Genomic DNA, 221532 nt, shown 5'->3' with positions numbered 1-221532 from the left:
CAGAAACAACAGAATTGGGGTCGGAGAGATAGCATGGAGGTAAGGCGTTTGCCTTTCATGCAGAAGGTAATTGGTTCAAATCCCAGCATCCCATATGGTCCCCCAAGTGTGCCAGGAGCTATTTCTGAACATGGAGCCACTGAGCGCTGCCAGGTGTAAACCCCCCCCCAAAGATCTGCCTTCTCTTCTGTGGTTTGTTTCCACAGAACTCCCCTCAGTAACCAATGTCAGCAGTGGTGGAACTCCATAATCATTAAGGCTACATGTCCAAAGTGGCCATTCCTGGCCCCTTATGACCCTTGAATTTTTTTTGTTTGTTTTTGGGTTTTGGGTCACACCCGGTAGCGTTCAGGGGTTCCTCCTGGCTCTATGCTCAGAAATTGCTCCTGGCAGGCTTGGGGGACCATATGGGATGCCAGGATTTGAAGTACTGTCCTTCTGCATGAAAGACAAATGCCCTACCTCCATGCTATCTCTCTGGCCCCCTGGCCCCTGAATTTTTATTGCTGGGGAGGCACACTCAGTGATGATGCTCAGGGCTTAACCATGGCTCTGAGCTCAGGGATGACTCTTAGCAGTGGTTGGGGGCCAAATCCAATGGTCTGCCAGAAGCAAGGCAAATGCCTTAAGCATCTTCCTCTCTGTCCCTCATAACTCCAAATTCTTCTGTGTATATATATATATATATGTGTGTGTGTGTGTGTGTGTGTGTGTGTGTGTGTGTGTGTGTGTGTGTGCATGGGGGGGATTAAATCTCACCTGACAGAGTTCAAGTATTACTCCTGACTCTGTGCTCAGGCATCACTCCTCTTAACCATAGAGAGTACCAGGAATCAAACCCAAGTGGAAAATGTGCCAATCAAGCACCCCATTCCCTGTTCTATCACTCTTCCCACCCTGAATTTTTCTTCTTATCTTTGCATGAATCCAGCTCCTAGGGAAACCCCTTCTCTGCCCTCATATTTGATTGCTGAATTTGACAGAGCTTTTCCTGACAAGGGAAGTGAGGCAGGGACTGTTTTCTGGGTAACAGGTGGGGAAACTGAGACCCAATGAGGAAAACAGCTTTGCCTGAGTGTCACAGTCTGCTTGGTCTGGACACTAAGGGAATTATCGGGGGTCTTGTTCAGGAAGGTGGGTGCATGGTGTTGGCAAATGGAATCAGATCAGACTCTCAGAAGCGGGATTGGAATTGTTTGTCTCTTTATTGAATGTTACAGCAGGACACTTTCCCCATACCCCTAAGTGCCTCATAGATAGACAGCCAAGGTCTCTCAATGCCTATTCCCTCCTTTGTGGGTACCGGAAGCTAAGACCACTCGAGCCTGGTCTCAGGGTCAGAGTTCCTTACACAGGGGTGGTAAAGAACAACAGGCTGAAAACCAACTTCTCCAAGACACAGGGAGAAATGGCAGCGGGTGTCCTACACTGCCCTCTGTCAGACAGTGTGAGAAGTGCACACCACACCAGTTTCCTCAAACTCAGAAACCACCTCAACTTTGGGGACATTTTTGGTTTTGTTTTGGGGCCACAGCTCCGGGTTGACTCCTGGTTCTGCACTCCGGAATATCTGTAGAGGACTCAGGGTACCCTAAGAGGAGCCGGGGGTCTAACCCTGATTGGCCGGGTGCAAGGCAAACACTCCTTCCCTGCTGTCCTATCTCTGCAGCTCCAGGCATGAGGAATCTTTTATTTTGGGGTGTGTGTGCTGCTGTGTTGTGTTGGGCCACACTGGATAGTGCTCCAGCGTCACTCCTTGCCCTGTGCCCAGGATTCTCTCCTGGAGGTGCTCAGGGAACCATGGGGTACCCTGATTTGAACCCAGAACCACACAATCATCTTTTTAAAAAATTTTTTTTATTATTTTTTTATTTTTTATTTTTACAAAACTACTTTAACCTCTGTTTGAGTTTCTCGAAGCCTGCCCTGCTCCTGGATTCATCCCATTCACTTCACTTCTGGCAGGGTCTCTGGCTGATCTCTTTTCTTTTTTTTTTCTTTTTTTTTTTTTTTGGTTTTTGGTTTTTGGGCCACACCTGGCAGTGCTCAGGGGTTACTCCTGGATGTCTACTCAGAAATAGCTCCTGGCAGGCACGAGGGACCATATGGGACACTGAGATTCGAACCAACCACCTTTGGTCCTGGATCGGCTGCTTGCAAGGCAAACACCGCTGTGCTATCTCTCCAGGCCCTCTCTTTCCCCTTTTCTTTTTTTTTTTTTTTTGGTTTTTGGGCCACACCCGGTAATGCTCAGGGGTTACTCCTGGCTATGCGCTCAGAAGTTGCTCCTGGCTTCTTGGGGGACCATATGGGACGCCGGGGGATCGAACCGCGGTCCGTCCTAGGCTAGCGCAGGCAAGGCAGGCACCTTACCTCCAGCGCCACCGCCCGGCCCATCTTTCCCCTTTTCAAAGGGGGTTCAGTGCCTCCTGTCATTAGGAGCCCCAATAGCCCCAATGTATGGGTTAACTCACCGGGGCATTCCCTGAACTCTTGCAGAGTGTGTGCAGCTGGGGAAACTGAGGCACCAGCGAGGGAGGGGAGCAGATGACTCTCAGGTGTCACCCTGGGGAGGACAGTTTCACAGAAGGAGCTGTCCCCCATTTCCTGAACGCTGCCCTCCTGACCTGGATTTGGAGGAAGAAGCAGGATGGAGACAGATGGGGAAACTGAGGCAGCCATTCAGGGGGAGAGGTTAAGGACTTTGGGTCCTGCTTTTGGCTCCCTTGGGGGTGTCTCTTTCTGTATTTCCTTCTCCCAGAGTTTCACCTTCCTCTTCATTTATTTTGGCTTATTCCTTTTATTTTTCTTTCTGCATTTCTTAACTTTTTATTTGTTTGCTTGCTTGTTTGTTTTGGTTTTGGGGTCACACCTGGCAGTGCTCAGGGGTTAATCCTGGCTCCATGCTCAGAAAATTGCCCCTGGTAGGCATGGGGAACCATATGGGATGCCGGGATTTGAACCACCATCCTTCTGCATGAAAGGCAAACACATTACCTCCATGCTGTCTCTCTGACCCCATTTTCTTTTTTTGAGAGGGGTCCACACTCAGCAGTGCTCAAGAATAACTCCTGGCAGTGTGCTCAGAAATCCCTCTGGTGGGGCTCAAGGGACCCTATGGGGTAGAAGGGACTGAATCACACTTTGGCCACGGGCTCTCTCTCTCTCTCTCTCCCCCCTCCCCGCACCCCATGTCCTCCCCCTTTTCCCAGGCCAGGCCAGATGGGGGTGGCAGTGCTGAGGCAGATACGGGCTGGGCTGGGCTGGGTGCCCACTGTTGCCACCCCAGATTTGCGGCTGCACCCCTTTATCTGGGTTGCAGCTGCCTCTTATCTCCTGGCTTCGGGACACGAGACCGGAATGAGGGCTGGGGGTGGGGCAGGGCGGGCTGGAGAAGGGAGCCAGAGACCGTGTGTGTGTGTGTGTGTGTGTGTGTGTGTGTGTGTGTGTGTGTGTGTGTGTGCGTGTGCTTGCACAAGTGCTATTTGTTATTTGGGTTGGTTTTGGGGTCACACCCAGCGGTGCTCAGAGCTTCCTCCTAACTGTGCTCTGGGATCACTCCCGGAGGTGCTCAAGAAACCCTCTGGGGTACCAAAGATTGAACCCCAATCATCTGCTTGCGAGGCAAAAGCCTTTCTTGGTGCCATCACTCCAGTCCTACTGTTTGTGTCGTTTGCTCCCGTGTGTGTCCGAGTTTCTGCCCATCTGTGGGTGGTGGGCACCAGACATGGCTTGTGTGTGTCGATCTGTGCTCATGTGCCTGGTGTTTGGATGTGGGTGATACAGGCTGTGAAGTTCATATGGATTCCTGTGTCTACTATGGCTATGCTGCACTAGGAGTGACCGATACATGTCATGTATGTCTTCACATGTCATTTTCTTTGCATCGTCTGCTTTGACGGGCCATGCATGAACTAGTGTGTGTCATGTGTGTGACCTCTTATGACCCCTGATTTTTATGTGTCATGTGTGCTTTTGTGTGTCATAGGATGCGCTGTCACGTTGTGCTCTCATGTGTCATATTTGTGCGCTTTCCTGTGTGTGCTTCCTTGTGTCATACGTGCCTTCATGAATCATGCGCGCATGCACTACCATGTGGACTTATGCGGCTGTCTAGCATGTGCTCATGTGTCTCATGCATGTTCCCTTTGAACCACATGCCGTCTGTGTGTGCTTCTAGTAGTTTGCATGTATATCTTGTGATCCATGTTTGGCCCATATGTGTATCACATCATCTCAAGTGTCTGGTCCACATGCATGTTGTGCGGTTCGTGTGTTCCTCATGCGTGTGCCGTGTATATGTGTGTGGCCCATCTATGTGTTTTCTTCTCGTGTGTGTGGTGCAGCAACTGCCTGTGGCTGGAGTGTGTGGGGGGATGCAGCCCCCCTGATGACTTTCCCACGTGCTGACCCATGCCCCTGGAGACAGGACCCGACCTCTGACCTCTGACCCACAGCTGTGAATGGCCTCCTGGGGACAATCCAGCTCTGCTTTTCCCATCATCACCGGATCCCAGCCCCGTCCTACCTCCCATGTTCCCTCTGCGGCCCCTTAGCCAGGAGGACTGTCCAGCGTGTCTCCTGAGTCTGTGCCCACAGAGCCACTGTGCATTGCCATTCAGGGTCCCCAGTCTACCTTGGGGAGCTGCCTTGGGAGGATAGGCAGGACCAGGGTCACCCCAGGGGACCTTCACAAAGCAGATGGGGAAACTGAGGCTTAATACTGAATCAGGAGTTGTAGGCAAGGGCTGCTTGTTAGGCTGGGGCTTGTGAGGGAAGAATGGGTGCAGGGACCCCTCACTCACCCCCACGGCAGGTCCCTGAGGCCCCCAGTCTCACAGGGCTGGCGCAGCTCCTGACACTAAGATGGAAACTTCTCTAGGAGCCAAGATTGAATGTTGGCTGTGGCTAAACCTCGGGCTGACCCCTATGGGGAAAGGGAAACTCCCCCTTGGGTCACTGGCCCTGGGCGAAAAGGAAGGGGGAAATGGCCCTGGGGGGGCAGGAAGAGAACATTCCAGAACCATCCAGCCTGGAGTTGCGGATTCTTTCCTGTGGTGGCCTGAATCTATACCTTGACCTCTCTGATCCTCAAGTCTTACAAGTGCCAAGAGGGAGGTTGGGGGAGGGGGGCAGCGCCTGGGGACGATAACCTGAGATGCAGAACGAATTTCTGAGCAAACTTAGAACAGCGAGGGGGACTGGGGGTCAGGTGCCCAGCTTGGGCTTGAGGACCCCCTGAGGCTGGAATCCTTCATTTCCCCAATCTGAGGTCCCTACACAGGGGCTTCCTCACTCAGGAAAAAGAGGGCTTGCAGGGGGCTGTTCTGGCTCCAGATTGCCGGTGACAAGCAGTTCTGGGGTCTGGGGCAAGGTTTAAAAATAAATTCTTATAAATACCCGTGTTTCCTGCACACCCAGTGGCCCAAGTCCCCTCTGTGTCCCGGGCAGCCAAACAGTGCCTGGAGGGTGGAGGCAGGGGGCTCATGTGAGCCCCAGTTCCTGCTGGGGTGTGATTCAGCCAGTGTGACGTTGGTGAGTGTCTGTCACCGCCTGTCTGGGGGGTGTTTGTGTGACAGATTGTGTGACTCGGTGACAGAGTGACCGTGGTGGTGCGGGGTTGCAGGAGGTGACAGCGTGGCTTGCTGTGTGTGTGTGTGTGTTGGGGGGGTAGTCAGGGGGTGGACGAGAAACTCCAGGACCCCCTGGTGAGTGAGGCTGGCCCTGAGCTGGGGGACACAGGAGGGATCAGTGTTTGTGGGTCACTTTGACCCCCTTGAGGTATGAGTTGTGTGTAAACTCTGGGCTGTGACGTGGGGGAGGTGTGCACCCAGGATTGCATGTGGGTATTGGGGCCCATGCTGTATTGCTCCATCTCTAGTCCAGCCCCCCCCCCCAAACACACACCAGCCATCAGCACCGGTCCACTGGGGACCCAGCACAAGACTTTCAAGCCGCCGTTGCCAGGGCTACCATTTAATGAGCACATATGTGTCCCTCTCACCATGTGCTGGGGCCCTGCCCCCATGGCCCCCCACAGGGCGAGGGCGGCACCTGGCACTGCAGGGTGAGCTGGAGGTGCTCAAAGGGCAGCTGCTGACCGCTCAAGGCTGGAGGGCTGCGTGGGGGAGGAGGCAGGCAGCGTCATGGGGAGTGCATCCCATCTGGCCAGCTTGGATTATTGGGGAGTCCACACCCGGTGGTGTTCAGGGGTTGCTCTTGGCTCTGCACTCGGGAATCACTCCTGACAGTGCTCGGAGGACCCTCTGGGATGCTGAAGATGGAACCGGGGTTGGTTGAGTGCAAAGAAGTGCCCTCCGTGCTGTGCCATCTCTTGGTCCCAGGACCTTTTTTTGAGGGCGATGGTGAGGAATATTTCAGGAATGCACAGGAATGATTCAGTCACAATCCTCGGGATGTTGTAGAGTCCCCTGAGCACTGCCAGGTGTGGCAAAAAAGCACAAACTTAAATGAATGAATAAATGGTAACTTTTATTTCTTTATTTAGGCCACACCCAGTGTTGCTCAGGATTTGCTCCTGGCTCAGTGCTCAGAGGTCCCTCCTGGCGGTGCTCAGGGGGACCCAGTAGGATGCCGGAGATCAAACCTGAGTTGGCACGTGCAAGGCAAATGCCCTCCCCATTGGACTGTCACTCTGGCCCACTCCGATGTCTTTTGCAATTTGTGGGGGGCTACTCCTGGTGGTGTTCAGGGGCTATTCTCAGCTCTGCACTCAGGAGTCGCTACTGTGTGATGTCCAGGCTCAAACCCAGCGCTTTGACTGCAATGCCAGATGCTGTGCCCAGGGGACTGCGGTTCATCCACAATAGACATGTATGCACCCCCTTAAAAACACTGAAACTGGGGGCCTGAGAGATAGCACAATGGTAGGGTGTTCGCCTTGCAAGCGGCCGACCCAGGAGGGACCCCGTTCGATTCCTGGCATCCCATTTGGGCCCCCAGCCTGCCAGGGTGGGGCCACCTGTGGCCCAAAAACCAATCAACCAGTCAATAAATAAAGTTAAAAAAAAAAAAAAGATACTGAAACTGGGCCAGAGCAATCGCACAGTAATTGCACACAGATGAACTGGAACCAACCTGGGTTTGATTCCCAGCATTTCATAAGCTCCCTGGAGCTGCCAGGAGTGAATTCTGAGCGCAGAACCAGGAGGAATTCCTGAATGTTGCTGGGTGTGTCCCACAAAAAACAAGAAAACAAACAAAAAATCAATAGCTTTAGGAAGGTTGGAAAGATAATAGAGTCCAGGGAAAAGCACCAGTCTTGTAGGTAGCCGACCCGGGTTCAATCTCTGTCCTCTCATAGGATCCAACTAGTGCCCCAGGAGTGATCCCTAAGAGTTGGAATGATAACATAGTGGGTAGGGAGTTTGCCTTGCATTCAGCCAACCTGAGTTTGATCCCCAGCATCCCAGATGGTCCTCTGAGTCTTCCAGCAGTGATTTCTTTATTTTTTCCTCTTTTTTCTTTTCTTTTTTTGTTTTTGGGCCATACCCGGTGGCCCTCAGGGATTATTCCTCCTGGCTCTGCACTCAAAAATTGCTCCTGGCAGGCTCGGGGGCCTCTAGAGGATGCCTGGAATCAAACTGGGGGTCTGTCCAGGGTCAGCAGCGTGCAAGGCAAACGCCATACAGTTGTGTTATCACTCTGGCCCCAGAGGTCGGGGACCTGGGCAAACGTGGGGTACAGTATGCAGGGCATTGGGACACATGAACACACGAGGACCAGTGCCTATCCCATGGGAGCCCGTGGGTGGCTGGCATCGCCAAAAATTTGGCCTTGCGAGGTTGGGCACGGCAGCGGGCGGCCTCGCCAGGGACAAAGGCTTGGGGCTTTGTGATAAGCACCACCAGGTCAGGTCAGGGAGGAAACCTGCCATCACACCCAGCACCCTGGGGCTCGTCCCTGCCACCTGCGAGTTGGATTCATCTCATTCTATCCCTCCTCCAGCACAGGGGGACATCCTCAGGTGGGGGGTCAGATAGGGAAACTGAGGCATGGAAGGTAGAGTCACAGCTGTGACATCTCCTCCGCTTCTCAGCCTGGATTTCAACAGACTGTTGCTGTATTTTTTTCCCTCTGTTTATTTTCTTTGGTTTTGTTTTTGTTTTTCTGGTCACACCCCCCAGCTGTGCTTATTCCTGGTTCTGTGCCCAGGGATCATGCCTGGCTCGAGGGACCCTATGAGATGATGGGGACCGAACTTGGAGTAGCCTTATACAAGGCAGAGCCCTCCCTGCTGTATTATATTTCTCGGGCCCTTGCAGCTTATTTTTTTAATCTAAAATTTATTTTTATTTTTATTTTTTTTTTTGGTTTTTGGGCCACACCCGGCAGTGCTCAGGGGTCACTTCTGGCTGTCTGCTCAGAAATAGCTCCTGGCAGGCACGGGGGACCATATGGGACACCGGGATTCAAACCAACCACCTTTGGTCTGGATCAGCTGCTTGCAAGGCAAACGCCGCTGTGCTATCTCTCCAGGCCCTAAATTTAATTTTTTTAATTTTAGGTCAGACCCTGTGATACTCAGATTACCGAAGAATTACTCCTCATGATGCTTGGGGGACCCTATGGGATGCTGGGGGTTCAAACCAGGTTGGTTGAGTGCAAGGATAATGCCCTCCCAGTTGAACTGTATCTCTGCCCTTGTAGCTCCATCTTTTTTTTTGGGGGGGGGCACATCCTGCTGCACTCAGGGGTTAATCCTGACTCTGTGCTCAGAAATTGCTTCTGGCAGACTAGGGGACCATATGGGATGCTGCGGATGGAACTCAGGTCAGTCCCAGATTGGCAGCTTGCAAAGCTACCAACACACCTTACTCCGGCTGTTTTTTCTTTCTTTCTTTTTTTTAAATTTGTTATTAAATTATCTGGTTTTGGGGTCACACCCATCGGTGCTCAGGGATCACTCCTGTTGAATCTGGGAACCCGGTGGGATGCTGGGGATCAAAGCCAGGTCTCAGTGAGGAAGGCCAGCGCCCTCCACGCTGTCCTCTGGCTTTGGCCCTGTAGCTTAATCCTCATGTTTGACACCTGCCCGGGGACATCTCCACCCGCTCCCCGCAATCTCAAGAACATTCCCAAGAACACCCCACGCAGGGACTCCCCGACTTTGGGCGAGGCAGCCCGCAGGACCTGCAGGAGGAGAAGCATGTGCTAGGGGTGTGTGTGTGTGTGTGTGTGTGTGTGCCAGTTTGTACCCAAACAAATCCCCAGGCCGGCTGCCATCCAAGGAATGCGGGCGGCTAGGGTCTGAGGGAGGAGAAATCGCCCCAAGAAATCAGGCGGCGGGAGAAACCGAACCCAGAAAACTGGGCGGGGCTTGGGGACAAACCATTGAAGGTGGGCGGTGCCTGATATGACCACGCCCATCATCCCGCCCTGCAGTTCTCGGCCGGCCGCCAGGGGGTGCGTTGTGATCACGGAGCGGCCCAGGAGGGGACCTTGGGCTTGCGACGGGTCCTGGCAGCCCAGAAAAGCCAAGCGGCCCTCGGTGGGCGGGAAAGGGACCCCGCACACACACACACACACACACACACATCTAGGGGCGCTGAGGCCAGCCTGGATGGCGGGTGCAGCGGATAGGGAGTTCTTTCGTCGGCTGGATGAAAACTTTTGTTGGTTTTTGATTTTGTGTGTCTTGGTTTTGGGGCCCCACCAGCAGTGCTCAGGGCTGATTCCTGGCTCTGTGCAGAGGAATCGCTCTTGGTGTGGCTCAATTGACCTTCTGGGATGCCAAAGATTGAACCCAGGTTGGCCCCGAGCAAGGGAATCGTCCTCTCTCCGGCCCCTTGTCTGTTTTAGGGTACCTTGAGATCTTTGGGGGAATTGGGTCTTCATTCTCTGCCGTGTCTGTTTTGTTCATCTGTTTGTTTTCCAGAGGGACATTGTTGATTGTTATTATTTTGTTTGGTTTGGGCCACACCTGGCGATGCTCAGGGATCATTCCCGGGGGGATTCAGGACACCCTATGGCAGGGGTCTCAAACTCAATTTACCTGGGGGTCGCAGGAGGCAAAGTCGGGGTGATCTGTGAGTGCAAAGTCAGTAGTAAGCCTTGAACATTGTGGGGTGTGACCCAAACAACTGAAACGAAACAAAACAAAAAGAGATTCCTCTAGGGCAGGGCCACAAAATGTTGTACGGAGGGCCTATGGGATGTTGGGGATCGAACCCGGGCCAGCCAGGAACAAGGCAAGCGCCCTCCCTGCTGTGCTATCTCTCTGCCCCCCCAGAAGGGCTCCGTCTAGATTTCTGGAGTGACCCTGGTGTGGAGCGTGACCCCCTTCCGGGCAGTGCTCATTGAGCTGGTGCTGGACTGACTTAACCCTGTCTCAGGGCCTTGAACATGCTCTCTAATTCTGGGGGGGCATCCTAGGCCCCTGGGAGATGCACCTTCGGGGTCGCTGCAGTGAGTGGGAGAGCTGGTGAAGAGCCCCCAAAAGTGCCACCTCTGGAGATTCCCTTGGGCATATTTTTGGGAGGTGGGCCCGCACCCCGTGGTGCTCAGGGCTGACTCCTGGCTCTGTGCTCAGGGATCATTCCTGGTGGTGCTGGGGTGTGTGTGGGGGAGAGAGGACCCTAAGGGATGCCGGGGATCGAACCCTGTCAACTCCAGCCCTTCTCTGGGGTCTTCTTGGGGTGTCTGTGTCTGTGTCTGTGTCTGTCAGTCTGGGAGAAAGCCAGACAGAGGAGGCGGGGTGGGGGGAGCACCCCGTCTAGAAGACCAGCTCCTCGGTGGAATGCGGGGCGCCCTGGAGCCAGCCTCTCCCCTCCAGCCCAGCTGTCGAGGAGGGGGCGCCCGGGACACCCCCCCCAAGACAGCCCGTCCCGGAGCCACCTGCGCGCCTCGGGGGAGCCCCGACCGGCCGGAGGGGCGGCGCCTGCCCGCCCGGCCCGCCCAGGCCCGCCCCGGGCCACCCCGGCACCCCGAGAGCCCGCCCAGGCCCCGCCCGCCCGCGCCCGGCGAGTCCCCGGCGGCGGAGAGCGCGCGGTGGAGCCGCTCCGAGCTGCCCCGGGTCCGGGTCCCCGCGCCGCGCCGCGCCCCCTTCGGCCGCCCTCTCCGGCCGGGGCCCCCCGCGTCCAGGCGGCCCCGATGGCGGGCGCGGCGCGGGCTGCAGGCGCGGGCGGGTCGGAGCGGGGCGCGAGCCGGGCAGGTAAGCGGGGCAGCGGGGGCGGCCGCGGGGTGACCTTCCCGAGGAGGGCCCCGAGGCGCCGCGAGGGAGCACTTGAGAAGGAGTTTTTGTAGCCGTGGGGTTTCGGGCTGCACGCGGAGCCGGGGGGGGGAGCGGAGGGGGTTGCAGTAGGGCGGCCTCCGGGGCGCAGGAGGGGACACCCCAGGGGGGGTGTCCGCGATCCTGGGCGCGATCTAGAGCTGGGGAGCACCGAGGTGGGAGTCCCGGGCTGCCGGGCTCGACGGGGAGGGCGGGCCTGCGTCCTGCCTCCTGGGGCCACCCGTGCATGCTGGCATGTCGGGGGGACAGCTCCTTGGACGGGACGCCCCACCCCAGACGCCTCCCCGGGTGCTGGCGGTGCTGGAGGGGTCCCCGATCGGGGGTCCCCCCGGCCGGGCCCCGGGGTGCGGTGGCGCGCACGGAGCTGAGTAAACATCTGTCAGAAGCACGTTCCTGCCGGCGGGGCCGCCCGCCCCTGCCGAGGCCGCAAGAGGGCGCGAGGCCTTTATTTATTTATTATCCCTGCTTGGTTTTGGGGGGCTGGCGTGGGAGGGGGTCCGTCCCCGAAGGCCAAAGCCTCCTCTCCTCCCTCCTGGCTTCCTCTGTCCCCCAGCGACCCACCTCCCGGGTAGGCTCAGGCCAATCACTCCTCCAAGAAGGGTTGGTTTGTGGGTTCCAAGTTTCGGGGGTCAGGACACCCCGAGTGTTGGGAGCCCTCCAGCCTTCCCCTGTAGCTTCTCCTGGACTCTGTCGTCCCCAACCCGGGAAGATTCCCACCACTTTGAGGGCCATCGGCTTGGTTCAGCAGGTCCAGCCTCGCGGGGTGGGGATGGGGGGCCCCAACACCACCACCGCCACCCCACATCCAGAGAGGCAGGCATTGTCACCATGCACCAGGATGCTCTTTGTCCCCAGTTCAGCGCCTCGGGCTGAGGAAGCGGTGATGGGGCGTGACTGGTTAGTGGAGAGATGAGCCCTTGCCCCCCCCCATGCTGGTTTCTCCCCACCCCTTTTGGGGGGCCCTTGGCCACCTTCTTCCCTTCATCCCTGCACTTTGGAGGTTCAGGACTCCAGCCACAGTCACCCTAGGGGTCTTAGAGTTTCCCTCCCCAGCGATCTATTTCTAGGGATGCCTAAAAGAAAACCAAGACACCCCCCTCCCCTTCCCTGTTCTACAGCTGGGTGCAGCGTAACCCCCCTCCTCCCTACCCCCACCCCATCACTGCCTGTCCCTCAGATTTCAGGCCTCAGGGGGCAGGAGAAGGAACCAGTTTCCAGTCAGACCCAAGGACACAATCAAAAGATTGTTTCGGGGAATGTTTGTCCAAAGCGGGGCGCCCTGCACTGTGACCCACCCAGCAGTCAGGATTTTTTTTCCTTTTTTTTTTTTAAGGGGAGGTGCAGGGCTTCCAGACTGGTGCAGCCTCAGAGTATGCCTCAACTTCAGGAGAGGAGGGGTCAGGGGAAGTGTCCCAGAGCATGGGGGCATTGGGGCTGGGGTTCTGAAGGTTGGATAGGAGTTTTCCAAATGTGGAAAGGCAAGGGCATTTGCAGGGTGAGGAGAGCGGCAGGCACTGTATGGGCAAATAGTTGGGGATCGTCCGGGTTTGGGCAAACCCAGGGCATGCAGGGGGGACAGCCAGACTGAAGATTGACGTGAGAAGAATTAGTCTGGGACCATTTCCAGGACTTCAAGGTCGGCTTCCTGGAGGCACGGGCTGGAAATGCAGGAGGAGAGAGGAACAGGTGTCTCGGGGGGCCTGCCGCTCTTTGCTGAGGCCTGGTGGGGGGCCGGACCCCACACAGACACTTGTTTCCTGATCCCCCAGAGTGGGGCGGAGGGGCTCGGGGAAGAGACTTTTCACATTGCAGCTGAGAAACAAGGACCCCGAGCAGGAACTAAGTAATCTTTTTTTCTTTTTTTTTTTTTTTTTTTTTTTTTTGGTTTTTGGGTCACACCCGGCAGTGCTCAGGGGTTACTCCTGGCTGTCTGCTCAGAAATAGCTCCTGGCAGGCACGGGGGACCATATGGGACACCGGGATTCGAACCAACCACCTTTGGTCCTGGATCGGCTGCTTGCAAGGCAAACACCGCTGTGCTATCTCTCCGGGCCCGTAATCTTTTTTTCTTTTGGAGTTTTTTGGGGGGCTGCACCCGGCCTTGCTGAGGGATCACTCTGGGTGGTGCTCCCGGAAACCTATGCTATGCGGGGTGGGGGCTCGAACCCAGGTCAGCCGTATACATGGCGGGAGCATCTTCCTCCCCACAGTGGCACGAAAGATGAAACCTGTGTGCCAAACTCTGGGTTAGGGAGTCGGGGGAGCTGGCTTTTTATTCCCTCCTTTATTTTTGGGGGTTCTGGGGCTACACCCAGTGGCTCTCAGGATTTCCTCCTGGCTCTTTGCTCAAGAATCACACCTGGCGGGTCTCAGGGGACCCTATGGGATGCTGGGGATCGAACTCAGGCAGCCACATATAAGGCAGACGCCCACCCCTCTGTGCTGTCGCTCCGGCCCTCACCAGGGGACATTTGAGGAGCCACAAGGGGGTGTGTTGGGCTGAGCGGAGAAGGCTCGTTAGATGGGGGCTCCAGCTATGGTGGGGATCCGACACCCCAGTCCGAGTCTTTCTGCCCCGTTTCCTGCACAGCGGGCTCCACTCTCTTCCTGGTACTTATTTTGCTCCGTTTTATCCCACCCAGAAACAACCACGAAACCTCTCCCAACCCAAAGCTGGCTCTTTCGAGAAGCCCCCCCTGGACTTCTCACCTCCAAATCCAGCCTTATTTAGTTTGTTGTCATCAGTGACCCTATTGGCCTTTTTCTCCTTTTTTCTCCCCAATTGTATGGGGGAGGCAGCCAAGGATGGAAACGGGGTGGCCACTAATGTCCCCGAGTTCCCGTCTTGGTCAAGCACATAGTAGGTACTTAGTGTGGTGGCTGAGCACCCTTTGGGGGACTGGGGCTCAGGGTGGCTACTCCTGGCTCTGTGCTCAGGAGACCCCCTGGGGTGCCAGGGATGGAACTGGCTTCGGCTGGCCCTGTCCTGGCACAGAGAAAACTTCTACTTCTAACATGGGAATTCATCCAGGCTGTACCCGAGTGCCTCCTCCTCCTCCTCCTCCTTTCTCTCTTCTTCCTTTCTTCCTCTTCCTCGTCTTCTCTGCATCTCAATCCCTCCTTCCTCCTCCTCTGCAGCACCTCCTGACCTCGCAGAGTCTGGAACTCAAAAGGCCAACTTCAGACTCAGCTGTGTAGGTTTTCTCCACTGACTTTGAGCCACTCCATCCCAACCAAGCCTCAGTTTCCCTTTGTGGAAAAGGGGCTGATGGGACTGGAGAGAGAACGACGGGGCAGGGAGGGCGCTTGCCAGGAATCAGGGTCAGACCCTTAGGATGACCCAGCAGCAGAGACGGACGGGGGAAGGGAGAAGGGAGAAGAATGTCTAGACGGGGGTGTTGGAGCTGGTGCTTTAAGGGATGAATAGGAGTCTGCCTGCCCATCTGGAATAGTAACCGAGCTGCTTAGAGTATGCTCCTGCGAAGCGGCTTCCCTCATTTGGGCCTCAGTTTCCCTCACCCACAAGTTGAGGCTCTTTCTGGCGAGGTCGTTCCTTGCTTGGACCAGGTGCCAATCTGTTCCTGCCAGGCAAGCATCCTTCTGCCTACTGTGAGGGGCCCAGAGCTGTCAGTGAGGGGTTCCCTGGGGGGCCAGGGAGGACTGAGGGGGTGTCGCCCTCTCTGCTCATCCAACTCCGCTTGGCTTTGGCTCAGACAGACCCCCAGGAGCAACGGAGGCTGGGGTCAGAGATCAAACAGCTTCTGAGTGGGGCTAGGGGGCCCCCACATCCCGCCTTGAAGGGTCGGCGGGGGGCACCCCAGGGACCCCACCACACCCCGCCGCATCCACCCCCGCAGGCCCCCGCCCCCGCAGACGTGCCATCGGAACCAGCTGTTGCAGCCAGATGTTCCTGCTTTGCGCCCAGATGTGTGCCGTGCTGCCCGCCCGGCCCCCCCCCCGCATCCCTTCCGTGGGGTGGGGCTCAGCCCAGGGGCCCTTCGAGGGAGTTGGGGGGTCGGATGTATTTTTGTGGGTTGCAGAACTTGGGGCTGTTTTGTTGTTGTTTGTTTGTTTTGGCTGAACCACCACGCCTCCTGGAGAGAGGCTCAGGGTCTCCGGTCTCTGCACCTCAAAATGCTCTAGAGGAACATCTGAGGGGTTCAGAGCCGGCGGTGTGTCCAGCTGCCCCCCCAGAAGCTGTCAGCTGCACACGTGGGGAAACCAGGTATGCCCCCAGAGCTGAACCAGGCCTGCCCACTGCATATAGTGCTGAAATTTGGGGACCCCTGTAGATGCGCCCTGCCCCGGGGGTGGGTGGATGGGGTGGAATGAGGGTTGGCTGTTCTAATTGCAGTTTTTCCTGCCCCCTCATCACACTTGGCCTCCCCAGACCACCCTGATACTTTCACCCCCAGTTCTGGCGGGAGCATCTTACAGACCTTTTTTTTTTTTTTTGGTTTTTGGTTTTCGGGCCACACCCGGCGGTGCTCAGGGGTTACTCCTGGCCGTCTTCTCAGAAATAGCTCCTGGCAGGCACGGGGGACCATATGGGACGCCGGGATTCGAACCAACCACCTTGGGTCCTGGATTGGCTGCTTGCAAGGCAAACGCCGCTGTGCTATCTCTCTGGGCCCGACCTTTTTCTTAATTAAAAAAAATTTTTTTTTTTTTGTTTTTGGGCCACACCCGGCGGTGCTCAGGGGTGACTCCTGACTGTCTGCTCAGAAATAGCTCCTGGCAGGCACGGGGGACCATATGGGACACCGGGATTCGAACCAACCACCTTTGGTCCTGGATCGGCTGCTTGCAAGGCAAACGCCGCTGTGCTATCTCTCCGGGCCCTAATTAAAATTTTTTGGAGTGTTCACATCCAGCAGTGCTCAGGGCTGACTCCTGGCTCTGTGCTCAGGGATCACTCCTGACAGGCTCCGGGGACCCTAGAACCCTGATCTGCTGCATGAAAGGCCAGCACTGTCCCTGCTGTGGCTCTGGCTCTCTCTCTCTCTCTCTCTCTCTCTCTCTCTCTCTCTCTCTCTCTCTCTCTCTCTCTCTCTCTCTCTCTCTCTCTCTCCCTCTCTCTCTCTCTCTTTCTCTCTCTCTCTTTCCCTTTCCGCCTCACTTTAAAAGAATCGAACTATTTTTTACTTCAATCACTTTGCCTCCCACAGTCACAAAGCTGCCTATGATCTGCCTGTGATGGAGGTGCCAGCCCTCGCCCCGACAGTGTCCCCGACCCCACCGTGTCCCTCATTTCCCTCTGCCCCTCCCCAGGCCCTTTTTTCTTTCTCTTTTCCCGTTTTCCCCTTTTTCTCCTTCCTCGCAGGCCCCATGGTTTGGGGTGCTGTTCCTGTTACAGGCAGTACGTGTCTCTGTCCCCCCCACAGCACCCCATCTGGCTTCAGACTGACCACTTCCCTCTACCGCTGCCCCTTCCCTGACCTCCCCACCCCCCTTCGCCTCCACACCAGCTTCTCACTCCCCAGTGCTCCTGCTTCTTTGCTCTCAACCCGGGGCTTTAGTTATTCGGATCCTTTTCTGAAAATGGGAGGGGGGTAACCGAGGTGTGAGATGGAGGAGGCAGAGCAGGGCACCCCCCTTCAAAGGTGAGCACCCCGCCATGACAGCTGCCACCAATTCCTGCCCCTGTGAATTCATTCAATTCTCAATACCCACAATGGACATCCTGGAGGGGACCCGGGCTGGCACCTCCAGAAGCCCTGGGTCTCCCGAAGACAGATGCCCACCACCCCACGCACCCCAAGACAACAGGTCCAGCAGGGTGGGGCCAGCCAGAGAGAACTTTGTCTGAGGGCGGGGCCAAAATGTCTTCCTGGAGGAGGCGGTAGGGCTTTGAAGGATGTGTAGGAGTTTGCCGGGGGAGGTCAAAATTCAGGTCCAGGTCAGCCGCCTAGGCTCAGAAGAGATGAAGGGATGGAGAGATGGGGGCCCCTCACCCCCTTCCTCTCCCAAGAAGCAGGCCTGAAGCTGGGACCTTCCAAAGGCCATTGACCCTGGGAACAGGTAAGACTGGCACATGTACCAGGGGGAAGCTCCGGGGAGGATAGGTGGCACCACAGGGCGTTGCCTGGCTGCCTTTCCTGGCACCTCGAAGAAGCCTGTCAGCCCTGTCCCACACATCCTCACCCCAAGTGCCCCTCGAATTCTTGGAGAGCCAGCCAAGCTGTGTGGCATTGGGTCTCTCACTCACCCTCTCTGAGCCTCCATCTCCTCTTCTTTCCGAGCTCTGGCATGGGGTGGGGGGCACCCTGGCTCTCCAGGGGTGCAGTCCCCAAGACTGCCCTTTGTGGGGGAAGGAGGAACCCTAAGTAATGCTTGTTGTCTTCCAATGCTGGGCGGGCAGGAATAACAACAACTCCCGCTCCTACCCCCAAAATGTTGGCACCCGTGGCCCATTCCCCAGCTTGCCCTCTGCACAGAAGTAGGTGGTTGCACCCGGGAAATGGTGAGTGTGGGTGCCCCTAGGTGGGTGTGAGTGCCCGGGACGCAGCGAGTCTGTGCCCACCCGGGAGGACTGACGTGTTGGCGTGTGGTTGAGTGTGCCTAGACAGTGTGAAAACACTTCCAGGATAAGCTGTGAGGGCGTGGTGGGGGGAGACTTAGCCTTGGGGTGAATGTAATAGTGCATGGGGGCCCCCAAATGTGCCAACCCATTGGGGGAACCTGGATAGAAATGGCCACATGTGGGGGCCGGAGAGATAGCATGGAGGTAAGGTGTTTGCCTTTCATGCAGGAGGTCATCGGTTCGAATCCCGGTGCCCCATATGGTCCCCCGTGCCTGCCAGGAGCAATTTCTGAGCCTGGAGCCAGGAATAACCCCTGAGCACTGCCGGGTGTGACCCAAAAACAAAAAAAAAAAAAAACAAAAAAACAAACAAACAAAAAAAAGAAATGGCCACATGTGTGAGCATTGGGGGGGCATGGAAAGGGGGTTCACTCACAGCCTCTTCGAATATATTGGGGAAGCAGAGAGAACAGGTGTGGGGGGAATCCCAATGGGGGCTCCCAGAACCTGTGGACCCTCAGGTCAAGCTGATGCTGGAAGAAGGGGAGCGTGCCTGCCTGCATACGCAAAAGGGGAGCCCCCAGCCCGCCTCGTGAGGGAGCTCCTCACCTCCTCAATCTGGGGGCTCCCTAGCAGGCATCCTGTTGGCGCACTCCTGGCTCTCTGCCACCCCCATGAGTCCCCCCCCCCTTCCCGGCCAGTCCCGTGCCAGAGGCAAACCAGTTAGGTGACCCCCATAGAAAGGGCCTTTGTTCGAAGGAGCTTATCACTCGCGCCTGCCTGCCCCCCCCCTCAGCCCGCGGCCCCACAATCTAGCTGTGGGGGGTCTAGAGCTCCAAGGCCACCAGAGTCCTCTCCGTGGGGCCCTCTGGCCACACTCCTGAAAGCCCTTCGCAGAAACAGCCCATCACAGCATGGGGAGGTGGCTCTAAGCGAACAGGGAAACTGAGGCACGCCCTGTCAAGACATGGAAAGGGATTGTTCGGAAAGGGCCCTGTCTACCTGGGGTTCTGGGGGTGCCTTTTGAGTTCCACCGTCTTCCCGGGGAAGATGAGGCTACCCAGAGCTCAAGGTCAGGGCTCAGTGACCTTGATCCAATATGGCTTCATCACTGTGAATCTCTGTGTGTGAACAGGGGAAGGTGCTGGATAGCCGGGTGGTTGGCGCAGGAAGCTGGCACAAAGTTGGTGTTCATTAAGGGCTCGGGCACTGATCAGGCCCATCAGAACAAAATGTTCTGGGGTCGGGGTCATAGCAAAGCAGGGCGGGCATTTGCCTTGTATGCCTGGGGTTCGATCCTTGGCATCCCATAGGGTCCCCCCAGGCACCACCAGGAGTGATCCCTGAGTACAGAGCCAGGCATAAGCCCTGAGCACCACTAGGTGTGACCCCAAAACAAACCAAAAATAAGATGATCTGAGGGGGCCAGAGTGATAGCACAGCTGGTAAGGGAGTTTGCCTTGCACACAGCTGACCCGGGTTCAATTTCCATCATCCCGTAGGGTCCCCCGAGCTTTTCAAGGATAATTTCTGAGCACAAAGCCAAGGAGGAACTCCTGAGCGACGCCGGGTGTGGTCCAAAACCAAAACAAAACAATATCAAAAACAGAAAAGGAAAAAAAAAAAAAAACAACAAAAAGAACAGAGAAGATGGTTTGAATCTGTGTTTTATACACAGTTTGTACAATTTGCAATGAACCAATTTTGTTTACAATTGAAGGTTTGTTGCTGTTGTTTGAGGAGCTAGCTGGTACTCAGGGCTGACTCCTGGCTCTGCGCTCAGGGATTCCTTCTGGCAGTGCTCTGGAGATCCTATGAGTCATTGGGGGATCAAACACAGGTCTGCAATATGCCAAGCAAGTGCCCTCCATACTGTCTTATCCCTCTGGCCCCTGTACTTGGATTATGAATGAGGATGGGAGGGGGGATACATATAAATTCTGAATCCTGGGCCCCCCCAATCCTGGGTTCGAGTCCCTAACCCCCCAGCTTCTTTGAATTCCTTTGTTCATGCTCTCATTTGTTTTATGGGTTTTGTGTGTGTGTGTGTGTGTGTGTGTGTGTTTTTTGGGTCACACCCGGCAGTGCTCAGGGGTTATTTCTGGCTCCAGGCTCAGAAATTGCTCCTGGCAGGCACAGGGGACCATATGGGGCGCCAGGCTTTGAACCAATGACCTCCTGCATGAAAGGCAAATGCCTTACCTCCATGCTATCTCTCCGGCCCCTGTTTTATGGTTTTATGGTGTTTTTTTTCGGGCCACACCCATTTGATGCTTAGGGGTTACTCCTGGCTAAGCGCTCAGAAATTGCCCCTGGCTTGGGGGGGACCATACGGGATGCCTGGGGATCAAACTGAGGTCTCGATCTTTCCTTGGCTAGTGCTTGCAAGGAAGACACCTTACCTCTAGTGCCACCTCGCCTGCCCCTATGTTTTGTATTTATGGCCACATCCAGCAGTGCTCAGGAGTTCCTCCAGGTTCTGCACTCAGAAATCGCTCCTGGCAGGCTCAGAGGACCATATGGGATGCCGGGGATTGAACTCGGGTCCGAGCAAGGCAAATGCTCTACTGCTGTGCTATCTCTCTGGTCCCTATGCTTTCATCTGGCAACTATCCAGTGAGCACTGATTATGGGAGCAGAAGTCATTCAATCTTTGGCTGACTCAGGACTTGCTCACACAGTCTGGATACACCCCTGCTGACAGACACCAAGGACCACCACCAAATAGGGGGCTGAAGAGATAGCATGGTGGGGAGGACGCTTGCCTGGTATGTAGTCGACCCGGGTTCGATTCCCAGCATCCCATAGGGTCCCTTGAGCACCTTCAGGAGTGATTCCTGATCACAGAACTAGGAGTAACCCCTGCGCACTGCCGGATGAGGCCCAAAAAGAAAAAAAAAGGCAAAAAAAAAAGCCCCATCAATAGTGGCATTATCTCTACCCCCACAGGGATAGTTCCACAACATTCGGTCCCCAAACCCACCCGGCCTCATTGGGCTGCTGTCTCGTCATGGGAACCCCAGTTCCAATCTTCCTATCCTGGTTCTTGTGCCTCAGTTTCCCCCAAAGCACTGGCAGGCCTTTCACCAATGCCTCTCCCTGCTGTTTGCCCTGTCATGACTCTGGATTCTGTAATGTCTGTCCATGGAGGACAGGACCCGGAAAAGGTGCCTTATGTTCCCCACCACCACCCCCAGATCCACTCAAATTGCATGCAAATGAATGCAAATCGCATGCAACGAAATGCTAATGCTAGGCAAACAAGTGACTCATCACAGTCCGGTCCTAGGGGCACGTGTGGAGGTGCACGGGGCGCCGTGGTCATGGCGCAAGCCGGGCACTGACCAGCGTCCAGCCCGGCCCTGTTTTCAGCGTTCCGTGTAAATGTTTACACCGGGCCGACCGCCAGGCTTTGACACCCGGCGGCCCCGGGGAATGTAAACCCGGCTGGGGGCCACTGGGCGGCGGCGGCAGGGCTGTTGGTGGAGGTGGAGGCCAGCCCTGAATCATTGGTTCCCCCCTCTTATTTGGGGGGACCTTCGTGGTATGGTAGGGGCAAGATGGAACGGGAGTGGGGAGGCAGTCCTGGAAAGCTTCCTAGGAGGAGGCGTCATTCCAGGTCAGACTTAGAAGGGGCGAGGGGGAGAGAAGGGAGGAAAAATCCTTCGTAAAGCTTTGAGCGAGTTCAGAGCATGGGCTTGTTTGGAGGGGAAACTCGGGGTGCGTCGGCTCCATGCAGGGCTACACCCACGGCGGACACCCATTCGCAGGGGACTCAGCCAAGGTTCCTGCCTCCCCGACTCTCTATGCCACGCTGGTTCCACGCTGCCCTCTGCCGGACCGGCCTAACCTTTGCCTTCCTCTCTTTCCCCTCCAGCCTTGTCTACACTGCAGTGACCAGACTTGGTCCAACCCCAGGGCCTTTGCACTGGCGGTCCCAGCTTCCTCGGAGGAAGAAGCCTCGTTCAACTGCCTGGCCGTCGACCTTGCTTCGAGCCCCAACTTGCCCGAACCCCCTTCCCGCAGCCCCCAATGCTCAGGAAAGCGCTCTGGGACCCCCCGATGGGGCTGCCTTCCCGGGACCCCCAGCCCAGGGCCTGCTCGCAACTTAGGCACCGTCTGGTTTGCGCGCTGCTCTTTTTGGATGTCGTCGAATCATGTCTGTCTTCTCACGGACCCTGAGGAGTGGTTCCAGACGTTCCAAACACTGGGGACTCAGCGGGGTCCCCCGAGCCTGGCCCAGCGGCGCCCCAGGCCTGGTGGCTGACCACCGTCCGGCCCCCGAAGGCCGAGGATGCATCGTTGGAAGGCAGTGGTCTTGGCGTCTATGCTGTGCGGTTCCGTGCTGTCTCTCTGGCTGTGCCAGGACGGATTGTTCCTAGGTCGCCCCCTCCGACCGGCCCTCGCCCCCCTGCGCCGGCCACCCCGCACCCTGGACGCCCGGATCGCCCGCCTGGCGCAGTGTAAGCACCCCCACTTTCACCCCTCACTCCACCTTGGATCAGGCGGTTGATGTTCCCCACGTCCGGGGTGGTGCTCACCGTGAAATTTCTGGCGGTGCCTTGTGGAAGGAGGGGGTGGTGGGGTGGAGAGAAGGACATAAATCCCCCCAAGAGCCTGGCAAAGGGGTGTATGGCTGAGAACTGGGCCTCAGCTGTCAGGAGGGATTAACGTCCGGCTCTTTGGGGTCAGGGGGTACAGATGGAGATTAAACTTGGGCAAAGGGCCCGGGCCAAGCTGCTGTGGGGAGAAGTGGGGGTGGGTGGGTGGGAGTTTGAGGGAGAGGTTATTTGTTCTGTTTTTCTTTTTGTTTTGTTTTGGTGCCACCTCCCCGGAGGTGTTCAAGGCTCACTCCTGGCTCTGCGCTCAAGAATGGCAGTGCTCGTGGGGACCCTACAGGATGCCGGGGATCGAACCCGGGTGGGCCTCGTGAAGGCGAACATCCTAGGCCCGCTTTTGGGGGGGAGAGATTTGGAAGCGAACCCCCCAAGTGACCTGACACCCTATGCCGTACTCCCCACCCAGAGGATGTCACGGTGGTGGTGGCTGGGGACCCTGGTGGGGGCGGCCTTGATAGAGTCTAGAGTCCCTTTGGAAATGGGAAGAGGCCCAGAGACCAGTTGGGAAACAGACATTGCGAGGTGCAGACGCAAAGATAAAGGAAGGTGAAACTCTCGTGGGCGAAGGTGGGGTGGGGACACGGCCACGCCTTCCCGGGACAGGGAGCACCCCAGCCTCCTTCCCATCTTCTTCGCTGTGTGGGGCCCCGGGTGGGGCTGTTCCACTCAGCTGGGCTCCAGCCCAAGGGGTTCCTGTGGGCGCGCGCGAGTCTGGGGTGCAGGCGCGGGCAGGGCGCGTGCCGGGCGTCCGCGGAAAAGTTTTGGGGGGGCCCGCCCGGGCCTGCAGGCCTGCACAATCCCCTTTTTCTTGTCTTCACAATGAACAAGGGTGGCCTCGGGCTTCGTTTCCGGCCCCCCCATACCCTCCCTTTCCCGCTCCCCGGGACCACAAGCTGCAAAGTCCTTCTCAGAGACATGGGGGTGCCCCAGGGCGCCCCACCAAGACGCCTCCAAGACCCGTGCTGCACGGCACAAATGGTACCAGGAAGGGTCCGGCCCAGGGAGGTGCATGCCTGCCCAGCCCTGCTCTGAGAAGGGAGTGGCCCCTGAACCCCAAAGGCCCAGGGACGAAAGCATTCAAGGTGGAACTTGTGGAGAAATTTCATTTATTTTTGTGCTCTGGTTTCTGTGCCTGGGGCCAGCGAGACTCGAAAGCCATTCACTTTTCTGTTCTTTTCTTTTTTTTCCCCCTTTAAAAATAGTTTTCTTACTCCCCCCAGAAAAAAAAAAGCTTTATTAGTCATTTTTATGGAGGCTCTGGGATTTATAATATTAGTTAATTGCCCTTTTCAATGGCAGAAATCATGCCAACGCCACCCCCAAAAAACCAGAGCCTTGTCTCTCCACCAGTGAAACTAGGACCCTCCCAGCCACCCTCCACATTTACACTTTTGTTTTTCACTTTTGCTCTGGGACCACACCCAGTGGTGCTCAGGGCTCATTCTTGGCTCTGCTCACCGGGATCATTCCTGGCAGGGCTCAGTGGAATCATCTGGGATGCCAGGGGTAGAACCTGGGTCAGCAGGAAAGGCAGCTGACAAGCATGAATCGTTTCTGGCAATGCTCAAGAGTTCGCTATGGGAGACTGGGGATCAAACCCCGGTTGGCTGCTTGCAAAAGCAAGCACCCTCCCTGCTGTGCTATCGCTCCAGCACCTCACTTTTTTTCTTAAATCTAAAATTCACTTTTCACCAATTCCCCACATCCCCGACAGAGACTTACCTTAAAGGGGCAACATTTTTTTTGGGGGGGGTTGTTTATGGGCCACATCTGGCAATGATCAGGTGACTCCTGGCTCTGTGCTCAGGGATTACTCCTGGCAAGGTTTAGGGGACTACATAGGATGCTGAGGATGAAGCTACCTGCCAGGCAAGTGCCTTACTCTGTCCCCTAAGGGAAAGCCATCACTAGGTATTTATTTGAAGCTAGGCTGTTATGTGTCTCCCCTCAGCAGTGCTCAGGGTTTCTCCTGATTATGTGCTCACCAGTGACTCTTGTTGGTAGAGCTCAGGGGGCTTGATGTGGTACCAGAGATTGATCTGTGCAATGCAAACGCCTTAACCCCTGTGCCTGGAGGTGGGGGTTATTAATTTAGTTATTCTTTTTTCTTTTTTTTTTTTAAAGGGGAGGTTTGGACTACATCCAGCGGTGCTCAGGGTTTACTCCTGGCTCTGCACTCAGAAATCACTCCTGGTGACCATATGGGATGCTGGGAATCAAACCGGGGTCTGTCCTGGGTTGGCCGTGTGCAAGGCCAATGCTCTACCACTGTGCTATTGCTCCAGCTCCCATTTGTCTGCTTTTTGGGCCACACCCAGCAGTGCTCAGGGCTCAGGAGTACTGGCTCTGCACTCAAGGGACCCTATGGGATGCCAGGGCTCAAACTTGGATTGGCCACTTGCAAGGCCAGTGCCCTCCTTACTGTGTCATTGCTTCTGGCCCCCAAAATGGGTTCTTTGGAGGCCTCAGAAATGGGCTGGGATCCCCCACACTCCACCCCACAGCACAGAACTTTCTGGATCCCGATCCTCGATTCCAACACCTGAATTACTTTGCTCAGTGGCCAAAGCTTCCTCCACCCCACCAGACCTCCAACCTTGCTGTGCAGCAGGGGAAACTGAGGCTCAGACCAGCCTGCTTGTGTCTGTTTGCTGGGACCCCACACACACATACCCCAGGAGACAGACCACATTCCCCATCCCTCCTCCCCATCATGGTCCTCCCTGGAAACTGTTGTGTTATTATTTTTTTTTTTGAATGTCTGTTTACGAACAACCCACCAGGTGCTCTGAGCTCAGGATTTCCGCTGCCTACCTGCCTGTTCAGAAACGGGGTGATCTCCCTCCCCCCAATCCCTTGCAGACGGCTAAGGAGGAAAGGCCAAAGCCGCTTAGGAAATCGGGGAGGCACATGGGGGTGCAGGTTGGAATCTGTGACTCGGAGCTCAGCTGAGCGACTTGAGGTCTGGCCTCGGGCCAAGCCGGGGTGCCCTCCCAGGTGGGGAGAGCGTCCTCCGTCTGGGCTTGTTTCTTGCCTGTGCTTTAGGCCACCTGCTCATGGGGTGGCCTTGGGCAAGCTGTTGGCCTTTGGGGTGCCCAGTTTCCTGCCCTGTGATGTCAGGGAGGCCCTGGCACTGGCTGGGAACTCCACCTGGCCCTCAAGTGTCTGCAGGTCCCCTGAATTGGAGAAGCCCAAAACAGGGCACCCACCCCTCCTGGGTCATGACCTCTTTAGATATCACTTGTGCCCACTGGCAGGTGACACGGGGGATACCTTAGACATTTCGCTGATTCTTTTTTATTTTTGCTTTTTATTTTCTCCTCCATATCCGGTGGTGCTCGGGGCTGACTCCTGGCTCTGTGCTCAGCAATCACTCCTAGAGGTGCCTACCTGGCCATGTGGGATGCCAGGGACCGAACCCAGGCCCACCACTTGCAAGGCCAATGCCCTCCTGCTGTGCTATAACTCCCTGAGCACTGCGAAGAGAAACCAAGAACCCCCCCTTAGGTCTCTGAACCTGATGGGTGGAGGAAGTTCTGGTTGAGGACTTCGAAGCATGAACTTAGACACAAAGGCCAGATTGGGAGTAGGCAGCAGATAAACCTGGCATGGCTCAGTCAGTGTGGCATCTCCAGGGTGCTGGGCTGCTGGGGGGCCCCCTGGGGCGACCCCCACAACCTTTTACTTTCATCTAGAGACAGGATTGAGAGGCAGGAACCATAGCACAGCGGGGAGAGTGGTTTGTCTGGCAAGTGACGGACCTGAGTTCGATCCCCGGCATCCCACATAGTCCCCAGGAGTCTACCAGGAGTAATTTCTGAGCACCCCTGAGCACCAAATATGTTCCCCAAAATTTAAAAAAAATCATACAGATTCAAGTGTGGACCTACAGGGCACCCCATCCTTCTAGCCCAGGCCTGCACATTGCAGGGAAACAGGGAGCTGGATCTTTGGGGGGGGTGGCATGTGAGTGTCGGGGTGCTTGTGTGTGTCTCTCTCACTCTCTCTCTCCCCCCCCCCCACTGTCCTTCTGTCCCTCTGCTGCAGACCGTGCCCTGCTGCAGGGCGCCCCGGACGCCGTGGACCTGCGCGAGCTGGCGCCCTGGGCCGCGCCGTCGGGGCCGTCGGGGCCGCGCCGTCGGGCGGGGCCGCGCCGCCGCCGTGCGCGTGCGCGGACGGGCGCGCGGCCGTGCGGGCTGCGCGAGCTGGAGGTGCGCGTGAGCGAGCTGGGCCTGGGCTACGCGTCGGAGGAGACGGTGCTGTTCCGCTACTGCGCAGGCGCGTGCGAGGCGGCCGCGCGCCTCTACGACCTGGGCCTACGGCGCGTGCGCCAGCGGCGGCGGGTGCGGCGGGAGCGGGTGCGCGCGCAGCCCTGCTGCCGCCCGACGGCCTACGAGGACGAGGTGTCCTTCCTGGACGTGCACAGCCGCTACCACACGGTGCACGAGCTGTCGGCGCGCGAGTGCGCCTGCGTGTGACGCTACCTCACTCCCCCGCGCCCGCGCCCCCGCCCCGGCCGCGGATGGACGTGGATGGCAGGCACGCGGTCCTGGTGCATGCATCTCCGCGCATGCGCGCCAGGCCTTGGGGACCCTGCGGACGGACGGCTGTACCCACATAAAGAGTGAAAATGCACCCAGCCAGCCACCCCCGGCTCCTCATTCTCAGTGCTCCCGTGCAAAAAAGGCTTTAGACGGGCGGTGGCCCCACTCCGGGCTGCAGGAGCAGGGGGAGCCAAATTTTGTTTATTTATTGAGGCCAAGAGATGCAAAGAGATTCAGCGGCTGGGAATGAAGGGGACGTGGAGAGATGGGGCCTGAGCCAGAGCCAGAGCAGAGGGTGCAGGCAGGAGACCCGGGTTCGACCCCCGGCAGCCCCCCTAGGGTCTCCAGAGGGAGCACTGCTGGAGGAGGGATTCCTGAGTACAGAGTCCGAAGCAGCCTCGGAGCACTGCTGGGGGAGACCCTAAAATGAAAAGTGAACACAAATCCCAAGGCTTCCAGGCTGGAGCGATTGCACAGCTTTTGGGGGGCGCTTGCCTGGCACGTGGCTGACCTGGGTTGGATCCCCCTGAGCATTGATGAGTGCTCGCTGAGCGCACAGCCAGGAGTCAGCCTGGATAGCACCGCCAGATGTGGGTTCCCCCCCCCCCAAAAAAAGAAAAAAGTGGAGAGAAGTTGCCAGGCAGAGAGAGAGAATCACAAGGAGGGCACTTTTCTTGCACACCAGCACCCCATAGGGTTCCCTGAACCCCACAAAGAAGTGGCCCCTGAGCACAGTCAGGAGTCAGCCCTGAGCACTGCTGGGTGTGACCCTTGAACCAAAAACGAAATAAAAAATTTAAATGGAGCTGTAATGATCGCCCAGCAGGGAGGGCGCTTGCCTTGCACACTAGTCACCGGCACCCCATAGGGTCCCCTGAACCCCGCCAGGAAGTGGTCCCAGAGCAGAGGGACATAAATCATCCCTGAGCACCGTTGGGAATGGCACCCAAACACGAAGGCAATTCGGGGTGAATAACGGGGTGAACTTCTAGTGAACCCTGTCATGTGTTGTCTGGAGGAGATGGGGTCGAAGTGGGCTTGAGAGTTGGAGGCCCTGAGCACCCTCCGACCACTATCTTCTTTCACCCGCTAAAAATAGAGGCGCTCAGGAGACCTCAGGGGGAACGACAGGTCTGGGGCAGCTGCCAGCTCCTCCTGAGCCCGCTGGCGTGCAGCCCTGTCCCGGGGGACCCAGTTTTTGGGCCCATAAAAGCTCTGGCCCGACCTCTGAGCGATTTACGATGAGCCCCCATGGCGGATGGAAAGAGGCCTGTGCGGTGTTTAGATTCGCCCGCGGGGTTCCCATAAGGCCTGGAAGAGGGTCCCATGGCCTCTGGAGGGGAGCTGCAGAGTGGGGGGGCTGCCCCCACAACCCTTGCCTGTCCCCCAGGGCGCGTCTCACAAGCCCAGTTTCCCCCCAGCTTTCCCCCTTCCCTCTTCTGCATCCCAGTCTGCAAGTTCTCACCTTTCACCCCCAGACTCTACCCACCTAAGCAGACCTATTTTGCACCCCTATAGAGAGTTATGGGGGTGTGAACTCGCCCAGATGCCCACCCTGTACGCCCCCCACACCGGGCAGGAGAAAATAGCTTCCGGGGAGCCCCCAGAGAGAGAGGCCCGGCTTGGCCTGAGAGGGGCCCCGAGTCGGTGGGTGGTCTGTCCGGGAACGCAGTTTCAAGACTTCAGCTGGCTGGGGTCCCCACCCAACCCCACTGCCACCACCGCCTTCCCGCGGAGGTTTGGGGAGGGGTAGTAGCCTTCCTCCATACTTTGGGCTGACTCAGCCCAGCCTTGGAGGAGAAGGGGGAGACACCTAGTTGCTGCGGAAATTGAGCCTCAGTTTCCCCAGCCTCCACAGCCTAGAAGCCTGAGAGAGGGCATGAGTTCCTGGGCCCACTGGCATTTGCTGAAGGAGTACATGTTTGCATGCGTCTGTTATTGTGTGCGTTTTGTGCACATGTTTGTGTATTTGTGTGTTGTGTGTGCATGCTGACACATGTTTGTATGTGTGTGTGAATGTATGTATTTGCATGCGTGTTTTGTGCATGTGTGAATGTGTGCGTGGCTGCTGCAGTTCGCAGCTCTTTTGTCAGGTAGCACCCCCACACCCCTTCTCAGGCCTCCTGAGATCTCAGGCTCTCAGCCCCCCCAACCCACCCACTCACCCATCATCCCAACCACAGAGCTCTGGCCCGGCGCTGGAGAGAATTGGAACATAAACAGTGGCTCCCGCAGACTGACTGCGGGGCTGGGGTTCCCAGCGAGCACTGACGCCAAACACACACACACACACACACACACACACACACACACACACACACAGACAGCCCCTCAGGTCATGCACTCTCCGTAGAGAGACCCTCAACACCACCTCCTCCAGCCTCCAGGAAGACACAGATTTGAGTCTCAGCCACGCAGGCCTATGCAGGACGTTTAGGATACTCCTTCCCATACGTGCCAGACCCCATCTTTCCTCTGCTCTGGTTCCTGTTCCACATTGGACCCCCCCCCCAAAGCCTGGAGCCCCACCCTTTACCCCTCTACCTCTGAGTCTCCCTACCTGGCCTGAACTTTGACCCTGAAGCTTTTCACTTTTTTTTCTTTCCTTGCCTTTTTGTTTGTTTGTTTTTGTTTTGGGGCCACACCTAGCTGCACTCAGAGGTTACTCCTGGCTCTGCACTCAGAAATCACTCCTGACAGACTCAGGGTTACGGGATGCCAGAAATTGAACCTGGGACCGTCCCGGGTCGGTCGTGTGTAAGGCAAACACCCTCCCTGCTGTGCAATGACTCCAGTCGCAAGCGTTTCATGTCTTGAAATTGGACTGAGCCATTCTCTGGGGTGGGATGGGGTGCCTGGACACTGGTGGTGTTGGGCAGTGTCCCTGAACCCCTCGCTCTGAATCATCATTTTTCTCCCAGCCATGACGAGTGCAGATGTCCCCAGAGATTTCTGAGTGTCCCCTGAAGGGAGGAGATTGTCTCTTCTTGGGTAACTGGGGGGATGTGCCAGCTTCCTTGATATCTGCACCCGGAAAATGAGGATTGTTCTGCACACCCCAAAACCTCCCAAACATCTAGAATGATCACTAGGGATCAGCAAAAGGGTGTGACAGGGGAGGGGCTGGGCGTGCACACAGCCAATAGCGTTTGATCCCCAACACTTGCAGAGTCCCCTGAGCATTATGGGGGGTCCCTCCTGAGCACAGAGCACCACTGGGTGTGGCCAAGCCAGACCTGAATTTGGGGGCCTCCTCTGATGATGGATGATGGACAGCATCCAAAACACTCAAAAGTGCAGGGGTGATGGGGCTGGAGAGATAGCATGGAGGTAAGGCGTTTGCCTCTCATGCAAGAGGTCATCGGTTCGAATCCCAGCGTCCCATATGGTCCCCCGTGCCTGCCAGGAGCAATTTCTGAGCATGGAGCCAGGAGTAACCCCTGAGCACTGCCGGGTGTGACCCAAAAACCACAAAAAAAAAAAAAAAAAAAAAAAAAGTGCAGGGGTGAGGGGCCAGAGTGATAGGCTAGTGGGGAAGGCACTTGCCTTGCAGGTGGCTAACCTGGGTTCGATCCCCAGCATTTCTTTCTTTCTTTTTTTTTTTTTTTTTTGTTTTTTTGGGGTTTTTTTGTTTGTTGGTATTTTTTTTTTTTTTTTTTTTTTTTTAGTTTTTGTTTTTGGCTCATACCCAGCATCGCTCAGGGGTTACTCCTGGTTCTACGCTCAGAAATTGCTCCTGGCAGGCTCGAGGACCATATGGGATGCTGAGATTCGAACCACCAACCTTCTGCACGCAAGGCAAATACCTTACCTCCATGCTATCTCTCCAGCCCCGATCCCCGCATTTCATTGGATCTCTCAAAGCCCCACCAGGAGCCATCCCTGAAGGCAGAGCCAGGAGTCAACCCTGAGACATCATCGCTGATTGTGGCCCTCAAAATCTAAAATAAAATGAAATAAAATGCTTCCAGGGTCCTGGAATTGAGATGTGAATATATCTGGGAGGGGCACCACAGAGTGGTATTTTGCAGGTTATGAAAGAGGTCACCAGAGAGCACAGAAGTTAGGAGAAAGGCCCATCTGGGGTTCGAACTAAGGACTTTGTGTGTGCATGAGAAGATGCTCTTGGTACCTGAGAGCACTATGAGGGAGAGAAAAGTAGGAGGTTGATTTTGGGGAAGAGAGGTGCTGGCGTGTCTATGTGAAGGACCAAGGATGCAGTGTTTTAAGGGGACCATGTGGTTCTGGGGACCAAACCAGCGCCTGCTACATGCAAGGCATGTACCTTAACCTTTATGATTTCTCCTGCCCTATAGGGGAATTTACTCTTTTGTTTGGGGGCCACACCTGGCAATGCTCAGGGGTTACTCCTGGCTCTCAAATCAGAGATCACTTCTGACTGTGCTCAGGTGGGACCCTATGGGAATGCCAGGAACTGAAACCAAGTCAGCCAAAGGCCAGGTAAATGTCCTGCCCCTGCTAGCTCTGACGCTTTTTTTTTTTTTTTTTGGTTTTGATTTTGGGCCACACCCAGCGGTGCTCAGGGGCTACTCCTGGCTCCATGCTCAGAAATTGCTCCTGACTTGGGGGACCATATGGGACACCGGGAATTGAACCCACATCCATCCTAGGTCAGCTGTGTGTAAGGCAAACGTACCGCTGTGCTACCACTCTGGCCCCAAGCTCTGACTCTTAATGCGAAAAATTGAAGTAGCTTTAGAATTCCTTAACTGTGCATTTCATTTTGGGGAGGTTCAGAACTTACTCCTGCCCCTGTGCTCAGAAATTATTTCTAGTGGGGCTCAGAGATCCTATGGGATGCCGGGGATTGAACCCGGGCCAGCTGTGTGCAAGGCAAGCGCCCTCCTCACTGTCCTACTGCTCTGGTTCTCATATGTGCATTTTGTTTTGTTTTGTTTTTATTTTGGGGCCACCCCTGGTGGCAGTCAGGGGTTACTCCTGACAGGTCGGGGGACCATATGGGATGCTGGAGATCAAACCCAGGTCCTTCCTGGGTCAGCAGCATGCAAGGCAAATCTCCTACCGCTGTGCTATCACTCCGGCCCCCACCTGTGCGTTTGGGGCTGGAAAAATAGTTCCACTGGAGACAGAGACTCAATCCCCCCAATCCATAAAGACCCTCCCCCACCACACCCCAATCATCACTTCTATCAGTCCAAGGACACAGCCGAGGGAGAGGCCCCCCAAACATCGGCGGGTGTGGCTCCCCCCCAAAAATCAAAACAATCACAACAAAAGAAAGTCTAGGATTTAGATTCAAGCCACTGGTGTCTTGGACATGTTTTCACAATTAGCCACTGGGAAAAGATTCATTCCACATGTGTTGGCCTGGCCTGCCCCCCACCCCGAGAGCCCCCCCCAATTCTGTCTGCTGGAACTGGGGAGTTTCTAAGAAAAGGAAACTTCAAGTAATGAATCATTTCCAATGCCCGCTGCGCTGCGGGAGGCGGGAAAAACAGATTGAAAGGTTGGAGGGCTGGGGTTGGGGTTTGGGGTTGGAGGCATTCTGGTTGGGGGTTCCTTCTCCAGCGCAGAGCCCAAATTAGCCCCTCACCATCGCCTGGGAGGTCCCCCTGAGTCCTGACTTCCAAAGCCTCCTATGCCGCCTCGCTCGCTGATGATTTGGGAGCAGTCGTGTGTGTCCCATTACCGGAGAAGGAGATTTTCGAAGAAAAGTCTGGAAATGTGAAAGGCAGCCAGTGCTTTTCTCTCTGGAGCCTTATCAAGCTCAGGACGGGGATGAAACAGGCTGAAATAATAAAAATCTTTCGTCCATATGCATTGACTGGAGCTTTTTTCGTTCTTTTCCTTTCCTTTTCTTCTGTTGGTTTTTGTTTTGTTTTGGGGCCACATCCAGCAGTGCTCAGGGGACTATATGGGGTGCAGGGGATGGAACCTGGGTTGGCCACATGCAAAGGCAAATGCCCTACCCACTGTGCTATCACTTTAGCCTCTTCTTCCTTTTTCTCCTCTTCCTCCTCCTCTTCTTCATTTCTTCTTCTTTGTTTCTTCTTCAATTCTTCTTGTTCTTTTGTCTTCTTCCTCTTCTTTCTCCTCCTCTTCCTCTTTATTTTTTGGTTTTTGGGTCATACCCAGGGGTACTCAGGGGTTACTCCTGGCTCTGTGCTCAAAAATTACCCCTGGCGGGGCCCAGAGAGATAGCACAGCAGCATTTGCCTTGCAAGCAGCCAATCCAGGACCAAAGGTGGTTGGTTCGAATCCCGGTGTCCCATATGGTCCCCACTGCCTGCCAGAAGCTATTTCTGAGCAGACAGCCAGGAATAACCCTGAGCACTGCCAGGTGTGGCCCAAAAACCAAAAAAAAAAGAAAAAAGAAAAAAATCACCCCTGGCAAGCTTGGGGGACCATATCGGATGCCGGGGATTGAACCGGGGTCCATCCTGTGTTGGCTGTATGCAAGGCAAATACCCCACCTCTGTGCTATCGCTCTGGTCCCTCCTCTTTTTTTTTTTATTTTTGATTTGGTGGTCCAGTGGGGACCAGAAGTGGTAAAGGGGATCTTGGGGCCGGGAAGGTGGCGCCAGAGGTAAGGTGTCTGCCTTACAAGTGCTAGCCAAGGAACGGACTGCGGTTCGATCCCCCGGCGTCCCATATGGTCCCCCCAAGCCAGGGGCGATTTCTGAGCACATAGCCAGGAGTAACCCCTGAGCGTCAAACGGGTGTGGCCCAAAAACCAAAAAAAAAAAAAGAAGTGGTAAAGGGGATCAAACCGGGATCAAACCAGGATTGACCCTGTGCGTATGCAACACACACACACACACACACACACACACATGTGCACGCGTGCCTTCTCCTCTAATCTGGCTCCCCTCTCCTTCTGTTATCTCTTTTGTTGGTTTTGGATCTCACTCGGTGATGCTCAGGAGTTACTCCTGGCTCTGTGCTCAAGGATCACTTCTGGGGCCCGGAGAGATAGCACAGCGGCATTTGCCTTGCAAGCAGCAGATCCAGGACCAAAGGTGGTTGGTTCGAATCCCGGTGTCCCATAGGGTCCCCTGTGCCTGCCAGGAGCTATTTCTGTGCAGACAGCCAGGAGTAACCCCTGAGCAACGCTGGGTGTGGCCCAAAAACCAAAAAAAAAAAAAAAAAAGGATCACTTCTGGTGGATCCTCAGGAGGGAACCTACAGGATACCAGGGATCAAATCTGGGTCTGTGGCAATGCAAGGCAAATAAATGCTGTCATGCTGGCCCCTCTTTCTATTCTTTTCAATGTGGCCACTGGAAAAAGAAGTGAATATTTGCAGGACACCAGAAAAGGGAATTAGGAGAAGCTGAAGCTATAACATAGCAGGGAGGGTGTTTGCCTTGCACTGGCTGACCCAGGTTCAATCCCTGATATCTCATCCATCGGATCCCACTTCCAGGAGAATTCCTGAGCACAAGAATCAAATGTAACCCTCAAACACTGTCAGATGTGGCCTAAAAACCAAATAAAAAAGGGAGGGAGGATAGAATGTTGGGAAGTTGACTCAAAGGGTGATAGAAGGCCAGAGTTATAGCACAGCGATAGAGCATTTGCCTTCCTCTGGCTGACCCGAGTTTGATTTCTGGCATTGATTCCCGTATGGTCCCCTGAGCCTGCAGGAGTAATTCCTGAGCACAAGAGCCAGGAGTAAACCCTGAGCACTGCTGGTTGTGACCCCAAAACAAACATATAGGAGGGAGACCCAGATTCATGTCTGACAGTGCTTCGTGCCCCTAGACACCGTTAGGAGTGACTCAAGCACTGAACCAGGTATATAGCTCTGAGACCACCTGATATGGCCCCCTAAGGAAAAATAAATGAGATAGAAAGTAGCATAGGGGTTAAGGGTTTTTTTTTGCATGCAGCCAACCCAGGTTTGTTTCCCCAGCACCTCACTGATTCCCCGAGCACTGAAGTGATCAGGAGCACAGAGCCAGGAGTCAGCCCTGAGCACTGCAGGAAGTGGTACCAACCCCAGAAAGAATAAAAGGGCGAAGCATCACCTTCACATGCAGGAGCCCAGGTCTGATCCCAGCATTGTAGGGTCCTCTGAGCACCACTGATCTGAACCCACAAACCACATGTCTCCCCCAGAAAGGAAACACCATGACCCCATCACACAAAAATTTCTTTTTTTTTTTTTATTTTGGACCACACCCGTTTGACGCTCAGGGGTTACTCCTGGCTATGCGCTCAGAAATCGGCCCTGGCTTGGGGGGACCATATGGGACGCCGGGGGATCGAACCGCAGTCAGTCCTACGCTAGCGCTTGCAAGGCAGACACCTTACCTCTAGCGCCACCTTCCCGGCCCCACAAAAATTTCTTAAGGGATGGGAATCGGGAACTCAAACAGATCTGGGACCCACAGTTGTTCATCCTAACAGGCTCTAGGCCCCACATGTGTTTGCCCTGACAGGCCCTGGACCCCACATTCACAGCCACATCTCTGTCACGGCCTGATCCCTGGCTGCGTCCGCACCTCGGAGGCCATCCACAGGCTAGAATGTTCTTCCACCCAAACAGGAAGAACGCTCACCTCCCTTCCTTCGCAAGGTGGGTAGAGGGCCAGGAGCTCCGTGACATGAGCCAGACACCCCTGAAGGCAGAGCCTGTGACCCCGAGTCTGTGAAATATCTGGGAGAGGCCAGTCTCAGGAGACATCAGAGCAGCATGAGTTTCCGGGGCCTGGACCTGGGCCCAAGGCAGAGGGAAGGCGGAGCTGGCTTGCTCAAGGCCTCGAGGTTGGGGAAAAGGTGAGGTAGTTTTGTAGGCTGGGGCGAGGGGCTTCGGGGTGGGAGTTTTTCCTACAGTGTGGGTCGTTTATTTTGTTTGGGGGCCCCACACGGCAGTACTCAGGGCTGATTCCTGGCTCTGTACTCAGGAATCACTCCTGGTGTTGCTCCGGGGACTCTATGGGGATGAGGGCGATCGAACCCAGGTCTGCTGCGTGCTAGGTGAGTGCCCTCCCCACTGTGTTATCTCTAGCCCTGGGAGTATATAAAACAATTTTGCAGAGAAGATGCCATCAGGGGCCCGGAGAGATAGCACAGCGGCATCTGCCTTGCAAGCAGCCCATCCAGGACCAAAGGTGGTTGGTTCGAATCCCGGTGTCCCATATGGTCCCTGTGCCTGCCAGGAGCTATTTCTGAGCAGACAGCCAGGAGTAACCCCTGAGCACCGCCAGGTGTGGCCAAAAAAAAAAAAAAAAAAAAAAAAGATGCCATCAGTCCAATCCACCTGCTCTGTTTGACCCACTCAGGGACTCCCCCCCCACCCTCCTCAAGTCCAGCTGGCATCTCAGAACCCCCATTCTTGGACTGGACCCAGTCTCTCTTTCCTCAGCTTTGATCCTGGCACCCCACAGGACTCCCCAGATTCCTGAGATGAGTGGCCCCTGAACACAGAACTCAGTCAGCCATGAACACTGCCAGGCATGGCCACAGAAGAGAAAAAAAGAGCCAACCATAAGGCAAGAGTTCGATCCCCGGAGCCACCCACATATATCAGGTGATGAATCTAGCAATATCTTGGGAGCTGCCACCGAGGGTGTCATCGGGTGACAGATCAGGGAGTGAACTCCAGCAGGGCATAGGGATTACCAGGCAAGCCTGGCCTATGTAGCGCATGGGGGTGGGCTCCCCTGCAGCCGCTGAGACCCCTTTTGGACGGTCCTTTCTCCCCCGCTGCGAGGCCTCAGGCCGACCCGTCCCCACGGAGGCTCCAACTGCAGACTCTCTCACGCTTGTGCTGGCCTGGCAGCCTGCCCACCCTGTACCCGATTCCAAGAGACGTTTGCCTGCCCTCCCCGTCCCCTGTCCCCAACCCCAGGCCACAGGCATTGGGTGAGGGCGGGGTGGCACTTCGGGGCACTCTCGCTGGCAGGTGGAATTATTTGGTAACTTATTAAAGAAAAATAATAATAAAGAGTGACTCATGGGCCTGAATGTCCCAGTGTCCAGGCGCAGGGCCAAGCCCCGACGGGCAACATTTCGGCCTTTGCACGGCTCAGTCCTGCGGACAGACACCAGGTCTGCAGCGATGGCCAGATCCTTGGAAAATTCCTGGGCGTCACGAAAGTTCCCAGGGGTCCCTGGTTAAGCAGCTGCTTTCCCAGGAGTTCTCTCCGCTCCCCTCCGCCCTGCACCCAGGCCGCTGGCCTCTTCCACATTCCTACTTTGGCTCTCAGGGAAAAATACCTCCTCCAGGAAGCCATCTAGACTGCCTCCTTTGCCTTCCTAAGCCAGGAGCAGGTCTCTTCTCCCTCATAGCTCGATGCGGGCAGGAAAATTGCAGGAAGAAAAAGGTCTGAGGATTTAAACTTTCCCCCTCAAATAAAACAAGTCCTGGAACAGGGGGTATAAGGCTGGGCCGGGCCGGGTTGGTGGCCCAAGTCTGGCTGTTTTGGAGACTTGCTAGTTCCACCTTTTACCCCCTACTCTCTGGGTCTGAGGATGGTGTCCCCACAGGGTGGGGTGGGACATGGACCCCACATGAGGCTTCTAGAAGGGAGGACAGTCCAGGACTGAGTAGACCCCAGTGTCCTGGACTTAAGGCTGGTGTATTTCTGTGTCCTTCTGAGCCTCGGAGAAGCTTCCAGAAAGGAGGCAGGGGGGGGGGGGAGAATCCCCAGGTTGGGGACTGGTCCTGCCCTGGCCTGCAAACACTTGGCCAGGCCCCCAGGGGCCCCCTCGCCGCCCGCTGGGACCCCTGGCTGGCAGCCAGTTGGTGGGGAGAGGGGCCCAGGTGTGTGGTGTGGGTGGATGACGGGTGAGCGATGTACCCGTGGGGTCATGGGGGGGGCAGGCCCCATCATGTGCCCCCCTCCTGCCAATGCATCCACCTGCGTTCTGCCCTCCTTCCACTGGCCCTAGGGAAGGCATTACGGAAGTCTCAGAATGTTCCCCCCAAACATAGCCTCACTCAGTCTTTCCCCTGTAGTCCAGAAAATTCTAGCATATTCCAGGAGTCTTGCTTCACTATCATAGAGTCTCATCTCCGACCTGAGAGCCTGGTATTTGTTTGTTCGTTTGTTTGGGGGAGCACACTCAACTGAACTTCAGGGCTACACTCAGCTCAGTGCTCCACAGTTACTACCATGAGGTTGGTATAGAGCTCATGTGGAATTAAAGATGGAACCCAGAGCCAGAGTGGTAGCACAACGGTAGGGTGTTTGCCTTGCACATGACCAACACAGGATGGATCCCAGTTCGAATCCCAGCATCCCATATGGTCTCCCAAGCCTACAAGGAGCGACTTCTGAGTGCAAAGCCAGAAGTAACCCCTGAGGGGCCAGAGAGATAGCATGGAGGTAAGGCATTTGCCTTTCATGCAGAAGGTCAGTGGTTCAAATCCCGGCATCCCATATGGTCCTCCCAAAGTGCCAGGAGCGATTTCTGAGCATGGAGTCAGGAGTAGCCCCTGAGTGCTGCCGGGTGTGACCCAAAAGCCAAAAAAAAAAAAAAAGTAACCCCTGTGCACAGCCAGATACCCTCCAAAAAAATAATAAATAAATAAAAATAAAAAAACACGGGGCTGGGGAGATAGCATGGAGGTAAGGCATTTGCCTTACATACTGAAGGTTGGTGGTCGAATCCTGTCATCCCATATGGTCCCCTGAGCCTGCCAGGAGTGATTTCTGAGCATAGAGCCAGGAGTAACCCCTGAGCACTGCCGGGTGTGACCCAAAAACAAAACAAAACACACATGAAAAAAGATGGAACCCAGGGCTCCCACATACAAAGTGGGAAACCCAGACCTCTGAGCTCTTTCTCTCTGGACAGAGACAAAAACTTCACTTTTTTCTGGTTTGCAGGCACATGCCTGATGGTGCTCAGGGATCACTCCTGGCAGGGCTCAGAGGACACCATGGGATGCTGAGGATTGAACCTGGATCAGTTGTGTGCAAGGCCAGTGCCCTCCCTGCTGTGCTATTGCTCAGACCCCAAATCTCAAGAGCTTTTACCCTAAAAACTTTAGAGAAGGGACTTGACTATGGGCTGCTGTGTGGCCTCGGGTTAGTTTCCTGAGCTCTCTAGGCCTTGTTCTGTACCTGGCCATACCAGCGCCCTCTTTAAGTTGGTTATCCTGTTCTTTCAACACCTCAAAGTGGGCAGGAGAGGGGACAGGGAGATTGAGAGCAGAGGGGTAGGGAATTGTGGGCAGGGGCCAGACACCTGCTCTGTGCCTCAGTTTTGCCTCCTGTATCTTTTATTCTTTTTTTTTTTTTTGAAGCCCCTACCCCTCTCCCTGCCCAGCCTCACGGAGGGAGTTAGGGAAGCTCAGGGTGGTGACAGAAAGCTGGCATCTCCGTGCTGCCCGCCCTCGGCCTTTCCTCACCCCAGCCCCCTTGGCACGCTGGGGTCTGCCCTATTCTGGCACCCCAGCCCAGCCTGGGTTCATGTGGCTTAAATTTCAGCCCGTGGTGGGTGAGGAGGTGGGGGCTGGACACGCTTCATTTTCCAATTTCTGGAAATAAAAGCAGCGGGACCTTCTATTGTTGAGTGGGGAAAGAAAAAAAAAGCCCATTGCAAAACCCCTGAGCAAAACACACACACACACACCCAAAAAAAGTGCCAGGGAGAAAACAATAGCCTCTAGGTGAGCCGTGCTGGCGGCCCTCAAAAACAGATTCCTGGGGAGGCTCAGAACAAAGGGCCCTTTCTCTCCCTCTGGAAAGGTTTTGGGGGCCACGCAGGCACGTGGGGGAGCTTCGCGATGTCGAACAGCAAGGGGAGGGTTGCTCTGTGAGATGCCCAAGGACTGGTCTGGAACAATCAGGGTGGGACCGGGGAGTAGAAAAGTTAGGATTGGGGGGTCCGATCGAGAGTATGTGGGAAGGGCATTTGCCTGGCACGAGGCCTACCCAGGTTTGATCCCCATCATCCTTGAGGGACCTCTGAGCCCGCCAGGAGTGATTCCTGAGCATAGAGTCAAGAATTAGCTCTGAGCATCGATGTACGGCCCAAACACCTTTGATCCCCCAAAATACACCCCAAACCTGCTGTTTGCAAACCAAGAGCCTTACCTTACTGTTCATTTGAGTGGGGAAGGGAGTGGGCCACAGCTGGTGATGCTCAGGAGTTTCTCCTGGCTCTGTGCTCAGAAATTGCTCCTCGAAGTGCTCAGGGAGACCATAAGGGATGCTGGGGATCGAACCGGGTTTGGCCGTGTGCAAGGCAAGCACCTTCCTTGCTGTGCAACGGCCTTTTTCCTGACCCTGCCTTGTTATCTATCTTTCTGGCCCCTAGATAAATATTTCTTGTGTTTTTTGGGGGGGGACACAGTCAGTGATGCTCAGGGATTACTCCTGGCTATATGCTCACAATTGCTCCTGGTTTGGAGGACCATATGGGATGCCGTCCTAGGTTAGTGCGTGCAAGGCAGACGGCCTACTGCTGCACCATCGTTCCGGCCCCAAATAGTCCTATTTTTTTAAATTATTTTTGGGGGACATATCCATCTATTCTCAGGAATTGCTCCTGACAGTGCTCAAGGGACCATGCAGGACCAGGACACACACTCCTCCCCAGTTCTCCATGCAAATTGTGTCTGGGGGGAAAAAAAAAAAAAAAAAAAAACAGCCTTTTTTGCTTCGGGACAGGGCACCTTATTTCCTTCACTCTGCTGGTGGGAGAAGGTGGAAATTCAGTCTAGATTGTGTCGGTCCTGGTCCTTTTTGCCAGGTTGCTTTGGCATTTCCGCTGCCATGTGTCCTCCCTTTTACCCCTACCCTACCCCCACCGGCAGCAGCAAATACAGAATCAGACCTGGGCAGCGCACAGGCACCGGGACTGGCTTCAGAGGGACCCGGGCCCCACCCCCGCCAGCCCTTTTTGACAATCTCCAGAGAGATGCAATTTCCGCCCTTTTATAGCTGCAGAATGTTCCGGAAGCCCGCTTGGGCCATCCACCTGCAGCCACTCAAATCTTGGGTCCAGCTGCAGCTCCTCGGATGCCTGACCTCAGCTCGTAGCGGGGACCTGAGGACTGGGGAGGGGGTGTGTGTGAATGAACCTGGGGGTCAAAGGGGGAAAGAGCCTGAAATGTCTTTCTAGTTAACCCAGACCCAGACGCGGTGGGCTGGGAAGCAAAGCAGACCCCGGTGGTCATGCCCTAGCCCCCAAGATTCTTACTGCAAGTATCACGAGCCACTTGAACCCCAAGACCTTCGCATATGCTGCCACCACATCCCTGGAGTTTCCCCCCAACCTGGCTTCCCCTCAGGGGCCAAGACGAGCGTGGGATTAAAGTGCTTGTCATAGTCTTCCCCTGAATCTTGCCAGGACTCAGCCCTGAGAATGCTAGGTGCGGGCCAATTTGCCTTGCATGGTGCTGGAGAGGAGGGTGCTTCTCTTACACTTCCAATTCGATCCCTAATACCCCAGCAGGGTCCTGTGAACCCTGCCAGGAGTAGACCTTGAGCATCAACAGGTATTGATACAAAAGGAAGAAGTGAAAAAAAAAAAAAAAGCCTGTGTGAAGGAAAGAATGAATGTCTGAATTAAAGAACAAATGAATTAATGAAGGAGTGCAAGAAAAAAAATGAATGACTTCACGGATGGACAAGTACATTCATGCACAAAGGAAGGAAACCGTGAAAGCACGAATAAATAAATGCATGCACAAATGAATGGATGAGCAAATAGATGAAAGAATGAAGGAGCAAATGAAGGTGTGAATAATGAAACCGGGAAATGAATGAACAAGGAATGAATGAGTGCATGAATAAAGCAAAGGAATGAATGAATGAACAAGGGAAGGAACACAGGAAAGGGCAAGTGAAGGAATGAACAAATGAATGATGAAGGGAGAAAGAAGGAGCCCCAGGCTGGCAGGATTGGGGTGACCCATCCCTGCCGGCATCCCAGTAGGTGAGAGGAATGCAGAAGACAGAGCATCAGAGGACTGGAATTTGGGAAGTGGCTTAGGATGTTAGAAACCAACCTTGTGGGGTCTTGGGGGGGTCACAGAGCAACTCCAGGCTGTCTCCCAGGGACCCTAGGTGCAGGTCCCACCCCCCAGTATCCTGGATCAGGCCGTGCGGGTGGGACCCTGGGCCGGCAGCAGGAATGCTTCGGCCGACCGGAATGGATAAACATCGTCTTGGATGTCGAAGTTAGGGGGTGGGGGCCACTGGAACTCCTGCTTGGCGGAGGATGTTTGCACGAGGCAGCTGGCCAGGGGTGTCATCAGGGCTGGCTAAATTTAGCCTCCGATTCCCGCTCAACCTCTCCCTGGGGGGGGGGCCCAGCCTGGCCCCCGCTAAGTGAACACTTAGCCCCTGAAAGCAGTGGAAGCATTTCATTCAAATTTTCTTTTGAGGTGGGGTGCTGTTTCGGGTTTCACTTGGCAGTGCTCAAGGCTTAACTCCTGCTTCAGTGCTCAGGGGGTCATTGCTGGTGGGGCTTGGGGTGCCCTATGGGGTGCTGAGGATTGAAGCTAGTTGACGACATGCAAGGCAAGTGCACTCCCCACTGTTTTCCAATTCCAATACACGTTCTTTATATCGTGTGTGTGTGTGTGTGTGTGTGTGTGTGTGTGTGTGTGTGTGTGTACCATCCTCGGCGGTGCTTGGGGCTGACTCCTGGCTCTGCACTCAGGCATCACCCCTGGCAGGCTTGGAGGGACTCTACGGGGTGTTGGGGACCAAGCCGAGGTTGGCAGCAAGTGAGGCCAACACCTTTCCCGCTGTCCTATTTACTCTAGCCTAAGGTTCCCATTTTCTTGACTCACCAGGCCAGCCTGGAGGAAAGAGGCAAGTTTGGGGGCCAGACAGTGAGCTCATGGGTAGGACAGTCATGTTGCAAGCCGTCAATGCGGGTTCAATCCCCGGCACCATTTTCATCCCCCCTGGAACCCCAACATGAGTGATCCCTGAGTGTAGTCAGGAGTAAGCCCTAAGCATTGACAGGTGTGGCTCCAAAATAAAAATTAAAAATAAAAACAGGAAGAAGAAAAAATAATAAAAATAAAACAGGAAGAGGAGGAAAAGAAGGAAGAGGAGGAGGAGGAGGAGGAGGAGGAGGAGGAAGAGGAAACTGCCCAGAAACTTTTTTTTTTTTGGGTCACACCCGACGGTGCTCAGGGGTTACTCCTGGCTGTCTGCTCAGAAATAGCTCCTGGAGGGGGCCGGAGAGATAGCATGGAGGTAAGGTGTTTGCCTTTCATGCAGGAGGTCATCGGTTCAAATCCCGGCACCCCATATGGTCCCCTGTGCCTGCCAGGAGCAATTTCTGAGCCTGGAGCCAGAAATAACCCCTGAGCACTGCCGGGTGTGACCCAAAAAAAAAAAAAGAAAAAAAGAAAAAAGAAATAGCTCCTGGCAGGCACGGGGGACCATATGGGACACCGGGATTCGAACCAACCACCTTTGGTCCTGGATCAGCTACTTGCAAGGCAAACGCCGCTGTGCTATCTCTCCGGGCCCCCAGAAACTTCTAAACTAGGAAACGGCCCTCCGTACATTTTGTGGCCCTGCCCTAGAGAGGAATCTTTTTTTGTTTTGTTTTGTTTTGTTTTAGTTTGGGTCACACACCTCCAATGGTCAAGGCTTACTACTGACTTTGCACTCAAAGATCACCCCGACTTTGCCTCCTGCGGCCCCCAGGTAAGTTGAATTTGAGACTCCTGTAGAGTGTTCTGGAGCAGCTCATTGTATCCACTGCCTGCCTGCCCTCCTGGGGACCCCACACCCCATAACGGTGGGTGATGAGGCACCAGGATGGGATCAACTCTCCTAATCCTGCTGCAGCCCTTCCTGCATCAGATGGAAGTGCTGATGGATCCCTGCTCCCTTAGCTTCTGGATTTTGGGGGGGTTCCTAGGGCCCGGCCCAGGTATAGAGGGTGAGGTTGAGGCTGGTATTCTGTCAACCAGCTGTATTTCTTTTATTGGGGCAATGGGGCACACCTGGTGCTGCTTTGGGTAACTGTGGGTTGATTTGGGGGGCACACCCAACAGCACTCAGGGTTTTCCAGGCTCTGTGCTCAGAAATTGCTCCTGGCAGGCTCAGGGGACCAGATGGGATGCCGAAATTCGAATCTGAGTCAACCTCATGTAATGGGTTCCCCACTGGCCTTTGGATGCTGAAATTGTGACTCCCAGGGGGGTCTCAGGGAGGGGAAAGGTTTTAAGTTCCTGCTCGGGGTCTCTGATCTCCTAGTTCTGGTCCAAGCCAGATGGGGCCAGGCACAGCCTTCCAAATCCAGAGTTTCAAAACTATGCTTACTGCTGGTAAAGCACCACCAGGGGTGGCTCCCCAACAAACAGAAAAGATTTGGGGCTGCTGTCACCCCATGTCACTCTAGATGGTGCTAGGCTGGCTGCTGAGGGTGGTGGGAGAAGACCTGGGCGGGGGTCACTAGGATTTGGGGGTTGGAAAACATCAGTGGCAGAGGCAGGGGCAACAAGGGGCCTGGAGGTGCAGAAGGGTAGAAGGGGGTGGCAGAGGGAACAGGCAGGTGGTGCCGAGCCTGGGCCTGGAGAGGCAGGGTCTTAGCATTTTGGGGGGCTCTAGGCAGAGGTGGCACCACGGAGCCTGACTCAGGGCTCGTGCGCGACCTCTGGTGGCAGCTGCGGGGAGGACAGACCATGAGGTATCCCTTGATTTAGGTCTGCGGTGGGGGCGGGCCAGATATTGTGAAAACAGGATCCCCCTAACCCCCCCCCCAAAAAAACCCTGGGACCTTTGCAAATGCTCCATGCAAGTCAGCAGGCACCCTCAACCCAAAATCAAACATAATTTTGGGGGGCTGATTTTTGGGCCACACTAAGGCTTACTTTTGGCTCCGAGGTCAGGGGTCACTCCTGGCTGTGACAGGGGACTATATGGGATGCTGAAGATAGATCCTGGGTCGGCCACATGCAAGGCAAGCACCTCCCCTGCTGTCCTATGGCTCCGGCTCCACATAACTGAATTTATCGATGGAACCTGGCTTCCTGCTTCTAAAGCCTTTGCTTGAGCCATTTCTGGGGCTATCAAGGTGATGTTCATTTCTTGGTATTTGGGGGAACATATGGGGTGTGATGGATGAAACCACGGCTGGCCATGTGGAAGACAAACACACAGTGCAATTGCTCCAGGCCCAACCGATGTCACTTTTGTTTTGGGGCCCCATCTGGTGCTGCTCAGGGGTTCTTCCTGGCTGAGTTCTGAGATCACTCCTGCATGTTCTAGGGACTTTTGGGGTGCTGAGGATTGAACTTGGATCGGTAGTGTGCAAAGAAAGCGCCCTCCCCACTGTGCCCCACAGTCTCCTAAATGTTTGTGACAGAGACAACATGCCCCCGAACTCCTCCTGCCCCATTATTGTCCTCCCTCCCCTAGCTAGATGGAGTTCTATTGTGGGCAGAGTGGGGAAACAGGCTGGGGGCAGCAGGGGTGGGCTCTATGCCCCTCTCCCTTCTGTGGAGGAGCTCCTGGGTCTGTGGAGGCAAAGGCACCCCCAGCTCCTTTCAACAAGGCGAGAATGCAAGTGCAGGGCCAAAAGAGGGTAGCATGCTGGGGTCACTCCCAGGACAGACCCCCACAGTCCAGCCCTTTTCAAGGATCCCTAAACTGGGTGCCATGACCCGGACCAGCTCCTGGGGACCCCTGTCCACAGATGGGACCAGCTAGGCCAGACTCGGGGAGCAGAAACTATGTGGGTGCAGGGAAAGTAGCTTTGGCCAGCTAGAGGCAGCAGGCTATGTGAGTCATGGTCAGGACGGTCACTCAGCAGCCAAGCCCCCCAGAGCCCTGGAAAGGGGCGAGGACACCAGAACAGGGGACCCCTGCCCCAAGGCCCACTCCTGGGGTGCGGCCTGGAGAGCCCTTGTTTCCGGCCCACAGCAGAGGCGAGTCTGGGCAGGCTGGGCCTCCGTCCCCGCGGCCAGGAAACTCCGAGCCAGCATTCCAGGGGCCCCTAAATCTCCCAGCATGACAGCCCCAGGAAGGCCGCGCCCCCCACCTGCCCGATGGGAAAGGGGGGGCAAGCCTGGGGCCATGGGATGCCAAGGACTCTCCGCTCCAGTGCCCAGGAACTTGGAGTTGAGTCTGGGCGGAGCCATTCATGCTGTTGGCTTTGGGGGAGACCCAGGAGGCTGCTGGCAGCCAAGGGAGCAAGTGGGGGTGTGTGTGTGTGACGGGTTCCTACCCTCCCCTGATCCTTCAGGCCCGAGTCCTCACCCCACCTCCCCTCCCCTTCCTGGAGGCAGCAGCACAAAACACGCCCAGAAACACACGTTTTATTGGGGCACGCATCTCAGACCTTGGGGTCGGGGAAGAGCTCCCAACCCTCCAGCTTGCCTATCTTCATCAGCGCCGCCATCATGCCCAGGTACGCGCAGGCAGCCGCGCCGGTCCCGTAGCTGTGAGCTGGGGTACAGGGGATGAATTAGATCAGCTGGGAGTGGGGGAGCCCTGGACTGCACCCGGAGCAGGGGTAGCCAGGCTCTGGGCTCCCCACAGTGTCTGGACCCTGCCCTGGATGCTGGATGGAAATGCAAGGAAGGAAGACACATTCGACTTGAAGGTGGGGAAACTGAGGCAGCCATGGTTGGGCAGGGCCGGGAATGAGTCAGCAGAGGGCAAGATGGGGCTGCAGAGCCCCAGGAGGAATAACAGGGGGCAGATGAGGCTGAGAGTCCCCATCCACTCACAGGGGTTACTGGAAGGCGGGCTGGCCATTCAGTAAAGATGGAGTAAAGGGCCCAGAGAGATAGCACAGCGGCGTTTGCCTTGCAAGCAGCCGAACCAGGACCTAAGGTGGTTGGTTCGAATCCCGGTGTCCCATATGGTCCCCGGTGCCTGCCAGGAGCTATTTCTGAGCAGACAGCCAGGAGTAACCCCTGAGCAATGCCGGGTGTGGCCCAAAACCCCCCCCCCCCAAAAAAAAATGGAGTGAAGGTAGAGATGGGGCTTCCCTGCCTGGAGGTCCCCTTGGGACCGGCTGGGACCTTCCTTAGCTACAGGTCCTCCTCCCTGGTGCAGGAATGGGGGGACCACACCCCTCCCCCCCAGGGTCTACTCACTGCGCACTCCCAGGGTCAGGCCCCCAGCGCAGCCCCCGATGAAATAGTTGAGGGGGTCATCGGGCTTGTCCCTGACCTGGGCGCTGACGCACGTGCTGAGGCCGAATATGGCACCGATGGCAGCTGCGGGGTGACAGGGTTGGGGGGCCAGGGATGTGAGTGGAGTCAGAGAGGAGGTGTGGTCAAAGGGCTGGTGGGTGGAGCCAGAAACGTGGCCAGAGCCAGGGTTAGGCATGACCAAAGATGGCTGGAGCCAGCATCTGGGGTGAGTGGAACCAGGCATCGGGGTGTGCCCAGAGAGGGTGGAGCCAAAGAAGGGGTGGAGCCAGTGATGTGGACAGTGGTCACCCTGTGGAGTCAGGGGTCCCCGGTATCATGGATTGGGACTCACCTGCTGTGAACGTGTAGCGGCCGGTCCTCGCTATCCCCTCGAGCATGGAGCTGGGGGGCCGCAGCGCTACGCTGTAGGCAGAGGCAGTGAGGCCTAGACAGTGAGGGGTGAGGGGAGCCTCGAGTCAGATCAGGACCCCCACATGGCCTTGCATGGAAGGAGCGCCTGGGACTTCCAAGCTGTGCTGTACCCCAGCAAGGTGTCTGATAGGATCCCCTGCTATCCTCTACCCCACAAGGTCTGGAGCCTCCATTCTGTCTGTTCTGGCTTTGAACTCCTCCACTGACCCCTATCTGGCAGGGGTGTGGTCCAGGAATCCCAGGAGGCCAGCGCCCTCCCTCATTCATTCGTTTCTATGCACCTTTCATTCATTTATCCATTCCTGTGTTCCCTTGCATTCTTCACCTAGCACTCATTCGTTCCTGCACATCCTCACCCCTCCCTCTGTCATTCATTCCTGTGTACTCTCATTCACGCTCTCTGTCCTCTGTGACCATCCAAATGGTTCCCTTCACTCAGTGTCTGCCCTGAGCATGCTCACTCGTGTACTCAGTTCCCAGAACCCCCCTAGCCGAAGTTCACCAGTCATTCCCTTCATTCACCCAACTGGGCATCCGGTTTTCTCTTTCTTTGGCCACACTTGGCAGTGCTCACGGCTCACTCCTGGTAGGGCTCCAGGGACCTTATAAGGTGCTGTGACTGAACCAGGGTTGGCTTTGTGTAAAACAATGCCTCAATCCCTGCCCCATCTCTCTCTCTCTGTCTTTTTTGCCATACCTGGCAGTACTCAGGAATTATGCCTGCTCAGAGACCCTATGGAATGCTGGGGTTTGAACCCAGGTTGGCCATGTGCAAAGCAAGCACCCTCCCTGTAGACTGTATGGCTCCAACCCTTACGATTAGCAAATCCAATAATCCCTACCCCTGCAGGGGTCTCCCTTTAGCCCTTTCTCCGGAACAAGCCCCCCCAACCCCTCATCAGGGTGAGTTACCCTGAAGCTAATATGATTCTCCCATTCCCCCCACCCCAATATCAGGTCTGCCGCATTCTTTAGGCTGGATTCAACCTGGGGCTGATCTATGCTTCTCGCCCTCCAGTGTGCTCAGTTGAGAAGCAGGCCCCATAGCGATGACCTCACTGAAGGTGCAGCGGGCAGCCGGGGTTAGGCTGGTCAGTTCCAGCACAACTCCAGAGTCAGAAGCTGTAGGTGCAAGGGGGTCCCCAACATCCACTCTCCAGTCTTCCAGGACCCTTCAGGACCCCATTCATTCTAAGCTTCTGATATCCCTGACCACACGGAAGCCTCAACAAGATAACCCAGACGCCCCCAAATTCGCTACCCACTGAAAAGCTGCAAGATCCCGCCCCGAAAAACCTCTGCACCCAGGGAGTCACCCCAAGAGCCGGCCTCTAAGTCACATGCACCTCCATGCATCTTCCGAACCCCACTTATTGGGCCGCTGACAGCTCAATCTCCCGCAAGGATCCGCCCGCAGCACCTCCAGACACCCCGGAGTCCGGCCTGCAGGGGCCCTCTGAACCTCGTGAATGAATCCGAGCCCCGAAAATCAGCCCCGAGATGCCAGGCGCAGCCCCCAGGGTGACCTCTGACCTCCCCGGGATGACCTTTGCCCTCCCGCGCCCTCGGACCCCGGGGCCCGGCGGGCGCTCACCCGCGGCGCCGCCCATCGCGGTGGTGGCGTAGGTCTTGCGGTGGCACTCGGTGCCGTCGGGGATGTCCCAGTAGCGGCGGAAGAGCGTCCCCACCATGGCTGCTCGGCGGCTCCCCGCGACCAAGGGCAGCGGCCATCCGCTCTCGCGAGAGTTCCGGGCGGCGCGGCGCGCGCAGCCGCGAGATCTGCAACAAGCGTACAACTTTATTGAGCGCCGCGGACACGGACACCGCAGCCCTTGAGGCTGGAGGGAAGGGAGGAAAAAGTCGAGTTTTGGGGTTTGGTTTTTTTTTTTTCCCTCTTGGTTTGCTGGGTTTGGTATTTTTGGGGGTCACATCCTGGATGTTCAGGGGCCACTCCTGACTCTACTCAGATATCAATCAATCACTCCTGCTGGTGCTCAGGGAACCCTAGAGGATGCCAGGAATCGCATCTGGGCTGGGGGCGTGCAAGACTAGCGCCTGATCTTGCCACTGTGCCGTCGCTCCAGCCCCTCTGTTTTTTTTTTTTTTTGGGGGGGGGGCCACACCCGGTGACGCTCAGGGGTTCCTCCTGGCAGGCTCGGGGACCCTATGGGACGCCGGGATTCGAACCGGGGTCCGTCCTTTGTTGGCCGCGTGCAAGGCAAACATCTTACCGCTGTGCTTTGGCTCCGGCCCCAGCCCCTCTGTGTCTGCTTTGGGCTCAAAGCTGGCTGTGCTCAGGGGTCGGGGCGAAAACACGGTGGGGAAGGCGTTTGCCTTGCATGCAGCCGACCCGAGTTCGATCTCTGACACCCCATAAGGTCCCCCATGCCTGTCAGGAGTCGCTTCTGAGCGCAGAGCCAGGAGAAGCCCCTGCGCGCCGTCGGGTGTGGCCCCCAGACAGACAGACCACGAACTGGTTGTGCTCAGAGATCCCTCCTGGTGGGATTCGGGTACCCGGGGTCGAACCCGAGTCGGCCAGCACACGCAAGGCAAGCACCCTGCCCGCCGGGCCGTCTGTCAGCCCTCTTCCCAGCCTGTGTTCGGAGGGGGGACGGTAGCCGATGGGACCGTGAGGCGAGCTATCACAGGGCTGGCTTGGTTTGCCCGAACCCAGGGGCCTCGGAGTCCGCAGGCGGAGATTGGGGTGCAGATTGGGACCCAGAAGTGTCCATCGCGCAGCCTGCGTGGGGGCGAGGTGTGGCCGCCCCGGGACCGGCCCCAAGCCCCACCCTCTCATTCGGCCGCGGACCCGCGTGTGTCTATTTGGGGGCGTGGCCGGGCCCTGACTTCCAAGAAAGTCGCCCAATCCCAGCTCTAGGATGCGGCCATTGCCCGCTTGGCAGTAAATTCAAACCCCAAATTTAAGACAGGGGCCCTGGGCTTGGGGGCGTGGCCAAGGTTGAGCTGGCCAATCCGGGAGCTGTATAGCTGTTCCGGGGGGCGTGGTGAGGCCCGTGACGGGGGCGGTGCCTATAAGAGCTGCAGCCAATCGTGCGCAGAGCCTGAGCAAGCCTCTCTTGTGAGGGCGTGGCCAACGGGAGAGCTGGCCAATCCGAGGGCGGTACAGGCCTGTTCCGGGGGGGCGTGGTGAAGAGCGTGGGGGCGTGCCTATGGGAGCTGCAGCCAATCATTCGCAGAGCCTGAGCAAGCCTCTATGGGGGCGCGGCGGCCAAGGAGAGCTGGTCAATCCGAGCCCCTTGGGGGCGGTGCCTATCAGAGCTACAGCCAATCGTGCGCAAGCCTCTATATGGGTGTGGCCAAGGTTGAGCTGGGCAATCCGGGAGCTATACGGGTCTGTTCCGAGGGGGCGTGGCGAGGCGTGTGGGCGTGGTCTACAGAGCCGCGGCCAATCGTGCGCGGAGCCTGAGGGGGCGTGGCCGTCTCAAGGGCGTGGCCTCTCCGGTTCCGGGCAGCCCGGGGGCGTGGCCTGGCCTGGCCTGGCCTGGACCGCTGGCGGGGCCGGGGCCATGTCGGCGCCGCAGCCGCTGCAGATCCGCGAGGCCAACGCGCACCTGGCGGCCGTGCACCGGCGCGCGGCGGAGCTGGAGGAGCGGCTGCACGCGGCGGAGCGCACGGTGAGCGCCCAGGCCGAGCTCCTGGCCCAGCACGACCAGCAGTTGCGTGCCGCCCTGGACGAGCTGGGCCGCGCCAAGGACCGGTGAGGCCCGGGGCGGCCAGGAGGACTTCTCGGCGAGGAGGCGGGCGGAGGCGGGTCCGAGATGGGCGAGGGAGCCGTGGTGCCGTGTGCCTTCGCGGACCCCTGGTGGGACAGGAAAAGCCAAACACTCCAAGAGGAAACAGAAGCCACAGGCCCGGGAAGTTCTGCAACTTCCTAAGTCCAGACCGGAGTTTGGTTGCTGGTCACGGGAGATGAGAGCGGGAGCATTCTTCGAAGAGTATTTTTGGAGGGGCTGGCTCTGCACACTGGGATTACTCCTGCTCGGAATGGGGGGGGACACCCCATAGGATGGCCGAGATCCAATCCTCATTGGCTGTGCTCTAAAGAAACGCCCTCCCCCTTTGCTTTACCTGCATGGTTTTTTTTGGTTTTGGTTTTGGTTTTTGGGTCACACCCGGCCGCAGGCAGCACTCCTGGCTCTACGCTCAGAAATCGCTCCCGGCAGACTCGGGGGACCCTATGGGATTCGAACCTCCGTCCTTGTCCTTCTGCATGCAAAGCAAACTCCCTACCTCCACACTATCTCTCCAGCCCCTTTACCTGCTTTCCTCTTCCTGCAGTTTTTTGTTTTTTTGGGTCTCACCCGGCAGTGCTCAGGGGTTACTCCTGGCTCCACGCTCAGAAGTCGCTCCTGGCAAGCACGGGGGACCATATGGGACTCCGGGATTCGAACCGATGACCTTCTGCATGAGAGGCAAACGCCTTACCTCCATGCTATCTCTCCTTCCTGCAGTTTTTAAGGGCCCCTCTTAGCTACTAAGGATTGGACAGGATGAGGTCCAGGGAGAGGGTGGGGACTGTGGGGAACAACCCCCTGTCTCTTTTTTTGTTTTGTTTTGTTTTGTTTTTGGGCCACACCCGGCGGTGCTCAGGGGTTACTCCTGGCTGTCTGCTCAGAAATAGCTCCTGGCAGGCACGGGGGACCATATGGGACACCGAGATTCGAACCAACCACCTTTGGTCCTGGATCGGCTGCTTGCAAGGCAAACGCCGCTGTGCTATCTCTCCAGGCCCCCCCCCCCCCCGTCTCTTTTGTCTTTACTGGGCACCTATTCTGTGCCAGGGGCACATGGGTCAGACCATCACTAGCAGCTCTAAAGGGAGGGGGTCATGATGGGCATGCAGAGCTGGGAGGCCAAGGCACTGAAGGAGAGAGTCTCTTGTTTTTAGTTTTAGTTTGGGGGCCACACTGGCAGTGCTTAGGGGACCAAGTGGTGCTGGAGAGCAAACCTGAGAATCCAATATGTGAAGCGCAAACTTTGAACATTCTCCTGATTCTAAGGCGCAGATCTCATGAGCCCCATGACCTTATCTAACTTAACTTCCTAACGGAAAAACCCCACCATGGGCCAGAGAGCAATAGGACAGCAGGCAAAGCCTTTACCTTACTATCGGGGTCTCAAACTCAATTTACCTGGGGGCCGCAGGAGGCAATGTCGGGGTGAGGCAGGGCCGAATAAGGGATTTCGCTTACCGAATATTCGCAATAAAAAAATCGCATTAGTAAGAAAAAAATCGCATTAAATATTTGCATACCCGGAACAGAACTGCTCGGGGTATGCGAATGTGTAATGCGATTTATTTTCTTACTAACGCGATTTTTATTGCGATTATTCCGTAAGCGAATAATCGCAAATATTGCGATATTTGAAGGCCGGCCACAGGCCACAAAATTTTGTATGGAGGGCCGCCAGTTTGAGACCCCTGCCTTACTACACACTCTTGACCCGGCTTTGATCCCTGGCACCCCATGTGGTCTCCTGTGCCTGCCTGGAGTGATACCTGAGCATAGAGCCAGAAGTAACCCCTGAGAATCTCAGGATGGGCCCCCTCCAAAAACTCCCACTAATCACCATATTTTACCGCAGTTTTTTTTAACTTTTTTTTTTGGGGGGCGGCACACCCCACCATGTTCAGGGCTCTGTACTCGGATATTTCCAACTTTACGCTCAGGAATTACTCCTGGCAGTGCTCAGAAAACCGTATGGGATGCTCTGATCGACCCTTGGGTGGGCATTTGTGCAAAATAACTGCCCTGTCCTCTGGACTGTCGCTATCGCTGTACCTATACTCTATACCCCATTGCGGGGTAAGGATTTGGGGCCACATTCCCGCCTATAATGAGGGGGTTTGGGAGGATGGGGAAGGGGCGGGGCCTGGTGGGCTGGGCAGAGCCAAGAGGCCACACTGGTCCCACCCCAGGACCACCCAACTCTGTCTGGTTCCCCCTACAGGGAAAACACCGTGCTGGAGCAGCTCAGCAGTGCCGAGGCCACGGTCCAAAACCTGCAGGCGGCCTTGCATCAGCGGGACGCGCTCATCGAGCAGCTGCAGCCACGGGCCCGGCTGCTGCACGACATCTGCCGCCACCGGCCAACCCTGGCCGGACTGCTGGCCGCCCTGGCCGATGGGGAGCGCCTAGGACCCCCACCAGCCAGGCCTCCTCCCGCTGCCCCACTCCCAACTGGAGCCAGCACCCCACTTGCCAACAATATTGGAGAAGAGGAGGATGATTTGGATGACTTGCCTCCCGCCGTGCTGGGGACCACGGTGTGAGCCTCGGAGTCGAGACAGAGACACCCCCTCACAGGGGTCTTTACTCTCTTCTGTGGGTGCTCCTGAGTTAGGGAACCAGAAGTAGCACAGAGGGACATGGGTGAAGACAGGATCCTTTACAGACGCCTGGGTCTGCTTTTAACACTAGATATCAAAGAGGAGAGTTCATAGGGAATGCTGTGGGCTCTGTCGATGTTTTAGTCAACAATTTGGGGGAAGGGTCGCCCCTAAGCATAACTCAGGGAGGCCAGGGGGTCAGTTCCCCCTGGTGACGCTTCAATGGGGCTTAAGTGCTCAAAGCCAGTAGTGCTGTAGTGATGGGGGGGGGGCCTTCATGCCCGGCGAGCCTTGGGGGACCCTATGGGATGCCGGGGATTGAACCTGGGTTGGCCTTGTGCAAGGCAAACGCCCTCTCCAAGTGTTTTCTTGCCTTGAATATTGTTCTCCTGGACTCTGATGCCCTCAGCCATTTGTCGTTTGCAGGTGGGATCATGCCCAAAGGCTGGGGGCCGCCTGTGCCCCGTCACCCCAACCTCAGGCTGCCCTTACCCTTTTCCCAAGTTCCCTGCCTCAGTGCCTTGGACTTGGCCAGTACCTCTGCCTGGCGCTGTCCCGACATGACACAGCTCCTTATCATTGAGATCTGTTTGGGGGCCACATCTGGCCTTGCTCAGAGCTGACTCTTGCCTCAGGCAGCATTCCTGGTGGGGATCAGGTAACCCTATGGAATGCCAGGGATCAAACTCGAGTTGGCCACATACAAGGCAAATGCCCTCCCAGCTGTGATATTGTTCCAGCCCCTCTTGGGTATTTTTGCTTAGCTGCCATCTCCTTGGGACTAGAAAAAACACATGGGGGTTCAGGCACTTTTCTCGCAAGTTGAACTGGGCCACCAGTTCAATCTCCAGCACCCCAAAGGATCCCCTGAACACTGCCAGCAGTGAGCCATGAGCACACGTCCAGGAGCAGCCCCTGAAAACCAGCAGGTGTGGCCCCTGGAAGCTGCCACTCCACCCATCGGGCCTTCTTGGCTTGCTCTGGGCAGCAATGCCCCTGCTCACCGACTGCCTTTTCTTCTGGAACTTTCCACGCCAGTGGGTGTGCCCCTGAGAACGGAGTGCCTTGTTCCTTGGGCCTGGCGTGGCGGGAAATGACTGTAGGAGCAGGAAGGAACAGGAGCGGGGGTCCCCCAACACATGTGAGACTCCCCTGGCCAAACCAAGTGTGGGCGCTACAGCCATGTTCCTCCTTTTTAAAAAGATGCTTCAGAGTCTATTTTTGAACTTGTTTTCTACTACCTTATTTGGCCCAAGATTCTTGGGGATGCTATGCCCGTTAATTACAGGGTACCCCTACTCATTTGCTCTCAAGGGCCTAGCCTGCTAAAAGGGAGTTTTCTGGGCCCTGACTTGGGGGGGGGGGTCTAGAAGCAGAAAAAACAGGAACCACCTGGAGGCTGGGCCCTTTCCAAGCCCTGAGGTGGCATCGCCTGCTGGCTGGGGGCTCCACAGGGACCCTCAGTTGGCTCAGAATGATTCTGTCTTGTGGGATGAAGAAAGGCAGGTGGGGACAGGGACAGTAGGCTGGGGACAGCCTGTGTGAGCCACAATAAATTCATTCTCAGCCTTGGTCCTTTCTCAGTGCTTCCTGGGGACAGTCGGAGCAGGAGGGTCGCAGGTTTCTGGGGTTCCCGGGTTTCTCCTCTCTTCCTCCCTCCTTTGTTTCCTTCCCTCCCTCCTTCCCTCCTTCCTTCTTTCCTCCACCTCCTGGTTTCTTCATTTTTATTTGCTGGGGCTCCATCAGTGAGAGATTCTCAGCCAGTGGGGGGGGGATCTTCTGTGGCAGGAATGTGCCCCCATCCTGAGCCTGCAATGCTTTGTCTTCACACAGCTCACCCGGTTTGACTCCTGCCACCTTGTCTTGACACCCTGAGAACTGCCAGACTGTCAGCCCTGAGTGCTCCTGGGAGTGGCTCAAAAACCAAAATAATGATTTTGGATTTTTTTTAGGAAGGAGCACCGGCAGTGCTCAGGGGTTCCTCCTGGTTCTGCACTCAAGGGATCACTCTTGGCAGGCTCGAGGGACTGGATAGGGATGCCGGGGATTGAACCTGGGTTGGCCACATGCAAGGCAAACGCCCTCATCGCTGTGTTACCGCTCAGGTCTCAATGGATGTTTTGTTTTTCAGTTTTTGGGTCACACCCGGCAGTGCTCAGGGCTGATTCCTGGCTCTGTGTTCAGGGATCACTGCTGGTGGTGTCAGGGGACTTAATGGGATGCCGGAGTTGGAACCTGAGTCCAACACACGTCAGGTTAACGTCCTCCCCGCCGTGCTGTTCCTCTGGCCTCACGATTGTGTTTGAGACACTCAGAAAGGTCAGGACCACAGCCAGGTCCTTGGGCACAGGATGAAGTGCTCGGTGGTGCCCAAGCAGGGAGGCCATGCTGAGTGGGTCAGCCCCCGTCTGCCTGATACAGCACCCTGACTTGCTCTGGGTACTTCTACCTTCCCTGCTGAGTGCTGGGCACCCCGCTGTGAGCCAGGGTCAGGCCAGGGTGTGACCAGGTTGGGTCCTTATTCTCGGCCTGGCGTAAGCCCAGAGAAGTCCAAGAAAGAAAAGCAGGTACCAGGCGGTGACTGGTAAGGAATCTGCTGTGCAGATTGAACCAGCCAAATCTGCAGTGGTTCGCTGCTTCCAGCTGCAGTCCTGGGGTGACGGTGGGGCTGCCCACAGGAAGAGTCCCAAGAGGACTTTGGGTATGTGTGTCCGTCCCAGGCAGGGCATCCAGTTGGAGGGCAGGAGGGACCCGAGGGAGTGCCACCCAAGTGGCTGGCACGTGACGGCGGGACTGTCCCTCGGGGCCAGGCCCGCCTGTCCCTCCCGGCCTCCAGATCGGCCGTTTCCTTGGCGACCGAGTCTCCCGGGCAGGACGCCCGGCACAGGCAACGGGGCACGGCCCGGGCTAGGCAGAACCCGGCTGGCCATGGACGCGGCGGACACGGCGGTGGAGAAGTTGCGCGCGCAGTGCCTGGCCCGGGGGGCGACGGGCATCCAGGGCCTGGCCAGGTGAGCCGGCCCCTGCCCTTCCCTGCCCCGCGCGGCCCCTCCCGCCCCTGAGCGCGCCCTGACCCGGCCCTGCGCCCCCAGGCTCTTCCGCCGGCTGGACCAGGACGGCAGCCGCGCCCTGGACGCCGCCGAACTGCAGCGGGGCCTGGCCGAGCTGGGGCTGGAGCTGGGGGCGGCCGAGGCGGAGGCCGTGTGCGGCCGCTGGGACCGGGACGGCAGCGGCACTCTGGACGTGGGCGAGTTCCTGCGGGCGCTGCGGGTGAGTGCGGGGCCGGGGGCGGCCTGGGGGTGGAACGCCCAGGCCTGCCGGTAACCCGTCGCCCCCGCCGCCCCAGCCTTCCATGTCTCAGGCCCGCCAAGACGTGGTGGCCGCCGCCTTTGCTAAGCTGGACCGCAGCGGGGACGGTGTGGTGACCCTGGACGACCTGCGGGGCGTCTACAGCGGCCGGGCCCACCCCAAGGTGCGCAGTGGGGAGTGGACGGAGGACGACGCGCTCCGCTGCTTCCTGGACAACTTCGACTCGTCCGAGAAAGACGGGCAGGTGGGGTTCCCCAGCCTACTACTCAGGCTCCTACCAGCCTTTCCGGCCAGGACTTTCCGTCCCTGACGCCCCCGCTGCCCGCAGGTCACGATGGCCGAGTTCCAGGACTACTACAGCGGCCTCAGCGCCTCCATGGACAGCGACGAGGAGTTCGTGGCCATGATGACCAGCGCCTGGCGGTTGTGAGAGGCACCCCGCTCCCGCCTCGGCTCCCCCAAGCCCAGCAGCCCTCTCCTTTGGGTCAGGTGGAGGCCCCATCCCCCTTACCCTGTCCCATCCCGTCCCAGATCTGCGGATCCTGGTGTCCGGGAGGCCCCCGCTTTCCGAGCAATCGGAGGCCTGGAAAGTAGGCTCAGCAAGGAGATAGATGGGTCTCTGTCTCTGTCGCTGGTGGCGGTGCGAGGGTAGGTGGGTGGGTGGGTAGGTGGGGGCGTCCCCCGTGGATCCTGGCCAGGCTTTTAGTTAAAAGTTTTAATGTAGATCCAAATACATCTCATATGACAATCTTACACAAGTGTCCTGGACTCGGGTGTCCTGGCTGGTCTGACTAAGGCTGAAGCAGGAGAGGCCGTGTGGGCCTGCTGCTGTGGGGTCCGGCCTTGCCCTCTCCGCAGCGGTGGGTTGGCCCCCCAGCTCGGGGCCTTGTTCCAGGGCGTCTCCCGGGATGGGGCAAGCTCGGTGAACGCAGGGCGTGGGGTAGGAGACAAGGATGGACAGATGGACGAACACAGCGTGTTTCCTGGCACCAGCCCCATCCAGCTCCCCCCCAAAATAGTCCAAGGCCCCTTGGCTCAGGTGGGCAGTCCTCTCCAAACCCCCCTCCCCGAGAGTGCCTTAACCTAAGAAACCAAAACACAGCGTCAGGAAGAGAAGATCTACAGCCGTGCCCGCCGGCACTGCCGGCTGCGGGAGTCCCTGTGTGGCCCCCTCATCAATATGATGAGGTGCCCCGAGTCTGGGGAGGCCGGGCGGGGCATCCGCCGACTCCGCAGGGAGTGTGCTTGCTTCTCAACCCCTGCCCCTGCGGAGGGAGGACGGACGACGGTGGGAGGGAGGAGCTGCAGCTCGATGCTATGTGCTCTCGGCCTTCTGCGCGTCTCCCTCGTCGCCAGCACCTGTGGGCAGAAGCGGGCCGGATCAGGCATGGCCAGAAAGGTCAGAACCTAGCCCGCCCATCCATCCACCTCCCCCAGTCCCAGCCCGCACTCACCGCTGCCGGAAGCACCTGAGGGGGCCAGCACAGTGTCCTCGTCGCTGTCGTCCTCCTCGTGTGGGGGTGCCGTGCCTGGCGCGGGCGTCTTGGCGTCGGGCTCCTGCTCCGAGCGGCTACGCAGGGCCAGGATGCGGTGGTGGAGCGCTGCAAAGAGCTGGCCTGTGTCCTTGGAGCTGGCCTGGAGGGGACACACGGGCGGTGGGTCAGGGTGCAGAGGGAAGTCTGAGGGCCCGGCCCCCCAGGCACCCCGGTGCAACTCACCGAGATGAGGAAGACCTTGACGCCCTGGTCCTCGGCGTCCACTGCCGTGATCCGGATGCCCTTCTCACTGGCCTTGTCCAGTTGCATCTGCGCCCACAGTTTGGTGTTGAGGATGAGCCGCAGGCTGCCCTGGGTCCGCATCACTGTGGGCGACACCACATCATGAGGCGCTCAGCCCCACCCACCACCTTGGCAACCCCAAACCTGCACACGGGAGCCACCTGTGCCCCACAGGCTGGGATGTGGGCCAAACACACTCAGGACCTGCCCCCCATGCAGTAAGGACAGGCCCTGAAAAGGGGGGGGCATTAGCCTCCGACACCCCCATCTGACTGGGACAAGCCCCAAGGTCTCAACAGAGTAGGAGTCGCCAGAGTCCAGTGCCTCCTCAACTGTGTTCTCAAGTTGGACCCCATGAGGTGGGAGAGGCCCACGGGGTCCAGAGGAGAAGGGCCCATGGATTTGGGGTCTGCAGCGAGGCAGGAATGAAGATGACAGCTGGACAGGTGGATGGACAGATAGGAGCATGCACACAAATACACACTCAAGGCACAGGCAGACACACACACACAGGCAGACACACTTGCAGGCTTCTGTGAGTTCTGATCACAAGGTGATTCTGTAAGACACACACACACACACACACACACACACACACACGAACGCACGCACGCACGCACGCTTCTGTGAATTCTGATCACAAGGTGATTCTGTAAGAGGCGCATGCCGGGACCCCTGGAACAACAGCAGTAAGGGGGGGAGCTGCCCAGACTTCCATCGGACTGCCACTAAATAAATGGGCCTCTGTGCCCGCCTGTGTGCATGTGGGGGCTCGATCTTGGGGCCCCGACAGCAGGGTACCGCGTCACCCGTTCCTCACCAAGCCGGGAGCGCAAGCTGCCATCGTCGGCCGAGGCCATGTCATTGAGCCTCAGCAGCCCCCGGCCGCGCTCCACCCACGACTGCGAGGCCTTGTCGAAGACGAAGAGTTTGCACTGGATCTGCAGGACAGGGTGGGTGAACAGGGCCACTGTGGGGGAGCCTCACCCTGAGTCCCAGACCCCTGGGAGCTGAACCTCCAGGCCACGCCCTGTCACTTCCACATGGGACTCCCCCCAACCCCAACCCCACCTCTAGCTCCTGGGAGGGCAGGGCGTTGCCCCCAGAAATGCCCCAAATTCCACAGTTGCACCCCCTAGGAGGAAGCCAGTCAAGACCGGCCTCTTCCTGCCATGTGTGAGGGGGCCAGGTATGGGTTGCAGGCAGGGGGTGCTCCCTCACCTGTAGCACGTTGCTTTCGGCCTCTTCCCCCGTGATGACCTCGACCTTCTCCAGCAAGCACTTCCGGGCTGTGGCCTTGGTGTAGGCGGCTGCAGACTGGACCAGGGACTCGGCGGCACCATCAGCTGGACACAGGCAGAGAATGGGGGAAGCTTGGACCCCGAGAGACGCCCCCCCCCCAAAGGCCCAGAGAACAGGCTCCACAAGGCTGCCTAGCCTCATGCCAGGGGACTGGCACCTACCCTCCCAAACTTCCGCAGCAGGCCCCCTGGGAAACGTACCTTTCTCGGGGGTGGCCTCCTGGGATGAGGACTCAGGCCCAGACTCTGTCGTTGCGCTTTCCCTGCTGGCCTCGGGGCCGGCCTCGTTCAACTTTGGGGGGCTCTGTGGAACAGAGGCACATGGGAGGCGGCGGGTAGGGTCTCCCTTTGGTGGAGACCCCTGCAAGCTGGGCCAGGCCCCCCCACTCACCAGCACACGCTCACTCATGTTCTGGCCAAAGATGAATTTGTTGCTGGTGGCGTCGGGGCCGTGGGCCGAGTTCTCAGAGCTGGGAGACGCGGAGAGGGGTGGTGAGCATGTGTGTGGCCAGGCACAAGGGAAGTGTATCCCTGGTACGTCTGCTCCCAGCAGGCATAGCTGGGGCCGAGAAGGGGACTCGGGAAGGTCCCCCAACATATCCCCATGTAGGGAAATACAAGTCACCGCCCACCTGCTGCTGATGTACTGGAGGAAATAATTGGTGGCCGCAGGCGCCTCAGGGTCCGGCCGCCCCTCGTTCCCTAAGTCAGACGCATCTGCATTCTCGCTAACGAACTGTGAGCAGAGGGGAGCGTGGTCAGTGGGGGTCATTCCGCTGCTGTGGGGTTTCGGGAGCCGAATCGACCCAGCAGGGCCCCCGCAGTGTGGCGCAGCCCAGAGGTTCGGTCTGCAGAGGGCCACAGTGAGTTCCAGGGTGGGGACCAGCCCTGGGTGTCGTCACAGGTTGCAATCATGCAGAGTCCCGGGGGTCCCCCCACGCCCAGTGTGAGTGGCTGCACCCACACAGGGCCCCACCTTGACTCTGTCTCTCAGGTTCTGCCCGAACACGAAGCCAGGCTGTGCGCAGGGCCCAGCCTGCTCCCCATCCTCCTCCTCTGAGGCGTTGCTTGACTCGACCCTCTGGGGTGCTCCTTCCTGTGGGTGAAGTGACCCAGAGGCCTATGACCACGTGGCTTTAAGTGGGGACCCACTGCCCTGCCCGCCCAGGGATCCTGTGGGTCAGTGATGCCTGTTGGTGACACGAACCCAACTCTACCCTCTACCAGCTACATGGTTGGGCCCATCTGGGTGCCCATCACACCCTGGAACCTGACCCAGTCTGTCACATTGGGAACCCAGACTCTGGGCAAGTTCTAATGAGTCCCCTAAACCCCCATCTCCAGGGCCACTGCACAGATGCAGACACTAGCAGCTCAGATGGGCAAGATCAGAGCTGCTCCTGTGGGGGGTGGGGTGCCCGGCCCAGCACAAACCCACCTCCAGGGCTCTGACCGAAACTTCGGAGGGGCTGCTGCGTGGGGGGGCATCAGGCGAGGCAGCGGTCGTGCCCCCTGAGCAGTCGGCCGGGGCAGGGACCCCATTGGTGCTGCTGCTGGGAACTGTGAGGAAGAAGAGATGTGGGTTGTGGGTGGGAAGGGATTACTGGGAAGGGGGTGCCAGGGCCTCACAAAAACCAGGCCCAAGCTCTGCTACCTTGAGTCCTATTTTTGTTGTTTTGGGGCAACACCCAGCAGTGCTGGGACTGATTCCTAACTGATCAAGGGTCACTCCTGGCAGTGCTCAGGAGGACACCTACGGATGCCCGGATCAACCTTGGGCTAGCTGTGTAGGTGCAGGGCTGGTGCTTTTCCTGTTAGGCTCTTGCTCTGGGACCATCCTTCGTTTGTTTGTGGGTCACACCCAGGGTCGCTCAGGGGTTCTTCCTGGCTCTGTGCTCAGAAGCCACTCCTGGCAGGCTCGGGGAACCATATGGGGTGCTAGAGATCGAACGTGGGTCTGTCCAGGGTCGGCCTTGTGCAAGACAAACGCCTTACTGCTGTGCTATCGATCTGGCCCCTTCCCCTCCTTTTTTTAAGCCAAAGGGTACAAACTCTCCAAGGCAGAAAAGACCCAAAGCTTACACCCGGAAGCTTCCAAAAAGAGAAGAGCTTGTGCTGTTCGCTCCCCAGGGAGCCGTAGGGAGTCTAGAGTGTCTGGAAGCAGGAAAACCTGCTCTGGGGGGTGGGGGTGGGCGGTGGATCCGAGGAAGCACGTTTGACTAATAACCTCTTAATTCTGCACATTCTCCCTTGATCGTGGGGATTAGCCGCCAGGCCCAATTGGAAGCCTGGCTTTGATGGTCTGGCCCGGGCAGCAAAGAGTTTCCGAAGCAATTAGAAACTAATTCGGGAGGGGAAGGGAGCGCCTAATAGGAGACACGACCAGCTTCAGGAGGGGGAGGCTTAGCTGAGAACCTTGTTTTGGGGCTGCATGCCACCCCCTCCTCAGGGCCGAGATGAAAGTGCCACGCACGGCTGGAAGAGGCTGGCACCGAGACCAAAGCGCCAAGGGCAGGATCAAGAGCAGGACAAGAACAGCTCCACACGGCAGAGCAGCCCTCGGCGCGGGAGACTTGGGGGCCTCCCTCCTGGCACCCCAGATCAAAGCTCCAGTCACGAGCGAGTCTCCGGGTCGCCCGGGCAGGCGGGGTGGAGTTGTGCCCGAGAACACGCAGCCGCAGATCCCAGACATTGGGGGAGTGGGGCTTTTCGGAGGCGGGTGCAGGGTCACATCAGTTTCTCCCCCAAACACCCCACCCTCACCCCAGGTTTGGGGCCACACCAGGCAGTGCTCAGGGGACCCTCTGGGATGGTGGGGATGGAACTGGGTCAGCAGTGTGCAAGGCCAGCATCCTCCCCAATGGCTCACATCCCCACTGGACCCACTCTGTACCGGTCTGGGAGAGCGCCTTTGGCTGAGGGGCTTGGAGCACTGCTGGGCGGAGCACGCTTCTCTGCTGCTCCTTGGGCTTCTGGCTTGGCAGACCTGGGAGAGGAGACTTGCTGGGGTGCAAGGCAGAGGCATCCCCTGAGGTGTCAGCCAAGTCATGGCAGCAGTCACTCACCGTGTCCCCTCCTCCCCAACTAAGCTCCCCCCAGTACGGGGAGTGCTTTGTTTCCTTTTAGGGACATATCCGGCAGCATTCAGGGAGAATTCCTGGCTCTGTGCTGGGGATCACACCCAGGTCGGCTGTGTGCAAGGTCTGCATCCTCCCCACAGGACTCTCCAGCCTCCATTTCCAGTTTAGTTTGGGCTTTGGGGTCACACCCTGCAGCACTTGGGGGACCCTATAGGATGGTGGGGATCCACCCCAAGTGGCCATGTGGAAGGCACATGCCTGCTGTGCTATCACTTGGGCCCCAACAGCTCAAACTCATTTTAAATCTTCTGGGGGGCTTTAGGGGCCACTCCCAGCTCTAGCTCCAGCTCCCACACTAGGGGCTGCTCACACCCGTGCTCAGGGCCTGGGGACCCCGCGTGCAGGGTTGGCACTTAGCTGCCTGAAGTCTCTTGGGGCTCAGAGAAGCGCTTTAGAGAAGAAAAATGATTAATGGCCCAGATGTTTCCCTCCTGCCAGATGTGTACAGCTGTAGCTGTTGCCTCGTGTCTTGGGTGCTCGGAGGGGACTCCCCAATTCCCCGGCTACTGGTCACACCTGCCACTGAGCGTGGAGTGGGGAGGCCAGGGCAGTGGTGGAAAGGCACTGAGGGCCAGAGTGAGTGTCGGCAGGATGGATGGAGCAGAGGTCCCTTGGGTTCCCCCAATACCTGCTCCTACCTCCCTCCCCCCCAGGAAACAGGAGCTCTGGGAGGACGGGGCGGCTCTGGATGGACAGGGGCAGCCACTCTGCCAATGGGTCTGCGTGTGACACCCCAAGGCTTGGGACTGGCCTAGATCTTCTCTCGGCCCAGTCTGTCCGGGAATTTGGAGGTAGGGAAGGGAAGAAGCCTGGGAGACAGGAGACGGGAAAGCCCCCAGTCCCTCACCCTCACACCTACCTGCACTGGGGGCCTGGCCGTGGATCAGCGTCGGCGGTTTCAGCCGGAACCCGCTGCTCTTCTCCTCTGTAACAGGCGAGGGCAGGTGGGTTGAGGGGAAGACACTGCCAGGCTCTCAAACTCACCCCCCCTCCCCCCGTGTACCTCCCACTCCAGCTGTGATGCCCACAGCTCCAGCTAGTTGGAGCCTGGACGGGATGGGGGGGCGTGGCAGGGGTCAGGCCAGGCAACTCTGCAGACTCTGACCTTGAACCCACGTAGATGGAGTGCCCTGGAGAACACAGTGTGAACACCTGTGAGGATCAAGCCTAGGGCGACCCTGCTGTGCTACTGCTCTGGTCCTGTCCCCAGGCCCTCTTTATAGGGGCCAAGCTGAGGGCCTTGTCCCCACCCCACAGGGCTTGGGACCCCAAGTAAGCACTTGTGCTAATGAACGGAGGACGAACACCCCCCCCAAGCTGAGGGCCTTGTCCCCACCCCATGGGGCTTGGGACCCCAAGTGAGCACTTGTGCTAATGAACAAAGGACACACACACACACACACACACACACACACACACGGCAGGGCTAGTGGGGAGGCCGAGGGCCACTTCACTCTGGGTGCTGAAGAATCAAGACTGGAACAAGGGGCCCGGAGAGATAGCACAGCGGCATTTGCCTTGCAAGCAGCCCATCCAGGACCAAAGGTGGTTGGTTCGAATCCCGGTGTCCCATATGGTCCCCCGTGCCTGCCAGGAGCTATTTCTGAGCAGACAGCCAGGAGTAACCCCTGAGCACCGCCGGGTGTGGCCCAAAAACCAAAAAAAAAAAAAAAAAAAAAAAAAAAGACTGGAGCAAGGAGGGGGCATGGCCTCCCCCCCACTGACCCCAGAGGTGACCATGGAGTCCTACGGGGTCTCAACAAGGAGGAAGGGGCCAAGCCTGGAGGCTTTGGGAACAGGAAGCCAGTCCTAAGGCCAGGGCCACACACAGTGCTGGCCTTGCATGGGGCCCACCTAGGTCCCAGAAGGCCATTTGGGCACCGCCAGCCAGAGAGTGATCCCTGGAGCCAGGAGTCAGCCCTGAGCACCACCTGGGGGTTTGTCTTCCAACCACAAAAGGGCAGCTAGGCCGAGCAGCAACCACAGTCCTGGATCATGCTGCGCAGTTCACAGCACCCTGGAACCCCAACAAATTGCTGGGGGGGGGGGCTGGGAGGGCAGACAGAAGGCTCACTCATTAGTCTGTTTTTAAGAGTGGAAATGACTCCAACTGCTTGAACCAGGGCCATCAAATCAGGGCTCAGGGCCCTGGAACCCCACTCCGGCCCCACCCCCACCCCTGTCCCTGGCTGCAGGGTGGAGGGAGATGGAGGCGGAGGCGGAGGCGTTTGAAGTCAGCTGCGAATTTAATAACAGGCAGGTCCAGTTACAGAGTGGGCTTGTTAAACTCCATCATTAAATCTTTTATGGGGAAGTTCAGCCCCTTGGGAAACACTTTCAGGAAACACTGGAGGGGGAGCAGGGAGAGGGAGAGGGGGAGAGAGAAAGAGAGTGGGGAGAGAGAGACAGAGACAGAGAGAACAAGAGCGCCAGCCAAGATAGGCAGCCTCAGCTTTTCGTGGATTTTTTCCACTGGATTTGGGGGGTAGTGCAGGGGTCCCGCCTGTTGGTGCGGGGTTGGCTGAGTGCCACGCAAGCACCTTAACCCCTGGAGGACAGATCTCTAGTGGGTCTCCCAAGAAGACCCAAAGCACCCATGTGTGTGTCAGTGCAGCAGAAACAGGGACACACCTGCCTAGGGTTGTTGTGTATTTCTGTGTGCCTCAAACTCGCTCCCTCAGCACACCCAGTCACTGCCTTGGGGACCAGGCCCTGTGGTGGCCATGGCTAGAACAGAAAGGACTGGGTTCCAGAAGCCCCTCTCCTTGGGGCTCCTCAACTCTGGGAAGAGGCATTTCCCAAGGGGCAAGCACTTGGTTCCACAGGCTGAGGCCTTTCGTTATCCCCAGAGGGTCCCCCTGCTCTCCAACCCCAGGGTTCCCAGGCTCACCTGGCTCCGAGTCTGAGTGGCCTGCGGACGCCTCACACAGGGTGGATGGCAGGAAGACATTGCTTTTGGGGACTGTGGATGAGGAGGAGACCCAGAGTGAGTGAGTGGGGGCTTGAGGACCCCCTCATGGAGGGCCATGAGCACAGCCAATACAAGATGGGGGGTCCCCAGCATCTGGAGGTGGTGGGAAGGGGTCCTCTATCAGCCACGTGAGCCCCAGCCTGCATCGCATTAGCCATCAGAACTCACGGCTTGGCTACTGACCTGACTTGCCAGAACCGAACCTGACAGGTGGGTCACTTTTGGGGGATGTGGGTGAGGACCCTTGGAAGAAATGGGGGTGGGTGACGCTCAGGGGCACCCAGACATGGATCAGCTGGCAAGAGTCCCAGGGTGCAGAGGACCATGTATGTGCCCTCTAGGGCAGGCTCACCCCATGATCACCACTGAGGACCCCTTGAATGCAGCTGTGGATCCCTGATGCCATTCCCTGGACCCCAGTACATTCACGCCAGGGCCTTGTTCCCTGCTCTGAGGCTCCCTAATTCTCCCAGGAGGCAGCTTGTTGAGGGGTAAGGGGTGGTCCCAGGGAGGGGGGGAGGGCCTCCCACCTGACTGTGATGGGGGGAACTGGGTGAGGGAGGACGTTCTCTCTCGCTTCACAGGGGGACAGTAGTTTCCATCTTCTCGGTCGGAATCTGCGGAGAGGAAGAGGAGGAGGAGGAGGCAGAAGGTTAGGCGGTGCCTGCCCTGTGCCCACCGGCCGAGCTGTGCCAAGGCCCCAGATGCCTTACCTTCTCCACCTTCTGGACTAGAGCCACCAGCTGACCTCTGAAATGAGAGCACAGTGGGGTAAGGTTGAGGGCTGCCTGGGGAGGGGGTGCCGGCCTGAGAGTGTCCCATCTGGAGCCCTCTCTCTCTGCGAGTGTACGGGTCCCTAGCATCTCCACAGGTCAGAGGAGTATCTGGTGCCAATTCGGCGTGCCAAGAGCCAAACAGTAAGAGGCGGCAGGACAGTGGGGGAATGGTCACCCCTCTGCCCCTCAAAGGGTGGTTATACCCGAGGCCAGAAGAGGGTGCCAGGTTTAAGGCACTGGCACTGCACATGGCCGACCCTGGGTTTGATCCTCAGCACTGAATATGTTCTCTTGAGAACTCCCAGGAGTAACCCCTGAGCCTTGCTGGATGTAGCCCCAACCAAAGTGTGGCAAGCTGTGGCACTGGAGAGGTGGCATGGCAGAGGGTGGGGCAGACGTTAAGGCACTTGCCCTGCACACAGACGACCCCAATTACGACCCTGGGACATGGAGCCAGAGTCATGGGACAGCAAGGAGGGCTTTATCTTGCACATGGCAGAACTGGGTTCAATCCCCAGCATCCCACAGGATACCTTAAACACCACCAGGAGTGATCCCTGAGCACCGAGCCAGGAGCAGGCCCTGAGCACGGTCATGCATGGCCCCAAAACAAAACAACCCCCAGTACTCCCTAAGGTACCTCGAGCACTGCCTGGGGTGATCCGAATACAGAGTTGGGAGTCAGCCCTTGAAACAAAACTAGGTGAACCCCAAATTTCAAATGCTCTGGAGTCTTGTCAACACCTAACATCCAGGCAAGTGCCTAGTGTCAGCAGGCTACAAGCCCCCAAGGGCTAAAGTTCGACCCCCCATCACATGGTCAGTACCGAGGGACGGGGGCTCCTCCACGTTGGGCTCAAGGCCATTCTAGGGAATTTGGGACTTCTCAGTTCTGTACCACTCATGGCAAGCGAGTGGCAAAAGGGGGGGAGTCAGGTCCCCCAAATGCCCCAACACTGGAGGGTTAGAGGACCCAGGATACCAGGATGTTCTTGGGGGAGCACTTGGCTGGCCAGTGGCAGAGGCAGAGGGGGTTGCCACAGAAGAAGGGGTGCAGGTGAGGGAGTGTGGAGAGACCAAAGAGTAGTGGAGGTGCCTGGACCCTGCCCACGAAGCCTGTGAGAGCTGGGGGGGGGGGTGATTCTATCTGGAACCACGCGGCAGCACTCCCCAGGGAGGAAGGGGTTCCAGTCTGGACACCCCCATTCCGGGCTCCTGGAAGTCACCTCAACCCAGAAGGGGAATGACAACACACGGGGTGTTCAGGGAAAATCTGGTGGCAAAGCAGAGCAAATCTCAGAGTCCTGGGTGTCCAGGACGGGTCCCAGATCCCCAAAAGCAACTGTGTGGGTACTGCCTGGTTCCTGGCTTGTAATGGCTGGCTACCCACCCCCAGTACTCCACTCCCCTGGAAGGTGCCCAGTGACAGTCAGGGAGGCAGAAACCATCCGCTCTGTGCTGTGAGGGCCGCAGATAACCCCTCCTCCCAATGGCTAGAGCCAGAGAGAAGGAAGCAAGGTGGGGAGCAGGAAGAGAGGTCAAGACTTGGAACCATGACACGCAGGAGCCAGTGCCCATCCCCTCTGAGGGGCAAGGCCCCTCGGCCACCTCCTCACCCCATCTTCATCCAGGACCCAGAAGCTTCCCTGCTCCTCACCCCAATTTCCACTCCTGTGAGCCAGCCCCCCTGGGCCAATGGCTGCCAGGACCCCAAATCTGAGTGTTCGGCTGCTCCTCGAGTCTTACGTCCCCCTTCGGTCCAGGGACCACCTCGGGGCCAGGGACACCCACCGCGCAAGGCATGAAACCCCTGGTTCTTGTCCCTGAGCCAGGCCTTGGGGGCTCCCTCCTTCTACCCTGAAGAAAAAGGGAGAACTTTCCAGAAGCTGCCTGAAGCTCCTGTGGGTCTGACAGAGCAAAAATCCCAGCTCATGCAGGCAGGGCATGAGCTGGGAACTGTGGCCAGACTTGGGGCACACTTGGCCCTCCTGGCTGTGCTGACTTCTAGAAAGTGGGGTGCTCTGACTGGTTCCCCCAAAACCAGGTTAATGCAGAGGAGACCCATCTGTAGGCAAGGCGGGGTGGGGGGAGGCACACCCCAATGCAGGAGCAGGGATTCCCTCAGGGTCCACATGGGGACAGAAAGCAGAGTCACGAACGGGGTGGGGGATCAGAAAGGGGTACGCTGCTGGAGCCCTATCACCCCTCAGCCCCAGCTTCCACTGGACCAGCACCAATTCAGGACATGGATAAAGCCCCCAAGCCACAGGCAGGAGAAGACTGGGGCCCCCCTCACCTGCCCAGTGACCCCTTGGAAGCACCCGACACTTCACGATGAGCCCACGACAAAGACACCAAGAATCCACACCCCCAACTCTCGTGGCTCCCCAGGAGTGGCCTGAGCCCTGGGCTGGGAGCAGGAATGAAGGGGGATGCCTTCTACCCCCACCAGAAACTTCTATGGTTCCGGTCTGCCTGGCCGCCATGGCCTCTGGCTTCCTGGGGTCCACAGGCCAAATGGGGTCCCGTCAGCAACATGACCCACAGCCACCCTCAGTACTAATGGGGGCGCAGAGATGCGGGGGTGGGGGCAAGCTGAGGCCAAACCTATAGGCGGCGGGAAGAGAATCTTCCAAAGCGTCCCCTCGGGGCTAATAAACATCCACCCACCCAGCTCAGCAGAGCCCTGGCTCAGAGCTGGGGGCCAGGACTCGGATCCTGCCAGGCCAGGCTGAGCTCAGAGGGAGGCCCTGTTCCCGGTCCCCAGGTCTGAGCCTGGCTGAGGTTCAGGCTGGACAGACAGGCCTTGCTGGGCGCGGGGCCTGGGGCACCTCTTGAGAAGGCTGATAAGGGCCTTTGGCCGCCACAAGGTCGCAATTTCTCACGGGCTCCCTTGGCCTGGGGGACTGAGAGGGACTGGTGTGACGAATGAGCTTCAGTGGATGACACGGGGACTTTTCCTGGGCTGGGGCAGATGGGGGCGGCTTGGCATGAGCCCCTGTGGCTTGGGTTCCGGCAGCCTTGACTTAAACCCCAATCAGCCCGAGAGGCCCCTTTGCGGGGGAAAAAGCCTGGCAGTGGTGCCCGTGCAGGGGGGGGGGTCCAGTGAGGGGGGGGGGCGTCTGTCTGGGCCAGGAGACAACAATGCAGTGTAGGCCCTGTTGGGTTGCTCCAGGCTGCAGTATCACCTGCTCAGGCACCCAGCCGAGGGACAGCCAGAGACTCTGTTGGGTGTTTGTGAGGAAGGGAAGGGGGGGCCGAGGTGATATGACCCCAACCTCCCCCACAGCTGCTGGGTCAGAGGTGGTGGGCGGGAGGGAGGGGAAATAGCATGTCCACTTGCAGAGGACAACCCCAAGCTCCTTCCCAGCAGCAGCTCAAGTGGGAGTCACCCAGAAGCCGAGGGTGAACGAGAGCTCAGGGAATAAATCTTTTTCAAAAGACCAAAATAGGGCCCGGAGAGAGCACAGCGGCGTTTGCCTTGCAAACAGCCGATCCAGGACCAAAGGTGGTTGGTTCAAATCCCAGTGTCCCCTATGGTCCCCCGTGCCTGCCAGGAGCTATTTCTGAGCAGACAGCCAAGAGTAACCCCTGAGCATCGCCAGGTGTGGCCCAAAAACCAAAAAAAGACCAAAATAATGGGAGGCTGGCATGGCTCAATCCCTGAGCAACTCTCAGAATGGTAAAAACCAAATGTTGGAGAAAAAAAAATCACTAGTAGACGCCTCTCGGGCAGACTGGTGTGAGGCACTGGGGGTGGTGGTGGTGGTGGTGGTGTCTCTGTGCCCAACTTCAGAGAAGTTTCTAGAAGCTTCTAGAGTGGGGGGGGGGGTCCCACCCCCTCTCCCCCAGACCCTTCAGTTCTGCTGAGGAGACCTTCATGGGAGCCGCCCTTGCCCAGGCTCAATCTGCCTGCCCTGGGGTCCCCGAGAACACGGAGTCCTTCCCTTGAGTGTCGCCAGATGTCAGGGCAACTCCCCCTGTGTATACTCTTCAAGGGCTCGGGGAAGGCTCGGGGACCCCAGCTCAGGCTTTGAATCTAGGAGCCCGGGTTCCATGCCCGGTACATACAACCCTCCTCCCGTTCTCTCTTTTATAAGTCTCATCTTCAGAAGCTGCTGAGCGCAGGCCCGGCCGGGCCCTCAAAGCCTGTGCTGCTTTCTTCTCCTGCTTTGAAGCTCCGAGCTCAGGCCCCATACAGTCTGTGAGCATGACACCCCGACAGGGCAGCGGGGAGTGGTGGGGAGTGGGCCAGGCTCCGCTCCTGGGGAACCCTCCCACCCTGCCCACAAATTCTTCCTGAGTGCCCCCTCCTCTCCGGCCCTGGACCCCTGCAGCCCGCCTGGACGCCCCAGGACCAATGGACTTACCCCTGCCAGCTCTCGCGGGAAGGGAAGAAACGGGGTGTCAGGAGCGGGGCGTGAAGGACCGGCTGAAGGGCCAGCGGGGGTGGGAGACTCTAGGGCCTGCTCCCCCGAGAACTCGGGGGGCCCCGTGCCGCCGAGGGGGGCCTCAGCCTGCCCCAAAGCCGCCGCCTCTCCCGATTCCGACCTGTCCTTTTGCTCTGCAGAGGACTGGGATTAAAACACACAAGTTCCCTTCAGTGGGGACCAGGGCGGCACCCTTGGGGGGTGGGTAGGTGGAGGGGCTATCACCAAGATTGGGGGGAAGAGGGTATGGGGCTGTGGCACAGTACCCCAAAAGTGTAAGGCATCGGTGTATGTACTGAGCTTCTTCGGGTTGGTGGGGAGCCGAGTCGGGGTGGGGCTGGTGGTAGAGATGCCATGGAAGTAAGCGGTGAGATCCCTAGCAGCACCTTTTGATGCTTGCGGGGCGGGGAGGGTGGCCCTGAAGGGCCCCAGACACATGGAATCTCAGGAGAAGTTGTCTGTTGGGGAACGGGGCTGGAAGGATGAACACGGATGGGCCCAAGGATGCCATGAATGGGCACCCTCAATGGGGAGAAGGGCCGGAGTGCTGCAGTTCCATGAGGGGGGAGGAGGAGGACGAGGAGGAGAAGAAGGAGGTGTCAGAGAAAAAAAGGGAAGGGGCTCACACAAGTTCTGGGAAAGCAAAAGCTGAGACCCCTGAACCCCCACATCTGAAGAAACGAAGACTGGCCCCTTTCTCCCAGGCTTCAGGCCACTGTCCACTGCCCCAAGGGCATAAGCCCAGAACCTCCCCTCAGAATGGCCTGAACCCACCACCATCGGGGGCAGGGGGTGCCACCAGGTCACTTCCTGCTCAGGATCCCAGTGGCACGACTCAGAGATCCCAGACCCACAAAAGCTCTGCACCGAGACGGGGCTTTCACCAGGGCTGCTGGGTTGGACAGCATGGCTGGGACAGGGAAAGGCCCAGACAGCATCGGGAAACACAGTGGCTGACCTGACCTCCCCACCCATGAGCACATGAAGAACGCTCGTCACCCCTGAACTGAAGCTCCAGACCTTGAGATTCGGGGAGCCAAGACTCGGACCACAGTCGCATTTTGGCCACCACCTGGACTTGTCGCCAGCTGGGCCAGCACCACTTTCAACCCATCCGAGCCCCCCTCAGAAGCCCCCCCCACCCAGGTTTGGTGGATGATGCAGCTGAAGTCACAGCAAGTCACACAGACAGCACCGCTGCAGGTCCAGGGGGCCTTGCTAGACTGGAAGAGCAGCACCCTCTAGGGGACACTGGGGCACAACACCCACTCTGGGCTTCCAAGGGACAGGATCTAGGGGGCCGGGATATGGCAGAGGTAGTGGGGGTCCCTGGGGAGACCAGTGGGACTACCAGGAAATTCCAGGAAACTCGAGTGTGACCAGTGGATGACCCCCTCCCAGGGGTTGTTTTTTCTTTTTTTTTTTTTTTTGGAGGTGCTCAGGGCTGACTCCAGATTCGGTGCTCAGGAATCACTTCTGGCAGGCTTGGGGACCCTATGGGACACCAGGATCAAACTGAGGTTGGCCACATGCAAGACAAGGTATGTACCCTCCCAGCTGTGCTGTGGTTCTGGCCCCACATTCACCCCACTCTTCAGTACAGGGCAGGGGAGAGTAACGGACAAGGAGTACCTGGGAAGTGAACGAGCCCCACGACCTCATGCATCTCTCTGTAGACCCCCACCCCCAAAACAGGTGAAGAGCACAATTCAGACGAAAAGTGCACTATTTACTTATTAGGGTGACTCTGGCCGCACTTCTGGCCAGTCCCCAAGGGTGGCCCCACTCCCAGGAGGTCCTGAGGGAGGCAGAAAGGTGTGGGTGGCCAGATGGGCGCAACTTAAGAGCACTGGAGAGGGAATTGGCCCTGCAAGCCTGGGCCCTGGATCAGATGGTGAAGAAGACGGGCACAGAGCGATCTTGACGGCGCTGGGTATAGTCCCCCCAACCCAGAGACTGGTGGTGGGAACTTGAAGGCTTGGCAGCCTGGAAGGGACTTCGGAGGAGGGGCAGCCAAGCAGGCGTAAAAGGTTCCGTGGGTGCCTGGCAGAGGCAGCAGGAGAGAGACAGACCTGGCCATCAGCCCCAACGCTTAGGACGCGGACCCTTGATTCTGGGGCCCATCCCGAAGGCCCCTCAGCCCCTGTCCTTCCCAGAGGTAACACACCTTCCCCCCCCCCCCCCGACTGTTCCCACAGTTGGGCTGTTTGTTTCTTTGGTTTGGGGGCCACACCCGATGGTGCTCAGGGCTGACTACTGGCATTTGGGGGACCCAACGGATGCTGGGGATCAAATCCAGGTTGGCCATGTGCAAGGCCAGCACCCTCCCGCCACACCAACTGCTCACCCCTCCTCCTGGCCTTAACTTGGAGGTCAGGGAGCTTGCAATGAGCCCACTCCTGGGGGTGTCTGTCACCTGGCCATGGCAAGTGTGACTGGACTGCCTGTGGGCACGATTGTAGCCCACACCCTAGGACCACATCGGGACCTCAGACCCCAACTCTTGGGCTTTTAGGAAGAGGGAGGAGCAGCCTGGTCTGTCCATGGGATGGGGATGTAACATAGGGACCAGGTACCCTGGCCGCAGACACCCTCAGGAAACCTGACAGCGTGGGAACCAGTCCTCTCTCTGGGGGAGCAGTCGTGATGAGCACAGGAGACTCCAACGCGGGCACAATGCTCAGACACACACTAAGTGTAGGACAAGTGCTCTGGAGCTCATCCACTCTCGGGACAAGGACAGAGGCTGGATGCCAGCCTGGAGGAGGGGCAGGGACTCACCACCCAGGGTCACCAGGCTCCACGAGACAGCCCCCTTCTGTGGAGGCCAAAGGGCAAACACTGCCATCCCACCCCAAGATGAGGCCTAGGGTGGACCCCAACACGAGGCAAGGATTCCCTTCCCAATAATCGAGTCAGGACCCCTGTACAGACCCCATGACCCGACCCGGTTACTCCAAGCACGGTGCTCCCCCCTTCCCCAGGAAATTTCTTCCCCTTCCGTCCAGGCCCCCCAGGGAGAGGAACAGGACACTTCTCCCCGAGTCTGGGGCCTTGAAAGCACCTCCCACTCTCCCTCATATCTCCATGGGGGTACCCCGAGCTCCCGGGGCAGACAGGCAGGGCTGAGGGTGGATCCACGGCAGGACACGGGGCCACTTACCTTCTGGCCTTTCTCTTTCTGGAACACAAAGACGGGTGCGGCGATGGCAGGCTTCTCTGCAAAGAGAAAAGACGGTGTTTTACCCCACACGGTGGTGGGCAGCAGACGCACTGCAGACCCCACGGACACCCTGAGCCCAGGGTAGTCTGCACAGCCAGCGGGACTTGGGGCCAGAGCTGGACCAGATTGCATCTCCAACCTGTACACGTGGCGGCTGGTGGCGGTTCTGCACAGCTGTTCTCCCTCCCCTCTGGCTAGTAAAGGGAGAAAGTGGGGGGCACTGGGTTGGCTGCCTCAGCCCACGATGGCTCATGGCCCCCGGGCAGTTTACCTAGATAAAGGGATCCCCAGCGCTTAACCTGGACGAGAGGAAGTGTGAGCCCCAATAACCAGGACACGGCTGGAGGAATAAACCCTGCGGGAGGGGGACCCCTCGTGGCCCCCAGCACACTCTAAAAGTCAGCAGCCTTTTGGAATCAGGAGTGGAAGAAAGAGCACCTAATCCGAACTCTGGCCTCCATGTACACAGACGTGCAGGTGACTGGGTCACCACTATCTGCCTTGGGGTCCCCCACAGTCAAGGCCTGGACACCTGGTCAGGGAGGCCAAGTATGGGAAGCATTCCTGTGCCTGTGAACCCCAGGGGTTCATCTCCAGATCCAGATGGGACTCTGGCTTCAGTGTGAGACCCAACCCCAAAGGAAAGTGAGGGCTGGGCTCCCCACAAATACAGCCCCTATCCAAGTCCCGGGCGCTGCAAAGTGAAGGAACTTCAGGAGGGAGGGACAGAAGGTGGGAAGGAAGGAAAAAGGGAAGGAAGGGAGGGAGGGAGGAAGAAAAGTGGAAGGAGAAGGGAGGGAAGGATAGAAGGGAGAAGGGAGAGGCATGGCAGGTCCTGCAGGGTGCCAGGCTTGGGGCTCCCGACCCACTAACTCGGGAGTCTGTGTCTCCATGTCATGTGCGCAGGGCCCCCCCATATCCTCAGAACCCCTCACAGCCTGGCCAGCCGTACACACAGTCCAAGCAGCTGCTGAGAGAACAAGAAGTCATGCCCCAGAGATGTCAGGTTTGGGATGTCCACCCAGCATGGCCTCAGGACACATTTCTGAGCAACTGCAAATCAATACTGAAAGGACAAGTAGCCCACTGCACGGACCCGTAACTGTCCTGCACCCGCAAACAGTGTGCATCACATCCCAGGGGTGCTGGTCAGTGCCCCTGACTGCCAGTGGCTGGTTCCAGAGCGGGGACCGCTGGGCTTGGAGCCGGCAGAAAATTAGTTTTGGGGAAAGAGGCAGTCTGGGGCACCGGCTCTACTCAGGGGCTCCACGGAGGGTCCCCAGAAATCACATCACCTCCAGGAGCTTGGGAGGAGGTGGAGGGGTTCAGAGCCCCCAGAAGGCCTCCCACACCCCAACCGAACTTCACGACCCCTCAGTGACCACCGTCTGCCCCTGCCTTGTGGTCACGGAAAAGGCTGTGGAGACCGGGGTTTGCTCCCTGCCCTGCACCCCAGCGGCTATGGGGCGGACCCTGGCACTGGGAACAGACGGGGCGGTGGCCAGCGCGAACACAGCTGTGGGGTGACAGCTCGGATAAACATCTGCGGACGGCCCCAAGGAAAGTCGGGGGTGAGTGATGAGTCGGGGTGCAATTAAGCGCCCGGCTGAGCCGGGATCCTGCAGGGAGAAGCGAGGAGCATTCCTGGGCACACGAGGCAGCCAGCATGCGTGTCACGGCTTGTGGGGAGGCCTCGCACACACACATCCCCGGGCACCCGTCACAGGCCGCACCCCCGAGCCCCACTTCTGCTAATGCAAACACACACGTCCCGTGGACCCTGGAAAATCGGAGGTGGGGGTTGGGCCTGGTTTCTTCCCGCCAGCCGGAGCCCGGGCTTGGCTAGAGATGCACTTAAAGTAGGCAGGGTGCACCCTCGCTCCCCCCACTGTCTCTCTCTCTCTCACACACACACACCCCGCCACCTGCCAATTCCACCGTCCAAGGTGGCGCAGCTCTGGGAAGGATCATCCACACTTGCCGGAAACCAGCTCTCAGGCGCCTGAAGGGCCACGGCCCTGGGGGGTGTTAAGTGCTGTCCCACCCCTCCATCTGCCTTCAGAGTGAAGTGAGCAGGACAAGGTCCGGCCCAGCTCCTGGCCCCACCACTACTGTGGCTTTCAGGGAGTCCCTGATGAGATGACCAAGGGGCTTTTCCAGTCCCTAGAGCTCCTTCCAGAAGGTCCTGCAGCACTCCGCTCTGGGGGCCTCTGTGTGACCTAACTCCCCTCCCCGATGGCAGCTCATTCTGGGCCCCGGCATCGCTATACACAGCAGTTTGAGGTTTTGGAGGCCTCGATGGGCGTCATCCCAGTTGGTACCCCACTCCTGTGGTGTAAGCACTATTCAGCCGACTTGCAGGCAAAACCGAGAGGCCTCCGGGAGGCCTAGCTTGAGTCACCAAACTGGTGGGTGGGAGGTGGACCTGGAACCCCCCATCTGACTCCCATTCTCCAGGCCCCCTGGGGGTCAAACCAGTCTGCCCTAGTGACTGGGATGGGACTCAGTCCCTTCCTGGGTCCTGAGACAACAAGGTCCTTTAGGGTCACCCCAGCAGTACCTAAAAGCCTCAATGCTGCCCCCAGTGCTGTCAGGAGTTGGGGATCAAAGTTGGCCCCAAGCCCCCAAATCGGCTGGCCACACACCAGGCTCACATCTCAGGGTGCGGGAAGGCCCAACCACGTTCGACCCGTCACTGGACGCTCCTGGGCCCTCAGCTAAGCTCCACTCCTGGGTCCCTGGGAAGTGACAAGCAGCTGGGGACAGAACCTCAACTCTCAGTCATGTATGGCCCTTAATCAGACAGGAAATAATGGACACTGTAAGAGCCACCAGATAAAGTCAGAAGCATATCCTGCACCACGGGGAGGACGCTGGCCTTGCAAGCAGCCAACCTGACCTGATCTCCTGCACCGTGAGAGGATGCTGCAGAGGCTTGGGACGGAACAGATACCAAGCCAGGCTCCAGAGGTCTGTGCTAAAATTGGCTGTCAAGTACATGTGGGTAGGCACCTCCTTTAACACAGGCAGTGTCTTGGACAGGCCACGCTGGCTCCAGACTCTCCTCCTACAGGCTCTCGATCGTGCTAGAAAGTTCCCAGGCACGGGGTTCAAGAGACATCATGGAAGTAGGGTGTTTGCCTTGCATGCAGAAAGACGGTGGTTCAAATCCCAGCATCCCATAGCGTCCCTGGAGCCTGCCAGGAGCAATTTCTGAGCACAGAGCCAGGAGAAACCCGAGTGCTGCTGGTGTGACCCAAAAACAAAACAAAACAAAAGTTCCCAGGCACACTGGAAGGCAAGGAGGATGGAGAGGACACAGTTCCAGGAGGAGGGAATCTTCAGTTTTTGAGGGGAGGCAGGACAGGTCCAAGAGTTGGGTTGAGAGGCTGGAGATACAGGGGAGGCTAAAGGGGGGACAGGAGACGACTCCACAGGCAGGGCTCCCCACTTCCCACCGGCCTGCTGAGTTCACGGCAGTCAACTATGGTGCCAGGAACAGAGCTGGGCAAAGGCTTGTGGGGGACACAGCAAAGTGCTCGGAGCCCGCCAAAGGGTTTGCGGGACAAGAGAGGTTAGGGACCTCAGCTTCCTAGGAAGAGGGGAGGGGGAGAGGAGGAAGTCCTCCACCCCCACTGCCTTCAGGCACAGGCCAGTCAGTCCCACTCCAAAGTGAGCTGCAGTGCTGAGAGAGGGGCGCCACCGACCTCTAGTGGAGAGAGGAAGAACTGTAAGACCAAGGAGCCCTACACGGCCCCCCCCCCCCCTCCCAGGTATAGGGCCTGTCAGGGAGCCAGGCCTAGGTGTCCACTCTGCCACTGGGGATACAGCCCTTGGCATCAGGACGCAGGGTACCAAACAACAGAGGCGTGAGAGATCTGGCGCCCAGCGTCCTCGCCCCCCTCAGGATGAGAGCTGAATTTTGGATACACGGAGGGGTCTGCACATTTCTGATGTCAGGGTCCACAGGGGGTGAGGGGGAGGAATCCCAAGTGCTGATAGGCAGATGCCCCTGAGCCCACAAGCGTGGCAGAGAAATGGGCTCTGGGTTCTCCCTGGCAGCCCTGAGCAGGGTGGTCAGTTGAAAAGAGGGTAGGTGTTGGCTACCTGTCACCCCCCACCCCATCATGGGCTGGCTGAGCCCCTAGTCTAGAGAAGCGGGAAGTAGGTTAGGGTTAGGGACACTCCTGAGCACAGCAGGCCAGGAAGCCATGGCCCTTTTGCAAACTGAAAGCTCCTCTGTAGACTTGGGGAGCCCCAGTCTACAGCCTCCATGGAAGGAGGAAGACGGGGAGCCTGGGTCGAAGTCAACAGGGCCAGGAGCCATCCAAGCACCTGGTTAACCGCGGGGACTCTCCCTGCAGTGCTCAGAAGGCACAAGACCAGGTCCAGCCTCAAACCTTAACCCCCCAAAAATGGGAATGAGTTTGGGGAAGGAAGGGGAGGAGCACAGAGCACAGTATCCCCCACAACAGGTCACCCTGCCGCCTTCACGTAGGGACAGCACCACCGTGTGGCAGACGGAGGAGAGGAGTGGAGGGAGGTCTGAGGCAGTGCTTGGTGAAAACACTTAGGAATCCTCAGGACCTGGAAAAGGATGGGGGCGGGCACCCAGAGGGCTAGGCTCACCCCAAAGAGCCAAGGTTGGGTGTTGGTGACAACCATGGTATTGGATCTGATGGTCCAATAAATGAATGAATGAAGGTCTGCCCACAGGGAGTTTCAGCCAAGGCTTCAGGGTGAGGCACTACATGGGCAAGGTCGATCAGAGAGACAAGACAGACAGGACTGCAGGTACCTGGGGGAGGGGAGTGAGCTCACAGGAGGGCGCCCGGTCTGCCTCCCATCTTCAGACCAGGACAGTGCCCCAGGCCCTGAGTGACCCCCCCCTCAGGAGTCTATGCCGAGGACCGAGAGGAGCCCCAGGCTGTCTGTGGCCTTGTTGGGCCACCTCCCGGCTGTTACAGGGCCCCCGAGGGCCCCCATGCTCCAGATCTCCCCAGACACATGATAACCCCCCGAAGATGCAGACAACAACCAGCAACGCTCCAACTAACCCTTGGGAGAGCACCCAGCTCTACTCCTGGACACCCATGGTCTGTGGGGGCCAGGGGTACCTAGGATAGCGCCCAGGTCCTGGGAGTGGATGACCCCAACCCATGTGGGAGAGGCAGGGAGGACCCACAGCCCAGGCTCGACCCTTAGGCGGTGCCATGATTCCGAGGTGCTGCAGGTGCCCATTCTTGTTCACCTTGGCTGAGCATGGGTGCTGGTGGGAGCCACCCCAAGTGTCCTTGGGGCCCCATTCACAGGCTGCCTTACTGTGTACATAGCTGTGTGTGACTGTGACTGTAACACTGTGAATGTGACATTGTGTGTGCTGTGTGTATGTGTGTGTATCTGAGTCCTGTCTGTGCTTACCCACCCCACAGGGACCGACCCCAGAAGCCAAGAGCTCCTCAAGGTTTCCAAGTTAATAAGGGGAAAGAGGGTTACTGTGGCTGCAGTGGGCCAGAGTCACAGGGCATCAAGGAGGGGCCGTTGCCATGCACACCGCTGATTCAAGTTCAATCCCCAGCATCCCACAAGGCCCAGGAGTGTCGCAGGTGCCTGATGAGATGGGTGAACATTAGCCCCTCAGTCACCAGGACAGTACAGGACAGATCCGCAATCCAACCGTGTCAGCAGTGAGCCTAACATGGCTGCAGTGCTTCGATCTTTCCCTTCAAATTAACGAGCTGGACTGGCCTTATTCTGAGCCTCTCCTAGGCCTGAGCCTTCCTGTCACAGCTCCTTGCAGTTGGGCCCAGGGGGAAGTGGGTGTCATGGGCACCACGAAAAGGTTCCACCAGTCCCGGGGCCCACAGACCCAGTCGGACAAGGCCCTCCATTTGTCCTTCCTCGCAATCTTCTTGTTTTGGGGCCACAGCCGGCAGTGCTCTGGATTCCCTCTCCTGGCTCTGCATTCAGGGAGCACTCCTGGAAAGGCTTGGGAGAACCCTATGTCAGAGACGGAACCTGGGTCAGCCGTTTACAAGGCAAGTAAGTGCCCTGCCTGTGGCGTGGGCCCCATCTGCTCTCCCTCTGGCCTACGACCCAGAGAACCCTCAGCCCGAGTGTGGTGAAGTCCTGCCTTAGGACTCAAACACAGGCGTGCTGGAGGAGGGGGCAGCAAGTGATGTGTGGGGAGTCAGTCCCAGTACCCGGTGTCCAACTCAGCAGACGAGGCCTAAAGAACTGGTGCTCCTGGGGCTGGAGAGAGAGCATGGAGGTAAGGTGTTTGCCTTGCATGCAGAAGGATGGTGGTTCGAATCCCAGCATCCCATAGGGTCCCCTGAGCCTGCCAGGAGCGATTTCTGAGCATGGAGCCAGGAGTAACCCGAGTGCTGCCGGGTGTGACCCAAAAACCAAAAAAAAAAAAAAAAAAAAAAAAAGAACTGGTGCTCCAGCCTCATAGGATGTGTGGGGTCGAGTTTGATCCCAGGCTTCCCATGGTTTCCTGAGCCAAGCCAGGAGCGGAGGATGCCCCACACCTTCCTCCAGGCCCCCCTTCCAGTAGCAGGGAGCTGACAGCAGCCTCCAAGCAACAGTCAAACCCAAAGCCACAAACCAGCCCAGCAGTCACAGACTTGTCAAGGCCCAGGGAAGGGAAGGGAAGGAAGGGAAGGGCCGGAAGCAGTTGCCATGGAATCCCCAGGGACCCAGACCCCAGACAGGGACTCAGAAAGTGGCCACTCAGGGGTCTCCCACTGCCTGTCAGAGAACCCAGGCGGGTTTGAGTTGGAAAAAGCACAATTCCCTAGGTTACTTGGATGCCTCGTATAGGGGGGACCCCTCACCTCTGCACACTCAAGACACAGCCGGGGGACCAGTTCAGGAGCCCACATGCTGCCAAGGGGCCGACCAGCACCTGGATGGGCGAATGCCAGAATCTTCCGGCTGAGGCGGCTCAGAAATTGGTTGCTGAGGAGCTGAGAAACACTGACCGACACAGGTCAGGAAGATAGCGCCCCCCCCCCCAAAGCGCCGGAAGCTGGGCCAGAGACCCCATGCTGGGTGAGAGCAGCATCCAGTGGTCCAAGCTTTCCATAATAGTCCATCTCGCTCTTTTATTGCACTAGGCAATTTACAGGCAAGGGCTCCCAAGACGGAGAGCAACAGTCTCTGCCCCCCTCAGCGCTTACAGTGGGGTGTCGCTCATGTGTTCATCCGTCACCTCAGAGGGGTCCCCTCAGTAACAATCGAGGGAACTTAAGGCCTTTCACTGGTTCCACCACACCAGGTGTAGCCAAGTGAGCCATGCTCCAAATGCTGTGGAGTAACAAAGAATGAGGCAGGGGTAGGTTCAGAGCGATAGGACAGCGAGGATGACATCTGCCTCGCACACAGGCAGCTCAGGTTCAACCCTCAAGCAAACAACAGGGTCACCTGAGCACGGAGGCAGGAGTCAGCCCAGAGCATTCCAGGTGTGGCCTAAAAACAAAATGCACAAAGTCCCACCAGCCTGAATGCCTGGAGGGGAGATGTGGGACGTGATTCAAGTGAGAGTGAACCAGGGAGCTGCTGGGGGACCCCAGGCGCTGGGGTGGAGGAGCTGGACGAGGCAGTGCTGAGTCTGGGACACTACTGGACACCTTTGAACAACACAGACAGGAAAGGAGGGAACCTGATTCCAGGTTGGGGCCCAGCAATACAGGGACTGGACTAACCCTTCGCTACAAAAGCAAAGAGAGAAACTATGAACCGCGTGGTCTGCAGCAGCCGACCCTCTCCCCTCAAACAACAGTGTTCTGGAGAAGTCTGAGGTGGGAGACCTGGGGGCACCCCAGAGTTCAGCACCTGGGCCCTCCCCACAAGATCAGCATTGTCCCTGCCCTGTCCCAAGCAACCCTCAAAAATGGCTGTCCAGACTCTGTGGCTCTTGCCTTCTCTTTCTCTGTCAAGTCCAGAAGACAGTAAAGATGTGGGGGCTGGGGCCGAAGAGATAGCATGGAGGTAGGGCATTTGCCTTGCATGCAGAAGGATGGTGGTTTGAATCCCAGCATCCCATAAGGTTTCCTGAGCCTAAGAGGAGCGATTTCTGTGCGCAGAGCGAAGAGTAACCCCTGAGCGTTTCTGGGTGTGAACCCCCAAAAAAGACATGGGAGCCAAGGGAAGGGGAGAGGGGGTACAGGGTCATCACTGGGGCCAGTGGCCCACCCCTGCGCTTCCAACTCAACTTGTTGCTCTAGTGTTTGCCCGCAGCTGACTTGACCTGCAAGCTCGGCAGTAGACAGAGACATGGAAGCTTCTAGAAACTCCCCCCTCAGCGTTTACTGCTTGCTAGATCATGCCCCCACCCGGTCCTTCAGGAGTTTCTGCAGACAAATCCCGCAGCATTGTTGCCAATAAAGATTCTATATTTACATTTTGGGGATCACTCCTGGCAGGCTCAGGGGACCAAATGGGAAGCCAGGGATCGAATGTGGGTCCTCCAGAGTTGGCCACATGCAAGGCAAAATGCCCTACCGCTGTGCTATCGCTCCAGCCCTGAGACTCTCATATTTGAAGGAAAGAGAAAAGAAAAACGGGGCCGGAAAGATAGCACGGAGGTAGGGCATTTGCCTTGCACCTGACTTTAAGACACCTCGGCTGCACAAGACACTCGAGGGCTGAGTTTAAGGGGCTGGAAGGAGCCAAAGGTGAAAGTGGGTCAGAAACACATCACGCGGATTCTCCTACGTCCCCCCACAACTTTAAATGAACGAGGCAGCCCAAACTCTCCTCTGACCCTTCTGCATCTCCATGAAGATGACGCCTCAAAGGGCCAAGAGCCAGCAGCCAGCCTGGTTTGACATCCGCGGAGGCTTGGGATCTTGGGGTGCGGTAGAGATCAGAGATGGGAAGAGCAAGTGACGGGCCACCACCTGGGAATGCTGTCACTCTCCCTCCTGGAGGGAAGACACCTTGGGAGCCCCCCCCCCAAAAAAAAACAGCACCGGGCCTCTCTGGGGAGGTGGGGGGAAGTCAGGAGGGGGGTCCTCATTACACCCAGAAGCGCAAAAGATGCTAAAATTAAAAAAAATAAATAAAATCAATGAATCAAAATAGGCCCAGGCCCTCCAGCTTGACCTGGGCAGGCCCACCCAAACACACCCCCCCATAACATCAGCCGTTTAACGGCAGCAGAGGCGCAAGACTGTTGGGGTGGGGGGTCCCCAACGGTACAACGCGCAGGGAAGGGGGGGAAGGGAGACTGTCAGCGCGCACCCCAAAGGGGAACCCCCCCTTCCGTCTCTGTGCGCCCTAAAAGTGGACCCCTGGAGGAAAGGCAGCCTCTCGGGGTCCCCCAAGTCGAGGCGGGAGTCCGGGCAGGCGGCGGGAGTGGGGTCGGGCCGGCCGGGCGATTGGGGTGCCCCCGCCCCCCCAACCAGCGAGGGGCCCGGGAGCAGGCCTCGAGTCTCTGCTTCCCCCGGGCCGCGGCTCCCCGACCTCCGGCTCCCGTCCCGCCGGGCCCAGCGCGGGGCTGCGGGGCTGCGGGCGCTGGGCCGGAGCCGGGCCTCCGGGGGCGCGATGCGGGCGGCGGCGGGGCCCCGCGGACCGCTGCTCCGACTCGGACGCGACCCCCGGGGCCCGGGACGCCGAACCCGCGCGGTCCCGGACCCGCCGTCCCCCGCCACCCGGCCCCGCCGGCGCCTCCCTACCTTCGTTCGCCAGGTCCGCCATTTTACTTCCTCGAGCCCTCCCACAAGGCCCCGCGCGGCCCGAGAGCGCCCGCGGGCGGCCGGCAACTCCCGCGCCTGCGCACTGGCCCCGCCGACGCCGAGCCCGGCGGGCGGGCGAGCGGGCGGGAGGCTCGTTCGCGCCTGCGCGCTCCCCGTCTCGCGGCTCTCGCCACGGGGTCGCGCGTGCTCCGCGGCTGGGCGGGGCTTCCGGCACGCGCCTGCGCGCTGGGGTCGTTTTTTAGCTCTCTCTCCGCCTCCTTTTCCCGCCGACACCCCAGGGGGCGGGGCCGGGCTCTGGCGCAGGCGCCGTGCGCCTCGCTCCAGCCAAAGTGCGGGTGGGGGCCCGGAGCGGTGGCGCTAGAGGCAAGGCGTCTGTCTTGCAAGCGCTAGCCTAGGAAGGACCGCGGTTCGATCCCCCGGCGTCCCGTATGGTCCCCCAAGCCAGGAGGGGGGCCGGAGCGATAGCACAGCGGTAAGATATTTGCCTTGCACGCGGTTAACACAGGTTCGAATCCCCGCGTCCTTTTGTTTTTGTTTTGTTTTGGAGTCATACCCGGCTGCTCTCAGGGGTTACTCCTGGCTCTGTGCTCAGAAATCGCTCCTAGCAGGCACGGGGAACCGTATGGGATGCCGGGATTCGAACCACTATCCGTCCTTGGTTGGCTGCATGCAAGGCAAGCGCCCTACCGCTGTGCTATATCTCTGGCCCCAGGAGCGACCCCCCACCAAAAAAAAAACCCCATAAGATGCCAAGAGTCTTTTGGGTGTCGAGGTCCCTTCGCTTTTGCGCTGGTTTCCCTGGAGGAGAGGTTGGTGGTGGGGCGGGGAGGGAAGGGTGAGCCCTTCACCGAGACCTTGGTAAATACTTGAGGGCCTGGGGAGCATGTTTGCAACGCGCACAGGCCCGAGACCTAACGGGCCTGGTCTGCAATTTTCCCTGCTTGGAGGGAGGTTAGTATGTGTCTAGGCAGCGTATTCCCGAGTACTTGAGGGCCTGGGGAGCATGTTTGCAACGCGCACAGGCCCGAGACCTGACGGGCCTAGTCTGCAATTTTCCCTGCTTGGAGGGAGGTTAGTATGTGTCTAGGCAGCGTATTCCCGAGTCCCCCTACAGAGATGGGTGGTGGTTAAAGGGGGGGAGCAGAGGTCATAGAAAAATAGAAATTGCTAAAGGCCTTGGAGGACTCATTCCAGTGCTGGGATTCAGTATTGTAGGCAGAAGCCCTAGGTTTGGTCCCCAGCACTGACCATATGGCTCCCCTAAGCACCACCCGCAAAATAAATAAAACAAAATAGATCTTGGACATCTGTAAAGGACTTTCTGCATGTCTTGCACAAAATCTGCGCTCTTACTCAGTTTAGCGAGCTCTGTGCATTGTCTCCAAGCAAACCAATTTTCTTCTGCCTCAGGCCTTTGTATCGACATTTTCTATTAGACTGCCCTTGTCTTCGTTTTCGGTTCCACATCTAATCTTGCAATAAAATTGTTTTAACTAGGGGCCAGAGCAAAAGTATAGCAGTAGAATATGTGCCTTGCATGTGTCCGACACAGGATGGACCCAAGTTCAATCCTCGGTATCCCATATGTCCCCCATTCCCACCCCCGTGCCTGCTAGGAGTGATTTCTTAGTGCAGAGCCAAGAGTAATCCCTGAGTGCTGCCAGGTGTGGCCCCCCAAAATAGGTCACTTGCTTTGAAGGTTGCAAAACATTTCCCATAGGGTCTCCTGAGCCCTCCAGGAGTGATTCCTGAGCAGAGCCAGGAGTAACCCCTGACCACCGCCAAATATGCCCCTAAAACAAAAACAACCTCTGGTGTGTTCATCCTGCTTTTTTCCTGGTGGCCAAACATCACTGGGGTGCTGCTAGAGATAATCAGTAAGTACTCCAGGAGTGGGAAGAAACTAGTCAATGCCAGTACCCCCAGACATGAGGTGGAAATGAATCAACATATCCAGTAACCCCAGGTCTGGGAAAGTAACTGGTCAACATCATGTCAGTAAGTAACCTTGGGCTTGGGAAAATTCTGGTCTATATTTGAGTAAGGGGAGAGGCAAGGCTGACGCAGCTGAGATTTTTGGAGCCTGCTGCTTCTTTCACAGTTGGGGGCCCCCAAACCTGCAGCTGCCTGCAAGCCCCCTACAAGCTTGTTAGGCAGACACAATCCCAGCCAGGGCCTATAACCAGTGCCACCTGCTATTAATATTTTTGCGGTGCAGGGAATAAGCCCCAGGACCTCCCACATGCAAGGTAACTGCTTACCAAGGGACCCCTCCCGGCCGGCCCAGGCTGGGCGGTCCTTCAAGGGAGTTTGGGGGGTTGTTCGAACACAGGAGGTGGTCCATTTAGGGGGGTACCATGCATACTGGGCATCTGCTGGAGCTGCTCGAGGCATCCCCTGATGTGATGGCTCAGATTTGGCCTCTTGGACTGTTTCTATTAGGGAGGGACCCGGTGTCTTTATAAACAATGAGGGATTTATTTTAGAGACGCAGAATGGGAATTGAGAGCTGGAGAGAGAGATGAATACTTATTATCAAGCTGTTACTTATTATCAAGCACTGATTTGCAATTTAGTAACCTACAGGGGTCGCTTTTGGGCAAAAATAAATAAATAAATAATGGAAGTGGCTGGAGATGGGAGAGGACGCTGTGTCGCACATTTACCTCTGGGGGGATGCAGAGAGTCATAGGAGAAGATTTGGGGTTACAGTAGGGGATGTGGGGTGGTGGTGGTGACTAGGAGGGATTTATAGGATCCTTGGCCTCACACCCAAAAAGGACCTCAGACAAACTGCACCCATGTTCCTGGAACTTTCTCCTGCCTTGCAGGGTCATCCTGGTTTTCTCAGTAGAGAAATTTTATTTGGTTGGCAAGTGAGGGGTGGTGGAAGGAGGCTTGCACCAGCTTACTTCTCCCACCCCAAGCCAATTCAGCTGGCCAGACTGACTGGATGTGGGAGAAAGCTCATTGCATGCCCCACGTCCTGCTGTAGCAGCGGGAACCCCAAGAATGAGCTAGGGAGTACCTAGATTTGGATTTTGTGATGCTGGCATGGAGGAGGCGAGCCTGCCAGGATTGGAAGAGGTCATATTAGCTGGGTCTGCCACCCGTAGCCACGCTGAGGCAACTCCCTCCTGGAACATTCTGCAGAGGGCCTGGGGGAGATGCTGGAGGCCATGGAACCTGGTGGGACTGGGGACTAACTGGAGGGAGAGGGTTAGAGTATGTGCCCTGCACGCTGGAGCCCTGACTTTGAACCCTAGTCTAGGGACAAACCACACCCCCATAAACCTGAGAGTGCAGTTCTGCTCTTGTCCAGACGGACGTTGCACTTTTGGGGGATGTAGGATCACACATGGGTGGCCATATGTGGAAGTGAAGGCAGCCAGGGGACACCATGAACCACACCAAAAACCATTAGCTTCACTCTCCCAGGAGATATATATTTGAAGGACATTCTTCCTGTCCGATCTCATGTCATCAGCACTAAGAGCAGATCAACATTTGACTAGCACAGAGTTTTGGTTTCTAAAATAAGCCATATCTTTCCTCTCACCCCCTTTTTAGTGCACCCAGCTTGGGGGGGGGAGCGGTGTGGAGTGCTTAAGGGACACCAAATCTGGTTTGGTAAATAAAGGCCACGTGGAGTTTACATTAGTACCTTTCTGCATGAATGAAAACAAAATATTTGGGACCGAATATACATATTCAGAAGAAAAACGATCTAAAAACAGAGCGCAAAAATAAAAAAAAAATTTAAAAAAACCCAAACCTATTGATAGAAACTTATTCCAAAGAGGAGAGAAATGATTCCATTGCTTGAAGATAAACGCTTTTTAGACCAGACTTTTGCCTTCCTTTCTTGGCAGTTGGTTTGGGGGGGGACGGGACAGAGAGAGAGCTCTTGCCAGTGGGCAACCAAGTGCAAACGTGAGGACTGGAGCTGGGCTTTCAAGTTCAAGGGCTGCCCCAGTCCTTGGGATAAAGTTTGCTCCGGGGATGGGGTTGGGAGGAAGGTGGAAGGTGGAGAAGTTTCCAACCCGAAGCAGCAGCAATTTTAGGTTAGGAACTGGCTTGGGATCACAGTGGTGCGGGGAGCGCTCTGGCCAAGGGAAGGGTTGAAGGAGATTGAGGGGAAGAGTGGGTAGGTGGGGTCCCCAGGGTGTTGCTGCAAAATAGGGAAAATGGCAGACATGGAAGGCGATGCAAAAGCCCTGGTGGCTCGAAGGGATGGTGGGGGAGCTATGGTGGGCGTGGTTTTCCCGGGGCGTGACTTCACCAAAATGGCTTTATGGGGCGTGGTCTGGTCTTTCCCAGACATGGCTTGATGGGGCGTGGTTTTATGGGGCGTGGCTTCATGGGGCTTGGCAGCCTGAGCAAAGCCTCTCTCCCTTGGTTGATCCAGGGCTTGGCACGCACTAGGCAGGCACCCACTTTCCTGGCTGATTCCTGGGTGTCTGGAGTTGGGTGGGTTGGGGGTGGGGACTCCTGTCGGTTCCTCATCCTCGGCCTCAGCACAAATCGACCAGGCCAGAGGCCTTGCCCCCTCTGCCCAGGAAGGTCCCAGGGCAGAGCTCCACTTGGTATTTTTGGGGTGCGGGGAGGGAGTAGGACATGGCCTCGGTGGATGCCTCAGGGATGACAGCGGCTGGCGCGGAGGGCCGGTGGTGTGGAGCAGATGTGTAGGGGTTGGGAGATGGGGCACGGGGTCTGGAGTTGATCGGCGGGTGAAGGATGAAGGGCGCTGCCCCTGGGCACGCCTACCCGGCAGGTCAGGCACGAAGGGGGGGGCACAGAGCCCGAAGGCACAGCGGCGGCTGTGGCCGTGGCGCCACTAAATGTCCTGCAGCGAGTGACTGGGCTCGCTGCGCTCCCGCTTCACCAGGGGCTCCCCCAGGCTGCGGGCCTCCGAGTCCGCCTCGCTGCAGTGGTCCTCGCCCATGTCATCTGCAGGGCCAGGCGCGGTGTCCCCGGAGGGGAGAGACAAAGATGCACGTGGTTATCTCCAGAACCTTCCCATCTGGACCAGAGAGGGGTGCCATGCCCTCCTCCCTTGGTGCAGAACCTGGATCCCCTTTTTTGGGAGGAGAGGAGCTACACCTGGCGATGCTCAGGGCTAACTCCTGACTCTGCACTCAGGGATCACTTGTGGCAGGGGTTCAAGGTTCCCTATGGGATGCCAGGGATCGAACCCAGGTCTACTATGTGCAAGGCAAGGGCCCTTCCCACTGTGCTATCTATCATTCAGGACCCCCTAGGAGCAGGACCCCTGGATGGTTCTGGGCCACCCCAATTGGCCATGGTGGATGTGCCTCTCCTCATCTATCTGAGGCCACTTCCTGAAAGTACCAAGTTCCAACCCAAGCTGCCTAATTTCTAGCGGGGGAGGGGGCAGCAGGGAGTAATGCCCCTGAGGGGGTTTCGGGTTGGGGCTCACCCACCTTTGTCAAGCAGCGTCAGCGACAGTGAGGCCACATCGTTGAACTGTAAGAGAAAGGGCAGGGACAGGCCGGGATACAAGTCTAAGTCCATCCATTTGTCCATCGGTCTCCCACCCACCCTTCTCCTGGCCACTATGGATTCACTGATGCTTTGGGGAATGAGTCCCAAAGTTGGGGGGGGATAGTTGGGGAGTGGGATGGAAGGAGACTTCTGTGCTCATATCAGCCAGGGGGGACAGAGAGGGACTGTTCAGAGAGCTGCCAATCATCTAACAATTCCACTCCGGGGTCCCGATCCGGGAGGAATTGGTGCCACCGGTTGGCAAAAACAAAACAAAACAAAACAAAAACAAAACCACAAGCCCTGAGATGACACTGAGAACATCTGCCCAAGTGGTCCAGCATGAGGAAAGAAGAAAAGGCCACTTGGGGCCAAAGTGATAATGCTGTGCCTGGGCAGAAGAGTGAAGCTGGGGTAGGGCTGGACCATCCTCAGAAACGGCATTTCTCTGCGGGTGACAGAAGGTTCTGGAACTCGGCTGAGTGGCGGCACTGAGGATGTCTCGAACACTAGAGTGTGGTTGGTTGGTCTCAGTGGTCGGGCACCCACAAACGGGGCTGGGGCTCTCACCTCGCCCATCACCGCGATGGGTGTCTCCCCGGTGGCCTGGGCCACGCGGTGCTCCACCAGGTAGAACATGTACTCATCATAGAGCAGCCGGATGAGGTGGAAGGAGCCGAAGCTTGCAGCGCTACGCAGGGTCAGATCCCGGATCACCATGGAGCTGGGGATGGGCAGGCAGGCGGGAAGACACTGGCAACTACCCTGGGGCGGAGGTTACCATGTTCCCCCACCCCCGCCCCTCCAGTGCAGCCAGGCTATCTTGGCGGGGAAGATTCAAAGGACTCCCCCCCAACCCCTCAGAGAAAGGGTCGTGTTCCTTTTCTCCCAGGATCTAAGCACCCCCTTTATGGCACTTGGAAGAGACAGTTGGAGAGAGTCAGGTGGCAGTTGGAGGAAATATGACAGATGGACATATGCCAGGTATAAAAGGAGAAAATTGGACTGTTGATGGGGAGGGGGGCAGAATAGGGACCAGAATGGGCCTGCTGGCTCTTGGGGGGGACCAGAAATAAAGCATCGGAAAAATGCTGCCTGCTTTGCATCTATTCACTTTTCTGTCTTCTTTGAATCTGGGCCTACCCAGACCAAGTGGCTGATGAATTTCCATCTATCTCTCTCTCCTTCTCTCTGGAACCCTGGGAGGCAGTGGCAGGCCTCAGACACCAGGAGGAATAAAACATATATGTAGTTTCTTCTTCCCTGGACACGCAGTTGCTACATGTCATCCCTGGAGCCCCTGCAAGTCTTGCAGAAACGGGCCCTGGAAGCCTAGGGGATCTGCAGCCAGCAGCCCTGCTGCCCTGGCCGCTTTGGGCCTCTTTGGTTTCTGGACCTCTCCAGCCCTTCTTAATTTTCTTGCTGGCACGGGGTTGGCTCATGGAGTTAGGAAGGGTAGGGGAAATCCAATCACAGGGAGGGTCCGTCTATGAGGATGGGCTTGTGCATGACACTGGACCCAATCATAGGACATGAGGGCGGGCTTATGCATGGCGCTGGGTCCAATCACAGGACAGGCCCATTTGTGAGGACGGGCCTCACAAATGCCGAGTGGAGTCCACTCACAGGGGTGGCCACAGGGGTCACATGCTGGGGGTCGGGGCCCACACCCAAGTGGAGCCTTGTACAGCGTCTGCTTGCTGGTGAACTGGGCTTGTATTCTAGGCCCTGCAGCGGGGCAGAGCCGGCGGGAGACACACCTGTAGAAGGACCACTTGAGCAGGAACTGCCGGGCGGCCTTGGGGAAGGTGGGGCTGCCCGCGTGCTGCTTCAGCACCTGCGTCACCACGTTGTCCAGCCAGCCGGCCCACTGGTCCAGGGAACTATGCTGCTGCAGGGTCAGCTTGAAGTCCTGCTCCAGCCGTTGCACCACGCTCTCCTCACACTGGCACACCCAAGACGCCTGCTCCTGTGGTGGGGGCCAGGGGCAGCAGGTCAGCTGGGCACCAGGCTCTGGCCTTACCCTCCACCCCCCCTTCTCAGAGAAGACTCCCCCTGGCTCTGCACTGAGCAATCGCGCCTGCCCTGGGGACGCCGTGGGATGCCGGGGACCGAACCTGGGTCAGGCACCTTCCCAGCCAGCTGTGTTGGTCTTTTAGTGACCCAATGGGGAAGTCCCGCAGTTGGCCGCCAGAGGGAGACCGGGAGCGAGAACACGGATTTATCTATCTCCAATCATAACTGTTTTGAATTTGGGGAGCTGGGGGTGTAGGTGGGCCCCCTGGGTCCCATCCCAGGGGCGGTGCATGGGAGAGCCGAACCTGCACGTTGGCGAAATCCACGCGGTTGAGGTCGCTGAGCATCTGGCTGATCTGTGACGTGTTCTGGAGCACAGCCCGGGCCGCCTGCGCCAGGTGGTTGAGTGACGTGTAACGCCGCAGCGTCTGTGCAAAGGCGCTGACCACGCTCACCTGTGACCCAGGACAGCAGTGTGAGCCCCCGCGGTGCTGGGTGCCAGGAGTGCTGTCTTTGTTGGGGCCAAAGGAGGGATTCCCCCCCATACCTTCCAACATGCCTCAAGAGTGAGAAAAGGAACAATACAAATCCCGGGGTACCCCTTCCCATCAAGGAGAGAGCATGGCCCCCTAGCCCTGGAATTCTGGGCTCTGCATTTGTTTTTGTTTTTGTGTCTTTTTTTTTTTTTTTTTTTGACTCCTGTTGGCTCCGTGCTCAGATATTACTCCTGGTAGGCTCAGGGGACCATATGTGATGCCCAGGTTCGAACTCAGGTCAACTGTGTGCATGGCAAACGTCCTACTCGCTGTGGCCTCCCAGAGCTCCACACTTTGTTTTTTGTTTGTTTTGGTTTGGTTTGGGGGGGGCCACACCCAGTGACGCTCAGGGGTTACTCCTGGCTATGCGTTCAGAAATCGCTCCTGGCTTGGGGGACTATATGGGACACTGGAGGATAGAATTGTGGTCCGTCCTAGGTCAGCCACGTGCAAGGCAAAGGCCCTACCGCTGTGCCACTACTCCAGCCCCCAGAGCTTCACACTTTGAAGACCACCAGCCTAACCCATGACCTCTAGGTTATAGGCAAGTCAACCAGATGTGTCCATCTGGCCTCCTGCTCAGGATGTTCCAGAGAATACTAGATGCTCCTTCTCCTTTTCGCTCCTGCTTTTTGGTTTTCAGGGAGGGCCACACTTTCTTCCAAATCAATGCAGCTGCCTCAGCCAGCACTCTGTTGGGGTGACCTTCTTCCACACCCCAACCTGCAGGGAGCCTTTGGGAAGGACCAACAGCCTTTTTTCTGGGAGCCCAGTAGCCTTCAAGCCTGCACCTTCTCCAATTCCCCATCAAAGGGTGTCGAGGGGACCCAGTCCTGTCCTGGGGGGCCGCTGTACTGGGAGCGAGTTACCTTGGTCTGGATGACTCGCTGTGGGAAGTCACTCATGGCATTGGTCAACCAGCCTTCCAGGCTCTTGGCAAAGTTCCGAATGGCCTGTGTCAGGGTACCTGGGACAGACAAAGGCACCCATTGACCCTGAGAAAAGGGGGTTGTCTAATAGGGTGCCTGCATGGGAAGACCAGCCCCAGCACAGGAGGTAATTGGGTAAGTCAGCTGGGGCTCTCTGCTCAGCTGGGGCCAGAGCCATAGTTCTGCAGGGAAGGTGTTTACTTTGCATGGTCAGTCCAAGTTGGATTCCCAGGAGTCCAGAGTGTCCCCGGATCACCAGGAGTGATCCACGAGCAGAGTCAGAATGAGCACTAAGCACTGCCAGATATAGTTCCTCGTACCCACCCCCCAAAAAGTAACAAATATAGGAAGGGAAGATAGACCCAGTTCAATGCTAGCATCAAATGGCACTGATGCCATTTGAGTATCCCTGGGATAGCCTGGCTGGTTCCAGCAACACAGGGCCTGAGTGCTTAACTGTCTGGTCTAGTTGACCAAGTATTGTGGGAGGGGTCATAAGCCCCCCTGACTCCAGTGTGAAGGAAAAAAAAGAAAGAAAGCAGGGGGGCCGGGTAGGTGGCGCTGGAGGTAAGGTGTCTGCCTTGCAAGCGCTAGCCAAGGAAGGACCGCGGTTCGATCCCCCGGCGTCCCATATGGTCCCTCCAAGCCAGGGGCGATTTCTGAGCACATAGCCAGGAGTAACCCCTGAGCGTCAAGCGGGTGTGGCCCAAAAACCAAAAAAAAAAAAAAAAAAGAAAGAAAGCAGGACTCTGGGAGATGAGACGGTTCAAGCGGTTGGATCACATGTGCTCCCTGTCCAGGTGTGAAGGCTGGGTTGCAGGGAGGGGCAGGGCAGGGCATGGGTGCAGGGTGGGGCCCCGCTCGCAGCTCACTGGGCACCGGCCGCAGGACATCGGGGATGAGGATCTCCACCAGGGCCTGGTACAGGATGTGGTCGCAGTTCCTCATCCACTTGAGAATGGGCTTGCATTTACACAGTGACACCAGCTTGTCCTTTGGGAGAACGGGGCCTTCCGCTTCATCTTCGCTGCGGGAAGGGAAAATAAGGGAAGGGAGAAGGCGGGGTGAGCCCCAGTCTGACTGACGTCTATCTGACAGTACCAGCCTAGGCTGGAGGAACGAGGATGTGCCATTTCCTCCCGTTAATTTGAGTAGAGTGGCCTGGAGGCCCAAGCAGCTGTCAAAAGCAGACTCACAGGAGGGGGCGGGCTTGCGCACTCAGCTGGGAAATTGACAAAAGGGGCGGGGCCGAGGAGTCAGGCCTGGGAAATTGACTAGAGAAGTGGGTGGAGCCTGAGCATTAGTGCTGGGGAAATTAACCAGAGAGGAGGTGGGGCCTGCACTCACTGGGGAAATTGATGAAGGGGCGGGGCCTGCACAGAGGAGTGGGTGGGGACTACGTGACGGGGCGGGGCATGAATACAAATAGTGTCCAGAAAGGGGGCTGGGCCCGAATGCTAATACCCGAGTGATTGACGTGGAAGGGGCGGGGCCTAGGCGCTCAAGCCTGGGGACATTGACCAGAGAAAGGAGCAATCTGTGGATCAATGCTTGGAAAGTGGGGGCCCTTTCCCCACAAAGTGGTGATGGGGTTGGGATGGGATGGGATGGAGGAGGAGCACCTGACAGTTGTTACCTGCCAGGAAGAGAGGTGGGACGGTCACCCGCCAAGGTTTTAGAGTTCCAGAAAGCCAGCCAGAGCTTCTCGATGTAGTGGAACTGAAGGTTCATCACGACGTCCAGGGTGGCCTTGGGGGACAAACACCGGGGTTGCTCGCTGGCCTACAGGCTTGTCACCTGCCCCAGTATGTGTGGCCGTGGTGTGGGCTGCGGAGGGGGTCACTGGAGCGCCACATACAGACCCCAAGAGGGGCTGGAAGTGAACAAAGCCAACCCCACCTGGGCAGAGGGCAGAGGGAGAGTTGCTGCCCTGGGGCTGTGGTGGTAACCTTCGTGGGAGGGATTGTCACCTCGCAGAGGCGCCGGTACACCAGCTGCAGAGTCTTGACATCCTGCAGCGTGACATGGTCCTGAAGCACGGCATCCTCCAAGTTGGGTGCTGGGAACTCCGTTAGGACATGGGAGACGTCTGGCAGGAAGGAAAACAGGGAGCAGGGCAGTGGGTTTAGCTGAGCACATAAGTCGCCTCAGTGGGCATAGGTCAGAGGACTGCCAGCTCATTGTCTGGGCCCTGAGAAGGAATCGAGCCCATGTTGAGTGAGTTCTGAGCAGCTCAGGCTGCAAGGGAAGCCAGGAACCTTCCTGGAATAGTCTTTCACTGCTCCGACCCCGGACCTGGAAGCATTTCAAGTTAACATTTTGTAATTCTTTCTGGCAGCCATTTGCATCTCCTTTTTTTGCTTGTTTGCTTGTTTTTCTTGTTTTTAGATTGGGGGCCATACTAGCAGTGCAGAAGGCTCTGAGCTTCTGGCTCTGAGGTCAGGGATCACTCCTAACTGATTCTCCAAGGGTGGAGGGCACATAATGAGGTGTCAAGGATTTTTGAGTCCAGGTCGGCACATCCAAGGCAAACGCTCTGCCCACTGATCATCACTCTGGCTCTGCATCTTACTTTTATGTTGGTGTGGGACTGTGGGGGGAAGAGGTTGAGGGCGTCCCAAGCAATAACAGGTATGCAGTTCCATAGTCAGGCCCTTAAATGCTCAAGACCACCAGGGCAATCCCAGAGTGCTCAGGTTGTCACATATGCAAGGCGTGTGCTCCAGCCCTTTGCATTTTATCTTCCTGGTCCCACAAAACTTGTTTTGGTTTGTTTGTTTGTTTTGTTTTGTTTTGTTTTTGGGCCACACCCGGCGGTGCTCAGGGGTTACTCCTGGCTGTCTGCTCAGAAATAGCTCCTGGCAGGCACGGGGGACCATATGGGACACCGGGATTCGAACCAACCACCTTTGGTCCTGGATCGTTGCTTGCAAGGCAAAGGCCACTGTGCTATCTCTCCGGGCCCGTTTGTTTTGTTTTTGGACCACACCTGGTAACACTCAGGGGTTACTCCTGGCTAAACACAAAAAAGGAAGTTTCTAGAAAGTTCTAGAACATTCACTGTCATTGAAAGGCAAGACCCAAGAGCACCCAGTAGTGCTGAGGGGACAGGGGTGGGGGGGCTTGAAAGAGGGAGGGGACCCCGAAATACTGAGAGCCCCCAGAATAAACGGGGGAACTCACCAATGTATTGCTGGTGGTGCTGGCTTTGGGCGGCCATGGCCTGCTCGGGTGTGCTGTGTGGGCTGCTGTGAGAGGCTGTGTCCGAGTCTGTCTTCTGGGCCGGCCGGTACCTGGCAGGGGACACAAGGCAATGTGAGCCCCATGAGGGACAGGAAAGAGCAAGATTCAGCTGGAAAGGGAATCTGGGGTGCCAGAGTTCTAGCGCTCACCCTCAAATATACAGACCATCAAATGTGTCCTGTGAGCCATTTGCAAGTACCCAACTCCAAATCATGCACATGTCGTCCCCCCCCACCATGGTCTCCAGAACATTCTCTTTCCCATGGCTACTCAGACCCCATGAGGTTCCTTCCCCTCTTCCCTTTCCTCTTCATGTGAGAAAAGGTAGCTGACTCTGGGCCAGAGTGACAGCACATTAGGGAGGGTGTTTTTCCTGCTTGCCCCTAACCCAGGTTTGATACTAGCATCCCACAGGGTCCCCCGATCCCTCCAGGAGTGATTCCTAAGCCAGGAGGAATCCCTGAATACCACTAGATATGACCTAAAACAAAAAGAAAACATAACATAAAAAAAAAACCCTAGGGCCTGGAGAGATAGCACAGCGGCGTTTGCCTTGCAAGCAGCCGATCCAGGACCAAAGGTGGTTGGTTTGAATCCCGGTGTCCCATATGGTCCCCCCGTGCCTGCCAGGAGTTATTTCTGAGCAGACAGCCAGGAATAACCCCCTGAGCAACGCCGGGTGTGGCCCAAAAACCAAAAAAAAAAAAAACAAACAAAAAAAAAACAACCCTAGATTCAGTCACCGGTATTGTGAAATAAGCATATTTTAATACCTAGAAATATTCCATATTTATAATAGAAAGAGTCCCTGACCATCTTGGATGTGACCCTAAAACATAATAGAGAAAGACCTGGAAATTCTTTGCCTCCGAAGCTTGGCCTGAGGGGCGGGAGCGATAGCACAGTGGCAAGGCATTTACCTTGCATGAGGCCAACCTGGGACAGACCCGGGTTTGATTCCCAGCATCCCATATGGTCCCCTAAGACTTCCAGAAGTGATTTTTGTGTGTGTGTGTGTGTGTGTGTGTGTGTGGTTTTTGGGTCACACCCGGCAGTGCTCAGGGGTTACTCCTGGCTCCATGCTCAGAAATTGCTCCTGGCAGGCACGGGGGGGGGGGGGGGGGGGGGGGACGGGACACGACACACCATATGGGATGCCGGGATTCGAACCGATGACATTCTGCATGAAAGGCAAACACCTTACCTCCATGCTATCTCTCCGGCCCCCAGAAGTGATTTCTAAGTGCAGAGCCAGAAGTAACCCCTGAGCGCTGCCAGATGTGACCCCAAAGCAAACAAATGAAGCTTGGCCCCAGCCTTAGCCTTCAGTGTCTGGTTGGTCTCACTGACTCCGGATCGAACTGGGCTCACTGAACCCAAAGACTGACTCAGGAAGGGGTGTCCCCCAGTATATGAAAAGTTTGACTACAGGTCCATCTTCCCATCACTCCTGGACTCTTGGAAACCACGTAAGAGCAATGGGGTCCAATGGCGGTGGGTCCTTGGAGGCAGTTGTGTTGGGCATGGCCACTGCCGTCCTTGTCACTGCTGGGGCCAGCCGAAGCCACCCACCTGGGCTTCTGGTGCAGCGGCTGCTGGCGCATGGCCATGTACTGCGTGTCCTCCTGCAGCCGGTTCAGCGGTGAGTCTGGCTTCAGCCGGATCCCATAGTAGTGATACTTGGAGTTGCCCCTGGAACAAACACCATGGGGTCACTAATGTCTCGCACGAGAGGTGGTGACTTAGTCCCGGGTCTCTCTTTTGGGGTAACCCCGCACCACATGGGAAGGGCGGGTTATTCTGTGAACAAAGTGGTCTAAGAGATCCTGCACAGGGCCAGCCAGAGAGGAGGCTCTTGTGGGAGTGGAGCCAAGCCCCGAGTTCAACCCCTGCCCCATGGAAACAAAGGAAGAAGGAAGACAGCACCCCATTGTGGAGATGGAGAGAATCCCCTCCTGCACCCCACGATGGGGCCAGATGGACAGATCTGGAAGTGAGTGACCAGCTCATCTGTGGGATCCAGCACCACCTTCTGGTCATCACCGTCACCTCCATGATCATCACCACAATCTCCCTCATCTGGTGACAGATCTTCACCACCATCATCACTATCCACAGCCCCTTCATACTCCCATTATCACCATCAGCATCACCATCACTGCCACGGGCATCACCATCGTCACCATACGCCTTGGGACTCATTGGTTGCAAACATCTTTGAATGTAGCCCTGGGATTGGGTTTGAGACCGCCTGGTCCCACCCCCAGGGGTGATCATTTCCCTCAGATTAAATCACTGGATTTGGAGGAAGGCACACTCTTGCGTTTCCGGACCTCCATGGAGCTTGCTACTTCTTAGGAGCCAAGGGAAAATGTATGGGGACTCCTGAAAATTCGTTTCCTGTGTGTGTGTGTGTGTGTCTGTGTGTGTGTCTGTGTGTGTGTGTGAATTATTTTCCAGACTGCCATTTGCTTCTAGACCTGCATGTCTCCAATGTTCTGATCTTAGAACTCAAGAATTTAATGCCATCTAATCCACATCATCACGTTCATCACTACCACCATCACTACCATCATCAGCTTCATCACTACCCCACCACTGTCACCATTATTATCACCCCCACCATCCCTGGGACCATAACCGTCACCAACTATCACCATTGCCAACCTCATCCCCATCCCATGGTGTCATATAATGACACTTTGGCCACCAGGGGTCACACTGATGAAATGGAGCCTGAGTTGTGGGCCACCCAGGTGGATCAGTGACATTCACACCAGGAGGACATGGCCCATTCCAGGGACACATTATTTGGAACACATCTTGCTGTTAAAGCCACCTAAGACTGTCGTCTTGCCTTTTCTGTGGACTCCCAGTGGGGCAGATCAGGGACTGGAGCCATAGGAAGGCAGGCAGGCAGGGCAGTTGCCTTGTGTGCAACTGACCCGGGTTTGATCTCTGGCACCCCATGGGTCCCTCAATCTCGCCAAGAATGCTCCTTGAGTGCAGAGCCAGGAATACACCCTGAGCACCATCAGATGTGCCCCCTTCAAAACAAAACAAAAAAAAACAAAAACATAAACTAAAAGATCCAATCAGGAGAATATTTTCAGATGGTGATTGAAGAGGAAGGAGTGAAGTGTGGGTGACTGTAGAGGAAAGGAGAGGAAAGGTGGGCACAGGGCTGGCAGAACCCCACCCCCCTTTACACACCTGGTTCCCAGGCGCCGGGTCCGCAGGCCCATGAACACAGAACGGATGAGCTTCCCGAAGGAGGCGGCGTTGACCGGGTCCAGCTTGTGCTCTTGGCAATGACGAAGGTAATGGTTGTACAGAGAACTCCGGGGCAGGCTGACCCCTTCTGCGGTTTCATAATTGTCCAAGAGCCACTGGAGCTGGGGGGAGAGACACCCATGGGTGCCGGCAAAATTCCCTTCCTACCCCAAAGATGCAAACGGGGGCACCGCGGAAGGATCTCCCTCTGCGAGCCTGTGTGGTCAGGGAGTCACTAAGACACCCCGAGATCTGCTCCACCTGACTCTACCCTTCCACTCTCAGTCTGCAGTTCAGGCTCAGGACTCTGGTGACAGATCCCGGCTGTGAATGGGACCCCTGGGGTTCACTTCAGTCTTTATAATCAGGCACCTAAGGAGCTTGCACAGTCATGCCAAGCAACACCAAGGGATTCCTGAACTTTCAGAAGGGAGAAGGGACTGAAGGTCAAAGTCAAGAAGATTCCAGATGACCCAGATGGGGGTGTCTCCTCTACCTCCTCCTGCAGCACCAATGAAGAAAGTGATCTGAGCCCTAGATAAGGAGGAGCTGTGAGGGCAGAGGCGCCCATGTGGAAGGGTAAGCCCACATTTCAGAGGGAGGCCTGCCAGCCTGGACCCAGTGAACAGGATCTGTCGCTCCTTCATCACCCACACATTCACTACACATCCGTGTGCACACCCATCCACCCACCCACCTACCCATCCATATACACATCCACTGCTACCCACCAAAATATACATAACTCACCCACACAAATATACATACCTACCATTCACCTACGTCCACCCACTCCCTTCCATCCATGCATCCATCAACCCATGATCTATTCTTCTACCTATCCATCTACTCATCCGACCACCCACTCATCCACCCATTCATTTATCCATCCACCCACCCACCCATCCATCTATCCATGCATCAATCCATTCAGCCACCCACCCATCCATTCAACCAGCCATCCACTTACTCACTAACCCACCTACCCCTTCATCCATCAACCCATTCACCCATTCCAACCATCCATATATCCATCCATTCACCCACCCACCCAACCCTCCACCCATTTATCCATCCATTAAAAAAAAAAAAACCAAAAACACAAAAACCTATCCACCCACCCATCCATCCAGATATAGGAATACAGAAGCACTGTCTGGGAGTGGAATATGGAGAGGAGGGAGGCCTGAGACAGCACCCTATGCTAGGAATGGGTGAATCAGGCCACTGAAGACATCATGGATCCCCAGAATGCTGACAGGCTCCCAGCTGTGGGTCCCTGCAGGACCCCACCCCTTTGCATCTCTGCAACCTAGTCTGAGTATCTCTCCTGGAGGTGACTACCCCTCCCATGGAGTACCTGCTGGCATTGCACCTTCAGAGCCCTGAGTCTGCTCCCCAAACCTGAGCTATGAGGTGAGCCTGTGCTTCCCTGTTCAAGGCAGTCTTTGGGGCCCAAGTGGGATAAGTGAGGACCTGAGTTCAATCCCCAGCATTGAACCCCAGTTCAAACCCTTGGGCACAGCCAGATCCTGAGATGGCTGGCACTGGCTGCAGTAAGGAGACAAACAAGAAAACAAAGATCCAGAAGATGGGGTACATGAGAAAGGGGGATGGCACTGGTGAGGAGCTATGTGGGGCTCAAGACCAGCAGCTGCATGGACCCCAGGAGAGCTTGAGCTTGGAAGAGGTCCCTTCCCTTTGGGCTAGGGGTTATCTTAGCCATGCCCCTCCATGGTGCACGCATGCACACCTGTGTGCCTGTGTGTGGCCCCGAAACAAAATGGGTTACTCCTGGCTCTGTGCCAGGAACTGCTCCTGATGGTACTCTGGAGACAATATGGGCTGCAAGGGATGTTCGAACCTGGGTCGGCCGCGTGCAAGGCCAGCACCCTCCCCACTGTGCTCTCACTCCACTCCAGCTGTTTTGGGGACACTCCCTGAGGCATGGAAGGATTATTCTCTTGCTCCCCACTGGCTATGTGACTGAGAAATTGCTTCTCCCCTCAAATCTGTTCAAGTCCTGGGACTTCAGAGTGGGACTCATCCTGTGCAGCAGGGAGGTTATTTACTTTGCACACAGATGACCCAGATTCAATTCCCACATCCCAGAGGGTCCCCCTGACCCTGCCAGGAGTGATTTCTGAATACAGAACCTGCTCTGCCAGGTGTGACCCAGAAGCAAAAAAAAAAAAAAAAAAAAAAAAACTAAAACTAGGGGCCAGAGTGATAGTACAGTGGTAGGGCGTTTGCCTTGCACACGGTCGATCCAGGATGGACCTTGGTTTGATCCCTGGCATCCCATATTGTTCCCCGAGCCTGCTAAGAGTGATTTCTGAGTGCAGAGCCAGAAGAAACCCCTGATCTTCACAGGGTGTGGCCCAAAAAGCAAACACAAAAACAGAATTAAAAAAAAAACTAAAACTAAAACAAAACAAAACATAAAAAAATAAAGAACAGAGGGCTGGGGAGAGATAGCACAGTGGTAGGGCATTTGCCTTGCAAGCATCTAACCTAGGATAGACTGCGGTTCAACCCTTCAGCGTCCTATAAGATTCCCCAAGCTAGGAGCGATTTCTGAGTGCATAGCCAGGAGTAACCTCTGAGCATCACCAGGTGTGGCCCCAAAACAAAACAAAACAAAACAAAACAAAGCTGGAGAGATAGCACAGCAGCCTTTGCCTTGCAAGCAGTCAATCCAGGACCTAAGGTGGTTGGTTTGAATCTCGGTGTCCCTTATGGTCCCCCATGCCTGCCAGGAGCTATTTCTGAGCAGACAGCCAGGAGTAACCCCTGAGCAACGCTGGGTGTGGCCCAAAACAAAACAAAACAAACAAACAAAAAGCAAAAGAAAACATGCATCCTTATTTCGTCCCATTTTTTCACTTCTTGTCCTGTCCTGCAGCCTAAGTCTCTCCCGTACAGTGGGGAGAGCGGAGAACAGAGCAGCCCAGAGCAGCCCCTAATATCCTCCTGCATCATCTAGCACTCCCTACCTCATTGTGTCTGGCACCCACAAGAGACCTCAGGAGCCCCTGAAAGAGAAGTAGGGGGACCAGGCATCCCAGGGGTGAACCCTGGTTCTGCAGGTGGCCCCTTCTGACATCAGGAAACTATAAAGCGATTTTTCCTTGTTTTTTGTTTGTTTGCTGGCTTGTCTTTGGACCACACCTGGTGATGTTCAAGGGCTGCTCCTGGCTCTGTGCTTAGGGATCAATCCTGACAGGCTCAGGGAGACCCAGAGAGATACTAGGGATGGATCCTGGGTTGGTTGTGTGCAAGAGAAATACTCTCCCCATGTACTATTGCTCTGGCCCGTTTGTTCGGGGGAAAAAGAAAATCAAAATAGGGCTGAAGAGATAGTACAGTGACAGGGCTTTTGCAGCCAATCCAGGACGGATGGAAGTTCAAATCCTGGCATCCTATATGGTCCCCCATGCCTGCCAGGAGTGATTTCTGAGCACAGAGCCAGGAGAAACCCCTGAGGGCCATTGGCTGTGACCCCCAAAACACCAAAACAAAACAACAAATCAAAATAGGGGCCAGAGCAATAGTTCAGAAGGGAGGGTGTTTGCCTTGCACCCAGCCAATCCAGAAAGTTCCCCAAGCCCACCAGGACTGTGGTCCAGAAACAAACAACAACAGCAACAAATTAAAAGAAATTTGGGGGCTAGAGCAATAGCACAGTGGGTAGGGTGTTTGCCTTGCATATGGCCATCCTGGGTTCGATTCCCGAATCCCATATGGTCCCTAGAGTTTGCCAGGAGTGATATTTGTGCACAGAGCCAGCAGTAACCCCTGAGCACCACCGGGTGTGGCCCCAAGAAAAAAAGACAAAAAAGACAAAAAGAAAGAAAAGAAAAGAAAAGAAAAGAAAAGAAAAGAAAAGAAAAGAAAAGAAAAGAAAAGAAAAGAAAAGAAAAGAAGGGGGCCGGGCGGTGGCACAAGAGGTAAGGTGCCTGCCTTGCCTGCGCTAGCCTTGGACGGACCGCGGTTCGATCCCCCGGTGTCCCATATGGTCCCCCAAGCCAGGAGCAACTTTTGAGCGCATAGCCAGGAGTAACCCCTGAGCGTCAACGGGTGTGGCCCAAAAAACCAAAAAAAAAAAAAAAAAAAAAAGAAAAGAAAAGAAAAGAAAAAGCTGAGTTTCTGGGTAGCTCTGTGTAAAAAATGAGGCCAACTGCTGTGAACAGTATGAACTGTGGCATCTTAATAGAAAAGAAAAAATCCCAAAGAGAGGCCAGAGCAATAGTACAGCAGGAAGGGCTTTTGCCTTGCACACAGCGGACCTGGGTTCCATCCCCAGCATCCCGTAGGGTCATAAGCCTGCCAGGAATGATCACTGTGTGCAGAACCAGGAGTAAGCCCTGCGAATTGCCGGGGTATGACCCCCAAAAAACAAAAGCATCAAACATGCTGATCTCTGACTGGTGAATGAGCGAGATTTTCACAGCGCCCCCCCCCCACCACCACCTTTACGTGACTCCCCAGAGCATCCATCAGCTCTGGGTGGCCCCAGACACCCCAACCGCCATGGAGCCATAGACAAAAGAGCTTCAGGCACTGAGGGAGAGTCGGTGTTAAATGCTCTTCGGGAAGGAAGAGGGGAGTGCTGGAGGGCGAAGCGTGGCTTCAGAAAGTGGGAAGGGTGGTGGTGGTCACAGAGACCTTGAGGAAAAGCAGAGACCAAAGGAGCTGTGGGGCAATGGGCAGCTTGGGGAGCATTTGCAGCCAAGTAGTGCACCAGGCCCTGCAAGGCCCTGGGGCAGGTGAGCTCAAGCCTGAGTTGGTGTGTCTTTAGTTTGGTTTGATTTGGGGGATCGCACTCAGCAGTGCTCAGGGCTGACTCCTGCATCAATCCTGACTCTGGCTCAGGGGACTCTAGGGGATGTCAGGAATTGAACCCAGGTCAGCCACAGGCAGGGCAAGGGCCCCACCCAGCCCCACTTACAATTTTTCTGAAAAGAGGGGGTCATAAAGGATGACACTGGGCAGTGGCTGGATACGTGATGCTGGGGACCAAACTCGGGGCCTCTCATGTGCAGGGTACAAACATATACGAGCCCTTAAGCCATATTCCCAGACTCTACTTTCATTCAGATATTTATTTTTCCCAAAAAGCTGATCACAGGAAAGTTAGTTAAGCATTATTGGGGCAGAGGCCAGAGCAATAGCACAGTGGAGTGACTGACTGGGGTTCAATTCGCAGAATCCCATATCATCCCCTGACACCATCAGGAGTAATTTCTGAGCATAGAGCCAGGATGACTCCCTGAGCACTGCAGGGTATGGCCCCAAGCCCCTCAAAAATCACTGAGACTAGAAAATTAGTACACTTGCCTTGTATGGGGCAGACCCATATTCAATCCCTAAGCATTGCCAAGCGTAGCCACAAAATTAAAAAAAAAAAATCTTTGGGGAGGGGCCGGAGAGATAGCATGGAGGTAAAGCATTTGCCTTTCATGCAGGAGGTCATCGGTTCGAATCCCGGCGTCCCATATGGTCCCCCGTGCCTGCCAGGAGCAATTTCTGAGCCTGGAGCCAGGAATAACCCCTGAGCACTGCCGGGTGTGACCCAAAAACCAAAAAAAAAAAAAAAAAAAATCTTTGGGGAGACCCTGATCTTGATTCTTTTAGTTTTAGGGGTAAGTGCACCCAGCAGTACTCAGTGATTACTTCCAATGGTGTATGGGGGTCCCTATGCAGTGCCCGGGGATAGAACCTGACTAGGCTGTGTGCAAGGCAAACACCGTCCCCACTGTCCTATCTCGTCTCCCTGCCTATCCACCCCATTTTGATTCATCTTTTGGGAGCAGGTGAATTTATTTCAGTGTTAATTTATCTGCAGGGCCTACTAGCTGCCAGGAATTGCCGAATATTCAAATTTTGAGTTCTACCTAGAGGTCAATACTATTTTCGTTATTTGTTTTTAGTTTTGGGGTTACATCAGGTGGTCCTCAGGGCCGACTCCTGGCTCTGTGCTCAGGAATAATTCCTGGAGATGTTCAGGGGAGACCCTATAAGATGCTGGAGATCAAACCTGGGTCAGCTTCATTGCAAGGCAAGTGCCCTCCCTACCCTATCATGGCTCCAGCCCCAGTATATGGCTCCAGCTATTTGTGTAGGGTATAATATTCTAGATTATCTAATCCCCACCTGCTCCCAGTTCCCCACATCCTCCGCACTTCAACCTGTCACTTCCTGGCCTTTGCGGTCATGAAGACGCCTCTGAAGGTTCTGGGGACAGAATCTGCAGTGGGGACCCACCCCTGGTGGGACACACACTTACATGGCTGTTGAGTAAACCGCTTTTGTGTGATGTGATCCCTTCGCTTTTTTGGAGGTTTTCAATCGCCATTTCAAGCTAAAGAAAATGTGCGCACGAAACAAAAGAAAAGGGAAAAACGGGAAGGAAAAGAAAATAAAAAAACAAGGGGGGGGGGAAAGGAAATCAGATGGTTAGCATCAGCCAAGATTGGTCTGTATTAATATCCAAATCATGATTTGCGTGCCTACAAAATCAAAAGGAGGTCTTGGCACAGGCAGGGATCAGCAGGGGTCAGAGGTTACAGGGGTGAAAGCCAAACAAGGGGTGTTAACTCGAGGACATGCAGGTTTGCCAAGGCACTGCCAAACACCAGCGGGAGAAACGAGGTTAGAAGGTTAAAAAAAACTGTCAGTTTATTGTATGTGCGGTGTCAGGAATTGAACCCAGGGCCCCCCACAGGCATGCCCACTACTCTCCCAATAAACCACATCCCTGGGTCCCCTATCTGGCTTTTTTACACCATGTTTGCACTGAACAACATGAGCATGTGAGACCCCACTTGCTGCAGAAATCTGATCTGCAGCAAAGTCACCTCAGTAATGGTCCCTTGACCTGCTATGCTATGCTGGTCTGGCCATGTCTGAGGCCTGAAAGACCTTCCAGAGCAGAGAGTAGCCAAAGGCCAAAAGGTTGCACAGAACGCCCACATGGCCCAAGTTTGCATTTGACCACTCTGCACACTGATGGAGGGTTTGCAGTGGTGCAGGTGGTGTTGGGGTCATGGGCAGCACTGCTGCCAGGATGCACCTTGGGCTCAGGGACTTATAGTCATGGGCTGCCGTTGGCAAGGCACCACAGGCCACCGAGTCCTGGGCCTGCAAAAAAACAGTCTTTCCTTTGCAAGAGTTTGAAAAGACACAGAACCTTGGACGAAGTAGTTTGCCTCTTACGCAGCCAACTGACGACCCAACAGACAGAATCCACAAATGTCAACAGTGAGAAAACAGAGCTTGGTGGGGAAGTTCATGGGGAGGGGAATAAAGGCAAAATTGTGCCCTGACACCTCACAGGTAGGGCAGATCTGGAAAGGAAGTGGGCACTCGACAGACCAGACCAGTATTCGGCTCTGGCAGGAGGAAAAGCCTCTCTGGGGCCGGAGAGGTAGGACAGTAAGCGGAGAGGACATTTGCCTCGTATGCTGTCAACCAGCTTCAATCCCGCAGCATCCCATAGGGTCCCCTGAGTACCACCAGGAGTGATCCCTGAACGTAGAGCCAGAAGTCAGTCCTGAGCACTGCCAGTATGGCCCAAAACAAAACAAAGCAAAAAACGAAAAAGAAGGAAAAGGCACCATCAAGGAGACACCACTACAGACCCCAGGTGAACTGCGCTATTGCACCGCGGCACCTGGCCAGCAGGTGGCGCTCCGGGGCATGAGGGGATTAGCCCCGCTGGGATCCAACTGCTGATGGGGGTAAAGGGGGGCAGATCCTGCGGAGGGCCCTGCCCCCCAGAAAAGAGAAATGCAATCTTGCAAGGACCAGGATGTGGAATTTGAACACCTAGTGTGGCTTTCTTTTCGTTTCTTTTTTCCTCTGTTTTGTATTTTTGGGGCCACACTTAACTGCGCTCAGGGCTTAACTCCTGGCTCTGCTCAGGGATCACTCCTGGTTGTAGAGTTCTGGGGACCCTATGGGGAGTCTGGGATTGAACCTGGGTCAGCAGTGTGCAAGGCAGGCGCCCTCCCCACTTTCCCATTGCTCCATCACTGCGTTCAGCTGTGGCCTCCTGCATATGGCTCTGCTATCTTTTTCTTATTTTTAGTGGGGGAGCCACACCCAGTGATGCTTGGGGGTTCTTCCTGGCTATGCACTCAGAAATCGCTCCTGGCTTGAGGGACTATATGGGACGCCAGGGGATCAAATCGTCCTAGGCTAGTGCTGGCAAGGCAGATGCCTTTGCTCTGCATCACTGCTCCAACCCCAGGCTCTGCTATTTTTGCAGGGTATAAAAGGCTGGATTACCCCATCCTCGCCTCCCCTGGCCCCCCTCACCCATCTCTTTGCATCTCATTTTACAGCCACAGGCAGAGCCTCTGTGAGAGGTATAAATCCTCTTCCTGGCCCAGTAGCATCTTCCTGACCCGTCACGCCTCCTCCAGGGAGCCCCCTCCCATCCCCTTCCCATGGCCTGACCGAGGTGCAAAGATGCTCTTCTTGGGTGTGCCGGGAGAGCAGGGCCCACTGTCCCAGTCGTGGTAGTGTCTTTTGGGGGGACTCTGAGGCACTGAGCCTGCCCCCCACCCCACTACCACACACCAAGCGCCTCGCCCTGTGAGTCCTGGCACATACCGTGGCTGGCGAGGACCGAGAGGAGTGTGCCAGGGAGTGCTTGGTGCTATCCATGCCTCCGTGGATGAGGTAGGCTCCGGCGCCCGAGACAATGGGGCTGCCCCCGACGTCCATGGCGATGCCCACCATGCTGTGCGAGGGCACCGTGGGTGGCGAGGAGCCCGCCATGGTCACCTGCGCTCCGCCGGGGGCCTCGAAGTAGGAAGCGGCGCTGCTGGGGGCGTAGAGCTGGGGGTCAGGGGTGTAGGTATAGGCGGTCCGTCTGGAGGAGGACGAGAGGGTGGGAGGGTCCTCTGAGTCTCCCGGGATCCTGCACAGCTTCTTGGAGAAGCTGGGACCCCAAGTGCTGAAGCATAGGATGGCCCCCAAAAAGCCACATTTAAGGTGACCCTTTGCAATATTGTTTTGCGGGGTGACACATATGATGATGTTCAGGGGTTACTCCTGGCTCTGCACTCGGAAATCACTCCTGCTAGACTCAGAGTACCATAGGGGATGCCTAGGATCGAATTCGAGTTGGCCACTTCAAGGCAAATAAATGCCCTACCTGCTCTGTTATCACTCTAGCCCTAAAAAAAGTGTTTTTTTCTTTTTGTGCCACACCCAGCAGCGCTCATGAGTTACTCCTGGCTCTGCACTCAGAAGTCGCTCCTGGCATGCTTGGGGGACCATATGGGATGCCAGGAATCAAATGGGGGTCTGTCCAGTGTTGGCCACGGGCAAAGTAAGTGCCTTATTTATTTATTTTGATTTTTGGGCCACACCTGGTGGCACTCAGGGGTTCCTCCTGGCTCTACGCTCAGAAATCGCTCCTGGCAGGCTCGGGGGACCTTATGGGACGCCGGGATTCAAACCACCGACCTTCTGCATGCAAGGCAAACGCCTTACCTCCATGCTATCTCTCCAGCCACTTATTTATTTATTTTTATGGGGCTTCAGGGATCATACAGAGGGGAAGGACATGAGGCCAGTTAGGGTTTGGTCCCCTTAGCTCCACTAGGAGGGATTCCTGAGCATAGAGCCAGGAGTTAGCCCTGAGCAACGACAGGTATGAACCAAAACAAACACAATTTCAAATTATGAGGCATGTGGACAATGGACACGTGGAAAAAAATTGCACACAGTCCCACCCCCAACCCTGCCATACAAGGGGCCCAGGTTAAAGAAGGGCCTGAACATTTTGAAATTCCTAACAGAGGGGTCTGCGCCATAGCACAGCAGTAGGGTGTTTGCCTTGCAGGCGGCCAACTCACGGTGGATCTGGGTTCTAATCCCGACATCCCACATGGTCCCGTCCCCCCCCCCCCCGGGCCTACCAGGGATGATTTCTGAGTGCAGAGCCAGGCATAACCCCTGAACACTGCCAGCTGTGACCTCAAAACAAAACAAAACAAAACAAAAAGAAAAAAAAATAAAAGTTCTGGAATAGGGCCGGTGTGTCTGGTGGGAGAGGGGCGCACGTACAAGGCTCCATTGGTGTAGACAGCGTCTCCCCCTTCCACGTACTGCACCTGCGGTGGATACACATGCTGCACGGGCTGGACCTGGAACCAAGCAGACACTTCTGTTGCAGAGGGTCCCTCTGCCCCCCCACCCCGTTTCAGCCTCCCTGGAGCTGAAATGCCTTTTGGGGCATCACGTCCACAGCTGGCACTGCTAGAAGGGAACATGGAGCATCAGAAAATGGGGGCTGGGAGGAATTCCAATGCTCAGAGACCCCAGGATGCCCCTCTTTGCAGGGTATGAATAAATCCATTAGGGTGCTGAGGGTAGGGGGAAGAAGGGGTCCAGCTCCCCTCCCGGCCCCTCTCCAAGCCCTGACTCCTGAATGGTGGGCTAGGGATCTTGGCACCCCTGGGAAAAGCCAGCCAGCTCTGAGGGGGTCCCCTGGGGAGGAAACAAAGCCCAGGGTGACAGTTTTAAGGGTCGCATGGGATGCCGGGGATTGAATCCCAATCGACCACGTGCAAGCAAACGCTCTCCCACTGTACTATCACTCTGACCCCCAGTTCTACTTTTCAATCACCGTCCTCCCTCTGTGCTCCCACTCCAGCCCCTGGTCCCCAAGTCTGTTACCTGCTGAGGCACCGGCTGGACTCTGGGGAGAGACATGGGTTGCATCTGGGCCCCTTTGGGGGTAGAACCAACTGCTTGGACCAGCACCCGCTATGAGGAAAGGAGAGGACAATCAACACATGTGTGTGCACAGGCTCATGCACACGCACATGCATACGTTACAAACACAGGTTACATGTGTGAGCACATGCAAAAGTCACACATATCCCATCCACCCCACACCCTCTGGAGACCCTTGTGCAGAGAAATCGCTCCCTGAGGGTGTCTCCCTCACCCAGGAGGAAGAAGAAGGTCTGGGGGTGTAGGGGTCCCTCACTGTGCTCCTGTGTTAGCTTATAGTGCTTTCTTTGGGGGGGGATTTTCTTTTTTGGTTTTTGGGCCACACCCGGCGGTGCTCAGGGGTTACTCCTGGCTGTCTGCTCAGAAATAGCTCCTGGGGCCGGGCGGTGGCGCTAAAGGTAAGGTGCCTGCCTTGCCTGCGCTAGCCTTGGACGGACCACGGTTCGATCCCCCGGTGTCCCATATGGTCCCCCAAGCCAGGAGCAACTTCTGAGCGCATAGCCAGGAGTAACCCCTGAGCATTACTGGGTGTGGCCCAAAAACCAAAAAAAAAAAAAAAAAAAAAAAAAAAAAGAAATAGCTCCTGGCAGGCACGGGGGACCATATGGGACACTTGGATTCGAATCAACCACCTTAGGTCCTGGATCGGCTGCTTGCAAAGCAAACACCACTGTGCTATCTCTCTGGGCCCTTATAGTGCTTTCTTTGCTGTTGCACCCCAGGCACTCGGTGGACCCCCAAAACCAGGAGCCTAGAAAGGGCCAATTGGGAGCCCATGTGTGGTAGAGGAAGGGCGGCCCTGCAGAGACAGGACAGCCTGGGCTGGAGGTTTAGAAGTCATGTACTGGGGTTCTGCAGTTTTCCCAGGAGGACCCAATGCCCTCCCCCCCCCCCGAATTCCAGGGGCCATGTTTTGCCTTCAAAACCAAGAACCCATGGTGATAGGGGGCTGGAGAGAGGACGGACAGCAGGGAGGACACTGGCCTTGCATGTAGCTAACCCAGGTTCATCCCCAGCACCCCACAGGGTCTCAGGAGCACTGCCAGGAGTGATTCCTGAGTGCAGAGTCATGAGTCAGCCCTAAGCACCGCTGGGTATGCTTCCCCACAAAAATATTAAAAAATGGGGCCAGCGAGGTGGCGCTAGAGGCAAGGTGTCTGCCTTGCAAGCGCTAGCCAAGGAAAGATCGCAACTGCGGTTCGATCCCCTGGCGTCCCATATGGTCCCCCCAAGCCAGGGGCAATTTCTGAGTGCTTAGCCAGGAGTAACCCCTGAGCATCAAACAGGTGTGGCCTGAAAAAACAAAAAAAATAAAATAAATAAAAAATATAAAACTATGGGGATTAGAGTGATAGCACAGTGGTAGGGTGTTTGCCTTGCACGCAGCCAATCCAGGGTGGACCCCTGTTTGATCTCAACTTACTATATGGTCCCCATGCCTGCCAGGAGTGACTTCTGAGCACAGAGCCAGGCATAACCCCTGAGTGCCAAAAACCCAATAAAATAAAGTATAATAAAATAAAATCAAGCACTGCCCCAGGACCTGGTAGTGGAACACAACACACACACACACACATCATACACATGTTATGTGGATACCTCTAGAATTGCAGTGCTCAGGGAGAGACCCAGAGCCCCCTAGAAAAACTCTTCAGGGTAGGGATTGGTAGAATGGAACCCCCCTCTCTGCAGAGAGGACAGGACTCTCTGCAGAGAGGAGGTGGGTGCAGGGGGCAGAGGCTAAGGCTGCTGGTGAGGATAACACTTCCTTTTTGGGGGGTGGAATGTTCTGGATCTAGGGGAAGGGGAGAGTCACATGACACTGGGGAAATGAGCAGAAATGCCGCTGTTCGGGTCCCTGACTTGGTTGGCGGGTTCAAGAGGATGCGAAGTCCCAGGGGAAGAAGAAAGCTGGGGCATTTTTTTCATGCAAACAGAAGAGGACGCACCAGTGCGGCAGTCCCTAGACCAGCCAGTACATTCCATGTATATTCTTGGGGATTTTGGGGCCACAGCCAGTGGCTCTCAGGGATGACTCCTGGCTCTAAGCTCAGGGATCACTCCTGGGGGGAGGCTCAGTGGACCCAGATGGGGTGTTGCGGGTGTTAAGTGGGGGTTAGCTACATGCAAAGCAAGTCCTTTACTCCCTGCCTGCCCCCTGCAAACTTTCTCTGGCGCCTGGGGACCCTTTGGGGTTTCCACCTTCCTGAGCATTCTGTTTTAGGTCAAAAGGTGGCAGGGGATACAGGGAAAGGGGACACTGGCCTAGACAGTGGTTCAGATGGGAAGTTAGTGTGCAGGAGAGAGACCAGAGACAGAGAGAGAGAGAGAGAGACAGACAGAGACAGAGAGAAAGACACAGAGAGGGGGAGAGAGGGAGACAGAGAGAAAGAAATGGCAAAAAATTTAAGGAAGGGGTGAAGGACCAGAGCAATAGGACAGCGGGTGGGCATTTGCCTTGCATGTGGCCAACCCAGGTTCAATCTCCAGCATCCCACAGGGTCCCTGAGCACTGCCAGGAGTGGTGATTGCTGAGTGCAGAGCCAGGAGTCAGCCCTGAGCACCACTGAGTGTGACCCAGAAACAAAACCAAAAATAAAAATAATTTGGGGCCAGAGTGGATAGTACAGTAGAGAGGGCATCTGTCTGCCTTGCATGCAGCCAACCTGGTTTAGATCCTTGGCACCCCAGAGGGTCCCCTCAGCACCGCCAGGAGTGATCCCTGAACACAGAGCCTGGAGAAAGCCCCGAGCCCCACTGGGTGTGGCCCAAAAGTAAATAAAAAAGAAAAAATATATAAAATTAAAGAAGCCACAGTCTTTCTGAGCCCCCGCAGAAAAGAAAAGTAATTTTTGCGCAGCGGCTAAGCCCTCGCCTTGCACACGTAAGGCCGGGATTCAAATCCTGGCACCAGCACTGTAAAAATTCGCCCAGCCCCACAAGGCACTATAAACCAAAACCAAAACCAAAACCAGGGTCCGGTGAGATAGCACAGCAGTGTTTGCCTTGCAAGCAGCCCATCCAGAACCTAAGGTGGTTGGTTCGAATCCCGGTGTCTCATATGGTCCCCCGTGCCTGCCAGGAGCTATTTCTGAGCAGACAGCCAGGAGTAACCCCTGAGCATCGCCGGGTGTGACCCCCCCAAAAAAAACTAAAACAAAAACAAAAACCCAAAAAACCTGTTGCAGTACCAGCCCTTTCCTTTGGGCCAAATTCTGGGCTCTCCCTTACCAGCCTGAATCAATCCGCTTCCCTGTCCCCCCACCCCCCAGGCTCCTGACCTTTCAATCCACAAACGGTGGATGGAGGGTCAGAGTGCCCTCGCCTCGTCCGCTGTCCCCGCTCGGGGGTGGCCAGAAGTCACGGGACGTAGGTGCGGGGTTTTCTCTGCCTCGGTTCAGCCCAGGGTAGGAATCTGTAAGCCGAGGGCCTCCATGTGAAAACTCGCCCACACACACGTAGAAAACATTTGTGGGTTCCCCCCCCCCAGGTGCAAATTCTCCACTGAGCCAGATTCTAGGAACCCTGGTTGGGCTTTTGTGTGTGTGTCTGTGTGTGTGCATATTTCGTAAAAAACTCTAGTGCTGGGCCATAGCACAGCGGTAGGGCATTTGCCTCGCATGCGGCCAACCCCAGAAGGATTCTGGTTTGATTCCTGGCATCCCATATGGTCCCCTGGGCCTGCCAGGGGCGATTTCTGAGCGAAGAGCCAGGAATAACACCTGAGTGCAGCTGGGTATGACCCAAAACAAAAGAAAACAAAAGCAAAATAAAACCTCTGGAGCAATTCTCAGAATCAGTCGTGGGGGCTCATTGGCGGGCAGAGCCATGGGGGGGGGTCCAGTTACAAAACAAATGACAAAAAGGTAATGTGGAAATGACATGGCCGGAGAGAGGTTTGTTTAAAAATTGGGACCGGGGTGGGGGGGGCAGTACCAAAGGGTGTGTTTGACCAGGGCTCCCACATGCAAAGCTTCTGCTGATGGGTTTTGGTTTTGGGGGGGTCACACCTGGCAGTGCTCAGGGGTTACTTTCAGTTCTGTGTTGGGGGGGTCTTGTTCTTAGAGATACTCTGAGGGTCCCTTGAGGTGCCGGATGAACTCAGGCCTCCTTCTGCTGCTGCTGCTGTTTCGAATGCTGTGCCCCCCTCCCCCTGTCTCCCAGGCACCAGAGCATCTCCTCTGTATGTTTGGTGTCACCCTTTTTCTCGGTGGGACCCTCCCACACACAGTGAAGAAGCAGCAGTGGAAGAATGGGGGTGTTAGCAAGCACAGGAGGAGGGGAAATCAACTTCAGGGGTGCACGCAGGGAATATGGGATTGAGGTGAGTGTTACCTGGGGGGCCGTTACCTGCGGGGAGGCGGGTACAGTCTGGGCTACGTTCGCGGGGCCTGCTGCAGGGCCCAGAGTCGCCGAGGTGGGGGGGTCAGCTGCCCGTTCTGGGTTCTGCATTGCCGCTCAGCACTGGGGAGAGGGAAGACGGGTGAGTGGGTGGGGTGCAGCAGGTGGGCTGCTGGCCTGGTCATGGGCAGAACCCCACCCTCACCTGTTGGGCTCCCCCCCTCGGCCTCCTGCATCAGCGAGAGAGAGACAGGGAGAGGGAGCAGAGAGGACACGGCGCAGTGCTTTCCCACTGGGGACCCCAAACCCCCCATGCTGGCTCTAGTGGCTCTTAGGGTGCCCAGGACTCAAGAGTTTTACTCCTTAGCACGTCACATCCATTGGGGAGAGAGACATCTGGAGGAAGGGCTGGACCCCAAGTTCCCCCAAACCAGGGGTCTGTGTGGAAGGGCCCACAGGGAGGAAGGGCTGCTGTTTGGTACACATACTTGGGGGAGCTAAGGAGCATCCCAGGCCCCCACTCCTTTGGCACTAGGACCAAACTCCCCCTCCAAGCTGTGTCACCAGAGATATTTTGGTGTCACTTGTTGGGGGGGTTGAAAACTGCCCCCCTTGGGGCCCAGAGTGATAGCACGGTAGTATGACATTTTTTCACAAATAGCCGCCCTGGAATAAACCCAGGTTCGATCCCCAGCATCCCATATGGTCCCCTGGGCCTGCCAGGAGCGATTTCTAAGTGCAGAGCCAGAAGGAACCCCTGAGCACTGAGGGTATGGCCCAAAATCCAAAAAATGGGTGGGTTGCTTTGCATGCTGCTGACCCGGGATGGACCCCAGTCCAATCCCTGGCATCCCATATGGTCCCCGAGCCTGCCAGGAGTGGTTTCTGAATGCAGAGCCAGGAGGAACCCCGGAGTGCTGCCGGGTATGGTCCCAAACCCCAAAACAAAGGAACAACCCCCAGAAACCCAACAGAAACACAGTTGCAGGGAGGGAAAAAGAGATATAGAAGGAAAAGGAGTCCTTAATTGGGGCCCCCCCGCTTTTCCCCCAACGTTCCCCCTAGCAGTCTGTGGAGCCAAGAACACAGTAGATGCAGGAAACCCTGTCTGATCCCCAGCACTAAAGTGACCCTGGGCCACTGCCGGTGTACTTCCCTCCACCAAAAGCAACATAATTTCTGTGGTCCTGGGGTGACCACTCAATGGCTTTGCATGTGGAAGGTCAGGGTTTGATCCCTGACACCACTGGGCTCCCCAACCACAATCAGGAAAGACTACCCCCCCCCCCATAATGAGTCTGGAGTAGTCCCAAAGGTTACTGGGTATTGCCCCGAAGTCACACCAACCCTTCTTCTGGGACCAGGGAGGTGCTAGGGACTGAGTGCTCTGACCCCTGGGCCATCCAAGGAGCGAGCCCCCAGCTGGATTATAGCTCCAGCCCCACGTAAAGCATTTTAAAGTTTTTTTTTTTTCGGGGGTGGGGAGACACCTGGCTATCCTCAAGTCTGACTCCCGACTCTGTGTTTAGGCCTTGCTCCCAGGAATTAAACCTGAGAGCCTCGACGCTGTCCTGTCGTCGGCTAATCCCGCCTCTTCTAGGGTGGCTCTTTGCTGAGGTCCCCCAGAGTGCTTGGAGGGAGCCCCATAACTCACTAAGGCGCGCGCGTGCTCTCTGAGGGCTTAACCCAGCGTGGCCAGCAGGTGGCGGCAGAACCCCGCGGAGCGCCTGGGCCCTGCTTCTGGGACACTCCCTTTTTCTCTGCTTTGAGTCTTGACCCTGCTTCTGGGACGCCCCTCTTTTTCTCTGCTTTGAGGGGGCGCTGACCTCTGGCCTCCTCCTGTCAGCAAAGGGTCTTAATCCGGGCGCCGAGACATGTCATCCAGGGTGGTCGTGAGCATGCTTCCCTCCCAAAGCCAAGAACAGAGTGATTTGGGGGAACTATATTGTTTCATATAGTTTACATGTTTGCATATGTGCGTATGTCTTGGGGGCAAGCGAATGTCCCAGGTTCCAGGTTCCTGCTCTATGGAGGCGCCCCACTTGGCCAGGAAGAGCTGGGGCTGGCCCAAGGGGACAGGCTGATGGGACAGTGAGCACAACTGGGTCCAAACCCTGCAGTGACCCAAGTGACAGTGTCTCAGATCCAGAAGGCATTGGAGGGGCAGCTGATGGGGGGTGACTGGGTGGGATTGGGGGGACTGACGGGGGTCTTTCTCTAGAGCTGTGGCGGCCCATTCTTTGCACTCCAACAGAAACATTCCCAGGACTGGGGACAAGGGTCTGTTGTCCACAGAGCCTGGACAATGAGGCTAGAGCGACAGCCCAGAGGGGACGGCGCTTGTCCTGCATGTGTGTGGCTGGCCCTGGTTCGATCCCTGGTACCCCTTGAGTCCCCCTGAGCACCTCCGGAAGATTCCTGAGCGCAGAACCAGGAGGGAGCCCTGGAGTGTGGCCCAAACATCAACCCAAAAAAATCTTTGGGCCATATCTAAAATTTTCACTCCAGGCTCTTCCCTGTCCACCCCGCACACACCACAAAAAGGACCCTGGGAACTTCAATATTGAGCTGTTTCCAGCTTCCCACCGCAGGGCGGCTGTGGTGGCGGCGGCGCAGTACCACAATTCAGCCAGCGGGAGGCGCTGTGCGCCATCTCTACTCCGCGGCGCCCGGGAGCAGAGCTGGGCCGGGCGGGCCGGGCCGGGCCGGGCCCCCAGCGGGATGAATGGAGCCGCCGGGCACAAAGGGAAGAGGCTTCTGTTTGCGGAAAATACTCGGGTTGCCGGGCAACGGGGAGGACAGGAAAGGGACCAAGGCCCGGCTGGCTGATGGGGCTCCCGGCCCGGCCCGGCCCGGCCCAAGCTGACTCACGGTGCCCTCCAGCAGCCACCGCTCCTGCCCCCGACAGACACACGCACACACATGGACACACACACACACACGCTCACATATGTGTGTGGGGGCCGCCTCCACCTGCCACCCATCGGATCATCTTCAGGACCCCTTAGGACACTAGGACACCGAGGAGATCAGGAGTGAAATGGAGCCTGGAGCGATAGCACAGCGGTAGGGCTTTTGCCTTGCACGCAGCCAACCCCGGACGGACGCGGGTTCGATCCCCGGCACCTCACAGAGTCCCCGAGCCTGCCTGCCAGGAGGGATTTCTGAGTGCAGAGCCAGGAGGAACCCCTGAGCGCCACCGCCGGGTGTGGTCCCCAAGCAAAACAAAACAAAAAATGGAGCAAAATGAGCTAGGAGGTGTGCGGGGGTGGGGAGGACATCGGGTCACCCACTCCCGGCCCCTCCCCTTCCCCCCTGGCACCAAGCACTTGTGACCCCCAGGAACCCTGGAGCTGCATCGCAGGGAAGAAGTGGCAACTTGTCCAGAGGCTTCTCCAGAGCAGCTTAAGCACCTGAACACAATGGGGCGGTGGGGGGGGGGGGGATGCAGGGGTGATGGTCATGGACTCCTGTCTAGTTTCACCCCCTCCCACTGGGATAAGGCCTCCTGCTGCCCTGGCACCCCTGACCCCAGCCCCACTCGGGAGCCTGGTGATGTTGGGGGAAACATCCCCCCATGAAGTCAGGACACTCAGAGCGGGGGTACACCCCCAAGTCTTCTTTCTCAAGGCTGCCCCCAATATTCAGGGGCTCCTCTGGCCATGGACTCTCTGTGGGGGGCTGTGACGCCCCCTCCCCTTGCCCTGACCCACTGCAGTGTCTCCAGGGGTGTCTGGCCCCAACACAAAGAGGTGTGAACGGTGTGAGGGTGCAGACTGGAAGGTACTCCAAATGCCCTTGCAGGGAGGAGCAGATGCCCCAAAAAACAGTTACAGGTGGTGCAGAGGGTTAAGGTCCAAGGTGGGGTGGGGCAGGTCCCAGTGAGTCACCTGTCCTTGTCCACACTCCTGCTGCTGTCCCCAGGAAACCTCAACCTCAGGGGTGCCCCCTCCCCGACTTTTCCCCACTCCAATTTCCACTTTCTTCTCCTGCAGGCCGGGCCTGGCTGCTAGAGTTGCTGCAGAATTTAAATTCCTTTTTCTTTGGGTAAGAACTGGGCTTCTGTTCCGGCTTCCTTTAGCCGCCAAGCGCTCTCTCACTCTTTCTCTTTCTCTCTGTCTCTCTCTCTGTGTCTATCTGTTTCTCTGTCTCTGTCTCTCTCTCTCCTCTTCCCACCCCCCCCCTGGGTCCAGTTAACCCAACAGAGCTGCTCTCTGACCCAGCACCCCGGCCTTTTGAATGTGCTCCCCGACACCCACCAGCCTGTAGAGGGGATATCCCAGAACCCCCACAAAACATGACTTTGGGAAACAGGGGCGGCCTGGCATGCAGCTGAGCTGGGTTCCATCCCTGGCATCCCCTAGAGGCCTCTGAGCTTGTCTAAAGTGATCCCTGAGCACTGTAGAGAGAGTCTCAAATACCCCCCTCAAAAAGCCTCACACCCTGTATGTTCACGAACATATAAGCATACATGCGTGCGTGCATACACATGCACCAACGGCACCTTTGCCAGACCAACAACTCACATGGATCACACATATATTAACATGTACACCCCACCGTCACAGAAAGGTCCAGACAGCAACACAGGAGAGACATGGGAGTCTTCCGACAACCCCCAAAGGGACTCAGAGAAATGTCCCCACACCCCCGACACAGTCTCTGCACCCCACCTCTGGGTGCTGCACCCCACCCTCACCCCTCCCTTGGCTTCTCCAACCTCACCAGCCCTGGAGGGGATCCCCGTTCTCCATCCTCCTGGATAGCCCCCCAGCCCCTGGGCTCTGAGGTCCCCAGGAAGGGGACCTGAGGGAGACAGGGAGGGCTGCAGATTGGGGCTCAGCCCATCACTGCAGAGGGTGGGGTGATGAGGGAGGGGGCCTGTTTGGGGGTGGGAGTCGGGGGAACAGATCTCGGTCATGGTGGGCGACACAGTCCAGCCAACCACACCCTGACACTGGTTGAGCACAGCCATAGAAGACAGGAAGGGTAAAGGTCAGGGTTATCACTTCAGAGTGCTTGTGGGGGGCCCTCTCTGGGGTGCCAGGGACTGAGCTGAGCCAGGAAAGTGCTAGAAGGGAAACAGCTGCTGTGACAAGGAGCTGGAGTGATGGCAGAGACCAGGGAGGGAGGGGAAAGCAGAATAGGGCAATGGCCTTGCAAGCAGCGAATTGGGGTCCCACTCCCAACTCTCCACAGCATCTTCCAAGCCCTTCAGAAGTCAGTCCTGACCCCGAAACAGAAACTGTGGCAGGCAGCCAGAAACTGAGGCAGCAGGAAATTTCTGAAAGTGTTGGGCTGGCCAGAGCCGGTTCCAGCTGTGAGTGAGCACTGTGAGTGTGGCCCCAAATACCCCCCCCCAAAAAAAAAGTCCCGGAAAAGCCTCACTTTTTGCAGGGCACATGTCTCCAAGGCAGGGGGCTGACTCCTGGCTAGATCTCTAACTAGCCTTGCACATGTGAGGCCCCTGGTTCCTTCCCCAGCACCCCAAGCCCCCTGAGTGTCCCCTAGCATAGACAGAGTCCAGTGTAAGTTCCAGGGGGGGGGAGGAGATAGCTTGGAGGTAGGACATTTGCCTTGCATGCAAAAGGTTGCTGATTCGAATCCCGGCATCCCATGTGGTCCCCGAGCCTGCCAGGAACAATTTCTGTGCAGATAGCCAGGAGTAACCCCTGAGCACAGCCGGGTGTGGCCCAAAAAAAACAGAAAAATGAAAACAAACAAAAAGAGAGTAAGTTCAGTTGGAAAAAAAATCCTGTGTGTGTGTTTGTGGATGTGTGTTTGTGGATGCTCTTACGGGCCATTGCCAATACACTCAGTCAGCTCATGGACAGGAAGGGGAGACAGTTCTAAGTCTGCAGGGACCCCGACATTTCTCAATTTCCAGCCCTGCTCCCTCGGGGCAGAGGGACAGGAGACACACACTCGTGCCACCAGCTTTGAATGAAGTTCCCGGCTCTGTTTACCAAGCAACCAGCCCTGCCGGTAAACAACTGCCATGGGGAGCTCGGAGGAGGAGCAGGAGGAGGAGGGGGTGGAGTTGAGGCCGGGAGTGATGGCACAGGCAGTGACAGCCAGCACCTGCCTCACACTTGGCTGACCTGAGTTTGATCCCTGGCATCCCATAGGGTGCCCCGAGCCCTGCCTGGAGTGATCCCTGAGCACAGAGCCAGGAGTCAGCCCTGAGCAGGACCCCAAGACCCAAAAGAGGAGCAGGGGCTGGAGCAATAGCACAGTGATAGGGCATTTGCCTTGCACGCGGCCGACCCAAGGATGTCGATTCCTGACATCCCATATGGTCCCTCGAGCCTGGCAGGAGCGATTTCAGAGTGCAGAGCCAGGAGTAACCCCTAAACAAAACAACAACAACAACAACAACAAAAGGAGCAGCAAAAGTGGGAGGAGGAGGAGTGGAGGGGAAGTCACCCCCTGTTTTGATGACTGTCCATCTATTCACAATATTTACAACAAGTACATCCAGCCTCCCTCCTTCAGCCATGGGGAACCAGCTGCACCTCAACATCTTCAAGGCTCAACCAGGAAAGTTCAACCCCCGCCCTCAAGCGACCCCCAAAAGTTTTTCAGTCCAGTCACCCAGCCAGGGCCAACTTTCTGCATAAAACACTTTTCCTGGACAGCTTCAGGGTTTGCTCAACTTCTGATTTCTTTTTGGGGGCCACACCTGGCAGTGCTCAGGGCTGACTCTGGGTTCAGAGCTCAGTGCTCATTCCCGGCAACACCTGGGGGGTTCCCTACTGGGGCTGTCCAATGCAAGACCAGAACCGTCCCAGCTGTCCCACTGCTCCAACCTCCTCAGAGGCCTGTTTTTTTTTTTTTGGGGGGGGGACGCCTAAGGAATAGCCAGGGTGTGTGAAGGGGGTGTGGCTGGGCTGGTTTGGTGGGGAGCTGGAGGAATTGGATGATGAGGTGTGTGTGGGGGGGGGGGGGGAGTGTCAGAAGCCTGAAACAGATCTCCAGCGGAGAAAGTTCTAGAACAAATCCCGAAGAGGCGAAGTGCATCTGGGGTGTGTGTCACTTTCGGGGTGCTCCCTGGGGACCTGGGAGTCCACCTGCCGCCAGGCCAGACGCGAGCCCGGGGTGGGGTAGGGTGGGGTGGGGTGGCCAGGGGGGGGAGACATGCAAATGAGCAATTAAAGCCCCCCAGCCGCCCGCCCGGCTCCCGGGGCGGCCGCCAGCGCCAGCGCCAGCGGTCCCGGGGCGCTGTGGCCGCCGTTGTTTGGTTCCGTAGCAACGGTTGCCGGGGGCGACGCCGTCCACTCCCGTCTCCTGGAGCCGGTTGCCAGGCAACGGCAGAAAGCGCCCAAACCAAACAATGCCATCCCCAGCACCATCCCTCCATCTCGCAGGAGCCAGATCTTTCAAAAAAATCTTCCCAAAGAAGTAAATCTATTATTTTTCCGCAGCAGTCCTTGGGCGAAAAGGCAAATCATTTTCTCTTCTCGAGAGAAACCCACGGGTTTGTTCTGAAACCAACCAACTCAGTCTGGGGGGGTGGTTTTCTTTGGGGAGGGGGGTGTATGGTCCCCGGGAAGGCAGTTTTTCAGGCGTCCCTTGGGGAGGAGGGTCCCAGGAGGAAAAGCAGCCTTTCTCCCCAGAGGGGAAAAGTTTGTTGGTCCCCCGCAGGCAGAAGTGGCGTTGGGTCGGTGTCGCTGGAATTTCTGGGCTGGAGATCAAGCCAAGGGGAACTGGGGAGTTGGTTTTGTTTCGAGGTGGGAAGGAGGGAGAAGCAGCAGAAGGGGTTGCTTTAAAAGGATTCTTTTTGGGGTGCGTGAGAAGAGCCATAATACAGCAGGTACGGTGCTGGCTTTGCAGGGGACTCACACACGCACACACCCCTTTCAGTCCCTGGAACCCCGCCAGGCACAATCCTCGAGCACAGAGTGAGAAAGAAGCCCTGAGCACTGCCAGGTGTGGCCCCCATATCAGACATACTGTCCAGCTGCTTTTATTCTATTATCATCATCATCATCATCATCATTTTATTAGATCTATATTTATTTTCATTTGGGAGCCAACCCAGCAAGGCTCAGGACTTACTCCCAGCTCTGCTCTCAGGAATCACTCTTTGTAGTGCTGGGGAAAGCTATGGGATGCTGGGGATCGAACCCAGGTTGGCTCTGTGCAAGACAAGAGTCCTTATTTTCCTATTTGTCCAACCCCTATTAAAAAAATTTTTTTTTGGTGTTTGGGCCACAACAGGTGCTCAGGGGTTACTCCTGGTCTCTGAGCTCAGAAATCTCCCCTGGCAGGCTCATGGGAGCATTTGGGATGCCGGGGATCGAACCTGAATCCATCCCGGGTAGGCCACGTGCAAAGCAAACACCCTATGAGCTGTGCTGTCGCTCCAGTCCCAGCTTTTTTTTTTTTTTTTTAAATGAGCCTGCTGCCCAAACTTGGAAATAGTTTAAGTGACTTTCCTAGGATATCAGGCTTTAAATTCTAGTACAGATGGGAGGGCGCTTGCTTTGCACACAGCGGACCAGGGTTCAATCCCCAGCACCTTGTCCTGGTTCTCCAGAGTTTGCCAGGAGTAAAACCTGAGCACTGCCGGCTTTGACTGAAAACCAAAAACAGACAGACAGACAGACAGACACACACACACACACACACACACACACACACACACACACACACACACACCCATAAAATTGAGCTGTCTTCATGTTGTCAGCCAATGTTCTAGCAGCAGGAGGCTGGGGAGGGCAGGGTCAGGCAGATCACAATGTACCGGTCCCCAACAAATCTGTCATTTTACCTTTTAATTTATTTTTTATTTTTGGAGTCTCCATTCTCAGCTCCAAATAAGTCGCTGGCCTAAGCAGAGCCAACCATGATTTTGGAAAGAGAAACTGCAGCTCGGGCTGGAGAGATAGTACAGTGGGGAGGGCACTTGCATTGATTGCATGTGGCTAACCCAGGGTCAATCCCCCAATTCCATAATCCCTAGGGTTCCCTGAGTACCACCTGGAGTGATCCCCGAGTGCAGAGCCAGGAGTCAGCCCTCAGCACTGCCAGGTCTGGTCCAACAACAAGCAAACACAGAAAGAAAGGAAGGAAAGAAAATAAAATAAGGGCCCGGGGAGATAGCACAGCGGCGTTTGCCTTGCAAGCAGCCGATCCAGGACCAAAGTTGGTTGGTTCGAATCCCGGTGTCCCAGATGGTCCCCCGTGCCTGCCAGGAGCTATTTCTGAGCAGACAGCCAGGAGTTAACTCCTGAGCAACGCCGGGTGTGGCCCAACCCCACCCCCCCAAAAAAAAAAAGAAAAGAAAAGAAAAGAAAATGAAATAAGTGAATTATTACTCCTGCCTGATTTGGAAAGAGATAGACGCATTCTGATGTACTAACCTCATGCCAGTTTTCATTTCCTTTTATTTTTCCTTTCTTCCCTCCTTCCTTCTGTCCCGCCACCAGTACTTCTTGGGTTTTGTGTTTGGTTGGTTTTTGTTTTGGGGCCACATTGGAGGGGCTCAGAGGTTACTGCAGGCTCTGCTCTCAGAAATCGCTCATGACAGGCTCAGGGGACCATATGGGATGCCAGGAATCAAACCCATGTCAGCCGCCTGCGTGCAAGGAAAACACCTACGGGCTGTGCTAACACTGTGGCCCCATCAGTACCTCTTAATTAATTTTCCCTAAAGCCTAAATCTGGAGGCTGGGCCATTGGTAAAACATTTCATCTTGAGCCAAGTAGCAGGAAGCCCAGGAAATGAATGGTTAACTCCTGAAGCCTCGGGTTAATGAGGCCGGAAACGGCTTGAACAACTTGGAGGCAGGTAATTACACACGGGATAAATCATGGCAGCCCACAAGTGGCAGCTGTGAGCTTGTTAATGCTGTGTTGTCTCCAATGACTTCGAAATACCAGGACCTCAAGATACGATCACCTGGAACTGGAGCCAAGTGGGCGCTTGGGCTGGGTTCGAGTCCCAGCCTCCCCTAAGAACCCCAGAGTAGGGGCCGGGCGGTGGCGCTAGAGGTAAGGTGCCTGCCTTGCCTGCGCTAGCCTAGGACGGACCTCGGTTCGATCCCCCGGCGTCCCATATGGTCCCCCAAGCCAGGAGCGACTTCTGAGCGCATAGCCAGGAGTAACCCCTGAGCGTCACCGGGTGTGGCCCAAAAACAAAAAAAAAAAAAAAAAAAAAGAACCCCAGAGTACTGCCAGGAGTGATCATCCCTTGAGTGCAGAGCCAAGAATAAACCCTGAACATCACTAGGGGTGGTGCCAGCGCAAAGCAAAAATCCCATCGTTTCATATATATTTTTCTTTTTTTTTTTTTTTTTTTTTGGTTTTTGGGTCACACCCGGCAGTGCTCAGGGGTTACTCCTGGCTGTCTGCTCAGAAATAGCTCCTGGCAGGCAGGCACGGGGGACCATATGGGACACCGGGATTCGAACCAACCACCTTTGGTCCTGGATCGGCTGCTTGCAAGGCAAACACCGCTGTGCTATCTCTCCGGGCCCCATATATATTTTTCATATATTACATATATATGTTTTCCAAGAGATGGCCTGTCATACATCAGCTCATCAGCCCAGCTCCCCGGCTCCTTCAAGTCCTTGAGTATGTGTCTCCCCATATGTGGCACCTCCATATTTTTTGATATTGACATCCCGAGAGGAATACAGCAAATTTGATGTGAAATTATCATGCAATCCGTCTTCGTTCAACAAACAAAACCAACAACAGAATGTCCAACCAGCAACAACCGCCTACGAAAACTTTCAGACATAATTTGACGACCCCATTCTTTTTTTTTTTTTTGGTTTTTGGGTCACACCTGGCAGTGCTCAGGGGTTATTCCTGGCTCCAGGCTCAGAAATTGCTCCTGGCAGGCACAGGGGACCATATGGGGCGCCGGGATTCGAACCGATGACCTCCTGCATGAAAGGCAAACGCCTTACCTCCATGCTATCTCTCCGGCCCCTGACGACCCCATTCTGATGATAATTTTCACTGATTTTATTTGTTATTTTTCTAGTTTTTTGATTTTTAGGCCACACCCAATGGCGCTCAGGGGGTTATTCCCAGCTCTGAGCTCAGAAATTACTCCTGGCTAGGAGTGATAGCACAGCGAGCAGGGCATTTGCCTTGCATGTGGTGGCCTACATGGGCTCAATCACTGCTATCTCAATATAGACCCCTGAGACTGCCAGGAGTGATTTCTTCTTTTGCTTGTTTGTTTGTTTTGTTTTGGGGGCCACACCCAATGACACTCAGGAGTTACTCCTGGCTATGCGCTCAGAAATGGCTCCTGGCTCCGGGGACCAAATGGGAGGACGGGGGATCAAACCGGGGTCTGTCCTAGGTTAGTGTGTACAAGGTAAATGCCCTACTGCTTGTGCCACCACTCCAGCCTCCAGGAGTAATTTCTGAGCACAGAGCCAGGAGAAATCCCTGAGTGCCGTCTGGTGTGCTCCCCCCCATCCAAAGAGACAAGGAAAGAAATTACTCCTGGCAGGCTCGGGGGACCAATGGGATGCCAGAGATCAAACATGGGTCAGCTGCTTGCAAGGCAAATGCCCTACCTGCATTTGTGTTATCGCTCCAGCCCCAAATGATTTTTTTTTTTTTGTAGTTTTGGGTCACACCCAGCAGTGCTCAGGGGTTATTCCTGGCTCCAGGCTCAGAAATTGCTCCTGGCAGGCACGGGGGACCATATGGGACGCAGGGATTCGAACCGATGACCTCCTGCATGAAAGGCAAATGCGTTACCTCCATTCTCTCTCTCCGGCCCCCCAAATGATTTTTTGTTTTGTTTTGTTTTGTTTTGTTTGTTTTTGGGCCACACCCAGCAGAACTCAGGGGTTACTCCTGGCTATCTGCTCAGAAATAGCTCCTGGCAGGCACGGAGGACCTTATGGGATGCTGGGATCAAACCAACCACCTTTGGTACTGGATCGGCTGCTTGCAAGGCAAATGCTGCTGTGCTATCTCTCCGCCCCCCCAAATGATTTTTTAATTAAACTTTTTCTCTGAAATAATCTATTACCATTTAGTTGTAACAAGCAATCTTCTTTTTTTTTTTTTTTTTGGTTTCTGGGCCACACCCGTTTGACGCTCAGGGGTTACTCCTGGCTATGAGCTCAGAAATCGCCCCTGGCTTGGGGAGACCATATGGGACGCCGGGGGATCGAACCGCGGTCCGTCCTACGCTAGCGCTTACAAGGCAGACACCTTACCTCTAGCGCCACCTTCCCGGCCCGTAACAAGCAATCTTAAGTAAATATTCATACTTTCCATGGGGCAGGCTTGGGGGATAGATGGGAAACTGAGGACAATGATGGAGGGAATATTACACTGAGAATGGAATTGGTATTAGAATACTGAATGACAGATAGTCCCCCAAGCCAGGAGTGATTTCTGAGTGCGTAGCCAGGAGTAACCCCTGAGCGTCACAGGGTGTGGCCCAAAAACCAAAATAATAATAATAATAAATGCCAGAAATAATTGTAGTAAGAGCAACTTTGGGGGGCCAGAGCAATAGCATAATGGTAGGGCATTTGCCTTGCACAACTCAGGAAAGACCCAGATTCCATTCCTGGCATCCCATATCATCCCCTGAGCCTGCCAGGGGCGATTGCTGAGTGTAGAGCCGGGAGTAACCACTCAGCACAGCCAGGTATCGCCCTCAAACAAAAAAAAGTATGAATTGAAGCTGGAGGGGGCTGGGGCGATAGCACAACAGTATGGTAAGGTACTTGTGCATATGGCCAACCTGGGACAGACCCTGGTTCGATCCCTGGCATCCTATATGGTCCCCAAGCCTGCCAGGGGCAATTTCTGAGTGTAGAGTCAGGAGGAACCCCTGAGTGGCACCAAGTGTGGCCCAAAAACAAAATAAACAAACATAAAGAACAACTTTGTAAACCCTAGGGTTCCAATAAATAAATTAAAAATAAAAAAAGGTGGGCAGACAAGCAGATGACATGCAGGCCCATGAAAATCTACTTCTCCATTGCAAAATGCCCATGGAACACACAAAGAGCTAGCAGGCCCACCCCACCCCGTGTGAGAGTTTTTCTTAAGAAGAGCAGAAAGAAGGGGGGACTGCAGAAGTGGTGAAAAGGGAACCCAAAAACGTGGCCAGTGGGGAGGGGAGCTGGTGTGGCCACTAGGGAAAACAGGCTGGAAGTTCCCCAAACCAGTGAAAACCGGGGCCAGGGCTGTGGGTCAGCGTTAGAGCTCGGCCGCCCTGCATGCCTGAGGCCCTGGGTTCGATCCCTTGCAGTGTGCGACCCAAAAAGTTACACAAAATAAATATAACAACGACTCAGAATAACCTAGAGCCTGATTATGCTACTTCTGGGTGTTTATCTGGAGAACATCAAGCACTTCTTTGGAGGTGCTCTGGATCCCCAGGTCTCTTGCAAGCATGATTTACAACAGCTAAGGTTTGTAAACAACCTATGGGCAGATTCTTAGTTAGGAAGCTCTAGCAGGAGGGAGAGAAGGGGCTGAGGGGTAAAACATAGCTTCTTTGCTGGTTAAACCCCCAGCACAGCCTGCTCCAAGTTCTAACAGGGAGCAGCCTTGAGCACACAGAGCTGGAATTTATCCCCACCCCAAATACTGACGGGTATGGCCCCCCCATGCCTCAAGCTGTGTTCTATAAACTCTGGGCGACATTCAGCTAAGAAGATAGAATCCTGTCACCTGCAATGACCCGGAAGGAATTCTGCTAAATGAAACCAGCCAGAGGGGGCAGGAGCTTTGCCTTGCACTCGACCGAAAGAGTTCCATCTCCGGCACCCCATATGGTCTCTTCCAAAACCCTTAGCCCAGAGTCAGGAGTCAGCTCTGAGCACCTCCAGAAGCTCCCCCATGCGAGAGAGGAGAGAGAGGAGAGAGAGGAGAGAGAGGAGAGAGAGAGAGAGAGAGAGAGAGAGAGAGAGAGAGAGAGAGAGAGAGAGACCAGAGAGAGTGAAAAGCAATTATCTGCAGGCAAAAATCCCAATTTTCTTTTTATTTATTTATTTTTTATTTTTTTTGGTTTTTGGGTCACACCCAGCGGTGTTCAGGGGTTACTCCTGGCTGTCTGCTCAGAAATAGCTCCTGGCAGGCACGGGGGACCATATGGGACATCGGGATTCGAACCAAACACCTTTGGTCCTAGATTGGCTGCTTGCAAGGCAAACACCGCTGTGCTATCTCTCCGGGCCCTTTTTATTTATTCTTATTTTTTGGGGTCACACCTGGCAGCGCTCAGGGGTTACTCCTGACTCTAGGCTCAGAAATCACCCCTGGCAGGCACAGGGGACCATATGGGATGCAGATTAGAACCACCATCCTTCTGCATGAAAGGCAAACGCCTTACCTCTAATGCTATCTCTCCGGCCTCAAAATCCCCAATTTTCAGTCGCTCAGAAAGACTATTACAGTGCTGGAGCAGTGGTGCAAGTAGTAGAGCATTTGCCTTGCACGTAGCTGGTTCAGAACGGACCACAGTTCGATTCCCCAGAGTCCCATGTGGTCTCCCAAGCCAGGAACAATTTCTGAGCACATAGCCAGGAGTAGCCCCTGAGCCTCACTGGGTGTGGCCCCAAAACAAAGAAGGAAAGAAAAGACTATTAGGAACTACTGAGCAATAGCGACTTGTTACAAAGTTTCTGAGAAAAAAAGAAAATAAATAAATAGGGGCCGGAGAGATAGCATGGAGGTAAGGCATTTTTGCCTTTCATGCAGAAGGAAGGTGGTTCGAATCCCGGCATCCCATATGGCATCCTGTGCCTGCCAGGGGCGATTCCTGAGCTTAGAGCCAGGAGGAACCCCTGAGCGCTGCCCGGTGTGACCCAAAAACCAAAAAGAGAAAAAAGAAAAGAAAAAGAAAAAGGAACGTGAAACCATGTTACGGGGAAACAATGTTGTCCCATGGTGAATGTGAAACAACGTTACTCTGATAGTGGCCCAAAGACAACGAAAACAATGTTGCTCACACATCCACTGTTTGCGACTTAGTTTCACTGGAAGTTGCAGTTTTCAAGTGGGTCCTTAACTCAGGATTCAGGCTCCTTAGGAATTCAAACGCAGCTAACCAGCTTTCCCACAAAGACTTGGTTTTTGACTTTGCAATTCGCTTTACAGTACAAAGAAAAAAGGCTTCAACTCTGCCCCCCTGGAAATCTGGAAATGGATCTTCTTTAAGAACCAACATTTTGGGGCAGAGAGATAGCATGGAGGTATGGTGTTTGCCTTGCATGCAGAAGAACGGTGGTTTGAATCCCAACATCCCATGGGGTCCCTTGAGCCTGCCAGGAGCAATTTCTGAGCGTAGAGCCAGGAGAAACACCTGAGCGCTGCTGGATGTGACCCAAAAACTAAAAAAACAAACAAAAAAAACCAACATTTCCCTCAATCTCCACCCCTCATTTTAGCAGAGTCTGTCCACTTTGGGCAAGATGACAATGAGAAAGCCACAGCGCAGCAGACCCAGAGACACCACAGACTGGGGGAGACCCGAGAGAAACACCTGCCGCTGGGGAGTACAGGGTGTGAGAGAGAAGCTGCGATCTGAAGCCTCTCTCTGCCCAACCAACCCACAGAAACTTCCAGAAAGACCTCCAGCTCGGCTGCCAGGAAACCCAAGGTTGACCAACCCGTGATAAAGGGATTAAGACAAGATAAAGGGATTAGAATGAATCCCTTAGTATCCCCTTTGGCTGCAACCTGGGGATTATTAGGGAATTCCTAACAAAATCTTCCTTCTGGAAAGTTCAGCCGGAACCAGAGAGCCCGCACGGGGGCTAAGGCACAAGCCAAGGGCGGTCTGAGTCCCCCAACAGTACTACAAGGTGCCCTGAGCGTCCCCAGAGTGATTTCTGAACACAAAGCCAGGAGTAACTCCTGAGCACCGCCGGTGTGCCCCCAAAACAAAACACAAAACAATAAAAATAAAAACAGTGCACAGTGGAGAGGGCGGTGTTTGCTTTGCAAGAGGTCAACTGGGGTTCAAACCCCGGCACCCCATATGGTCCTCCGGGCCTGCCAGGAGTAATTTCTGAGAGCAGAGCCAGGAGTGACCTCTGAGCACAGCTGGGTGTGACCCCAAAACAGTTTTAAAAACAGTATGTGAAGGGCTGAAGTGATAGTACAGTGGGAAGGGCGCTTGCCTTGCCTGCAGCTGACCTGGGTTCTATCCCCGCCATCCCACAGAGTCCCCTGAATGAGTCCTGAGTGCAGAGAGCCTGGAGTACCTAACCGCTGAGCATTGTCCGAGTGAGACAATCGTGCAGTGAAATGCTAGCAGGCCTGGGGGAAGAGGTGTGTTAGGGAGCACCCCACAAAAAAAAAAAAAAAAATCAAACTCCTGTTTAGAATGAAGCTCACTTAATAAAGATCCTTCAGGTCTGCCTGGCCTTGCTGGCTGGCCCAACTAACACCCTAAAACCAACTTGCCAAAGGATCCCCGCATCTAAATTTAGAGATTCTCTTCCTTTCCCTTGGTCGGGGACATGTGCCAAGAGTGTGTGACTCCCTCATTGGCTTCTTCAGAGATGTTCTCCAAACCCTATTGGTTCTTGGAAATAAATCTAAGGCTGGACAAGACCATCCACCCCCGAGGGATCTTGGGGGACAACACAGTGGGGAGGAGGGTGTTTGCCTTACACGCGGCTGGCCCAAATTCAAGCCCCGGCACCCCACAGGATTTCCTGAGCACTGCTAGGAGTTTGCTGAGCGCAGAGTCAGGAATTTGCTCCCTCCCCCCCCCCCAAATAACAAAATAAAACAGATACAGCTGATGCTGCCAGGAACAATAAGAAGCATCAACTTAGGGTGCCAGTGAATCCAGTGCGGGCGGGGGCTTGATATGGATTGGAGGGGAGTTGGGCCACCCCCAGCAGCTCTCAGGGTTTACTCCTGGATCTGTGCTCAAAAGTCGTTGTCGTTCCTGGTAGTCTCTGGGGAGCATATGGGATGCCAGGGATCGAACCTGGTTGGCCGTGTGCAAAGGTAAACGCCCTCCCCTCTGTGCTATCGCTCCGACCCCTGCCATGGATTCTTTTCGTTCTTTTGAGTTTTCAGGTCACACGTAGCAGTGCTCAGGGGTCATTTCTGGTGGGCTAAGAGGTCACTCCTGGAGGGTTCAGAGGTCACTCTTGGAGACCCTGTGAAGGGGTTCAGGCACAACAGAGGTCGACTGCGTGAGAGCAATTGCCTTCTGGGGAAGTCTGAAGAGGCTGGAGCTAAAGCCGGGTGGGAGGGTCATGTCCCTTGCCTTCTCTGTGGCACCCTCACAGATTGGGGACAATCTGCAGAGGGAGAGAGAGACCCACAGGGGTGCAGGGCTGTGGCGGAAGGCGGCTCCTGGCTGCTCGATTCCCAACAACACAATCAAGTAAAAGCATTATGGAACAATCTCCTCATTCCTGCCCGATCCACCCCCCTTTGTGGCTGCAGTGACTGGGGCTCAATACATGGCTGCAGGTTCTCCTTTGGCCATTTCACCAGGGATCCCCAAGGACCCACTGCCTGGACCACACGTTGGCATATGGGCTGCGCTGGGGATCGAACTTGGGACCATGCACTTGCAGGAGTAGAGCTGTGCCCTGGTGCCAGTATCGAACCCCTCATCGGTGCCCTCACACACAGCCAGGTTGTCATCACCAAGGGATGTGACTTCCTGCAAAATCCCCTCCTGGGTCCCCACAGGCGTGGCGTGTCAGGAAGCTGCTCACAGGCCTGTCCACAGATGGAAAGAGGGGTCCTGGGTTTGGGGTGTTGGGGTTTCACACGGTGCCACCTCACCTGCTCTGGCACATGGCTGTGGGATGGTGGTCCCAGAGCTTTGACAGTGGCGATTAGAATGGCGAAGGGGGCAGCCTGGTACCCCAAAGTGGGGCAAGGGGCTTCCTCTCAGCAAGAGACCCCAGAACCAGTCCAGGGGGGCAGAGGAAGAAGGAACCGTGGGTGGACAACTATGGCCCCAGAACACGGCTCCTCCCTGGGCCTAGTCGCCGGGGTCCCAGAAGGTTCCCCCAGCTAGACGCACACCCGGGGCTGGCCTCCCAGAAGCCTCTGTGGAGGGCCGCGTGAAAAGTAGGGTGCACGTGGTGTGGGAATAGGGGGTACAGTGGGATCTGTGAGGGAGGGGTACTGACACAAGAAGGAACCTTGAGTGAAAGTGGAGAGGCTGAAAGGGTCGCAGGAGGAGGTGGGTCCTTCGGTGTCACTGTAGCCGAAGGGTGCCGGAGCACTGGGAATGGAGCCTGCAGGGTTGGGGGGTTATAGCAGGATACGCCCCCCCCCCCCCGCAGGGAGCCAGAGGGTGGGGGAGGCGGTTGCTGAGCGCAAGGTTCAAAAAAATAACAACAGGCGGCAAGAGGGAACTTGCGTGGCACGAACCGGCCGGGCAGGGCAGCAGCGGGTACGAGTCTCCGGTGCCAGGCTGGGCTGAGTCAGAGCCCCGGGGGCTGCCGGGCACGCGCACTTCCCAGCTGGGGGCTGGCGCCCCAGCACCCGGCAGAACCTTCTAGAAGGAAGGTGGACGTGCCCCGTCTCCCGCTGACTTCCTGGGGCCGAGATGGGGAATTTTCAGCGAGAGCAAAGGGGAAGAGGGGAGACCCACAGCACTTGGGGTGCTGGGGCGGGGGGCACAGAGGCAGCCCTGTGGGGAGGAGGCAGCGGCTGGTGCCAGGGCAGAGGAAGAGTTGGTGAGGAAAGGAGAATAACTGGGTGTCTTAGAGAATTTGGGGGACTGAGGGACTTAGGGCCAGTGATGCTCAGAGTCCCACCAGGTGGAGGGAGCGGGAGGACTCACAGGACAGAGGCAGAGAAGGGCTGGATGATTCCCACATCTTTTTTTTGGTTTTGGGACGACACCCAACAGCACTTAGGAGTTACTCCCAGCAAGCTCGGGGAGCCATATCCAGATGGTCAATTTGGGAGGCTGAGATTGTAACCCTGGTCAGCCCTGTGCCGGCCAAACGCCCTCCCCACGGTGCTATTGTTCTAACCCATACTCCTCTTTTATTTATTTTTTCAATTTTTGGTAGTTTCATTTTTTTTTTTGTGGGGTCACGCCTGGTGTGTACTCACTCAGGACTCACTCATGATGGTGCTCAGGGGACATATGGGATGCCAGGGATCGAACCTGGGTACACCCCAAGCAGGCAAGTGCTTTTAACCACCTGCCCATTGTCGAGTTATTACAGCCCCCCCCCACCCAGCTTTTTAAAAATCTTAACTTGGGGGCCGAGAAGGGCACTTGCCTTGCACATAGCAGACCCAGGTTCAACCCTTGGCATCCCATATAGTCCCTCGGGCCTGCCAGGAGTGATTTCTGAGCACAGAGTCAGGAGTAACCCCTGAGTGCCACCGGGTGTGACCCAAAGACAAAAAGAAAGCTGCTAACAAATTGGTTTTCAGTGGCCACTGAAACATCTGAAAGCGGAGCAGGAGTGATGGGATGCAGGAAAGGTGTCAGGTTCAATCCCGGGCACCACATAGGGTCCCCCATGTCCACTGGGAGTGATCCCTGCATGCAGAGCCAGGAATCAGCCCTTAAGTATGCCCCCCCTGCCAAATTCTTTCACTAATTAGCACTTCTATGAGTCACAGCAAAAATACAACACACACACACACACTATTCCTAAGAAGTATCATTTCAATCTGGGGGACCCCGGCACCTTTCTTGCTATAAGGGTCTAATTTCCAACACTGCCCCCAACCCCAACAGGATCCCCCACCCCCAGCCATCACAATGACAATCGCCATCAGCACAAATACCAAAAGGACCAGGATGGGGGGGAGGAGAGATAGCATGGAGGTAGGGCATTTGCCCTGCATGCAGAAAGACGGTGGCTTGAATCCCGGCGTCCCATATGGTCCCCTATGCCTGCCAGGAGCAACTTCTGAGTGCAGAGCCAGGAGTAACCCCTTAGCGCTGCCGAGTGTGACCCCCCCCAAAAGAAAAGGGACCAGAACGAGGATAAGTCAAGTAACACATGGAGAGAGGGCCTCCTTCAGAAGGCTCCAGAGTAGGGGGGCGCAACAACTTCCTAAAATTGACCCTGTCCGTCTCCAGCTTGCACTCTGGTTCCTCGGAAGCTCTGAACCCCCAAACAGTCAGAGCCCCAAACCGATGCAAGCTGGGGGTGAGGAGAAATTGCTATGACTTTGCCCCCGAAAAGACTAATTGGTTGACTCAACAAATCCTTACCATGTTTTGTCCAGAAACTGCCTTTCTCGCTCACCTCATTGTCGGCGCTAAAAAGATTTTTTTTAAACGGTTTCAAATGGACCTTTTATTTATTTTTTTAAGCAGCGTGAAATCTCTGAGTATTTCCAAAGCCAAACAAGAGATGCAGCAAACCGTGGCCAATAGCTTGGACAGGGGAAGCATTTCAGATGCTCCGGAACCCGTGGGGACACAGTGCCGTCCTAAAACTCCATCTCTGTTCCCATCCAGGGCAGACCCCTGGACTTTGTGGGGGGTGATTAAATTGATTTGCTCCCTTTTGGGCCAGGCACAAAGGCAAGTAAGTGGGTGAATCTCTGGCGAGCATTTTTGCTTGGAAGGAAAAGGACATTCCTTTCCCCCTGAATGGGATAAAAATTTGGCATTTAGGGGCCAAAGCAGTGGTGCATGCGGTAAGGCATCTTGCCTTGCTGGCGCTAGCCTAGGACAGACCATGGTTCGATTCCCGGAGTTCTATATGGTCCCCCAAGCCAGGAGTGATTTCTGAGCGCATAGCAAGAAGTAACCCCTGAGCGTCACTGGGGGTGTGATAGAAAAACAAAAAAAAATTGGCAATTAGAAGGCGAAGAGACTGGTCTTTGGGTCTGTGGAGGTCTTGCTTTTTTCTTTGGGGGGGGGGGCAATCCGGTGGTGCTCAGGGTTTACTCCTGGCTCTGTACTCAGAAATCATTCCTGGCAGGTTTGGGGGACCACATGAGATGACGGCGATCGAACTCGGGTCCATCCCGGGTCAGTTGTGTGCAAGGCAAAGCCTATACACCTGTGATTTCACTCCAGCCCCAGGTTTTTGTTTTTTTAAACAACATCCAGTGATGCTCAGGGGTTACTCCTGGATCTGCACTCAGGAATAACTCCTGTCGGTGCTCAGGGGACCCTATGGATGCCAGGTCAGCGCCACCCCCATTGTGCCTTGTTAGTGCTGTGGGGACTGTGGCAGGGACAGGCCTGGGAGTGAGTGGGTCACTGGGAGGCCGGCCTGGGAGTTTTGGGAGAGTGTCTTGGAGCCCCTTAACCAGGCTGGAAGGGGACCCCGCCCACAGACACGCCCACCGTGGTCCCCAGAGCAGGCAGTGAAGGGCTAGATGGTCCTTGCTATCCCATAATACTCACTTCCGCCTGCCTGCCTGCCCCTCCCCTCCAAAATTAGCCCCAAGGTCAAGAGCAGTGGGGTCAGGGACTGGAGAGACGGTGCAGGGGAGAGGGGGCTTGTCCTGCGTGTCTGACCCAGGTTCAATCCCCAGCACCGCCAGTTTCCCAGGCACAACCAGGAGTGATCCCCAAAATAAAACAACACAAAGAGTGGAGGGCCAGAAGGGGTGTGAAGTTGGCGCCAAAGACTGAATGAAGTTCCTGTGTCAGGTACACCACGGGGGCTCCTGAGTTTAACCAGGAAATGGTCCTGGTGCCCCCAGGTTTGCTGCGGAGCCCACCCCCAACAAGAAGAGTGATGCACTAGAAATATCCCCTTTTTCTTCTATCGGCTTACATTTTATAGCTTAGTTAAAGACTCATGGTTCTATGCTGCACATGGCCAACCGCAGTTGGATCCCCAGAACCCCAACCCCATACAATCCTCGGAGCCCACCTAGAGTGATCCCTGAGCTCAGAGCCAGGAGTCAGCCCTGAGCACAGCCAGGTGTGCCCCCCCCAAAAAAAAAAAAAAAAGGAAAAGGAAAGGATAGTAATAAAGTTGGGGAAAGAGAGAAGGAAAGAGAAAGAGAAAGAAAGAAAAGAAAGGCCCGAAGAGATAGCACAGCGGCGTTTGCCTTGCAAGCAGCCGATCCAGGACCAAAGGTGGTTGGTTCAAATCCCGGTGTCCCATATGGTCCCCCGTGCCTGCCAGGAGCTATTTCTGAGCAGAGAGCCAGGAGTAACCCTTGAGCAATGCAGGGTGTGACCCAAAACCAAAAAGAAAGAAAGAAAGAAAAGAAAGGAATGGAATAAACAAAGGAGGAAGGGAAGAAGGAAGGAATAAAAGAGAATGAAAAGAGAAGGATGAAAGGAAGAAAAGGAGAAAGAGGGGCCGGAATGGTGGCGCTAGAGGTAAGGTGTCTGCCTTGCCAGCGCTAGCCTAGGACGGACCTCGGTTCGATCCCCTGCGTCCCATATGGTCCCCAAAGGACTTCTGAGCACATAGCCAAGAGTAACCCCTGAGTGTTACCGGGTGTGCCCAAAATCCAAAAAAAAGGAAGAAAGGAAGGAAGGAAGGAAGGAAGGAAGGAAGGAAGGAAGGGAGGGAGGGAGGGAGGGAGGGAGGGAGGGAGGAAGGAAGGAAGGAAGGAAGGAAGGAAGGAAGGAAGGAAGGAAGGAAGGAAGGAAGGAAGGAAGGAAGGAAGGAAGGAAAAGAAAAGGAGAAAGAGAGGACTGGGGGAGCATTTGCTTTGCTACATAGCCAACCCAGGTTCAGTCCCCAGGACCCCAGATGGCCCCCAAGCTCCACCAGAAGAGATATTCTTGAGTGCTGAGCCAGGGGTAACCCCTGAGCACCACCAGACATGGCATGGCACCCTCCCCCGAAAAAGAAGCAGAATTCAGATCTGAGAGGAAATATCTCTGGGTGATGCTCCCCATCTAGCCTGGTGATGCTCCCTGTCTAGCCTGGCCAACCGTGCTGTATGCGGAGTGTAAGTAAAGTCCAGGACGCTCCCTGGAGTTTGACCCCTGCTAAGCGCATGCCCAGAATTTCCTAGGGACAAAGGTTGCTGCTCAGGCTCACAGCACTGAGCCTGCCTGAGCTCCAGAAGCTTCTGGAAGCTTCCGGAAACACACCCAGAAGCCAGCAGGGCGCCCTTGGAGCAGCCTCTGGCCCCTGACGAATGCCCTGAGGGGCCCCAGCTCAGGGCCCAGCCTCAGCCCCCTCCACAGTGGCCTGGACAGCGACTCCAAATAGTTGCAGCACCTTCTTCCCCCTCTGCTCCCCACCCTATGTGTATTAATACACCGAAGGGCCAGACTAATTATAAACCACTCAGCCGATCCTATTTGGGGCCACACGTACTTACAGGGCGGCTGGAACCCCAGTGAGCAAACACGTAAAGACATTTCCAGGAGGGGCCGGAGTGACAGCGCAGTGCAGTGGAGAGGGCACTGGCCTGGCTTGTAGTGACCCAGGTTTCGACCCCAACATCCCACAGGGTCCCCTGAGCACCGCCAGGAGAGACTGACAGGAGTCAGCCCTGAGCATTGCTGGGTGTGGCCCAAGTACCAAAAGTAAATAAAATAATGGGGGCTGGAGCGATAGCATAGTAGGGCATTTGCCTTGGCCAAACCAGGAAAGACCAGGGTTTGATCCTTGGCATCCCATATGTCCCCTGAGCCTGGCAGGAGCGATTTCTGAGCACAGAGCCAGGAGTAACCCCTGAGTCCCTCAAGTGATGGCTCAAAAAACAAATATATAAATAGAATAAATAAAAGGTGAGAAAGAAAATTTTGGGAGGGCTTGGGGAAGGCCAACATATGCTTTGTGGACAAGAGTCTGGGGAGTGCTGGGGGTTGAACCCGGGTCTGCCACGTGCACAGCAAGTGCCTTCCCCACTATGCTCTGGCTCCATCCAGCCCTCGAGCCTGTCCCCTCACTCTTTCCTCCATGCCTGGATCCCGGGAAGCAGGGGAGGGAGGAAGAACCGCCTGTTTGTTTTGGGTCTGCACTTAGCCGGGGCTGGGCTGAGGAGGGCCCCATTTCTGTGGGTGTGCAGTTCTGGGGGTGGAGGGCAGCTCCTGTGACTTTTACCCTTCGGGTCACCTTGGGAGCAGAAAGGCCTCCTGGAAAGAACTTCAGAGGGACCCGAGTTTCCATTTAGAAACCTCCGGCTGACGAGATCCTGCTGTTGGGATCCAACAGCTGGCAGGGAGCTCCCAGCCAAGTCTACGTTTGTGGGTGTATCTGGTGGGAGTTGGGGGGACCGGCTCCCCATTTCCAGCTCTCACACCCTGCTCTGTCTCAGGAACTCACTCTTGCTCCACCAAGCCCCAAGTCCCTCTTGATCCTCTGCCCTCAGAGCTCTCCTGCGAAAGCCCTCAAAACTTCCGCTGGGTCCTGAGCAAAATTGCAGCATGGAAGGTCTCGGCCTTGAACCCGGTTGACCCAGGTTTGATCCCCAGCACACCATTGGGGTTCCCCCTGATCCTGACACGGGTGACCCCTGAGTTCAGGGAAAGAAGTGAATCCTGAGCACTGCTGGTGTCACTCCCAAACCCCTCCAGAACCAAACAATCAGGAGCCCTTCTCCCTCTATCTAGCAGGATTTCCGGGGGTCCTGCACAGAAGATGGAGACACAATGGCGTTCCTCCTCTCCACGGGGAAAATCTCAGCCCTCATGTGGGAAGTGCAGGCTCGGGGACATGCTGGGGGCCTTCCTAGGCATCCCTAGAGATACCCACACACATAGATGGTGGATGAGGATGGATGGGTCTGAGGAGAAGGCTGAGGGAACAGAGGAGAAAATTCTGGTGGTGGGATGAGCTCCATTATAGACTTGGGGGCAAAGATCAGCTTTGTAAGGCGAAACAGGGCCCAGCAGAAACACCCCAGGAGGGAAGAGCACCTGGAGGGGAGAGCTAGGGGACCCCTCATTGATGTGGCCCTTGGGGCTCAGTGGGGACCTCGGGCGGGTACTTCCCACTAATACACACGCTTCCTCCGTCCATTCTTCAGTGGCTTCCGGCTCCCAGCACTGGCCCAGGGCCTCCTCCTCCTCCTCTCCAGCTCTCCACCTGCTTCCGGCCAGCCTGACCTCATGGCTTCCACCAGGGCAGCTCCACCATCCTGACTCCCACCCCAGCCCGCAGCTCCAGACCCCTGTGGACCCCCTACTGGCCCCAGACATTCCCCAGCCCTACACTGATGGCATCATCCACTCCCAGGTACCTCAGTTTCTCCTGTGGTCCCTGGCACATGAACACCAGGAGTCTGACCCCTGGGAATACTATCCTGTGCCCTCCCTTTGTCCCTCTGTCCTCTGGGGTTACCCAGCTTTCCAGTGAAAGGCTCTGATTGAGGTGGGGGGGCAGCAGACCCTGCCCCTTCACCAGGACAGACTTCACCCCTTTGATGGACAGACCCTGTCCCAGACATCAAAGCTAGGGCCACCAGAGACTGGCACCCCCAAAACCTCTCAGCACTAAACAAGACGGTGTGTGTTTGTGTGTGTGTGTCTGTCTGTCCGTCCGTCCATCTGTCCGTCCGTCTGTCTGTCTGTGTCTGTGTGGGTCTGTGTAAGTGCCAGTCCTACCCTCTACCAGCCAGGAGCAGAGCCTCTGACAGCCCATCAGTCCCTCTGGGAGCCTTTGGGGGGGACACTGATTCAGCTACTAACGCATCCGAACATGAACGTGACCCTGGAACTGGGCCTCTAGAAACAGGCTAGATGGGGCCCTGGCGGGCTCCTGTCCCCCACTCAGTTCGGGTCTCCTTCCCCAAGACCCACTTCTGTGCCGCTGGTGGCCTCCTCCCAGCATTATGAAAGAATGGCGCCTGCCAGACTGTCACTCTCCTTTTCAAGATTTGTGGCAATTCATTACTGTCTCTTTAACTTTCTGTGTCTCAGAAAGAGCCACAGATGGACGAATGGAGGAATGAACAAATGAAAGATGGATGAATGAATGGATGGATGAATGATGGTGAGGAAATGAATGAATGAATGAATGAATGATGAGTAAATGGGTGACTGGGTGAATTGGCTAATAAATAAATGATGGAGGGTCCCGAGAGATAGCACAGTGGTAGGACATTTGCCTTGCACGCAGCTGATTTGAACAGACGGTGGTTCGAATCCCGGCATCCCATATGGGCCCCCTTGCCTACCAGGAGCAACTTCTGAGTGCAGAGCCAGAAGTAACCATGAGTGTCACTGGGTGTGACCCCAAAATAACTAATAAATAAGTAAATGATGGATAGACATATGAGTGGATGAAGGGTTGGATGAATGGCGATGAGGGATGAAATGAAAGATGACAGAATTATGGATAAATGAATGATAATAGTGACCAGTTGAATGGTGAGGCCCAGAAAGCAGCTCTCACAGCAAATGTCTGGACACCCCAAGTGTGACAGTGCTGTAGGCAAGGGGGACCACTTTAATTCCAACATGGACTCTACAATTCCCAAGTAATTGTTTTTTATTTTATTAATTGCCAAAAATCTTGAAAATAAAAACGATTCGATCTCTGACAAGCATTTGCCCTAACCACTGTGCTCACCCAACCCTTCTTTTCTCCTTCTAACATAGACTCTGGCTGGGGCCAGAGCGGTGGCACAACCAGTAGAGTAAGGCGTCTGCCTTGCACACGCTAGCTTAGGACATACTGCAGTTTGATCCCCCAGTGTCCCATATGGTCTCCCAAGCCAGGAGCGATTTCTGAGCACAGAGCGGGTGTGACCCCCAAACAAACAAACAAAAACAACATAGACTCTGGCCAATGCAATTGATTCCCAGCAGCACCCCATAGGTTCCCCCTGAATACTCCTAAGAGTAATTCCTGAGCTCAGAGCCAGAAGTAAGCCCAGAGCACCGAGGGGGTGGCCCCCCATCTCTACTGGAAGGTGGGCTGTTTGGGAGGGCACATCCAAACGGAATCCTGCCATTTCCCATGACTTCTTTTTCAGTTGGATTTGTGGGGGGATGCTTTTGCTGAGCCCTGGGGCCGCTGGCAGAAAAGTTCTCCACCAACTGGTGTTCAGGGCAGGCTGCGTAGGGCTGAGCGAGTCAGACGGGCTTCCTGCAGGTCTCCTGGCTCGGGGGGGCCCTGCCAGGAAGTCCTGGACAAACCTCCCTGGCCGGCTGTTGCTGTGTTGGCCTCCTCCGAAGAATAACAATCTCTCGAGATAATGCAGCTTGGAGCACCTCTTATGGCTGTTATTTCTCCCAGAGCTGCCGCTTCAACTTTATTTATCCTTTATTTCATAGAGGACACCCAGAGGCATCCACTTGACCCCCCCCCAGAGCCCACTCAGCACAAGGGCTCCCAAATACCCCTCCAGCCCTTGGCCCAATTCATGGGATTTAGGCCACTCGGAGTCACGCTGACAGGGGCAAGAGGCAGACAGGCCTGAGGACGCTGGTGGAGAGACATGACTATGTGGTGCCAGGGATAAAACTGGGGGGGCCTACCTGCAACACCACACCAGTTCTCGCACCCTGGTGCTCAGAGATTATTACTCCTGGCTTTGCACTCAGGAATCACTCCTTGCAGGCTCAGGGGACCCTATGGGATGCTCAGATTGAACCCAAGTCAAAGGCATGCAAAGTAAGCGCCCTCCCCATTGTGCTATCGCTCCTGACTCACCACCCAAACCATCTATCTCCACAGCAGAAACTCGACCCAGGAAACATGGACCCTCAACAATCTGGGATTACCTCCCCTCAGGGGGTTGACACTCAAGGCCTGAGAACAGCAAACACGCCCTCTAATGTAGGTGCCTGGTGATGGGGAGACTGGCCAAGTGGGGAGTGCAAAGGGACTTACAAGGGAGACAGGTGAGAGGAGCACTTCCGGTTCTGGGAGCAACAGAGGGGACCCGGAATAAAGTTAGCCTTTATAAACCACATGCTTTGCATGCAGGAGGCCCAGTTTGATCCCGGGCACTGCATGGCCCCCAACCCCCAACTCCAGCACCACCAGGAGTGGACACTACTCAAGTATGACCCCCCAAAATAAACAGAAAGGGGGTATATAGGTTTGCATTGCCTTGGAGCAAAGACTTTGGCTGGAAGAGGATGGGATCCTTGGGGAGGGGGTCCTGGATGGAGCAACACTCAAGAGGAAACAATAGGACCATAGTTAGTGGGTTTGGTCTGTGTTCCCCCAAAGGAGTGCTAATGAGTTTGCAAAGGGAGCAGAAGGAGAGAAAGCATAATCCAATTTCTGGCTGAACTGGCATTTGCACCCACCTTCCCTCCCCACCCCACCCCCGACTTTATCCCCCACCTACACATCCTGGTGAGGTCTTTTTTTTTTGGAAGGGGGTCACACCCAGCACGCTCAGGGGTTTCTCCTGGCTCTACGCTCAGAAATCGCTCCTGGGGATCCCTATGGGATGCTGGGATCCAAACCACAGTCCTTCTGAATGCAAGGCAAATGACCTACCTCCATGCTATCGCTCTGGCCCCTACATCCTGTTTTTTCTGTTTTGTTTTGTTTGTTTGTTTGGGGGCCACATCCTACTGTGCTTATGGCTGACTCCTGGCTCTGTGCTCAGAAGTCAATCCTGGCAGTGCTCAGGGGCTCCTAACTCTACACTTAGGAATCACTTCTGGCCATTCTTGGGGAACTATATGTTTGCCTGTGCAAAACAAACACCCTCCCAGGGTCCTATGGATCCAGCCCCACGCCCCCTTTGCCTCTGGCTTCTTCTCAATAGGAAATCCTCTGCTGATCTTGGGGTCTCTAATTCCTTCCAACACAGCTCAGAGACAGGGCTGGGACCCACTCAGGGCTCGGTAATACTCTGGCCAAGGGGTCCCAGAGTGTCACGGAGGCCGAATTCCCACCAGCATTTCCCACAAACTCACTTCCAGCAGCATTAGATGCCAGACTTTTTTTTTTTTTTTTACATTTGGCCAGACTTGTTGAGTTGAGGGACAAGACTGAACCTGGACTGGCAGGAGACTGCCTTGGGGACCCAGAGAATGAGGAGTCACAAAGCTGGAGGCAACAGAGGACAGGGTTTTTGGGGATGCTCCAGGCAAGAGACTGGGTTGTGTGGTGTTGGCTCGAGAGTATCCAGTGTTATTTCTTTCTCCAAGAATTTCCTTTTCCTTAAGAACAAAACATTTCACCTTTCACCCAGCGGTAACTTATCAGAGGGTTATATTAATTAGGTTTTATTTTGGGGGGGACCACACCCAGTGACACTCAAGGGTTACTCCTGATTCTGCACTCAGAAATCACAAACCTGGCAGGTTGGGGGACCTTATAGGATGCCGAGGATTGAAGCCAGGTCAGCCTTGTGCAAGGCAAAGGTCCTACATCTGTGCTTATAATTGCTCTGGCCCAGGGTTGTTTTTGTTCTTGTTCTTGTTTTCTTTTTGAGAGGAGCCACCTCTGATAGAGCTCAGTGCTTACTCCTGGTTTTGTGGTCAGGGACCTGGGAGGACTTGAGGAACAATTGGGACACCAAGGATCAGCCACTAGCAGACTCCCCTCTATACGGTTTCTCCAGCCCTGGAATATTAATTAAATCAATGAACACTGCAGTAAATTCAATTAAACCAAATAAAATGTTTCTAGATCAGGGACTTCTGGCCCTGAAATTTTAGAAGCAAAAAAGGTACAAGTATTACAAAAATTTCTTTTAATCCCTAAGGAACCCAGAGACCTAGGACTTGAAGGCATTTGACTTGCCCTGGGTAACCCAGGTTTGATCCCTAAAAGTTTTTACAGTTGGGGGGTCTCTTTCTGCAAATGTTCCTGCTTCGAATCACTTGAGCAACCCCAAGAAGTCCAAAAGAGCCCCTTTCCCCATTGTAGAGATGGGAAAAAAATCTTTCAAAAGCAAACCAACCACACCAAAGCCCAAAATCCAGTCCCAAGGCTGGGATGTGATTGAGAGGTTCAGTCCCTACCTTGAATGTACCAGACCTCAATTCCTACCTCAGCATTGCCAAAAAAGAAAAAAAAGGGGGGGAAATATGGAACTGGAGTGATAGGAGAGTAGAAAGGACGCTGGCCTTATATGGGCTTGACCTGGGTTCAATGCCTGCCACCTCATCCTGTCCCCTGAGCTCTGCCAGGAGTAATTCTAGAGTGCAGATGCTGGAGGAAGCCTTAAGGAAATAATAAACCTTGGGGTTGGAGAGAGAGCACGGCGGTAGGGCCTTTGCCTTGCATGAGGCTGATCCAGTATGTACTCCAGTTCGAATCCCAGCATCCTATATGGTCTCCCGAACCTGCTGGAAGTGATTTCTAGCAGAAAAGCCAGGAGTAACCCCTGAGCGCTGCTAGCTGTGGCCCAAAGGGCCCCTCCCCATCGAAAGAAAGATAAAGGAAGGAAGGAAGGAAGGAAGGAAGGAAGGAAGGAAGGAAGGAAGGAAGGAAAGAAAGAAAGAAAGAAAGAAAGAAAGAAAGAAAGAAAGAAAGAAAGAAAGAAAGAAAGAAAGAAAGAAAGAAAGAAAGAAAGAAAGAAAGAAAGAAAGAAAGAAAGAAAGAGAAAGAAAGAAAGAACCAACCCAGAAAATAAAGTGTCTGCGAATGTTTTATTAGTGTTTTGGGGTTTGGGGGGGCCACTGTGCCTGGAAACCTAGCACTTAATCAAATTTGCAAAGCTAGATTGCAGAGAGCAAGTCAGTTGCTTGCAGAGCAAAATCATCATAATTCTCTTCTAATCATGTTTAAATCATCATAATAATTAATAATAATAGCAGTAGTAGTGGAAAGAGAGGGGTTCATGATACCAGGAGTTCTCCCTGGAAAGGCAGCTTCCGGATAGGTCACCGACTCCTGCCAACTAACTCTTCTTCATTCCAGCAGGGCATCGGGGAAGTTAAAATTAGGAGCTGAACCACCCCCGCGGCTGAGCAGCAACTTAGTGCCAGTCCGGGGGCCCCGAAATAGCCACGGGAATTGGGAGACCCAACTTTGCTAGCGCAGCAACACGGGGGGCAGCAGTTGGGGGGGAGGGAGAGAGACAGAGGAGGGGGAAAAGAAAGGGAGAGCGGAGAGAAATGGGAGAGAGAGAGAGAGAGAGAGAGAGAGAGAGAGAGAGAGAGAGAGAGAGAGAGAGAGAGAGAGAGAGAGAGAGAGAGAGAGAGAGAGAGAGAGAGAGAAGAGAGAAGAGAGAAGAGAGAAGAGAGAAGAGAAAAGAGAGACACTTAAGCAGGGGAGCACCCTGGCTGGTCCCAGAAAGAAGAAAAAAGGAATAAAGAGCATTTGGGGGAGGGGAGGAGAGAGAAGGGGTGCGGGGTAATGTTCAAATACACAAACACACACCCCTGCGTCCTCCCCACACCTCCAAACAACTCACAGCCCTTTGGGCCACCGGTTGGGCCCTTTTACCAAAATGATGAATTGATTAAAAAAAAGCAAACACCTCGCACAAAATTCTCTGGTGAAACTTTGTTCCGGCGGCGCGATCAGTCCAAATAGGGGAGTGTCGACGCGCTTAGGGGGTTCTTTGGGGTGCGCAGAACCCAAGGGGGGCCCAGGATCCGCCCCCAACTTCCCTCCCCTCGAATTCAAGAAGGTGGGGTTTAAAGGGAGAGAGGGCCGGGTCAGGAATAAGGAGCTGAAAATGCCAAGTGTTTTGGGGTGGGGGGGGAAGGTGACAGACCCAGGTCCCCTTCCTCTTAAGAAAACTTCCGATTTGGGGGAGATGGGGCGAAAAGTCATGAAACTGGGGGGTGTCGGAGAGCACCCCAAGACCAGGGCGCCAACTTTTTGCTTTCATGCCCAAAGTGGCGGAGGTGGGGTGGGGAGCTGTGTGGCTCATCGGAAGTATATTTTGGGGAGGGGCGTCGAGGAGAAGAGGGACACCCCAAGTCCTGGAATTTGGGTTAAAGGTGAAAGGGCGTTTTGGGAGTCAGAAGTAGGGAGTCTGGAGTTTAAACCAAAACCCCCGTGGTTGAGGCGGGCTGGGTGGGTGGAGGGGGGAGCTCAGGGAGCGAGAAGGAATTCCAGGAGACCACCCCCTGCACCCCCAATTCTCCAGGAACTTTATGAGACGGAGTTGGAGACGACGACGACGGGAGAGAGGGTGGAAGGAGAGAGGGGTCGCCTTCTCCTCCGATGGTTTAAAGAAGAAATCGGGGGGGGGGTGTACCAGGAACCGCCCACCCCCCCCAAAATCCAGAAAGTCTGGATGGGTCAAACTTTTCGAGGGTTTCTCGGGGCGAGGCCCCCCCCACTTTCCAAGACTTTGCGGGAGGTGGAAGGAAGGAAGGAAGGAAAAGCTAAGAGTCAGAAAGAAGAGGCGCCCCAAGTTAGGAAGTTTGGTTAAATAATAAAAAAAAGTCAAGCGAAGGGTCCCCCTGAACCCCCAAACTCTCCCCAGCGTCCTGGGGCACCCCTTAAAACTCAGCCCAGCGGCGGGTGGACGGCTTCGGGGTCCGGAGGAGGACGCCCCATCTCGGACGTTTGGGGGTCAACGATCGGGGCCCCGGGAACCCGCCCGGGGGGGTGCGGGGGCGCCCCCCGTCTCCCCGCCACTGGCCGGGCCGGGGGCATCGGTCACCTGGAGTTCGGGCCGGGAGTTCGGGCAGCGGCTCCGGCGGCGGCGGCGGCGGCGGCGGCTGCGTGTTGGTCCCGGTTGGCAAGTAACAGTCTCCAGGGCTACTGTCTCTATGGCGGCGGCGGCCGCGGCTCCTCCCGCTCGCTCCCGCCCGCCCGCCCGCCGCCGCCACGGGGCGGGGCGTTGTTACCGGCAACGGTTACCAGGCTCCGCGCCCCGCCCCCAACCGGCGAGGCGGCGCGCCCATTGGTCGCGCGCCGCTGCCCGTCAACGTCAAAGGCGGGTCTTATAGTGGTGGGCGTGGTATCTCGGCGGGATCGGCCAATGGCGTGCGAGAGGGGCGGGGCCCGGGCCGAGGCTCGCGCCGGGAGTTGGCCTTGGGCGGGAGGCGCCCGCGCTCACTCCCGCGCGCCCTGGGGTGCGGCTCCCGGAAGGCCGAGAAGTCTGGGGGGCTGGGCTGGGCGGGAGTGGGGGTGCACACCGGGGGGCGGGGGAAACTTCGTTTATTCCACCTTGGCGATTACCGGTCGTCTGGGCTCATTCTTGGGTTCTGGGTCACCCTACCCCCCCGCGGGCCGACTCGATCCGCCTGCTGTGCTGCCCTTTGGGGGGGGGGGGGACTCAGAATTTGACCCTGGTTTGGAGATTTTGGAGGTAAAAGTCGCCCAAAGACGGAGCTAAGCCAGTATTGATGTTTAACTTACTCCGATCGGCCAACGGACGCTGTGTGTGTGGGGAGGGAGTCGGCCAGCCTGTCTGTGTTTGTTAATAAAGTTTTATGAGAACTGTCATGCTGGTCCTTCCAGGGATCTAGAAGGTATTTTTCATATCTGGAGGGACAGAGGTGAGTATAAAAGGATACACAGAGGGTAGATAGCACAGCAGGGAGAGCCCTCGCCTTGCACTTTTCCAACCTGGACATCCCAGAGGGTCCCCCAAACACTGCCAGGAGTGTGATTCCTGAATGCAGAGCCAGGACTATGCCCTGAGCACCCCCAGATGTGCCTCTCCTTAATAGAAAGGTGTATTAAGGAGCGGGAGTGATAGTCTAGAAGAAGGCAGGGCACTTGTCTCACATGGTACTGACCTAGGTTCAATATCTGGGTGTCCCGTACATAGTGTCTTTGGAACCTGCCAGAAATGATCCCTGAGCTCAGAGCCGGGACTAAGACCTGAGCATTTGCTGGTGAGGCCCCAAAACTAAAACTTAAAGGTATACTAAGGGAGGGAATGAAGTCCAGCAGTATAGCATTGGCCTCCGTGAGTTCCTGGTTTCATTAACATCATAGGCACATACATACACACACACCACACACCACACACACACACACACACACACACACACACACACACACACACACACACACACACACACACACACACACGGCTTGAGGGACTTGCCTTGGTAGAAGGGACCCACTTCCTGTTCTCATAGACAAAGGACTTGGTGGCATTTGATAGAGTGGGGAGGTGAGGGTGGGAAGTGGAGATAAACTAACCAAACAGTAAGGAATGGCTTCCCAGGCATGAGCAACAATAGGCCCTGAGTGACAGCACAGCAGGGAGGGCATTTGCCTAGTATGTGGCCATCCCAGATTTAATCCCTTGTGTCCCATACACATCCCATAGGGTTTTCTGAGCCGCCCCCACCCCCAGGAGTGATTCCTGAGTGCAGAGCCAGGAATATCCCCTGAGCACTGCTGAGTGTGCCCCCTCTCAAAAAAAAAAAAAAAAAAGTAGCCAACCCAGGTTGAATCCCTGACATCCTATAGGGTCCCTTGAGGACCTCCTGAGCACAGAGCCAGGAGTAAACCCTGAGCATTGCCATGGCCCAAAAGTAAAAGTGGCCCCTCTGATTGTCCAAACTTGGGCCTCTTTGGAGGTGACCTGAACCTGAGAGATTGGAATGAAGAGGAAGAAGGGAAGGGCTATTTCAGGAATGTTGGTTCTCTGGGGTGGAAACTGGTTGTTGGGTTACACCTTATTTTACCTAAAACAAAATTGTTTTTGTTTTGTTTTTGTTGGCCACACCCATTGACTCTCAAGGGTTGCACCTGGCTACAGGCTCAGAAGTCACTCCTGGCTTGGGGGATCATATGGGACACTGGGCTATCGAACAGTGGTCCGTCTAGGCTAGAGCTTACCTCTAGCGCCACCACTTGGCCCCAACCTAAAGCAAAGTTTATCCCTGTTTTCTTGGTATCTGTTTACAACTTGGTTCCACCCAAAACAAAGATTGTCTTACTTGTATACCTGGGTGGATTTACAGGGGTAGTCTCTGTACTCAATAAAAATGGCAGTTCGGGGGCTGGAGAGATACACGGAGGTAAGGCGTTTACCTTAAATGCAGAAGGTCGATGGTTCGAATCTCGGCATCCCATATGGTCCCCTGAGCCTGCCAGGAGCGATTTCTGAGCGTAGAGCCAGGGGTAACACCTGAGCGCTGCAGGGTGTGGACCCCCCCAAAAAATGGCAGTTCTGGCAAGCAACAGGGCTCCATACTAGGTAGAAGACTACCAGACTACAAGTGTTTCATGTGGGATGACTTTACAACTGGCCTTGATGTCAGGGCACAAGGACTTGGGCATGGGGGAGACAGACAGATGGACGGACAGACGGACGAAGGGACAGACAGAGTGAAACAGCTGAGGGGTATCATGTTAGGGCTCATGGGCCACTAGCGGCAGAACTGCGTGGGGTTGGGTTTGACAGTGCTGCAAGAAGAAACACCTCTTTTTTCATTTTTTTGGGGGTTTAGGTGGTCTCCACACTCAGCAGTGCTTCAAGCAGTGCTCTTGGCTCTGTGCTCAGGTATTACTCCTTTTGGGACTCAGGCCCATATTGGATGCTGGGGATTGAACCCAGGTTAGCCTAATGTAAGGCAAGCACCCTCCCCGCTGTCCTATCACTCTAAATATAAAAATAATCATTAGGAGCCTGAGCAATAGCACAGTGGGGAGCGTTTTTGCCTTGCCTGAGGCCAACCTGGGTTCGATCCCTTGCATTCCATAGGGTTCCCTGAAGCCCCCTAAGGTTCTGCTCCCTGAGCACAGTCAGGAGTAACTCCTGAGTGCTGGTCCCCAGGTGTGGCCTAAAAACCAAAAAGGAAAAAAAAGAAAAGAAATAGAGGAGAATTTCCTCCACTTGTTACATGATGTCACCAAAATGTGGCCAAAGATGGGGTTCATTGTGATCAGGCACATGTCAGCTCAGCACTGGCCCTGTCCACTGAATCTCAAACTGGGTGTTCTAGCCAGGAAAAAGAAATCAAAGACACCCAGGTTGGAAAGGAAGCAGGAAAACCCTATTTTTAGAGGCCACCACCTGGCATGAAGAAAATCCTAAGGAACCTCCGATGAAGCTCTGAAAACTAAGATGTGAGATCTACACAGTGGCAGAGTATAGACCCCAATTTAAAGATTGCCTTTCATGACACTGGAGATGTTGGATAGTAGGGAGGGCGTTTGTCTTGCATGTGGCCCACCCTAGGAACCCCAGGGGGGTCCCCTGAGCCCATTAGAAGTGATCCCTGAGGGCCCGGAGAGATAGCACAGCAGCGTTTGCCTTGCAAGCAGCCGATCCAGGACCAAAGGTGGTTGGTTCGAATCCCAGTGTCCCATGTGGTCCCCTGTGCCTGCCAGGAGCTATTTCTGAGCAGACAGCCAGGAGTAACCACTGAGCACCTCCGGGTGTGACCCAAAAACCAAAAAAAAAAAAAAAAAAAAAAAAAAAAAAAGTGATCCCTGAGCGCAGAGCCAGGAGTCAGCCCTGAGCCCCGTTGGCTGTGGTCCCAAAGAACAACCATATTAATGGGGCCAGAGTGGTAGTACAGTGGTAGGGCATTTGCCTTGCATGCAGCTGACCTAGGATGGACTCGGGTTTGATCCCTGGCATCCCATATGGTCCCGAGCCTGCCAGGAGAGATTTCTGAGCACAGAGCCAGGAGTAATCCCTGAGTGCTGTCAAGTGTGACCCAAAACAAACAAACAAACGAACAAAAACAAAAAAACTTAAGTGGTTGGAACTTCATGGACAAGAAGAATGTATTGTCTAAAGGGAAAAAGCTTCAATAAAGCATGAGGTATCCCATATTCATGGATTGGGAACATGTTTGTTACTATGTAGGTAAAATGCTTATAAAAGATTTACAGGTTGGGCCTGAGAGATAGCATGGAGGTAAGGCATTTGCCTTTCATGCAGAAGTTCATTGGTTCGAATCCTGGCATCCCATAAGGTCCCCGAGCCTGCCAGAAGCGATTTCTGAGCTTAGAGCCAGGAATAACCCCTGAGAGCTGCCGGGTGTGACCCCCCCCAAAAAAAAAAAGATTTACAGGTGTGGGTCACAGTGATAGGACAGTGGGGGAGGTATTTGCCTTGCATGTGGCTGACCTGGGTATGATCCTTAGCATTCCATAAGATTCCCTGAGCACTTCTAGTTGTAATTCCTGAATGCAGAGCCAGGAGTCAGCCCTGAGCACCACTGGGTGTGGACCCCAAATCAAACAAAACCAAACAATATTATGAGCACTCAAAGGGGGAGGGTTTGGGTGTAAAGCACTTGCCTGGCATGTAGTTAGTCTGGCTTCAAGTGTAGTTCAACCCCTTTGTTCCCCTTTAAAAGCACTGTGCCAGGTGAGAGAGGGATGAACATTACAAAAGGAAGTCACAAAACAAAAGTTAATGTCCTCCACACTCCTATGTTCATAGCAGCGCTGTTTACAACAGCCAACATCTGGAAACAACCCAGATGAGTGGCTAAAGAACTGTGGAAACATGATGGAATACTGTGTAGCTGTTAAAAATAATCAAGTCACGAAATTTGCCTATAAGTAGATGGAATGGAGGCGATTATGTTAAGTGAAATAAGTTCAAGGGAAAGAGATAAACACAGGGGCCCGGAGAGATAGCACAGCGGTGTTTGCCTTGCAAGCAGCCAATCTAGGACCAAAGGTGGTTGGTTCGAATCCTGGTGTCCCATATGGTCCCCCGTACCTGCCAGGAGCTATTTCTGAGCAGACAGCCAGGAGTAACCCCCTGAGCACTGCCGGGTGTGACCCAAAAACCAAAAAAAAAAAAAAAAGAGATAAACACAGAATAGTCTCACGTATCTGAAGGATTTAAGAAAAAGAAAAGATTATTGTAATAATAATACCCAGAGACAATAGAGATAAGGGTTGGAAGGAGTGGCTCATGATATGAAGCTCACCACAAAAGTGCTGAGTGCAGTTAGAGAAATAACTGCACTGACAACTATCATGACAATGGTAATGAAAGAAGTAGAATGCCTGTCTTGAACCCAGGCAGGGGTTAGGGGAGGAGGGAGATGGGGGGCACTGGTGGTGGGAAGGTTACACTGGGGAAGGGAGGTGTGCATTTTATGGCTAAGACCATGAACAATGCTTGTAACTTTGGTGCTTAAATAAATAAATCATTATTATTATTTTTGTTTTGTTTTGTTTTGTTTTTGGGCCACACCCAGCCTCGCTCAGGGGTTATTCCTGGCTGTCTGCTCAGAAATAGCTCCTAGCAGGCATGGGGGACCATATGGGACACCGGGATTCGAACCAACCACCTTTGGTCCTGGATCGGCTGCTTGCAAGGCAAACGCCACTGTGCTATCTCTCTGGGCCCAAATTATTATTTTTTTAAAAAGAGGTCCAAACCTAAGTTGCTGTTCATAGGGAATATCCTTAGTGGGGAATTCCGGAGACAGGCAGGAGATAAGGGGAAATTTGGGGCAGGGAGGAGATGGGGGTTAAATCTGCTAGGAATGGAGGGAACTTTTCTTGGGGAATAATAGAAATCCCCTCAGGACTGGGACCAGCGATAAAGCACGGCGGTAGGGCGTTTGCCACACAAGCAGCCAACCTAGGACTGACGGTAGTTTGAATCCTGGCATCCCATATAGTCCCCCATGCCTGACAGGAACAATTCCCAAGCACAGAGCCAGGAGTAAGCCCTGAGTGCCGCTGGGTGTGACCCAGAGAGTCACCACACAGAAACCCCAAACCACCAAATTTCAAGAGGAAAATGTCAGGACCAGAGCAAGCTCAGCAGGGAGGGCATCTGCCTTGCATGTAGCCGACCTGGGTTCGATCCCACAGGATGTTCCAAGCACCACCAGAGTTAATTCCTGAACGTAGAGCCAGGACCAATCCCTGAGCACCACCAGCTGTGGCCCCAAAGCAAAAACAAAAACATGTTTTTGCTTTGGGGTCACATCTTGGTGCTGCAGATGGTGGGCCCGGTTTCGATCCCTGGCATCCCATTTGATACTCTGAGCACAGAGCTGAGAGTAACCGCTGAGTACCACCAAGTGTGGCATGGAAACAAAAACAAAACAAAATTTATAATCACATTCAAGGGTGCTCAGGGATGATTTCCCACTCTTGGATTGAGGGGCCCTATGTTTCTTCAAGGGGTAAACCCACGCCTTAAGTATGCAAAGCCTGTACTTCACCTGTCAGGCCTTATCTTTTCAGCTTTGGAACCCTTCTTCGTGTTTCTCTTTTCATTAACACATTTAACTCACTAGACAAGTTTGTTTCCTTTCACACTGGTTTGTTTGGGGGTTTGGGGGCCATGCCCAGCTGTGCTCGGGTATTTTGGCTCTAAGGTCAAGAGCGACACCTGGTGGTGCTCAAGGGAGTGTGTGTGTGTGTGTGTGTGTGTGTGTGTGTGTGTGTGTGTGTGTCCCCAAAACTGAGCCACCTGCATGCAAAGCAAATGCCATACCTCTTATACTATCTCTCCAGTCGAGAAAAAATTTCCCTAATTTAATTTATTTATTATACTGAAGCAAGGTAGATTTTTTTGATGTTGTTGTGTTTTGGGCCACACCCAACAGCACTCAGGGGTTCCTCCTTGGCTCTGTGCTCAGAAATCGCTCCTGGCAGGCCCAGGGGACCACATGGAATGCCGGGATTCGAACCAGAGTCTATCTGGGATTGGCTGCCTGCAAAGCAAATACCCTACTTCTGTGCTATCATTCTGGCCCCCAATAAATATTTTTTTTTGGTTTTTGGGGCCACACTCTGTGACACTCAGGGGTTGCTCCTGGCTGAGAAATTGCTCCTGGCTTGGGGGACCATATGGGATGCTGGAGGATCAAACCATGGCCTGTCCTAGGTCAGCACGTGCAATGCAAATGCCCTACCACTTGTACACCGTTCCAGCCAAGGTAGATTTCTTTTAAGGAGGGAATAATCCTCCCTCCCTCCCTCCTTCCCTCCTTCCCTCCTTCCCTCCCTCCCTCCCTCCCTCCTTCCTTTTCCTTCCTTCCTTCCTTCCTTCCTTCCTTCCTTCCTTCCTTCCTTCCTTCCTTCCTTCCTTCCTTCCTTCCTTCCTTCCTTCCTTCCTTCCTTCCTTCCTTCCTTCCTTCCTTCCTTCCTTCCTTCCTTTTTCATGGCTCTGAAGGTGAGAAATGCCTTTCCTCCATGCTACCTCTCTGGCCCCCAGGAGCGATTTCTGAACGTAGAGCCAGGAATAGCCCCTGAGTGCTGCCGGGTGTGACCCAAAAACCAAAAACCAAAAAAAAAAAAAAAGGAAAGAGAGAAGTCCAGGGATTGGAGTGAGAGGGCATTTGCCTTGCATGCAGCTGACCTAGGATGGACCGTGGTTTTATCCCCAGCACCCCATATGGTCCCCAGCCAGGAGCAATTTCTTAAAAACATGTTTGTTGGAGCAGGAATGATAGCACAGCAGTAAGCTGTTTACCTTGCATGTGGCTGACCCAGGTTCGATCCCCTACATCCTATATGGTTCCCTGAGCCTGCCAGGAGCTATTTCTGAGCCGAGAGCCAGGAATTACCCCTGATCACTGCTGGGTGTGGCCCAAAAACAAAAGCAAAAAAAAAAAAAAAAAAGTTTCATAAAAAATATTAAATAAAAATAAGTCCATACTTGGGCACCTTTTCAAATTTCCTCTAGGGCATTTTGCCTCAGAGATGGTTCAACCTTTTCCTCCCCCCCAGATGGACTTGATAACGGCTGTCTGGAGTGCAACAAACAGGTCATTAGGCAGAGCTATTAGGACAGAAAAGCCATTTATTTTAGGAGCCTCTTCCTGGGTGCTGTTCTGAAGGACAGGCGACAGTTCTGCTCTTTTCGAAGGGAGCAGACAAGGACAGTTTCCATCACGATGAGGCGACGGAAGCTCAGAGCTTGCGTGCTGAACACCTGTGTGTCCCCCCCTGCCCCCCAAGAACTAACTCCTGCCTTTCTGCCTGCTGCTACATGTTTCCATGTTGCTAAATCATTTCCATAGCAAACTATTGTGACCTCGGGCCACCTCGGAGGAGAGAGACCGAAGACATTTCTAGTGCATTAAAAGAAACGAACAAAAAAACGTCCCCATCTCATTTTCCTATGCAGCCAAATGTATTTAACCACTTCTAGGCAACCGGGCTGCAGGGCTGGAGAATGACGGGAAAAGAAGCAAGAAAAGACGGGGAAGGGAGAGAAAGGAAATTGGAGAGAAATCGAAGAGAAAAGGAATTAAAGGGCTGAGTGACAGGAAGGCTGGGGAGGGGACTGGCTTGCTCTGCATGTGGCTGATGAAGATTTAATTTCTGGCACCTCATGAGGGTCCCCCTTCCACCCCCAGCCCTCCAGATGTTGAGGACAGAGTCACTGGAGTGAGCCCCTAAGCAACACCAGATATGGCACCCTCCAAAAAAATAAAAAAGGCAGAAATAGAGAATAGGAAGTTTTTTGTTACACTTCCCCCCAACTTCAGGAATTTTTTTGAGTATGGTTTTGGGGCCACATCTGGCGGCACTAAGGGGTCATTCCTGGCTCTGTGCTCAGCATTACTCCTGAAGGCTCGGGGGACCATATGAGATGCTGGGGATTGAACCTATGGTTCAATAGTAAAAGCTGGCTATAAAAGTGTCAAAAGGGGGCCAGAGTGGTGGCTCAAGTGGTAGGGCATTTACCTTGCACGGGCTAATCTAGGATAGACTGCGGTTTGATCCCCTAGCTTCCCATATAGTCCCCCAAGCCAGGAACGATTTCTGAGTGCAGAGCCAGGAGTAACCCCTGAGCATCACTGAGTGTGGCCCAAAAACAAACAAACAAAAAGTGTCAAAGGTTAGGGGCTGGAGTGATAGCACAGTGGTAGGGCATTTGCCTTGCATGCAGTCAACTCAAGATGAATCCAGGTTCAATCCCTGGCATCCCATATGGTGCCCTGAGCCTACCAGGAGCAATTTCTGAGTAGAGAGTCAGGAGTAATCCCTGAGCGCTGTTGGGTGTGACCCAAAAACCAAAAACAAAAAAGTGTCAAAGGTAGAATATAAATACAACATTCTCAAAACAATCAGTTTTCTCCAAATCTTTGTCTTATACATATCACAATTTTTTTTTGGGGGGGCCACACCCGTTTGACGCTCAAGGGTTACTCCTGGCTATGTGCTCAGAAATCGCCCCTGGCTTGGGGGGACCATATGGGACGCCGGGGGATCGAACCGAGGTCCTTCCTTGGCTAGCGCTTGCAAGGCAGACACCTTACCTCCAGCGCCACCTACCCGGCCCCAACATATCACAATTTTTTTCAAAATTTTTTCATAGACTTCTGTCTATAAATATTAGAATGTTTCTGAAGTTACACTTATTTTTTTGTTTTGTTTTGGTTTGTTTTTTTAGGTCACAACCAGCAGCACTTAGGGGTTTGCACTCAGAAATCATTCCTGACAGGCAGGGGAGATCATATGGGCTGCTGGGATTCGAACCACCATCCATCCTGAATCGGCTGTATGCAAGGCAAACGCTCTACCGCTGTGCTATCTCTTAATTTGAAAATTCTTAAACATTCTTACACCAAGCACTGTAAGAACATCTGAGTTCCTTTTCCATAAGCTTTCCTAAACAAAACCACAAGAACATCCTGCAGCTATAGATACAGTTTGAAAATAAGTTTGCTGGGGCTGGAGTGATAACACAGCAATAGGGTGTTTGCCTTTCAAGTGGCCAACCTGGGATGGATCCGGGTTCGATTTGTGGCATCCCATATAGTCCCCTGAGTCTGCCAGGAGTGATTTCTGAACACAGAGCCAGGTGTAACCTGAGCACCACCAGATGTGACCCAAAAGACATACAAAATAGAAAAAAAAAATTGCTAACTATTCTTATTTTTATTTATTTATTGTTTTTTTTGGGGGGGTCAGAACCAGCAGCACTCAGGGGTTACTCCTGGCTCTAGGCTCAGAAATTGCCCCTGGCAGGCTCGGGGGACCATATGGGATGCCTGGATTTGAACCAATGACCTTCTGCATGAAAGGCAAACACCTTACCTCCATGCTATCTCTCCGGCCCCTTTTTTTGTTATTTTTGTTTGTTTGCTTGATCCCTGGTATTCCATATGGTCCCCAATTTTTTTGTTTTTGGGTCACACTCGGTGATGCTCAGGGGTTACTGCTGGCTCTGTGCTCAGAAATTGCTCCTGGTTCGGGGACCATACGGGATGCCAAGGTTAGAACCACCATCCTTATTGGGTCAGCTACGTGCAAGGCAAATGCCCTACTGCTGTGCTGTCTCTGGTCCCCAGGATTAACTCTGGAATGCTGCCGGGCATGGCCCAAACCCCCTCCAATAAAATAAATAAAACATTTTTGCAGACATAATTTGAGAGTAAGTTGTTACATAACATACATAACTAAGCCTAACATCACTTGAGAGACAATTCACTTAGGATTGTTGAGAACTCATAAATATCCAACAACTTTATGCCCTTCAGTCGCTGTGTGCAAGGCAAATGTCCTACCTGCTGTGCTCCAGCTCAAGAGAATGGGATTCTTTTTTTATTAGAGAAAAAGGGGGTCAGAGAGATAGTACTGCAGGGAGGGCAGTTGCCTTGTATATGGCAGACTCAGATGTGAGCCAGTAGCCCACAAAGTCCTCTGAGCACCGCCAGAAATAAACCTTGAACCAAATCAGGCATCAACCCTAGAGCCAGATGTGACCCCAAACCAAACCCAACTCAAAGGAAAAAAATAAGAAATAAAGGGCCAGAGCGATAGCACAGCGATAGGATGTTTGCCTTGCATGCGAACAACACAGGACAGATGGCGGTTCGAATCCCAGCATCTCATCTGGTTCCCCCATGCCTGCCAGGGGTGATTTCTGAGCACAGGGCCAGGAGTAATCCCTGAGTGCCTCCGGGGCTGACCCCCCCCCAAAAAGAAGGAAATAAAACAATTTAATCCCCGAAGCCATTAAAGCCTCTTACTTGAGAAAAATAATAGTGAAAGCTGGAGGGGGCCAGGTGCTGTGACACAAGTGGTAAGGCGTCTGTCTTGCCTGTGCCAGCTTTGGACGGACAGGTCCTTGTGACTGCCAGGAGTGATTTCTGAGAGCATAGCCAGGAGCAACCCTGAGCATCACCAGGTGTGGCCCCCAAACAAACAAACAAAATAAAAACAAAATAGTGAAAGTTGGAAATAAGGGCTGGAGTGATAGCACAGAGGGAAGAGAGTTTCCTTTGCATGTGGCTGACGGGTATTCTATTCCCTCCAACCCTTATGGTCCCCCACAAGCATAGCCAGAAGTGAGTCCTGAGTGAAGAGCCAGAAGTAGCCCCTGAGAGTTACTGGATGTGGGGGGGGGGAAAGGTGGAGGGCTGGAGAGATAGCATGATGGTAGGGCGTTTGCCTTGCATGCAGAAGGATGGTGGTTCGAATCCTGGCATCCCATATGGTCGGTCCCCCGAGCCTGCCAGGGGCGATTTCTGAGCACAGAGCCAGGAGTAACGCTTGCGCGCTGCCAGGTGTGACCCAAAAAACAAAAAGAAAAAATAATATTTTTTTGTTTTTGTTTTTTGGGCCACATTCGGGACTCCTCGCTATGTGCTCAGGAATGCTCCTAGCTTGGGGGACCACCATGTGGGACTCTGGGAATCGAACTCAGGTCCATCCTGGGTAAGCCAGGTACAAGGCAAACGCCCTACCACTGTGCTACGGTCTGGCCCCCTAAAAGTCATAATTTTTATTTATTTATTTATTATTATTATTATTATTATTATTATTACTACTACTACTACTTTATCTGTCTTCTCACTGTTGCAGTGAGGGGGCAGTGAAGGTCACCCAAGTGGTGAAGGTGCTGCTGGGGTTCAAGTTTCCTTCGTTGTTGGGACGTGTGTGTGTTTCTGCGCCCCATGGGGGTCCCACTTTTCCCTTGTGCCGCTCACAGCTAGCGTGATGGAAGAAGACGCCCGGGTGCAGGGCTCCTGCCTTTGCGCGCGCTCTGGCGCCCCCTAGCGCCTCCTTTGCCTCGTTGCTCACCGGCGCCCTCTAGCGCGCATTTGCGCCCCTGCGCCTTGGTGCGCGCTTTTGGCCTACCGGGTGAAGATGCGACTTGAGGATGCCCGCAGGGCCCCCCACGACCTGCTCCTCTGCCAACGACTCTGTGTGGGTTCCAAGGAGGAAGAGATCCAGCTGGACCCAGAGATTTTCAGCAAATGGCCAGATTATGTCCATGTCCATGTCCTACTCTAGAGGACTCGTTTATTCTCTCTCTCTCTCTTTCTCTGTCTTTCTGTCTCTGTCTCTCTGTCTCTCTGTCTCTCTCTGTTTGTCTCTCTGTCTCTGTCTCTCTCTGTCTCTGTCTCTCTCTGTCTCTCTCTGTCTCTCTGTCTCTCTCTGTCTCTCTCTGTTTCTCTGTCTCTCTCTCTCTCTCTCTCTCTCTCTCTCTCTCTCTCTCTCTCTCTCTCTCTCTCATATTTGGTTTTTGGGTCACACCCGGCAGCGCTCAGGGGTTCCTCCTGGCTCTATGCTCAGAAATCGCTCCTGGCAGGCTCGGAGGACCTTATGGGATGCCAGGATTTGAATCATTGTCCTTTTGCATGAAGACAAATGCCCTAATTCCATGCTATCTCTCCGGCCCTTTCTTCCTTCCTTCCTTCCTTCCTTCCTTCCTTCCTTCCTTCCTTCCTTCCTTCCTTCCTTCCTTCCTTCCTTCCTTCCTTCCTTCCTTCCTTCCTTCCTTCCTTCCTTCCTTCCTTCCTTCCTCCCTCCCTCCCTCCCTCCCTTCTTCCTTCCTTCCTTCCTTCCTTCCTTCCTTCCTTCCTTCCTTCCTTCCTTCCTTCCTTCCTTCCTCCCTCCCTCCCTCCCTTCTTCCTTCCTTCCTTCCTTCCTTCCTTCCTTCCTTCCTTCCTTCCTTCCTTCCTTCCTTCCTTCCTTCCTTCCTTCCTCTCTCTCTTCCTTCCTCTCTTCCTTCCTTCCTTCCTTCCTTCCTTCCTTCCTTCCTTCCTTCCTTCCTTCCTTCCTTCTTCCTTCCTTCCTTCTTTCTTCTTCTTCTTCTTCTTCTTCTTCTTCTTCTTCTTCTTCTTCTTCTTCTTCTTCTTCTTCTTCTTCTTATTCTTCATCTTAATCCTCCTCCTCCTCCTCCTCTTTCTTCTTTTTTTGCACACTCAGAAACACTCCGGCATGACTCCTGACAATGCTCAGGCCAAACTGGATGCCAGAGGTTGAAAATGGGTGAGCTGCGTGCAAGGCAAACGCCCTCCCTGCTGTACTATTGCTCAGGCCTGTCTGTCCCCGCACTCTAGGTTCTAAGCAGTCCCCTTTCCTGTAGGTCGCCGTGCTCTGGGCTGACTCCTGGCTCTCTGCTCAGGGATCACTCTTGGCAGGCTCTGGAGACCCTCTGGGTGCTGGGGGTGGGACCTGGTTCTCTCCCATTGCCAAACATGTGCTCCAGCCCAAGGGGCTCTCTTTGCACCCAGATCTTTCTTTGTGAAATCAGGCAGTTCGCATGAGCTCTCCCCATACACACCCTGGCAGATTTTGGAGGGGACTGTATCTTGTTGTAAAGGGGTGGGGGCTGGAGACAGTTGATGGGTTAAGGCACTCGCCTTGCAGTCTGACCTGTATTTGATGGCAAACACTGCAGAGGTTCCTCTGAACCCCACCAGGAGTGACCCCCGAGCACTCAGGATTAACTCCGAACACATTTATTGGCTCTAAGTCAATAAAATCAATCAAATCCCCTATCCTGGCTGCAGGAAGGGCATTTGTTTTGCACAGCTGATCTGGGTTTGATTCCCAGAATCTGTGTAGAGGATACAGTCAGTGCAAAGGTCCTGGGGCAGGAGAGACCAGCAGGATCAGAGGGAGGCGAGGACAGGGAAGAAAATGGGGGGAAATGCTGCGGGCAGACCCGTGTGGACGCGACTCTGGGCTCGCGCGCGCCCTCTGTAGGCCACTGTTGGGACAGTCCAGGACAGTAAGGGGGGGCTGGAACCGAGACTAAGGGGCTGGGCTTTAGTTTTGAGGACACCCCTGGCGATGCGAAGAGCTTACTTGTGGCTCTGAACTCAGGAATCAGCCTGGGCAGGTGCAGAGAGCCCGATGGGATGTTGGGGGATCAAACCTTGGTTGGCTGCGTGCAAGGGAAAGGCCCTCCTTGCTCTGGTCAAGAACTGCTTTCAAGAAATTCTCACTAGCCTCTAAGGAAAAGTCCTCTTCCAGGGACTCACAGCCTGAATGCCGTCATATGCCCCCCTTTTTTGGTTTTGCTTTTGGGGCACACCCAGTGACGCTCGGGTTACTCCTAGCTATGCACTGAGAAATCGCTCCTGGCTTGGGGGACTCTGGGACATGGGGGGATCGAACCGGGGTCCGTCCTAGGTTAGCGCCTGCAAGGCAAACCCCTACCGTTTGCGTCACCACTCCGGCCACCCCTGGATTTCTGGGGGTGCTGCTGTCTTGCTTTGCCCCCTGGATAACAAACCTGGCTCATTTCAGCTTCTCTTGGGCCACACCTGGTGGTAGTCAGAAATCACTCCTGGCAGGCTGGGGTGGAGTGGGGGGCGACACTACGAGATTCCAGGGATTGAACCTGAGTCAGAGGCGTGCAAAGCAAACGTCCCCCCCACCCCGCACTGTGCCATCTCTGCCACTCTCGCCCCTAGTTTACCACAGGGAACCCCAGGAACCAAGCAGAGACAACTTTCCCATTCGACTTTATTTCACTTTGTTTTTTGTTTTTGTTTGTTTTCTATAAAACTCCTCCATAATTTCACAATTTAACAAAACAAAACAAAAAAAGTTTAAAATCCAGGACGGAAATGCTCCTGAAACATAGTATTACAAACACAATTCTCCGGATTCCTTTTGACATAGGAATTGCTCTGGGGCTGGGAAGTAAGTGTCCTAGATCCTAGAGAGAGACACATTCTCGGTAAAAACAAAACAAAACAAAAAAACCCTTCGGGATGAGGGAGAAGGTATCGGATACCCTCGCCCCGTGGCTTGGTTTGTTCGTTTTTTTTTTTTTTGGGGGGGGGGTAGGGCAGGGGGAGAACGACACGGGACTAACACTGCACACGGCAGCCCGGAGGGGGGCCGCCCTTCCTATGGAAGCACCCCACAGCCGGAGCGCCGGAGTGGGGGGAGCTGGCCTGGTGTGTCCATGGGGGGGCAGGGCCAGCCCTGGGCCCAGAGCCGCTCCGCGGGACAGTGCTTGGGGCCTCGCGGCCAGAGGAGGTATCTGAGTCGGGGCCGAGCCCCCCAGTCCCCGGGGAACGGGCTGGGGCGTCGGGGGGGGGGGCTTTGGGGCCAAGCCCGGCAGTCTGAGTTCTGCTCCCTTTGGAGTATTGGCGGCCTATGCCTGTGCGGGGGGGCTGTGCGGCTCCTGGTCCTGCCCTGCAGGCCGGGATGCTCGCTCATGCCTCGTGGCAGTGGGTTTTGTTTTTGGGTGTGGGTGGGGGAATCGGCATGACCATGAGGACGACGAAGACGATGAGGGGGGGGAGATGCCGGGCGGTGTCCTCGGAAAGTTCTTGGGCCTTCCTGAGGGTTCCGCGGGCCCGCTGAGCACTGGGGAGCCCGGGACGGGGAAGGGGAACAGGGAAGGAAGGAAGGGGCCCACTCAAGGGCTCCCCACGAGCCCGGCAGCCCCAGTTCTGCTTCTCGAGTCTCCTTTGGGGCCCGGAGGCAAGTCCAGGCAGGGGACAGGAGAAGCCAAGCCGTGCTGCCCAGCCGCCGGGGAACCTCCCAAACACTCTGTACCCGGTCCCGTCTTATTTGGCAAAAGCTCATTTTTCTGGAGTTCGCAGAAGACTCGGGGATGACGGGGACAGAGAGGTGGGGGCTGAGGGGCTCCATCCGGCTGGCCTGGCCGTGGGGAGCCCCCACCTAGTAGTGTTCGCTGGCCCGGCATGGGGGGGCCCAGAGCTGGGAACCAGCCGGGGGAGAGGAGACAGTTCCCGCTGCGGGAGACCCGGGGTTCTGGCTTCAGTTTGACAACTTGGGTGTGGGTGGTTGTGTGGGCCGCAGGGGATGCCTTTGGGGCCCCTTGGGGACCGTGCCAGAGAGAGACTGAGGGGGCACCACCAGCCACCTTGCGGGGCCCGGGAGCGGGGCCAGACCCTCAGCCATTGCTGCCGAGGTGGGGTGGTTGGTATTGGGGTCACCATCAGCAGCGGCAGCAGCAGCAGGAGCCGGGGGACCCCCTCGCCAAGTGCAGCTGGCGGCGGCGGGCGGTAAGGCAGCGCTGGGGGCGCGGGCACTGCTGGGCGCGGGCGGGCGGGCGACGTGGCAGTCGGGATCGGTCATGTGGCCACGGCCTCCAGGTAGCTCTGCAGCTTGCGGACAGTGCTTTCGTCCAGGGAGAAGAGGTCGAAGTCAAAGGTGGTGTTGGTGACATTGAAGTGGCCCGTCTCCTCGATCAGGTTCACGATCTGCGAGGACGGTGGGAGGACGCTCAGGGCTCGAAGGGGAATCCCCAGGCCACCCCCTACCTTCACCTGTACCCCTACCTCGTGCCTGCACCCACCTGCTGCAACACGTTCCGCTCCCGCAGTGCCATCAGCCGCCTGTGCAGCTCCACCAGCTCGTCCGTGTAGGCCTGAGTGAATGGGGGGAATGTGAGGCGAGGGGCTGTCTGCCAATCCCCCTCACCCCCCGCACCTCTCTGAATGATCCCTACCTTGTCATAGGTCCCCTTCTTGAGCATCTTCTCTGGTTTGCTGCAGGACTCGGGGCTCCTCCGGCCTGACGCCTGCTGGGTGAACACCAGCGTGTTCTGAGTCCCCCCCCCCAACGCATCCAGAGCACCCCCCACTTCCATTTCCCCCACACCCTACAGCCTCCAGTGCGAACGGACCTTGCTGTTGGGAGGGGGCGGCTTCTGGGGCGGCGGGGGCTCACGGCCTGGCAGGCAGGAATCTCCACTGTTGTCACTCTCGCTGTCGCTGAAGCTCAGCCTGTTGGGAGGCAGTGGCTCCTGACATCCCCCCCCCTCCAGGCTCCAGGGACTCACCTCGGAACCCCACCCCTTTCCCAGTGACTCGGAACCCTCAGAGCTGAGGCTTGTGGGGGCGTTTCAGTGAGCTCCAAATCTGGGTTGCGTCTGCCCACCTTCACCTGCTCACTTGCAAAAGGGGGTGTGTGTCCCCGGCCGGAGAATGGGCTCTGGTGTGAGAGTCCAGGGGCGTGACTGACCCCTGAGTGCCACTCACGTGGTTCCTCACCAACTCAGGCGGTTCCCAAACAGAAACCCCTGGGGGCCACCCTCCCCACTGTTTGCTGAGAAGTGCTCCCTCAAGCTCTCACAGACACGTGGCGGCAGGTGGTGGGGGGCACTGAGGCGAACTCAGGGCCAGCCCCACCCTCACCTCTGGACCCAGACACCCAAACCTTGTGGCAGCAACCAGGGGCTCCATGCAGCAAGGGGGGACCCCACCTGCACCTTCTCGACTTACTCCAGCCCCCCCACCCTGCCCTGCTGCCCTGCTCCCTGCAAGGGCCGATCCAAGCACCAGGCTGGAAACCCCTTAGGCCCCCTTAGTAGGCGCTGAGGTCTCTGTGCTAGGCTCCTCCTCCCGTGCCCGGGCTCCCGGACCCTGCAGCCCCCCAACAGACGTTCCTCTGCCCAGGGTCCTACCTGGAGTCCCGGCCCGCAGCCGCCTTGGCCGCCGCCTCCTCGCCTGAAGTCGTGTCGTCCTCGTCTGACTCCCCCGACTGCAGGTCCTCCACCATGGAGCGCAGCGGGCCTGCAGGGGCGTGGGGGCCCCGGCTCAGCCTCCTCCACAACCCCCCAAGCCCACCTCCCGGGGCTCCAGGGTCAGATGCGCCCTGCGCGTCCATGGCGCCCCTGGGGGTGGGCGGCCTGGCCCCCGGCCCGATCCCCACGCTCCCCGTGTCTCCGCGGCCGTCCTTCCTGAGCTCGCTGTGGAGGCCCCCCCAGACATCTTGGTTTCTGTTCCCGTTTCCAAGGCGACAGCGGGACACAAAAGCCTCAATGACGGCGGCCACGTGATGCCTCTCCGCCCCTGGCTGGACCGAGGCTGCGTGGAGCCTCCACTTCTGCGTGGGGGCAGGAACCCCAGAGCACCCCAACCCTCCAGGAAGAATGGGGGGGTCCTAGTTGAAGCCCCAGGGGCCAGAGGGACAGTAGGAACGGGGACCCTGCCCAGCTGGGTGCCCCAATTATGGAGTGCTCAGAGCCTGCAAGATATGGCTTGAGAAACGCAATAATGGACACCCCATTATTTCCTTGTGTCTCACACCTTGGTGCCCTCAGGGCAGCACCCCCCAAGTTTGGGTGTCCCCTCCCTGCACCCCGCACACCTTGACTGTGGTTCTGGGACGGCTCGAAGTCGGAGTCGGAGCTGGAGTCGGAGCCGGAGCTGGAACTGGACGGGCTGGACTGGGCGGACTTGAGGGGTGGGAGGGAGGGAGAAGACAAGAACTGGGGTGTTGGTGGTGAGGAACGGGGTACAGTGGATACACAGGGCCCCCAGAGGAGCCAACATCCCGTGGTGTCCCACATGTGCCTTTCCAGCTCCCAGGGAGCATCCCCGAAAGACGGGGAAAGAAGGGGTGTGTGGGTTCATGAATGTATGTATATCTGTGTGAGCACGAGTAATTGTGTGTGAGCATGGCTGCATGTCTTGTATGAGCACGTATGATTGTGTATGAACATGTCTGGGTGTATCATGAGTGTCTGTGATGGGGGGGGGGCAAGCTCTCCCCAGCCCAGTCGCCCAGTCACCTGCCCCCTTCCTCTGCAGCTCATTCTGAGACTGGCCAGCAGGGGGCAGCAGGCCCCTGTACCAGCCGCTCTCACCCCTGGGGGTCCTGGGACAGGCACTGAGGCTGAGGGTAAAGGGGGGACAATCTCTCCTGAGTGGAGCACCAGGCCCAGAGAGCCCAGGCTTGCAGCCCATTCCTGGAAGCCGGGCGCTTCTCTGCCGCTCAGAGACAAGACGTTCATGGGGGCAGGGGCAGCAAGCGGCACCCACGTGGCCTCAAGAGCCCTAATGGAAGCCCCCGCCGGGAGATCCGCCCCAATCTCCCCGTCTACACTGCCGGCTGTGGGTGCCAAAGCGCCCCCCAGACTCTGGTGGGCTCAGAGGCCATGGGTGGAGCCGGGGAAGCCCCCCAAGAGGGGACAGACCACAGTGCTCATGTGTGTCCCTGAGCTGTGTCTCTCTGAACACCAACCCGGGGGGCAGCAAAGGGCTTTGGGGGTTGGGGAGGAGCAGAAAAGTAGCTCCCCATGTCCCCTCCGTCCCTACCTGCTGGGAAGGTCCCCAGAACCCCAGGGCCCCTCATCTCCCATCATTTTGGGGGGGCCACACCCAGCAGGATCAGGGCTGACTCCTAGCTCAGTGCTCAGGGATCCATCCCACCCTCCTGGCAGAGTGAGAGCAAAGCGGAGAGGGCGCTCGCCTTCCCCATGACCGACCCTGGTTTGACCCCGGCATCCCATAGGGTCCCCCTGAACGCAGAGCCAGGAGGAACCCCTGAGCGCCATGGGGGTTGGGGTTGGGGTTCGGGGAGTATCTGCGTGTTTCCAGAAACTTCTCATGTCTGGGTCTCCTTTGGCTTTGGGGGACCATCACTCCGGCAGAGGTGCGCGGGGGGGCCGGGGGCCCCTCTGGGGCTCCAGGCTGGGCCTCACCTCGGTCTTGAAGGACGCCTCGTCCTCCGAGTTGGACTCTTCCACGTCGGGGACCTTCTTGGCCTCGCGGGGGTCGCTCTCGGCCTTGCCCTTGTAGCCGCCCTTGCCCCCGCCCTTGTCCTTGGCGGGCTTCTTGTCCGGGAAGGCGGAGGCCGAGGCCGAGGTGCGGGGGGACGCGGCGGGGCCGCCCCTCGAGCTCTTGCAGCCGCTCTTCTTGGGCTTCTTGGCGCCGGGCTTGGGCGAGTCGGCGGGCGCCGGGCGCTTGCCGGACGCCTTGGGCGGGGGTCCCCCCTTGGGGGACAGGCTCTCGAGCTTGGGCTCCTTCAGGGTCATCTTGGGCTCCTTGAAGGCGGCCTTGGGCGGCGCCGCCTTCTCCTCCTTGGCCGGCCGGCCCTCGCCCAGCTTGCGCACCGCATCCTTGGCGCCCCGGGCCGGCTCCCGCTCCCGCTCCCGCTCGGCCTCCTTGGCGGCGCCCTTGCTCTCCGAGTCCTTGCGGGGCCGCTCCCGCTCGCGGTGCTCCTTGGGCGCCTTGTGGGCCTTGCAGGCTTTGCCGCTCTCCCGGCTGGCGTCCTGGAAGGCCGGGCAGGGCAGGGCAGTGGTGGGACACGCGCACGGGGACACGCGGCTGGGCGCGGCCTCAAGCGCACCTGGGGTCGCTCGGCCCCGCCACCCCCAGGCCCCTACCGACGAGACTGACTGATGGAGGGACACTCGGACACGCGGCCTGAGAAACTTCCAGAAGGCAGGTAAAGGAAAGCGGCAGGGGTGGGGGCTGGGGGGAGAGTGGAGCCAACTGGGGGTCCCTGTAAGAAGCAGGTTGAGGGGCCAGATGACAGACAGCACAGCGGTAGGGCTTTTGCCTTGCATGTGACCGATCCGGATGAACCTGCCAGGGTTCGATCCTCGGCATCCCATATGGCCGCCTGAACCTGCCAGAAGTGATTTCTGAGCTCAGAGCCAGAGCCAGGAGTAACCCCTGAGTGCCACCAGGTATGGCCCAAAAACCAACCAACCAAAGAAACAAACAAAGAAAACGCCAAAAATCCAAAAAGAAGTGGGTTGAGGGGGGACCCTAGGAATGGGGGAGTCAGTCGGTGCAGGGGGGTGTCAACAGGGAGCCGGAGGGCTTCATGCAGCCCCCCCCCCCCAACGACACATTCCAGACAGATTCTGAGACTCGAGGAGATCCAGGTCCTTGCCCCAGAGGTTGAGGGTAGATGGGAGGTCTGAGGCACCCACTTGGGGGAGTCAAGCCCTCCCATCAGTCATATCAGGAGGTGCAGCCCAGGAACCTCTGGGCAACCAGGCACCGTCACCCCGAGATCGTCTGTCCCTCCCCCTGCCTGCTGGTCAGATCCAGCTTAGCAGGGCAGGGGAGCCCTGACATGGGGGGCGGTGTTTGGGGGCCGGATGGATTCGCAGCCCTGCTGGGGGACCCCCACAGAGCCCCAGACATAGATCCAGACTCTTGCTTCCCGCGCAGGACAAGCAGAAGGTAGGGAACCAGGACACCTTGACCCAAGAAAGCCGAGGTGGCCAATGAGTTCCGGAGATGCGGAAGGCCATGGCCCCTGAATGCCCAGCGCCACTCTCAGGTAGCCCCTTGAGAACATCAAAGGGTGCAGCAGGGTTGAGCGCACAGTGGAGGGACTGTCCCTGGCTAACTGCCGAGGACCTTGCAAGAGGCAATCGGGAAGACGAAAGCAATGGCGACAAGATAAGGGTGTGACGAAGGGGTCACAGAGGAGACCCCTCAAGCTGATGGCATCTCCACGGGAGAGAAGGGGGGATCCAGGAAGGCTCCAAGGTCCCCCTGGCCTTGGGAGACATTTCCACAGGGAGCCTCAAGAGAAGTGATTGCAAAGAAGCACAGAGGGCGCAGAGGGGCGAAGGAAGATGAGCCTTTGAGGGGGTCCGAGGCAGGACAGGGGATTCCCCAAGAAGCCCTGCTACGACCCTCTGTCCCCCACAGATCTAAGATCTCAGACAAGGGTTCAACCAGAAGCTCCAGGAAGAATCAGCGGAGGAAGGCCAGAGAGGGTGGCAGGAAGAAGGCGGCTGAGTGGATCAGGGGGGCAGTGGGGTGCTGGGCGTGGGTTTGAGAGTCAGAAACAGTTTGCCCATCCCATCCCATCCAGCCATCAAGCCCGAAGAAGCGACAGAAGCAGCAGCGCCCGGAGCAGACCGCTTGGCTCAGTGGGAAAGCACCGGCTCTTGGGCGGCAAGATGGGGACAGGGTGAGGGCCAGGAGCCTGCACCCACGGGCCTTCCGCCTCACTAACCTTGGAGCCGTGGCCCGGTTTGGTCTTCTTGGGGTCAGAGAAGGCAGAGAGTGGAATTGTGGGCAACATGGGGTAGTCGGGGCTGGGCCTGGAAAGCGTTTCTGCTCCTTCGGGCATTACCATCACCTAGTGGCAGAGGAGAGACAGCGGCTGTTATCGCCAGGCTAGGGGTGGGAGCAGGGCCAGCGCCAAGAGAAGCCACTGAGAGGCAGCCGGGATGGCCGGGGCACCCCCAAGAGCTGGGTGGAGAAGACAGACAGGCGGGGCCACAGCACGGGGCAGGTGGGGCGGCTGGGCCACAGCCCAGAGCCAGAAGCGGTTTGCGAAGGCAAGAAGGGAGCCAGCGGCAGACGAAGACCTCTCGAGTGCCGGCAAGGAGAGCAAGAGGGGGGCCAGGCTGGGCTGAACAAGGGCTCCGAGAAGGCAGCCTGGGGTCCCATGGGAAGAGCAGCGCCGGCCCGGGGCTGAGTAAGCACAGAGCCAGTGTTGGGGCACCATGGGCAGCCCATGGACAGAACGACGGAGAAGCGCGTCGGTCCGAGCCGGTTGTGCCCCCACGGCGGAAGACCTCAGCTGGGTCATGGAGACAAGGGGCAAGCTAGGGGGAGGCAAGGTGACGGAGCCCGCACCGGGCACCCACGTGGTGTGGCTTTGGAGTCCCGGAAGCTGCTGAGCCAGAAGCAGGAGGACAAGCACATTCATGCGCTCACTCAGGCACAAGAGACACTCGTGCACACGCATGTATGCATGTAAACACACAATTGCAGACACACATGTACACACATTAACGCACACACACATATATGTACACACATACAGATGCATACAGGCACACATGCAGATGCAGATGCATGCAATATATGCAGACACATGCACACAAACATGTAGGCACACACATGCACACACAGCAGAGACATACGTGAGCACACAGACACACACACGCAAGTGCAGGCACGCGCAGGGCAGTGGAGGATGGCAGACAGTGTGGCTCAGGCCCAGGGCATTCAGGCTCCCACATGCCCCAACTTTGCTCTCTCTCTGTCTCTCTCTCGCTCTCGTTTTTGGCCCACAGCCCAGAAGTGTTCAGGGAACACTATGGGATGCCAGGGCTTGAACCCGGGTCAGTTCTGGGCCAGGCCAGCTTCCCACCCCCACCTGCCCTCTCAACTCGCCTTGCTCCCCATCAACCCCAGCAAGGCATGCCCAGACCCGAGTGCCCTCCTGCCTCTCCCTCTGGCATCCTTTAAGGCAGGTGCAGTGAGACGGGGCCCAGGCCAAGTCCTGGCTTCCGGGCACCCCAATAGCAGGACTCACAGATCTGGGGTCCTTGGGTTCTAGCGGCTCCCGCGCCACACGCCAGCCAGAGTGCCGTGGCGGCCTGCCAGGGGGGTCAGATGCCAGCCCCACGAGAGATGCCCCGAGTGCCGGGTCAGTGTCGAAAGGCCCCAGTCCCGGGAGCCGGAAAGTTCTGCCAACCGGCCTAGCCATGGCTGGTGCTCGCTGGTGCCCTCCCTCCTCCTTCGCTTCATCCCCACTCCCCACCCCGTTTTATGTGCTTGGGTGATGCCCAAGGAGGCCTCCGGCCCCGCATGCACGCGCACACACACACACACACGCACGCACGCACACACACACACACACACACACTGGGGGACCTCCCTGACACAAAGGCCCCTGGGTCCCAGCACCAGGTGCTGAGGTGACGGGGCTCTGGCCCACGAAACCTGGAATGCTCCAGCCTAGCCTAAGCAGAGTGCGGGGCTCCCTCGGGGCTGAGCCTTGGCGGGGCGGCTCCAGCCACATTCCTGCTTCCCTGGACAGGATGGGCATGCACGTGATGAGGATGAGGACGCCACGCCCGGGTTCCGCAACAAAGCATCTGCCGCGCCTTCTTCTCAGCATTTATGAGGGGCCCCAGCTGGGCAGGTCACCTGCCCGAAGGCGGCTTCCCTGACTCCTCTGGAGGGGTCCCTGGCCTCCATATAAGCACACGGCATCAGAGTGGGGGACCCTGGATCTAGTGGGCGAATCTGCCCACTCCCTGGCACGCTGGGGGCCCCCAGTGCCCTTCCACTCCCGAAGCCACCCACTCTACCTACATGAGCCCCCAGATGCAGGACGCCCCCCCCTCCATCCACTACTCAGGGATGCCTGGCTGGCTGGGAGCAGTGCAGCTGGGTGAAGAGGGCCTCTGAGGCGCGGGGTCGGGTTGGGTCACTCACCCCGCCGGCCATGAGCAGCTTGCACCTGAACTCCAGCGTGGGGTTGTTGAACGTGAGCTTCTCACAGCGCAGGTGGTTGACGGGCGGGTTCCCCTCCAGGTTCAGGAAGAGGTCGTAGGTGAAACACACCTTCCGAGGCTCCTCCTGGGACACAGGGAGGCCCCCACGGCTGTCAGGGCACGAGCTTCCCCGAGAGGTGAGCCCTGTCTCAGGAAACCCCCAGAATTGGGCAGGAGCCACGGTGGAATTGGAGAGGAGAAAGAGGCCATTTTCGGGTCCCCAGGGAATGGGTGGTCTCCAAATTCCGGGTGTGAGGCCCCGAGTTCTGGGCCTGGTGCATGGGCTGCCTCCACCCTGGATGCTGGGTGAGGCCGACTCTGACCCAGGGCACCCTGGGCTGAACCCTGAATCCGTGCTTAACGCACCTGCCATGGCTGCAGAAACACCCACAAGTCAGGGGAATGAGAAATCCTGAAGGCTGTGGAATTGCCTGCAGGCAGCAGGACAGGCAAAGAGAGACCCCCTTGCTGCTGAAAGATCCCCCCCCCCTCAGCCCACACGCACCCCAGGACCTCAGAGTGTCCAGGAGGGGCTCAGTGGCTTGCAGGCTGGGGGGTGGCAGGGGGAGGCAGCCCCCCCAGACATCAAGACCAGTCTTTCCTGGGTCTCCCCTGTCCATTTCTGGGTCCTGAGTCCCCCCCCCCACCTCCCCAGATTGGCACCAGGTCAGGGTGCAAGAACCCCCACTCAAAAGTTCATGTCACTTGGGTGCTGGGGACAGAGACAGCACAGCGAGGAGACAACTGGCCTTGTACATGACCGCCCCCCCCCCCCAATGACTCCTGCTGCTCCCAGAGTCAGGACGAGAAGAGGGTCCTGGGAGACAAAGCCAGGTTCCTCGGGGGAGCTGACAAGTCTGCATGTTCCACCCCCACCCCACCCCACTTCATCCTGTGACCTGAGGCTGACCTCTACAGCACCAGCCTTTAGCCTGGGAACATGTGGGGGCTCCCTAGTGGAGGTGTGGGAATTGGGGGTGTTTCTGGCTCGAGACCAGCCAGGAGTGGCCAGTAGTCAGGTGGGTCCTAACCCACTCAACCAGGCCCCCCTGTCCTTCACCCTCCTCCCCCACCTTGTAACCCTCAAATCTCCCACTGGCTCCCAGGCCAGCGTCTCTCTGGCCTCAGGTCCCCAAGGTGGAGGAACTGTCTGGCTGGGTGACAGCCATAGATGCTGTTGGCCATTGGGGTCTAGGGTCAGGGCTGGTTTGATTTTAGGATCCCCACTTCCCGCCCCACCCCAGGAGTGGAGGGAAGCATCCCCCAGCCCCGGAAGTACATGGGCCAGCAAGGACTCCCAGGGAGTTCCCAGTGCCCCAGGCAGTTGCCTATCCCTGAAAGAAGCCCCAGGCCCTTCTCGTGTTGGGGACCTGGGGTTCGCTCGGGAGGGGGGGGGGTTGCCTCCTGGGGAGTCAAAACGATGACTCAGCGAGCACAATCACAGGGCTGCCCATCCAGCCAAATGGGGTGCCCAAGGTTGGCACTACTCAACAGCTCTGGGCTGATTCGCTTCTACACAGGACAGAGTGGTGGGGTCAGGTTTTGGGGGCTTTTCTGAGTCTCTCAGGCGTGCATACAGGGCTGGGAGGCATTCAAGTACCCCTCCCTGAGGTATAAGGACCCAGGGTGAGTGGTTCCTTTGCACCCCAAGGTAGCCTCGCAGGACTGGGTGGGGCCCAACTGGGACACACCCCAGCAACTAACAGAGGATGCTGCTCCGGAGACCTGCTCTGCAAGCTCCACCCCTCAGACTGTGTCCTGAAGGCCCTGCTCCATCTGTGACTCAAACTCAAGAAAATAAAGCAGAAATCTAACCAGCATGCTAGAACCAGGCTTTATAAATAAATAAATAAGGGGGTGAAGAACCCACACAATTTCTCAGTGGAGGCTGGAGAAGTATTCGGGAAATATACAGCGATGCCTTTTTTTTTTGTTTGTTTGTTTTGGGGCCACACCCGGGATGCTCAGGGGTTACTCCTGGCTGTCTGCTCAGAAATAGCTCCCGGCAGGCAAGGGGGACCATGTGGGACACCGGGATTTGAACCAACCACCTTTGGTCCTGGATCGGCTGCTATCAAGGCAAACGCCACTGTGCTATCTCTCCGGACCCCCACCCTTTTTTTTTTTTTTTTTTTTTTTGGTTTTTGTGCCACACCGAATGACACTCAGAAGACTGGCCTGGCTATGTGCTCAGAAATCGTTCCTGGCCTGGGGGCCCATATGGGATGCTGGGGGATCGAACTGCAGTAAATCCTAGGTTAGAGCAGATACCCCACCTCTTGTGCCACCGCTCTGGCCCCATCTTTTAAAATTTTTTTTTTCTGTTTTTCGGGACACACCCATTTGTTGTTCAGGGGTCACTCCTGGCTAAGTGCTCAGAAATTGCTCCTGACTTGGGGTGACCATATGGGACACCACGGGATCGAACCTCGGTCCTTCCTTGGCTAGCGCTTGTAAGGCAGACACCTTACCTCTAGCGCCACCTCGCCAGCCCCATCTTTTTTTTTTTTTTTTTTTTTTTGGCCCACACCCGGCGGTGCTCAGGGTTTACTCCTGGCTGTCTGCTCAGAAATAGCTCCTGGCAGGCACGGGGGACCATATGGGACACCGGGATTTGAACCAACCACCTTTGGTCCTGGATCGGCTGCTTGCAAGGCAAACACTGCTTCCGGCCCCATCTTTTAAAATTTTTTTAATGAGAAACATGCCACAGGGGAGAGGTGGCTCAGTGGCCAGCGCCCAGCATGGGAATCAGGCTCTGGGTGTTACTGCAGGCAGAGTAAAATTCCCCGAAAATCACCAGGTATAGCCCGAACTCCTGTCTCCCCCGCCCCCCAAAGCCACCAAACAGCCACCTGTAGCTGGAAAGAGAAAGGACATTTTTCTCCCAGAAATTCCTGAGGCAGGATTTGGGAAAACCTGACTCTAGCGCTGTCGAGTCAACTGTGTGGACAGGAAACTTCCTCTTGAAACCAGGAACTGATGGGGTGGGCACGGGCCTTACGTGCACTGACCGGGGTTCAATTCTTGGCACCTTATATGGTTCCCTGAGCCCTGCCAGGAGTGAGTTCTGAGAAATACTGGGTGTCCAAGAACCAAAAAAAAAAAAAAAGAAAATTTACAATAATCTGCCAAAGGCTGGGGCCAGAGTGATAGGACCACAGTGAGGATGTTCGCCATGCAAACACCAGCCCAGCCAGATTCGATCCCCTGTGTCCCCTAGGGTTGGTTCCCCGAGTACTGCCTGAAGTGATTCCTAAGTGCAGAGTTCCACTACGGGACGGGCACTCCCTGGGCTGGCTCGAGGGCAGAGATTGGAGTTTGGGGTCTGATCGCTACTCCCAGCGCTGCCCTGTGCCCAGCTGTGCCCAGACAAAGCCCAGATTGGAGGTTCGAGTGGGATTGCTGGGGCCCAGAGCGGCCTTTTCTTTCTGGGTCAGAGGGCGTAAGCCTTGTGCACAGCCAAACTGGATCTGATTAGATCTGACTCCTGGCATCCCTATGGGCCCTCCAAGCACTGCCGGGGTGCACCCCTGAGTGCAGAGCCAGGGGTCAGCCCTGAGCACAGCTGGATGTGCCCCCCACCCAAAAAAACACAAAAAGATTAAGCGGCATTTCCCAGCCAGTTAGGCCCCCAGGATATTCCAGGGTTAAAATCATATACATGGGGAGTCAGGGGTGAGGAATGGGGGGGCCAAACACAGGAAAGAAACCAGGTCACAAGCAGGGAAGGTTGGGGCGGGAACACACACAGCTCGAATGGCAGCTGAGTCTTTGGGGCTGTCAGACCACCTCCCGCCAGGCCCACACACGCTTGGGGGCGCTTTCCTGTGTGGCCCAATTGTGTGTGTGTGTGTGTGTGTGTGTGTGTGTGTGTGTGTGTGTGTGTGTGTGTGTGTGTGTGTGTGTGTGTGTGTGTGTGTGTGTATGTCCCAATTCTGAGTGTGTGGGGCGCTTTCCTGGTGTGGTCCAATTGTGTGTGTGTGTGGGGGGCGCTTTCCTGTGTGGCCCAATTGTGTGTGTGTCCCAATTCTGAGTGAGTGTGTGTGTGTGTGTGTGTGTGCCCTGAGCGCCTGTGTGAGGCCCTCCCAGGCTTCCAACTGGGCTTGCACACAGAACACCAGCAGACAAAATGTGCCCTGATAATTCGCTGCAAATAAAGGGGGGAAAAAAGGGCTGGAGTGATAGCACATTGGAGAGGGTGTCTGCCTTGCAGGCACCCAACCCAGGTTCGATCTCCAGCATCCCTAGCCTGCCAGGAGTGATACCTGAGTGCAGAGCCAGGAGCAACCCCTGAGCACCACAGGTTGTGGCCCCAAAACAAAAGCAATAAGAAAAAAAAAAGGAACGGAAGAGAAGTTGGGGATCTTCACGCAACTCCCATTAGCCTGCGCTGGGCCCAAAGCAATACTCCTCCCACCTCCCTCATGCTCACTTCCCCCCATCTCCGCCTCCCCCCAGCACTCCTGGTCCTACCTTGTTCTTAAAGTACACCTCGATGGGCATGATGAAGCCAGCGTACCCCGACTCTTCTACCTTGTAGGGGGGCTCCTTACACACTGAGAAGAAAGGGGAGCCAGAGGTCAGCCTCCAGACTGATCAGAGCCCCCCACTGCCCGGCCAGGCAGCCTCAAACCCGAGCTCAGGCCAAAGCCTTGGCCGTAGGTTCCCAGTAAGCGGAGCCTGGCTCACCCACCACCACCTTCTCTCTCTCTCTGCCCTCTGCAAGGACAGCATAGGGGAGACCCCCCTCCTGCCAAGGTTTCACAAGGGGGATGAGGGAGCACTTCAAGGGGTATGGGTCCCCCCTCAGCGCCCCAAATGCTATTACATCACCAAGTCAAACATTCACCACCACAGCTGCCTAGAGCACTGTGGCTGCATCCACTCATTCATTCATTCATTCCTGGATTCACTCATGCATTCAGTCACTCATTCGCTTACATACTCACTTATTCACACCCTCATACTGGTGTAGAATAGTGTCAGGGGCCGGGAGATTGGCAGGGTCTCTGCAGACCCTCGACCATATGTCCCCACTCATGAACCCCTGAAGGAGCAGCAGCCCTTTGGGGGGTGGGTTCTTCCATCTGATTGATTGGATGATCAACTGAGGGGCAAATCAGGAGACAGGACAAGGTTGGAGGCTCCATTAACTCCTTCAGAGATGGGGGACACCCTGGGAATCACACATGGGGCTGTGGGGGTGCCCAGTATTGAGGGACAAGGAGCCTGCTGGGCGGTATCCTGGACCCAGTACAGAGATCACTGCGGGAGGAATTGGGGGTCTAAAGGGGCTCATGCTTGGGATAAAGGATTCCCAGCAAGAGTGTAGACAGAGATGGGGCCTGAGCAATAGCACACCGGTAGGGTGTTTGTTTGCCTTACAAGTAGCCGATCCAGGATGATGGTGGTTCGAATCCCAGCATCCAATATGGTCCCCCGTGCCTGCCAGGAGTGATTTCTGAGCACAGAGCCAGGAATAACCCCTGAGCACCACTGGGTGTTACTCAAAAACAACAAAAAATTTCCTGGGGCCGGAGAGATAGCATGGAGGTAAGGCATTTGCCTTGCATGAAGAAAGACGGTGGTTCGAATCCCAGCATCCCATATGGCCCCCCCCCCAGCCTGTTGGGGGCAATTTCTAAGCATAGAGCCAGGAGTAGCCCCTGAGCGCTGCTGGGTGTGACCCAGAAACAAAACAAAACAACAACAAAAAAGAGCATAGACAAAGAAGGCTCTGAGGAAAAGTGCGCCAGAACATGCTAGAAGATTAAAGGGGCATGACTCTACCTCGAGCCAACTGGGGCCTCCCTGACCATCCTTCCTTCCTGGGTCCCCCATCCCCATCCTACTGGCTGTCCCCCAGCCTCATGCCTTGGTCCCTGGCCCCAATGACAGTTTTCACCCTCGTCTGCTTTGCAGCATCCTGGAGTGCCGGTGCCCCGCCCCCGTGCTGAGAAGCCCTGGTTTCCGGGGTGCAGAGGCCCCTGGCTGCATTCCCTGCTCAGGGGCAGATGTGAGGCTAAGCGGAACAGATGAAAGTTCTCTACAGGAAGCCTGAAAGAAAAGCCCAGGGGTTGGGGGGGCAGCCAAAAGGCCCTCTGTGATCTGAAAAGCAGCGGGGCTTGAGAAGGGCCAGTCGGGGTACAGACACTCCTTTGAGCAACTCAACGTCCACTCTGGGATAGTCAACTCATCGGACAGGCAACTCCTGGACACGTGGAACTCAGCAGACACACTGGTCGAGCCATTCAGCTCTTTGCTACGATTTAACTCGCTGGATGCTTTTGGCTAAGTTGATACATTTAATCCTATGGTCACTTAACTCATCTTAATTCAACTCTCCTGGCTACATTTGGCTAAGTCGATCCATTCAGCTCTTTGATACTATCTATCTCTCTGGATACACCCAGCAAAGCGGAACTTCCCTCTCGGACACATTCAGTTCCATTCGGCGGCCAGACTCTCCTGCTGTGGGCATTTAGTGCCCGGGCACAGGCCGCCGATTTGCCGTGACTCCAGCTCTGCCTGACGTTGGAAGCAGAGCCGCATCCTTTGGGGCCCTTCTCGAGGACCCGGAGGGCAGCTGGAGCCTCTGCCCCAGGGAGCCTCAGAAGCCGAGCTTCTTTACGGGATGACTTTCTCCATGGGACGAGAGTGCCGTACTGAGGAGGAATGGCAGGGCCGACCCAGTAGCAAACAGGACTGGTGGGAGTGCCTTGGGGTACTCCTCAAGCGTGGGAGAAGGCAGCTGGGAGACCCCTATCGAGGGAGGGGGCGTGGCACAGGGCTGACCGTGGGGGCTAGCAAAGGGACTTCAAAGTTCAGTCGCACAAGCACCGGGGTGCTCTGGGCCCTGGAGGCAGAGGGAAAGGAGAGGGGAGACACTATTTTCCCCATTGCCAGGGTTCCCGGAGGCACCCCAGCACAGGTGCATGTCTGAAGCCGTTTCTGCAGTTACAGCATTTTCCAGCGGTGGGGAGGCTCAGGCCATCCCCAACACACACACACACACACACACACACACACACACACACACACACACACACACACACACACACACACACACACACACACCAGCACCCCTGAAATGCTGCTATGGCAGGGTGCTCAACGACCCCACTGCTTCACCAGTACACCCTTGGGCCGAAGAGGCTCACTGGTCATAACACAGACTCGTCCCAAACTGGGTTTGGGGGCTCAGGGACACTGGCAGGGCCTGGCCAGCAGGTGGCACTGCACGCGGGGCCAGGGCGGGGCTGGGCCGAGCACTTCGACATTGGGCAACGTCAGGTCATCTGGGCCGGGACACAGTCACACAGCCACGGGACACCCGCATGGCACAGCTGTGGCACACCCAGGCCGGAGGGTGGGGCCCCAGGGACCCCTGTGGCTGCGGGTGGGGAGGCAAGCAGGGGCCCGTCTTAGAGGAATGCTGGGGGCCGGCCCGCAGTTCCGGGGATTCCTCAGCAGGGGGCGCCCGTGGCCTCACCCACCCGCCCACAGGCCAGCCTTGGTCCTCCTGGTCTGGGACTTCACGGGCAGCAACCGGCTGGCTTCCCGATTAGAAGCGAGAAGGGAAAAGGCGGCGGGAGTGGGGCGGTCTGGGGTCACGGCAGGGCCCCTCACTCACCGCGCTTGGGCTTGGGGAAGCTGTCGTGCAGGCGGAAGACCACCTTCTCCACGAAGTGCTGGATCTCGCACTGCTCGGGGCCGCGCACAAACACCATCCAGTCGTGCGTGAAGCCCTCAGTCGTCGGCTTCTTGCGCAGCTGGGCGCGGTGGCCGAGCTCGAGCTTCACCTGGACAGTGCACTGCAGAGGGGAGAATGGGGTGCCAGGTGGTCAGCAGGCTCCCACCTTAAGGCGCTGCCACCCTGTGTCCTGACTCAGGTTCCGTGCCCCCCAAACCAACCTGGGGAAGAGGAAACCTACACGCGTGGAGGGACAGATGCATGCATGGACAGATGAACGGACGCAACCAAGGCTCAGACTGAAGAAGCTGTGGACACCCCCCCAAGAGCAGCCTGACCTTTCCTGGATTGGGGGTCAGGCAACATCCACCCCACCTCCAGCTGAGCCCCGAGAATGCATAAAACCCAGCGCACGGGGAAACAGTGAGGGGCCCACGGCAGAAGGTCCAGTGGGAGACTGACCCCAGGAGGCTGTGCAGCCTGGCCCACGAAGCCGTGGTTCCGCCGGCCACGGGAGGAGGTGGCTGGGGGCTCCCACGCCTCCAAAAAAACACAAAGCCAGACTTCAGAGCCCAGAGCCCCTTGCGGGGAAATTGTAAGAATGGTCCCAGAGGACGCCGGTGGCCAGGAGGAAGACAACCTAGCGGGGGACTCCCAGGCTTTCCACTAGGTGCTCCCTGTATCTCGCACCAGCTCACACCCTTCCTCATGCTCCCAGGAGCCTTGGCCGTGGCCCCAGGCACCCCGGTTCCACACCAGTTCACAAAGATATGAGTGGGGACACACACACACACACACACACACCCAGCAGCAACCAGGAACAATCATGAGGGCCAGGGCAGAGATTAGCCCAGCTTTTCTCTGGTTAAAGGGCTGCTGGTGGGTCCCAGGATCAGAGATGCAGACCCCTGGGGTGCACACCTAGCACCTGTTAACTACAGGGCCCCCCCCCGGGGGGGGAGGCACCCTACATTCCAGCTCAGCACCCAGCAGCCACATCTCCACTCCCCTCCCGCCTTTCTCAGCCAGACCAAAGCCCCTGCCAGTCGTGGGCCTGCCAGTCTCCAGTCAGTGGTTCCTCGCCTGGCCCTCTGGGGCAACCAACCTCAGCTGTCTGCTCCCGAGGGGCTCATAGAGGCCCCACCCCACCCCAGTACACCACCCTCTAGGCAGCCCCAGAATGTACAGGCAGCGTGACCCAGAGGGGCTGACCTGGAGCACTGGGGGGACCACAGGAGAGAAAGATGGGCAGGAATAGGAGATGGGGGAACGGCTGATGGCCAAGAAGAGGCACAGGGGCCCCAGCATCTTGCAGAGGGCAGGAAAGGACAGAGATGGACACACACACACACACACACACACACACACACACACCACCTGCAATGGGAAAGTTGGAGGGGAGGCAGCGAAGGACAGAGATGGACACACACACCTGCAATGGGAAAGTTGGAGGGGAGGCAGCAAAGAGCTGAGCCCCGGAGTGTGCGGACAGCCAGGACCATGGTCCCCAGGTTGCGATGGGGCTCGAGGCCTTCATGGGAGACCCCGGCACCATCTGCAAAGCGCTGAGGTGTTCTGTACCCACAAAGTATATTCACACCCTGGACAACCCCATGCCTGTCCCCACAGCCCCTATCTCCACTGAGAACCACTAGAGTGAGGGGTACAGCCTGGGTCACCCCGATGATGCCGCCCGGCATGCGGGACAACTGGCTTCTGGGTGCCTTCAAGGGGTTCCAGGAAGGAGGGTGTCTCCATTCCCAACTCCCTGGGAACTCAGCAAAAGACTGTCCAGAGCTCCGTGGGCAACAGAGTGAGCGCCTGAGTCCTGCTGGTGATGCCAAAGCAAACAGCTCCCTGTGGGCTTGGCACCCATTGGTGGGTGGCCACCCCATGCCACCCCAACCCAGACCCAGGCTGGTCCCCAGGTGCCCCAAGTGTGGGCATATTCGAAGGTGGCGATGCTTCTGGGCCACTGGATTAGAAGAGAGGAGGGAGGAGGAAAAAACAACTGATTCTACAGGGTGCTCAAAGCAAATGTGGGGAGGGTTGGGGGGGCAGGTAAGCCCCGGTTGGGTCCTGATGAAGGAGCAGTCCTGGCCCCATCAGCCCTTGGCGCCCCTCCTTCCCCTACTCTGGTGGTCTGCGGTTGGGTCCATTAGCTAGTTGGAGCCGTTGCTGCAGGCCAGAGTGTGTGTCTGGCTGGGGGGGGGGGGTGATTCATGGGCCAGGGGCCAGGCCTAGGACCTGCTCAGGGGGTGCCCGCTCCCCTATGCCACCTGCTTCTCCATCCCAGGCCAACCTTCCTCCTGGATGCTCGGGGGAAGGGCCAGAGGGGCTGGGGGGCAGCTGTGATGGGGCAGGCAGATCACCCCCCCCCCCCCAGCCCCCTGAGACAGGTCTTTAAGGGAATCTCTGGGGCCCTCCGCTGAGGCTGCAAATTCTCCAGGAACCAGCCCTGGGCCCAAGTGGCATAATTACCCCTGAAGCAGACTGTGGGCACCTCAGGTTCCTTCCCATCGGGGCTCCCTGCCCAGGCCTGGCTCCTGGAGCACCAGGACTCAGAATAGGAAACAGAACAGAAGGGCCAGGGAGGGGCAGGAGTGATAGCACAGCTGTAGGACATTTGCCTTGCACACAGCTGACTCAGGACAGACCTGAGTTCGATTCCCGGTGTCCCGCAAGTCCCCCAAGCCAGGAGCGATTTTTGAGCGCAGAGCCAGGAGTAACACCCCTGGGCATCACCAGGTGTGACCCCAAAACAAAAACAAAGAAAAAAGAAGGACCGGGCCCGGAGAGATAGCACAGTGGCGTTTGCTTGCAAGCAGCCGATCCAGGACCAAAGGTGGTTGGTTCGAATCCCGGTGTCCCATATAGGTCCCCCGTGCCTGTCAGGAGCTATTTCTGAGCAGACAGCCAGGAGTAACCCCTGAGCAACGCCGGGTTTGAACAAAAAAAAAAAAAAAAAAAAAAAAGAAGGACCAGGAAGGGGCCCTTGGGGCTGGGGGGGATCAGCACCTGCACCCCGCTCCTGGCTCTGCCCAGGGCTGCCCGGAGTTTCTCTCGGCTGACTCCCTGTGGCTGAGCCACCGCTGTCCCAATTTACTATGGAGGAAATACAGGCCTGCAGGGCTCAGTTTCCCCAAAGTGCTCACCAGAGTGAGACAGGAAAACAGCTTCCGGGGGCCCTGGGCTTGGGGACTTGTGAGTGGCCAGGTCGGTCATAGAATCTGACGGGAAGTAAGAGCTGGCCTTGCATGCAGCTGACTTGTTGTTTTTAGTTTGTTTGTTTTTGAGCCACACCCGGCAGTGCTCAGGGGTTACTCCTGGCTATCTGCTCAGAAACAGCTCCTGGCAGGCACAGGGGACCATATGGGATGCTGGGATTCGAAGCAATCACCTTAGGTCCTGGGTCGGCTGCTTGCAAGGCAAATGCCGCTGTGCTATCTCTCCGGCCCCTGACTTGGGTTTGATCCCCAGCATCCTATATGTCCCCCGAGCACCGCCAAGAGTGATCCTAGGAACAGGGGTGGCTTCCCTCCCAAAGTTGGAGGCTGAGTTTTTGGGATGCTGGAGATTCTGGGATTTGTCCGTGCCAAGCCATGAGCCGTGAAGAAACCCTGACACACGACTACACCCCTGTGACTGGACACCCCAGGGACCCCAATATTCCTGCCCATCTGCCCACACTCCCTCCAGGCCTGGACTTCTCAGCTTCCCCCCAGAGAGAAACAAGAGCCAGGGAGACAAGGGCCCCACCCATTTCCTCCTAAGGGATACCCCCTGTCCCCCTGGACTGCAGGGATGGGGAGGTGTGGGCGACACTGAGGGGGTCCCAAGTGAAGCAGAGAGACCTCGAAGGCCTTTCCCTGGTGGTGAGTTTGGAGTAGAGTTGAGAGAACATGAAAGGGGGGACTAGATGGATCAGAAGCCTCGCTGGGGGTCTCCTCCGAGGTGTGTGCAGGTTTGGGAAACCGCAGTCCTCAGGGGCTCTGAGACCAAAGAAGCAACCCCCCCAGGGGCCACTCTGAAACCCGCCCAAGCCGCAGTGCCCTGGGTTTTATAGGGCCCATTCTCTAGGCCTCAGAGCTGGGGTGAGTGGACACCCTGTAGGCTGCTGGGGACAATACACCCTACCCCCGGGGCCCATTTCCCTCGCAGACATTTCCCAGGGTGCCAGAGCTGCCCTGGCCTGGCTGTGTGCAGTGGGAGACACTCTCGGTCACGGAAAAGGGGGTCCCAGGGCCCCTTGGTCCTGCCCTGTCCAGCCTCGTTCCCTTGGCCGAAGGCAGCCAAGCCAGGGAGCTGAGAAGGTGCGTGCAAAACAGTCCCCGAGTCCCGGTGTCCCCTTTCAGAGCCCCAGAGAGTGAGTACTACCTGCTGACCTCAGCCTGGGGTGCCCAAATCTGGGCACAGGTTTGGGGGATAGAAGCGGCTGTCCCCCCCAACACACACACACACACACACACAAAGTGCAAAGTGATGCTCCTACAGAGGCGGGAATGCCTGCAAAGCCGGTGAAGGGAAATGGGGGCAGTGAGGAAGTCTCCGCCCCCCACACCCTGACAAGCAGTTTACGGGCACCCCAGGGCCAGGGCCCACGGGACCGCCACAGTGGCGCCAGCAGCTAGCGACGTCTCAACCTGCCCCAGCTAACGGCAGAGTCTGGAGCTGCCACCCCCACAGCCCGCCCGCACCGCCCCTCCTGGCCCCGCACCCCCGGAAGCCAGCCACCAGCCGGGGCAGCAGCCTGGGGGGGCAGGGGGAGGGAGCCGAAGCCAGGACCGTGCCCAGGTCAGGGGTGGCAAAGGTCCCGGCGGGAAAGGCTCTGGCTTTCGGATGGGACCACGCGGGGGACAGCGTGGCGCCCTGCTGGGGAGGCTGCCCGAGAGGGGAGCACCCCAAAATGCTAGAGCCAGGCCCCCTGGAGGCTCTAAGAGGCAGGACTAGGGGGTAGAGGAGAGAGGCACAAAGTGGCAGGGAGCAGCTGGGGTTTTGGTTTGGGGTGCCCCGGGAGGAACTTAACAGCCCAGAGAGCTGAGGGGTCTGAGAAGGAAGAGGGCAAGGGGAGTCCCAATGATTCAGGTGCAGGGAGAGGCAGACAGGAAAGACCCACCCCTGGGGGTACCCCTCAGTGCCCCCTCTAAGAGACAGAGCCAAGTTGGGTGTCCAGGGCCTGAAGTCCAGGGGTGAAGGGGCAAGGCACAGGGGGAAGGTTGGTTGAGGAGGTTGTGAAGGGCGGGCCAGGGGTAAACTGAGCCAGGCATAGGGCAGAAGTAGGGGTGTGGGGGGGGCTGGGAGGAGGCAGAGGGGGGAAAAAAGGTGGTGAGGGTCAAGTTGGGACAGTAGGCAGCCAGGGGGGGAGGTGGGGAAGGGGGCGCCCCGCAGATCACGCCTCTAGGGGGTGGAGGATTCGCAGACACACCCCAGCAGAGTCGGGGCCCAATGGGAGCCCGCCTGGAGGGGGTGCGGGCCGGCCAGGTTAGGTAGGGGGCGATCCTGGGAGCTGAAGCGGGCAGAGGTTTGCGTGGGGGGGGCCACACAGCAGTCTGGGGGTGTCTGCGGAGGGGGCGGGCCAGGAAGTTGAAGGCGATTTCGGGGGAGGAGGTCCAGCCAGACCCAGCCTGGAAGCGAGGTGGGCAAAAGGGGGTGTTGCAAGGCTGCGGAGGGCGCACGCGGGCGTGTGCGGGGAGGCGCGGGGCCGGGCCGGGCAGGGCGTCCAGGTAGCCCGGGGGCAGCTGGGGGTGCGGGGGAATAATCTCCAAGGAGAAGTCCCAGGCGGATCTGGGCCCCTTGGGGCGGCCGGCGGCACCCCGAGAATTGGGGCGCGGGCTGGAGCGGCCGAGGGCAGCCCAGAACATCCCAGCGGGGCTCCAGCCAGCCTGGAGACCCCGGGCCCGACGTGGGGGGGTCCTGCAAGGCGCCAGTCTGGGGGTGTCCGGGCCGGGATCCCCGGGGCGCGCGCGGGTCCCCCCAGCAGGGCCCGGGGCGCCGCACAAAGAAGGGGCGCGAGGGGGCCGGGCGGGCGGGCAGCGCGCGCGGGGCCGCTCACCTGATTGTCCATGGCTGGGCCCCGCCCCGCCCCCGGGCCCCGCGTCCTGGTGCCGCCGCCGCCTCAACGCCGCCCCGCCGCCCGCATTGTCCGCCGCCGCCGCCGCTCCGGGCCGCCCGCCCGCCGCCCGCCAGCCCCGCGGAACCGGAAGCCGCCGCCAGCCCGGGCCGCGCACCGACCGCGGGCCCCCGCCGCCGACTCGGGGCCCGCCGCCGACTGGCAGCCGCGCCGGCCAATGAAACGCGCCGAAGGTTGCCCGTGGGGCGGGACTTCCGGCCCGGCGGGTCCCGGCGAGGGGGGCGGGCGCGAGAACGCGGCGGCCAATGGGAGGCCGCGGCCGAGGGGCGGGCGGGAGGCGCGAGGCGAGGCCGCACGTGGAGGGGGCGGGAAAGCTGCGCCTGCGCGCTGAGCCCTTGCCGTGGGCGCGGGACCGTTGTTGCGGCGCGGCCGTCGAGGGTTCGAGTCCCGGTTAGGACCCTTCGAACCTTCCCTCCTCGCTCTCGCAGCCACCAGCGCTAAAGTCGACGCTTTGCTTGCTCTTCTCGCTTGCATGCTGCGACTTTACGCCGCAATATTTTGTGGACGCTGCATTCCAGCGGCTGCTTTATTTTCCAGTCCTGGAACCCGCTGGCCCTGCCCATGACCTCCCCAATATGCTCCATGCCCCCCTCGACTCAGACTCGGGCGGAGCTCTCTGCACCATTGGGACAATTCCTGGGGGACAAGTGGGGACTCTTCTTCTTTGGGGCAAAGGAGGCACTTTTTCGGAATCGGTTTCTCCGTAGAACGGATCTGGAGAATCCTTGGAATCATTCGGGTGACCGAGTGGCTTAAAGTAGCTCTCACCAGACTCTGAATCCCATCCCTGCCACCGCATCTCCTTGCCCCAAATCCCAAGTCCAGCTCTGCCTTGTGTGGACGATCCCTTTACCAGAAAGGTTCCAGTCTCTTTGTCTTTCCAAATCGACTCTGAACTTGTCCGCATGTGGGAAATTTCACAGCGAATGGTAAACTTGCGCCCTAGCATCTTAATTTTCATCATGTGGCCTCGATTTGGGGGGACAGAGTGATAGCACGCCTTTGGCAATTATAGCTGCAAAGTATAGTGGGGTTCTCTGTTTTGCTTTTGGCTTTTTTTTTTTTTTTTGACCACACCCGGTGGTGCTCAGGGGTTACTCCTGGCTCTCTGCTCAGAAATAGCTCCTGGCAGGCACGGGGGACCATATGGGACACTGGGATTCGAACCAACCACCTTTGGTCCTGGATCGGCTACTTGCAAGGCAGACGCCGCTGTGCTATCTCTCCTGGCCCGCTTTTGGCTTTTTGAGGTCGTACTCTGCAGTGCTCAGGGTTTACTCCTGACTCTGCGCTCAGAAATCACTTCTGGCGCAGTTTGGAGGACCATATGGGATCTGGAGCTCAAATCAAGGTTTGCCACATGTGAGACAAATACCCTTCCCGCTGTTCTATCACTCCAAACTCAGTCGCATCATCTTCTGATAGATATATATTCATTTCCCAAGTCTTTTGTTTGTCTTCCCAGGCTGGAACAAAAACTCTTAAGAGGACAGGGATGTGTGTGTGTGTGTGTGTGTGTGTGTGTGTGTTGGGTGTAGAAAGAGTTTCCAGAAACTGTCCTGGTCACTACCTTATTCCATACATATTAGTAGTATTATCATTTGAGTCTTTTTATTATTATTATTTGAGTCTTAAAGTGAAATGATGCCGAATAACTCCATTGAGAAGTTCTGCCCCTCGTCATCTCACTCCTTCCTAATTCCTTGGACACAAAAGCCTTGCTTTGCTATTGGGAGACTTGACTTGCTTCAACCCTTCTCTGTCATCATCTTCCACAGAGATACAATAAAATAAAGCACAGGATCCAAAGCCAAGGAACAGCTGACCATCTGCAAGTGTTAAAAACTTAGACCCAGGCCAGAGAGATAGCAGGGAGGTAGGACGTTTGCTTTACATCTAGAAGGTAGGGGATTCGAATCCCAGCATTCCATTTGGTTCACCCCCACCCCCGTGCCTGCCAGGGGCCATTTCTGAGCGCAGAACCAGGAGTAACCCCAAAACAAACAAACAAACAAACAAAAAATAAAACTTAGATCTGGATCCCACCAATATTTTTTTATTCCCCTAGAGCAGGGGTGGCGAACAAGTTCGACACAAAGAGCCAAAATTTTAAACTGTTGAGAGTCAGAGAGCCACACCACGCAGTGACCTGCCAAAACAAATACTCACACAAAAGCATATAATTTTAACAATAATCTATTAAACACATATTGCATTTTGCCATTTGGAGTGAGGGTCAAAATCCTGTTCACCACCCCTGACCTAGAGTAACTTCCTTTTTAATAACCCATCTCCAACCATCCTTTCCTTTGCAAATGCACCAGAGATCCTGAAGGGCAGATGCGGCTCACTGAGCTGAGACTGTTACTGTCTAGTTTTATAGTAACTTCTTAAAGAAAATATCTGTAGCAAATGACTCAAAACGACACAATGTTCCGTTTTCCAAGTGCTCTCTTCTGGTGCCAAGGCGGTAGGACTTCAGGAGAAACAAATGAATACTCAGTTAAGCCCTGGCACAGGGCAGGCTGGATACATGTTATCTGGGTGTCGCTGAGAATGAAACTAAGTGACAGAGCAGGCTGCGCCACTCTCTCTTAAGCAACATTTTGGGAAAACCAGCGGGGACTTCCGGCCTGCAGCTCCTCCGGCCTCTACCGCCCTCTGGTGGCCAGGTCTATTTGCACCCAGGGGAGAATTTGGAATTTGGCATTTAGGTTATGCAATAGTCAATATTGGGGCGTGTGTGTGTGTGTGTGTGTGTGTGTGTGTGTGTGTGTGTGTGTGTGTGTGTGTGTAGCAATTACTTTCTACCCTCCAACATGTCCCCTGTACCTCCCAGGCTTTTCCGATCCCCACACACCAGCCATAAATGCACACAACGCAGTTCCCTACAAGCCATAAACATGCACAATCATGGCACTATTAAATTCTGATAGTGCAAAAGGCAAAAAAAAAATAAAATAAAATAAAAATAAAAGCTCGCCTAGAACACACTGCTAGCCCATGGTGCCGTAAGACAATCTCCCTCATTGGTGTTGAGTCCTCAGTCGGCGAGTCCTTTTGCCTCCTCGTGTCTCTTCCTGCCCCCTGTTTCTCTAGAGATCTTTAGGAACTCGTGTCAGATATGTAGTAGGGTACACGAACACGCACATGTTGCTAGAGATCAGACACTCAGGAGGTTGTAGATACAAGCACGCATACTAGCATTGAGTTACACCCCTCGAAATCGCAATATTTACTCATTGAAGAGGTGGGAAGAATGAATGGGAATTGTATTAAATATAAGGAATTTGGGGCTGTTTGGGATCAAGCCATCAAGGAGACATGGGATGGATAAATAAACATGGATGAGTAGAGGAGGGAGAAAGGGAGAGAGAAATAGTTGGAAAATGGATTAGAAAATAGGAGGAATGAGTGTTTGGGGTGGAAATGCCTGGAAGGGTCCATGGGTGGTTTGGTGAGGGATGGATTTACTAGTGAATGAAAAGGTGAACAAGGAGATAATGGGTGGGGATATGGCTAAATCGGGGAGAGTCTTTACCCTTTGTATGTGTGAGACCCTGGGTTTGATGCTCAACACAGCGTGGCTTCCTTGAGGGCTACTAAACTCTTTAATTATATATAGTAAATAAGTGAAAGGAAAAGTGCATGAAGGGCAAGGTCAATTATAGAAGGACTGGCTAGTTCAATGGAGTCCAAAGGGTGGATGGAAAGATGGGTGGATGTAGATAAATATGGTGGGTAAATGGATGAATGAATGAATGAATGAATAGGGTAAGTCAATGGGTGGATGGACAAGTGGATGGATGGATGGAAGAATGAATAAATGGAGGGGTGGATGGATGGGTGGGTGGATGGATGGATGATTGAATGGATGATGGATGGAAGGAAGGAAGGATGGGTAAATGGAAGGGTGGATGGATGGATGAGTGGGTGAATAGATAGATGGGTGGGTGGATGAACGGATGGGTACATGGATGGATGAATAGGCTGATGAATGGAAGGATGGGTGGATGGGTGAATGCATGAAAGGATGAATGGATGAGTGGTTGGGTGGATGGATGGGTGGGTGGATGTGTGGAAAGATAAGTGGGTGGATGGGTCAATTATAGAAGGACTGGCTAGTTTAATGGAGCCCAAAAGGTGGAAGAATAGATGGGTGGATGTGGATGAATATAAAAGGATGAATGAATGGATAAATTTGTTAAGTCGGGGCCGGAGAGATAGCATGGAGGTAAGGCGTTTGCCTTTCATGCAGGAGGTCATCGGTTCGAATCCCGGCGTCCCATATGGTCCCCCGTGCCTGCCAGGAGCAATTTCTGAGCCTGGAGCCAGGAATAACCCCTGAGCACTGCCGAGTGTGACCCAAAAACCACAAAAAAACAAAAACAAAAACAAAAAAAAATAAAGTTCATTAAAAAAAAAATTTGTTAAGTCAATGGACAATGGATGGATGAAAGGATGGATGGGTGGTTGAAAGAATAAATGGATAGATGGGTGGGTGGATGGATAGATGGGTGGGTGGATACATAAAAGGATGGATAGATGGGTGGGTGGGTGGATGGAGGGATGGATAGATGGGTGGGAAGATGGATAGATGGGTGAATGGGTGAATGGATGGATAGAAGGATGGATGATGGGTGAGTGAATAGATGGATGGGTGGGTGGATAAATGGGTGGATGGCTGGATGCATGGAAGGATGGATGGATGGGTAAGGTGGGTGGAAGAAAGGATGGGGGATGGATGAAAGGATGGATGGGTAGGTGGATGGATGGAAGAATAGGTGGGTGGGTGGATGGATGGGTGGGTGGGTGGATAAATGGGTGGATGGTTGGATGCATGGAAGGATGGATGGGTAGGTGGGTGGGTGGATAGGTGAGTGGATGGGTGGGTGGGTGAATGGATGGATGTGGGCAAAATGACAGATGTGTGGATAGATAGACATATATGGGAAGATCATAAATAATAGATGGATCTGGGGCCAGAGTGATAGCACAGCAGTAGGATGTTTGCCTTGCATGTGGTAGATGCAGAATGGACCTGGGTTTGATTCCCGGAATCCCATATGGTCCCCCTTGCCTGCCAGGAGCTATTTCTGAGTGCAGAGCCAGGAGTAACCCTTGAGTTCCACCACCGGGTGTGGCCCCAAAACCAAACCAAACAAACATGAATGTTGGATGGATGTGGTAAGTGGGTAGATGGATAGATACATTTAGAGATAAAAGATTGAGAAAGTGATTAGACATTTTCCGGGTTTCATGACAAACAATTCACGTGCTTTATCTTATTTTCTTCTGGGGGTGGGTGGGAGATTAAGTTCTCATGGTGCTTGGGAGACCAGATGTGGTAATGAGTTTCCAAACCGGGTCAGTCTTATCCAAGAAAAAGGTATTATCACATGGTAATGTCTCTCAGCCCCTCTTGATCTTGTTTGATGCAGACGGAAAACCCATGACAAAAGAAATACTTCTAGTTTATAGACTACATGTTTGAGCTTCAGAAGTAGGGGGTTATCACTACCCCAAGATGGCTTGACATGAACCCAGTGGAATTGAGTTCAAATCTTGGTCAGCTACCTCCATGCTCTGTACTTTTCACCACCACCAATTTCCCTCTTGCCCTGGTTGCTGGAGCTCCAAATGAGTCACCTCAAAAAACCCCTTTTTTGAGAGATGGGTTGGGCCAAAAAGGGGAAAAAACACTTTTTTTGATGCACACATGTCTGGTTCAGGTTCAGTCCAGAGTCCATGGTACCCCACATTCTCCAGTAAGTCAAGTTTGGGGGCACCACTGACTGAGACTGCAGAAAGAATCATCGTGGCTGAAAGGAGACCGGGATGACCACCAAAATGTCCTGGCCTCTGGGATGTCCACTGAGTGTCCTAGTCATGGTGTGTCCAGAGACAGATCCAAAAAAAGTCCAAGATGACCCTAAGATGTCCGTTTCTATGGGTTCAGCTTGGCTGCCAGCTCTCCTTTTCTGGTCTCAGCAGTTGAGAAACCAGTGTTCCCTCCTGGGTCACGCCAGAACAACAAGCTGTGAACCCAAGGGAAGACCACAAGAGGCCAAATTTGGAGAGAAACTGTGAGACTGGGCTGCCTCCACAGGGGTCGAGGGGTCATGGAAAGCTCTGAGGGGTGGTGGTGGTGGGGTCTGTCCCCAGCCTTGGAGTACAGAGGTGGGGTGAAGGGGTGTACAGTTTCGGGGAGAGAGGACACAGCACCTCTCCAACTCCCCAACCAGCTCTGTCCTGTCCTTGTGGGAGCACCAAGCCGCTGAGGCCTCCTCCCTGGCTTCCATCTCAGCAGCTCTTGTCCTCCTGGCTGACTTCCACATAAGGGAGCCCCACGGGCCACGTGTCCCGAGGCCAGTAGTGCACTTTGAGGGTATGTCCCGGCAGCTCGTACCTGGCATCTATTAAGGCCATTGCCACCATCCCGTAAGGGAAAGTAATGCTGATGAAGACATGCCTAGGAGAGGGAGAGGGTTGCATCAGGAGTGTAGGGATCAATGCTCTGGGGTTCCCCGTGCCCTACAGCCACACCTGCCTCTCCTCCTGAATCTGTCCACCCACCCTGCCCCCCTCCCGCCCCCGCCCCACTTTCACCTATCTTCTCTGTGTGCCTCCCCTCTCTCTGCCTCCCACCAGGCTCCAGCTCCAGAAGCTTACCAGATGCTGTGGAGGTAGAAAAAATGGATCCGCTGCCAGAAACTGCAAAGCGCACGGTCGCTGATCCAGCTGGTCAGTGCGAATGCCCAGAGGACCACGGAGACCTGGACGATGTGATGCAGCTCCTTGTCGTTGACCCTGGGGACACGGGAGGAGGGCGGTGACTGGGCAGCTCAGGGAAGGCATGGTGGTGGCCGAAGAAGGGGCTGAGGGAAATTTCAGTTCCCCATCCTAAGAAGGGGAGCGAGGGGGGGGGCTGAATAGTGTCCCAGGAATTCTAGGAGGCTGGTATAGGTGTGAAAGTCTCGAGAGAGTTGGTTAGGCCCCAGGATTTCGTCGTTATATGTGCTCAGGAAATAAGGAGCTCCCCACAAAGTGAGGGAAGTCAGGTAGGGGGAGCCCTCAGCCTGCTGCGGGGAATACATGGAGTGTATTTTGTGTATGAGGGCTTCAGAATTTGTCACCAAGCAGCCTGTGTGTGTATGTTTGTATGTATTTATGTGTTTGTGAGTATGTATACGCCTGTGAGTGTTTAGATGTGTTTGTGGGCATTTTGTGTTTGTGTGTGTGAGGAAGAGGAGCATGGCAGAGACCTGGAGACCAGTTTCTGATGACGAATATGCCCAGACAGAGAAGCTGAAGATGAGTCAGAGGTGGGCAGGGAGAGATAACACAGCAGGTCGGATGCTTGCCTTGCATGCAGCCAACCTGGGTTTGATCGCCAGCATCCAATATAATCTCCTAGGGTTGAACCCAACTGGGAACCAAGTCCAACCCAACCGGCAAGCTCTGTCCAACCCAAATGGAAATGCCTGCCCAACCCAACTCAACATCATTGCCTAACCCAACGGGAAACCGTTGACCATCCTAACTTGATTGGAAGACAAGAAAATCTTCCACCCAATAATTAGTGTGAAAGGATTTATAGAAGTAAGACTGGATGCCATGATGGGCGGGAGGACCATCCCATGCATGGGAGGATCATGCACCAGTAGTTGCAGAAGCCATTAGCCAAAAGGTCAGGGCAGGACAGTCCTTGAGGATGGAATGACACCATGCGAATCCACTGATCAGCCTTGAGAGCACTCAATAGGGAACAACTACTCATTAGGAGAACTAATGAGACAGAACGAGAAGCACCCAGCGTCACACATGAACTAGTCTTCTCTAGAAAACTATCTTAAATGGCTGGAGCGATGGTACAGCAGGGAGGACTTTTGCCCTGCAAGCAGCTGACCTGGGTTTGATCCCTGGCGTTCCATGGGGTCCCTGAGCCTGCCAGGAGTAATTCATGAGAGTAGAGGCAGGAGTAACCCCTGAAAACCACTGGGTGTAAAATAAAATAATAAATATAATAATATAGTATAATTAATATAAAGCTCTCTTAAATCAGGACTTGAGAGATACTACTTCAGTGGGTTGGAACACAAGTTTTTCCATCAAGAGCCACAGATTCCCACCCTGGCACTACCTAGTACAATGAGCATCACCCGGTAGGGACCACTGCTTGAAAAAAAGACAGCGTGGGGCCGGAGAGATAGCACAGCGGTGTTTGCCTTGCAAGCTGCCGACCCAGGACCTAAGGTGGTTGGTTCAAATCCCGGCTTCCCATATGGTCCCCCGTGCCTGCCAAGAGCTATTTCTGAGCAGATAGCCAGGAGTAACCTCTGAGCACCGCTGGGTGTGGCCCAAAAACCAAAAAAAAAAAAAAAAAAAAAAAAAAAGAGCGTGTGAAGTAGCCTCTGAACACGCAGATATGACCTTCACAACAAAGTCATAAACTTAACCCTAGGGACGTAGAGAGGGTGTAGCATGTCAGGTGTTTGTCTTGTATGCACCGGAAGGAGTTTCACTCCTCAACGTCCCATAGGGGCCCTCCAGTATGACCAGGAGTGATTCCTGAGTATAGAGCCAAGAGTAACCCCTGAATATTGCTTGCTAGGTGTGACCTAAAAACTGAAACACAGAAACAAAACAACAAAATAACCCCCAACAACTTAAATCTGTAGCTAGTAAGTTGGTTTGTTTTTTTTGGGGGGTTGGGTTTTTTTTGTTTGTTTTGGGGTCACACCCAGCGGTTCTCAGGGGTTACTCCTAACTCTGCACTCAGAAATCACTCCTGGAAGGCACTGGGGACCCTATAGGATGCAGGGGATCGAACCACCATCTGTCCTGTGTTGGCCGCATGCAAAGCAAATGACCTACCGATGTGCTATCTCTCTGGCCCCTGGATCTAATAATATTTTTGGTCACACCCAGCGCCACTCAGGGGTTACTCCTGTCTCTGTGCTCAGAAATCACTCCTGGCAGGCTCAGGGGACCATATGGGATGCCAAGAATCGTACCGGGGTCCGTCCAGGCAAACACCCTACCACTGTGCTATCTTTCCGGTGCCCTGGATCTAAAGAGTTTTTTTAAAAATATGTCAGAGGCAAACCCCACTGAATGACCAAGACTGTGACCCAACACAGAGAGACACGCAGACTGCACAGACTGACAGCTCTGGGCTCACATCCTGCCTTGGCCCCTCAGGTGCTGCTGCCTTCCCGAGTCCTGGTCAGGGGAGCACAGGTGGGCACTGGGAGGGGGGCAAACCAGCTCCCCGCAGCTACCCACTTCTTGTACTCCAGGAATATGAGGTAGAGGATGTGGATGGCGATGCAGTTGAGGGCGTAGGCGTTGATGACGGGTCTCAGGAAGGACAGGAAGGTGCTGAAGACTGTGATGATGAGGACCAGGCAGGAGAGCTGGAACCTGAGAGGAGAGGGGTTCTGATGGGGAGTGGGAGGGAAGGAGGGAGGCAGAGAGGAGGAAGGAAGGAGAGAGGGAGGGAGGAAAGAAATAAAGGGGGAAGAAAGGAGGGAAGAAATGCAGGAAGGAAGGGAGGGATGGAAGGAAGGGAGAGAGGAAGGGAGGAAAAGAGGGAGGGGGAATGGAGGAATTGAAGGAGGAAGGAAAAGAAGGGAGGAAGGGAGGGAGGCAGGAAAAGATGAAGGAAGAAGGGGAGGGAAGGAGAAAGGGGGGAGAGAGGAGGGATGAAAGGAATGAAAGGGGAGGGAGGAAGGAGGGAAGAAATGCAGGAAAGAAGGGAGGGAGGGAGGAAAAGAAGGAAGAGGAAGGAAGGAAGGAAGGAAAGGAGTGAGGAAGGATGAAAACATACAGGGAAGGTCTTCGAAGACTCATCAGGGCCCACGGTGAGTGGAGAGAAGAGTAGAGAGAGCTCCGTGGGGGGAAGAGAAGTGTCAGGCCAGAGCTGAGGGGAAGACTTGGAGGAGAGAGAGGACCTGAAGCCCAGAAGAGTTTGAGCATGTGCCCCCCCACCCCCCCGCACCCTCCCAGGTCCGAACGTCCCCGGAGATGGTGGTGTGAACCCAAGCAGGTTCCAGCCTGAGTAGTCGGGGTGGGGTCGGGTGGAGACTGAGTCCCAATGAGTGGGGGGGGCAGGCCAGGGAGGGACCCAGCGGCCCACCTGCTCTTCCCGAGGAAGGCTGGGAAATAGCATCGCGGCAGCCAGATGCAGTAGCCACTGGCCAGCATCCACAGGATGGTGAGCTCATCCAGGATCTGCCCCACGAAGCTCAGCGTCATGTGGAAGTACATGGAGAAGAGGCCTGCAAGGCACGGGTGGTGGGGCTCCCAATGCTGCCCCTGTGGCCCAGGTACATGTGTGTGTTTGCATGTGCATGCAGACAGACACCTATGTGCGTGCTTGCCCATGGGTACACACGTGTGTATATGCTTACATACCTGTAGGCATACAGATGCCTATGTAGACTTAAATGCATATGGACATATATGTGTCCACGCAAACAAAAGTAGATACCCAGGCATGTTGACACCCATGTGCATGCAGACAGACATGTGATCTTCCATACACATAGACACTGCAAACAAATTCACATGCATGTGTCATACACATTTGCATGGATACACATTGGGTAGACACTGCGCAGACAAACATGTTGACAACTGCATGCAGACACAGGCTCATGTACATGCAGACAAGCATGTGTATGTCTACGCACAAAACACCAACAGGTGCGCAAAGTGTGTGTGCGTAGCCATGCCCATGCTGACATGTCAAACACTCATATACCTACATGCAATGCACACAAATACACACATTGCACATGCACACATGCACAAAGGCTCACTCACACAAACCGCAGACACACCTGTAAACATGCACACACAGCACACCTGATACACATGCTCCCACACACATGCAGCGGCACACACACACACCTCTGCGCCTACACACGCACGTACTGCCGCCAGTGCCAGCCTCACCTACCTATGGCCATGAAGAGGACCACAAACAGGTAGAAACCACGGGTTCGCTTCTGGGCGTAGGAACGCATGAGGAACATCATGAGAGGCCCGATGAGGAAGAAAGTGACATTGCTGAACTGGAGGAGGGAAGCACACTCGGTCACACTTGTCCCAGAGCAGTGGAATGACCCACAGGACAGGAGCCCCAGGCTCACCGCTTCCCTAGAAGACAGAGCCAGGAGGAGCCTCTGACTTCTAAGCAGAAGGTGCCCCCCCCCAACTCAAACCAAAAACTAAGGTAGGAGTCAACCTTCGTCTACCTCCTTCAGGAAACAGATCTACCCAGGGTTACACTGGTCCCTTCTGCTTGTCTTTTATTTCTTGCTTCTTGGGCCATTTTAGGCTATTCTTAGGACCGAGAGGAAAGGGGGTTAGGACAATGCAAGGGGGACTATCTGCAGTTGTGGCTACATCTGGATCAGCACCCCAATTGCACAGCTATGCCATTGGCTAATGTGTGGGACTGTTTCATTGTCTCTCCTTAACAGTCAACATCTTCCATATTCCAGGCCCAGGAAAGCCTCTCAGAATCTTTTTTTTTTTTTTTTTTTTTTTTTTTTTTTTTTTTTTTTTTTTTTTTTTGTTTTTTTTTTTTTTTTTTTTTTTTTTTTATTTTTTATAATTTTTTATTATGAATTATGAGAACAAAAGATGCAAAGAAAGAGGATAAGGTAAAGTTACAGTGGAAGGACAATCACCCATAACATAATTATCAGAAGAAGTCCCCTTGCTGATATCTTAACTTTGAATTTTCACCAAAGAAAGTTAAGATAAATAAAACAGAATCCATGTGCAATTACTTTTTCCCTCAAGTCCCCAGATTGTAGCACATTATAATATTTCTTAACAGCACACAAGGCAATCTAAAGCCATCAAACTTACGTAACTCCTTAAACATTAGAGGCATAGTGTTTTTTACATTTCCATGTACATGCATATTAGCTTAAGTTAACCTCAAATTTTAAGTGGGTGTGTTTTAAGGATTAGAGTCAAAGGAGCACAGTAAAAACGGTGTTAGAGTGGCAATTGTTGTTTGCATAGGCCCACCAAAATATGAGAGGCATGGAAAGGAATAGCCTTGGCCTAAATACAAAGAGATCCTACCCCTGAAGTTTCCTGGCATAAGACCAGCTCTAGGCCTCAGGAAAGTTATCGTTCGCTCCAAGACATTGTCCGTAGCGCCAACACACTTATCACACAGTCTCTGTTGTTGGTCTCATGTTTCTGTATTAAAGATTCTGGAATCTGCATGTCCTACATTGAAGTCGTGATGAGGAGTGCCTTCTCGTTTCACCTCACCATGAAAGGGGAATGCAGGAAGCCCTGTCCTATAAGCAGGTTGTTCTTGTTGTTAAGTCTTCTCAGTGTTAAGGGAAGTCTCTTTTGAGCAGGACGATGTCTGAGCAGTGGTAGGGTCTTCCGTGGTAGAGGATTGCTTCCAGGTGATGTTATAGACAAACCTCACCATAAAGGGGCAATACAGCAAGCCCTGTCCAGTAAACAGGTCATTGTTCTTGTTGTCTTCTCAGTGTTAAGGGATGTCTCTTTTGAGTAGATCGATGTCAGAGCAGCTGTAGGGTCGTCCCTGGTACAGGAATGCCTCCGGGTGATGTTATATACAACCTTGGATGTTTTGTAAATGTCTTCTGTAGATGAAGGGGTAAATGGAGAATGCCCATTCTTCTGAGGCCTGTGCCAGGTCTTTATGTCAATGTTCAGGGTGTAAGGTCTCATTGTACTACAAGATTTGTGTGTTCCCATTTCTATTAGATAAGAACTTATTGGTATGTATAGTATTTTCCCATGTCAGTGTGCCTACGCAAATAAGATATAAAGCCACGTGGTGTTATCAGATATATGGGGGCATAAGAACATTTCCAACAAGACCCATGACTTGGTTCAAACATAAGTATTAAACTGAGGGATTCTTTCACACCAAATTCCATATTGAGCAGTTCACAAAGAGAAGATAAAAAAAAATGGGGGGGGGATCATCACTGTATAAGAAAGTATTTAGCAAAAGTTATAGCCGTCAAAGAAAACACCCATAAAATGTTGAAAAGATATGTGTCCTTTTTATGCCTTTTAAAATAGTTGTGTGGGTGTTAACTCTAGGGCACCACTTTGGTCTGTGAATTAGGACTCAAGAGTACTTAAGTTAGAAAGGGTAAAAAAGGAGTAATGATGATAGGAGTTAAAGAAGTTAAAGAGAAATATGAACTTATGAAGGGGTATGCAAAAGGGCAGAGTACAAAATGGACATTCTGCATACATAAAAACATAATTCAATGATAGTGAGTGCTATTAATGTTTCTTGTGAGAGTACTATTAATGTTTCTTGTGCGATTCTGAAAATGTAGACTGGACAGAGATTACCAGTGCCAGCCAAACCTCCTCCTGCTAGACTCCCGGCTCCCAGGAAGGAGAGATCCTTCAAGAAGCCGGGAGAACAGAAGTTCAGAGCCCCACCCAGACCCTCCCTAAGGAGCCGCATGGATAGTGGGGGAAGGTCTAGGGTCCTTCAAGCTCCACCAAGGGACCCAACTCACCGGCTTGCCCAGGGGTGTGGCCCGGGGAAGCCCTGGAGATCTGGAGCAAGGCGGCAGAGGGGTGCTGGGGTTACCCAAATCCCGCACCCCCCCTAGGCCTGGCCAAGCAGGCCTCCGGCATGGCGTGGGCCTGCCAAACCTCCTCCTGCTTGACTCCCGGCTCCCAGGAAGGAGAGATCCTTCAAGAAGCTGGGAGAACAGAAGTTCAGAGCCCCACCCAGACCCTCCCTAAGGAGCCGCATGGATAGTGGGGGAAGGCCTAGGGTCCTTCAAGCTCCACCAAGGGACCCAACTCACCGGCTTGCCCAGGGGTGTGGCCCGGGGAAGCCCTGGAGATCTGGAGCAAGGCGGCAGAGGGGTGCTGGGGTTACCCAAATCCCGCACCCCCCCCTAGGCCTGGCCAAGCAGGCCTCCGGCATGGCGTGGGCCTGCCAAACCTCCTCCTGCTTGACTCCCAGCTCCCAGGAAGGAGAGATCCTTCAAGAAGCTGGGAGAACAGAAGTTCAGAGCCCCACCCAGACCCTCCCTAAGGAGCCGCATGGATAGTGGGGGAAGGCCTAGGGTCCTTCAAGCTCCACCAAGGGACCCAGCTCACCGGCTTGCCCAGGGGTGTGGCCCGGGGAAGCCCTGGAGATCTGGAGCAAGGCGGCAGAGGGGTGTTGGGGTTACCCAAATGCCGCACCCCCCCCAGGCCTGGCCAAGCAGGCCTCCGGCATGGCGTGGGCCTGCCAAACCTCCTCCTGCTTGACTCCCGGCTCCCAGGAAGGAGAGATCCTTCAAGAAGCTGGGAGAACAGAAGTTCAGAGCCCCACCCAGACCCTCCCTAAGGAGCCGCATGGATAGTGGGGGAAGGCCTAGGGTCCTTCAAGCTCCACCAAGGGACCCAACTCACCGGCTTGCCCAGGGGTGTGGCCCGGGGAAGCCCTGGAGATCTGGAGCAAGGCGGCAGAGGGGTGCTGGGGTTACCCAAATCCCGCACCCCCCCTAGGCCTGGCCAAGCAGGCCTCCGGCATGGCGTGGGCCTGCCAAACCTCCTCCTGCTAGACTCCCGGCTCCCAGGAAGGAGAGATCCTTCAAGAAGCTGGGAGAACAGAAGTTCAGAGCCCCACCCAGACCCTCCCTAAGGAGCCGCATGGATAGTGGGGGAAGGCCTAGGGTCCTTCAAGCTCCACCAAGGGACCCAACTCACCGGCTTGCCCAGGGGTGTGGCCCGGGGAAGCCCTGGAGATCTGGAGCAAGGCGGCAGAGGGGTGCTGGGGTTACCCAAATCCCGCACCCCCCCTAGGCCTGGCCAAGCAGGCCTCCGGCATGGCGTGGGCCTGCCAAACCTCCTCCTGCTTGACTCCCGGCTCCCAGGAAGGAGAGATCCTTCAAGAAGCTGGGAGAACAGAAGTTCAGAGCCCCACCCAGACCCTCCCTAAGGAGCCGCATGGATAGTGGGGGAAGGCCTAGGGTCCTTCAAGCTCCACCAAGGGACCCAACTCACCGGCTTGCCCAGGGGTGTGGCCCGGGGAAGCCCTGGAGATCTGGAGCAAGGCGGCAGAGGGGTGCTGGGGTTATCCAAATCCCGCACCCCACCTAGGCCTGGCCAAGCAGGCCTCCGGCATGGCGTGGGCCTGCCAAACCTCCTCCTGCTTGACTCCCGGCTCCCAGGAAGGAGAGATCCTTCAAGAAGCTGGGAGAACAGACGTTCAGAGCCCCACCCAGACCCTCCCTAAGGAGCCGCATGGATAGTGGGGGAAGGCCTACGGTCCTTCAAGCTCCACCAAGGGACCCAACTCACCGGCTTGCCCAGGGGTGTGGCCCGGGGAAGCCCTGGAGATCTGGAGCAAGGCGGCAGAGGGGTGTTGGGGTTACCCAAATCCCGCACCCCCCCCTAGGCCTGGCCAAGCAGGCCTCCGGCATGGCGTGGGCCTGCCAAACCTCCTCCTGCTTGACTCCCGGCTCCCAGGAAGGAGAGATCCTTCAAGAAGCTGGGAGAACAGAAGTTCAGAGCCCCACCCAGACCCTCCCTAAGGAGCCGCATGGATAGTGGGGGAAGGCCTAGGGTCCTTCAAGCTCCACCAAGGGACCCAACTCACCGGCTTGCCCAGGGGTGTGGCCCGGGGAAGCCCTGGAGATCTGGAGCAAGGTGGCAGAGGGGTGCTGGGGTTACCCAAATCCCGCACCCCCCCCTAGGCCTGGCCAAGCAGGCCTCCGGCATGGCGTGGGCCTGCCAAACCTCCTCCTGCTTGACTCCCCGCCTCTCAGAATCTTATCCTCCAATCCACCCAGCCTGAGAAAAATTTGCAGCGACACTCTTCTGCCTTTTGTTTATTTTGCTTTTGGGATTTGCCATCTCAGCAGTGCTCAGCAGCTACTCCTGGTTCTGTGCTCAGGGGTAGTGTGGTGGGGAGAGGGGGGTTTGCCTCTCTGGAGAGTAGGCAATGTCAGGAACTTCACTCCGGCTTTCTGTATGCAAAGCACACTCTCAGCCCAACCTTCAAACTGTACTCTGAAAAAGAAACTGATTTTTAGGCTGGAGAGATGGGACAGCAGGTAGGACATTTGCCTTGCACAACAGCCAAACTAGGTTTGATCCCTGGCAGCTCATATGGTCTCCTGAACCTTCCAGGAGTAATTTCTGAGTGCCAAACCAGGGGTAAACCCTGAGCACCTCTTCATGAGGAGGGAAGGAAGGAAGTTGATTTTCGATGGGTCAAATGGAGTAGTTCAGAAACTGCAGAATCCACAATCTAAAATCAAATGCCTTTCGATGTTCTTAGAAGAAGAGAAGCAGAGGCCGGAGAGATAGCATATAGGTAGGGTGTTTGCCTTGCATGCAGAAGGTGGTTCCAATCCCAGCATCCCATATGGTCCCCTGAGCAACTTCTGAGTGCAAAGCCAGGAGTAACTTCTGAGCGCTGCCGGTTGTGACCCCCAAACCAAAAACAAGCAAACAAACAAACAAACAAAAATGAAGAGAAGCAGCAGAGAAGACCTACAAACACCCATCAATGTATGGTAAATAATAAACCATTAGCAATGATTAACAATGGCCGCCGAGAATAGAGCAGTTATCGCTCTATTGAGGATTGAGCCCTATGCACCCATCTTCCTTTTTTCCTCCTGAACCCAACTGTGACTTGTTCAGACCCAGGAATGGAAAAACAAGGAGCATAAGCTCTTTGGATGTTCTCTCTTCTATGTAACCTGACCATTCATTTGAAGACTACATTGCCCAGACGCCCTTGAGCCTGCAGTCACATGATTGTATTCTGGCCAATGAGATAAGGGCAGGCGGGCCAGTAAATTGCCTCCTCTTCTTCTAGTCTCCAGGGAGGAGAGGAGGAAGCTTGGAGAACCATAGAAATACTGTCACCAAAAGATTCTCGCTCTAGCACTGAAACCTTATGATGGATATTAGAGAAGAAGGAAATAAATATTAGGGTTGGAGCTATAGCACAGCAGGAAGGGCACTTGCCTTGCATGCAGCCAACCCAGTTTCGATTCCTTGCACCCCATAGGGTCCCGGGAGCATCTCCAGAAGTGACTCCTGAGTGCAGATCCAGGAGTTACCCCTGATCATCCTAGGCCTAGGGTATGCCCCCAGAACAAACAAGAGATACATTCCTATCCCCATTAAATCATGATTGTTAGTTTAGGACAGTGCTTCTCAATTATTTTCTGTCATGCCCCCTTAGGAAGAAGAAAACATTCCCCCCCCCGCGCCACTGTAAATAGTATCTTTATTAAAAAAAAAAAAACTTTAACCTGCAAAACAAAAATATATAAAATAATTTGAACTGATTTGTTTTTGTTTTTGTTTTTGGGCCACACCCAGCAGTGCTCAGGGGTTACTCCTGGCTGTCTGCTCAGAAATAGCTCCTGGCAGGCACGGGGGGGGGGGGGGACCATATGGGACATCAGGATTCGAACCAACCACCTTTGGTCCTGGATCGGCTGCTTGCAAGGCAAGCGCCGCTGTGCTATCTCTCCATTGAACTGGTTTTGTTTGTTTGTTTGTTTTTGGGTCACACCTGGCAGCGCTCAGGGGTCACTCCTGGCTCTATGCTCAGAAATCACCCCTGGCAGGCACGGGATATGGGACCATATGGGATGCCGGGATTCGAACCACCGGTCTGGACTCAAGGCAAATGCCTTACCTCCATGCTATCTCTCCGGCCCCATTGAACTGATTTTTTTTTTTTTTGGGTCACACCCGGCAGTGCTCAGGGGTTATTCCTGGCTGTCTGCTCAGAAATAGCTCCTGGCAGGCATGGGGGACCATATGGGGCGCCGGGATTCGAACCGATGACCTCCTGCATGAAAGGCAAATGCCTTACCTCCATGCTATCTCTCCGGCCCCCTGAACTGATTTTTTAAATCAGAGGTGACGTCTAGATTAATGACTACAATGAGCACGTATTGCACGTTTTGCAATGCATAGCTTTTCAAAGCGGGGTTTGAAGCAGGACACAACAACTCTCAGCTCCAGAGACATAAACATGGGGCTTAGTTTTGTTAGTTTTTTTTTTTTTTTTTTTTTTTTTTTTTTGCCACACCCGGCGGTGCTCAGGGGTTACTCCTGGCTGTCTGCTCAGAAATAGCTCCTGGCAGGCACGGGGGACCATATGGGACACCGGGATTCGAACCAACCACCTTTGGTCCTGGATCGGCTGCTTGCAAGGCAAACGCCACTGTGCTATCTTTCTGGGCCCGGGGCTTAGCTTTTTATGACAGTGTTTGCCGAGGTCAAATGCGTCCCCCTTTATGGAGCCTCGTGCCCCCCTCCCCGGGGGAGCGCCCCACTATTTGAGAAGCACTGGTTTAGATCATGACTACTGAAGTTTAACTCTATCTTAAGTTAAATGGGACCTCTTTTTCTTTTTTTTTCTTTTTTATTATTTTTTTATTTTTTGGGTCACACCCAGTGATAATCAGGGGGTTACTCCTGACTCTGTGCTCAAAAATCACTCTTGGCTTGGGGGGCCATGTGGGACGCCTGGGATCAAACTGAGGTCCTTCCTGGGTCAGCCACATGCAAGGAAAATGCCCTACTGCTGTGCCATCGCTCCAGCCCTGGGACCTCGTTTTTATTGCTAAATAAACCCAAATATTATTCAAGCACCAATAATACCTGATTTCAGCTGGGAGGAGGAAACCCCAAGCATGAATCATTCCTACCATTCACCAACAATGAAGAAATGAATTGTGATATATAATTCTGGCCAATAAAACATGATGGGAGGTCTAATGAAAGACGTCTGAGGAAATTCTTCTTTCTGCAATCAAGCCATTTTAGAGGATGTTTGGACATAATTGTGATGTTTAAGACTATGCAGCTGTTTGGGCTCCAGGAGGAGACGCACCTTGAGAGAACAATTAAATATTCGAGAGTCAGGGGCCGGAGAGATAACATGGAGGTAAAGAGTTTGCCTTTCATGCAGAAGGTTGGTGGTTCGAATCCCGGCATCCCATATGGTCCCCTGAGCCTGCCAGGAGCGATTTCTGAGCGTAGAGCCAGGAGTAACCCCTGAGCACTGCCGGGTGTGACCCCCCCCCCAAATATTCGAGAGTCAGAGATTCTTTAACATTTTTTGGGCCACACCCAGCGGTGCTCAGGGGTTACTCCTGGCTGTCTGCTCAGAAATAGCTCATGACAGGCATGGGGGACCATATGGGACACCGAGATTCGAACAAACCACTTTTGGTCCTGGATCGGCTGCTTGCAAGGCAAACGCCGCTGTGCTATCTCTCCGGGCCCAGATTCTTTAACATTTTGTGCTCAAGGCTATCTCTTTTTGTGTGTGTGTGTGTTTCTGGGCCACACTTAGCGGTGCTCAGGGGTTATTCCTGGCTGTCTGCTCAGAAATAGCTCCTGGCAGGCACGGGGGACCATATGGGACACCGGGATTCAAACCAACCACCTTTGGTCCTGGATCAGCTGTTGTCAAGGCAAACGCCACTGTGCTATCTCTCCGGGCCCAAGGCTATCTCTCTCTATATATTACAAATACTTTATATACATGCATATATTTGACCACACCCAGTGTTTTTTCAGAGCTAACTCGGCTAAACACTGGGTAGGAGGATCATGTAGGATGCAAGAATTGAACCTACATCATTTGCATGGGAAGCAAACACCTTACTTATTATACTATTGCTCCAATTCATTCAAGGCACTCTTCTTAAAGCTGTGTACAACTAGCTTCTAGAAGATTTTTTTAAACGTTCTCTGTTGCTGGGAATTGATTGCAGGACGTCACATGTGCCAGACAAGCACTCCACCATTGAGTCACATCCCTGGTCCAGGTTTAATCTGTGGCACCACCTGGGGTCCACCAACCCCTGTGAGAACTGATCCCTGAGCACAGAACCAAAAGTAACCCTGAGCACTGCTGGATGTGACCCAAAACCAAAACCAAAAATATATCCAGGGCACGAGCAATAGGACAGCGATGAGGACTTTAGCCTCGCAAGCGGCCCACATAGGTTCGATCCCCAGCATCCCATATGATGCCTTGAGCTCTGCCAGGAGCGATTCTTGAGCACAAAGCCAAGAGTAGCCCCTGAGAGATTTTGGGTGTGGCCCCAAAATAAAAAATATCCATTTATGGATCCACTCAATCATAGATTTCAAGAACTCCTTAATCAACATAATGGCCAAAAACCATTAAAATCAGAAACAAGGTAGATTTGAGCTCCTAAGGGGATCATCTCTGGGAGTTGGAATCTAGGCAATGTGGTGGCCCTCTATGAAAGACTCTTGTGTTCAGTCCTCACGCAGAGCCCCAAGATTTAGATGCTGGTGGGTGGGCGCTGAATTCTGTGTCATAGAGACAGTGGCCCGTCAGGGAGGTGTTGGGGCTGTTGTCCCAGAGGAAAGAAAGCTACAGAGAGGGGAAAAGGGGCAAAATCCCAACTGGAATCTACACTTTGCTCTGCCATCAGCCCCACACTGACCCTCAGGCATATTGGCTAAACCCAAGTTACTGAACCAATTTGCCTCCCTCGCCCTGAATCTCCCAAGTAAAACACCACTTTGATGACGATCAAGTGAACCCAGACGTTTCCTTAAACCCAGCTCATAAGTCACGCCTCACGTCTTCTCTCCCCTGCCTGCCTTAAGGAAAGTGGCATTGCCTCGAACTGGTTAGAATCTTAATGCCATGAGTTTGTTCATGCTGTTGACACCGCATGGAGCATACTTGTGTCCTCTCCATGCTTTCCAGCTAGGCCAGGCTTCCCTGGATGTGCTTGAATGTTTCTTTTTTCTTTTTTGGTTTTTGGGCCACACCTGGCAGTGCTCAAAGGATTACTCCTGGCTGTCTGCTCAGAAATAGCTCCTGGCAGGCATGGGGGACCATAGGGCACCGGGATTCGAACCAACCACCTTAGGTCCTGGATTAGCTGCTTGCAAGGCAAACGCCGCTGTGCTATCTCTCCGGGCCCTTGAACTTTTCTTTCACCATGTAGCTTGCTCATTTCCCCCTATTTCACACACACACTTTTGACTGCCTCTCCAGTGAGGGCTAACTTTGAGAAAAGAGACTCTCTAAGATCTCCCACAATAGAATTCCAGGAACTGGAATCTAGTCACCAAGGAAGATCTAATAGAGAGGTGAACTCATTTCTCAGAGGCTGCACAGAACTGCAGGATTCTGAAGTTTACTTAGGGACATGAAAGGTGGGAGAGGGTCAGGTGGATGGTGACAATTCAGAGCAAATTTCCTTGCTTCCTGACTGTGCAATTAAAACTTTGTTTCTCCTGGGGCCGGGCGGTGGCGCTGGAGGTAAGGTGCCTGCCTTACCTGCGCTAGCCTAGGAGACGGACCGCGGTTCGATCCCCCAGCGTCCCATATGGTCCCCCAAGCCAGGAGCGACTTCTGAGCGCATAGCCAGGAGTAACCCCTGAGCGTTACCGGGTGTGGCCCAAAAACCAAAAAAAAAAAAAAAAAAAAAAAAAAACTTTGTTTCTCCATATCACTATGTATCTGTCACTCTCCATTCCCTACCCTTTATCATTTTGGGGGGGAGGGTCACACCCAGCTATGCTCAGGCCTTACTCCTGGCTCTGAGCTCAGGGACCCCTCTTGGTGGACTCAGGGGTCTATATGGATGCCAGGAATCAAACTTGGGTCCACTGCATCCAAGACAAGCACCTTCCCCACTATATTATGACTCTGGCCTCTCTGTTCCCTTCCCTTTTCTGTTTTCATAAATGTAACATTCAGTCTGTGTGTGTGGGGGGGGGGGTTGTCTCAGCTGGCAATGCTCAGGGGTTACTTCTGGTAATGTTCAGGGGGATCAGAGCATCACCAGGAAATGCTCCAACCTCAAAAACTGCATGCTTAGCAGCCAAGTGAGTCTGGTCACCACGCCAGAGAAATACCAGTAGCCGTGATGACAGGATTAGGGTTAGTAATGCAGATGGTGCTGGGGATCAAACTCATGGCCTCACACTTGCAAGGCAGACACCGAGGCCCTGAGCCAGTTCCAGAAACCCCCCCCCTTCCTATTCTCCTCTTCATATCATTAAATCGAGAACAATCTTTAACCATAGCAACTGTGTGTGTGTGTGTGTGTGATCAAAGCACAGATGCTTTTGTTATTATTTGTTTGGGGGCCGTTTTGTCCATCTGAGGGAGACACTCGGGGTGATTTGGGTCTCCTGCATACAAAGCAGGCACTCAGGAAACAGAGTAGCAGTGCAGCAGGAGGGAGATTGTCTTGTATGAGGCCCACCTAGGTTTGATCCTTGGCATCCCGTATGGTCTCCTGAGCACTGCCAGGAATCATTCCTGAAGTAAATCCTGAGCATCACCAGGGATGGGAAGAAAAGAAAGGAAGGAAGGAAAGAAGGAAGGAAGAAAGGAAGGAAGGAGGAAGGAAGGAAGGAAGAAAGGAAGGAAGGAAGGAAGAAAGGAAGGAAGGAAGGAAGAAAGGAAGGAAGGGAGGGAGGGAGGGAGTGAGGGAGGGAGAGAGAGAGAGAGAGAGAAAGGGGGCTGGAGAGATAGCATGGAGGTAAGGCGTTTGCCTCTCATGCAGGAGGTTGGTAGTTCGAATCCCGGCGTCCCATATGGTCCCCTGGGCCTGCCAGGAGCGATTTCTGAGTGGCCCCTGAGCACTGCCGGGTGTGACCCGAAAAAAGAAAAGAAAGAAAGAAAGAAAGAAAGAAAGAAAGAAAGAAAGAAAGGAAGAAAGTAAAAAAGAAAGAAAGGAAGGAAGGAAGGAAGGGAGGGAGGGAGGGAGGGAGGAAGGGAGGAAGCTAGGAAGGAAGGAAGGAGGAAGGAAGGAAGGAAGGAAGGAAGGAAGGAAGAAGGAAGGAAAGAAAAAAGGAAAAAGAAAAAAGAGAAAGAAAGAAAGAAGGAAGGAAGGAAGGAAAAAAATAAATAAAAAAGAAACAAACAAACAAAAAAGCACCCATTGGGGCTGGAGAGATAGCACGGCGGCATGGCGTTTGCCTTGCAAGTGGCTGACCCGGGACCAACAGTGGTTCGAATCCTGGCATTCCATATGGTCCCCTGTGCCTGCCAGGAGCGATTTCCGAGCGTAGAGCCAGAAGTAATCCCTGAGCACTGCCGGGTGTGACCCAAAAACAAAAACAAAAAATCACCAGGCCTCTGAATTCTCCTAGGCAACCAATGTCCCACTCCAAGGACTGGAGCGATAGCACAGTGGGGAGGGCTCCGGCCTTGCGTGTAGTGACCTGAGTTTGATCCCAGACATCCCACAGAGCTTCCTGAACCCTGCCAGGATCCCTGAGCACAAGCTGGGCGTGGCCCCAAGAGGAAAAGAAAAAGACCCTAAGCAGACGGTCCCCACTGCTTGGAGGTGACCAGCAGCGACCCAGGTGGGGCTGCTGGGGCTGAGTCCTGAGCAAGCAGAATGAAGCTGACCTTGCCAGGCAGAGCGGTGACTAATGCCCCCTCCCCTGAGGAGTTTCTGATGGTATCTCACTGCCGGCCCTGCCCTCTGGGACTGGGCCCCCACATTTCCCAATCTCACACTCCACCCGACTCTGCCTGTGGGTGGGAGGAGCAGCTTCATCAGCCCCGGTGATGTGACATCCAGGCTGCATTCTCTCACTAGCCGCTCACCCCTGTCCTCAACTGCTCTCCTTGGGATCCAGCGAAAGGACCCGAGCAATGTTCTGCTCAGGAGGTCTCCAAGTACTAGGGGGGAGATCAAAGGTGAAGATAGATCCGGGGGCCCCCCAGGAAGTCTATACCCACTGCAAAGCCTCCCTCCCCTCCCCGCTTCTTCTGCAGTGCCCCCCCCCCCAAGGTGGGGCTCTGCTCACTGCTGAAAGGAAAGAAAACGGGCTGGAGCGAAAGTAAAGTGGGAAGGGTATTTATGTTGCCTGTGGCTGTCTTGGGTTCGATCCCTGGTACCCCATAAAGCTGTCCACAGGGTGAAGGAGGAGGGCAATGGGGAGCTTTGGTGGTGGGAAGGTTGCATTGGTGAAGTGAGGTGTAATTTTTTTGGGGGGGTCACACCCCGTGGCACCCAGGGTTTATTCCTTGCTCTGCACTCAGAAATCGCTCCTGCAGGCTCGGAGGACCATATAGCAGGAAACATTTGCAAAACATTGAATTCAAAACCCAGCAAAACAACAAACAAACAAACAAACAAACAAAACACTCCAAAAAGCAGGGTGCACTTAAACTAGTTTCCCGGGGGGCGGGGAGAGAGAGAGAGAGAGAGAGAGAGAGAGAGAGAGAGAGAGAGAGAGAGAGAGAGAGAGAGAGAGAGAGAGAGAGAGAGAGAGAGAGAGAGAGAGAGAGAGAGAGAGAGGAGAGCATTGCAGAGCATTTGCCTTGCATGTGGCATGCCAAGTTTGAATCCTAACACTCCATATAATCTCTGAATCCAAGAGTGATTTATGGGGGCCGGGCGGTGGAGCTGGAGGTAAGGTGCCTGCCTTGCCTGCGCTAGCCTAGGACGGACCGCGGTTCGATCCCCCGGTGTCCCATATGGTCCCCCAAGAAGCCAGGAGCAACTTCTGAGAGCATAGCCAGGAGTAACCCCTGAGAAAAAAGAGTGATTTATGAGTGCATAGCCAGGAGTGAGCTCTGAGTAAGGCTGGCTGTGGTCCATAAAATAATAATAGTAATAATGAACAAGAAGAACAACCATCACAAGCATAACAATGTCAGAGAGATGATTTGGAGCAAACTTTAGGCAGATAAAATAGGTTAGATTACTAGTGTTCTGGGGCCGGAGAGATAGCATGGAGGTAAGAGGTCATCGGTTCGAATCCCGGCGTCCCATATGGTCCCCCGTGCCTGCCAGGAGCAATTTCTGAGCCTGGAGCCAGGAATAATCCCTGAGCACTGCCGGGTGTGACCCAAAAATCACACACACACACACACACACACACACACACACACACACACACAAATTATTAGTGTTGTGTGTGTGTTTTGGTTTTTGGGTCACACCGGCAGCGCTCAGGGGTTACTCCTAGCTCTACGCTCAGAAGTCGCTCTTGGCAGGCTCTGGGGACCATATGGGATGCTGGGATTTGAACCGCCATCCTTCCTCATGCAAGGCAAACGCCTTAGCTCCATGCTATCTCTCCGGCCCCTAGTGTTCTGTTATATTTTTATTTTTTATTTTTTTGGTTTTTGGGTCACACCTGGCAGCACTCAGGGGTTACTCCTGGCTCTATGCTCAGAAATCGCCCCTGGCAGGCACAGGGGACCATATGGGATACTGGGATTCGAACCACCATCTTTCTGCACAAAAGGCAAAAGCCTTACCTCCATGCTATCTCTCCGGTCCCTTATTTTTATTTTAAGGCCATACTCATTCTAACCCCGGTTTACTAGGTTTTTATTTTTGTTTTGAGTTTTTTTTTTCTTCCAGTTTTAAGACCGACAATGCTCAGGGGTTACTCCTGGCTCTGTGCGCAGAAATAGCTCCTGACTTGCTTGGGGAACTATATAAGATACTGAGGATCAGAGGCTAGAATCCCCGCATCCATATAGTCCCCCGAGTCTGACAGGGCAATTTCTGAGTGTGGAGCTAGGAGTAACCCCTGAGCACTGCCGAGTGTGACCCAAAAACCAAAAACCAAAACCAAAACAAAAAAACAATCCCCCAAAAAACAATTCTAAGGATTGAACCTGGGTCTATCCTGGGTTAGCCGCATGCAAGGCAAATGCTCGACTGCTGTGCTATTTCTCTGGCCCCAGTTTACTATTTTTGAAGGCAGCTGATCTGGGTTTAATCCCCTGTACTATGTCTGGTGGGTCCTCAGAGCTCTAGCAGGGTGCAGAGTAAGGTCGACCTGAGTGCAGAGGCAGGAATAAGCCCTGAATACCACCAGATACCACCCAAAATTTGAAAGAAACAAACAAAACCAAAGTAATAAATCAGGGGCCGGAGTGATAGCACAATGGGTAGGACATTTGCCTTGCATACATCTGACCCAGGTTTGATCCCCGACATCCCATAGGGTCCTCCGAGTGATTTCTGAGCATAGAGCCAGGAGTTAGTCCTGGGCATCATTGGACCTGGTTCAAAACCAAGAAGAAAAAGAACAAAAAAGATTAAAGTTTCATGGAGTTGGGGGCTGAAGCGATAGCACAGCGGTAGGGAGTTTGCCTTGCATGCGGCAGACCCAGGATGAGCCTGGTTTGATCTCCAACATCCCATATGGTCTCCTAAGCCTGTCAGGAGGAATTTCTGAGTGCAGAGCCAGGAGTAACCCCTGAGAGCTGCCGGCTGGGTGTGGCCGAAAAACCCCAAAATAAAATAAAATAAAATAAAATAAAATAAAATAAAAGTAATAATAGCTCAGTTAATTTTCAACCTTTCTATATTGCCCTGTGTGTGACTGAGGCCACCTGTTTTCAGGACTCCAGCACAGTTGGCATGCAGGAGACCAAACACAGCCAGAAGTGATTCCTTGGGTGGGCCCCCCCAACCCTGCACAAAAATAGATTAGTAGTCCAGGTGTGGTCCAGGAAAAAAAACACATCACTAACTTTGCAGTATTTGGTATGTGGTATTTTGTATGCGGTAAGCCGGACACCCAGGGATGGGTAAGCATTTTCTCCTCAACCTGTTTTTTTATTTACTTATTTTGCTTTTTGGGCCACACCAGCTGTGTTCAGGAGTTCCTCCTGGCTCTACGCTCAGAATTTGCTTCTGGCAGGCCCAGGGATATGGGATGCCGGGATCAAACCTGGGTCAGCCACATGGGAGGCAAATGTCCTACCAGCTGTGCTATTGCTCTGGCCCCCAACCTGTTTGTTTATTGCATCATAAGTAACAAAGATGTCTCCGCATCCCCCTTCTGATCTCTACTGAGGGGACAAGCTTGGGTCAAAGTTTCTCCAGATGAAAGGTCTGAGCAGAAGAGTCACCTGTGAATGAATCAGTCTTGACAACCTGTCTGGTAGATTTTGCTTGTTTGTTTGTTTGTTTGTTTGTTTGGAACCCATCCCCAAAAGTGCTCAGAGCTTCCTCCTGGCTTTGCATTCTTGAATCACCCCTGGTAGAGAGTGGGGTGGCATTATGAGATGCCAGAGATCTAATCTAACTTGGCTGCCTGCAAGGCAAGTGTCCTCTCTGCTGTCACTGTGGCTCCAGATTATTATTATTATTATTATTATTATTATTATTATTATTTTGGGTTTTGGTCACACCCAGCTGCACTCAAGGGTTCCTCCTAGCTCTACACTCAAAAATCACTTCTGGCAGGCTCAGGGATCCATAAGGGATGGTGGGGATCAAACCTGGGTCCATCCCGGGGTGGCAGTGTGCAAGGCAAATGCCCTACTGCTGTGTTATTACTCTGGCCCCATATATATATATATATATATATATATGTATATATATGTTTATATATAAATTTTTGCAAGGGGAGGGAAGTTGAGGCCCCCACTCATGACCTCTTCCTGGCTTCTGGCTCAACAGTGACTCCTCGTGATACTCAGGGTAACAGGCAGGGCTGGGGGATTGAATGGGGTCCGTGGCATGCAAGGGGAGTGCCTGACCATTGGACCATCTCTCTGGCCACAACTTGTCCTGCTGAGAGTTGCAGTGTGTTCTCACACTCGCTGCTAGCTTCTACATAAGTGCTCCCAGCTCATACCTGTATCTCCAAGTGAGCTGAACAGTGAACTTTCTGGAATATAGGCTAGATTTATTTTGAGGAGGCTACATCCAGTGGCATTCAGGGGTTCCTTTTGGCTCTACACTCAGAAATCACCCCTGGCAGGCTTGGGAAAGCATATGGATTGTCGGCAATTGAACCGGGTCTGTCCTACCACTGTGCTATCCCTCCAGCCTCTAGGTTAGATATATTTTTTTAATATATCACATCCAACATCACCACTCCATTGAACCCAGGATGGCTGCATGCAAAGCATATGTTCACAACTTTGTCCTATCTCTCTGGCCCCGAGTGACAGGCCAAAGAACCAATCATAAAAAAAAAAATTCCAGATGACGAGAGTGCTAGATAGCTAGACAGATGTTTGGATAGATGATAGATAGATAGATAGATAGATAGATAGATAGATAGATAGATAGATAGATAGATAGGTAATAAATATATAGATAGATAGGTGATAGACAGACATATAGACAGACAGACAGACAGACAGACAGACAGATAGATAGATAGATAGATAGATAGATAGATAGATAGATAGATAGATAGATGGATAGATGGATGGATAGATAGAGGCTGTTTGCCTTGTACACAACTGATCCTGGTTTGATCTCCGGCATCCTATAGGGTCCTTGAGCCTTCTAGGAGTGCTCCCTATGCTCAGAGCTAGGAGTAATCCTGGAACACCACCAGGTGTGCCCCAAAACTCCCCCCAGAAAGTGGTTAAGTGAGTCAGGAGCAAAGAGAGAGAAAGAGAGAGGACACCAGGGAGAGAGTTTGCCTTGCACGCAACCAAGCTGGGTCTGATGCCCAGTACCTCCTAGGATTCCCTGAGCATCACAAGGAATGAGTCCTGAGCATGGAAACTGGAGTCAGCCCTGAGCATTGGCAAGTGTGGCCCAAACATGGAAAGAAGGGACCGCAGAGATTTGCACAGTGGTAGGGCATTTGCCTTGCATGCGGCTGACCTGGGATGAACGTGGTTTGATTCCCAGGGTTCTATATGGTCCCCAGGCCTGCCAGGAGGAATTTCTGAGCACAGAGCCAGGAGTGATCCCTGAAGCATCACTGGACGTAGCCCCAAAACCAATAAATAAATAAATAAATAAATAAATAAATAAATAAATAAATAAATAAATAAATAAATAAACTGCTAGAAAATGGAAAGAAAAAATGAACCCCTCTTAGCCCACCTGAAAAATAATTGTGATAAGTCCCACCCTCGCCCTTTTCCATCATGCCATATTGCTGGGAAGATGTGAAGCAAACAGGGGCCTTCGTGATAGCAAGGCGGGGAAGGCACTGGCCTTGCATGCAGCTGACCCGGGTTCGAGCCCCAGCATCCCATAGGGCTCTCTGAGCACTACCAGGAGAGATCCCTGAGCACAAAATCAGGAGTCAGCCGCAAGCACTACTAGTTGTAGCCCAAATAAGGGAAAAATATAAACTGAGCTTTGTTGCCAGACTCACTCCGCAGTGCTCACCCTGGGCACCAGACACAGAGCAGAGCTGAATGCAGGGGCCGATTTATTCAGCATTGGGGGGTGCAATGACCCCACACACAGCCCACAGCCCCCACCATTTCTTGCAGCTTTCACAGCCCCCCTGCAACCTATTTCCAACCTCAGAGTCACTGGCCAGCACCCCTTAAACCTTCACTCAGCATCCAGAGGCTCCAAGATCAAGAATGACCCAGTGGCCCCAGGATCAGCCCTAAAGAAAAGGACCCCCTAGTATGCAGGTCTCGTCCTAGTCAGACCCAGCCTGTCTCCAGCCACAGGGATGAATTGGGCTGAGGAGAAGGTAGGGAAATCTAGCTGAAGGAGAAAAATTAGGATGTCACCTCCCTCAGGAAGTCCTCTCTGATCTGCTCCTTTCCCATCTCACCTCAGAAGCCTCCTCTGAGTACTCCCTTCTATTTGGATGAGCATCAATGCCTGGAAGTTTCTCTTTGGGGACTGTCTCCCCCCCTCACCCCCTGAACTGGGGGGAGACACAGCCTCTGCCTGAGCTTTTCCTGCCTTCCAAGCATTTCTTTCCACCCAAGATGAGAGATGAGTGAGTGAATGAATGAATGAATAAAAGTCACTGATGAGTCAAAGGGAGGCTCAGAGCAGCAAACAGCTCAGGTGAGCTTCCCCAGCACAGACGTAGGTGACAGGAAAAACCCCACTCCCGCAGCTGTGTTGGGTCTCTGCTCCCCTGGCTCTGCCAACAGTGCTCACCGTGTTGTAGAATTCAGCCACCAGCTCTGAGTATTGGTAATTGCTCTCACACCAATCAACCTCGGAGCTCTGGTAGGTAAAGATGCTGGGCATGGTGACGGCGGGCCGGTCTGTGTACGCAGACTGGCACCGCGCAGCAGAAGAACCTGAGAGGGCCGGGCACAGCTCAGGCAGGAGGAGGAGAGGAGGAGACACCCCGAAGGAGCCCTGGGGCAGCCCGAGAGGAAAAACCAGCCAGGCAGCTGCCTGGTTGCACCAGGACGACCTGACTACAAGGAGGCAGCGGCTCTGGGCATCCTTGGAGGCAACTTGGTGAGGCTGGCGGGATGTCCAGGAAAGACACCCCCAGGAAGGGTTGGATCTATAGCACAGGAGGAGGGTGCTTGCCTTGTACGCTGTTCACCCAGGTTCCATCCCCGGCATCCCACAGGGTCCTCTGAGCACCACCAGGAGTGATTCCTGAAGGCAGAGCCAGGAGTCAGCCCTGCACATCATCAGGTGTGGCCCCAAACTAAATAAATAAATAAATAAATAAGCAAATAGCTGAATAAGTAAATAAAAAATAGAGAGATGAAAGCTGAGAATTGTGGGGGCTGGAGAGATGGCACAATGGTAGGGTGTTTGCCTTCCATACAGCCGACCTAGGAGGAACCCGTTTCGATTTCCTGCATCCCATATGATCCCCCAGCCTACCAGGGGCAATTTCTGATACAGAGGTGGGGGTAATTCCTGGGCACCACTGGGTGTGGCCCAAAGAACCAATTAATCAATCAAATCAATCAATAAATAAAGTTTTTAAAACAAAGAAAATTCAGGGGCCAGAGAGATAGCACGGAGGTAGGGCATTTGCTTTGCATGCAGAAGGATGGTGGTTTGAATCCCGGCATCCCATATGTTCCCCTGAGCCTGCCAGGAGCTTTTTCTAAGTGTAGAGCTAGGAAGAACCCCTGGAAACTACAAGGTGTGACACAAAAACCAGGAAAAAAGAAAAAGAAAAGAAAAAGGAAAAAAAGCTGAGGATTGTGGAAGGTGTCACTTTTTTTTTTATTGCATGGGAATTTTTTACTTAAAGGACACTGTCATAGCACAGTGAGGAGGGCTTTTGTCTGCATGTGGACAACCTGAGATCAATCTCCAGCATCCCATTGGGTCCCCCCCAAGACTTCCAGGTGTGCACAACCAAAAGTATGTCCTTAGCACAGTCAGGCAGAACCCCCAAACTAAAAGTAAAATAAGTAAAAAGTAAAATGAAATAAATGGGAGCTGGGAGAAATAGTGCAGAAGTAGGGCATTTGTCTTGCATGTGGCTGACCCAAGATGGATCCGAGTTTGATCTCCAGCATCCCGTGGGATCCCCTGAGTCTGCCGGTAGCAATTTCTGAGTGCAGAGCCATGAATAACCCCTGAGCACTGCTGGGTGTGGCCCCAAAACCAAACAAAAACAAAAAAAGTTGTAACACTTGTCTTGCACACAGTTGATTTAGGTTCCATCCCTAGCATCCCATAGGGTCCCCCAAGCTCTACCAGGAGTAATTCCCGAGTGCCAAGCCAGGAGTCAGTTCTGAGCACCACTGAGTATGGTCCCCAAAAAATAAAAAATAAAATAAAACCAAGCCTTGAGAGGTGAGGTAGAGAAACATCTCAAAGGTCTCTTTGAAGAATGGTGGTTCGAATCCTGGCATCCCATACAGTCCCCTGACCTGCTAGGAGCGATTTCTGAGTGTAGAGCCAGGAGGAACCCTTGAATGCTGCAGGTGTGACCCAAAAACCAAAAACCAAATCAAAACAAAACAAAAGGTCTCTGTTTAGCATGTGGGGTTTCTGGGCTTGGTCCAGGTCACCACATGTGCACCTGAGCACTGAGCCAGGAATAACTCTTGAGCACAGCTGTGTGTAGCCTGAAAACAAAAACCACGAGCCTGTCGATGTGAGGCAGGCTTCTCTTACCTCTGGGGAAACTGAGGCAGAAAACACAGGTTCTCCTATCCAGGACAAGGCAGATGGTCACGACAAACTGTAAAAACAGGTGTAGTGGGTGAAGACCCCTAAATCTCTGGTGTTTTTGTTTGGGGCCACACCCAGTGGTGCTCAGAGGTTACTACTGGCTCTGCGCTCAGAAATTGCCCCTGGCAGGCTCAGGAGACCATATGGGATGCTGAGAATTGAACCGGGTTTATCCTGGGTCTGCCACATGCAAGGCAAACACCCTACTACTGTGCTAACACTCCGGCCCCAGATCTCTGATTTTATTCCTGTTGGGCACTACACCATCTAGTGCTCAGGACTGACTCCTGGCTCTGCGCTTAGGAATTTCTCCTGGTGGTGCTTGGAGAACCCTATGGGATGCCGGGATCGAACCTGGGTTGGCCAGTGCAAGGCCAGCATCCTTCCCTCTGTCCCATTGCTCCGAATCCCAACTTTAGACTCTTAATATCAGGTCTCACTAGCACAGCACAGCACTGCTGCTTCCTGACCCAGATGTCCCAGCTGTGTGCACACCTCCCCAAATTAAAGACTCAGAAATCACCCCTAAAGCCCTCAGCTAAAAGCCCTTGCCTGGGATTTCTCTTGGGAAGAGGCTCGGTCTTCCTAGATACTCTGGGTGGGGGGTTAGTTGGGATAGGTCCCAAAGCAACCCAAAAATATCACAAGTGGAGGGTTCCCAGACATCTCAGAGCAAAGCCTCCCCCATGACTGGGGAAAGCTACAGGCTTCCAGTTCTGGGGGTCCGACCCGTACACCTTGATTTCCAAAGGCTGAGGAGAGCCATCACTGAATTTCTCTTCCTATGCTGCGTGACATGGAGAAAATGAACCCACCTCTTTGCTTCTGTGTATTTTATCTCTTGTTTTGTTTTGTTTGGGGACCATACCCAGTGGTGCTCAGGGGTTTGTTTACTCCTTACTCTGAGCTCAGAACCATAAGTGGCCATACTCAGGGGTTCCTAGGGATGCCAGGAATCAAACTTAGATCAGCAGAATGATGCAACGTAGACACCCTCCCTGCTAGGTCCTCAACTCTGGTTCCCAGCTGTGTGTTTACCTTGTAAAAAAAATTGGAGAGGACCCCCAAAATATTGGCCACAGATACTTCCTAGAGAGCCTGGTTCTGGTTGATAACTCTGTGGTCTTCTCAGAAAGGGGGGGGGGGACAAGGTCCAGAGCGATAGCACAGCGGTAGGGCATTTGCCTTGCATGTGGCCAACCCTGGATGGACCCCGGTTTGATTCCCGGCATCCCACATGGTCTCCCGAGCCTGCTAGGAGTAATTTCTGAGCATGGAGCCAGGAGTAACCCCTGATTGTGACCCACCCCCCAAAAAAAGAATAAAGGAGGGACAAACTCCCCTTTTGGTATGAACTACAGCAGCCCAGCACCACCTCTTTACACCCTCCAACAGAAACAGTCTGGTTCCACAACCTTATCAAACTTCCAAGCCACCAAATTTGTTTTCCATCTATAGATCCTGGACACCTTACTGTTTTATAGTCGTGTCAGTTCAGTAGGATCCCAGAAAATTGGATGGGAAAGTTCCATAGAAATCTCCCCCAATTCAGTGAGCCTACATGGGAGCTGAGAAGGTTTGGTGAGCACCAGCCACAATCCAGGAAGTCCTTCCACACTGACTTCAGTAACACCCCAGAGGGAGAAAACAATCCTTTTCAAATTGACTCATGTTTATGTAAGATGTGATCATTCCTTTTGACTTGGTGTTGTAATAAACGATATGAGGAAATTTGTGCCTGCATGGAAGAAGGCGAGGGTGACGGGTGGGTAATTGGGAATGCTGGTGGAGAGAAAAATCACAATAGTGGTGGATGAGGGTTAAAACATTGAGTACGGGCCCGGAGAGATAGCACAGCGGCGTTTGCCTTGCAAGCAGCCGATCCAGGACCAAAGGTGGTTGGTTCGAATCCCGGTGTCCCATATGGTCCCCCATGCCTGCCAGGAGCTATTTCTGAGCAGACAGCCAGGAGTAACCCCTGAGCAACGCTGGTGTGGCCCAAAAACTAAAAAAAAAAAAAAAAAAAAAAAAAAAAAAAAAAAAAAAACATTGAGTGCGCGGAGATAGCACAGTGGTGTTTGCCTTGCAAGCAGCCGATCCAGGACCAAAGGTGGTTGGTTCGAATCCCGGTGTCCCATATGGTCCCCCGTGCCTGCCAGGAGCTATTTCTGAGCAGACAGCCAGGAGTAACCCCTGAGCACCGCCAGGTGTGACCCAAAAACCAAACAAAAACAAAAACAAAAACAAAAAACATTGAGTGCCTGAAATGACTGTAATAGGAACAACTGGATATGTCATGATGCTATAAGAAAAAATAAATAGGGGGAAAGCATTTATAGCAATCAACCTGAGTTTTTTATTACTATATATATTCCATATGGTCCCCCAAGCCTCTCAGGAGCAATTTCTGAGCGTAGACCCAGGAGTAACCCCTGAGTACTGCTGGGTGTGGCCCAAAAACCAATATATATATATTTCATTATTCTGATGAAGTAAAAGAATTTTTTTGGTTTTTTTGGGCCACACCCAACAGTGCTCAGGAGTTACTCATGGCTCTGCACTCAGAAATCGCTCCAGGCGGGCTTGGAGGTCCATATGGGATGCCGGGGGAATTGAACTCAGGTCCATCCTGAATTGGCCATGTAAAAGGCAAATGCTTTATCACTGTGATATCTCTCCAGCCCCTGAAACAAAAAAAAAAATTGGAGTATGAATCAGAGTAAAAGGCTCTTTCTTTGCTTGTGGTTGACCCAAGTTCAATCCCCAACAACTGTCAGAAGTCTTTGACCTTGAATTGAAGATCTGAGATGACTGGGTATGAGAGAAAGGAAGAAGGAAGGGGAGGACAGGAAGACACAATAGCAGTGACAGGAACTCTTGGAGACTTGGAGGGAGGGAAAAGTACAGTCATTGTGTCTACAAGCATAAGCATAGGGATCCTGAGAAAAAGAACAGTGAGAGAGTGCTGGCCTTGCACAGAGCCATGTCAGGTTTGATCCCTGGCATCCTATATGTTCCTCCAAGCCCAGTCAGGAGAAATCCCTGAGTAAGCTAAATCAGGAGTAAGCCCTGAGCATGACTAGATGTGGCCCCCAAACAAAAATATGACTCAATTTTAAGACTGTTATAAGGAACCGGAGAGATAGCACAGCAGCGTTTGCCTTGCAAGCAGCCGACCCAGGACCTAAGGTGGTTGGTTCGAATCCCGGCATCCCATATGGTCCCCCATGCCTGCCAGGAGCTATTTCTGAGCAGACAGCCAGGACTAACCCCTGAGCACTGCCGGGTGTGGCCCAAAAACTAAAAAAAAAAAAAACCAAAAAACAAAAAACTGTTATAAGTGGTACCAGGGAGATAGTACAGAGATAGTACTATACAGTAGTATGTAATGTACTTGCTTTGCACATGGCCAAGGTTGGATCCCCAACATTCCATAGGACCCCCTGGGTCCTACCAGGAGAGATTCCTGAGTTCTGATCTAGGAGTAATTCCTGAGCTTAATAAAAAAAAAAGTAATTAATCAGGGGCCAGATAGGGCATTTGCCTGACATGCAGTCAGCACAGGTTCAATCCCTGGCATCTCATATGGTCTCCTGAGCCTTCCAGAAGTGATTTCTTTCTTTCTTTTCTTTTCTTTTTTTGTTTTTGTTTTTGTTTTTGGGTCACACCTGGCAGGGTTCCTCCTGGCTCTACACTTAGAAATCACTCCTGGGCCGGGTGGTGGCGCTAAAGGTAAGGTGCCTGCCTTGCCTGCGCTAGCCTCGGACTGACGCGGTTCGATCCCCCGGTGTCCCATATGGTCCCCCAAGCCAGGAGCAACTTCTGAGCACATAGCCAGGAGTAACCCCTGAGCATTACTGGGTGTGGCCCAAAAACCAAAAGAAAAAGAAAAAAAAAAAAAAGAAATCGCTCCTGGCAGGTTCAGGGGACCATATGGGATGCCGGGATTCGAACC

General features: G+C 55.2%; 8 protein-coding genes across 9 annotated transcripts; 3 read left to right on the top strand and 5 right to left on the bottom strand.

Moving 5' to 3' along the window:
* Nucleotides 1-21914: 21914 nt before the first annotated feature.
* On the top strand, nucleotides 21915-26871 carry NRTN (neurturin). Its single transcript, XM_049788059.1, has 2 exons — nucleotides 21915-22237; nucleotides 26441-26871. The coding sequence occupies exons 1-2, from the start codon at nucleotides 22069-22071 to the stop codon at nucleotides 26869-26871; spliced, it is 600 nt and encodes a 199-aa protein (XP_049644016.1). The 5' UTR covers nucleotides 21915-22068.
* Nucleotides 26872-46154: 19283 nt separating this feature from the next.
* NDUFA11 (NADH:ubiquinone oxidoreductase subunit A11) lies at nucleotides 46155-49157 on the bottom strand. Its single transcript, XM_049788062.1, has 4 exons — nucleotides 49022-49157; nucleotides 47348-47440; nucleotides 46957-47079; nucleotides 46155-46300 (listed from the first exon to the last, which is right to left on the bottom strand). Exons 1-4 carry the CDS (start codon nucleotides 49116-49118, stop codon nucleotides 46188-46190), a joined length of 426 nt encoding a protein of 141 aa, XP_049644019.1. The 5' UTR covers nucleotides 49119-49157; the 3' UTR covers nucleotides 46155-46187.
* Nucleotides 49158-50954: 1797 nt separating this feature from the next.
* VMAC (vimentin type intermediate filament associated coiled-coil protein) lies at nucleotides 50955-53824 on the top strand. Its single transcript, XM_049788061.1, has 2 exons — nucleotides 50955-51145; nucleotides 53401-53824. Exons 1-2 carry the CDS (start codon nucleotides 50955-50957, stop codon nucleotides 53720-53722), a joined length of 513 nt encoding a protein of 170 aa, XP_049644018.1. The 3' UTR covers nucleotides 53723-53824.
* A 2728-nt stretch (nucleotides 53825-56552) lies between these two features.
* On the top strand, nucleotides 56553-57846 carry CAPS (calcyphosine). The gene is made up of 4 exons (XM_049788060.1): nucleotides 56553-56790; nucleotides 56872-57049; nucleotides 57126-57332; nucleotides 57417-57846. Exons 1-4 carry the CDS (start codon nucleotides 56708-56710, stop codon nucleotides 57516-57518), a joined length of 570 nt encoding a protein of 189 aa, XP_049644017.1. The 5' UTR covers nucleotides 56553-56707; the 3' UTR covers nucleotides 57519-57846.
* RANBP3 (RAN binding protein 3) lies at nucleotides 57789-84418 on the bottom strand. Of its 2 annotated transcripts, XM_049788053.1 has the most exons (18): nucleotides 84391-84418; nucleotides 74648-74703; nucleotides 71425-71628; nucleotides 66992-67028; nucleotides 66809-66895; nucleotides 66198-66269; nucleotides 64167-64232; nucleotides 63061-63153; nucleotides 61606-61727; nucleotides 61144-61263; nucleotides 60800-60903; nucleotides 60559-60637; nucleotides 60369-60471; nucleotides 60088-60212; nucleotides 59687-59807; nucleotides 58807-58949; nucleotides 58543-58723; nucleotides 57789-58447 (listed from the first exon to the last, which is right to left on the bottom strand). In XM_049788053.1, the coding sequence occupies exons 1-18, from the start codon at nucleotides 84410-84412 to the stop codon at nucleotides 58404-58406; spliced, it is 1779 nt and encodes a 592-aa protein (XP_049644010.1). In that variant the 5' UTR covers nucleotides 84413-84418; the 3' UTR covers nucleotides 57789-58403. The 2 variants fall into 2 exon arrangements, with proteins under 2 accessions (XP_049644010.1, XP_049644011.1); XM_049788054.1 differs by lacking the exon at nucleotides 71425-71628.
* On the bottom strand, nucleotides 62805-185698 carry LOC126029745 (protein ENL-like). The gene is made up of 13 exons (XM_049788055.1): nucleotides 185608-185698; nucleotides 179496-179676; nucleotides 176336-176418; nucleotides 171801-171944; nucleotides 169579-169704; nucleotides 167297-167866; nucleotides 165961-166048; nucleotides 165275-165383; nucleotides 164495-164594; nucleotides 164318-164389; nucleotides 164165-164236; nucleotides 163938-164069; nucleotides 62805-62816 (listed from the first exon to the last, which is right to left on the bottom strand). Exons 1-12 carry the CDS (start codon nucleotides 185617-185619, stop codon nucleotides 163941-163943), a joined length of 1686 nt encoding a protein of 561 aa, XP_049644012.1. The 5' UTR covers nucleotides 185620-185698; the 3' UTR covers nucleotides 62805-62816; nucleotides 163938-163940.
* On the bottom strand, nucleotides 88962-115120 carry RFX2 (regulatory factor X2). The gene is made up of 17 exons (XM_049788069.1): nucleotides 115019-115120; nucleotides 110609-110698; nucleotides 109997-110076; nucleotides 108533-108794; nucleotides 106203-106277; nucleotides 99854-100035; nucleotides 98213-98332; nucleotides 96581-96690; nucleotides 95368-95486; nucleotides 95034-95146; nucleotides 94270-94424; nucleotides 93338-93435; nucleotides 92238-92387; nucleotides 91677-91885; nucleotides 90487-90640; nucleotides 89856-89898; nucleotides 88962-89361 (listed from the first exon to the last, which is right to left on the bottom strand). Exons 1-17 carry the CDS (start codon nucleotides 115118-115120, stop codon nucleotides 89249-89251), a joined length of 2175 nt encoding a protein of 724 aa, XP_049644026.1. The 3' UTR covers nucleotides 88962-89248.
* A 6286-nt stretch (nucleotides 185699-191984) lies between the features above and the next one.
* On the bottom strand, nucleotides 191985-215666 carry ACER1 (alkaline ceramidase 1). The gene is made up of 6 exons (XM_049788751.1): nucleotides 215574-215666; nucleotides 196652-196766; nucleotides 195827-195968; nucleotides 194974-195111; nucleotides 192358-192495; nucleotides 191985-192157 (listed from the first exon to the last, which is right to left on the bottom strand). Exons 1-6 carry the CDS (start codon nucleotides 215664-215666, stop codon nucleotides 191989-191991), a joined length of 795 nt encoding a protein of 264 aa, XP_049644708.1. The 3' UTR covers nucleotides 191985-191988.
* Nucleotides 215667-221532: the final 5866 nt, after the last annotated feature.

This window comes from Suncus etruscus, chromosome 15, assembly GCF_024139225.1.
Source record: "Suncus etruscus isolate mSunEtr1 chromosome 15, mSunEtr1.pri.cur, whole genome shotgun sequence".
NCBI classification, from domain to species: Eukaryota; Metazoa; Chordata; class Mammalia; order Eulipotyphla; family Soricidae; genus Suncus; species Suncus etruscus.
Note: the sequence above shows the minus strand (reverse complement) of the source record. Positions and strands in the feature narration are given on the sequence as shown.

Bases quoted from the DNA above. Each gene is read 5' to 3' on its own strand.
- NRTN (XM_049788059.1), top strand. From the start codon at position 22,069: ATGCATCGTTGGAAGGCAGTGGTCTTGGCGTCTATGCTGTGCGGTTCC. The intron at 22,238-26,440 runs GTAAGCACCCCC...CCTCTGCTGCAG, and splicing joins GATCGCCCGCCTGGCGCAGT to ACCGTGCCCTGCTGCAGGGC.
- NDUFA11 (XM_049788062.1), bottom strand. From the start codon at position 49,118: ATGGTGGGGACGCTCTTCCGCCGCTACTGGGACATCCCCGACGGCACC. The intron at 47,441-49,021 runs GTGAGCGCCCGC...CTCACTGTCTAG, and splicing joins CGCGATGGGCGGCGCCGCGG to GCCTCACTGCCTCTGCCTAC. The intron at 47,080-47,347 runs GTGAGTCCCAAT...GTCACCCCGCAG, and splicing joins CCGCTACACGTTCACAGCAG to CTGCCATCGGTGCCATATTC.
- VMAC (XM_049788061.1), top strand. From the start codon at position 50,955: ATGTCGGCGCCGCAGCCGCTGCAGATCCGCGAGGCCAACGCGCACCTG. The intron at 51,146-53,400 runs GTGAGGCCCGGG...TTCCCCCTACAG, and splicing joins CTGGGCCGCGCCAAGGACCG to GGAAAACACCGTGCTGGAGC.
- CAPS (XM_049788060.1), top strand. From the start codon at position 56,708: ATGGACGCGGCGGACACGGCGGTGGAGAAGTTGCGCGCGCAGTGCCTG. The intron at 56,791-56,871 runs GTGAGCCGGCCC...CTGCGCCCCCAG, and splicing joins GGCATCCAGGGCCTGGCCAG to GCTCTTCCGCCGGCTGGACC. The intron at 57,333-57,416 runs GTGGGGTTCCCC...CGCTGCCCGCAG, and splicing joins CGTCCGAGAAAGACGGGCAG to GTCACGATGGCCGAGTTCCA.
- RANBP3 (XM_049788053.1), bottom strand. From the start codon at position 84,412: ATGGCGGACCTGGCGAACGAAG. The intron at 74,704-84,390 runs GTAGGGAGGCGC...TTCTCTTTGCAG, and splicing joins GGCGGACCTGGCGAACGAAG to AGAAGCCTGCCATCGCCGCA. The intron at 58,724-58,806 runs GTGAGTTGCACC...TGTCCCCTCCAG, and splicing joins TCAAGGTCTTCCTCATCTCG to GCCAGCTCCAAGGACACAGG.
- RFX2 (XM_049788069.1), bottom strand. From the start codon at position 115,120: ATGCAGAACCCAGAACGGGCAGCTGACCCCCCCACCTCGGCGACTCTG. The intron at 95,147-95,367 runs GTGACAATCCCT...TTGTCCCCCAAG, and splicing joins TGTACCGGCGCCTCTGCGAG to GCCACCCTGGACGTCGTGAT. The intron at 94,425-95,033 runs GTAACAACTGTC...CCCTTCCCGCAG, and splicing joins CCCACCTCTCTTCCTGGCAG to CGAAGATGAAGCGGAAGGCC.
- LOC126029745 (XM_049788055.1), bottom strand. The intron at 169,705-171,800 runs GTGAGTGACCCA...CTCTGCCACTAG, and splicing joins AGCTGCTCATGGCCGGCGGG to GTGATGGTAATGCCCGAAGG. The intron at 167,867-169,578 runs GTTAGTGAGGCG...CCGGCCTTCCAG, and splicing joins AACCGGGCCACGGCTCCAAG to GACGCCAGCCGGGAGAGCGG.
- ACER1 (XM_049788751.1), bottom strand. From the start codon at position 215,666: ATGCCCAGCATCTTTACCTACCAGAGCTCCGAGGTTGATTGGTGTGAG. The intron at 196,767-215,573 runs GTGAGCACTGTT...TCCCTCCTCCAG, and splicing joins TGGCTGAATTCTACAACACG to TTCAGCAATGTCACTTTCTT. The intron at 192,158-192,357 runs GTAAGCTTCTGG...TCCCTCTCCTAG, and splicing joins TTCTACCTCCACAGCATCTG to GCATGTCTTCATCAGCATTA.